A 281,683-nucleotide genomic window follows, 5' to 3' on the forward strand; every position below is an offset into this window, starting at 1 on the left:
GAGCCACCTTGAAGAGCTTTGTTTTCAGAAGCTGGAGCTATTGAAAATGGAAAACACTTATGACCTTTCATTCAGACTTCCCTTACATTCAGGGATTTTCCTTCTATTGAATGGGCATTGACTAGTGCCTTTAATTTTTTATTTTGTTGTCTATTAATGCCCTCTTCAACTTTAATTTCAGGTTGAAGTATTCTCTTCCCTAACCGAAAATGACCAGCTGATGTACATTGTGGTTGAGCAGATGTTATCTTGTTTGGTAATGTAATTCTGCCCTGAGTAATTGGACATTCTTCCTGGTTCCTCGTAATTAAGGCAGAAGAAAAGAACAAAACCTGCTGATTTGATAGGAGTAATTGCTTCATTAAGTTATTTGCTTCCTTACCATAACCATCACCCCAACGGGAGCAGCCTGACCATCAGATGATACACAGTGATCCTTTAGTGCTCTGGGGTTTCGGTGCTTTGTAAAAAAAGTTAAGAAACACACAGCTAAATTATTTACCTCTTAACCATATGCAGTTAAGACCACAGAGGGCCTGGCTGTGCTGTGTCCTAAGCAAATGAATCAACCTCTGGAAAAAGCAGAGAGGGAGTGATGAGGCTTTAGGTCAGCACAGCTGCCTGGCCTCCTGCATCTGAGCATTGTGGATTGATGCTGACAGGCTGAACATCTGTGTTTTCCTACTGCGGGGCAAGAAAGGGAGAGAGCTGCATGAAATGCTGGCCAGTGGCAAGAAAATGTGGTTCAGGACTGGGCTATGGCAAGTTTTAGCAGCGGTGGTGGCTGAGTTTAGCCATCCTGGGTTTGGCAGGTTTGCACAGATGTTTGGGGACACAGGGACTTGGAGGTGGCCACACGGTCCCCAGTGACACTGAGGACAGGGAAATGGGTTTGCTATGTGTTAAGTTACACAGATTTAGCTGGGATCTCAGCCATGATTTCCAGTGGGAGATTGTTCCCCATCCATGTGGACCTGAGCTGCTCCCACACACGTCCCACCACCCCATCTCCATGCTTCAGTGGGTTTGGTGCTCATGAGTAACAGGTCACCCCAAATGCACTCCATAAACCTACCCCTGATCTCCTCACTGCAAGCCTGAGGGTCAGGCTGCTGCCTCACCGCAGCCACATGATTCATATGTGCCTACGGATGAAGTCAGGGCTTGGAGGAGTTTTTGGATGTGAATTCCACTGAATCATCCCCAAGTGCTGCGGGAAGCAGTTCCAGGTCACTGCCAATCAGTCCTGCAGACCTCTGCATGAACAGCCTGTATGATCCAGGAATGCTATCAGGGACTTTGATCATCGAGCTGATTCCTATCTCCCTCTCCAAGATCTGGGCAGGTATGTTTTCATAAGGCTCCACTGAGCTTGGAGCTGCCAACATTCCTGCAGCTGAAAAAGTTAGGCAGCAACGAGTTAGACAGCCCAGAGTTTTAATCCCAGTTTGGATAACCCTTTCTCAGAGCTGTTAAAAATGAAAATATGTGTTTGCTTTTTTTTTTTAATAACTAAATGAGGATAATGAATGTAAGTAAGCAGTGCACTGTATGGATTAACTGACTGGCACAAGAGGTGCATTGTGTGAGTGAACGCTCTGCTAGGGCCGCAGGGGAAAGGGAGAGCCATCAGAGGTGCCATGAAAGTTTAATTTCATCAAGAAGGTGGCAGAGGGAAGGGCAGATTCTGCCAGTGTCCAGTGCTGGTTGCCAGGTTTTTGTCCTTTCTCACAGGCATCTCGCTGTCCTGCAGTTCCAGCAACGGGAATTGGGCAGGGACAGTGGGAATGGTGCCCTGCCAAGGGCACAGAGCATGGCCTGAGCTGTGCCACCAGCAGCCAGAATGCTGGCAGGGAGCTCCTCCAGTGGGAGTGAGCAGATCCAATGGGCTGACTGAACTCCTGACCCTTTCTGCTGGCTTAGTGAATCCCAGCTTTTGCATTCTGGGGTGAGTCAGGTCCTACTGCACATGCAGCAGTGCCCAAAGCCCTCCTTGGTACCTGCCAGGGCAGCCCTGGCACAAGGTCTGAGACCACAAGGTCTCATCTCCTCTGTGCTGGTCTCCTGCTTCCTTTCCCTTGAATCCAGGGGCTCTCCAGGCTGGGTTTGGCAGGGGTGGCCAGGTCAGAGGGCAGTGTCACCAGTCCCCTGGTGCCTGCCAGCACTGGGCCCTGGGCTGCAGGGGCAGAGCAGAGTGGAAAAGCCCTCTGCATCTCCTCTCCAGCATCACAGCCACAAAAGGGTGATTGGTCAGGAAAGGAGCTTGGAGGATCATCTGTAAAACCAACAGAGCTGGAGAGGGAGATGGGGGGGATTTATAGACCTGACATCTGAGGTTCTGCCCCTGTATTGGTCAGAGATGTTGTTCCCCAAGCTCAGGTCTGCTCTGCTGCAGTGTGAATTCCTGCTTCTCCTTGTTGCTGGATGCCCAGGGAGTTCTGTTCTCTCTATGACAACCACTTCTGCCCACAAGTCAATGCTTGGAACCCCAGGAACCCTGAGCCTTACCACACCTCTCCCTGGAAAAACTCCATCCTCCTCCTCTTTTGCGAGAGAAGCTTGGTCAGAGGGATTGAATGAGCCAGTCAGAGAGGCAGGGACACAGCCCAGCATTCCCAAATGTCTCGGGACGTTTGTGTGAGTCCTTGTAATCAGGTTTTTGTTTTGTTTTGTTTTGTTTTCCATGGGGCTCATCCTTTCCTTACCTGTACCCTTTCCTCCTCACTCCAATGTGCATTTCTGGGTGCTGCTGCCTCTGCTGCTCTCTCTCTCCCTCTGACCCTTTCCTGGGCCTCTGGCTGCCGGCCCCAGCCCACGGTGTGGAGCTGGCAGTGCTTGTCCCTCCCTCCTCTGATCACTGCTGTGTTTAGTTTGGGAGATTGTGTTTCTGCAAGCAGGACCCCCACGTGCTGGGGAACGTGGCTCCCTGGAGGGGGGTGCTGGGGGAGACACAGCACAGACCCCTTGCAGCTGATGCCTTGAGATTTCAGACTTTGTATTTTCCAAACCCTGTAGTGCATTAGTGCATAACTCTAAACTCCATGTAAAGTGTTAGCTACTGTCTTCACATTTTGGTCAGACAAAGCAATTCCTCGGGGCCTGAAACTCAAGGACACCCTACAAAAGTGAGTTGGGTGGAGCAAACTGTGGTAATGTGACTTCATTACTTGAAACAGTAATTGGAGGATTATCCCCTGATGTGTAAATGGACCAAACTCATAATTGTCTGAAAAAACTCGTGACCATCATTCATCTTGGGTGTAGCCTTTGTGAGGCTTTTGCACTGCCCAGGGTGCATCTGTTGAAGGCCTTTAATAAACACCCACTTTTATTCCCTTAACCCTGTCTAGCCTCTGTTCTAGGTAGCATCACAGCCAACGCTTTTCATGCCTGCAACAACCCTCGCACGCGTGCTGCAGGAAGAACCAGCTGCCGAGGGCACCACGGCTGGGCCAGGCTCAGCAGCTGCTGCAGGAGGTGCAACATCTGCAGCTCCAGTGGCTGCAGGTGCCGCTGGGCTCCGAGCAGCCTGCCCAGGCTCACCCCTCCAAAGGTCACTGCTCTGTGTGTGTGGGGAGCTGGGCACCCCGAGGTGGGGACAAGTGAGGCTGGCACAGCCTCTCTTGCAGGGTGGTGTCCTGGGGTGACTTTTTTGATGCTTGTATCCCCAATCATCTGTTCTGTTTATGCTGGATATTAAGTTCTATACCTCTAAGAATGGTTCTGAGAGCAAAACGAGAAGAAAGAGAAACGCCAAGTTTGTTTTCAGAAACTGTTCTGACTCCTCCACATTCTGCTCCTGGGCTGTGTTGTCCGCAGCATGGACAGACAGCAGGACAGAGATCTCCTTGGCTTTTAGCTGGTTTAGCTAGCTGAGGCAGAAAAGCTCCTTGGACAATTTTTTTTTTTTTTTTTTTTTTTTTTTTTTTTTTTTTTTTTTTTTTTTTTTTTTTCCTTTTTCTTGGAACTGTTTAAACCTGCTCTGGACGGAAAACCTGGAGGAGCACTGGGAGCTCACACCTGTGAACCACCAGGGCCTGGGCCTCAGCAATTTCCAGTGCCAGAGGAACTGATAAGAGACTGAATGAGCCCAGCTACATCCACAGCAAGGACTTGCTCAATTTGCCATCCCCCTCCAGAACAGTGAGAGGTTTTGTTGTTTCATACTGTTCATTGTTTGTGCTTGCGGGCACTTTGTTAAGTAAATAGTTCTTTCCACTTTTCTCTGAGGAGATTTTTTCCTGGACCAATTGGAGGATGGGCCATTTGGGTTTGCTTCCCAGAGGGATCCTATTTGGAGGTTTCCTCCCGAATTCGCCCTAAACCAGGACAGGTGGCCAGCTCTGTGCCAGGGTGGGATGTGTCTGACAGGGGGATGCTCGGGGCTGGGGCAGGACAGGTGTGGGTGCCAGGGCTGGATGTGTGAAGCTCACACAGATCCTGCCAGAGCTGCAGCCAGGCTGAGCCAGCAGCCCCAATCCCTCACTTTCAGGAACAGTAAATTCCCTCACTGACTCTGGAAAAAGCTCTGAATGACTTACCTGTTGGAAGCCTGTGGGCTCTGTATTGTATTAAACATTAACCTGCCCTTGTGAGCCAAGTGACCGATTCTCTGGGCCGGGCGGGCAAAGAAAAGGGTTCTTTGTCAGAGAGTATTCCAGAAAATTATCCCTTCAGCCATTTTCTGTCTCATCGTGTTTGTTTGGCCCTGCAGCGGGACGCCCTCCCCACAATCTGCTGTTTGTGTTTGTGCAGTGGAGCTGATCAAACGGCCACGGCTCCAAACAAGCTGCTCCCACCACAGCAGCCCTGGGGCGATGGCACAGAGCCCTTTGCACAAGTGATCACACTAGCACAGGGCTGGACACTGAACCGCACACGTGTGCACGTGGAATTGCACACTAAAGCAGGCACACCTGCACATATCCGCAATGGAGGAGGGAAAGCTGCATTCCGAACTCCTGTGAGTGCTGGGGGTCAAACAGAGAGGGGCAGGCAGGAGCAGAACAGTGGGATCAGTGACCAGGGCCGGGTTCTGCTCCTGACTCTGCCCTTACTTTGGTCTAAGAGGCAGCGTGAGTCATTGCACTATTGTTTCTCCTCCATGGATTGTGACTAATGATTTCAAAAACACCTGTGAAAGGGTAATAGATCATTACTATTGCCTTAAATGTGTGCTCGACTAAGCAACAAACCTTCGGTGGTTCAAGAGGGTTTTTTTTTGTTTTTTGTTTTTTTTATGGAAGTTCTGTCAATGACAGTTTTTGCAGACATCTCCCCCCTGCAGACCCCAGCAGTAGAGCCATGTAGTTCCATCCTGCAGCCCTGAGTAGTTGTTGCTGCAATCCCGGGAATGTGGAGCGCTCCTGAGCTATTCCAGTGCAAAGTCTGGCTGCTTAGCACTGAATCCCCAGGTGACTTCAGCCAGCTCTTCCAGTTTTGCACTAAAGCCAGAGAGAGACTCAGACAATCCTTTTTCTCAGATCTGTTACAGAGGAGATAATCTATGGCTGAGAAATGGTAAGAAACGCTGATAGGACCATATCCTCTTAATCCAGCTCATCTACTTTCTCTGTCCCCGCGTAATTCCAGGGTTAGGCCTGGGGACAGAAAACTTTTTCCCCCTACTCTGGAAGAGTCTGAAAGCAAGCAGAAAGCCCTTCCTACGGAATCCATGCCTTCCTTAGAGCTGGTGGAATTCTCCCACGTGAACAGGACTCCTGCTCTGCACCCTTGTGTGCGGGTCACCCACCGGAGGGGCTGTGGGAATCTCCCCAGGGAACAGCCTGGCCCTTCCTCCAACCCTTCGGGCTCCTGCACTTCCCTGTGCCCTTGGAGCAAATTAAAGAGTCGCTGTGACTTTCTTCCTGTCCGTGTTCGTAATGCCCCCGGCTGATTGCATTTGTGTAACGAATTGCCCAACCTGCGTCTGGCAGGGGAGCGATCCGGAGCGTGTTCTCCCTCCTGGCACACGAGGAACAGCAGTAAAATCCATTTCCCACCCCTGGGGCCATGCCTGGGGGCTGTTTCTGGGGTCCGCGGCAGCGAGTAAGCGAGGTGTGAGCCTGCACAAACGTTTGGCTCGCTTCGCAGCCTTGAATGAGCCGCGGACGAGTGGGTTTGGAGAGGAAAGAGGCGTTTTCACGGGTCACTAGCGCACTTTGAACTAGAGACGGCAGAGCGGCTCTGACCTGAGCTGCTCCAGCCAGCCCAGGGCTGAATCAAATCCATGGGGTGCGCCGGGCTGGAGGCGTGAAATTCCATCCCTTCTTCCCTTTGCTGCCGAGGCCGAATGCGCCGGGATTTGCAGGGCGGGGAGCTGGCAGGGCCGAGCCCCGGGGATGCTTTGCGTGCCGCGGGGGTAAAGGTGCAGCCGCGGGGGAGGCTGAGCCCCGCTCTGCCCCTGCCCGTGCCAGCAGACTTGGAACAGCCCGCACCGGTGTGTGTGTGTGGCGTGTGCGTGCTGGGAAAGGTGTGTGCTGAGAGCCGGGAGCTCCGGGCTGCCCCTCGGCAGCAGCCAGGCACGGATGCGGTGGCACCGTGAGCGTCCCCTCCCCGGCCCTGCCTACAAAAGGATCGCGGCAGCCCCGGCACGGCGCAGCCCAGCCCCTGCTCCCATGTCACAGCCCGCAGCGACGGCATGAAGAAATCCTCGTATTCAGGTGAGCCTCCCTCGCCTCTCCCTTTGTGTCTGTGCTGGGAAAAGAAAAAAGGTGAAAACACCCAGGTACGACGTGGACAGTCCCTCCCGGCTGTGAGCGCCGTGCTGTTTCGGTGTGTAGGAACGAGTGGAAAAGGCTTGAAAAGCAGCACAAGGGCGGCGAGCAGCTCGTTCCAGGCAGGACCCGGCACTGGGGGCACGAACCTTGTTATCAGAGAGCGCCTGTGCCAGCGCGGGGTGACATCCAGCGCCCGGGGGCAGCGTGACATCGGAGCAGGACGGCGGTGTGAGTGTGAGTGTGTGAGTGTGTGAGTGTGAGTGACACTGGCTGCCCTCGGGGCCGCAGACATTTCCAAATGGGGTGTCAGAGATGGGATCCCCTCATGGCTGCGGGAATCTGCTCTGCCTTTCCCCGCCTCGTGGCTTTGCCAGGCTTGCCCTAAGGGGTGAGGGCACTGCGCCCTCATTGTGTTAACGCAGTGTTAACAACCACGCTGGGTGTCATTCCTCTGAATTCCCCGTGAAATCCTGCCCCAGGAAGTGCCTGGAGCACCGCAGAGTGGACAAGTCTCCTCTAAGAGGTGCCCGTAGAGCTCAGGTGCCTCTGGCGGCTCCTCCAGCTGCTGGACTTTGCTCTGCAGCTGATTTCTGCTCTGTGGCTCCGTGCTCTGCAAGCTGAGTTCTGCCCTGGCTTCGCCCTGGCCACTGTGGGGCCATGGTGTCATCGTGCCAGCGTCCTCCTAAGGCCCCAAACCTCGGGTCAGGGCACCCCTGAGAGGTGCTGGTGGCCGCCACCGGTCACTTGAGCCACGCCATGGCCACAGGACTCTGCCTGAGCTCATGAGCCACAGGAGCTGGGGGCTCGGCTTCCCTTGGAAAATTCCCTCTGTGCTTCTACTGCTTGTTTGTGGTTAAAATCAATTAGCAACGTTCCTCTCTCGCACTTTTTTCCTTCTCTCATTAGCGTTGCTAAATGGGCTGCCGGGAGGGTTTATTAGGGCTCCTACGCCGGGAACCTGGGACGGTCTGAGTGTGATGATTAGCACGTTGTAATGGATTAAATCGGGTATTAATGGCTCTGCACTGCGTGTAGGGGAACCTGTCCTTTGTTGTGGCCTCCTGAGGTGGTTGGAGCAGCCCTGGAGCAGGGAGGAGCAGCGCAAGGAGAGGTCTGGATGCAGCTGGCTGTCCTGCAGGAAAGCTGCCAGCTCTGTGACCTGCTGTTGTGACTCCTTCAGATGAGGCCAAGGGTCCTTTGCTGCTTTCCCTGTTTGGGGTGGGTTGTGCTGGAGTGGAGCTGGGGCGCTGCAAAGCCCCTGATGTGTCTCTGGTGGGTGCCCAAAGCCTCCTACCCTCGGTGGCACAGCTGAGCTGACACTTGGGCAGCACCTTTGTTTCAAAAAGGTATTTTTTTGCAGCTATTTAAACAAAAAGAGTAGAACTGCCGTGCCCAGAGTACACTACTGGGAAGCAACAGAACAAGCTGCACTCCTTACAAGCACCTCACACCTTGCAAAGAGCACAGGCAGCGCTGCTGAGCTGCTCTGGCTTTGCAAAGACCTTGCTTTGGGTGCTGGACCCAATAAATCTCCCTGACTTGTTGGGCAGAAGGTGGATGGAGGGGGAGGAATCACCCAGGGCCCTGGGGAGGCCACATGGGAGAGCTGCCACCCCTCCGTGGCGGGCGTGTTCACAAATCAGGACACAGCAACGGTCACTCACTTTGGGAATTTTCACTGGCAATTCAGACTGCTTCTCCAAGACATGGATGTGCAGGGTGCTGCAGGGCCTCTGGGCTCTCTGCTGTCTGCCAGAGGGGCTGGTGAGGTGACAAAGTGACTTCCCAGCTGCCAAAACCAATGCTGACAGCCCCTGGCAGGCTGGAAATGTGGTGCCTGGTTGAGAAACTCCTGAAAATGATGGCATTAAACACTTTTTGAGGCTAGGTACTTGTTAAGTCTGGCCTGATTCGTCCCTCTCTGGCACATTTTGGATCTCCTTTGTGGACTGCATCCCCCTGAACCCAGCTGGAGAATCTTGCTTGACTTCCCAGGGCTGAACCTCCAGCTCCATCCTCCTCCATGGGCACAGCAGTTCCCCACCCCGGGCAAGATTTCCCTTCCTTAAAGCACTTCAAGGGCGATCCCAACCCCTCTGCTTCGACTTCTGAGCACACACCACGTAGGTGTGGTCGAGATGAAGAGTTTGCCTTGGGGTGCCTCACCTCTTATGAGCAGAGAGGCTCAGTGAGACCTTTGTGCCGTAGCCACGGGCACATGTGGCTCATCCCGGCGCTGCTTTTGTTCCTGGAACTCCTGGCAGCAGCAGCAGGAGGAGGGGGAGAGCGTGGAACAGGGATTTTACTTCCACTGAAGCCAGCCCTTACATGCGTGCCTTGGGGATGTCTGTTATTTCAGTTGCTGGAGGCAAGCTTGCCCTGGAATAGTGCTTTTTAAGGATTTCTTTTGATTCTCACTTTCCATTACTCAAGCCCAATTGCATCGCCAAAGAAGCAATAGAGAGGATTTGTGATAAATGACACGACAATTTATAGGTGTTTTCAAGGATGGTGCGTGTGGTTTTGGCCAAGGATGGTTTCAGTTTCGGGTTTATGCGAGATGCTGGCACTCACTAAAATAAGGATCCCCAGAATTACGGCACCTCCAGAATTATTCGTAGTGGTTAAGTGTCACCAACCCTTGCCTGAACTGCAGACTCCTAATTTACTGCTTAGGCACTTAGGGAGAAATTACTCTTCAGATAGGAGCTGAAGCTGTAGGAAAAGTTACAGGAATAACAGCAATTGCGGTGATTCCATCACTGAATGGGGATTTTCCCATACTGTGACTCGTAAAATGATTCCCTATAAAACATGGGAAATAGACTATGACTCAAATTGGATTTGCTGGTGCGGTCTAGAGAATTTGTGGCTGTCTCATCCCTGGAAGTGCTCAAGCCAGGTTGGATGGGGCTCTGAGCAACCTGGTCTTGGGGAAGGTGTCCCCTGGCAGGGATTGGAATGAGGTAATCTTTAAGGTCCATAAATGGGGGACAGAAGACACGCACTGGAGATGGTGCTAAACATTAATAGTAAACTTTATTTTAGTGGTTAGCTGGTTATCAGTTTACATAGTTTTAAGGCACAATGAGCTCAAGTCAATTAATCACTACACACTCCAGTGTGGACATGCAGCAGTCTCTGCACTACATCTGTCACGTTTTTTACATCTCTCTACCCCTGTTCCAGCTGAGTCACTCTCTTTCAGTCTTCTTTTACCTAGCTGAAGCAGTAAGCCTAAGCTACGATTCCACAAGAGTAATAAAGCTTTACTTTTATTTCATGAGGCTTTATGACAGTCCGTTCCAACCCAAACCATTCAGTGATCCCATCTCAGCTGGGAAGCTTTGGGGAAAACAGCTCTGCCCTCTGATTGTTGGTTTGTAGCGTCCCAGGGTCCCCTCCTGCCCAGCCCCGTCGTGTCCTTGGAGCTGGCACCACCCCTGCAGATGCTGTGCACGCAGGGATCCGAGCCAAGGCAGCAGTGGGTAAAGGTCTGCGGGTGTTTGTGCCCTGCCAAAGGGCTCTGGTGGTTGCTCCAGGACATCCAGGGAGGGGGGAGAAGCACGGGAGCTCTTTCTGGGCTGGGCAGGAGCTGCAGTGGGCAGCTGTGGCAGCGCAGGGACACGTGCCACAGCGAGGGAGCTCATCAAAGCCCAGTGAAGCGGCAGTGGGAGCAGTGTACAGCTACAGGGTGTCCCTGAGAGTGACCAGCACCTCGGGGCCCAGAGCACTCTGCTGATAAAGGGATGATAAAAAAGGTGAGGAGACACGGTCCTGTTTGGGAATCCCAGCGCTGTTTATTGTCTGCACCGTGGGTACAGCCTCCAATGTGCTCCGGGGACAAGAGCCAACAATGGGGCCAAGTGTGACAGTTCTGGCTTCTTTTTCTCTCTGCCAAGGTCGGGGTGGAGACACGGGAAAGGAAGGATTGCGTTTGGGCTTGGATGTTTATTATTTTTTATTTATTTACAGTATTTACAGGCTCACGAGCCGTGAGCTCTTACTAGCAAGCCAGAGAAACGAGGTAAAATGGAGCACTACTAACTCTCTCCAAGGTTATTTAAGCACTAATCCCCCAATAACGAGATGACACCGATATTATTTATGCTTTTGACCCAATAATGACCACCCAAGGCCTGAGGACCTTTTTCACCCAGTTACAGAAAACCACCCAAACCCATGAAGAGGAAGGAAGAGGAAGGACAAGAAGAAGGATTCAGACAACGCCCAAAGCCCTCCATCTTGACTCACATGTATTACTATGCACTAAAACCCCAAACTCTAAGCTTCCAGAATTCCAACAGCCGAGGATCCAGGGTTATAAACCAGACAAATGGGTGATCCTGAGGGTCAGGGTCCAGTAGGGATGGGGAAAAACAGTGCAGAGGGATGGCCAGGAACCAGGGGGACTAATGGGATCACAGGGGTGGGGTACTGCAGCCAAAATAACCCAGTGGGGCCCAAGGGAAGGAAGAACACTCAAGGAAGGTGCATATGCGGTGAACAGGAGCTGAACTTAACAAACCAATAGAACAATGAAACCTAAGAAATATTAATGTGTGGCTGCAAAGGCCCATGGGGGGGTTGTTTTCCTCACCATGACCTAAAAGGGGATCTTTCCCCATTTGCCTGGGTCCCTCCAGGGTTGGGACATAACTACTTTGGGGATAAGCCCCTGGGGCTCCACAGCAGTGCAGGGACTTGCCCCTCTCCCCAAATAATCCTCAAGGGCTGTGACTGGCCCAGCTCTGTCTGTTGGGGGGACCTCCGTCCACATCTGTCCGTAGCTGGTCTGAAACAGGCTGGAAAAACCGAGATAGGATCTTTTTCAGGCTGATACTGATCCAGAGAGACCTGGTGTGATTTTCTCAAAGACTTTTAACCACCCTGCCACAAAAGCTGCAGGGTGGGGCGGGGATGACCCGGTGTCTGCAGAGCCCATTGTTTGCTCCTGAACCCAGCCTCATCTCCCGTCACTGAACTGGCACTGTCAGTGTCTGAGCTGGGGAAAAATGAAAAGAGTTGTTCAGACCTGATTTTTTTTTTTTTTGTATTTTGTTTTTTTTTCTCCCTCTAGTTCACTGGCCAAACTGCAATGTCAAGGAAAAAATACTGCTCGGATCCAACAAAAACATTCATTTAATTTTAGATTGTCATTTGCAACAGAAATTCAAAATAGTTTGTTTTGAAATACATTAAGAAGAAGAAGAAGGAAAAAAAAAAGCCATTGTTTTTCAGCTCAAACTCTCAGCTCGCTCTTACTCCCCAAAACTTGGATTGCTGGGCCAGTGAGAGTGAGGGGGATGTGAAAGGGGGAAAAAAAGGGTCAGGAGAGAGTTTTGGAGCCCAGGAGCAGAGGGAAGGGGAAGGATGGTGGTGCTGGCAATGCCATCCTGGAGTGTGATTCCCCAGGAACATCAGCCTCGGGCTGTGGAGGGTGTTCTTGGTGTGGGTTTGTGCTGTGGTACCTGCTGCTGCTGAAACTGCAGGAAGGAAAATACCAAGGCCTACCAAATGAACTTGGTTTTTTTTGATAATCCCAGAGCAGCAGGAGGCTTCTGCACAGACAAAGGGCTTTGCATTATTTTCAGGATGCTGGAAGCTCTGCTGGTTGGCTGGGTCAGCTGCCAGGAACGATCTGCATCATGCAGATCCATGTGGAAGCTGGTTGATACCAGACATCCACAGCTCCTCATCCTTGCTTTAAGCCCCGTAACAAACAAAATGCTGCACAGCAAACCCTTGCTCTTTTTTGGACGACCACTTCTCCAACTTGCCTGTACCCATCTCTCACATTTTTGCACCAGTGAGGAGCGGCCAGGGTGCCTGCTTACATTCACAACATTCACACACTTCTCTGTTGGGTTTTCATCCCCAACTCCCTTAATTTATTTACTGCTTTTAACCACTTGATCCATCACATCCTGCTGTTCCCTGCTCTGCCACTTCCCCGTTGCTGCACACCGGTGGGGCAGTGACTTTTGATGTTCCCGCTGGCTGGTGCCCCGGCATTGTTGTGTGAGCTGTAACAACATTCAGAGACGCTCAGAGAGAGCAGCTGCCTTTGTCCAGAGTGCTGGGGGATCCAGGGAAAGGCAGGCGTGTCCTTCCCACCCCACATCCCTGAATTTCTCGGTGTGTGGTGGTGGCAGAGGAAAAGGCAGAAGAACTGAATTGCTCCCGAACCAGCACTGTGACCAAGAGGCAGCATCTGCCCAGGTCTGCACTGTGTAATTAACACCTAAAACAATGAACCATTCCCCTGATTGCTGTCAAAAAGAAAAAATCCTGTTCTTCAGAGGGCTGGATTTCGAACGCGCCTCGTCCTCTCTCGTGGTAAAGCCTGCGGTTTTCTCGAGTGTTACAGGTTGTTGTAGCCTCTGCTGGATGAAAGCTCCTCGATCCCTGGACAGACTGTTCTCAGCTGCCTTCAGGGCCTCGCAGTTACTTTCTGTGGCTTAGGAGATGTGGAGAGCTGTTGATGGTGCTTGGCATCACTCCTGGCAAACTTTCCTCAGCGCTTCCCCGCTGCAGAGCCCGAGGTGGGGCCGTGAGAAGTGCAATCAAAAGGCACAATTGTTTTCTTTTGCTCCCGCGCTGACAGAGGGCTGCCGTGGATGTAAATGCAATGTGCCACCACACGTTTCTGCTGCCTGGTGATGACTGATGGAACCTTGCAATGGAAAACCCTCCTGTGGCAGCGCCGTGCTCTGCTGGGGTGGCCAGATCGGGGGGTGTGGTGGGTTTGGTTGGGTGTTCTGCTCTTTCCAGGCTTGCTGGCGTGTGTGGGCAGGGGTAGAGCTTTGCTCCAGGTAGGAAAAACATCCCAACATCTGTTAGAAAACAGTTTGGAGAAGCGAGGAAATCCCGCCTGTGGAGAAAGACAAATAACAAACCACAACACGCAGACGTTTGCAGAACGTAATGAAAGATCCTGTGGGGCCCAGCGGGGTGATTCCTGATCCCCCAAAACACCCATCCTCTTCCCGTGGCCACCTGGGCTGAGCAGGGAGCAGTGGTGGCACGTGGGACAGGGAGATGCTGCAGGGACATCCCGAAAAGCAGCGCTGGCAGCGAGCGGGGTGCTTGGTGTGAGGCCACCCTGTACCTCCTACACACCCTCTTAGAGGTTGTGTAGAGGGGTTTGGTGCACAGGGTGTGACCCAAACCCACGGAAAAGTCCGTGGAAGAGGAGAGGGCTTTGTATTGCAGCGATTTGTGAGGATTTAACCTGTGTGGGGCGGATGTGTGAGCTCACAAAAAGCGGGCAGAGCTGACCTGCAGGGGACCCCTGTCCCTTGGGGTGACACAGCCGGTGTGTTTAACACCACACCAGCGAGTTCCCCTCGCTGCCAGGTCCTGGCATCCTCAGGAAAAGCAGCTGTGCTCGTGCAGCCTCGCTCCCTGGGGAGTCACACAGGCAGTGGTGTGGTGGGACAGGCAGCACAGGCACTGGTGCCCCAGCCCCTTCCCACAGTGGCCTCAGGGACTGACTGGTGACAAGGACAGCACAAGGCACCCTTTCAAGGCTGGTGATCCGGGGGGGGGCTCACTGGGAAGCTGCTTCCTGCCGTGTCCCTGCTCAGGTGAGCCTCTCAGGGGGCTCAGAGGGATCCAGTCATCTCCAGAGCAGGGAAAGTAAAGTCACCAGGGAAAGGGAAGATTTTGTCGAGTGCTGTGACACTTGTGAGAGCAGCTGACTGTGCTGGGCAGGAAGGGGCTCCTTGGGAAGTTCTTGCCTGAGTTTCAACACTGATCACTGCACTGCACACTCTGAAGCACAGTTATCAGGCATTTCCATGACCTGAACTTCTCATTTCACGTTCAAATCTGGTGGCCACAGCATGTCACTGTCCCCTCCGTGTCCCTCAAACACTGCGCTGCCTTCGTTGCTCCTCAGTCCAGCAGATGGGAGTTAAACTGGAGGGATGATTGCAAGTTGGAACTAGCAGCCAAAGGGTTTTTTTTTTTTTTTTTTTCCCTTCCCTTTGTCCATGCCAGATGAGTATTATTTACAGGAAACACTTTGTACAGCTTGGAGATTTGTTTAGAGAAGGAGTGTAGGGGAGGAGACAGCTAAAGGCAGAATGGAAATTAAAAAAGGTCACAGCAATGCTGAAGAAAATCCATAATTTCCTGGAGTGGGAGTATTGCTATTCTGGGGACCGAGGGAACGGTGCAGCTCGGGCTCCAGCTCCCGGGGGAGAGTGTGCTGAGGGATGAAGTGGCTCCCTTTGGGACGAGCTTGGCCTCATGGGGCCGAACCCAGAGCAGCTGCTGGGGACACAGGGTCCCTGACACTGCCTCGTTCCCTCCGCTCACCCAGAGTCACGTCCCGTGGGGGCCGTGCCAGGGAATCTCTCGGGAGCAGCCCCGGGGGCACGTTTGCTTTGGGCTGATGTTATCCAGGGAAGGGGGGATCGCCCGCAGCTTTGTGTAAGGGAGAGGATAAACAAAGCTGCAAGGGTGAGATGCCCTCGGCCGCCCTGCGGTGACTCAGTGCTGAGCTCTGAGCGCCTGGGCACGTACAGAGAGAAGTTGCTGAGGAGAGCAGCGGATCTCGGAGCAGGACAAGTCAGGACAAGGGATTTGCACAGGGAGGGGGTTGTTGCAGGGAGTTGAGGAGGCTGGAGGCTCTGTTTGGCCTGAGGAAAGGCTGCAGAGGAGCAAATGTCACCCACCCCAGCCTGCCCAGGTCTGTGATGGGGGGACTCAGCCACCAGCACCCTAGAAAGGCTTTGCTCTCTGCATTTTCAGCTTCCGTCCTTCTCCCAAGAGGACTTTCAACTAACTTTTAAACTTAAAAGCAAGACCTAGGTACATTTCAATCAGTAGGAATGAGGATGGAACATAATCCTTTGCCAGCGCGGAATTTAATTTGGAGCATTGAAGTTGGTGACGTCCCCAGTCCAAGCCTAATTCTCCTCGACCTCTTTGCTTTGGGGAAGGTTTTCAAGCTCACTGACTTTCAGTGTTCTAGTGATGGAAGTCACATGTGCTGCAGTGTCCTTATCTGAGGTCAGCTGCTAGAAACGCTGTGAAATCCTCAAATCCAGAGCTTTATCGGGTGTTCTTGCATCCCACTCTGCCACATGAAGGGCTTTTTCCCCTCTGGTCTTCTCCCTTCACGTGTTTCAGAGCGTGCTTTATAAAATCGGTTTTAATGCTGAGAAATGTGCGTCTGAGTTGTGCCCAAACTGTCCCAGAAGCACCACACCACGGGGTTTCAAGTGCTATTTTTTAATTCATTGATTTATTTTTTAGGAGGTTAGCTATGACTCTCAGAGCTGTTGAGTATCTGCTGAACGGCTCAGACACAACCTGAAGGACTGCCATCACTGCAGCTAATTACCCTTTGACATTAATTTCCATCCAGCTCCATCTGCATCTGTGAATGCTTTCCCAAATTGCTGTTCTGACAAGTGAGATGCCCCAGTTGTGGAGCCTCACATCTGAGAGCTCGGGAAGGCTCTCGGTGCTGTGGCTTCTTGGGGATGTCATGGCTTGGGTGGTCTCCTCATCCTGCTTGGCAGCTGGAGCAGGAGGCTGGGAGTTATTTCCCGTGGTGGGTTTTGGTCAGATCAACCTCCAGCAGTGATGTGAAATGCTCTGACAGCTGATTCCTGCAGTTAGTGTCAGGAGCAATGAGTTAATCCGGGGAAGGATGAGCTCAGCCCTCAAGAGCTTGGTTCATCTCTGGAGGTTTCAGACCTTCCTCTGCTGTGCATGGTCCTCCATGGACCTGCCACTCTCCAGGAAACCATCATCATCATCATGCATCAGTGTTTTAAAATACATCTCTTTTGAAATACCTGTGGAGGGGAGGAGAGGAGGGCGTCTTTGGCTGCATTTTGTGTGTTTAGCTTTGGTTTTAGAAATCATTGTGGGAAGAGCAGGAGCCCTGTGCTTGAGCCATGATGGAGAGGGAAGAGTAAAAAGATATTTCATAATGTGTGTGGATTAATGCTCAGATCTTACTGAGCCTTTCATCTCCTCTGGGCCCTGAGTGCAAGCATGGGAATGGATATGAGGCAGAAATCCTCCCATGCCAATGTGCTGGGTGCTGATTATTGCAGGGCTTTGCATTAAACCCTTTCATAGACTGTGCCTCTTCCCTGGTGGAGGATTTTTGGGCTGCTGTTGGCAGAGGTTGGAACACAGGAGAAGGATCTGGAAGGTTGGTGCAGGGCACAGTCACACAGCTCCTGCTGAGCCGGGAGCAAACCCTCACCTTAGTCCTGGGTAAAAATAAGCAGTGTCCTCGTTCTTAGCCCTGTGGCAGGATTTCTTCATCCAGAGCCCCTCCAAGTGATGGACAGGCTGCTCCTGGGAGGCACACAGGGCTGAGAACTGCTTCCCACAGCTCGGGTGTGCACAGGAGCGTGGTGGGAAAGGACAGAGGACTCGCTCAGGACAGCGCAGGGAGGTGGCAGGGGATGCTGCAGGGAGTTAAGGAGGCTGGAGGCTCAGTTTTTCCTGCAGGAAAAGCTGCAGAAGAGGGAGTGTCACCCACCCTGGCTGATGGGGAGCCCCTGGCCTGCCCAGCTCTGTGCTGGCAGAGATGTCCCCAGGTATCCACGAGTTGTGGCTTTTCTCCTCCCTCCTCGCCCCTTTGGGCTGGGGGCTGCCCAAACAGGCCCTGCTTCCCCCAGGGCTGTTCTCCTGCTCCCCATCTGCTGATGACCTTTGCTGTAAATACAGATTATAAAGTTGGCCTTTCGCAAATATTAACATGAATGCTGTATGCATGATGTTAAAACAACTTTATTTCTGCTATTAACAAAACCTTGGACATGGTAGCAGTAGCTAATATAGGTGTGGGTGATCTATTTAATCAAGATAACACCCGATAAACACATAATGAAGACCCAGTATTGATACTCCAACTATCAGCATCTGCTGTGTGAGGAGAGTGTAGACCAAAGCCCAAACTAAAAGTGATAAAAGAACAGACCAAAACCACAGGCGAGAAACACGCACGCTCTAAAAAGGCAGGCCCAAGGAGAGACCATGCAAAATAATTCCTAGACTATGTGACCTAGCTTATAGAAAAGTATAAATGTACATAATAGTCTATAAATATGCAGCAAACTAATGTAATAAATATATATATAGTTGAAGAATCACTCCACGATAGTAAGGGTGCTCTTGGCTGAATGCCAAGCACCCAGCCATTTTAACCCCTTATTTTTTGTCTCCTATTGTCTTTTTATTAAACTGTTTAAGTTTTATTAAAAAAAGCGAAGCTGGTTTCTCGCACCTCGTCTGGATTTGCCGGGGAGCTCGGGGCCTGGCTTTGTTTGCTCTCCTCTCCCGTCAGGTGGGGCTGGCAGGTGGCAGCTGGCAGGTGGCACCTTGTCCCCGAGGGCTCAGGGATCCAGGGCAGAGCCCTGGCTTGTGCACACAGCCCGCAGGATCTCCAGCCCTGCTCGGCGTGTTCCCAGGAGCGCAGCCCCAGCGGGAGGAGCTGGGTCAGTGCAAATAAACCCTTGGAGCGGGGCTGCTCCGCCTGGCACCCGCTGCAGCTCCCTGCTGGGAACAGGGAAGGGGTGACACCGGTGAAACCGGAGCGTTTGCACAACTGCTGCCACAGCTGAAGGAGGGGTGAGTTGTGTTCTGCACGTTGCTCTGCGTGCAGCTCCACAGAACATCGAAATAATGTCTGCTTCGACGCAGAGCCTCTCTGTCCCCGCTGAGCACAGCAGCAGGGGTTTGCAGAGGGAGCAGCTCTGATGGAAGGCATCTCCTGGTGTGGTTTACACCGTTCTGACAGCCCTCACCCTGCAGCCAGGTCCATCCCACCCTGACAGGCTCCTGTCTGGGGTACCTGTCACCCTCAGCTGTGTCTCCAGTGGGTGGTGACACGGCCTGGCAATTCGGCCCACGTAGGATATGGAACCTCCCACAACCACTGACTTGAGTCTGGTGTGTAAATTAGACCTTGGTGCTGGTCCTTGCCTGGTCACAGTGTGTCCTTTTGGAGTTTTTTCACAGATTCAAAGAATATGCACAGCTGGAAATAACCTATCAGGGTTGTCAAGTCGAACTCCTGGCCCTGCACAGGACACCCCAGGAGTCCCACCGTGTGCCCAAGAGCATCGTCCAAATGCTCCTTGATCTCAAACAGGCTCAGTGCTGTGATCACCTCCCTGAGGAGCCTATTCAGTGCTCAGCCACCCTCTGGGTGGAAAACTGTTCCTCCTGTTCCACCTAAACCTTCCCTGACTCAGCCCCAGCCACTTTCCTGAGTGCTGTCACTTGTCACCAGAGTGAAGAGATCCGTAGCTGCCTGTGATGCCCCTCATGAGGATGTTAAAGACCACAGTGAGGTCTCCCCTCAGCCCCCCTTTTGTTGTTGTTGTTGTTGGTTGTTGTCCTTTTCCAGAGCATTTGGATCAATTTGAATTCTAATCATCTCTAACATTTCATCCTCACTCGGGATTGCCATCATCTTTAATAACTTCTCTTCCCGTTTCTGGGAAGATGGATGCTGTATCCTTGGGTCAAAACACAGCTGGGAGGTCAGACTTTGGATTAAAAGCTGCCTTGGCATAGCCCCTAAGAGCACCCTGCAAGCATCCAAGCCCCGTTGCCTATAAATTACGGGCAAAATAAGACTACAAACCAAGTAGAGACCTCTGCTTTGGGGGCTTAACAGCCTCCCCTGCTTTTCAAATTGTGTCATCATAATCTTTGCAAGATTAGGCACTGTTTCAGCTGCAGGGTTTGTTGTTTGTTTTGGGTTTTTTTGTTTTTTTTTTTTTTTTTTTTTTTTTTTTAATTTCACTTTCTCATGGAATAAATTGATGGTGACAGATGCCCAAGAGCCCTGGAGGTCAGTGCTTTGTTTATATGCAGGGAATTTAGGGAGTGAAGGGTGACAGCTGGCCTCTGGAGAGGGACATGGGTGTCACCTTCTCATGGAGCGTGGGTCTGTGTGGCAGTGACCTTCTCTGTGCTTGCATCACCTGGGCAGAGCTACAGAGGGGCTTTGGGCTCCTCCAGGGGATCCTCCAGGGGATTCCCAGCCTTTTGCCTGAGAAACAGAGGAACACAATGCCTCATTTGTTTTTTTGTGGCCAGCCTGGGGCACCAGCGGGCGCCCTGAGCCCTGCCCCTTGTCAGGTGAGTGCAGATAACCCCAGTGCTTCCTGTTCTGGCAACTCCTCCAGACACTGATCTCAAAGCTGAGGGAGCTCACATCCTCTATTACTGAGGACCGAGGCCTGGAAAAAAACGAGGTGAAATTTAATTTTGCCTGAGCTGAGCCATCTCAGAGCATCTCTGAATCAGAGCTGCTCCTTGCAGCCTCTCTCCAGCAGATCTCCCCCCTCCATCTGGGGCTGGAGGTGACTCTGTGCTGCAGAGCCCAGCTCCCGGTGGCCGTGGCTTCCAGGTACTGCTGGGGTGAGGAGTCAAACCCTCTGGAGACCTCAGGTCACAATCCCATCCTTCCTTCAGGCACTACGGCAGGTGGCTGCCGGCTTCCAGCCAGCGACAAGCGTGCGGTGATGCGTGCGGTGATGCTTGGTGTGGCAGCAGGCTCCAAAAGCAGAGGCAGCAGCATCCCCCCTGCACCTGGGGCTGCTGCCCCGCCTCACAGCTGGCCCAGGAGCAGCTGGGTCATGCTAAGGACCAGCTAACCCATGCTATGGGTTGTATCCACTGTCACACATCTGTCTCAGACGTGGCAAATACATGTGGCAAATCTTCTTCCCTGGCTCTGAAACTGCTCACAGAGAGGTGCTTCAGTGGAGGAAGAGGGGTGCCAACAGGAAGCTGGCTGAGACAACACAGAAACATTTTCTACTCATGATCTCAGCCTCTGGAGATAAGGCTGGAATTTTGACACCCCCTCCGGAGCATCCTGCCTTGGTCCCATGTCAGTCCTGCAGCTCTGGACAGGGGAGGGAGGGTCCTGCCTGGGTGAAGCTCCTGCTAGGGGTGCAAAAGGTGGAGGTAGGATGGGCTGGAGGGATGTGGATCCCCTCTGGACAGCAGCTGTTGGAGTCTCAGGCTGCAGAATTCATGAAAGGTCAGTTGGTGTAATGACCTCTGACGGTGGTGTCGAGGGCATCAGAAGGGACCTGAGCCTCCAGGCAGGGAAATACCTTCCAGGTGCGGCTGGCAGCAGGCTGTGCATGCCCCAGGGCAGGTCCTCCCTGCGTGGTTCATTCCTTGTGGCACAAGGAGCTGTTCAGGAGCTCCACCCTGCTGGAATCCCGCAGTGCCAGGGTCGGTGCAGCGGGGTTTGGGTCGCTCAGGAGGAGCAAAAACTGCCTTTTTTGTGGCAAGGATTTGCATAGTGGAGACTGAACATCTGGATTGTTGGGGTGAGTGGCCGGGGGGGGTTCTGGATGTGACCCAGGGCTGCGCTACACCAAGCATGCCATGTTCCACGGACAATGCTGCCTTTCACCAGGCCCACAGAACAGGCTTTGTGCCACCCTGTGTGAGCCCTCTTTCTCTCTGCAAAGGCTTCCTCAGAGGCTGCAGGCACTGCTCCATGACTTGGAATGGTTTTCACCTGTGCCAGGAGTGATTTCACTCTGCCTTTTGCCAGGGCTGGGCTGTCTGGTGGTGCCAGGTGCTTTGCTTTTCCCTTGCTGGCAGCTGGAGAAGCCCATTAGAAGAAGGAGTTGCACTGGGATCACTTGGTGGTGCCTGGAGAGGGGTGTGTGTAATCATGGAGCAGCATCCAGAGGTGGTTTTTCCATCTGGGCTTTATTTAAATGAACCCATTCCTAATTTTCATGCTGCTCTGCTCTAAAGCATGGCCGGGCAGATAGAGAGGTGCTGGGTCGAGAATTATTTTATTTGTGGAATCAAAAAATATTTTGAGGTGGGGCACACAAAGTTCATCAAATCCAACTCCTGGCCCTGCACAGAACAGCCCCCAAATCCCACCCTGTGCCTGAGGACATTGTCCAAACACTTCTGGAACTCTGGCTGGGTTGAGGCCATGACCACTGGGGAGCCTGTTCAGTGCCCCACCACCCTCTGGATAAAAAACCTTTTCCTAACATCCAACCTAAGCCTCCCCTGGCACAGCTTCTTGCTCTTTCCTTCAGTCCTCTGGCTGGTCACCAGAGATAAAAAATCACTGCCTCCCCCTTGTCCCTTACAAAGATTTTAAAGGGCAACCCGATAGGATATTGGCACTTACATATTGATTCGACCTATTTATTGATTGAAATGAACTTACTGCTTCTGTGCTGGGTATCTCTGATGGATTCCAGGCCACAGCGTGGGCCATGGGGACTTGTGACAACCTGGCTCTTCATTAAATGCCTTTAAATTGTTTACAGGGAGAGTCTGGGGGGCAGAAGGGGAGCACACGAGAAATTTCATCCTGGAGTTGACTGGCCCCTCACAGACAGAGCTCTCCCTTCCATCCCCAAGTCAGGCACCCACAGAAAGACCAACCATGGTCCCAAAACCAGCTCCACCAGCGGCTTGTAAGATCCAGATGGAATTATGCTGAAGTTTGTAAAGGCACTTCTGCAAACTCCAGTGAAAGCTGATCTGCAGCATTAGGCGCTCAAAAATGTCCTGAGTTTGGCTGAAGTCCTCTTCCAACTTCCCTGCTGCGGCCACTATTAAATATAATTGTAAGATACAAGGAAAAACACCAAAGAATGTTATTAGTTTATGAAACTGGGTTGCCTTGGCTACTTCTGAGGTAGAATTAATAAGAGAAAACCCTCAATTGTATGAGGCCAGGGCTTCATTGTAGTCCCAAATTGTAATTTCCCTTCTCTCCCGTTTAAGGACAGCGGACATTATCTCAGGAATCTATAGATAGCGTCTGAGTCATTCTTTAAAGTACAGCTAAAACGTAAAAAACATTAAATAAAATATCCCTGCAGCTCCTCTGACCAGGGGAAGTGTTTGACACCTCATTTTACAGGCAGGGAAGGGTTTGTGGAGGAGGAAAATTACGTGCAGAGAGTCATGTTGGAGTCCTGGTGGTGGCTGAGCAGTTCTGACTCCTCTGCTGGTCCTCCCTGCCTGCCCACCTCAGCATCCACCCGGGGCAGGAGCAGAGAATCAAGATGTGACTGGGCTTGGGGCAGAGATAAATGTGCATGTGTGATGTCCCAAGGGAGAAATTGCCACCCTGGGCTCAGTATTTTTGTGCAGGGCAATGCAGGGAGCCGGTGGCTGAGCCGCAGCTCGGAGCTTGGGCTTTCAGACTTCCAGGGAATTCTGTGCAGGATCAGAGCACCCCAGGGGACCTGCCCAAGCAGTGCAGACTCATCAGGGTGTGAGCTGCGTGTGTGTGGTGCTGAGGGTGTGTGTTCAGGCTGCTGCTGCACTTGGGGCTGCTCAGGTGGAAGGGCTCTGGTTGTGTTTGCACCCTGAAGCATATTTTATATATAAATATATATATCGGTGTGGAGAGAAAAGTGGCCATTATCTGCTTGATCTTGATGCCCTTCTATGGGGAACAGAAAAAGCAGAAACCTCTCAGAGCTGTGCAGATGCAGGCCTAGAGATGGAAGGATACAGGAACAGGGACATGCAATAATAAAACTGTGTTTCTGTGCTGTGTAGAGGTAGCCTGCTCTCGATCAAGTGGCCTGACAGTTTGTGGATCTTGACCCTGAATATTCATCTGAGTTTCTGGCTAGGAAGGGATTTAGTGACCGTGGGCCCTTGGCTGCTCCTTTGCCTGGTGCTGGTTCCTCCACCCAGACGTTACCTGGCTGCAGTGGAACATCTCTCGCAGGGCAGGAAGGAAGAGGACACTTTGTCCAAGCCTGGAGCGAGGCTGGGACATGCACCTAAGGAAAATCTCTGGCTGAGCTTCTCCCTTTGCAGCCTCTGCAGAGTCAGACATTGCTCTCAATCCCAAAGGCTGCCCTGTTCCTCCTGCAGCTCTGATGGGGCTGGGTGTTCCAAAGTGTCTGGGTGATGCCTTGGGAAGGTTGAGCTGGAACTGAGACTGGAGAGAGCTGGAGAATAAAGGAGATATTTATTAAAAGGCCTTTAAGGATCCACCTTGGGCAGGACAAGAGCCTGGCCAGGGCTGCACCCAAGGTGGACCCAAAATGGGCACAAAATGGACAAAGGGTCACGAGGTCTCACACTTGGATCAGTTTTGGTCCATTTGCACTTTGGGGTTGAATTGTCCAATTCCAGCTCCAGGCTGTGAGGTCCCATCCTTCTTGTTCCTCCCTCCAGCCACCGTTGTTTGTGCTTTTGGGGCTGAAAACTTGTCCCAGTTGTCCTTGGTGTGCATCAGGAAAAGGATTTGTTTTGTGTCGCTGCTGTGTGCAGAGAGCTGAGTGACCCTGAGTGTGAGCTCAGAGCTGCACCCTGGGCAGCACAGAACCTGAAATACACGGAAGATAAAACTGAAGGGTCTGCTCTGGGCGTCCTGTTTGCTCCAGGTCCTGGCAGCCCCCTGACAGGGACCCTGGTGTGTCACCCCGTGGGTCACCCAGGCTCAGGAGAGCCCTTGACCTCTGCCCTTTGTCGTCTGCTGCCCTTCGGCCGCTGTGCTGCTGCCTCTTTCTTCTGGGCTTCTCTCCTTTGTACATCCCCACCCCTCTCTGGGAAAAATCAACATTTGCCTTGCAGGGCCTGGCAAACAGAAGGGGTCTGTATTCCATCCCGATGGCAGCCCCAGGCTTGCAGGCTCCCGTGATAAATCCAGCGGTGTTTGTTGCCAGGGGGACCCTCTGGAACACAAGCTCGGGAGTTCTGTGTGTGTGTGAAACGAGCAGGGAAGCTGTGAGAGAATGCTGGGGCTGAGGAGAAAAATGTGATTGCATCGAGGTGGTAAGAAGGCGGCAAGAAATCGATTTAAAATCTAAGTGAGGATTTAATTTTAGTTTTTAATTTTAGTTTGTTTTCAATCTGAAGTACCACGTTGCTGCCTCGTGTGCTGGAAGTGCTCGTAGTGCTGGAGCAGAGCAGGGAGGCAGATGCTGGGCTGGGAAGTTTGCACCAGGATTTCTCCTGTGTGGTCACAGCCAGGCCTGTGGGAGTGGGGAGCAGAGCTACGGGGTGGCTCGGGAGTATTTGGTCCATATGGAAATACCACACTGGAGTTTTAAAATTCCTTTCCCCTCCTTCGAACCTGCCCGTGGTTTTCTCCAGCTAATCCATGGCCGTTGCCAGATGAACCCGAGGAGGTGAGGTGCACTCACGAGGCTGGGAGCTGTAAATGTTGGGGGGTTTTGGAAAGTGAAGGATGGGAGGTGATTATTTGCTTTTCCTTTGTTTCCACAGTGCTCTGAGTGCTGAGCCGTATCCCTCGTCCACTCAGGCTCCTGGGCACACTTGTGTTATTAATGTTATTAATGTTATTAATGTTATTAATGTTATTAATGTTATTAATGTTAATTAACTAACACGTTTCTAGCTTGCTGGAGCTCCTGTGGCAGCTGGTTAATGTAAGAGTTTGATTATTAATGGAAGGGTTATTTCCTTCTTTGAGCAAGGCTGCAGCTTGGATGGGCTCAGATGCCTTCCCTCCTGCCCACCTGTGCTGCAGGTTCTGCAGGGACAAATGGGACCAGATCCAAGCTGCTCTTGCCATGACTTTACAAGCTCAAACCCCCCTCATGTAGGGAAAATGCCAGGAGGCACCTGTTCATTGAATTCCAACTCTCAGGTCCTGCTTCTCTCTCTTGGATTTTGGCAGAGAAGGACCGTGAGCAAGTGAGGAGCGTGGTGAAGACAGGGAAGAATTAGAGGGACGAGACCTCTTTGGAAATCTGGTTAGCATCAACAGTGAACCTGGAGGGATTTTGGCCTTGACACTGGTTACCAGCTCCATCCCCAACCAGCAGAGCTTCACAAGAGCAGTTTTCCATTCCCACCCTTTCCCCTCACCTCCTGCTGCTAAGTAAGAGAATCCCCTAAGCCAGCAGAGCTGACAACACGTACAAAAGGTCCTTTTTTGGAATCCCTTCCAGTCTGTGTGGACGCTGGTGGTGTGACTGTGGTGACGTGGCACCGCCGCCGCTGCCCGGCCGCATTGCTCAGAAGGGATCACAGATGATGACTAACACGCTTTTTTCATAAGAAAAGCTGCTTGTGCTAATTTTTTTTCCTTAGTGCTTTCATGATTGTCCAGTGTATCTCTGAATGAGTATCAGCTGTGAGGAATTTGCGGTCAAGTAAAGAGCGGATGATCGCGAGGGGTGGTGAAATGATCTCGTTGTTTCTGTGAAGCGAATAAGCGAGGACTGAGCTTACTCACCTCAGAATAAACTCAGGGGGAAAAGGGAGAGTCTCTGAATTGTTTGAAGGCCATTTTAGTTCTTGAACAACTTGCCAAAGCACTTGAGGTCACGCCAGTGTTTTAGTCTTGAGACCGAACGTCTCCAAAAAGCCAAGACTAATTCCAAGCACGAGCTTGAATCCACGTTGACCGGACAGGAGTGTGTGCTGTGGGTTTTGTGGGTCAGCCAAGGCAATTTTCTGGCCTTAAGCTTTATGGATGCAGCAATTGATTTCCTGAGAATTACTGCAGTTTAATTTGAGTTAACAATTTGAATCAAAGCTTAAATTTGAGCCAAGGTTAAAGTGCTGTGTCCCCTGTCACCCTCTACCACCATGTGCAGGACTAGTCCTTCTACCCAACACAGCCCTTTGCTTGTGCAGACCACTGCTGGCCTTGGGGAAGCCTTTCTACCATTGCAAAAATTGAGGCTTGAATCTTGCTGCCTCTTATCACCAGCACAAGCTTCTGGAACGTTTTTTTAGTGTTAGAATGCTTTTGGAACATGCTAAAGCAGAGTGTTGTGGTGGGAATGGATCTTGCTAATTCCTGTGGTTTCCTTGAGGGTGTTTTGAGCTCCAACCTCGGGCTGGGTTCTTTCTAAGTGTGAACTGCTGGCTCCATGTGCTGGTGAGCAGTGTTGTGTGGCTCCAGCTCCCATGGGAGGGAAGTTTGTGCTGGTTTAGGCTGTCTGTGCTCAGCCTTTGGCCTGGACGCAGCTTGTTGGTGCATCCAGGCGGTGTTGGAGAAAGTATTGGGGCACTCCTGAGTCTGCAATCAGTGCCCCTTGGCCACAGCATCCTCCATCCCTCCAGCATCCCTCCCTCCATCCCAGCAACACCCCTCCCTCCCTTCTCCCTCCCTCCAGCATCCCTCCCTTCATCCCTCCCGCATTTCTCCACCCCACCAGCATCTCTCCATCCTGCTGAAAGCTCAGTTTGCTGCCAGAGACATTTGATCCAGAATGAAACCCTGCACTAGGGTTGAAGTTTTTTATTTTTTCTAGCTGTGCTCAGCTTCTCTGTAAGGAGTTTCTGTTACGCAGGATCTGGAAAAGTGTCTTTTATTCTTCAGTGCATGTTTCTGATTAGTACTGGAAATGAACGTGAATTTTTTTCCCCCCTTTTCTTTTTTTTTTTTTTTTCTTTTGACTGTATTCCTTTTGAGGTTGATGTTGCAAGTGGATTTTGAGCTGATGGAAGGGAAGCTGTGATTGTTCACTGGACTCGGAGCAGTCGAGATTCTTCTTCCTTTGCTGATCTGCACTCAGATGTCCCTCCCTTGCTGGCTCCCCTGTGTCCCCAGCTGGCTCTGCCTCCAGAGGTGATGTCCTGTGTCAGCACTGGAGCTCTGCAGCTCAGCCTGCAGCAGCTGGAGCGCTGGAGGAGCCACGGAGGCAGGATTGTGCGGGGTGGATCAAACCATGTGTGGGCTCTCCTCCTGTTAACAGCTCCAGGCTTTGCTGCTGGTGAGGTCCTCTCCAGCCACTCTCTTTTATCCCTGGAGCTTTTAGAGCCTGTCTGGGTGAAGCAGGGTGAAATGCAGCTGTGGGTGAAGGTGATTCACCTGCCCACTCTCTGGATGGTGCCTGTGGCACGAGTACAAGAGAGATTTCACACCCTGAGTGATCCTAGGAGTGCGGAGATGGACTTGCACAATGAACAAAGAGTGCAAAACCCTGTCCCAGAGTCTGCAGTGGTACCTGAGCAGGGCAGTGACATCCTTGCTGTCCTTGACGTGCTCCTAGGTGACAGCAGGGGCCTGAGGGGATGGCACAGGGCAAGATGGGGTGGAGGAGGTGGCGCTGGGTGTGTGCAGTGCCCAGGGGCTGCACATCCTGCCCTGGGGGGAGTCAACCTGTGCTTTGGAAGCTCCTGGTGGTGTGTAGGTGCTGTGAGCCCTCTGAAGGGTTGTTCTGCTGAGGAGCCCGCAGCACCCCAGAGCTGGAACCTTCCAGAGGTGGCTCCGTGGTTTGACCCAGAGCTGTTCACCCCAGGAGCCAGGAGTGTGGATGTGTCCAGAGCAGGAAACTGTTCCTGCATGGAGACGTCTCCAGAGCTGTCTGGACCCTGCTGTGCTGTGCTGGGTGAAGAAGGAGCTGCATTATCTGCTCTCAGGCCCTGCAGCCAACACATGGAACAGAAGCAGGGCTCACGCTGGCTGCTCAGATGAGCTGGTGCCTCCTGGCTGGCTCCAGCGCAGTGTGGGATGGCTCCTGCGGGGTTTGGCCCATCCCTTTCCATCACCACCTTTGTCTGGCTTGGGTTCTTTTGTTTGTTTGTTTTCTTGTTTTTACTGGACTGCCTAGAGAGGGTGAGTTCCTGAGTTGCATCCTCCATTGTTTGTCCTCACCGCGTGGTTTCTGTTGATAATGGGAATTGCTCGCTTGTCCTCTTGAATTTTACATCATGCGGGTGCAGCAGCGTGGATGGCTCACTGTGAGGAGAAAATCAGTCTCACGTGGGCTCTCTCTTCACTGTGATTTGTATCCAGAAGGTTTGGAGTGTGTCATCCAAAAACTCTGGTGTGTTTTGGAGAATGTTTGCATTGACTTAGTTATATACGTTGCAGAAGGTTTGGAGTGTGTCATCCAAAAACTGGTGTGTTTTGAGGAATGTTTGCATTGACTTCATTCTATACATTACAGAAGGTTTGGAGTGTGTCATCCAATAACTCTGGTGTGTTTTGGGGGGTGTACGCACTGACTTTGTTATGTGAATCCAGAAGATTTGGAGTGTGTCATCCAAAAACTCTGGTGTGTTTTGAGGAATGTATGCATTGGCTTCATTGGAGATGAACTTCTCTGGCAGTTCCCTGGTTAGCTCTAGGTTCAGATTCGGCCAACTGAGCTAGAAAAGTCACAGTGGACGTTTCTCCAGACAAGCTGGATTCCATCCCCCTGCTGCCCTGCCCTGTCTGCATCCCCTGCAGCAGGGTGAGCACCCAGGACGTGCTCCTGTTTCAATACTGGGATGCTTTACCTCCTTTGTGTTACATCAGCATCTGCAACAAGCACGAAACAGTAGAAAACTCGGCCCAGTATTGTCTGGAGGGAGCAATTTAAATGTGAGCCTGGCACTGACACCATCATGGGGGCGACTCCGGGCTTTGTCGGTTGTGAGGAGACCCCAGAGAAGTGCAGAGGTTTGGGGTGCTGCTGCCCCTCTGCTGGGCCGTATGGCCCCAGCCCATGGACCTGGAGGGAATTAGTCATTGATTATAAAAAGTGTAAAAACCTTGCTCAGCGAATGAGCCAAGGTGAGGCTGAGCTGGGCTTTGTCCTGCTGAGGCACATCCGCCTCGTTGAGCGAGCCGCTCTTGGACTGACCGAATTTAACCCTTGGACTCTGCCATTCTCAATTCCTTCTGATGGGAGCGAGAATTCCCAATTTCAGCTGAATAAAGCACACTGAGCTCTGGCTCTTAGTCCGGAGCGCTCCGGTGCGTTTCCAGCGTGGCCGGAGGGCGTTCGAGCGGCGCGGAGAGGGAGGGCTCACAGACACCGTGTCTGCGGTGCAAATGTTTGATTCTCATTGCACAGCTCGAACGTGGGGCTCAAACTGCTGCTCCCAGGCTATAAACAGAGGTAACCCCAGCACACGCTCAGCAGCCGACGCTCTCTGGTCCTGCCCCCTCCGCCGGCTCCATTGGCAGTGTGTTCACAGCAGCAGATTTTTGGCTGTTGCTTCCCCGTTATTTATTTTATTTTTTGCCAGACCTTCTCTGCTCTCCTTGCCAGGCTGCCAGCTTTCCCTGCTGTTTATCTGCTTTCCAGGACCGTGTCTGGATCCTCCCGCTGTGCAGGGGCACTGAGGCATCACAGACAGCAAGCTTGGCTCGGACACTGCGCCTCTCCCTCCTCTTGCTAGATTTTGTGTTAAGGTATTGGGCTGCCCGGTTGAAACGTAAAAAATTATGTTTGCCCAATGTTAATTGTCCTTTACATGTCTCCGTTGATTGTTAATTATCACCACGTTATCTGTTTAGGAGAAAACTTTTTTGATAGTTAATTCCACAATTTCTAAGACTTGAAGTTAAGCCAGCAAGTCTGTATCTTGCTATGGGCCCTGCTTTTGCAAGGTCACACCATTTCCTAGTTTGCTCCTCATTTTCCCTTTGTCTGGGAGGGGCTGAAGGGCATTATTATGTATTATTAATGCTGTTAACAGGCAGTGAAGCAACAGCTTGTCAGAAAAACCTCCTCCAGCACGGAGCAAAGCAACTCAGCTCATCCACCCCTTTGCAAGAAGGGTGTGAGCGGTAATTCCAGCTCCCTGGAGAAGACCTGGGAGACAGGGCACACAAACAAATCCTCAGCAAGCTCTGCACAAAAGCCACGGGTTCAGCCAGCGCTGTGGACGCTCCCGTGGCTGTGCTGGATGCTCCAAGTGCTGTGTGTGTTTTTCCAGTCGTTGCTGAAGGGAATAAAGCCTATTTCCTAGATGTGATCCTGTCCAAGCTTGTAAGCTCCTCGTTCAGCTTCCGTCCTGCCCCGCCGCAGACTGCATGAAGGCTTTGAACATGAAAGGCTGCTCTAACCAGCTCAGCATGGCTGCAGATCTGCATTCCTCAGCCTGCCACCCATCAGGGATGGCTTTCTCTGGGCTTTTGGAGCAATCCTAAAAGCTGGATTTCAACGCTGCACCTTGCCTGCGCGCAGGGGACGCAGAGGTGTTGTCTCTGTGCACGGAGCAGGGCTGGGACGTGGCTGCTCCTGCAGCCTGGCTCAAGAAGAGCTGTTTAAAAATCTGTTCAGCAGAGGGAACACAGCTCTTCATTCTTGCTAGCGTCCAAAGAGGCGTTTAGAGAGGAGAAAAGAATTGAGAAAAAGATTCAGGGACGGGGTTTAATAGCAAAAATATGTTTCAGATTCAAAGCGCTGGTTATAAGGCACAAGTTCCCAGAGGCTTCTCCCTGAGTGATGGAAAGTGATGGGTGCAGCTCCAGGTGAAGCTCTTGAGCAGACAGGCTGCGTGTTCCTGTGCGTGGGTGGACAGTCCTGGCTCTGTTTTTGGCTCTGTGGGGGCAGAGCCGAGGCGGGGGGATGGCTCTGGGTGGTGCTGCCCATGGGTTCTCCCTGGGTCACCCTTTCCCAGGACCGGCCCTGCGGCTCAACCACATCACGCTATAGGCACAGAGGCTTTTTTATGTTAGAAAAGGAAAGGGAGAGAGCAAACACACACGTGTATATATATATACACACACACACAAGCGCAGGGTTCTGAGCATGAAGCGCTTTTTCCATGTCCAGCTGCCAGGCAGCTCTTTTCCCTTCCCTCCCTCTATCCCAGGCCTTACTGGTATGAAAGCTTTCCTGCTTTTTTTCTCTATTTATAGCTATTTCTTTTTTGAATGTATTTTATTTTCCTTGTACCATGCACTCTTCCAGCTGACAAGGTTCGTAAGTTGCGACTCCATTACAAATCACAGAGCTGTTTACATTACAAATTTAGAGCTGTTCTGCATCTCAGATTAATGCTGTTTCAATCCCTTTCCTTCCTGTTCAACAGATCTGATAAATGGTGAGAAGATAGTTTAAATAATACAATTGAATGACATCACCACCCTCAAATCCTGGGGGGTTCTTACCTGTCTGCAGGTAGAAACCCTGACCCAAGGTTTTGGTGTGCTGAGGCAGGGTTTGGAATGAGCTGAGGAGCTCCTGTGGCTTGGCAGCTCCAGCTTCTGGTGCCTGAGATGATGGACACTCTCCTGGAGCTGCTGTCCATCCTGGACACTGCCCTGGAGCTGCTGTCCATCCTGGACACTCTCCTGGAGCTGGTGTCCATCCTGGACACCATCCTGCTCCTCCAGCAGGACCCCCCAGAGACTGGGGAGCTACCAGAGCTTGAGGGAATGTCCATGACATTTGGGGTGATTCCAGGATGTAGCATCCCACCTGAGGTGCTTCACTGCGTTTGTTGTGGCCACTTTTGCTGGGGTGAAAAGGCAGAAGCGGAGGCACAAATCCATGTCCAGTTTCATATGGCTGTGTTTTAGCACAATGGGAATTCTGGGGATTTTAAGGGGAATTCAGGTTCTTGCTGAGTGGGAAGCGGATGCTGTGGCAATCATCGTTTTACAAGCAGGCAGCTGGGATGGCAGAGAAATTAAAGGAGTTGATGATGCATTGGGAATGTCGATGTAGTCAGCAGGTGCCACTGGCTTGCCTGGAGTGTGGGAGGCAGGCAGGCACCTGGGAATTCCTGAGGACTCTCTGAAATGGGTGTGGAAGGGGGGGTGAATCCCCTGTTCCACTGCTCTGACCCCACACTTGCTGTGCTCCCAGGATGTGGGTGCAATCCATCCAGAGAGGGCTCTCTGTGAGAGCAGGGCTTGAGCAAATCCTTAAATTCCTGCGCTCTCCTCTCCCAGCAGGGAAATCTGCCTCAGGACTTGCTGCACTTCTCTCCAGGATAAAATACCCTGCAGTGAGAGATGAATGTGAATGTCCCACATAATGATTTCTAAAGTCCCCTCTGGTGTTTCTGGAAACCCTAAACACATTTGTGTGTTTGTTGTGTTTGAGTAATAACGTTTGACATCCTCAGGGAAAGGTGGGGGTCTCACCTCAGGTGTTTTTTGGTTAAAATAACGCACAGCTCTCCCTGGATCTGAGAGGTGGTTGTACCAAAGCAGATTCCCGACAGAACTGTGCCTTGGCAGCTGTGGAGTGATAGCAGGGAGGTAACTCCACACACCATACTCACATGGACTCATTCCAACCTTCTTCTTGCCTTAGGAATCACCCGAACCTCCAGCGGGAGACTTCGGAGGCTCAGCGACCAGACAAGTCCGAGTAAGTGTGTGAATTTCTCTCTTTGAGACCTCCTCATCCAATTAAAAAAAAAAAAAAGAAAAATAGAGGGAATGCAGGAGGTGGCGCTCAGAAATGTTCTGCCACAGTTTGAAAGGCAAAGCTTGCTGCTGATAAATGCAGAGCTCTCTGTGCTGGAGAAAGAAAGCGGCACATGTGAAAAAAAGAGTGAGATAGATATATAGATATAGATATAGATATAGATATAGATATAGATATAGATATAGATATAGATATAGATATAAAAAAGCCCCAACAAACCATGAAAAGAGAGAGAATATAAAATATTCCTTACTGTATAATGGGTCCAGAGACAATAATTAGCAAGCTCCAACCCCATTCAACACAGGGCAGCAGAAAGCAGGAGTGGCCTGCGGTTGAAATCCACTTTAGCCCTTAGTAGCGCTTCTGGAGTCTCCTTAGCTATTATTTTTTATTGGATGTGCAGATTTATGGATTATAAGTGCTTGTAGCTAAATTTACAGCCCTAATTGCGGCTTAATGTTTTGGGAGCTGCTTCTGATTCAGAAGGAAGCGGGTGGGAGGGTTTGTTTTTCTTGCAAAAGGTGTTTCCCAGCCTCGGGAAAGCAGTAGCAGAATTCCCAGGGTTTGTGAGTACCTGAGGCCGTGTGCTCTGTTTGTTTGCGTGTGACACTTGCTGGGGCTGCCCAGGGATGTCCCTGGTGATTGTCTGCAGGTGAAAAATGTCGCTGTTCTCATCTAAAACACTCCAAGGGAAGCCGAGGCAGCCCAGGTCTGGGTTTTTCCTCCTGGCAGCTCCTTTTGCTGGCTGTGTGAGCCCCTCTGAGGAGCCTGTGCTGCTGCTCCTTGGTTCAAACCCCCGTGGGAAGCTGTGTGTCTCCATGTCGAGGTGCTTTGGACATCCCAGACTTCATTCTTCATTAGCAGGAGTTTTGCTGCCACTGAAACCTTCCTTTGCGTTTCCTTCTCTGGTATCACTGCATCCTAGAATGGTTTGGGTTGGAAAGGACCTTAAAGATGATCTAATTCCAGCCTGGATGAATTCCCCTCACCATTGCTGCCTCATTTTCTCTGCTGCCTGTCCTTCCCAAACCCCGCTCACCTCCTCAGCACCCTGCTCTGACCACATTTACTTCATCTTTATCCTCTGCTGTCCCCTCGGTCTCTCCGTCACCCAGCTGCTCCAGTTTGCTGTTTCAACCCATCTCCTCAGCCCTCATATCCTGCCTCAGCTCCCAGATGGACTTATCAAAACAGTGCTTTCCAGCTTTTCCCTCGGCGTGGGTGGCAGCAGAAAAGCCACCCTGGGGGTGCCTTCCTGGAGCAGCAGCTCCAGCGCTGCACCGGAGGCGGCCAGCAGCACGTGTGGGACGGGGATTAGTCACAGATGTCTGCTTGGACGTGCCCTCGAACGCCCCGGGAGCTGGGACACTGCCTGCCCGGCCCTCCTCAGCGCTGCTCAGCAGCACAGGGGCCGCTGCTGATGGCACAGGTGAGGGTGGCAGGGCTGGCACGCCGCGGCGCTGCCCTGCTGCTGGAGCCCCGCGGCATGGCACCGTCAGCGGGAGGATGGAGTTACGGCCAGGGCAGGACACTGAACCCCAAACTGATGTGGAGCGGCGGCAAGAATGCACCGAGTGATGATTATTGGTGTTGTGTGAGTGCTAAAGCTCCGCGACAGCGAGAGGCCAGGAGGACTGAGCTGCATTTTAGAGCTGATGCTTCAAAACTCGGCCACCAGCGCAGAGCTGGCAGATTCGAGCCGGAGTGTGCGTGTTTATCTTGTGCATACGCACAAACAAAGCTGCTGCCTCAGCCCTGGCACCGCCTGCTCCCATGTACAGACACCCGAGGACAGAAGGGGGAATTGGTGCAGTTCCAAAGGGAGCTGGGGCGAAGGGAACCCACACTGACAGACACAGCACATTTGTTCAAGCCTGTTTTCCTTAGGCTCTAATTATATACTTTTCCACTTTTCTGGTGAGTGACCTTGTAAATTTTAATTTTTTTTTTTTTTTTTTTTTTTTTTTTTTTTTTTTTTTTTTTTTTTTTTTGAGTTAAGAAATCAAATGAGCAGTTCAGTCCTTCGGTTTACATCGCAGTAAATATTTATGACTCCATACAACTGCAGCTCAATTTCCCCTTGTTTCAGGTCCAAATTTTCCCCTCTGCACATCTGGCCTTGCACCCAGAAGCTTTTATTCCTGTAGAAGATGAATTGGGGTTGGGACGACTGAGCAGAGGTTGCAAGTGAAGCGTTGCAGAAGGGGCTCGGTTGCTTTGGGCTTTCTGCCACCCTAAACAGAGAAAGGGGCGACGTGCATTTCCACAGCCACCAACTGCTGGCATGCAGAGAGCTCCACAGGCGTCCACGTGCTGCCTTGGGGTGTGCAGTGAGGGCAGGAACCTGCAGAGCTGATGTTGACCTCTTTTGGAAACTTCATTGTGCCACTCGGATTTCCTTGTCCCTCTGGAAGTGGGTGTGTGGCGCTGGCATCCAGCAGGGCTCGGTGAGGAGCAGTTCCAGGGATTTGGGGCTGGTTTTGTTCAAACCTATTGGATAGTCCCAGGTAAGCCCCAGGGGTGGGATTCAGAAGTCCCTCTCCAGCTCTCCTGGAGCCCTTTCAGGGGCTGTGAGGTCTTCCTGGAGCCTTCTCCAGGGCACCCCCAGCTCTCCCAGCCTGGCTCCAGAGCAGAGGAGCTCCAGCCCTTGGAGCATCTCCGAGGTCTCCTCTGGACTCTCTCCTGCACTTCCCACCCTTCCTATGTTGATGGCCCCAGAGCTGGAGGCAGCTCTGCAGGAAGGGGCCTCAGGAGAGTGGAACAGAGGGGCAGAATCCCCTCCCTTGACCTGCTGCTCACAATTCCTGCACTGCAGCCCAGGACACTCTTTGTTTGGCTCTCTGGACCAGCAGTGCACCTTGCTGGGTTCTCTGGAGCTGCTCATCACCCAACACCCCCAAGTCCTCCCCAGAAATAGTCCTGATCCTTCTCTGCCCAGCCTGTGTCTGGGATTGCCCTGACCCAGTGCAGGACGCTGCCCTTGGCCCTGCTGAACTTCCTGAGGGTCACATCCAGCCTGTCCAGGTCCCTCTGGATGATCCCATCCCTCAATAGTGTCTGCAGCACGAGTCAGGGAAGTTACTCCCACTTCATTTTCCTACAGCTGTACCTGATGGATTCGAAGGAGAGAAATATTTGCTGACATTTGCCATGTGGAGCAGTGCTGTGTTCACAGCTCAGCCAGAAAACAGCCCAGAGCAGTTGGGGTGGAAGGAATCGAGATCGTGTTCCTCTCGGGCAGCCAGCTGTGCTCCGTACTTTGATTTGTTTCCAGCCTACAACTCAGTTTTTGCTAAAGAGGAAGGAACTTCCCTGGCAAGGGTAACACGAGGAGAGGGTCCATGAAGAGGCAGAGTTTACTGATTTAGCTAAAACAGCACATTTTCCCCGTGTAGGTGAGCGCAGGGGGGACGATGCCTTCCAGCTGTGTTTCGGCAGCGCTGCTCCGGCCCCGTGCTATTTGTGGCTCAGGTGCTTTGTTCACGAGAGGTCCCAAAGGGCTGGGAGGGGAGCAGGTGCCTCAGCTTTCCTGTTGGAGCCTTTGTGTGGCTGTGAGGCTGCCTGGAGCAGGGGCAGCCTGCCAGGGCCGGGCCAGGCAGGGCTTTTCCATCCAAAACAGCGAGAGCGCAGCGGCCCCGCTTCTGCCTCGTCAGCAGCTGGCTGAGGATCAGCCACAACTTGTCTCGGTGCTTTTTGGAAGTGCAAGGGCGTAATTTGGGGAGGCAGGAAGTCCAGGCCAGCTCTCTGGGTTGTGTTAGAAAGGGGCACTCACTGGGACCTTTGCTGGGACAGCTGGTCCTGTACTGTCTAAATGCTTCCCTTGGGTAGAAAGTGGGGGGCTCCCATCCAGATGTTGTTTGCACCTGCTCAAGCCCCTTGTTCACACAGGTTGATGGTGGTAGCTGGGCCAGAAGCCACAGTGGGTGGACCAGTGTGGGCTGGGGGTGCAGGAGGAGGGAGGTGGAGATGCAGAAGTGAGGTGGTTCAAAGCTGCTGGTTGTGGTTTGAGCCTGTGGGCTTCTGCTCAGGGCACAGGCTCTAGCACCCCACTTACCCTGATGTCGCTGCACTGCCACACTGCCCAGGGCACCCTGGAGCTCTCTGGTGCCCGGGATTAACAAAAATAAAGATATTACAGTCTCACTTGAAAATTTCAATGAGAGAATTCTTGTCTTGTTTGGTTCTTCCCTGATCAAACCCTGCATTTTCCCTTTAGTAGTAGTGGATGTTCCTATTTCATAGCTTGGGAAAACAGAGCAGCAGAGAAGCTGAAAGCTGTGCCTTGAGCACTGCCTGTGAGCCCGGAGATCCTTCCCCATGGGCACCAGAATGGAAAGATGTGAGGCCAGGTGGGTGGAAGAGCTGAACACACATAGCTGTGGGCATGGTTTAAATTGGCATCATCGCTGTAACAGGGACAGCAGATTTCAGCAGGGTTCACTCATTTGGATTGCTCAAAATTCACAGTACGTATGACAACGGATCTTGCTGTTTCCTTCCCTTGACTTAGTACCTTGCCCCAAGGACCATCTCTTCTCCTTTTGCCTGCAGTCTGTGAGAGGACAAGTCCAGAAACCGGTTTCTGTGAGGCTCTGGGTTAACCAGAAGAGTGGAGATAAACAAAAGGAATGTCAGGAGCCGGGGGCTCCCCACTGGAGCGTGCACGATGGCTGTTACATAAGCAAATTTGGAGCTCTATAAAAACCATTAGGGGTGTGAGGGGTTTTTCCTCGGGGGAGTGCTGTCGGAACTGTCACACATCTGCAGCTCAAGCGTGGGCACTGCCACTCACAGCACAGCCCTCCCCGAGGCAGTGTGGCATGAGCCTCCTGTCCACCTCGGTCCAGCCCTTCAGCTTGTCCTGCCGTCTGTCTGTAGCTTCCTGCTGGCATCCTGGGGTGCAGGCTGGGAGTGCAGCACTCCAGGTCCAGCTGGAATCTGGGGGAAGCACGACGTGCGCTGCCATGTCAGCATCTCTTTGGTGAGCGGTGAAATGTCCTCAAGGGACCAGGGGTGGTTTAGATTGGATATCAGGAAAAATTTCTTCACTGGGAAGGTGGTCTGGCATTGGAACAGGCTGCCTAAGGAAGCGTGGAATTACCATGCCTGGAAATGTTCAGAAGTCGTGTGGGTGTGGCACTGGAGGACATGGTTTGGTGGTGAGCGCTGCGGTGCTGGGCTGGTGGTTGGACTCAGTGAACTCTTGGAGTTCTTTCCCAGCCCTCATTCTGCTGTGGTTCTGTGTTTGGAGCACAGAGGTGCCTTTCACTGCGCTGCAGCAGCTGAGGGGTTAACTGGAGCCCGTGGTTGCAGCCTCATGGCTCTGGATGTGTCCTCAGATGAGGTCACACGAATTTCTTCGGGCAGCCTCTATTCCCCTTTGTTTGAGGCACCAAACCGGTCACCCCAGCTGTGCAGCTCTCCTGCCAGAGTGTCCCCATGCACCACCCGCTCCCCTTTGGGGACAAACCCTCGCTTGACACGTGTCCCTCCATCACACATGGCCTTTCTCCTCACCAGGGCAGAGCAGCAGAGGGTGCAGCTTGGTCACCAGCCAGCCTGGAGAGTCACCAGCCAGCCTGGAGGGTCCCCTCTGCCGGCACAGCTCTGGGCAGCAAGAAGTTAAAGCAGGAAGGCTGCTGCCAGCCCAGGTGCCCGATTCCTGCAGGGACACACACAGGGGACTTGTGTAATGCTGTCATGTGGACTCTGAGCTGCCTGGCACAGTCCTGTGGGGCTCCCACGTGCTCCCAGCAGAGCTGTGTGTTACTGACAGGGAGGGAGCGAGCGTGGGTGCCTGAGTGCACAGCTGAGGAGTTCCGGGGTAGTGCTGGGTGCCCGGGGCTGTGTGCTGAGTGCTGGCTGCTCCTCCTGTTCCCTTAGAACACCTCTGAGCCGTCCCCAGTCTCTCACCGAGTCCCCAAAGGCTGCTGAGCACCAGGTGAGGAGGTAGAGCTCGCAGCTTTTCCCACAGCACCTGGCTCTGTGTGAGGATAACAGAGACAGTAAAATATAAATCAGCAGTTCAGGAATGACCAGGGCTTTTATGCTCTGTAATGTTTCGGGTGTTCAGCTGCTGACTGTGTTTTAAGATAACAATTTTCCTTGCTGGAGCATGATACAGATTTGTTGGTGAGTGCTGACAAGGCCCACAGGGTTCCCCTGAGTAAAGGAAATGTAGAAGTGCAGTGTGGCTCCTCCAGGACAGGTGTGGAGTGACCTTCAGGTGTGGAGTGACACCTCTGTTTGGGGCTCTCCAGGAGGGTAAGGAGGGCAAAACTAATGAGAGGGAGAGGGCCAGGAGGGAAAACATCAGCAGAGGATTGTGGAAGAGTTAATATTTATCTGAAACTCCTTCTGCTCTCCCAGGAGGGTGAGGAGTGCCCAGCCCTGCCTCGCCTCTCGCTCTGCCCTGCCAGCTGCTGTTAGTTCTTCAGCACAGGAGGGTTAAAGAGTGAGCAGAGAGCCTGAGGAGGAGCAAGGCTCCAGCAGCTTGAGGCTTTCAGGCAGAGGGGTTGAGGGCCAGCACGGAGGAGAGCTCTGACAGGGACTGTCCTTAAAGATAAATCCCTCCATGAGAAACTCAGGGGCCTGTGTGGGACTGGGTGCTGCTGCTGTCACAGCCATCCCTTGCCGCCACTGCCAGCCCAGCTCTGCGTGGTGATGCGCTGGGCAGGGTCTCTGCCTTAGGAAAGGTGGTCACTCGGGAGGATCTGAGCGATTTGTGTTGAATAAATAGAGGTTTTCAGGAGAAATAGCCAGGGAGGGGCAAGGTCGTGCCTGGCAGCACATGTGGAGCAGCTGAGAGCTGCAGCCCCGGGCAGGGCAGCTCCTTGTCTGCCCCCCTGGGAGAGGGGGATGGAGTGAGGAGGCAAAGAAACACCTGGCAAAGAGCACTGAGAGTGTGAGTACCTCCCTTGGAAAAGAGGAGGATCACCTTGGTTGGGTTTTAATTTTTTTTTTTTTTTTTTCCCCAAATGAAAAGGGCAGTTTCAGGCAATGTTTTCTTTCTTCCCCATCATCAAGGCTCATAAAAATGTAAAAGAAAGGTTTTCAGAGCAAACAGTCCATAGGGGCTCAGATACTCTCATTGCTGGCTGGGTCCAGCCTGGGGGTAGAAGCCATAGAGGAAATATAATGGAGTTAACACTTGATTGAGTCAGACCACTTGATTGGACCTGCATTTCCTCATGTGAAAACGCTTCACTAAACATAATTTGATTTAGGAACGCTGCGCTCTGCCGCTCTGTCCTCCCTCTGTGCTCTCCTCCCAGATATCCAGTGCTGCAGATAGCCGAGATAACCTGTAAAAGAACCAGCTGAATCCCCATTTTTCCTGCCTCCCCATGCCCTGGAGGTCTTTGGCTGCTCTGGCTACTTCCTGCACCTCTCCTAGTGCAGCCTGAACCTCTGATCCCTGGATGGACGTGCAGCGTTCATCCTCTGCAGCTCAGGGCTGGGCTATGAGGTGATACCTGGCTGATGTGCTAAAACCCTGGTGGGAGCGGTCAGCTGTGAGTGAGGGACTGCACTGAAGCAGGCAGGAAAGAAGACAGCTCTCCTGCCCCAGGGACGTAATCCCAGCCTAAAACTGGAGAGGCAGACAAGGAACAGCAAATACCTGAATACCTGCAGGTGTCTGTGGCTGGTGACAGTGGCCACAGCCCTGGACCCCCTCCTGGCTGCCCGCTGGGCTCTGTGCCGCGGCCACAGCCCCTGCAGTGCTCTGTGCTCGTGCACAAAGAGCAGCTCTGGCTTGGCCAAGGGCTGGGTGAGCCTCGCAGAGGTGAGTGAGAGAAGGCTCCAGCTGAGCCTGGTGTGGTGCTTGGCTGACTTTCCTTTCCGTGATTTCCTTCCTTGCTTTCTCTGCACCTGGCAGCGCTTCCTGCCGGCTGCCACTCGTGACAGTGTCCAAACCTGTGAGGGGAAATGTGTGCACCCCGTGCCAGCCCCGTGAGCTCCTGCCTCGTGTCTGGTCACTGTTTGCACGTGGAATTTGGGGTTGTTTTTACAGCAGATAGCAGCGGTTTCCTTAAAATCGCTCCTGCCTCCTCCCTCTCCTTGTGGCTTTTCCAAAAGTTAGCCCCAGAGGATTTACGCCCCAAGAAGGCAGGGGAGAGAGTTCTCTGTCCTATTCCTAAAATCTGTGTGTGCTTGACTTCCCCCCAACCCTTTAGCAGTACTGCTACAAAATGGAATATATGTTTTCTTTCTCTGCATACACTTGTACAGTGCACAGAACACTGAACGCCCATCTGAACAGATATTCGAGAATCTTCTCAAAAACGAAGAAAAATGGGGAATTCCCAGCCCTGGGACATGAGGGTGACTGGAAAAACACCTCTGAAGGGAGCAAACCCCAATGTTGACATCACCAGCACGGGGTACCCCTCTCTCCATCACAGGCACCCCATTATTTGCCTTTTATTGCTTTGTGAGTGCTGCTTGAGAGACACACGACTGCACCTTTAAAGTGAATCCATTAAAATTTGCATGAGTGCTCCAGGTCTGAATGAGAGCAGCTACCTGGAGGTTTTGTGCATTTCAAGTTCAATTGCGTTAACCACAGCTTGGGTTTGCTTCCCTGAGTGCCTCCTGGTGATCTGCCCTGCAAGGAATGGTGCCTTTATCCTTCCCAGCCACCTGGGTCTTGATGGGTTAAAGTCTGGAGGCTAAAATGCATCCCTTCTTCCTTTCCATTCACCTTCTTCCTTTTTCCATGCTTCCCGGGGGTTTTTCCCTTCCTCTCCAGCCTCTTGGCCCTGGGGCTGCTTGCTGGAGGCAGTGCAGTGGGGTTTGCGCTCCTCGGGGCTCCGCAGCTCCCCCGTGTCCTTGCTTTGTGTTCAGCACCTTTGAGGTCTGGGGCAGGAAACGCACTTTGAGCCTGTCAATGGGAAAACTTTGCTCATTGTCCCCTCCAGTGCCTTGGGCTCCGGCAGCAGGAACACGCAGAGCTCTGCTAGCAGGCAGCGAATGAACAGGATTTGGGAAGGAATCTGAACTCCTCTGCCCGGGGAATAACGTGCTGGGGGAGAGAGAGGATTAGAGAGAACCTTCCCGAGGGACTGGGCTGTCCTGGGGCTCCCTGCTGCCTGCTGGGGTGTGCAGGGCTGGCTGCTGGCCCTGGGGCTGGGCTGACCCCACAGCTGGGTGCTGGCTGTGCTCCTCGCTCTGCTTTGGGGATGCTGAACGGGACAAATCCTCGATGTTGGAAAGGGATAGAGAGCGTAAACCCAGGCTGCCCAAAGGTTTCAGCAGTACCCGGGCTCTTTCCTTGGAGGTTTATTGATCCAGCGGGGCAATGGCCTGTCCTTCTGCCCACGGCATGAGAGCAGTGCCAGGCTGTGTCACAGCCGTCACTCTTGGGTTTTTCCATGTGAACCTGCGAGCTTTTCTAGGGGGAAAACTGTCACTTGTACCATGCTGATCACACGGGGCTCCTGTCTGCACACCTGGCCCGTGGAACAGCATCGCCTTCCTTGGCAGGGGGCTTGAGCGATTTCTCTGCCAGCCCAGGGGATGGAGGCTGTGCCCTGGCACCTGGCTGGGTGATTATCGACAGGAATTGGCGCCGGGTGGCTCGGGAGGGTCGTGCAGGGCGTTTGGGCGGTGGACAGCCCCCGCTGGAGGTGCTAACGCCGCTGCGTGCCAGGGCCAAGTGGAAGTTTCCGTGTGGGCCAGCCCATCCCTGCAGCCGCACATCCTGCAGCCGCACACCCCTGCAGCCGCACATCCTGCAGCCGCACATCCCTGCAGCCGCACACCCCTGCAGCCGCACATCCTGCAGCTGCACACCCCTGCAGCCGCACACCCCTGCAGCCGCACATCCCTGCAGCCGCACATCCTGCAGCCACACATCCTGCAGCCGCACGCCCCTGCAGCCGCACATCCTGCAGCCACACATCCTGCAGCCGCACGCCCCTGCAGCCACACATCCTGCAGCCGCACATCCTGCAGCCGCACATCCCTGCAGCCGCACATCCTGCAGCCGCACATCCTGCAGCCGCACATCCCTGCAGCTGCACATCCTGCAGCCGCACATCCTGCAGCCGCACATCCCTGCAGCTGCACATCCTGCAGCTGCACATCCTGCAGCCGCACATCCCTGCAGCTGCACATCCTGCAGCCGCACATCCTGCAGCTGCACACCCTGCAGCCGCACACCCCTGCAGCTGCACATCCTGCAGCCCCACATCCTGCAGCTGCACATCCTGCAGCCGCACATCCTGCAGCCGCACACCCCTGCAGCCACACACCCCTGCAGCCGCACACCCCTGCAGCCGCACATCCTGCAGCCGCACATCCTGCAGCCGCACATCCTGCAGTCGCCCATCCCTGCAGCCACACATCCTGCAGCCGCACATCCCTGCAGCTGCACATCCTGCAGTCGCCCATCCCTGCAGCCACACATCCTGCAGCCGCACATCCCTGCAGCCGCACATCCTGCAGCCACACATCCTGCAACCGCACATCCTGCAGCCACACATCCTGCAGCCGCACATCCTGCAGCTGCACATCCTGCAGCCGCACATCCCTACGGGCACAGCAGCACCGGGCACCGCGCTCTGCAGCGCTGCTCTGCTCCCTCTGCTCCGCCGCGCCCTGCCCGGGCATCCCGGCCAGGGAGAACCTCCCAAATCCCATCTCAAATCCGCCGCCACACCGGGGAGGAGACCCGGGGGCAGAGACTTTCGCTTCTGGCAGGCTGGGAAATCCTGCTGCTGGCTTTCCTTGCCGTGGGGAGGAGGGAGAAGCGGTGCCAGGGCCGAGGGGCTGCGCAGGAGCGGGGAACGTGTGCCGGGCTGGGAACAGCAGCAGCAGCAGCTCAGTGATGCTGAGCCTGGAATGAAGTCAGCCTTCATCAGCCGAATAGTTTATGCATGAATCGAAACTTCAGACCTGGCAAAAGGCAGGGGGAGGGCGCGGGGAGCGTGCAGGATCTGCGCTCTTTTAAAATGCTGGAGCCAAGGAAGGAGGAGGGGATAGAGGAAATAGCAGGAAAATAAGGCTGGGGAAGTAGGGAGAGATTCGAGAAGCTGGATGAGTTGTTCGCTGTATTATTGTGAGGAGCCAAGTTCCTTAAGCATCTCCTGGTGGATATTAAGAGGGAGCTGTGGAGGCTGGAGCGTTCCCCTGGACACTCGCACGCTGTAGCTTTAAGACTGTTTTACAGAGGACTCGGGATTTCCAGTTTTTCCTGCGCCTGGTGGAGTATTTCAGGGAGTTTTTGGATTTTTTTGGGTCATGTACCCCCTTTTCCTTTCTCCTTCCTCCTTTCTCTTTCTCTCTCACTCTTCTTTTTCATTTCAAAGAGACAAAGCTACTTCAGTTTGGAGCACAAACATATGATCAGCACATGGAAATGTGGTAATTTGGATGCATTCATGATTGCAACAGATTGAAGAAATTAGACCAGACAAAGAGCTTTTTTTGGAAGAAGAGGAGGAGGAGGCAAGGCAAGGAGGGAGGGAGAGTGGGGGAAAGAAGGGGACGCCACCGAAAAAAGGGACGGCCGTGACACGCGGATGCTAAATATATCCCGTAGTAATGGAGAGGGACCGGATTTCAGGTAGGCTATTGATCTTTTAATACGTTATATTCTGCCCCTGCCCTCCTACCATGCCAGCAGCTTCCGTACTTTGAGAAGAGGAACAGCCCCGCTCCGGGTGGATTTCAGCAGATTCCTTTATTTATTTCCTTTTTTTTTTTTTTTTTTTTTTGTTTTTTCCTGCAATGCTTCCCTTATGCCTTTTTTTTTTTTTTTTTTTCTTTTTTTCTTTTTTTTTTTTTTTCCTCCCGTCCTCCTGAGCCCTGGAGACAGACGGTGATTCCAGCAGAAGCCGGGAGGGGGGCGAAGCGGGGAAGCAAGGGAGGGAAGAAGAAACTGCTTTCTAGGTCTGGATTTCATTTGAGCCCCTCTCTCCCCCCCTGCGCTCCCATGTGCCGCCCGGCGCGGGGGGATGAATGCTGAGCCTGTTAGCTCAGAGCTGCGAGCCGGGGAGAGAGAGGGAGGAAAATCGCCGAGCTCTTGGCATGGAGACGCGGTTCTGCTCTGAAGGTTGGCTCCTGGCTCTGTGTGTGTGTGTCTGTGTGCGCGTGTGTGCCGTGGCAGGAGCTTTTCCTGCTTGCCCCAAGTATCTTCCCTGCGTTGTTTTTTTTTGCCCTCCCATCCCTCCTGGCTGGGCAGGAGCTGCCTGCGTGTTCCAGGGCTGGTCCCTGCTTTATGCTGGGCTTCACCTCGCTGGCCCTGCCCGCTGGGGAGAGGCTGGAGGGGGGCAGGCAGAGCAGGGAATAATTCCAATTAATTCCCCGCTTCTCCCGCAATTCCCGCCCAGCGGTGCGTGCCTGGGTGGTTCCAAGGACCGCTCCCAGCTCCCTGGAGCTGCCGGGGGGTGGCTCTGGCTGTTCCTGGTGGCAGGGACAGGGGACGAGCTGCGTGCTGTCCCCTCTGTGTGCGGGAGCAGGGTGACCAGGATAAGAGGGAAATTGAGGGAGGCGGTGTTTGTGCCCAGACTGGCGGGTCCGGCGGGTCTCCCTCCTCGCAGGCAGCCCATGGCACAGCTCAGCTCGGCTCAGCTCAGCTCAGCTCAGCTCGGCTCAGCTCAGCTCAGCTCACCCTCCTGCGGCACCGGGCCTCTTGTCCTGGGCGTTCCCAGGCGGCTGCTGGGCATGGGCGCTGGGAGGGAAACCACAGGGAGCAGAGGAAGCGCTCAAGCCAGGGTGGAGCGAAGCTGTGGCCGGGGAAAGCTGCTCCCACGCCCGGCCTGCTCCAGACCCGGCGTGCCCCGTGCGGGGATGTGCTGAGAGCTCCCGGTGCCCCTGGATAAGGATTTTCCTGCAAGGAGCATCCTGCACTCCGGAGTGCGGGTGGCACCTTCTCGTCCCTCTGTCGGTCTCTCTTGGTTTCTCCTCTGGTCTGAGCCGCTTCAAAGCATTCCTGAGAGCTGTTTTTGTAACTAACTCAGGGCCCGGGGGGTGTTTCTGCAGCCCGGGGCTTTGGGCTGGAGAGCCTGTGGGACAGGAGGTGCCGGGGGTTTGATCCTGTCCGTGGTGCAGTGCTGCCTCCACTTCCCCCTCACTGAGGTGCTGAGCAGCTCTGCAAAGGGTCTCTGGGGAGAAAGGGCACTCCTTAGTGATGAGATCCAGGGCTTTGTGTTCTGAAGGAGCAGCACAGGTGGGGATCTCAGCCCTGAGGCTGAGCCCTGGTGCCCGGGCTGGCTGTCCCTGCTCCCAGGGCCTGCAGCACACAGGGCAGGAAGACCCCAGAGCATCTTTGTGCAAAGGAGCAGGAGCTCTTGCTGATGCCCCGGAGCAATATTTGCAAACCCATGTCCGAGAGCATCTGCATTTCCCTGACCTGGAACTGGCTTTTCCATGGGTGGCTCAGGTGTGGCTGAGCCCTGGGGGTGCAGGGAAGGCTCGTGGCTGTGCCTGGTGACCTGGGCCAGGTGTACAAAAGCCTTCAGCTGAGGAGGCTGCCGGGATGATGAGCACTCTGCCCTCACTCAGACTCTGTGTGGGACCTTGGGAACGTGCTGACCATCCTAGTGGTGCTTGTTGCACATGACTTGGGCACGAAATGCGGGATGGGGGAATAGATGGACTGAAAGTCTGGTCTCTGATCTGCTCCACAGGCCCCTGCTTGGAGGGGTCAGCACAGGCAGGGGAAGCTGCCCAGCTGGGGCAGTGGAGGGGATGATAAACCACGTGTGGCAAAACTGTTCTTGGAGAGATTCTGGGCGCAGAAGTGGCAGAAGATGGCTGGAATGGATGATTTTAGGCCGTTCTGTGATTCTGATATCACCAGGCTGTGCTGCTGACCCCCAGATCCATGGCTCCGTGTGGATGCACAGGCAGAGCTGCTCAGCTGATGTGCTCCGAGGGTCCCACGGGGCCCTGGGCTCTGGCACTGCTGCACTGGAGGAGAGGAGCAGGGAGCAGGGCTCAGCAGGACGGCTGGGCCCTGGCTTTGGTGACTAACTGGGAGATGATTTGGATGAAAGCAGATCCGTGCCACGCTGGGGGCCCTGTCCCAGTCCCTGCTCCAGCCCTAAACATGCTTTTAATTAATCCTCGGCTGTGGGTGGGAAGAGCTGACTCCTGAGCTGAGCGTGGGGCTGCTGGATGGGATGAGGGCACTCCAGGGCGGGTGGGAACTGGGCCTGGCCTCTCCTTTGAGGTCTGCTTTCCCACAGCTGCTGGGCTGGGCATGTCCCCTGGGGTGTCCTCTGCCCAGGGAGAGCTCGGGCTTTCCTCCCGGAGCCGTGTCCCTGAGCAGGGTCCCTTCCCAGGGGCTAACAAACACCTCGAGCTGCGGGGGGAGGCATGGAAGGTGCGAGGTGAGGCTGTAGCTGTGTGCCAGGCTCGCTGCCAGCCTGCTCTCTGACGAGGTGCCGGTCTCGGGTGATGCCAGCAGGAAAAACGCAACCTCACAGAACCTGCTCGTCCCTTCTAATCCGGTTAACTCATTTCTCGCACATTTCTGAAAGCTATGAAAGCATGAAAAGCATTAGGTCTAACTGGATTTGTTTCCAGGCACGCCTCTGCTCTGGTTTTGGGGCTGGGAGCTGCGCTCCGGGCTCCGTCCCTCCGTGCCAGGTTGCGCTGGTGGCAGTGGCCTGGAGATGGCTCTCCTGTCTTTCCCTAGCGCCTGTTCCCTCGGACTAGCTGGGATCTCTCTACAAAGCTTTAATTGTTAATGCCGCGGGGCCACCGGCCTCTTTTTGGAAGAAAACGAAGGGACTGCAGCTCCCTGGGGCAGGGAGGGTTTGGTTCCTGCCGCGGTGGGGAAGGATGTCCGATCTCCCAGTGGAATTATCCGTGTCACCTCTGGAATCGCCCTGGGAAAGCTCATTTTGAGAGTGAGCAGAGGATGATGAAGGTGTGGCCATAACACCTGACTGCAGTGAGCGGCTGTGTAAGGCAGAGCCGGGCTGTAGGTGCGCAGAGGGAAGATAAAGGCTTCATTAACCCTTTGGTGATCACTCTGGATCTATCAGTTCCACCCACTGCAGGTACCTTTATGTGTAATGTTTTTAGTTTGACGTGGTTTTATCCATCCTCCTGACTGCAGTGTGTGGTTTGCAGGGGCTGGGTGGTCACAGCAAAACACCCTTGGAATTCTCAGAGCCGCCTGGGGAGCACCGCAGGGCTGAGAAGGAGGAAAGGGAAGCAGGGGTGCTGTTTGTGACTGCTGGACGTGTGAGGGGATGTACTTGCTTCTTCGTTATTTTTAATAAAAGTTAATCTTCTAAAGGTGTGTGTCGGGGCAGAGGGGTGGAGGTGGCTTCTGATGATTCCAGCTATCTTTCCTGTCCCAGGTGTCCCTGCTACTCCTAGGAAATGGCAGATAAAAGCCTGCCATGTCCCTGTTTAGTGGTTTCTCACAGCCATGCACCTCATTTGCCAGACATTTCCCTTTCTCCTCTGTCTCACAGCACACCACACGTGGGACACCAGGCTGTGTGTTTACAGTCTGCACGCTCCCACCCCCTGGCAGATCCCGCTGCACTCAGCCAGCCCTGGCACTCCGGGACACCTTTCCCGTGTGTCCTCAGCCCTCTGTGTGCTCCCAGCGTCCCTGCCCGGTGCTGGCCCCTGCCTCCCGCCGCTGGCGTAAAAACCACCCGGACCTTCACCCTCCGCGTTCTGTCGTGCCTGCAGGTTGTGTCTGGGTGAACAGGAGCTCCCTGCAGTGTCTCTCAAGGAAGGCTCTGGGTTTCGGGGGGCTCTGGAGCTGCCTCTGCAGGCGCTGTGTGTGCTCCGTGCTGCTCCCAGCCCCTCTGGCTGCCGCTCCCGCCTGGCCAGCGGACGCGTTCCCGCAGCCGTCTGAGGCACGTCAAGGTATGAAGCATTATCCATTTCCTGCTGTCTGCTCTTAGACCCGCTGGAAATCCTGCTCATCTCCATTAAATATGGTCCCGCTGTGGGGCACAACTCATCTCTGGGCTGACAGCGCAGGTAACGCTCCTCGACGCCGCTCTGCTGAACTTGGCCGACCCCGGGCCTGGAGCTCCTCTGCAGATTTTTTACTTTGCAGGATGACTTGGAACCTCCCAGCGAGGCGATTCCCATGCTGCTGGGGTGAGGGAGGACATTTCTCATGCGAGTCAGGGCTCTTCCAAGGTCCAGCATACCATAATGCTGAGTAGGAGCAAGTACGTAGTTAGGGAAGTATGTCTGGGTCAACACATGTCTTGTGTTGCCTTAATGATCTCAGAAGCACAATATCTGTGTCCCCTTGGCTTCTCCATGCAGCGCTTGCAGCTGTAGCTGGTGGACAGAGGGATTTGCTAGAGAGCAGTGGATGCCCTGTGCTGTGTTGGGCTCGTGGCATCTCGTGGGCAGCAAGCCCCACGCGAGGAGCAAATGTGGGGAAAATTCCTTGCTCTGCCTCTGATGTTCTGTAAGTCCTCGGGAAAAGGTGTTTGTGCTGCCATTCCCCTTTGATTTTGGGGTGAGGATCTGCTCTTTGGGTCCCTGCTGAGGCTCCCTGTCAGTGGAGAGGTTGCAGAGCTGCAGCTGGGAACTCGGAGCCGTTCTGACGCTGCGACAGGGTTGTGAGTGGGAGCTGGAGCTGTTCCACGTGGGCTGTCGGTGCTTGGGGCCTGCTCTGGACAGCTGATGGAGACAGCATCCTTTCTGTGTGCGCTTAACCAATATCCATGGACCTTGACCTATTTTAAAGGAGTTTCTTGGGCTCTATCCATTACTTCTTCCCAGCAGTGTCTGTTTGCAAGGGCAGCTTCTCCCTTCCTAAGCACCAGCACTGAAAACTCAATTTCCACATGGCTGAGCAGGACGTGGCCCTCCCTGTCCTCCAGCACTCCTGGCTGCTGTGGTTAAATTGATTTATCCTGTACCCAGGTGCTGTTTCCCTGCCACGGGACAACCCTGAGCCTGTTTGGAGGCTGTTTGAGTGCAGGGGAAGTGAAACAGCCCTTCAGTGTGAGGCTGCACGGAGTTTTGGGTTGCTGATGCCAAGAGTGTTGTTAGAGACTTATAAACAGCTCTGGATTGTGGCTTTGGGGAGGAGAATGGGCAGGGGTTTACAGGTGAATAAAATGCATTAGTTTTACAAGCAAATAATCACGCAATAAAGCTGAGAGTGTGTTTTTTAACGTGGAGTGACAGCCCAGGTTGGAAAGGATGCCAAAGGATCACCTGGGCCAGCCTTTTGTGGGAAAGGGGAGCCTAAATAAGATTATCTAGCACAGTGCTCAATCACATCCTGAAAACTCCTAGCGGTGGGGACTCTACCGTGTCCCTGGGGAGCTTGTTCCAGTGACTGATTGTTCTCCCTGTAAAAAATATCTTTCTTATATCAAAACAAAGATTTTTTGGTTTTTTTCCCATGTGAAGTCAGTGCTGCATAAACAGATCTGCATTAATTTTGTGATTGCATCATTTCCAGGTAACTTATAAACTAAAGCAGTCGTTCTTGAAGGAGATTCTGGTTTCCAGTGAAGCCAGTTTGGCAGGGGATCGGTGTGATTGCTTGGATGCAGGGTTTGAGGGCGAGCCTGCCATTAGCCCTGCAGCATCTCCGGGTTGCAGCTTTGGCCATGATGTGACTCAGGGCTGTGGAAATAATGGTGGGTTTGCATTTCACCGCTGCCTGCTCGGTCTGGAAAATTAAACCATATTATCAAGACAACCCGAGTTTGGTCTCTGGCACATTGGAGCAGACAAATATTCACAATTTGCTGCTTTTGTTGTCTGATCTTTTTCAGAATCCCATTGGGTCAAGGCACAGAGGTGTGGGCACCCTCTGGTGTGGCTGCTCATGAAGGAATTGGCCCATGAATTCTGAAATTATATATTCTCTCCCTGAGTCCCCCAAAGCTGGGTTCTCTCTCCACAGCTTCCCAGCCTGGGCCAGCATCTGTCGATGCCAGCAGCCCACCCCTGCCAGCTGGCACTGCCTGCCTGCACGGAGCATTTTCTCCCTCCCTCCCCAAGGCTGCAGGATGTGGGTTCTTTATTAGTTTCAGATGCTTTTTTTTCTTTCCAGGGTTTTGTGCTCCTGTGTCTTGCTCGTGCTGATGGAGGGGCCTTGGTGTCACGGGCTTTGCTGATAAGAAGAGAAGCTGATATGAGGGGTCTGGAGGGCAGGGGAGTGTGCTTGGTGGGTGCTGGGTGTTTTCTGGGTGCCAGGGAGCACCAAAACTGCCCAGCACACACAGGATGGAGTGACCCACGCTGGCTGAAGCAGCTCTGAGGAAGCCAGAGCCTCTGTCAGGGGCAGTTGTGTGTTTGAATCCATCTGGGTGGTGTAGGGGGGGCAGATGGAGAGTTCAAATCCTGAGCTGGGGGGAATCAAGGCTTGGGGGGCTCATCCCAGCCCAGGGCGGTGCTGTCCTGCCCAGGGGTGTTTTGTGTGGGTCTCTGTCACTGCTGCTGCTGTGACACTGCTGCTGTGACACTGCTGCTGTGACACTGCTGCTGTGACACTGCCGCTGTGACACTGCTGTTACTGTGATACTGATGCTGCTGTGACACTGCTGTTACTGTGATACTGATGCTGCTGTGACACTGCTGTTACTGTGACATTGCTGCTGCTGTGACACTGCTGCTTCTGTGACACTGCTGTTGTGACACTGCTGTTACTGTGATACTGCTGCGGCTGTGACACTGCTGCTGCTGTGACACTGCTGTTGTGACACTGCTGTTACTGTGCTACTGATGCTGCTGTGACACTGCTGCTGTGACACTGCTTCTGCTGTGGCACTGCTGCAGGGACCCCAGCTCTGGTCAGAGCGTTCAGGTGATGGTTGCTGTGAGTATAGCTGGAGGCAGGGTCCTGAGGACTTCTACAGAAGCGTTGTGATGTCTCTTTACAAGGTGGCTTGTAAAGAGTCGATTGCCTGGGGCTGCGCAGGACATCAGCCTCAGATCTCCCATTTTCCAGTCCAGAGACCTGTTTCCTTGACTACACCGTGTGTAAAGGAGTGCAAAGAGGCTTTTCCCACTGCTCCAGCTGACCTTTTCAAACCTATAACCTGTAAAGAACATCCCAAAACTTTTTGCTTCTTTTTTAGCACGTATGTGGGGGGATCCCTGTATGAGAAGCTTGGTTGGCTTCACTTCCTGCTGGAATGCCTCTACGAAATCTGTCCTGTCTCAAGTGAGATCCCTGGGCTGAGCCCCTTGGGTTGATGCCTTAAGCTTTTAGTTTTTGTATTTTTCAGATCCTGTACTGCATTAGTGTATAGCTCTGAACTCCATATAGAGTGTCAGTAAGCTCTTTTTCACATTTTGGTCAGACAAAGCAATCCTTCCAAGTCTGAGAACCAAGGACACTCGACAGCCTCAGGCCCCCAAAAATATAAACAAAAGTGAGTTGGGGGGGAGGAGCAAACTGGAGGAATTTGACTTCATTATCTGAAGCTGTAATTCTACAATTAACCTCTGATATGTAAATGGACCAAACTTATAACTGTCTGAAAAAGTCGTGACCATCGTTCATACTGGATGTAACCTCTGGGAGGCTTTTTTGTGTCTGTTAAAGGTGTATCTGTTAAAGGCCTTTAATAAATACCCACTTTAATAAATACCCACTTTGATAAATACCCACTTTACCCTCCTAACTCTGCTCTAGGTAGCCACTCCGAGGCATCAGGGTCACCCTGCCCAGGGTCACCAGCTGCATCCCACCCTCCTGGGTGCTGCTTTCCAGGGAAGGGCGGATGTGTCAGCATCCCCGGAGGTTTGGGCTGTGTCATCTCTTTGACTCACGGCTCTGTCACTGCCACTGACTCATCCCTATCCCCATCCCCAGGGATGTGCCGGGGCTGGGAACGATGTGCCGGGGGCCAGGCAGGGGCGACAGCTCGTGGGACAGGGATCCCGAGTGCAGGACACGGATCCCGAGTGCAGGACATGGATCCCGAGTGCAGGACACAGATCCCGAGTGCAGGACAGGGATCCCGAGTGCAGGACATGTATCCCGAGTGCAGGACATGGATCCCGAGTGCAGGACATGTATCCCGAGTGCAGGACACGGATCCCGAGTGCAGGACAGGGATCCCGAGTGCAGGACATGTATCCCGAGTGCAGGACACGGATCCCGAGTGCAGGACACGGATCCCGAGTGCAGGACAGGGATCCCGAGTGCAGGACATGGATCCCGAGTGCAGGACATGGATCCCGAGTGCATCCCGAGGGATGCGTGGCCGCGGGAAGCGGCGGTGCAGCGCTCTGGGGGCTGTCGATGCCCCTGGCTCACCCCGGGGCTGGAAGGATGAGGTGGGCACTGCCACATTCCCTGCCCAGCCCCCGGGAGCTTTGAGGGCTGCCTGCAATCCCTGCTCCAGCCTCCTTCCAGCCTCCCCATGCCCACATCTGCCTCGCTTCTCCCCTGCCCCAGAGCTGTCCCTTCACCCTCTAGGTGTCCCGCTTGAATTTCACCTCGGAAAGGTTGTGTCTGGCTGTAAAAAGCAAATGAGTGCAGAGGTTTAGAACCGAGGACAGTAAATTCTGATTTATGTCCTTACAGGGAGCGGTTTTATTCAGTAAAATGGACAATGTTTATCACTACGGTGCTAAAAGCATAGGGGTGCCCCTCTCCCCCTCTCCTGAGAGCATCAGGGTTCTCCTCTCCTGAACAATTTGCTTTTTGGCACGGCTTTTATTTACCAGCGAGTCAGGATTCAAGCAGCAGCGGGAGGGAATGATCTCGTGGCACTTTAAAGCAGGCTGTTGGAGTCCTCTTCCTGCTCCTCCGCTGAATCTGTGCCCTTGCGTAAATCATTTCACACGTGTGCTCTCACTTCCTCGATGGAGAACGAGGCTTTCCGCTTTTCCTTGGCACTTCAGGATCCCCTGCTAGGCAGCTGCGAGGGGTTTGTGGTGATAAAGCTGGGAATTTGACCCTCGGATGTGTCAGCAGCCCCAGGCGGGGCTGGGATGCGGCTCCCTCCGGGCTGTGGGCAGTGGCTGGGACCAGTTTGAGATGCGGGGCTGTGTGTGGACATCAGGCTGGAGACACGAGTTGTTCCCACTGGATCTGTCCCTGCTGGGGGTGTGGGCCAAAGAGCAAGAGCATGGGATTTATTCTCTGCTGGCAGTGCCCACTCCTCATGGCTGGCACAGGCAGAACTCCTCTGGAGAGATGCTGGTGCTGCCGGGGCTGTGTTCACAGCTACAGCACCACCCAACACTGGCTGAGGTGTCCCCTGCCTGTCCCTCTCATCAGCAAGAGCCATCCTGTGTTCCCTGGAGAGATGGAAGAGCACATAGACCTGGCCATCCCTTCCCTGCTGTCTTCTGCTGAAGTATTTAAACTTGGCCCTCTCACTCCCTGGAAATGAGGAAGGTCCTGTCGGGGCCCCCCCATTTCCCCCAGTTCTCCCTCCCCAACCCTGAACTAACCCATTTCATTTTCCTTAATTGTTTTCCTTCCCCCTGTGGCTTTTCTTGGCTCTCTAGACTGACAAGCCTGGAGCTGCCACTCCAGGAACACTCACCAAGAGAGTTTGCATTTAATTGTTCACAGATTTATCAAGATAGAGGCAAAGCAGGCAACCTTGAGAGCAGATAAGCTGTTGAGCCATGAAGAGGGCTTCAGCACCTAAAATATTTCCCAGTTCTCCCCTTTCTTGCATTCTTTGATCCGTTCAAGTGGAGAACTGGTCAAACCTGACTTTAGCTGCCTGAAAAGCCCTGGTTGATCTCTGTATTGACAGCTGCTCCTCAGGGGAAGGAGCCTGGTTGGAAACCACCGAGGCTGGTGAGCTGTTGGATGTTTTGGGGTGTTTTGCTTTTTTTTTTTTTTTTTTTTTTTCCAGAAAACATGAGAAGTTCCCGGTGGGTGGAGAGGGAAAGTGAACTATGAACTTGTGAGTCTCATGCTCTCTGTTGAAACACACCCTGGGGAAGGCATATCCTCCATAAACAGCAGTGTTGGCCACGGACCAGGAAACCCTTCCCTCCCCGCTCCCCTGTGCAGCAGAGCCGAGCGCTGTAGGCGGTGTTCAGTGACTGCAGTAACTGGTGGTACTGGTGTTCAGTGACTGCAGTAACTGGTGGTACTGGTGTTCAGTGACTGCAGTAACTGGTGGTACTGGTGTTACAGTGACTGCAGTAACTGGTGGTACTGGTGTTCAGTGACTACAGTAACTGGTGGTACTGGTGTTCGGTGACTACAGTAACTGGTGGTACTGGTGTTCAGTGACTACAGTAACTGGTGGTACTGGTGTTCAGTGACTGCAGTAACTGGTGGTACTGGTGTTCAGTGACTGCAGTAACTGGTGGTACTGGTGTTCAGTGACTACAGTAACTGGTGGTACTGGTGTTCAGTGACTACAGTAACTGGTGGTACTGGTGTTCAGTGACTGCAGTAACTGGTGGTACTGGTGTTCAGTGACTGCAGTAACTGGTGGTACTGGTGTTCCAGTGACTGCAGTAACTGGTGTTACTGGTGTTCCAGTGATTGTTTTTTACAGTAACTGGTGTTATTGGTGTTCCAGTGATTGATTGCTGCAGTAACTGGTGGTACTGGTGTTCAGTGACTGCAGTAACTGGTGGTACTGGTGTTACAGTGATTGTTTGCTGCAGTAACTGGTGGTACTGGTGTTCCAGTAACTCTTTGCTGCAGTAACTGGTGTTACTGGTGTTCCAGTGACTGCAGTAACTGTTGTTACTGAATTCCAGTGGTTGTTTTTTACAGTAACTGGTGTTACTGGTGTTACTGGTGTTCCAGTGATTCTTTGCTGCAGTAACTGGTGGTACTGGTGTTCCGGTGACTGTTTGGTGCAGTAACTGGTGCTACTGGTGTTCCAGTGACTGCAGTAACTGGTGGTACTGGTGTTCCAGTGATTGTTTTTTACAGTAACTGGTGGTACTGGTGTTCAGTGACTGCAGTAACTGGTGGTACTGGTGTTACAGTGATTGTTTTTTACAGTAACTGGTGGTACTTGTGTTCAGTGATTGTTTGCTGCAGTAACTGGTGTTACTGGTGTGCAGTACTCTTTGCTGCAGTAACTGGTGCTACTGGTGTTCAGTGACTCTTTGCTGCAGTAACTGGTGTTCCAGTGACTGCAGTAACTGGTGTTACTGGTGTTCAGTAACTCTATGCTGCAGTAACTGGTGGTACTGGTGGCACTGGCCTCAGTGCTGGGACGATGTGCTGGCTGTGCTGTGAGGCCATGGGGGATGTTGCTGAATCTCACGTGGTGCCCTGAGCCCTGATGGAGCTGCGTGCTTTGCATCCCGCTCCTGGCCCTGCCCCAGAACGACACAGCACGAGGTTGTGTCAGGGCACTGGTCTTGTCCTGCTGTGGGTACACCTGTGCTCCAGGGCTGTGCAGCAGCTGGGGAGCTCAAACTGCTCTCCATCTCAAGGCTGACCCCCAGACTGGGTAAAACCCACCTCTGGTGTCCTCTGCTCACCTCTGTCGCAGCTCCACAGCTCCCCTTCATCTCAAGACTGTTCAGAGAGTGGCCCTTTGTCTGCAGCTGGTGAGGAAACTTCATCTTGCCCTGCACAGGGGCAGAAGGTGACAGAGGAATGGGGTGTTTGGCAGTGGGTGATGCAGAGCTGGTTTGGTTGTGGGGGCTGAAGGGCTGCCAGAGGGCTGTGGGAATCACACAAGTGCTGCAGGCCTGCGGGAAGAAAAGGTATTTTGGAGAAAAGGGCCTCAGAGGCAGCAGCAGGGGTATCAGGAGGGTTTGAGCAGCAAGGGCGGGGTCTCAGCCTGAGCTCTCCCTCTCTTGGCTCCTCGCCTTCTCCCCTCCCCTCTCTGTGTGCAGTTCCCCAGCGCAGACCAGCAGAGACCCGAGCCCTGCTCTGTCTCTGGTAAAGCTCAGGTTTGCCTGCTGGCCCAGGATTTGCTCCTCTGCCAGGGCCTGTGGGTGCTCCATCCCTAGGAGTGTCCAAGGCCAGGTTGGACAGGGCTTGGGGTGGTGGAAAATGTCCCTGCCCATGGCAGAGGGGCTGAAACAGGATGACCTTTGATGTCCCTTCAACCCAAACCATTCTGTGATTCTGTGACGACAAGAAAAGGCGCAATTTTGTGTTTCTGTGATGACAAGAAAAGGTTTATTTTGCTGCTTGTTGCCCACAGAGGGATGTGAATACAAACAGCGGGCCGACTGCAGGGCGCCCATTTCTCTGCACTGAAGGATTCACCCCACAGCACTAATTATCCATCAAACCCGAGCCTCTACTCCTCTCCTTTGCCATCTCCCTCTCGTACAGGGCTGCAGGTTGTTTTGGTGGCTGGCAGTGCTCTGCTTCTGCCGGGAGCCCCTCTGTGCCCCAGCAGCGGCGAACATTGCCCGACACAAACTGTGGGAGATCCGGTTCTGTGTTGGACACGCTGCTCAAAGGCACCTTGGCAGTGACAGGATACCTGCTGACAGATTTCCCCGTGAAGTCAAAAGTTGTAGCTGTTGACGTAGGAGGGCATCTGAAGCGTCAGCTTTTCCTGTCAAACTCCACCGTGCTGGCTTCAAATCCAGCGCGAACCCAAGGATAGCTTCAGGGGGCAGGGGTTGCCTGAACTCTGGCAGAAGTTCATGTTGCGTTTTGAGTTGAAATTCAGGTTGTTGCTTCTCCCTGCACCCCTTCAGGTGGAGATGCACAATCTTGGTGCAGCTGGGAAGGGCCAGCAGAAGCAGGACTGTTCCCTGATTGCCTCTGGCCACCTGGGAGAAGCTGTTTGGGTTAATTGAACTGTCTCTCATGCTTCCTTCTCTGCTTAAACATGAAATAAGAATTGCATTGAACTGTACAGCTCAACGGTGTCTGGGGACGTGTAGAGTGTGGCAATCTGTGTGAGGATGGTGAAGATGAGGTGTGGAGGCATCACCTCCATCTGAAACTCAGGTGCCTCTGCCATTCTCCCCTCTGCCTGTCCGAGTTTTTCCCTCCAGGTCCTTTAGATGTTGACTCCCAGGTGCCTGACTTGCTCTTTGTTGCTTTTTGGGTGCTTCTAGTACTTTTCTCATTGTTAGCAAAGTCAGTTAACATCAGGAGCTGCCAATATTTGCAAAGCTGCTTTACAAGGCAGACTGCTGCTCACGAATGGGATTTTCTTTTTTTTCCAAGCAGATACATCAGATCCATCATCAAAAACAACCCATCAAAAACATTCCCTTCGTAGCCCTCTCACTGGTATTGCATGGACTTAAGCAATAAAGACAGGCTGGGTTTCAGTCCTGATACTGGCTTGGAAAATAAACTGGATTGGAAAAAAATCAAAGAGGATCCAACAACAAGGGACAAACCTGGCGTTCTCCAGCAGAGAGGCAGAACTGGCTCTGTGGGGAGCTGCTCTCTCAGGAAGCGCTGGAAGTGGCCGCTTGCATTTAATACTCAGCTCATCAGCTGCATCTGCCACGCGCAAGAACATCTTGTGCTGCGAGGACTTCGCTATTTTCCATTAAACGGGAAGCTGCCCTTTCATTATTCTGAGCTGAGGGCCGAGATCTGGGCTGAGGTGGCTCTCAGAGCCCCCCCAGCTCCCGCGGCTGACGGCGTATTCCCGGGCGGTGCTGCCGCGCTCGGCGTTTCCCCGGGGTTACACAAACATCCTTCCTTCGTGTCCGAGGCTGGGACACGCCATCTGCAAGCTCCTGGCAGTCCCTTGCAAGGGGCAGGGCTGCCCCAGGAGCTCTGGCAGCTCGGTGAGGTTGGGAAGGGACGGGAGCCACGTCGGGCAGAGCAAGGCCGTGGGGTGTGAGGGGGCTTTGGCTGCTGGAGGTGCTGGGAGCTGACCCACACACGAGCAGGGTCATCTTGAGCGGTTTGGATTTGCTTGCGTGGCTCCACCTGAGTGTGTCACCTCCCCGGTGCCCTCCTGCAGATGTGACATCCCACAGCTGGGGATGCTGCACTCCCGCTCCGCCGCAATCGGGATTTTGCTCGCGAGGGAGGCGTAGGAGTGGAGGGTTATCTCCGAACTGGCAGGCGAAGGAGGATGCCACACCTCTGGGAGCTTCTGGGCTGGGTGGAGCGGGAAAGGGGAGCTGCAGGACGTGGGCTTTGAGGAGCTGCAGGACGTGGGCTTGCCCTGGAGCCAGGGCACTCTGAGATTTCCAGCTCCCTCTGGGGAAGGAGAGTAGCAATAAATCTGGATCATTCCTGACAGGGCCTGGCCCTCTGGGTGATTTCTGACACTCTGTGCCTTTCTGACAGCTCATGCAGCAACAGGCTGTAATCCACAGGGGTTTCCTTGGCTCTCGAGCCGAGCAGAGCTCACTGTGAGCGGGCTTGGCTGTGAGGAGCTCCCAGCTCTGGGTGTGAGGGTCAGAGGCAAAGGAAGCAAAGGCACAGTAAACACGTAGTGGGGCTCTTTCATTGCCAGGCTGGAAGATTTTGCTGTCCTCGAAACTGGGCTAGCTTGATGGCTGCTCCTGTGGGATCCTCCAGTGCTGCTCCAGGAGACAGCTCCCTCAGGAGACACACCAAAGGGATATCCTGTAAATGCTGAAAATCTCCTGGGTCTGGAAATTCGTGTTGTGTGTCTGGTATGGGCTGGGGGAGCCCTTGTGGTAGAGGGAAGGTACAGACATCCAACCTGCCTTTGGATGAGGTTGAAAGATGGAGTTATCATCAGCTAGAAGATCAGGAGCGGTGATAAGATGCAAAGAGGTCCTTGTCTTTGGGGTGGGAAACTTTTCTGGAAGCTGCAGACCGTGTGGAATGCCTAGAATCGTGTCTGGCTTGGGATGTATCTCCCTGGAAGATGCCCAGTTCATCCCCAGTAACCATCCTGTGTTCCATAATGTGAGCTGCGGTCAGCCCTTCCCAGGCCAAGCCCCGGCTGTGCCGCACTCTGCAGTGCCTGTGGCTGATTCCTTATAAGATGAGGGGTTTATTTTACTTTATTCCTTTGTCAGAGGCTGTGGCTGTTTCCTTCTAAGGTGAGGGGTTTATTTTGCTTTATTCCTTTGACAGCCTTCCTTGAGTTTTGCCAGCTCTTCTCTCTATCAGTCTGCAAGACCTAGAAGGAAACCTCTGTCTTCAAAATGCTTTTTATTAATGCCTAGTTCAGGGAAACAAAGAGAATTGTTTGAGAGTGCCACCCTGCCTGTGGGTAGCAGGCATTGCTGGGGGTGTGTGAGGGACACTGCCTGCTCCTCAGGATGGGCATGGGGTGTCTTCACATGCTCCACAGTGCTCCACACATCTGGCACGAGAGAGCTGCGCTGGACTGTTGGCCTCCTTTAGCAACTGGAAGCGATCCAGCCTGCCAGTTCCTGCAAAGCTCATCCTGTGGTTTGGTGGATAATACTGATCCTTGTTCAACTCCCACGCTTCAGTGCCTTGTGAGAGGGTAGGGGAGGCTTTGCAGAGCTTGAGCTGTGCTGGGACTGCAGCTCACCGCTGTGGAGGGCAGCGTGAATGTTCATTGTGCCTGAAGTGCTTGCTCCACAGTTTTAACAAAACACTTAATGTGACACAGGGACGACTCTGGGATGGTGGCAGGCGGTCAGCAGGTGTGAGGGATGCAGGCTGACAGCAGGAGCCGAGGGGGAAGGGCTGTTTGAGCTCCAGGAATATCCTCAGAGTGCATTTCCAGGAGTTTGACTCGTGCTGTCGTTGTCTCCCCCATGCCAGGACGAGAGTTCCGTGTCTGTGTCCCCTGCAGGCAGTGCACGGCTGGCTGAGCTCAGGGACCAGGAGCTGCACAAACCTGAGTTTTCTCAAGCAATCAGCAAAGCTGCTGAGCGACACGAATCAGAGCGACAGCCACATCAAGGCAGATCTGCATCAACGTGGCCAAAGGTGAATCCAAGTGTCCCAAATCCTCAGCAGACCCAGGATGCTCTGATCCTGTGGCTGGTGAGGCCATTTCCTGCCCACAGATCTGGGACAGCCCCTCTCTGAGCGGTGCAGAGGGGACGTGGGGGCAGGAGAGGTTCTGTGAGCGAGAGGTGACGTTGAGTTTTGGTGCTGGATTGTCCCCCAGCCTCTCTGCCTGCGAGGCAGCAGGGCACTGACGTGTCCCCTGTGTGGGCTGTACAGGTCTCTGAGCAATATTATCTAGCTGGAGACCAGCCTGCTTGCAGAGAGTTGGACCAGATGGCCTCAAAGGTCCCTTCCACCCCCACCATTCCATGACAGGGCACAGAAATGGGTCTTCTTGTCTAAGAGTTTGTTCGAGCTGAGCCCCATCCACCAGAGCCGCTCACACTGGAGCTTTTCCGCGCCCCTGGCGCGCGGGTGCTGAGCCTGCAGCACAGCCCTGGCCTCCACCTGTGTGCCAAACCCTGAGGAAGGTGTTTGGGGAGGACAGGGGGAGGTTTCACTGCACAGCAGGAGGCACAGAGCGGGGTTTGGGCTCTGCTGCGCTCCTGCCTCGCTCACGTCCCCGCGCGCGCCCCAGACAGGCCAGGCGAGCGGGTTTTGGTGTGGCTGTGGCCGGCAGCAGGCGCAGATCATGGATTCAACATGTGCATGGCCAGAAAGGAGCTTTCTTGGGGCGGACAGAGGCCTGCTGTTGCCGTGCAGCCCCGCTCCTCCCCGCCCCGTGCATTATCGATGTGTTTATACCAAGCTTGGCTGCAAAATGCCTCATCGGCCTCCAGCTTCTCCAGGCGAGTCTGTAGCTCTGCTAAATGCTCCTTTTATTGTGCTGCCAGAGGCCGTCCCAGAGGCCAGTAAAGGAGGTGGCCTGTTTGGCCACGGCCATCTCTGGACCGGAGATTGAATTCCCGCATGTCTTAAATCTGTCTCCAGAATGGCAAGAGACCAAGCGGGCATCTCTTTCTCCGGCTAATTGGCTGTTTATGTGCAAATTGGCCTCTGGCTGCTTCCACCAGGCCTGAGCTGCACGAGAGCATCCTCTCGCAGAGCTCGCCGCGTGCCTGAGCCGTGCAGGGGATGCTGACAGCGGGGACAGCCCAGCCCTGCTCCTGCCTGGGGTCAGCGCCGCTGCTCTGAGCGAGTGCCCGGGGCTGCCCCGCGCTGTTAGCACTTGTCTGCAGTGCAGGGATGGCTGTCTGGCCTCCAGCTGGCAGGAGGCTCCTTCCCGAGCTGCAAGCGGGCGCCGTGGAGAAGGTTTGTTTGGGAAGCGCCTCCCGGAGCGGGGCAGAGCAGAGGAGATGCCCTGGGATGGGCTGTGCACAGCTGTGGCTGCAGCGGTGTCCCCGCAGTGGTTCAGGTGCTCCCTGCAGGACGGTGTTGCTGGTGGCGTGTGTCTGCAGCGGAGCCCCCAGCGCTGGGAGGAGGCAGCGGGGCAGTTTTATTTGTCTCTCAGGAACGTCGTCTGGTTGTTGAAGCAACCAAACCCGGGGCTCTGAGGTGCAGGGTTGTTTTTTGGTTTTTTCTGGAGGTGTGAGGAGAAGGAAGGTATTGGAGGGCCGAGCCAGGTTATTCCCTTGTGTCAAGGTAAACCTGGCTGTGTTGGTCTGTCTGTGATTATTTATCTGGGAATAACAACATCCCCCGAGTTTATGGACACTGCCAGTCCCTGCTGAACGAGAAAAGCTGATGCTTAATGCATCCAGCTCTTTCCTCCTGTCATTCCTTTATAAGGAAAAACATTTCGGATTTAGTTCCTACCTTATTTTAACTTCTCGTAAAAGAGGGCAGTTTAATTCTTTTGGTGGAACATCAAGTCCAATACTCCCTGGCCTGGTGTGGTTATTATGGGCACTCAGTTAAGATGAAGGAATAAAAAAAAGTCAGCGTGGTGATGCTGAGTTATCAGAGGAGGGGTGGGTGATGGGGTGGCAAGCGGTGCCTGCAGTCTGGAGAGATAACAGAAGAGATAACTCACGACCTGCCTGTGGGGTGTGATGGCACTGGGCACATCCCCTTGGGAAGGAGAATTTGCCCTGCTCCCCTTCCCCTGCCGGGCTTGGCCACGGGGGTTTATGGGCACGGAAAAGACGGGCAGGATGGGGGCTGAGAGAGAGCCCAGCCCTGGCTGTCCCTGCAGAGGAGCAGGGCCAGCTCTGCTCCTTCAGGACGTTAGAACTCTGGAAACTCGAGTGTCAGAGCTGATTGCCCCCAGCCTACACTCCGTGCCCCTGCCCAGGCTGGGGGCAGCTCAGGCGCTGAGCTTTGCCCTGCTCCAGGCCCCCAAACTCAGCCCATCCCAGGGTTTTGCTGCTTGCTGGGGGGTTGCCAGTGGGGAGTTTCCCTCCCCTTGCATCGCTTGCTGGAAATCTCCCCCTCTCCCTCCTGGCTTGGTGCCCTCTCTCCGTGCCTGGTGCTCTGCCCCCAGTGTGCTCACGGGCCTCTTTCCCATTTAGGGAAACGCTGGACGGCCCCTGCTTTTGGCCTGCCTGCAGCACATCTCTCAGTTGATTTTTTTTTTTTCCCTATTTTTTTCCAATCCTCTTTTGTCTCAGGAGGCTGAAATCCCCAGCGTGTGCCAGCTGTGGCTCTGGGGAAGCTGCACTGGGGCAGTTGGAGGGAGAAGCCCAGGTGCTGTCCTGCTCAGGGTGTGGCTGAGTGTTTGACAGCCTGTTCCAGCAGACAGGGTGAGCCCGGGGGGTGGTGACAGCGTCAGTTCTCTCCTGCAGCGATGATTTAATCTCAGCGGGAACAAGTGCCCTGCAGCGGGGAAGCCTCAGGCAGCAGGGCTGAGCAGGGGAAAGGCAGAGGAAGCTGAGGGAAATTCCCCTAAAAACACTGACTCATTGCTTTTTTTTTTTTTTTTTCTTTTTTTTTTCTTTTTTTTTCTTTTTTTTTTTTTCCCAAATTTTTAAACCAGCTGTGAAACTTCTGCATCTGCAGAAGATGCTGAGCAGGCAGTGCTGGGTATCTGCAAGATGGGTTGGAAAACAAAAGCTGGTGTGCTGTGGGAGACCTGGCTGGAGAGGGCTCTGCCACTCCCCCACGCTTTTCCAGCAGGAGAGGCAACTGGAGGCTGAGCTCCCTGAATTTGGGGCAGATCCTTTGAAGCCACAGCTCAGGGTTGTTTCTTTAGTGGTGCCCAGCACAGTTTGGCTCCATCCATCACTGGATCCTGCTGGGATTGTCCTGGGATCCTGTCAGTGGGAGTTACCTTTTAATGTGTGTGGAATTATCCTGGGATCCGGTCAGTGGGATTTACCTTAGATGTGTGTGGAATTATCCTGGGATCTGGTCAGTGGGATTTACCTTGGATGTGTCTGGGGTTATCCTGGGATCTGGTAAGTGGGATTTACCTTGGATGTGTCTGGGGTTATCCTGGGATCTGGTCAGTGGGAGATACCTTGGTTGTGTGTGGAATTATCCTGGGATCTGGTCAGTGGGAGATACCTTGGATGTGTTCTGTAACAGACTTTTCAGCAGGATGGTTTAATGAGATGTAACGGCCAGGGCAGACCCTGCCCGTGCTGAGGGCAGCTGGTCCCCAGGTTCCTCCCTCTCCCATTTGCACTCCTCGAGCTCAGCAGTTTAACTCCACCAGTCCTGCCTAATTCTATGTTGGACCTGCCAAGCTTAGACTAGCCAGGCTCTCCCAAGCAGCTCTGATGGAGCTGAGGACATTCCCCCTGGCCAGACCATTGCAGGGCATCCACATTCCGCTCTGCATGGAGACACCCCACGGACTCTGACAGCAATTCCTGTCCACTGTGCACCTTTCCCAGCCCTGTGTGGTGGGGCTGGAGCAAAGGGAAGCTGCCAGTGGTGCTCGGTGCTGTGTGGATGCTGCTGATCGCACCTCAGCATCCCCAGCGGTGCTTTCGCTGCCGTCTGCCAAAAACCTTTAAAAGGAAAGGAAAATTGTGTTCATTCTTCCTCTCCTTCCTCTCCCCCTGCCCTCGTGTCCTCCTCCTGCTGTGCAGCGAGCTCCCACGCTGTGTCCATGCTGCCCAGAGGAAGCTGAGTGGGCGTGGGGCTGCGGCTCCATCTGGGAATTGTTCTTATCAAACTGCTTTATGTCAAAAAGGAATAATAATAATAATAATAATAATAATAATACCTTTGATGGTGAGCAGGGAGATCAGGAGGTGCAGCTGCTCCTGAGGCCTGACCTGCAGCTTGTGGTGCTTCCTGAGCCTTTACAGGGAGTTTTAGGGTCTTTGTGCTGCAGCAGATTTTGCTGCGTGCCTGGAATATCTCAGAGGAGCGGGGAGAAACAACTGGGGGCTGGCGCAGGGAGCTCGAGCTGCTGGAAACGCCTCTGTGAGAAGTACGAGAAAAGCAAGTTTCCTGCCATGAGGCTGGCATATTTATGGCTGGAAAGTTTGGGGTTGGAAAGGTCGTGAGCAGGCGGCCGAGGGAGCAGCGGGGGCTGCAGGAGGCGATTCCCCAGCTCACGCCCTGCCCCGCAGTGGGGCTGCGAGGGTCCCGTGGGGTCTGCTGTGATGGGAGAGGGATGGGGAGCACGGCAGGGGTGAAGGACAGTGCCCAGGGCGGTGGGGATGTGTGGGGGAGCGGGATGGTGTGGGGTTTGTGCCCGTGGGGCAGCGGAGGGGCCGGGCTGTGCCGGCCTCCTGCCCTGGCTGGGAGGGGATGGAGTTCCCAGCCCTGCCTCGGACACCACGTGGAAATGAGATGTGCACATCTGGAAGCGGAGTGCACGCGTGTAGCACCGCCAGTTTATTTATTCCTGCAAATTCTCCCTAATTGGGGGCTGCTGGGACAGTGCTGGAAATGGCCTCCTTCCGAGGGGTTCGATGTTCTGACTGACCCTCTCCTTCTCTTCCCTGCCCCCTGCAATTACCAGAAGGGTGCAAAAAGTGAAAAGGTGTTGCCTACCCCAAGGCCCAGGCACTGCAATTCCTCCTGGAGTCAACCACGCAGGAAGGTTTTCCAAAGGAAACGTGCTGAGCCCCGTGTGTGTTAAACTCATTAAGGATGAGCAAGGTTTCTGAAGCCTCTTGCTTCTATTAAAACATCTGTGCCGTCATGAGACACTGAGCTCTGAGCCTGGTTGGCCTTAACGGTAAAAAGCAGTAATTAATAATTAATTTTTAAAAATTATAATTGAAGTAATTAAGTCAGTTTTCTGCTCGGCTCCTAAACCACACCTCCCAGGTCCTTAGAAAAGTCTGACCCGAAACTGAGAAGAACAAGAGCTTGAGACTGAGTTTGTTTAACTGCCTGAGGTTCGGGCAGATGCAGTTCCCGATCCCCTTTCCATTTCCTTCCTCTGCAAGTGTCGCCTGTTGTTTAATCAGCACCAGGGAGCTGTGCTTCCCTTCCCTCCCCTTCTCCCCTCCCAGGCACGTGGGCTGCCAGCCCACTCCACCGGTGGCATGGGGACACCACAGCCCCCCTGTGCTGGAACCCTGGGCACTGGGAATTCTGTGCTTGACAGGCATCGACCCCAAGAGAACACTGCATTCGACCTGAGGCCGTGGAAAAGACCTCCAAAATTGAGTGACGGCACTGGGATTGTGGGTGTGGAGTTAAATAGAAGTGTGTGATATCACATGGTAGAAAACTCAGAGTTTAAGGTTTTAGAATATAGTGATATATATAAAGCAAGATGGAGGTTTTAGGGTGGAGGCCAGTCCTTCTTTCTCACCTTCCTCTCCATGGGTCTGGGTGGGATTTTGTAATTGGGTAGAAAAACCCTCATTGCGGGTCACGGGTGGTTGGTTATTGGGTTAAAAGTAAAAACAATTTCGGTGTCATTTCTTAATTGGACAATTTATCCTTAAAAGGCCTTATGGAGAGGTAGAGAGGGCTCCATTTTTAGTTTGTTAGCTTGAAGAGCTGTAGAACTCACGGTTTGTGAGATTATAACATAGATAAGAATTAATAAAAATCTGAAATACGGAATCGAGCATTTAATCGCGACTCTGGCAGAAAAGAAGATAAAAAGCAGCACTCCTGGAGCCCAGAGTGGCTGGGATGATGTGCCTGGCCCAGGCTCGGGGCAGCATTTCCCTTTCCAGGCTCTCAGCACTCACAATAGCATCAATCACTGCCTTGGTGTGAAATGCTGGTGTGAGGTGATGGGACTGCAGTGAGCTCAACCCGTGCATGCAGATCTCCAGGCTGATGGGCTGATGGATTGCTCCTTGCAGGGGATGAGGCTCACCGTCCGTGGGAGGGTGTTGGAGGGGGCAGAGCTGTGCCCCCAGCCCAGCCATGATGCCCCTGGAGCCCAGCAGAGAGGATGCTGACCCACAGCATCCTCCCTGCAGGCAAGCACTGGGATCAGGTCCCTGGCTTGAGTCCCACCTCAGCTCTGGGGTAGCTCTGGGTGACCCCATCCGTCCCCAGGGAGGTGTTTGGGACCGTCAGGGACGAGCACAGTGGGACCAGCACAGATCCAGCTCTGTTTGCAGGTCAGGAGGCTGAGGGGGAGGGGTGTTGGTGCTGCCCCTGCCCTGCTCAGTGTAACCACACAGGATCCATCCTTTGTTCTGTGCAGAAGCTCCTCTGTGTGCTGATTTAACGGGGTCAAACCTGACAGCAAGGCAAGCCTTGATCTTCACAGCTCTGTCCCTGCTGGGGTGGGGAGGAGGGGCTGTGGTGGTCTGTGCTCGTTCCTCACCCATCCAGCTCCCATGGGGCAGCTCAGCTCCAGGCTGTCCCAGAACACCAAGTTTGTTGTGTGTCCTGTTTGTACACTGAATATCTGAGGAGCTGTAGGTTCAGGGACCTTCTCCTTCCTCGTGTCATGTTTAATTTCCTACGAGCAGAAACCTCTTTGGCCTTTTGCTCCCTTGATTTCACGCCAGTCCCTTTATGCCTTATCCCTTTAAAATCTTCTCAGTTCCGCTCTTATCGATCTGTTTCTGCCATAACCATATTTGGGGTTGGATTGGGGTTTTTTTGCTCCCTCGGTGGCGGTGATCTTTGCCCACAGCAGCTCTTCCCTGAGGTGCCTCTGTGGGTGATGCTTCTGGCAGCCCCATCCCCTCTGCACCTTCCTGTGGGGTGTGAGTGATGCTGGGTAGGATGACAGAGCTCTAATGGTTTCTGCTTTGCTGCTAGAAGTCTCTCATTTAATACATTTTAGGCGTTACTCACTTGAATTTTGTGACATTGGTGGCTTCTGGTCATGCTGGGACCTACTGGGGCAGTGAGTTTGTGTTGAGACTCTTTTCATGAGCAAAGACTTCATTAAAAGCCCTTTAAGTGCTGCCCTTCTGCCATTTTTCCAGATTCTGTCATTTTCCTGTTATCCAGTCTTTCCAGGTTACCTGACCCTTTCTGTGCAGATCCCTGGCTCTGTGGCAGTAGCAGATGTGATCCGGCAGCATAAAAGAAAAAACAACAAAACACAAAAAACCACAAATGAGCAAACAGAAAACCCCCCAAAACAAACAAAGGAACAAACAAACAAAAAACCCCCCAGTTCATTATCCAGAAATCTCAAATTAGCAAACCTATTTTGCATAATTTTAGCTTTTCCCATGCTCTGGGTTTCCTTGTGGAGGAAGGGAAGCGTGACTCGCACTGGAGTGCGTCCGTCCTCCCCGTGTTTCCGACCCTTCGGAAGCAGGAAGGTCCTGGAGTCTTGGGAAGGAGCCTCTTTTCGTGACAATTCCTGCGTAATCAGGGCTGGATTCACGCCGTCATCCACACGAAACCATGGGCGGAGGGGATGGGAGCTGTGCCTGAGTTCCCTTCCGGAGTCCCCTGGTCCCCAGGCAGTGACAGCAGCGCTTCCCAAGGAATGGGGGCTCCCAGCACTGCTCCCTGCCACAGCCAGCTCTGCTCTGATGACTTGCCAGCTCCCCGATTCTGAGTGACAGCTGTTCTGTGCCTCAGTTTCCCCGCCTGTCACGTGGAGATGACTGCAGCTCTTCCAGGTGGGTTTGGACGCAGAGGGTTTGGGGCAGAGGCAGCGCAGGGACTCGGCAGCTGCCGGGAGCAGAGGAGCGGAGGGGAAGGTAACGACAACAGCCTTCGTTTGTGGCTTGGAGAGTTGGAAAATTGTGCTACAGCGTGTCCCTGAGAGTGCCCAGCACCTCGGGGCCCGGAGCACTCTGCTGATAAAGGGATGATAAAAAAGGTGAGGAGACACGGTCCTGTTTGGGAATCCCAGCGCTGTTTATTGTCTGCACCGTGGGTACAGCCTCCAATGTGCTCCGGGGACGAGAGCCAACAATGGGGCTGAGGATCCAGGGTTATAAACCAGACAAATGGGTGATCCCGAGGGTCAAGGTGAGTAGGGATGGGGAAAAACAGTGCAGAGGGGCGGCCAGGGACCAGGGGGACTAATGGGATCACAGGGATGGGGTACTGCAGCCAAAATAACCCAGTGGGGCCCAAGGGAAGGAAGAACGTTCGAGGAGGGTGCATATGCGGTGAACAGGAGCTGAACAGGGTGACACAAACTTAACAAACCAATAGAACAAGAAAACCCAAGAGATATTAACGTGTGGCTGCAAAGGCCCACGGGAGGAAAGTTTTTCTCACCCTAATCTAAAAGGGTATCCCAGGCCCATAGGCTTCCATAGACAGAAGAGCTGTGACTCTCCATTACTTCACCTCTCAAATCTGCCTGGTCTGGGTGATGACAAATCTGCCTCTCCCTGTGACCCTGCCTTGGTGCTGAGCTGGAAGTGATGCCCTGAGCACGCTGGGGTTGGTGTCTCATGCTGCAGGTGCCTCCACCCATCCCCTGCCCCTTCCCGTAAAGGCTGGGAAGGTTTCGCCTGTGATCAGCAGTGAGGAAAGGTATTTGGGCTCTCAAAGAGACACTGAGTGGTTAATAAAAATGATATTGAGCTCCTCCTACACAGTAATTTTGGTCTGTAAGCCTCCAAGCGTTTGATGGAAGAGGCCATAATCAATAAAGAGTTTGGTTTCCTGATTAAAATACGAGGGGAAAGGGGAAGATCCTGTGGGTGAATTGCCCACTTTTGTGTGGGAGATACTTCAAGGCTCAGGTCGCCACGATGACTCACAGCTAACCCAGCCTGATGCTCATGACTGCAGCAGATTGAGAGCCCGATAAGAGCTGCTGGGCTCAGAAAAACCTTGACTTGTGGGAGGAAGAAAATCTGCCTGAAAAACTGCATTCTTAGCAGCCTGTGAAGGAAGTGCACAGTGCTCCTTGAAGTGGGGCTGGATAGGAAAGTCCCTTTTCTGCTGTAGCCTGTTATAGGATCTTCCAAAGCTGATACTCCTTTCTCCTTGTTTGGTTGTTTTCTTTTTTCTTTTTTTTTTTTTTTTTTTCCTCTTATGATTTTTTTTTTCTCCTTGAAGTGACTTTCTGTGTCTGGTTGCTTTGTCCCATGCCAGGACAGAGGCTGTGACCAGCACTGGCTGCTTCTGGAGGAGTTTGAGCTGAGATCTGCAGAAGCCCTCGAGGCGCATCCCTGCTGCAGGGCAGGAGAGCCCAGGGGTGAAGCACCCGGAGAAAAAGAGTTAAAGTTTCTTGCATCTGCCAGCTCTTCTGTTTTTAGCTTGGTACCTGTAACTGAGTGATCAGCAGATTTTACAGACTGCGTTTGTGGGGGCAGGAAATCACTTCTAGGCCAATAAACCAACTTTGCAGGAAGTTTCTTGCTCATCTGAGGAGCAGAGTGACGGTGAAGGAGAAAGGGCTGAGCAGTCACTGGTGGCCTGGCATAGTAAGGAAACAAGAAATAATATTTCTACTGTAATGTAACACAGCAAGGAAAATATTTACCTAAATTTCTCCTGCAGCCAGTGCTTTGGAGACCACGAATTTTATCTTGGGCTGCAGTTACAGTGTAGGGGATCCCAAAAGTCTTATCAAAGCAGGAGCTTGAGGTGAGACAGTAAAACAGTGGTACAGTAAAAACAGTGAGTGAGACCCTCAGTTGTGTGAGCAAGGGGAGCAGCAAGTGACAGAGGAGATGTGATCTGCTCTTGAAAGGGAGTTCTTTCTCTTTTAAGATAAAAATTAAAATGTAATTACAAACACCGGTGATATGTCCGCAGGAAAGCCGGGTAAGTGACTGAAGAAAATCCCTGCCACAAGGACAGAAGGAGCAGAGCCTGATTACTTTATCAAAGGCAGTGTAGGTGATGTGATCACTGTGGGAGTTCTTTCATCAGGAGACGTCTCAGAGTCCTCAATCTCCCCAATCTACCTGGAAAGGGCAAAGCAGGGGCTGTGTCAAAACCTCATTTGGCTCAGCAGTACAACTCACACTGTGCTGACAGGGAACCCCAAAAACCAGTTCTGGGGGAGGAGGCAGGTTCTCCATCCCTCTGGGGTGGGGACTCAGCTTCCCAGGGTTGCCTGCCTTTCCAGAAGAAAGATTGAGCCAAACACAAGCTTTTGGGTTGCGGATGCAGGTAGAAAAGCAGAGGAAGTGGAGTTTGATTGCGTGCAGCTTGGTCAAGGGGATGATTTTTCTGGTCTGATACTCTTGTAAAGCTGTGCTTCTGACATGGCTCAGGGGGATAAAAGGGAAGAAAGTCTCCAAGAGAGAAAAGGGTGGGTTTATCTCCCTGGAGGAAAGCTTGCTCCTCTTCTACAAGCAGGCACTTGGGGTATGTGCTATGGGGTGAGCTGTTTACATACCTTGCTGCTTAAAGTATTTACTCCTGGAGCCCTGGATATTCTTGCTATTCTTTAGCTGCTGTAATTTTCCATCTTTCTCTCCCCCTCTCAGCGCCTTAGGTGCACATGGGTGCAATATGACCCAGCTGGTTTTAATGAAAAGGAACTCCTACTTCTAGCCCGGATATTTTATTTCACACTTCTTGGGGCTCTCCTCTTGGCTGCTTGATTTGCTAAACTTTTATTAGATCCAGGATGATAACATTGCCTTTGCTTGAGTGACCCAGGGAGCTGGGCTTGACCCAAACTGCCTCAGCCTCTTCTGCTGAAGTGCTCTGGGCTCCTTCACCAGCTCCACGAGGCCAGCAGACATCATTGTGACACTCCCCACCACAGTCTATCAAGAGTGTTTTGTGTTTTTTTCTAGCGGCTTACTTCTTCTTGCCTCCTGTTGACCTCAAAAAGAGGGTCCCCATCAGAGCATCACACCAACCCCGGTGTGACCCGGTTCAGAGAGTGCCACCGAACCCCAAGCAGGGGCTCTCACACTGAATCCTATGGGATTTGCAAAGGGGTAGACTCTGAATGAAAAAATGCAATCTGGTCCTTCCTCAGGTTGCTTGTATTGCTCTTTTAAAATCTTTACAATAAGCAAACTTGCTGAGTTCATTTTTTAACCCTTGCTTTAAATCCATTCTACATCTTTGTGGCGAGGGTGTAGTCAGGACATTCAACAGGTTTTGTAAAAGGCAAATCCTGGTTCTGTTCTTCCAGCCAACGGGTCCCCCAGGATTTTTAACGAAGTGGGACTTTTTTTCTCGCTCAGTAACAAAGTTAATTATTGACAGCTACATTTTTACCTGCTGGAAATGGATTGCGGATGTAACCTCCGCTAGGGAGGAGAAAAATAAAGACACTTTCTTTCAAAAATCAATGCCAGCGACTCAGGTCAGCCCTGTGGCAGCTGCCACCACGCCCCGCGGTGGGGACAGCGGGGACCCGGGTGCTGAGCTCAGTGTCACGGCAGCCGCAGGTCCATGGTCACTCCTGTTCTCCTCCAAGCCGTCGGGGACAGCTGATGGTGCTCGGCCAGGACGACACCAGGAGCTTTCCAGGCGCTCTATTGCATGGAAAGGCGTTTTTGTTCCCAGTTGTGATGCAGAGGGATGCAGTGCTCCTCCTCCCTGCGCTGCTCTGGTACCGTGGTTTGTGGCAGCACGGGGAGAGCAAAGAACGAAAGAGCTGAGCACTGCTGCCTGCCAGCGCTCTGGCCAGTGCCAGACCTTAAAAGACCATATTTCTGTTGTAAAGGCGTGTTCTCGAGATTATTTGAACAGCTCTCACGTTTTCAAGCAGTGCCTTTCCTTGGACTGTACGGAAAACCTGGAGCTTGTTGAGTCTGTTGGTTTCATTTTCTGGCTCATGTGCGCTCTGGGGGAGTCTGTGGTGTTTGCAGACTTTAAATGTGTGAAATCAAAAGGCTGGCATCTGTGGTGAAGCCCGTGCTTTCTGCAGTAACAGACAGTAACTGTAGCACTGTTTTGCATAATTTTCCTTTATGGCTCACCCGAAGGGGACTGAAAGCCCAACCCATTCATTTTTCCTTTCCTGTTGATGTGCCTGGACACATTTTCAGGGGGTATCATCGCTTTTAAATGATGCTATTAAAACACAGGGCGGGGAGGATGAAAAGAGGGTCAAGAGGGCAGGATCTGAATCAACACCGGAAGGGAGAAGCATCGGACAGCGAGATGCTCGACCTGAGAGGGTGTGAGAGGTGGGGAAGTGCAGCAGTGTCATGGAAGGGGCTGGGGTGGGTGCCAGCGCTGGCGTTTTCCTCGCTGGCTCGGGCTGGAGCGGAGAGAGCTGTGGCAGCATCGGGGCGAGTTTTGCACGCCCTGCTGCTCCCGCGGGGATGATTTTCCAGAGCAGGCTGCTTGGGTTTGGCGGCGGTGGGTCAGCGCGCCGCCGGCTCGATTTTGAGGGGCTATAAAACGGAGCGTGGCCGAGTTTGTCCCTCTCCAAACAAGGGGGAAACCGAGAAGCGAAAGGCTCGCCAGCGCCGGGGAGCATCGGGGGAGTGACCCACTGCTTCCACCCTCCGTGGGGCAGCGCTGCCGGCTGTCACCCCTCGCCGGCCGCGGTGCCCATCGGGGCGGAGCGGGGCGGGGGGGTCCCGGCCGCCGCCCCGCGGAGGGGCCGGCGCGGCGGAGGGGGCGGCGTGACGGGCGTGGGGAGCAGCCAGTGCGGGCCGAGGGGCCGTGCCGGGCCGGGCCGCGCTGGGCCGGGCCGGGGGCACTGCTGGCTGCCCGGCGGGGCGGGGGGGCGGCCGCGGCCGCTCGCCCTCCGCCATTCGCGCGGCCGCAGCGCGCACCGCGGAGCCGGGGGGCAGCGCCCCGCGCCCCGCCATGGCCGACCCGGCCGTCAGCGCGCACCTGGAGGGCATCATCTCCGACTTCGAAGGTGGGTGACCTCCCTCCCCCAGGATGGAGAGCGCGAAGGGGGTTGGAAAGAGAACTTCCAAAAGGCGGGGGGGGAGCCCGGCAGGAAGCGGCCGCTTTTGGGGGGGCTCGGCCGGGAGGAGCTGCAGCCGAGGAGGAGCGGGTTGAGCTGGGCTCGGCTTCCCCCGGGCTCGGTGCCGCAGGCTCCCCGCGCTGCTGGTGCCCTGGGCGAGGCTGGGGTGGCACCCGCGGGTAGGGAGGGTTGGAAGGAGCGGGATGCCCCGGGACTGTCGGTGTCTTTTGTCCGGAGCGGTTGTATCTGCCAAGGCAAGGTCTTACGGGATGTTTCTCCTTTCCTGCCCTTCCTGAGTTCGTTTATGTAGTTTTTGGGTTTTTTTTTTCAGCTGAAAACACCCGCTTGACCAGATTGAAAGTCTTAAAAAAAAAAAAAAAAAGAAAAAGGCCAGGCAGGGGCCCTTCTGTCGATTCCCAGCTTTGGGGTGCGGGGGGTGTGGATAACGATCCCGAGTTTCCCGTGTCCCCGTAGCGGGAGCTGCCTGCCCTGGAGAGCTCTGCAGTTGTCCCGTGGCCGGGCTCCAGCGGCCGCAGCGCTGATCGCTCGCTGCTCCGGGATCTCCGTGCAGCTCCCTCGGCGTGCGGACCGGGATTGGCTTCTCCCTGCCTCTTCTTGCCAGGTATTCTGGCTTTTTCAGGCGAGAAAATAAGCTAGCGGGGAGCGTGCTGCTGCCAGATGGGTCCGGCAGTGAGAGACAGGCGGAGGAGGGCTGGGGGGTTGTGCCTGGAGCAGGCGTTGAGAGATCGGCTCGAGGGAGCTCATCTTCCCGAGCCGAGTTTCAGAAGAGCAGCTCCATCCCTGCGCGCTCCTGGCAGCCGCCCAAGCGCAGCTCTGTGCAGCGGTTTCTAGGAAAAAAAAAAAAAAAAAAAAAAAAAAATCGCAAACCAACAAAAATCCACAAGAAATAGCGGAGATGTTGGGGCCGCGGTGAAAGCTTATCCAGGGGCTGCGTGTGCGCCGCTCTAGGCTGAGCCTCCGCCGCCTCCTGGACAAGCCAGCCTGGCCTTCGGGAAGCAGAGCTCTGCTGTTTTTCCTGCTGGGGAGCCGAGGAAGCTCAGGGCACGGGGGGTTCCTCTTCCAGGTCAGGCAGGAAACGTGTGGCAAAGCTGGGGTCTCTGCAGTCCTTGTCGCGGGGTTTAGGCACGGTCACCTCCCCTATTTCCAGCCCCTGGGCTTTCTCCAGCGTCAGCTGGCAGAGGAGGGCAGAGCAGGGGGCTGAGGGAAGTCACGTCCCCAAGGAAGATTGGAGCTAACAAGTGTTGGAACACAGAGAGTGACCCGAATCCAGCAGCCCTTTGGTGCTCGAGGTTTAAGGGCGCCTTTGTGAGTGTCCTTGAGCGACGCGTGAGCTTCCCCACCGCGGGGCTGCGAGCGCTGATGCAATTCCAGCTTCCCTCTCGCCGCCCCAGTTGCGTTTCGGTCCCTGTAGAATGAGTAATTCCCTCCTCGGGATGATGGAGGCTGTGCAGTGGGCCCCGGGGCTGCCTGTTTGGGCTGTGTGTGTTCCTCCGTGGCACCGAGCAGCTCTGTGTTACTTTTATTTTCAGTCTATGGGGCGCTTAACAGTTGCTGCCTGTGCGGAGGGAGAGGCTGGGGAAAGCTCCGTGCGTCTGAAAGCCAAGAGGTCTGGCCTTGCCCTTGAGCAGGGAGCTGGGCTGCTGTTTCACAATTTAATTAGCTCTCAGGGTTGCACGGCAGCTTCCCAAAAAAGCAAGCAATTAATCTCCAGCCCGCAGGGCAGGAGATGCGGTGTTGCTGTGTGCTGGGTGGGTACCTCAACCCGGCGCAGCCCCTGGCCAAGCAGGAAAGATCTGCCAAAAATACCGTGGAGCAGAAACACCAGACCATCCAGAGCTCCCTTTGTTCCCTCCAGTCGCACGCTGCCTGCCCTCCCCAGTCCCCCTGGCTGCTCCTGCCTGTGTTCCTCGCAGCATCCGTGCCAGTTTTCCTCCCAGCATCCCTGCCCGCTTTCTCGTCCCTGCTGTGTTGCAGCAGGCAGGGAGCTGCAGCCTTGGCGCTGGAGCTGCCGGCCTCGGGGGGCCTGAGGAGGGTGCAAGGGGAGAGGGAAGCAGCCCCAGGTACCTGATTCCAGTTTGAGCAACTTCTGGAAGAAAACAGAGCGCAGCAGAGTGTGTGTTCTTCCTTGTGCCCCGTGCTGTGGGGGGGATGCTCGCAGTGCCTGTCTTGCACTGACCAGCAGGTCCTGCAGGAGGGCACCACAAAAGTCCAGGGGCTTCTGCCCAAGAGAAACTGGGGATTCCCCATCCCTGGAACTGTTCGAGGTCACGTTGGATGGGACTGTGAGCTGCCTTGTTTAGCGGAAGGTGTTCTCTTGCCCATGGCAGTGTGGGTGGAAATAGATGTTTTGTAAGTTCTCTCCCAACCAAACCCATTCTAATCCCCCTTATTTGACTGACAAAAGCTTCCTTGTCTCTAATGGGGCACAGCATCATTAGGTCTGTGGTTTGCCAGGATTTAGGGAGCATAATAGCTCTGCCCCTGGGTTTATAGACTCTGGCAGGTTTTCAGGAGCGTGGCTGGTTCAGCCGTGGTTGCAGCAGTGCTTCCCTGAGGGTCCCTCAGCTCCCCGGGGTCTCAGACACAGACCCTGAGCTGCAGGGAAGGGAGGCTGCAGTGCCAAACCAACCTGGTGAGGTGCCTGTGCAGTGTGCTAACAATCTGTGCACCCCAGATTGCCCTGATGCAGCCCAGGCTGGCTGGTGTGGGGGTGCTGCTGCCCACGGTGCTCTGCTGAGGAGGGGCTGGATGTTCCTGCTGACGGCTTTGGGTGGTTGTGACGCTGCACAAAGTTCACTCCACAGCCTGGTACCCATCTTCCTGCCAGAGGTGTAAAGCACTGTGCACTCAGCATCTGCTGCCTGGGAGAGAGGCAGGAGAGATCTGCTCCCGTGCCCCTGATCCCGGTGGGATGTGGCTGCTGCCGAGCAGAGCCCAGGGCAACTGAGGCGTGTTCTTGCTGCCGGTGAGTTGGCAGCACTGATGCCAGGCGCTCCTTGCCTTTGCCAGTGCTGTCAGACAGCACCAGATTCGTTTCCCTGGAATGTTGAAACACAAATTGTCACAGTGGGTGTAAACTGTGGAAATGCTGAGTGGGGCTGTGAGTGTGTGGAGAGGCAGGAGGGTGCCCAGGAGCTCTCTGTGGATATCCGGGGGTGCAGCTTGGTGGGGGCTTGGGCTGGCAGCTCTGCTCTGGCAGAAACCACGAGACAGCATTTGCTGATGGCTCCTAATCCCTGTTTGTCCCATTGCTCAGAGCTTCCCTTGGGGAGCGTGTGCTGCCTGGTGGGTGAGCCTTGGCGGTGCTGTGGAGCGGGGTGGGGAGCCTCCAGCCCTGCCAGGACATGACACTGCTGATCAGAAGGTTTCTCTGGCTATTTTATTTATTTACTCTTCCCTACTATTGCACACTTTCCAGACGCTTCTCTCACCACCCAGTGCGGGGTATTTTTAGTACTTCACCAGCAGACTTGGTCTTGATGAGGCACAAACTCATGCTAAGCTATGTCCCCGTTTTAAGTGCCACCAAAACCCCACCGCCCAGCTCGTTTTCAGGAGGGCGCTGCGTTATAAATAGCCTTTTCCACGTGCACAAAACTCGGGGACTCGTCCTGAAAATTTCCTTGAGCAAATGCCCGGGATGTCTGCGGGACACGTGGCCGTGGTGCATCCCCGGGCTGTGCCGGGCCAGCGTTCCTGCTGCCCCGGGGAGCAGCTGCAGCCGCGTGCTGCGCGTGCTGCGACTCGGCCCCGGGCTAATATTAGCAGGAACGTGCCAGAGTGGGTGCTGTGCCTTGAATTCAGCAGAGTGGGAAGGCCTGGAGGTGGGATGTGCCGGGTGTTTGCGCGAGCATCTCGCTCAGGTCTGAGCTGTGTCCTCTAAGGCCGGCCCCAGGGTTTGCAGGATGAGCGCCGGCCTGGCTCGCACGCAGGGCCGGGAGCTGAGCCTGTGACTAACGGTCCCTCGTGTGCCAGGGCTCAATGCCTGGAAAAGGAAACGCAAAAAGATCTTTCCGATTCACATCTTGGATCATCCCAACCCTGGGAGCGAAGCAAAGCTCCTCAATTGTTGGATTTCCTGGGCTGTCCACAAAAAGTCGCCCTGTGAGTGGTTCTCTTCTGGAGCTCTTCATCACCAGCTCGGTATGGGCAGAGCCCGAGCTGCTCACTGATGTAGCTGGTGCTCCAAGGCAGCAAAGTCACCTCTGATAGCCTCAAAGCTGGGCTTTGCAGCCACTTCAGAGTGTTGTCTCTCTTATTCCACATCTATGTTTCTCAACCCGAGACAAAAGGATGGGCTGGGTGGGAGTTTTCTGCCAAATCCTCACGTGGTGGGAGAGGAGGGAGCCAGAGGAAGGCAAGTTTTGTGTCTTCCCCAGCAGAAGATGTATCTTCCCCTGCAAAACCTGCCTTTGAGCCACCAAGTCACAAAGCTGCGCCTGCCTGGTCGCAGCAGTGGGTTCCTGCTGTTGTGGGCTGGGATTTTCCCTGCGTAAATCTAATTCTCTGGGGAAAAAAAAGTTGTGAGAGAGGGGGAAAGGGAAGAACAGGGGCTCTGGGGCTCACCTCTGGCCCTGGTTAGGATGTAGGATCCTGCAGAGGTTGTTGTTCCCAGTCATGTGGTGCAGGGTGGGCCGGGCTGTGTGCCCTTGGGGCTGGGCACCCGCGGTGGCACCGAGGTGTCCCTGGCTCTGTGACAGCACCGAGGGCTCCCAGTGGGACCAGCCTTGGGCAAAGTGAGCACAGCACTGTGCTGACCATAAGGAGACCTCCCAGGGGAGCCTGGGTGGGAAGGGACAGGGAGGGGATGGGTCTTTACACCAGAGCCAGGGCAGCTGCTTTGGTTTTATAAGCACGGTGCTGGTGCACATTCCCCGTGCTGGCTCTTCCCAGTCCCTGGGATTTTGGAAGCACCTTTCCCTCGCTAAGGGCCTCACCTAAAGTGCTGCACTCTTTGCTCATTGCCTCTTGGTGGATTAGGGCAGTGGGGTGAGCAGGAGGCACCTCTGGGACATGTTGGGTCAGGTCCGATGGCTCTGACTGACCACGGCTCTTGGCCAATAGATGCCAGCAAACCTGAGGCTAAGTTACTGCCAGGCATTAGCCTGGCACCTCTGGGTGCCCCATGGCCTCTCTGGGTGCTGCTTTAATTTCTGGTTTGCTGCCCTTCCTTGCAGGGAGCTGCTCAGCCCTTTTTCCCAGGAGGCAGGACTGAGACAGCGGCCACAAAACCCTGGCTGGGGATGTGTTATAAATCCAAAGGCAATAATGGAGGCTTCAGAGCCCATAATAGCCCCAGATATTCACATTTCTGACTCTGATACTTAAAGCTGCATCTTTCTGCAAAAATATCATCCAGGTTGTTTTCCATCTCCCAACCTCCCTGTCCCCTCCTGCTGCAGTGAGCTCTGGCACCTCCTTGGTCGTTAGAGATGGGATGTGGAGGCACCGAGCCAAGTCACCCTAAATCCTGGTTAAGCTTGTTGGAAGCCTGTAAAATGAGTCAGTGGGTCTGAGTTCAGTTCCTGCTGGGGGTCAGGCTCCATCAGAGGGGCTCTTTGCGGGCTGTCATGCCCTTCACAGGGATGGGGTCGTGTCCTGGCCACCTCTCATTTCACACCTGGGCATTGTTTGGTGCTGGCACCCCTCTGGTGGCACCAGCTGCTGTGCTGGTGCCACGGTGGGGAGAGCTCTCCTCACTTCCCTCCCTGCCACAGGCAGTGCAGGTGAGGAGTAACCCTTTGGCAAGAAGGGGTTTGTTGCTGGCTCCAGCTCTCATCTCCTGATGGCTGTGACTCAGGCTTTCACCCTGATTGCTTTTGTCAGGCTGCTGGATGGAGGATGGAGCTCAGTGTCCTGGGGACACCTCCAGAGCGGTGGCCCAGGGGCAGTGTCCATCCCAGCTGGCTCGTGGTTGGTTGGTGTGCCAAAGGGGAGATGCCACGGGTGTTTGTGACCCTGCCTCCTCCCAGGGCAGTGTGGGGTGCCAGCCTCTTGCCCGGGTGCAGGCACAGGCGGTGCCAGGCAGCCTCCTGTGCGCTGCAGAGCAGGGGACACCGTGACATCAGTCTGTGCCACTGTCCTGGCAGTAGAGGTGGCAGATCGGGACCCAAGCATCACAAAACTGTGCAGCCCCGTGCAGGAGTGCTCTGCAGCCTCTCCCAGCCCTGGGGGTGGTGGCAGGGATTGGTGGTGAGGGCAGTGGCACTGGCCGGCTGCGCTGCTTTGGGAGACAAGGAGCGTGGTGAGGATTGGGGCTGGAACTCAAGTCTTTCTTTCTTCTTGGCCAGTGGAAGTAAAAACACAGGGAAATGTGGAAAGGATGGATGTAGTTTTATTTTTCAAAGCACGTTTCCCAGGGAGGAGGGCTCTGCTCTCTGCCAGCCCTCAGGACATTTGGACAGCAGCTCACACTGCGGTGCTGGGTGTCCCCTCCAAGAGAGTCATCAGAGCTGGCTGCAGGGACAGCAGCAATCAGCAGGAGTGGGCAGCACTGCAGGGCTGCAGGGCTCCTGGGTCCCTGCTTCGCCCCTTTCACCAACTTACCCTTTTTCTGTAGCTTTTTAACCAGCATGTTGCAGCACCGCCCATCAGAGCATCTTCTCAGACGGAGACTTCACTGATTCAATCATCCACCTGAGTCACCCTCCATGTCCCTTCCATGGACACTGGGGTTCATGACACGTGGGGATGGCATCAGTGGCACCAGCATGGGGCAGGCTGGGCTCTGCAAGAACATCTGCATCATACTTTTGTCTCTGGGTAATGGTTTCGAGGCGTTTTAGAAATGTTAGCGAACCAAACCAAATCTACAGCCCCATGGGAGGCAGAGAAAAGATTTATTTCTCTCTTTCCTCCTCCCCCTACAAAAGGAAACTGGAGCACAGACCGGAGACAGGAGCTGGAGTGAGGCAGTAATGCAATCTGCTGGGCTGGATACCCTGTGTTTTATGTAATTTTCTGTACAAGTATGAAATGAATATAAGGGATGTAAAATACACTGGTTTGATCTGGAAACATTTTGCTGTGAGTTAATGGTTATGTAAACCCAAGAGTAATAGAGAATCAAGCTAAAATCTTTTGAGAACTGCATTATAGGGACTGGAAAGCTGGGATTTTGTATTAATCTGAGTGTGGATTTTATTTTGTTCTTTTTTCTATTCTTAGTCCTGACTTTGCCTTTGCATGTTCATTTCTGGGAAAGGAGCAGTTTGCTACATCAGCCTCAAGCTGTTTTATACCTTGCTGTGGGTGACAGAAATGCTGCTCTGACTGATGTCAGAGCCCAGAACTTGCATTTATCCCCAAATTTCCACCAGAACTCACCTCCTGGTGCTGTTCACACCATTCAGGGAGGCCCTGCATGGTGACAGCACGTTGCCAGCCTTTTCTTGCACGTGTGACTCATGTCAGACCAGGCAATCTACCGTAACTTCTTCTGAAGGCTGTCTGCGGAGTCAGAGAAAGGATTTATTTGGGCATAAACTGTTCATAATCTGACCCAGGGTTGCGTGAGAGTCAGGGTACAACAGCAGAGTGTCACTACATAGATGTAGATACAGATAGATAGAGATTTATATTTTATATACGCAGTGCAGCAAGGTTGGTTTATTGGCAGAGGAAAAGTGTGAAAGCTCCTGGCACGAGCACAGGGAGGGGCCCCAGCAACCCTTGCTTCTCTTCTTTCTTTTGTTAGATCACCAGAAGCTTTGGGAAAGGTGCTTTTTAAATTTCCTGCCTTGCTTTCTGTGGACGTGAGAGGGGATCTGAGTTTCTCTGGCTGCTCTGGAGCTGTGTGTACTCACAAAATCCTGTGGCATTGCTCACTGCCTGCCCTGCCAGGGATTTTCCATCTCAGCCCCATGGTTTTGACCCCCCTGAGGGGCTCAGGGGAGCTGGGAGCACCTTGTTGTTGAGGGTGGGGTAGAGATCTCCTGCTCTGGCCCTGCAGCAGGGGTGCAGCTGCTTCCCTTTCTGCCGTGGGACCTTTAGGTTCAGTACACAGCAGATATACCCTATAGCTGCGTGCACAGCACCCTGCTTGACCCCGTAACTGAGCCCTCAGTTCACTCCAGTGCACCCAGCTCTGGTGTGGGTGGGGGTAGCTCTTCGGTGGCATCACCCAGAGGAGGTTTGGATGAGCCAGACCCAGGTGGCCCCGTGCAAACTGAGCAAACCCTCTTTGCTCTCAGCCTGGGCCAGAAGAGCGCAGCCAGCGCCCTGCTGCCTGTGGCGGGGCTCCGGGAAACTTTCGGGGCCGCGAGCGCTGAACGCTGCGCCGGGTTTCCAAGGGTTCCTTGAAAGATGAGAGCTGCAGCCTCCCCCCTCTCCTGCCTGGGAACAGGAGGTGACCATCTGGTAGCAGTTTAGAGCGAGCCCTCGCTCTCAAACGGTGCCATTGTGTGGTGGGAAATAACGGGGCGCCGCCTGCCCCGGCCCCATCAGCCTCTTACGTGTCCAAAAACCCGGGGAAAGCGCTCTGTGCTTAAGCAAGCAAGCAAATGTAACCCCGGGGTTACAGAGAGCACGCCGGGGGCACGGGATGTTTAATGGGAAGCAGTTGGGAGCTGCAGCCAGGACAGAGCTGGAGGCTCCGGCTGGGAAGCGGGTCCCGGAGGAGTCAGCATCCCTTGCTGTTTATTTTGGTCTCCTCCTGCTCCCTTGCATTGATGTTTCCTTGTATACAGCCTCTCCTGGGCCTGTCGGTGGGATATTCTGGAGAAGGGAAGGGAGGAGGAGCAGATGTTGCAGATGTTCCCCGGGGTGCCCGGAGCCAGGCTGCAGAGCGGGGTGAGCGTGGTGGCAGCGTGCTGTGTGCTCCAGAGCTTCCAGCTGGGAGATGTCCTTGTGCAGGAACCGCATCCCTTCGTGGCATCTGGGCACCCTTGGGCTTTACTGGGAGTCCCAAGGAGGGATTCTGGGCACCCTTGGGCTTGCCTGGGACTCTGGACACCCTTGGGCTTTACTGGGACTCTCGAGGGGGGACTCTGGGCACCCTTGGGCTTCCTGGGGACCCCTGAGGAGGGACTCTCCTTCTGCTATGCGTGTGGGAGTCCCCAGTGGCGCTCACTTGTGATGTCTCTGGAAGGCTCCTGGCTGTTGCATGAGCTGCTGGGGTTTGAACCAGACCTCTGCCCTCTCTCTCCCCGGCTGAGGATCCCTGAAGAGCAGCTTTAGCTGATGGCGTGTGACCTCTGCTGCCTGGCTGGGGGTGACCCGGGGGACACGGCGGCCTCGCTGTGCAGCCAGCCCCAGCACTGCTGCATAAAACAGAAAGAGGAGTCAGTGTTCTCTCCTTTCCATCCCCTGTGCCTGCTTGGGGAGCGTTTGAGCAGGGTGAAGGTGTGCAGTTCCTGCCTGTCTGGCTTGGGGCACGTTTGGGTTTCCAGGAGGGCGCGTCCTTGTGCACAGCCACCTCGGACAGCCCTCTCACCCAGCAGGAGGATTAGCAGTGGTATTTTTGAGGCCAGCCCTGCAGAGCTGTGACCTTGAGAGCTTTGCAAAGGTCTGGTCCCCAAAGGGACGTGGCAGCGAGCGGTTCCCAGCCCAGCCGTGACGGTGGTGGGCTGTTGCAGAGGTTGCATCCAACAGGAAGCCCTTGGAAATCTCGTTTTTAGGGGGTTTTGGGCTTTCCCTGCCCAAAAGCCGCTGCCTTCAGCAGTGGGGGATTGAGCCAGAGCTGTGTGAATGGGTCTGGAACTGGATGAAAGAATCCCATGGCAAAGGCAGCGCGGGTTCAGCCCCACGCACACCTCCAGAGGAAGAGGAGGAAGGGTGATGCTCAACACTTCTGCTGCTTTCCCTGCCTCCAATGCCAGCTGGTCAATGGAGAGCTGCAGGTGGGGCTGGGGAAGCCCTGCTTGTGCCCAAAACCCCCTGGAAAATCCAACAGTGGGGACAGTCCTGCAGCGTGGCCCTGCTCAGGGCAGGGACACCTCATTTGGGGCTGTCAGGGGTAGGACAGGGAGCCCTTGGGGACAGAGAATGAGCCACAGCTGCCCATGTGGGACCCTACAGCCCTGCCTTGCCTTCAGCTCCTGTTTTTGTGAGGAGCAGGGACACTTCCCTGCAGGAAGCTGGGAGGAGGGTCATCTGCAGCAGAGGCTGTTTACTTTCCTTTCCTGGCTCTGGGCAGGACGCACTATTTATAAGTTTTTTTCTCTCTTTTTTTTTTTTTTTTTGAGAGCTGTTGTGCTTCCTGAGGTGCTGCTGTCTTCTCATGCAATCAGGAGAGAGGCAGTGCTGAGCTGGGAACTCCAGCCGTGCCCGGCCCCTCTGAGGGCCACCGCTGCTGGAGGTGACATTCCCGAGGATCGTGTTCACGGCAGCGGGGCTCTGCTCAGAGGTGGAAACGCAAACCCTCGTGGTCCCAGTCCTTCTCCTTTCTCGTGCCTGGGATGTCTGAGCTTCTCCAGAGCACGCTGAAGTCAGGGCAGCGGCCAAATGTGCCGGCAGGACAAGCTGGGCGCCGCAATCCCTGTGAAACCATGAGATGGGCACCCCGTCCTGCAGAGCCATGGGTGGGAGAGCTCCTGGCTCGTCCCCAGGCCAGTCAGTGACCCAGCTGGGGAGGGAATGCCGCTGGCACCCAGGGCTCCTCAGGGTTTTGCTGTCAGAAGCAGTGCTGGGCCCTCTCTGGGGTGCAGGTTCCTTGCCCAGCCCCTCGGTGCCCCCTTCCTGCCCGCTGGCACAAGGGAGGGGTTGTCTGGAGGGCCTGGTTGTCCTGGCACTGTAATCGTGGTCCTGCAGCGCTGCCTCGGGCTTTTTGAACCCCTTTGTGTCTGGGCTTTGACCTTTTTCTCTTTTCTGCAAGGGGGCCCCGAAGGAATTGGAAAAAAGCCATTTTTGGGTGTTGCAATTCAGTCCAGCCCTTTGATAAGGACAGGGGCTGGCTGTGCTCCAGAAAGACCGCACGAGTGGCGTTGGGTTTACCCTGGGCTTGGGGCACTTTGTGGGGTTTAAAGTCAAAGGAAAGGGCCCTGTGGGTCAGCACTGCAATGGTGTCACCCACTGTTTCTTTGGGAAGCGGCAGCAGGGCTCCGAGGAGCGGAGATGATGGACGTGGCCCACGTGAGGAGCCCTTGGAGGTCAGCAGGGCTGTTTGTATCCAGAGCCCATTAGCAGGGCAGAAAGAAATCCTCAAACCGCTTGGTGCTGAGGGATCTCCAGGGCAACGTTCATTAAGGAAAGATCCTCGTCAGCGTTTCCTCTGCTGCCGCGTTCCTTGAGAGCACTTCCCTCAAGACACGTCTCTCAGGAGGTTCTAGGGCTGCTCCTTGAAGGGAAGAGGTGGAGACTGAGCTGTCTGGAGGAGGGACAGGCAGGTTTGAAGAGCCTGATGTGGACAGGGCTGTGATTCTATCGCTCAGGGAGCCGCCAGGGCCGTGCCCTCTGCTGCTCTTGCCCACCCAGCTCTGCTCAAGGCCAGGCGAGGGCTCCCTGTCGGGTCGTCCCTTCCTCTCTTTTTGTTTCCAGCAAAATGCAGACTGGGCTTGGCTCGTGCATTGTTTTAAACGTGGGGGTTTGGGTAAAAAAGAAGAAAAAGAAAAAAGCAGCTAAAATGTTAGTTTCTGGATAAAGTGTTTGATAGAGAAGGGAAACTAGAAAATCTGTGCTGGAGGGTCAGAGCTCAACCTGAGAGCTGAAACACTTTGGAACAGCTTTCCAGTGTGGGGCTTTTTTTGGGTTAGTTATTCTGGGGATGCTGAGAGCTGTGACCTGGACACAGAGCTGCAGTGCATGAGCTGTGCCAAGCGCAGACTGCGGGGCAGGGGCTGCTGCAGGGAGCATCCCACCCCTGTGAGCATGGCTGGGAGGGCTCCAGGGGAGTGAAAAAAACAGATAAATCTGAGCAAAAGCATTTTTAATTTTCTTTATTGCCTCCCTCCCTTCTTCTTCCAATGTCTGAACATTCCTGAGATGCAAGACTGACCATTTTTTCATGAGATGCCCTTCGTGGGACCCATCCTGGGTGTCAGGGGGGTTGAGTGTTGTGCTTTGGTGCTTTCCTCTCTCCACATCTGCAGAGCAGCCGTGGTGCTGCTCCCATCAGGCTGGCACTGGGGCTGGATCTCTCTGTGCTTCCCTCCCTGCCCATGCCAGCTGGGACCCCACCCTTGGGAGCCCATCCCAGACTCCTATTGCTTCCCAGCAGCTCCCACTCTGGGGTCTGAACTCACCTGGGGGACACGGGTGTGTGTCCGTTCACGTCCGAGCACAGGGGGCTTTTGCCAGGTCACTGACACACAACATCCTGGGCAGGCTCCTGCTCTCCGGCTCCTCCGCGCCCATCCGGGCTGGTTTTGCAGCTGAGGAGTTTTGGGGTATTCCCCCCAGAAAGGGAAAGCAGCCCCAAGTCTGTATGCTCACATTTTGACCCCTGGCAGTCCCCCCGTGGCGTGGCTTGTCCGGCTCGTGAGCCCAGCTCCCAGGGCCCTGCCTTCTTCACCGTCTCCTTTGGCTTCCCTGTGCTGCTGCCAGGGGACGTGAGCACGGCTGTGCCAGCCCCCGCTGCCAGGACACGGAGATGGCTGCTGTGCCCTGCCCGGTGTCACAGCGCGGGTGGAGCAGGGTGGCTGCCCCGTGGATTGTCACCCAGCAGCGACCCACGGCTCCTGTCTCTTAGAACCCCAGAAGCTGGGAATTTCGAGCTTTCTGTGTTAAAAGGTAATAGCCCTCAAGCAAGCGCCGCATTTGGCTCAAGGCCTCAGAACAAGCTCCCAAGATTGAGCACGAGGGTTACAGGTGTGTGGTTTGGATAGCATTGTGTGATTTCACGCGGTGAAAAGCTTAGATTGAAGGTTTTAGTGTATAGTAATACACGTGAGGACTTTAGGTGTTGTCTAAGTCCTTCTTCTTCACCTTCTTCTTCCTTCTTCTTCACCTTCTACTTCCTTCTTCTTCACCTTCTACTTCCTTCTTCTTCACCTTCTTCTTCCTTCTTCTTCACCTTCTTCTTCCTTCTTCTTCCTGGGTTTAAGTAGTTTTATGTAATTAGGTAAAAAAATCTGCATTAAACACCTTAAGTAGTCGTTATTGGGTCAAAAGTGTAAATAATACACGTCACCTCGTTATTAAAGGATTATCACTTAAATAACCTTGGAAAGAGTTAGAGATGCTCCACTTTACCTCATTTTCTCTGCCTTGCTAGTTAGAGCTCTCCACTCGTGAGTCTGGAAATAGATAAGAAATAATAAACATCCAAGTCCAAACACAAACTGCGACTCCCGTGTATTAATCCCAACCTTAGCAGAGGAAAAAAAGCCCAAACCAGCAAATGGATGTGTCCAAGGGACGGAGGGTCCCCAGGCCCTGCCCTGCTGCGTCAGAGCAGCCCTGGATGTCTCCTGGCTGGTGGCTCCTCTCCAGCCCCACCCCAGGGATGAGGCCAGGCTGTGCTCCAGCCTCTCCCTGGCATCCCACTGCCCTGTGGGGTCTCAAGCCCGGGTTTTTAAAGGTTAAATCTCCCTGCTGGTGTGAAGGGTGGGTGGAATCGTTGCTGCTGCTTGTGGTGGCCATCAGCAGTGTGGCTGTCACAGCTCAGCCTTGCCTGGTGGAGGCTCCTTTGGGATCCCAAGGCTGTGCCTTATCCTGCCCTGACCCTGTGCCCTGCCTGGGGGTCCTGGGGTGGTCAGAGGGTATTTACAGCCCGTGGCAGCAGTGGTTCCCTTTCTGTGGAGTTCAGCCTTTTGTTTCTACCTGGCTGGGTCCTGTAAGGAGCAGGGATCAGTTTTTGTATCGGGGCCTCAAGTCCATGTGCTCAAAGCACTTCAGTCTTTGGATCAAGTGGCCTCTAGGTTTGTTTAGGAGCTTCTGCGGCTGCCACTTTTGGTTTTCTTGCTGCGTTTATATGGATTTGGTGCTCTCCTGGGATTGTTTTCCTGTTCCCAACTTGGATTGTGCTGGCAGTGCTCACAGGAAAGCCTGTGTTTATCTGTGCATCCTTTGGAAGTGAGAGGGAAAGCGAGGTGTTGGAAGCTGGATCTCTGTCTTCCCCCAGATCCAGTGCTCTGCTCTGCCATGCTGTGGTGGGACCCTCTGCTCTGAGCGTGGGATGGAGGGCAGTGTGGGGATGATTTCTGCTCTGGGGCTGAATTTCCTGGCCCTGATTTGTTTTATTACTGGGTTGTCTGAAGAGGCAGGGCCTTTAATCCCCAGCTGCTTAAACAGATTATGAGTCCTGGGATGAAGGAGCAGAAATGGAGTTACGGGCCTCATGCAGTGTCTGTAAACATCTCTGGAGACACTCAGGTGGATGGCAACTAAATCCTGAACTGCTTTTCGTGTTTTTCAGCTCTGAAAAGATCCTTTGAGGTCGAGGAGGTAGACCAGTCTTCAAATTCCTCCACCCCACAAAGACGGGCCCCAAACACCCTCCTCAGGTCCACCGTGTCCAGCTCCACGCAGAAGTTTCAGGAACTCGGCGCCAGGAATTCGGAGCCGTCCGCCCGACATGCGGAGCCCACAGTCCAAAGATCCCCCAAGCCCCCTCTGAGGAGAGTGGAGCTCCCTGGACCCAAACTGCCCGAGCCGGTGTCCAGAAGAACAGAAATCTCCATTGACATCTCATCCAAGCAGGTGGAGAACTCCACCTCGGGCTTGACGCGGTTCGGCCTCAAACGAGCAGATGTGGGGCACAAACCCCCCGAGGCGGTGGCCAGGAGGACTGAGATCACCCTGGGCAAACCCCAGGAGCTGCGCAGGGCCGAGGCGCCGGCCTCCAAGATCCCCGAGCTGCCGCAGCGCCGCGCCGAGCCCGCCAATGCCGCCAACGCCGCCGCGCCCGACGCGGCCCCGCGCCGCCTGGACATCCAGGTGGCCAAAGCCGCCGAGGCGCCGGCCACGAGGCCGGCAGAGAGCTCAGAGCCTGCCCTGCCCGCCCAGCCCCACCAGGCAGAGCCAAAACCGCAGCCCGTGCCCGTGGAGAGCCCGCCCAAGAGAGAAGAGGGTGAGTGCAGCGCCGGGTGAGGCGCGGGGTGGGCACCGCCTCAGGCTGGCGGCTTGGGACGGAGGCTGGACAGAGCTAGGGAAGGAAGTAGATCGTTATTGAAGTAGATAGTTATTGAAGTAGATATTTATTAAAGTAGATATTTATTAAAGGAGATATTTATCAAAGTAGGTATTTATTAAAGGCCTTCAGGGTACACCTTGGGCAGGACAAGAGCCTTAGTCCAAGGTGGACTAAGAGTGGTCACAAAATGGCTGCCCGGTCATGAGGTCTCACACTTGGATCAGTTTAGGTCCATTTGCATATTGGGGTTGAATTGTCCAATTACGGCTCCAGGTTGTGAGGTCCCATCCTTCTTGTTCCTCCCTCCAACCACCATTGCTTGTGCTTTGGGGCCTGCAAGTTGTCCTTGGTGTGCAGCAGGAAAAGGATTTGTTTTGTGTCCCTGCTGTGTGCAGAGAGCTGAGTGACCCTGAGTGTGAGCTCAGAGCTGCACCCCCGGGCAGTGCAGAACCTGAAATACATGGAAGATAAAACTCAAGGCATCAAGGTGTCAGGCAGGAGATGCCAAGTGCTGTGTGCTGCTCTTTCAGCTCCTCTCGAGGCTGCTCTGGGCTCTGTGCTCAGATGTGCCCACAGGCAGAGCTCTTACCCTTGGGTTTATCCTGCCTGAAAGAGCTGTCGGGTTCAATAAGAAATTCTGTCGAGTCTAGAAGGAAAAAAAAAGAAAGGAAGTGCCAAAAGCCAGGGTGCTGGGAGCTGACAGTTCTGCCAGCTCAGGCCTGTGTGCAGACCCACTGAACCCTGGAAGGGCTCCGAGGTGTGGGAGAGGTGCTGGCTCTGGAATGTTGTTGGGATATCGTTGTTTGGTGTTGTTGTTTATGGTTGTGGGGCAGGAACCGCCTCTTCTTTAGCAGAAGTCAGGGTTTTCTGACCTTGGAGATGAAGCCTAATAACAACATGGACTGGAGCCATTATTAAACTGGAGACCTGGCTCATATTCGCTATATCTTGTTTTCAATTAGCTCCATATTAAACCTATCTTCCCTCCCTTGCCAGCTGTCATTTCTTCTCCATAATGTTTTGGAGATTTTCCTTTCAGACCTGTTAATTACTTTTCCGTTCTCCATCACCCCTGGGCTCTCTCCTGTGAGGGATCCAGTGGTCCGGTGGAGGGCATCCCCTCCCTCCCCACCCTGTGCCTCTCCCTGGGAGCTGTGGGATGGGATGGGGTGGGGTGAGCCAGGACCTGGGAGGTCCATGCATGGCCCTGGAGCTGTCCCAGGGTTTCCATCCCTTCTCCTGGGTGCAGCCCCGTGGTCACACTGAGCACCGAGAGGCCAGGCTGTGGTGTGTGCTGGTGTAAAACCACGTCAGGAGTCAGCAGGGGAGCTGCTCTCGAACCTGCAGGGCTCAGCTGGGTTTTTCTTACTGTGCGTGGTGTAAGTGTGGCTTTTCTGAGCTGGGCTTTTTCACAGGTTCTGGCATCTCCAGCTGGGCACAGCTGAGCTCTGCGCCCCAGCCCGAGGACGGGGTTTGTGTGAGCCCCTCTCGCTGTGCCCAGCTGCTGTGTGGTGCCCAGGGTGCCCATCCTGCCCCGTGGGTTGGGGCTCAGCCTCGTCCTGCTGGGTCTGGGCTGCTCTGAGTGTCCCAAGCTCTGAGCCCCACGGATGGCTGGGCACTTTAAGAGCAGAAAGCTGTGTGAGCTGCTGAACCCTCCAGCTGCCCGGGGCGGGGAGAGAGGGGGGACAGCTGCTGGGACCAGTGTTACCCCTGAGCCCAGCTGTCTGGAGTCTGCCTTGCAGCACGAGCCAGCCTGGGGCTGGTACAAAGGGGGCTTTCAGTCCAAAAGTCTCCAAGAATCGTCACAGAATGGTTTGGGAGGGAAGGGACCCTAAAGATCATCTTGGTCCAACCCCACTGGCACAAAGAGCCAGAAGACAAGGCTGGAGGGGTCGTGAGGGCTCTGTCTCCTTTTCTCTGTGTGTCAGCACAAGAGCCCAGCCCAGGGTCTCTGCCAGAGCACGTGTCCCCTTCCTCATCATCTCCTCCTCCACTGCCACCGCTTGAGGCTGCCCTGGTTTGCTCTCACACAGGGCCCCATTTTGGGGAGCTCCTCGCCTTGGTCCACAACACCCCCCGAGGTGGTGCTGGGCAGGTGTGTGACCTCTCCCCTTGCTGCTGGTGCAAGAGAACTGGGGGGGCTGCACAGGATGTCCCACGGATGGATGCAGGCACACTGCCAGTGCTCACCAGCTCCATGGCAGTTTTGGCCCCACCACAACCCCCCAGGTGAAGACTCTGCCCCTCTGATGTCTGCAGCAGAGACAGCGTGTGGCAGCTCCTGCTGCAGGGTCTGGGTCACCAGGAGGTGCCCCTGGGGCCCTGGGCACCCCCAGATGCCGTTGCTGGTGGCTCTCCAGCACAAGCAGCCGAGCAGGGGACGCTGGCAGCTGCCTCCAGCTGCCCTCACTCCTGTGCTGGGACTCGCCTTCCCCAGCTGTCGGGCTCAGCTGCCTTGCCCTGCTGCTGAAGGTATGCAGGAGAGCGTGTTGTGCAGGAAGAGGCCGGTCAGAGGAGAGTAACAGTCGCAGGGATCTTGGCAGTCCAGAGCAAACCACAGAGGAAAGGAGTCGTTTCAGTGCTGAGCTTCATTAGGGCAGCGTGGCTGGCGGCGTGGGCTGAGCCCACCCCGGAGCTGGGCTTCCCGAGGTGGGAGAGGGGCAGGAGGTGTTTAATGGGGCAAGAAATATTCCTTCTCACCCATGTTCTCCCTCTCTTTGTGCTCTCCTGCGCTCCCTGGGGAGCGTTGGCTTCGTTTGTGCTGGTATAACGATGAAGAGGGCCGGTAGTGACAGGGAGATGGCACAGAGGCACCCATCCCCGTGGGATGTGCCATGGCAAAGCTGGGCTCTGTGTCCCCAAAATCTCCAGTGGAGGTGTCAGTGGAGATTTTTTGTGGCTGGTGCTCCCCAGCTGGGACAAGGAAACGCGGTGGGATGACCAGGGGATGTGGATTGCTGCAGCTGGAGTCTGCCAGAGCGATGTGAGCCGGGCTGTGCAGTGGGTGCAGGCAAGGGGAGGACATGCAGAGGGCAGGAAGGGGCACAAGCCATTAAAAACAGCCGTAAAAACAAGGTGAGGGGAAGGGCTGTGCGTGAACCCGCAGCCTTGGGCACTGTGGGAAGCCGTCCTTGCTGTGCAGGACTCACAGATTCACAGTACCAAAGGTGAAGATCCAAATGTGAGCGCCCGTGGGTGGGGGTGACCTCTCCCAGGCTCCTGCTGTGGGCAGCAGTTCACTCCCAGTCCCGGGGCACTGGGCTGGGATGGAGCTGGCACAGGAGGGTGTTCCTGCCCTGTGCTGGCAGGGCAGGTCTGAGCAGAGGTGTGGTGCCAGTGTGGTTCATCCCTGTGAGGAGAGGAGCAGGGAATCATTGTGGGAGCAGCCAGAGACATCCAGCTGCCCTTTGCAATGGAGAGATCTCGTGGGATCCTCAGGAGCTGGGTGAGGGACAGGAGAACCCTCGGGAAAAGCCACATGGACTCTGTCGTGGGTGATCCTGCCGCAGCATCCCCTTCTGCTGTGCCTCCCACCTCGGGCATTTTGCTGTTGTGGTTCAACTTCTTGGCCTTCTCTTGTTCCTCGCAGTGTGTGGTGGTCGAGCTTGGAGAGGGGGAGGGCATTGCTGGCCCCAGACAAGTTAATGGTTTCCATTTCGGTTTGGTTGTCTGTTTCCACTTCCCCCAGTCTAAACCGGTTTGTATTGATGGCTCAGTGCTGGGTGAAGGCTTCCTTCTGGGGTCTCAGCTGATGGGCTGGGAGCACCCCCAGATGAGAAGTGGCAGCTGCTTTGATCTGATGTCTCCTCACGAGCTGCTGTGGCTGCCCAGGCCCTGGGGACAGCACTCAGCCAGCCCTGCTCCTGCCCCTGGGCCTTCATGGCAAGGATGCTCTGGAGCTTGTTTAGATAAATCCAGGCAGATATCGTGGATAATGGAACATCCACCTACAACAGGGGTGTGACCTTCCTCTGTGTCCCAGCGTGGGTCTGTGACAAAACAGTCTGGACCATCTCTGAGCTTTCAGCGTTGTTGGAGTCTTTGTCCCATGGGCACTTTGGGACAGCCACACAGGGTGCCAGGTGCCTCCTAAAACTCAGCAGGGTCCCCCCCATCTATTTTGCTGCACAACAAGCAGGGCAGCATCAGGAGAGAGAAGCAATTCAGCTCTTTTCCCTCTTTTTTTCCAGCTAGAACCCTTATGGAAAGACTTTTCTTTAGAACAACCCGTGGAGTTGGGTTAAAACTTAAACAATTTAAAAACCACTTAAAAATAGAAAGAAGGAGACTTTGAGATCCACTGAAACCCCTCTGAAAAGCAAGGACCTGTTGCTGTGTGCTGGGAGGTTGTGGTGGGGGCTGCAGCCCAGCGCCCTCCCATGAGTTTCAAGCCCTCATCCTGCCATGGACACCCAGGGATGGAGAAGTGAAGCCACACAAGCTTTTTGGGGTGACTTTTCTTCCACCCTGCGCTGCTGGGGTGACACCAGGTGTGGGGTTACAGGGGTTTGGACAGTTTAACACAGCGAGGCTCGCTGGGCTGGAGAGCCCAGGGCTGAGTCACCGTTTCCAGCTCTTTAACTGCACAAAGAGATTAAAGCTGTAGGGAAATGTTTCCTCCAAAAACCAGCTGACAGATCCAGGCTGGGTCACAGGCAGCCTTTTTCTTTTGTTGATGTTCTTGTTATGATTCTTAACGGGAAAATTCCTACAGGCCAGGATTGCGAACGGAGGGGCCGAGTGGGAAACGCTGAGCCTGGCTTTGTGAACGCAGGTGCCAAAAATGAGATAATCTGGAAAAATCTAGTCCTGCAGGCCCAGTGACTTGGAAAGAAGAGCGGGAGTGTGTGTGGGGGAGAGGAATGTGTCCTGTCACAGAGTCCCTGCCTGGTCAGGACACCTCGTGCATGGGGAGGGCACAGCCTGTGCCCCATCCCTGCCTGTGCACAGAGCAGCCAGTGCCCCTCGGTGCGTTTTGAGGTGTTTTTTGGGGTGTAATGTGGGCACTGGGGATGCCAGGAGGAGGCTGGGTGATGTGGCAGTGCTGGTGCCGCAGGTCTCTGTCCTCCAGGAACGCTGTCCCCGAGCTCCGCGTGTTGTGTTCATCTCTGGTCAGGCTGGCATGCAGGTGCCCCCTCCTTGTGTGGGCACAGTCCGTGTGGATGCTGTCCCGTGTGGAAGCTCCATCTGGGCAGGACACACCCCAGGAAATGAGGCTGTGCACTGCAGGCAGGCAGAGCCAGGAGGGTTTGTTTGCCTTGCTGGAAGTCCCTGAAGGGACCTCTCCAGTGGAGCTTCATTATGCAAAGGGATCGTTTCCCATAGGAAACACCACGGTTCCCACTCCCTTTCCCTGCCTCATGTCTGAGACCAGGAGAGGGCAAAGCTGGGGCTGCTGCATCTAACACCAGAAGGATGTGGAGCTGCTGGAGAGAGCCCAGAGGAGGCCATGGAGATGCTCCAAGGGCTGGAGCCCCTCTGCTCTGGAGCCAGGCTGGGAGAGTTGGGGGTGCTCACCTGGAGAGGAGAAGGCTCCAGGGAGAGCTCAGAGCCCCTGCCAGGGCCTAAAGGGGCTCCAGGAGAGCTGGAGAGGGACTGGGGAAGGAGGGACAGGACAAGTGGAAATGGCTTCTCACTGACAGAGGGCAAGGTTAGATGGAATATTGGGATTAAATTCTTCCCTGGGAGAGCAGTGAAGCCCTGGCACGGGGTGTCCAGAGCAGCTGTGGCTGCCCCTGGATCCCTGGAGGTGTCCAAGGCCGGGTTGGACAGGGCTTGGAGCACCCAGGGATAGCGGAGGATGTCCCTGTCCATGGCAGGGGTGGCACTGGGTAGTCTCTAAGGTCCCTTCCTCCCCAAACCCAAACCAGTCTGTGACTCCATGCTGAGCTGCAGAGTGACCCTGGCCATGGCCTTGGTGACCTGGCAGGGCTCTTCCATGGCTGGGTTGGGTCTGTGTGCATCCATGGCATCTCCTGACCCCCGTGGGCGGGACCCAGGGGTGAACGTGTGTCTGCAGAGGTCTGAGCCTCCTGCTCCAGGCAGAAGGTGACCGACTGCAGGGTGACCCGGCTGTGGCTCGTGGGGTCTGTGCTCCAGCTGGGCCGAGAGCCCTGAGCACCCTCAGGACCCCTTGAGTCCCCTGTGTGCTGAAAACTTGCTCCCCTCCTGATGGAAACTCCCCTCGTGATGGAAGCAGGGCAGCCCCTGGACAGAGGTGCCTCTGCTGGCTGAGAAAGGGCTGAGAGCTCCTGCCTGCCATGGGCATGTGCTCATCCAGGTGGTGCTGAAAGGCAAAGGGAGACGCAGCCCTGGCTGAGGGGGGCATGTAGGAACCAGACCCAAGAGTTTCTCTGTTTATCCTGTGCTATTTGCATGTCTGGAGCCCGTGGCGGTCGTGCTGGGGAACATGCTCCCCACCCATCAGCTCCTTTGGATCCTCCAGCTTTCTCACATTTAGGTTAATCATCCTACAGGCTGATAAGGCAAATAAAATCCGTTATCTTGACCGAGATAAAACGAAGAGCTTGCTTTGATCTCCTGCAGCAAGGCCTGGCCGCTGGTTTTGTGACTTCTCTGCTGTCTGCCGGGGGAGGGAAGCGATGGCAATGGTGATGAACCTTCTGTAATTAAGGGATCCTTCTCTTTCAAGCTATTTCTAGACTGCTCTCCCTGCCTGGGATGTTTCTGTTGGCCGGTGGTTGAAGGGACACCATAGGCTGGGTGCAGTGCCAACTCCATAAACTCTGTCAGAATTCTGAGTTGAGACTGTAGAGAAATAATTTTGTTTTCAGAAGATCAAACGTTGTTGTGAGCAAAAAAAAAAGCTGGCAGCGAGCCAGTTGTGTTCTTTACACTCCTCCAGCAAACAAACAGACGCACAGACACTTCTACATTGTCCAACATGCTGTGGTGAAGCTGAAGTGAATGTGGCTATAAATGGAAAAAGCAGCTGGTCTTGGATTGCAGCCTGTGCTCAGACTTCTTTGGGCCCAGCTTTTCTTACATCTGTTAGGGGTCTTAAAGGAGAGATGTGGGGAGAGAGCTGCTTTCCTTTGGGTTGGTTAAATCTGGGTCGCTCATTTCATTGGTCTTCTGAGCTGGTCTCTGTGCAGAAGTTCCCAGGGTTTCTCTAGGGTCACATGCATCACTACTTCACTCTCTTCAATAATTTTGGTTTATCTTGGCATGAAGGTGGCACCAGACACACCGGGAGACAAAGCTGGACCCAAGGGTCTGGTCCAGAATATTTTGCAAACAAACAAAACTTTGCAGATGTTGGTGCATTTATGAAAAGCAGATAGTTTTAACAAACCATCTAAGGTTGCTGTGCCAGCCCAGCAGTGACAGCCTGGGCATTTGGGGTTGCTGGACTTGTATCACCTGCAGTTTGCTCTGTGTGGAAGCTGTAGGCTGGTTTGGGCATGGCAAAGGCCATTTGACCAACAGGAATGAAGGATGGCTGAAATGAAGCCATGAATGAAGTGTTTTTCAACACCTTGAAGTTCAGAGGTCGATGATGCTCTGGCAAATATGAGCATAACCTTGGGTTTATGTTTAGCTTTTCAACCCTTGAGAAGAAGTCCAGGGTTCGTCTGAGTCAGGTGGTCCTACCAGGTGTTGTCCTGTGTTATTCCCAGAGTCAGAGATGGAGGTGACAAGGGATTTGCAGCAGCACAGAAATGGGTAGTTAATCCCTTGTTATCGTGAGTGCTTGACAGCCCCCAGCCACCCTTGGGTCAGGTTGTTCCGTGGCTGTGGATGATCGTTTACTGGAGTGGGTGTGTCAAGCCTTTCTCTGACACCTGTCCATAGCACTTTAACTTTCTGTGGTGGCTCTGCCTTCCCCCCGTTCCTCCTCTCCTGCTGCACATGGAGTGGGACAGACATTCCTTCCCTCTTTCAAAGAAAAGCTCAGCCCGTGGAGATCTCAGAGCGGGGAGATTAGATGGGAATCCCAGAGGCTGTGGTGCCTAGGAGGAGAGGGCAGTGGTGAAAGTTAATGATACGGAAGCTCCTGGAAGGAGCTTTCTCAGCCACAGCTGCGTGGTAACTCACAAGTCTTGAGCTGTAGGGCATTGCTTTAAACTCCAGCTCAAATGCACCTGGGGCATGTTTCATGTGGGCTGGGTGGATCTGGAGGGACATCACAGGAGCTGCCCGACCCGGCTGGGGCTGGAGCCCCTGCCCGTGTTTGCTTCCCCTGTGTGTTGCGGCTCTGGATGGGGGATTTTGCTCACTCTGCTCGGTGTTTGCTCTGATCTGGGAGCTTGTGCTGTTCTCTGCTGATGCACTGAGCAGCTGGTGTGCCCTGAACCCTTCTCTGAAGCTCTGGCACGTGGAGGTACAGGATAAGCCCCTGGTTTCTGTCTCTGAAGGTACAAACCTGCAGGCTCATGCTCCGTCTCGTGCGAGATGAACTCAGGGCACTCACTGAAAACTCCCCCTCATCTGCAGTGGAAATCAATTCATGGACCAAGAACCAGAAAAACCCTGAGGGGATGACAAAAGTTGGAATGGCAGGAGAGCTTGGTCAGGACCCTGCCTTTGCTGTCCGCTCCTTTGCTGTCTTGGAGGAATCCCTCTACCCACTCCACTTCTCCTTTTGTAACAGGGAGCTGGTGAACGTGGCAAGGTGCCTGAGGTTCACTCTTTGCGTTGTGTTCTTTCTTCTTCCAGGTTCAGCTGGTGATCAGGAATTAGCTGGTCCTGCTTCCAGAGGTGCTGTGGAATTGTGCAGGGTGGGAGAAGGCACTGCCCAGCTCACTGGAGTGGCTCTGCAAAGGGAGCTCCTGAGCTGTGCAGGAGGAAAGGGATGTATTGGGTGTTTTCCATACCAAAACCCTGCCAGTCTGCCCTGCTGGCTCCTAAATTTGAAAACCCCATAAGTTTGAAGAGGAAATAGGGATTTGGAAGGCAGTTTGGATGCGTGGGGAGCAGATGTGGGATGGATTGTGCCTCCTGGTTGATGAGTGTTGGAGACCGCTGGCTCTGAGGGAGGAGCAGGGGCGTTTGGATGCTCTTTGCCTCACGTCCTTTTCCCCTGCTTCCATCTGTTGCAGGCTGGATGGAGAACGGAGATTACCTTGGAATTGTCCAGATAGGTCCTGGGAAGAAGAAAAAAAAAAAAAAAAAGGAGCAGATCTGAGCAGCTTTTCTGATAAAACATAATTGTTTAGACAAACTCTGGCTGAACTTGCTTCCTCCTGCATCCCAGCGTGCAGATAAATGGGGTGGAAGTGGGAGGCCGAGTTCACTGCTGGGGCCCTCCCTGGGGTCACACCGCCCCCGAGACCCCCTGTCCACCCCTTCTGGTGGCCTTGGAGGAGATGAGAGGATGCAGTTGAGTGCTGAGGATGATGGCCTGGCTTTGGGGGGTTCAGTGCTCCGAGATGTGATGGGAACCTTGATCAGGCAGCACGTCAGGGGTGTGGGTGGTCCTGGGGGCAGCACTGAATCCATCACGGTCCAGCTGGACCTCGCCTCTGTGTTGCTCTGTGTGGTGCAGAAGGTGAATTTGCTCCAGCCCTGCTCTCTCCAGGCCTGGCAGTGCTGGGTGCGGGGTGGCTGGGCAGATCTGAGAGATTCCTGATTGACCTGGCAGTGGTGGGGCAGTCAGGGTCTGGGTGGGATGTGGCCGCTGCAGAGGTGCTGCCGAGGGCTCCAGGAACTGCTTTGTGGGGTCGGATGAAATCTGAGATCCTGCCGTAGCGCTGATGTTCCTCCCACCATTCCTCAGGGAAACAGTCCTCCTTGCCCTACTTCGTGTAGTAAATAAAAGTTTATTTACAGCCCAGGAGTGCACGCCCTGGGGTTGGGAGGTGAAGGGTTCCTGCAGGGCCCTGGAAGAGCTCTGGGGTTTCCTTTCTGCCTCGTGGCTTCGGTTCCTGGACAGAAAAGTCTTGGGAAGGAGCAGCCCTGGGAGTGGGAGCTCAGGGGAAGCAGAGCCCTTTGCGTGGGCCTTGGGGCACGGCTTTGTGTCCCCGTTCACGGCCCCGTGTCCCTGCGTGTCACCTGCAGAAGAGCTGAGAGGAGCTAACGAGTGCTCGCGGGGACACGTGGGCTGGAGCAGCCAGGGCCAGCAGCAGGAGGTGAGCTGCCATCCATCCCTCCCCATCCTTGGCTCAGGGCGGCGTGGGGACGGGAATGAGGGGGATCTGGGTGTGGGGATGAGGGGGATCTGGGCGTGGGGATGAGGGGGATGTGGGCATGGGGCTGAGCTCCGCCGACCCCTGGGTCTGTGGGGTTCCCAGCTCTGCTCTGGCGCTGCCCAGAATTCTTCTGCAGAGCTTCAGGGAATGAGCGTTCGCCTTCTCCTCCACTTGGAGGAGTGGGAAGGGTCTCTTGGGGGTTATTTCAGCCCCTGTGTGGGACAGATTATTTATGGGGCAGCCGTTTGAAGGGCAGGCAAAACAAAGCCATGACTGGGGCTCCACTGGAAGAGCAAAGCTGGGAAAGCTTCAAATCGTGGCTGCAGAGACAAGGGGGGGACACGGCTGTGGCTTTCTGCTGGGGACCAGTGTTGTGCCCCTTGGGAGAGGCACGGAGAACATTGTTTGGAGTTTCTGCTTTTCCTTCTCATTTTTCAGACATGCGAGATTAATTGCTCTCTTTCATTGTCCGCGGCAATATTTCTTTTGCTGCTCTGCAGCAGCCGGGGCTGGATAGGTTTCACAAACTGAATTTTCCCTGGACAAGCCCCTCCTCTGATTTCACACTTCCAGCTGCCAGGCTGCTTTTTAAAACGGTTTGCACCGAGGCTGAAAATATTTGAAAGGCAGAGCAATGCCTTGCAGGAAATGGCTTAAGCTTCCTGCTCCCAAGATGGTGTGAGTGTTAAAACAGAAATATTAGACATCCTACATCCGGCCTGGCTGGGGAGGGTGACCCTGGGGTGATGGGATGGAAAGCCTGGACACCCCCTCCCCCTGCTGCTTGTGCCTGGCAGCTTCCTGCAGGACGAGGGGCCCTGTGGGTCCCCCTGACCCCCATCACCCTGACTTTATGGGGGGAACAACGGGCAAATCGTTTCCTGCTCCTCTGGGCTCTGCCGCCGTTTGGTTTTGTGGGAGATGTGTGGGGAGAAGAACTGGTGGAAGGTGTTGGGTAAAATGTCATCAGAGCGAGTTTCCAGCGGGGAATGGGAGTTGGGAAAGGTGTGGCTCTGATGAAACGTTTGTAGCAGTTTATGCAGCGTCTCCCAGCCTGGAGTGAGATGTGAAACTCTGGGATAGATGGGTCTGAGTTGGTTTGTTCGGGGCTGGAGCGGCACCTTCCTCACCCGCTGGTGAAAATCGCTGCTGAATTATTGGAATCATCGCAGGGAATGAAATCCCTCCAGCACGGGTGGATTCCCGCTGATGCCGGCTGAGCACCATCTACCTGACCAGGCAGGGAATAGCAGCTGCCCTGAGCCTGGGACAGACAGACAGGGCTGGGATAAAAACGGGAATATTCCTGTGCTGGGCGTGGGGAAGGGCAGGCACGGGTGGGCTTCGTGAGCAGGGAGGAGCTCGCTGGATCTCTGTCACATCTTCAGCTCGCTGGGGATTATTGCCCTGGTATGGAAAGCTTCTCCGAGCCCTGGTTTGCTGGCTGGAGCGTGGAGATTTAGGGAATTTTATTCAGAATGTTATGGGTTGGATTAAAAGAAATTATCTGAGCCGTGTCTGGGAGTCTGCAGGTGCCGGGGGGAGTGAGGTGGAGGCTGTGGGCAGAGCAAGAGGAGGAGAATGGGTCAGAGCTTGGGCTGGTCTGAGCTCACTCACGCTCGCTTCCTCCAGCAGCCACTGAGAATCCTGAAATTCCTCCTCATTTAGGAAAACTTGTCCCCGTGCTGGGAGCTGGGTGCCTTTGGGAGGCGCGCTCCGGCTGCAGGAGCAGAGCGAAGTGTGTGGGTGCATTTTGGGGCGGGTGCACGGTGAATGGAGCGTTATGCTGCGCTCCAAGCACCCTCCTCCCCGGCTTTCCGCCCTGACCCCTTCCTTCCCTGCGCCCCTCCATGGGGGATGCTGGCAGCCCTGGCTGCTCCACCAGAGCACGGATCCGGAGGGGTGAGTCCCATCCTCAGAGGCAGCTCTGGGGCTGGCGAGGTCGGGGTTTGATGCCCACCCTTCCCCTGGCATGTAACCCCCCAAACCCGAGCAGCGCGGCCCTCGGGGCTCGGCGTTTGGCGAGGCACACCCTGCTTGTCTTCCCGGGTTTTTCCGAGGGGTGCATTTCCTGGGAAAGCTTTGGGGGAGGGCAAGAGGAGGCTGATTTAAATCCCAGAAGTAGTCACAGCTGGCTGAAAGCTGTGTCTGCAGCCTGCAGTGCATCAGAGGTGCCCGGTGCTCTTGGAGAACGTGCTGGAGCTGGGGCAGTGGGAGCCAGAGGCTGCAGGGAGTGTGGGGCAGGAGAGGAGGGGTGGGCTGCACCAGGGCTGGAGGGGCAGAGGCTGGGGCTGTCAGGGGGCAGAAATGCAGTTATTTGTCCCCGTGTCATCCCAGGGTGGTTGGGGCAGGGCATGTGAGTAAAGAGGCTTTGCTGTTCCAAAAGGTGCCTGGGTTTAGGGCTGCTTTTACCCTCCCTGCCCCATCAGCTGGTGAAGCGGATACTCATGCAGCATCCTTGGGCTCCAGACGGGGTGGGGGAACGGTGGGGAATTCATGGGGAGGGGAACGTCCTTCCCCAGGAGTGTCCTGGTGCAGGACACATCCCCCTCCAGGCAGCTCACAGCCCCAGGGTGCGCTGAGCAGCTGTGGGGCTGCAGGAGGGGCTGCTGCTGGGTAATCCCTGCACGGGGGGTTTATTTTTCTTCTCCTTGGCTGGCTGACCCTGGGTCTGCCCCTGCCAACCCTTCCCTCGGTGGCACTGCGGGTCAGGGTGTCCCTGTGTGGGACGTGCCCTCCTTCCCACGGCTCCCGCAGAGGGACACGGAGCCCTGGGGCTGCAGCTCTGGGAGAGGCACAGAAAGGTTTGGGAAGAGGTTTGGAAAGGGCTCCTTGGAAGGCTCTGTCCAAGGGCAGGGGGCAGTGCTCGCCTTGCTGAAGCGCAGGTCTGCAGGGAGGCCAAAGTTCGCCTTAAATCTTTCTTAAAGGTTTAAATCTGAGGTGAGTGGGTGATCTGGAGCCCAGGGAGTGAGTTTCAGCCAGTCTGTGTGAGACTGGGGTTCTGCCTTGTCCTGATGCGCTCTGGAGGAGCATGGATTGGGATGGGAAGGGCAAGGAAATGGGGACATAGAGGACTGGCTGGATCCGTCCCTTGATCCATCCTCAAGGGATGGATCCAGCCTGTCTTTGCCTCAAAAGTTGATTTTCCCCATTGCTCTTCATCTAGAAAATAAGTTTCCACCACAGCCTTTGCTTGAATGGTCCCAGACTCTGGATCTGGGCTCTTAAAGCCCTCAATGCTTTTTCTTCAGGTTAAAAAACATCACTGATGGTTGATGGAATCCCAAGGGTTCTCCTGGGGTTGTGGGGGGACCTGGGCCCCCAAGAACAGCCTGGAGCCAGCAGCACTCTCAGCTCTCAGCTTCAGGAGGGTGTCAGACGTGAGAGCCGTATGCTGCAGAACTGAACACCTCAAACCCCACAGGGGCCCGTGACCTTTAAGGAGTCGCAGTGCAGAGCCTCTGCCTTTATCTCAGATCAGGGCTGGGGTGGAGGCTCTGAGCAGAGCTGTGGGGCTGCAGGGCTGTCCTGGCTCCTCTGCCCTGGTGTTTGGGAGGCCGTGGGGCTGCCCTGGTTCCACGGGGTGATGGGGCTCAGCTTGGGGCTCACTCGGTGCTGGCCAGGCTGAGATGAGGGTTTGGGGAGCACAGCACCCACTGCTGTGGGGCATCACGTGCTTGCTCTGAGTGCTGGTCCCAGTCCAGGCAGTGCCCTGGAGGCGATGGAGACCTGGGTGCAGCTGCTGAGTGCTTCATTCCTCTCTTGGTGTGACTGTGGTGCGGGTCTGTCCCAAAACATCTCTCAAATATTGGTTCTTACACCTGTCTATCTATTCATCCATCTATTCATCCATCTATTCATCCATCTATTCATCCATCTATTCATCCATCTATTCATCCATCTATTCATCCATCCATCCATCCATCCATCCATCTATCATCTTCTGCATTCTCTTGAGGATTATTGCAGCCTAATTGGAATTCGGCGCCTAAATACCTTTCAGGATGTATGTCCTGGCTCTCCTGTGCCTCTGCACCCAGCACTGCCCCCTCACCCTGATGCTGGAAGGGCATCAAACCCCAAGATGCGCTCTGTCCTGGGGAGTGGGATGATGGGAGCAGCTGGGGTCGGGGAGGAAGAGGCAGGATGCCCCTCTCAGGCCTCCCAGGAAATACCGACGCGGCTTCTTTGACGTCGTGGTGGAGCCCATTGCAGGCAGCCATGGTGTGCCAGCTCAGCACAGCTCACTCAGGGGCTCATTTGCTGTGGACACCTCCTGTATTCAGCAGGATGAGGTGTTTCTCCAAAGAGCAGGTCAGGACATGGCAGCTCCAGGTCTGCCACCCCACCTTTCCTACAGCTCCCCCCAACAATAAGGCAGCTTGAATCCATCCAGCCGCTCATTTCAACTCCTCCTTGAGCTACAGGATGTCCTGTGAGATTACTGAGTGCTTGAATGAGGGGCTTTCTTAGCTTGGCAGAGGCTGAGCAGACCCCAGAGAGCTCCCGTGCTGGGGGAAGCGTCTGTTGCCAAGTCGTAGGAGGAATTCCCACGTTCCTGTTCCTTCCTGCTGGCTGCCAAACGCTTGTCCTGTCCACAAAAGCTGATGTATTTGGTAGGATTTAACCTTTGCTCGTAGAAGTGAATAATGGAGATCTTTTACTTTTGGTTTCTGGATGTAAATTCACAACTCAGCGCTGGTTTTGCATGCGCAGCACGGACCCGTGGTGGGAAAGAACGGAGGGGGGACAGAGGAGATTCTCTTGGGTGAAATCCTCTGTGCCCATAGCTGGGAGCCTGCAGAGGATTGCCCCTCCCTCGTGCCCTGCTGAGCCCCCAAACCAGGCTTGAGGTGCCAGCCAGACCTCACCATTTCAGCAGAGGCACAAAGGCAGCCCTGTGGGATGCAGAATTTGGGATTTCTCACGCCCAGAGTCGCTGCAGGTCCTGCCTGGGCAGACACACGGGCTCCCACATTTTCCCTCTTGGCAGCAAGCACGTCCGTGGCATTTCAGGGAAGAGAAATGCTCCTTTTTGTTGCTTCTTTTCATGCTTACAGCAGAAGGCACAGCTAATACTGTTTTACTCTGCCCTGGACCCTCTCTTTTTGCCTGGTTCGTGTCCTGTGGGACAGCCCTGGTGACACTGGTGCAGTCATGTCATCAGCAGCACCCAGAGCTACTGCAATGGGCTGTGAACCACAGCTGGGCACCTCTGTGTGGGGCTGACCTGGCCTGGGGGAGGTGAGAGTGACCCAAAGCTCAGCTCCCAAATCCGGGCAAAGAAGAAAAGTGAAAACCAGCAGGTCCAGGCACGGCCTGAACTCATTTTTGGAGGACATCAGCCACGTCCCACGGGTGGGATCAGCAGGAGGGAACCCTGCAGAGAGAAGGGAGGTCTCTGAAATGCCGTGCTGAGGGTTTGGGGCATCGCACAGTTCTGACATGCTGAAGTTATTCCTGCAGATCCCCTCTGTTGGCTGGTTGGGTCCCTCGGTGGAGGGAATTTGCTGCTCGGCACAGTGAGGTGCTCCCCACCCTGGAGCAGGTGTGGGGCTGTGTCACACTGGACAGGAACCCAAAGCCCCACATCACCCTGCACCCAGCAGTGAGCCAGAAGTTGCCCTGCTCGAGGTCAGCTGTCCGTCAGGGCAGTGTGTGGCCTCCAAAAAGCTGGAATGAGTGTCCAGCGCTGCTCCAGGATTGGGTTCTAATTAAAGGGACACCCGTGTGGGTGACCCCGGGGCACTCCGCCCCACAGGGGTGGGGAGAAGCTGCCGATGGATTTGCTTGGGAGTGGGCTTGTGTGGGACCCTGGGGAAGCAGCACGGAGAGGTCCAACCTTACCAGTGTTTGCTGTTCCTGAACCAGCAATTCCTTGCTGGAGCCGAAGTTCTGCGAGGTCAGCAGAAGCAGGGGTAAAACTGAAGCGGTTTTTTGCTGCGAGCATGTGGAAATCAGACCCACAGATGGCCGGGAATTGGAGTAATTGCCCCCAAAATGATGAGGTGCCGATTATAAGCACAGCCCGTGGCATTGCAGCCGGCCCAGGGGTTATGACCAGCGCCATAACCCCACAGAATTCTCTTTCCTTGCCTATCTGTGTAAATCTCTGCTCTCCCGTCAGTGCCTGCCCTCAGCGCTCCCTGAAAATCGCCCCAAAAAAATTCCGTCTTGGTGCAATTTAGGATACGCTCCAGCCTGCCCCGAGCACATCTGCTATCTGTGCGCCGGGTGATACTCACGGCAGCGTCAACAGGGCCAAGCGTTAAACGGCGGAGCCCTCCCACCTCCCCCCTGCAAACCAGGGCTGTTTCCACGCTCCAGCAATAAAACCAACCCAGCATTCCCGGGCAGGCGGTGAGCTGGCAGGAACAACTGCTGTGTGGGATGGAGGGATGAGGAACGCTCTGAAACGGGCCAAGAAACCGCGTGCTCCGAGGACTTTTTGAAATCCCTGCGGTGTTTGAAGCTGGTTTTTCTTAGCCCTCCTCGTCCTCTGGATCCGCGGCTGCTCCCGCTGCGTCTGCAACTGCTCCCTCTGCCCGGGAATTTTGCGTTGTTTTGGGTGTAAATGCTGCTCCCTGTTTTCCAGGAAGGTAAACACCCCTCCCTCGCCCTGCTTTGCCGTGCAGATAGCAGAGCGCTTCGCCAAGCGGGGGGGAGATGTTGTTTCTGTTTTGCAGATGGGGGAGAGGAGTTGCAGAGGCTGCTGAGAAATCCATGGGAATCTGCTGGCTTGGAGGGTGCCTGTGGTTTTCCTTCAGGACACTCAGTGGCTTCTTTTAGCGTTGGGCAGCGAGCAGGCAGGGCTGGCACAAGGGATGGTTTTTGCTCCCCTTTTTTCTGGGGTGACCACGCAGCAGACAGTGGGCAAAACCCCGCCAGACCACACTGGTCGCGTTGCCCCTGAAGGAGAGCCTGGCTCAGATTTGCCCACAAGCTCCCCAGTTTGTGGCTGATTAAAAAAAAAAAAAATTAAAATAAATAAATTTTAAAAAGGACAAAAAGAAAAAAAAAATAATCAAAACTGTGTTTTCAGCACAGTTGGCGCCTCAGCCACTGAGGTTGCTGCGCTTTCAAGGGAGGCAGCCCCAGCACTGGTGCCTGGGAGCAATGGGGGGGCCAGAACTCTTGTGTGGTGCCTTTGATGTTGGAGGCTTTTACCCGCGTTACCCGGGGAGAAACTCGAGTGCTTTTCATGTCTGGTGGTGAGGGAGGCAGAGAGCCAGGAGGGATCTGCTTTGTGAGACCTTTTCGAAGGGAACTGAGCAGAACTTTTCAGAAGCTGGGGGGAGGCTCTCTGGGGCAGCAGCTGGAATAGGTGCTGAAGCATCCTTGGCTCTCGCTGGGCAGCGGGCATTGTCCTCCTGTCATCCTTGGCTGAGTAAGTCTCTGCTTGAGCTCCCCGCAGCCTCAGGGAGTAAAAATCTGTGGCAAGGGCTGTGCTGGGGTCTCCACAGCCGTGCCAGCGGGGATTTGTGGAGCGGGAGAGCTGAGAGTGGCCGTGCAGCGAGTGCGTGGGGGTTTGGAGGGTAAGGAGGGTTAAAAACAGAGCAGTGGCTTAGCAGGGGGAAAATACCAGGGACGTGGTGCAGGCATTGTCACAGGGGAATGATTTGTCAGGGCCTGTGCTGGGGGAGCCGGCTCTGCCTCCACTGAGGGATGGGATCCCTGAGGGATGGGATGTGCGGCGCTGAGCAGGCAGAGAGTGGCACGGGGGGGTCACAGAGGGTGGCATCGGCTCCTGGGGGTGGCACGGGGTGGCAGCAGCCCTGACGTGATCCAGGGGGTGGGGGCTGCCAGCAGAATGGGACCCCGATGCAGACGGGCCATCCTCACCCAGCTCCTGCTGGTGGAAAGGAGCCCGGGCTGCTGGCAGCGCCAGGGAAGGGGGGTGCTGCCCTTGGGGGGGTCCCTGCTGGGTTTGGGGTCCTGAGGTGTGGTTTGCATTGCCCAGGTGGTGGGAAGGGGCTGCCACAGCCTCACCAGCCTGGAGGTGTGTGGCTGGGGGGCTCTGCGGGCTGCGCTGGGGATGTTCTTGGGTCACTTTTGGTGAATGTGTTCCTGTGGCGTTGCAGGGAGCGCGTGAGGGAGGTCTGGCAGCCCAGGGTGGCCTCAGTCCTCAGTTTCTGCTCGGGAAGTTGGCTCTGGACTGGTGCTTGATGGCCCCTTGTCCTGACGGACACTGGGGAAAGCCCACCTGGGCATCCCTGTGTGCTCTGGTGGCTGCAGGGCTCCTGTGCCCAGCCCTTTCTGTGGCTCTCGGTGCCTGTGTGGGAAGGGCTCCCCAAAACCAGCCTCCTGCTCTCCCCTTCTCTTGCCCATCCTGCCCCATCGCTTGCAGCAGCCCGTGCCCAGGTCACACAGCCCCTGTGCCCTGTGGGGTGCACTGGGATCCCCAGAGCCCTGGGGACACCCCAGACCCCACAAAAGGGACAGAGGGGTGGAGGTGCCACATGGATGGGGACACTGTGAGGGTGGGGTCACCACAAGGCTGGGGACACCAAAGGGACGATGGCACTCCAGGGGCGTGGATGCCATGGGGATGGGGACAGCACAGGGAAGGGGGCACGTGGGCACATCATGGGGACAGGGACACCACAGGGAAGGGGACAGGGCACGTGGGCATGGCCAGCTGCCTGCCAGGGGAGAGCTGATCCCTTCCTGGGAGGGACGTGCTGCGTGGGACAGCCCCAGAGAGCGGGGCTCACCTTCCCCACCCCGGGAGCATCCCCTGCAGGTTTCTCTTTAATTCCTCCTTTGAACCAGCCCCGGCCCCGGCGGTGAGTGCGGGGGAGCAGGGCTGGGGGTCCCCACAGTGGGGTTCGGGGCTGGGGGGACACAGAGGCTCTGGGATCCTGGGGGTGGCAGCCAGGTCACGCCACTCTCCAGTCCCGCTGTGTCCCCGCAGTTTGTTCCATGCTGTGTTGCAGCCCTGGAGCTCTGCAAACCTGTCCAGTCCCGAGCCTCACTTTTAATAATTTGAATGTCCCCTCTGCATGCTTGCCTCGCTCCTGGCAGCTGTTTGCCCAGTGACTGTGACACGGATGTTTGGGTGAACCCTGGACTCGCCAAGCACAGCGGTTTTCCCTCTTGCCTTAGTCTGGCAGGTGCTGGGGGTGCTGGGCATGGCAGCCCGGGCTGTGTCAGTGTGAACCCCCAGGAACTGCTCTTTCCCTCAGTATCCCAATGTCTCCCCTGCGTTTCCCAGCATCTCCCCTCGGTATCCCAGTGTCTCCTCTGTGTATCCCAGTGTCTCCCTTCTGTATCCCAATGTCTCCCCTCGGTATCCCAGTGTCTCCTCTCTGCATCCCAACATCTCCCCTGTGTTTCCCAGTGTTTCCCCTCATTATCCCAATGTCTCCCCTGTGTTTCCCAGCATCTCCCCTCGGTATCCCAGTGTCTCCTCTGTCTATCCCAGTGTCTCCCCTGTGTATCCCAGTGTCCCCTCTGTGTTTCCCAGTGCCTCCCCTCTCTATCCCAGTGTCTTCCCTCTCTATCCCAGTGTCTCCCCTGTGTATCCCAGTGTCCCCTCTGTGTTTCCCAGTGCCTCCCCTCTCTATCCCAGTGTCTTCCCTCTCTATCCCAGTGTCTCCTCTGTGTTTCCCAGTGTCTCCTCTGTGTTTCCCAGTGTCTCCCCTGTGTTTCCCAGTGTCTCCCCTGTGTTTCCCAGTGCCTCCCCTCTCTATCCCAGTGTCTTCCCTCTCTATCCCAGTGTCTCCCCTGTATATCCCAGTGTCTCCCTGTCAAACAGCCCTTGGAAGCAGCAGGGGCTGCAGGAAAGGCTCCACGCCAGAAGATTTCAGGCTAGGCTTTTTATATCCATCCCAGTGTGGCCACACTTCATTTAGGGAAGGAGCATCCGGGATGGATCTGGGCTGACGTATTCGGGGCTGAGACAATCTCGGCTCTGCCGGAGCAGATCTGGGCCGGGGGAGCAGCTGGGATCCAACGGGGCCGGCACTGCTGCCCTGTGCTCTGACCTCCGGCACGCACCGAGCTCTTTGTGCCGGATTTCTTGGCGGTTTCATCGGTGTTGTGTCCGCCCTTCTGTGAGCAGCAGGTCCTTCCATCTCTCCCCTAAACCCTGCTTTGGAAGCACGGGTTTCCAGCCCTCCGTGAGCTGAGCAGCTGCCTGCCCTGCACTGGGCTCGCTGCTGCTGCTGCTTCCCAGGCTCAGCTCACAGGAACACACGGAGCACAGGAGCGCAGGAACGGCCTCCCAGAGCGCCAGGCAAGTTTTGGGTTAAAGTTGCTTAATTTTGTTGAATTCCTGCTGCTCTGGATGGTGGGTGCGGCGGAGGGAGCAGGCTGGTGGTGCAGCTCTGCGGTGGGAGGGGATTCTGCACTGCTGTTGGACATGTGCTGGCTGAGAGTCCTGGCTGTTCTGGTGCTAATTAATGACTGCTGGTTGGACTAAATTCCCCTGGGAAATAGGTGAGCCAGGCAACGCTGCATTTTTGTGTGCAGGCAGCACTGGGCTGAGCTTTGGCTTTGAGACGGGGTAAAAATGCAAAAAAGCGAGAATTGCGATTACGTGTGAACCCCTAAGTGCTGCTGCCTCGTCCAGGTGTGATCCCAGACTGTGGGATACAGCACCCAGGAGGAGCGCAGCTGTCCAGGGTGTGTGCCCTGCTGTGAGGGCATCCTGAGTGCAGACAAGGACGTGTCACGACAGATAAAATACCTTTGGAACACACGGAGGGCTGGCCGGCCCTGGGAGGAGCTGTGACCCCTCCATGCTGCTGGAGTTGCCATCCACGATTTCCCCTGTTGGGAACAGAATCCCTGCGTGTCCGTGGGGCTCATGGGGAGCTCTGTGGTGGGGTTTGAACGTGTCTGACCCCTCTCCCCGGGCTGTGCTGGCCGTGGCTCCAGGTATGCACATGTGGCAGGGTCTGATGGCTTGGTGGCCAATAACCCGGCAGCAGCGGTTCCTGGACGCCTCTCCACGGGGAATCCAGACTTCCCTTCTCCGAGCACGCTGGAATTTTTATAGCCTGTGGTTTTAAATGCTGTGATTTCCGTATGGCCCCGACGCCCTGTCAAAGCTGTGCTGGGGCTGGGTGAAACACGGGCTGGAGCTGCAGCTCCTTGGGAAACGTGGCTGAGCTTTGCCCCAGTACAGGGAAAAGGGAAGGGAAGGCCGGCTCTCCTGGGGCTGAGCCTGCTGGGTGCTGTGACCTTATGGCTGAAGTCAACCGCACTTCATTTCATTTACGCCCAGAATTTGTCAGGCTTTGTGGAGCAGAGTACGGTAAAGCGACCTCGTTTGTCAGAAAATACTCGCCAAAATGGGAGCGAAGGAGTTAATCTTGCAAATACAGCTCAGCGGTTTCCTGGAAGTGTCTGTCCAAAACTCAGGAGGGGAGTGGGCACATGGCATTTCAACAGGGTAGAGGGGGCCAGGCTGGCAAATCCCTCTTGCCACAGGGACGCAGCCATGCCCCGGGCAGGGACGTGGCACTGTGGGCTGAGTGCCTGGCTGGCAGCTGGGAGGCCAAGGCAGAGCCTTTCATCCACATCTAGTGGGTGTGAGCGCTGTCTGCCTCCCGCTGCGCCCCTGGCTTCCTTCCCTGGCCTCACGGGGACGAGGCAGAGTTCTGCCATTAACCCAGTGCTGGGGTGCTCACAGGTCACTCGCTGTGATCTCTAGGAAGGGGTGCAGCCGGTGGGAAATCAGCTGTGGTGCTTTCTCCAGCCCCTGATAAATCCCCTGACAACCCCTGCCCAGGTCTGCCTGCTCTGGGGATGCTTTGGGGCCATCAGGTTTTCCAGGTTAAGGCATCCCTGTCCCTGTGCTCCTGCTGCAGGGATGCTGCCTGGGTCCAGCTGCCCCCACCCAGCTCTCCCTTCTCACAAAATGATGGAAAAGTGATTTCCCTTCCTATTCTCTGGCCCCTTCTCAAACTCAGGCTGGGTTAACTCTTGCTGTAGATGCAAAACTTGCTGGAGGGCCCTGGTCAGGCGGGGCTGTAAAAGCCACATTTTCTTTGGGAATCGGATTAAGGCCCCTTTTTCAGCGTGCTGGGCGGATGCTGTGGGGTGACATGAAGTCCCTCTTTGTCCTGGATGGTATTTCTGGCCCAGCTGCAGTGGGTTAACCCTTTGTCATCCCACGCAGTCCTGCTGATGAATGGCCCTTTGCTAAGCAACAGGGACCTTTTCCCGGGGTGGGAACACTGTGGGGGCCCTGTGGGCTGTGCATGCCCCTGCACAGCTGGGGATGAAGTGCACAGCCTTGGTGCCTGGCTAGGGGACGTGTCTGTGGGACAGGGACCTGCCCTAATGCTACTCCCGCTGCCTTTCTTTGCCGTTTTTAAGTCTCTATTCCCCAAGATAAACAGATGGGACTTTGCCCCCCAAGTCCTGCACTGGCACCAGAGGTGTCTCCGCGCTGGGGCAGCCCCTGGATGGCACGGAGGGACACGGCTGGGGGAAGGAGGGGACAAAAGTGCCAGTGAGAGCAGAGGCCAGGCCAGCTGGCAGAGCACCAGAGCTGCCTGTGTGCTCCTTGGAGGGCAGTGCCCGTGTCACTGGTGCTCCCTGGGCCCCAGTGCCCAGCCTGGTGTGGCACTGGGCTGGGACAGGAGCGTCACTTTTCCTCGAGAGCTGGATAACCAGCCAGGAGCAGGGGGATGGCAGGCAGAGAGCATCCACAGCTATCCCAGGAGCCCTGGGCTGTGCTGCCCAGGATCCACGGGGGTGTCTTGCTTTGGTACTCGGTGGTGGGCTCTGTGGCCAGGCAGAAATGGAGGCGATTTCACAGCCATGCCCTGGAGTCTGGTGGCTGTGGGCGCCTCACACCCAGGGCTTGGGTCCCTTTGACTTTGTTTCCCCACTGTGCCGCGTTGTTGCATCACCTTGGATCCATCCACTGCTGCTGTGAGCCTGGCTTGGCTCCTTTGTTTATGCAAAAGCCAAATGGTAGCAGGAAATGTCCCTTTGTGGTGGCCTGGAAAAGCTGCCAGGGGCACGCAGTGCTGCTGATCCTGGGCTGTTATCAGGCAGCCTCCTGATAAGAGCAGAGCAGGGATTTCCCCAGAGGGGCTCCTGGACCCTGTCAAAGTGGCATCAGGAGCTCCCCAGGCCTCCAGCAGTGGGGGGAGTGCAGCACACAGGCCTGACCTCTCCCCGTGCCCCTCTCTCTGCTGAGTTTCAGGACGTGATCCCCCCAGGGCCATGGAGGGGTGCCACCATCTCCCAGATCTGACCCAGCAGCAGATGGGCACCGAGCAGGACTCGCTCACAGCCTCGGGAACTGCAGGGAAGCAACACATTTCCCTCCCAGCCGTGCTCCTCCTCCCCCCCATCCTCCTGACCTTTTCCCATCAAAACACAAAGCACTATTATTCGGGGCAAGGCACCTCCATGCGAGGAGACAGCTGGCGCTGCAGCAGCTTGCTGGGGATGGGTTGTTATTAATTAAGCTGCAGGAGAGACAGCCCGGCAGCTTGAATGGGGTTTTCCTTCTTTTTCAGGGTTGGGATGGCCTAAATACTTTCTTCTTTGCCTCCAAACGGCGGTTATAGGTTTAAAAGGGGCAGCAGACAAAGGAGGGAGAAGGGCCGGTTACGCGCAGCTTGCAGGGACGTGTATCCCTGCACGTGGCCTGCAGGCACTGTTGGGACACCCCAGCAACTTCTTTGCAGCTGGGTTTGTACCAGGGCGTTGCTGTGACCCCCAGGGATGTCACTGCCTGGGCGTCTGCCCATCTAGAGAGGAGATGCCACTTTGGGGTGAAAGGGTTTAAACCATTTGAGCGAGTTTGGGCTGCCTCAGGCGGTTGAATTTTTCACTCCCTGCTGTTCTGCCTTGCAAAGGGGATTTATTTGCACCAAGCTCATCCTCTGCCCCTGCTGCTGGTTGTGCTTTGCCCGTGCTGCTGGTGGTGAGAGGAGCAGAGGCGGTGGTGGAGGCTGTGGGGCTCTCTGAGGTGCTCCTTGGTGTGTGAGCTCGGCGTAGGCTCCATCTGCTCCCCTCTCTCCACAGGGAGACACCAGTATCCTCTCACCACCAGCAGCACGGGCAAAGCAGACCCAGCAGCAGGGGCAGAGGATGAGCTTGGTGAAAATAAATCCCCTTTGCAAGGCAGAACAGAAGGGAGTGAAAAATTTGACTGCCTGAGGCACCCCAAACTCGCTCAAATGGTTTAAACCTTTCACCCCAAAGTGGCATCTCCTCTCTAGATGAAGAGATGCCCAGGCAGTGGAGTGGGGCTCAGGGATGCCGGTGGGGTGAGGTGCAGGGTTTTACTTTTCCCCTTTTGGGGGATAATTTGTCCTTTGTGATAATCTGGGGGTGTCTGAGGGAGCAGATCATGCCCTTGAGGAGGAGGGGTGAGGATTGCTCCTGAGCAGCCAAGGAGCCAAGCGCGTTTCCTTGGGCATGGCTGGGCTGTGCCATCTGCAGCGCTGGCCCAAGGATCTCAGCAGCAGTTTTTGGTGCCAAGGCCGGGCTGTCCCTGCTGAGCAAAACCCGTGCTCAGAGCTGAGGCCGTGCCTGGGCGATGCTGAGTGTGCTTGGTGTCCGTCCAAACCAGCCCAGCAGCGCCCAAACAAGTGCCCCAACCGGAGCCCCCTGCGAGGGGAAAGGAACTGGGGAAGGATGGGGCTCTTTCTTGCTTTTTCCAAATGTTTGTGACTGCGGAGTGCCTTCCTAGCAAAGCCTGTTCCCTTCTGGAGAGTGCCGGATTGCCCGAGCACGGCGAGGAGCCCCCTGCCTGCCCCGCTCCAGGGAGCTGCAGACCCCGTGCAGGAGGAATGTGCCAGAGGAAGGGAGGCTGCTGCAGGGACGCTGCTGGGCTGTGACACCGGGGACCGAGGCACGGCCTCCCCGGGGAGAGGGTGACTCACGCCGAGGACACGGTGCCAGCTGCGCGTGATGGCCGGTGACAGCGTGTGAAATAATCCCTTCCTTCCTTCCTGGAGAGTGGGAGCGGCCTGGAGGTGTCCAGCTGGAGGAGAATCTGGGTTCTGGTGTGCTGGAAGCCGGGACAGGCCTGGGTGTAGCGTGGGTTCAGCAGAGCAGGCACGGTGCAGCGATGCTGGGGGCTCTGGATCTGCTCCTGGCCAAGGCATGGAGGGGTGCTGCTCCCTGTGCTGGCTCAGTGTCCGAGTCCAGGGCATCCCTTTGGTCACCCTGGAAGGTCAGAGACCTGGGCAGGGGGGTCTGGGACCTGGGCAGGGGGGTCTGGGACCCTGGCACAGAGCCCAGGAAGACACTGGCTGTGATTCCAATCCATGGGAAAGGCTTCCAGCACTGAGAGATGAATTACAGGCCACAAGAGTGTGAAAGGTAGGAGTTTAGCTTATCACAGGGTGAAAAATCGTAGTTTTGGGTTGGAAAAAGCATGGGAGCAAGATGGAGGACTTCGAGCGTTGCCCAATGCTGCTTCTTTCTTCTTCACTCACTCCATTTTCTGCGGTGACGGGGGCACAAAGTAATTTAAGGAGGTTGGGTCAGAGCAGAGATGATCTGTTTAGTACAGGTAGTAGGTATTGGCAAATAACTATAAATAAAGAACAGGTAACAATTAGCATAAGAGGCAGTGACCTCCCAGCATGGGGGGAGTCGTCAGATGCCCGAGCAGCTGCACAGATCTTAGCTGGGCACAGAAAGAAGTGTAAGATAAGAAATAATAAGATAATAAGATAATAATAAGATAAGAAATAATAAAGCATGCAACCTTGAGAATTCAGAACCTGAAGACTCAGTTTCTTTCTTGTGTCTGGCTCAGGGCTTTTCAGAAGGCAAAGGACTTTAAAACCACCCAAATCTCGAAAACCCCTCAGGATGTCCCCAAGCTCTGGAGGGCTCTGGGGTGCTCCTGGCAGTGCCTGCACCCCGTGTTACTGCTGCTCCACTGCCCTCTCTCTCTCCAGGGAGATTCAAGCTTTCATGAAGGAGCTGCTTTCATGAAGGAGCTGGTGTGATACCTGCAGAGGTGTGTCAGACGTGGGCTGCTCAGAGGAGCTGCTCGCTGCCAGAAACCGGGCAGCTTAAAAGAGAAAAAAACCTGCATCATCTGTGGACCTGGGAGTTCACTACAGCCAGAGGGGGAAATGTCATTGATCTGTGGGTCTTAGAGATGTTCTGGGCATTTACCCTGCGCACGCTGAAGGGACCAGGCTCTGCCTGCCAGGGCCTGCCCTGGGTGGTAACACCCGCACTCTTAGAAAAGCTTTGGGGTTGGTTTTAGCTGTTCCTGGCATTGGGGGATCCTTTCTGTTCCTGCTAGAGGTGATGGTGTCTCTTTCAGTGCTAAAAAAAAAAATTAAATTTTGGTCTTGTGATCTGCAAGTTCGTGTCCTTTTCTCGGTCATGCTACTTTCCACTGAGTTTGCTGGTGCTCTACCGAGGTCTCTGGATGTGCTTTTCATTCTGCTATTGATCTGAGATTATAAATACAGCCTGCAGAATTTCCATCTGTCTGTCAAAGTCACTGGGGACTGGCAGGTAGTCAGCATTGCAGCAATATTGAAAGAACAAAAATTATTTCCTAAGCCCTAACGGTGCACTTTTAGCTGGGGACTGCTGCGGTGCGGTAAAATTGGAAATGTCCCTTCAGCATTCCTGCGAGAGAACACGTCCTGCTCGTGCTGCCTGTGCCCAAGGGATTTGATGTTTTCTTAGGAGAAAAGGCAGCCTGGGGTGAGGTGAGTTTGTTGGCAGGTCTGGCTGGGTAGTGCTGGTGAAGCTGCCTTCATCTGCAGGTTGTGGTTGCTCCTCAAAGCTGGGGATTTATGGTTGGAGCTGGCCAAGGGCAGAGCATTGCCTGGCACAGCCCCACTGCTGGGCAGCTTTCTGCTGTGGTTGGGGTTGTCCCGAAAGCTCAGGGACTGCTGAAGCCCTCGTTGGTGCATCCCAACGTGCTGGGCCACGTTCTGCAGTGAGCCCCACCAGCCCTGCAGGGATGTCCCATAAAGCAGGACAGGTTGGATTGTGTAAGCCAGGCAGGAATCTTCCTTAATACTTCAGATTAGTCGCGAGACTAAAAGCTGGATCTATAGTTAGTTCAAATCCCTTGATACAGTTTACAACAGCAACAGGGCTTGTTAGAATTGCCCCTAACTCTGATTATTAGGTTTTTCTAAGGGAAGAACAATGAGTTTGTGATTTTAAAACCCTTAATTAGGGGATTTGGATCCAATTCTTGGCTCTGCTGTGGGATTTCTGTGTGACCCTGGGCGAGTCACTTATTCCCTCTGCAGCTCATCTGCGCTGTAGGGGTGAAGCTGCTTCCTTCCTGTGCCTGTCCGTGCTGCCTGTGCTCAGGGCCAGAAATGAGCACTGGGAGAACACAGGCTGTTCTCCTCACAGGAACGGAGATTTGCAGCATCAGATCCCAGAGTTTGTCTGGGCCGTTTGTTACCCTGCGAGTGCCTCCTCTGGGCAAACACCCCGAAGTCACCAAGAGCCGTCCTGGGGACCAGCAGTGCTCCCAAAGCCCTGCTGCACTTGCTGTGAGACCAAGGACGATGCTTTGTTCTTCTGAGCTGCTCCCTCACCACCTGCTGCTCCTGGGAAGGAGGAGATATGAGTTGAAACAAAATATTTTCCATTAATTAATATGGGAAACAATTTGTACACAGTGTTGAGATCCCACGTGTCCTGAGTTTTTTCCCTGAGGGTGGTGAGACCCTGGCAGGGGGTGTCCAGAGAAACGGTGGCTGCCACATCCCTGGAAGTGTCCGAGGCCAGGTTGAACCTGGTCTAGGGGAAGGTGTCCCTGCCCACGATTGGAATTAGATGGCCCCTGAGGTTCCTTTCAACCAAACCAGTCCATGTTCCTGTGAAACGTCTTTGCAGAGCTTCGGTGACCATGGGGAGAACTTTTCTGTGGTTATTTTTATTCCCTCACAGGCAAGACTAAAGCATGCCCATGATTTCAGTCTGAGAAAATGAACTCTGAGGAGCGAGGAGTTTGTTCACGTGGTTTGGGCACATGAGCCCTGTGCTGATGCTCAACTCCTGCACAGCCACAGATGTGGTCACCTTAGTGGCAGGGACAGGAAGCCATCTCACCTGAGAGCCTCCCTTTACTCGTTGTGCAAGCACAGCACCTACGTGAGCCCAGCACAGCCTTTTCCTGCCTTTCTCCAGCTAAAACAAGGCTGGAGCGACTTGCAAACAGAGCTGCTGCTCGGGCAAGTCTGGTTTGGCATCTAACATTGGATTTTCCTGGAGATTAGAGAGATTAAAACACTAATGCCCATTGATAGGGGTTAAAGCTTTAATAAGTCATTAAAAAGTGGTGTAATCTGGCAGAAATCTGCACGCAGCTGCAGCATAAGCAGATTGAGGCCGGGTTTCCTGCCTGGGCGCTGCGCGGAGGTTTCTCAGAAACTGGTATCTGAGGCACTCGCTGAAGTGGAAGGATGTGGGTCTCGCCGCCCCTCAGCACCCATGGTTTGCAGAGCAGCCTTTGCCAGCCTTGCTGGGCATCAGGAGGAGTGCTGCCAGCCCGGTGTGCAGTACCTGTGCTGGGTGGAGGAAGATCTGCCGCCGCTGGTGGTCTGGAAGCAGAGATGGAAGCCACGCTAGAGGCACAGGCAGGAGACAGAGCAGGGCGGCTGTGGTGCCACTGGCACGGGCGGCAGGGCCTGTATCAAGTGCAGGAGCGTGGCAGAGCTGGTGGTGCCGGTTGCGGGTCCAAAAGGGAGTGCAAGCACTGGCCCTGGGCTTGCAGGCTGTGTGCAGGGGCTCTTCGTGGGAAAGGGAGTCCTCTGGGCGCTGAGGATTGCAGATGTGCACATCTGTCTTAACCCTTTCGTCACCTGCAAACCTGGGAATGGAAATCTGGGAACTGCAGGGGAAAAGTCCCGAGGCCACAGGGTAGGTGAGAGCAAGGTGACAGACCCAGGAGCCCAAAAGAGGGAGGCTGGCTTCACCTTGGCTGCGACAGGACAGAGTCCCCCCACCGCTGCTGGACGTCACAGAGGGGGCTTGAGCCCACACCAGGGTGTGCTGGAGGGAGCAGGGCCAGGTGCTGCAGCCCAGCTTCCCTGTCCCTGTGCACATGGCATCTTCCCGCTGGTGGGAGAGGGGTGGGGACACTCTGGGGTCGAGGTATAAGGCAGGAAGGAGTTGTGGAGGCAGCTAATATCTTCATTCAGCTTCACTGGCATCATTTTAGAGAGCAGCCGTGCCCGCGGGGCTTGGTTGACATCTTGTCCTGGCAGATGTGAGATGCAGCCCAGACATCTCCAACCAGCTGCAGAGCAGAGCGAGCTCCCAGCACTCACACCCACCCGCGAAACTGCTCTGGCTCTCTGCTGCAGAATTTCGGGATGCTGGGAAGCAGAAGGCTTCCCTGGGCTGGGGGACAGGGATGTGGACGAGACCCCGGCCCTCGTCCCTGGAGCGGGGGATGAACCGGGCTCCCCTTGGAACGCGCTGCCCCGTTTGTCCCGGCCTCTCTCTTTCCCGTGGAAGTTTCCCCGCACCTCCAGCGTGGAGCCGGGGTGGGACGTGCCCCCCAAACTCTTCTTCCTCTCACCCCTTGCGGGCCCCCCTGGGCCGGGAGCGGCGGGGGGATGGAAACCGCCCGGGGGCGAAGCAACTTCCCGGGAAGAGGCTCCATCCCCCCGGGCCGGGCTGGAGGGGGAGGAGGCAGGGTGATGGGGGAGGAGGAGGAGGAGGAGGAGGAGGAAGGGCGATGGGGGAGGAGGCGGAGGACAGCGCGGGAGGAGGCGGGAGCCAGCGGCTGCCGGAGCCGCCGCCGCGGGTGAGTCTCCGCTACCCGGGGGCTCCGTGGGGCAGCGGAGGGGGGTTACGCCGGTGGGGAAGCGCTTTTTGGGGGCGAGTTAAACCGGGGAAAGGCCTGAGAGAGCGGGGGGTGGTGTGGCGCGGTTCCCGCGGGGGGCAGCGGGGCAAGGTGCGTGTTCCCGGCCGGGGCAGGGCATCCCCCGGGCGGGGGCACCGGGAGCTGCGGGGGGCTCGGCCCCTTCTGCCGCCGCTGTGCCCCGCAGGACGGGGCGGCTGCTGGGCACCGCCGGGCCGCGCTGCCGGCATTGTCCGGGATCAATGGAGATCGCTGGATCCACCCCTGCCATGCCTGGGGGCACCTCCTTGTCCCCTGCACTGTCCCCGTGGGTACCCCCATGTCCCCTACCGTGTCCCCTGGGTACCCCCATGTTCCCTACCCTGTCCCCCTGGGTACCCCCGTGTCCGCTGCCCCGCCTGGGGGCACCCCCTTGTCCACTACCGGGTCCCCTTGGGTACCCCCATGTCCCTTGCCCTGCCTGGGATACCCCCATGTCCCGTGCCCTGTCCCCCTGGGTACCCCCATGTCCCCTACCCTGTCACCCTTGTCCCCTGCCCTGTCCCCTGAGTACCCCCATGTCCCCTGCCCTGTCCCCCTTGTCCCCTGCCCTGTCCCCTGGCTACCCCTTGTCCCCTGCCCGTCCTGCTCCGCTGCTGCCAGGGCGGCTGGGGCGCAGCTGCCTTCGGTAAAGGAAGAAAACAACAGAAACAAACAAAGTAACCAAATAAAAATCCATACCACCCTACCCGTCAAAGAGCAAAAACCGAGCGGGGAAAAAGAAATTTTAAAAGGGGAGAAGAAAAAAATAGGGAGGAAAAAAATAAAAAAGGAAAGCCGAACTGCAACCCCCGGGATGTGAATCCCTCTGGCTAGCTGCTTTTCTTTGGCGTAGCTGCGGTCAGTGCCTCGTGGCATGGTGGGGGCATCGCACGCTCAGCCCTGCCCGGTGCCCATTCCTGGGGCTTGGCCAGACTCATTCCTTGTGCAGTGTTGTCTGGACAGGCTGAGTTTGGGGAGCGTTGCCTGGCTCTTTGTTTGCACAGCACAGAGCTCTGCAGAGCAGTGGTGACAGGGGTGAAGGGTGCTTTCCCCTGGCTGGGGGCTGGGGAGGGTCCCCATGTCCCTCCCGTGCTGAGTCCATTGTCCAGGCTGGGTGGACAGGGGTGGAGCCCACGCTCTGAGCCCCATGGAATCGGTTTTGTGGGTGTCTTTGGACCCTGAGCCTGTCTGTGGGGAGCAAGGGCTGTGCCGGCTTCATGGGGCCTGTTGATGGAGCAGCAGCTGCTGAGATCTGTGTGCAGGAAGGTTCCTCTCAATGGGGTGTCCCCAGCTGCCCTGGGGTCAGCCTTGCTCCAGCTCCAGGGGAAGGAGCTCCTTACAGAGGGTGATCAGTGGGGCCGCACGGCCAGAGCTCTCTGCATGCCCAAGCCAAGTCTTGGGGTTGTTCATGATCATCACCTCCTTTTTGAACGTGGAGGCAAACGGCCAAACAACTCCTTGCAAGTTTCTGTAAGTGGTTTAGAGCTTGTCTCACGTGGTTGGAGGAAGGAGAACGTCAGACTGTGGATTGTGCTGCCAGGGCCACACGTGTCTGACTGGGGCAGGGTGGTGATCAGCCTGGTGGTCAGCTTGGTGGTCAACCTGGTGGTCAGCTTGGTGATCAGCCTGGTGGTCAGCCTGGTGGTCAACCTGGTGGTCAGCTTGGTGATCAGCTTGGTGATCAGCCTGGTGGTCAGCCTGGTGGTCAGCTTGGTGATCAGTCTGGTGGTCAGCCTGGTGGTCAGCCTGGTGGTCAGCTTGGTGATCAGCCTGGTGGTCATTCTGCTGGTCAGCCTGGTGGTCAGTCTGGTGGTCAGCCTGGTGGTCAGCCTCACACCGCATCCGGAAGCCACGGGCAAGAGCTCGAGGTTGTGGAGCTGGCATGCCGGTTTGACCCCTGGAACGGGCTGAACCTCCCAGCCCAGAAATGCTGGTGACCAGAGCCTGCAGCGGCCAGAGGGTTTAGGATGGGAAGGGAAGCAGTGACGGGGAGCCCTGAAGCATCCATCTGTTGTAACTAGGAGAGGCAGGAGGGTTGAGCTGCAGAGGCCAGGGGACTGCCGGGCTGCCGGGGCCGGAGGGGAAGCGCACAGCGAGTGAGGACGGAAGCAAAGCGCACGTGGCTGGCGGGCACAGCTCGACCTGCACGTGATGTGTGCCCATGACCCCTGATGTGTGCCCGTGACTCGTGATGTGTGCCCATGACCCCTGATGTGTGCCCGTGACCCCTGATGTGTGCCCATGACTCGTGATGTGTGCCCATGACTCCTGATGTGTGCCCATGACCCCTGATGTGTGCCCGTGACCCCTGATGTGTGCCCATGACCCCTGATGTGTGCCCATGACTCTTGGCTCGGGGCTGCCTGGTGGCCTGTGGAAGCGCTCACACCACGGCAGGAATCACTGCCTCCCTTTTTAAACTCTGAGAACGGTTTCATTCCCCGTGTGAGTAAAAGGCTTCTAGCTGGAGCATGTTGCGTGCTCAGGAGGCACCTGGCCACCTCTCTGGCAGCTCTTGGGTGGTTTTGGTCCAGTGAAGCGGAGTTAAGCACACTCTGCTATTTCTGGGTCGTGTTTGTTGGCACCCAGGTGGAAGTGCAAGCTGAGAAGGAAATGTGACTGGTTGGTAGGTGGGCCTGGGCTGGTGGCCAGTTGAAACTGCAGCCCGATGCTCAAGGATGCAAGGGACAGACTCAGCTTGGGGCTGGTGATTGCAGCTGAATATTAGGAACGTCCCTTAGTTACCATTCGGTGCTGCAGGGTCTGTGGCACTGGCTCTGTGTGCCAGGCTGAGCCGCCTCAGCTTCGGAGTGAGCTGTGCCTCACATTCCCTGGCACCCACACCTCCAGCAGGGACCTGTTGTGTTCAGCACCAGGGGAGCCCGTGGCAGCTGGGAAAACCAGCAGTGCCTGGGCCATGCTGGGACTGCATCCGGTCCTGGCTTTGCTGAGACTGCTCCTGTCCCCTGGGAAGGGAGAGCTGTGTCTGTGCCACCTCTGAGCTGTGTCTGTGCCACCTCCTCCGCAGGTTGGGCGCCTTTGCACAGGCTGCGGTCACTGCTCAGTGTGCCAAGGGGAGAGGCCCTGGAGGCCACACGTGCCGCACTCCCCACAGCCAGCTGTTCTCGGCCAGGAGCTGTAGATTCTCTCTCCGGAGCTACAGATGTCTCTGTGACATCCCGCTGGCACAATTCTCCAAGAGAGCTGCTCCCGAAGCTCGAAAGGTTGGGTGGGTCACACTTCTTCCGTGAAAACATCTGTGGACACACGGGTGTTTCACCCCCTGATACACCCCTGTTCACTGCTCTGAACCTGCTCTCTGTGTTTGCATGAACCCACCCCACAAATCTGGAAGGCCGTGGTATTTGCAGCATCTGTTGTGTGGAGGGAAGGGAAGGGAAGTTATCCACAGTGTCCTGGTTTTCTGAGTGTGTGTAGCTCTGCAGAACTGGGCAGCATCATTGAAAGGTCAGTGCGTGGTGTTCCCAGCATCCGAAGGGTGTTTCTTGGATTTGCTCCCCAAACATTGCCATCTTGGCATTGATTGTGTGTGCATCCTCGGAGCGTGCAGTGGTTTGGATCTGCTGACAGGCAGCCAGGGCAGAGGTGCAGCCTCCTGGCCTGTCTCTGGTTCCTCTGGGCAGGCACGGAGCACCAGGGCTGTGACCAACCCTGCTCCAGGACCAGCTCAGCTCTCCCAGATCACCAGCAGAGCATGGAGCTGCTGGGTCTAGCCGGGGCCTGGGCTGGGTGAGACATTCCCAGTTCAGCCTCTGCCAGGTGCTTTAACCTTTGTGTGCCTGCAGTGAAGCCCCAGACTCCTGCAGATCCTGTCCCAGCCCCTCAGGGAGGATGACCAGCCCCTGTTTGTGGTTTTGGGGGAGCCCTTGGCTGTCCTTGCATGCCCTGCCCGCAGCGTCCCGGGCTGTGGCAGCCTCGTGGCACCGGCACAGCAGCTCCAGCAGCAGCCCCTGGCCAAGTCCATCCCACAGCACATGGCCTCCAGCTGGCTGAAGGAGCAGGAGAGTCCCTGGGGGGCTCCCAGGGGCTTCCCTCCCCACGGGGGGTGCCTTTCATCTGCTGCTTCGCAGATGTTGGCTTTGGCTCGTGCCTGACATGCATCAATTACAGAGCAACAGCCCCGAGCCTTTGGCAAAATCAGCTTTGGAGCAGCTGTCCTGAGTCAGCCGTGCCCGAGCCGGGGCTCTGGCTCTGTCCCTGCTTGGTGCCGCGCTGCCCTGACCATCTCCACCTCTCCTGTGCCCACGTGGACAGGGTTTCCCTGGCAGGGAAGGTCTAAATACGGCACAAGCACTTGTTCCCATGTGCTTGATGTTTATCCAGGAGCGCTTCAGTGGGAGAGAGCTGCAGGCTCTGAGCTCTCTGCCCCATCAGCGAAGCGATGGCTCCTTGTGTGAGGGACAGCAGCTGGCTTTAGGGGACAGTGGTGGATCATCTGGTCCTGCTCTTGCCAGGGCCTCAGGGATTTCAGACAGTAACGGGGTGTTTGTTAACCCATCCCTCCCCGGAGTGCTCCAGAAGGGTCAGCTCGGTGACACTGGCTCTGACAGCACCACAGGTTTGACATCGTCCCCTCGGGGAGCACAGCGGGTCAGACAAATCCAGGACGTGCCCATGATGCATCCCAGGCATCCACTGCTCTGCTCCAACTTATTCTAAGATCTCTATTTTTTTAGAGGAGTGACCCCTGGGAGTGCTCCCTGCCACCCAGCACAGCCTCCCTGTGTGCCACCGAGTGGTCCTGTGCTCGGGCTGCACCCTCCTCCTGCTGGCACAACCCCCTTGGAGCTGTGTGACACTGCAGTGTTTGCTCAGAAAACACCATCTCAGTGCTGGGAAGCTGGAAGGAAAAAAAAAAAAAAAAATTGCACGTTTGAGTTGTGGCATTTCCCTTGGGAGTTTGCTGGCGCTGCTGGGGCACGGGTGACTTTGCATGCCCGCTGTCCTGCAGACACCCCTAGCTGCAATACACTGATTTTATTCTATTTTTCCCCAGTCAGGACCCAGGTGCTTTAGATCACGAGTTCCCCACAGACCAGCTGAAGCACGTGGGCTGCCCTGACAGGGGTGCTGCTCTTCTTGTGGCTTTGGTCTGGCTGGAGCTGAGCCCTTCTCCTCCTGGGGGCCGTTTGGTGAGGAGTGTCTGCTCCCTGAGCTGGGCACCGTTTGCCTGCACACCTCCCTGCCCAGGATCATGTCAGCCCCTCTGCACGCTGCTCCTTGAGGTGCTGGAGGTGCTCCCGGCCTCTCTCAAGTGGAGGGTGGCTGTCTGCTCTATTTAATGTCTTAATTTCTCTGCACCTTACCTGCCTCAGTGTCCCAGTTTGCTGTCCATCCTTGGGGCTGTCCCGTGCACACAAGTGGTGCCTGGAGGAGCTAAACCCATTGCATAATCCAGCGCTGCTGCTGGTGGCAGCATATTTTCCACATGATTTAGATGTTATTTTGTTGGGGTATTTTTTTTTCTTTTAATGTTATGCAGGGATTTTTTTTTTTTTTTCCTAATTTTGGCCTTGCCATTTTGGAACGGGGCTGATTTGGGATTTGTGGTGAGGTCTCGGGCACGTCGGGCTGGTTTGCTTTGTGAGGGGCAGCGTGGCAGTGCAGTCCCAGCTGTGCAGGGTTCCTGCTCTCATTGCAGTCCCAGCTGTGCAGGGTTCCTGCTCTCATTGCAGTCCCAGCTGAGCAGGATTCCTGCTCCCACACCAGTGCAGTCCCAGCTGTGCAGCGTTCCAGCCCCCATGGAAGTGCAGTCCCAGCTGTGCAGGGTTCCTGCTCCCACACCAGTGCAGTCCCAGCTGTGCAGGATTCCTGCTCCCACACCAGTGCAGTCCCAGCTGTGCAGGATTCCTGCTCCCACACCAGTGCAGTCCCAGCTGTGCAGGATTCCTGCTCCCACACCAGTGCAGTCCCAGCTGTGCAGGGTTCCTGCTCTCATTGCAGTCCCAGCTGTGCAGGATTCCTGCTCCCACACCAGTGCAGTCCCAGCTGTGCAGGATTCCTGCTCCCACACCAGTGCAGTCCCAGCTGTGCAGGATTCCTGCTCCCACACCAGTGCAGTCCCAGCTGTGCAGCGTTCCTGCCCCCATGGAAGTGCAGTCCCAGCTGTGCAGGGTTCCCAGGAGTGGGATTGTCTCAGGGACAGCGTGTTTGCTCTCTAGCAGCTCAGTGAGTAATGCTCAGCTGGGACTGAGGGTTGGAAAAAAGTGTTCAAAGTGACCCAACAGTCTTTGGGATTAGTTCTAGGTTTGTTTTTTCTTTTCTTTCTTTTTTTTTCCCTGCTTGGCCTATATTAGGCACGTGGAAGTGTGCTGTGCTTGCAGGAAGAGTGTGGTTCCACCTCACAGACCCCAGCAGGGTCCAGTCTGAGATGGCCAGAGGAAAAAGGATGATGGGCTTGTGTTTGGAGGAGCCCCTTTGGCCCAGCCACACTCCTACAGAGAGAGGGAGGGAGAGAAAAGCAGGCAGCACATCATCAAAGGCCAGGAATAACTGGGGAGAGATGAGCTGAGAGCTGTGTTGCTGTCTGGAGGGGTGAGGAACTTTGCAAATGGTAATGTTTTTATTAATAATAATAAATGATTAAAAAATAATAAATAATCGTTGCAAAACACCGAGCAACAACAAAATGCTCACTTGGGCTGGTGGCTGCAGGGACCCAGGCGCTGAGCTGCAGCAGCCTGGCGTGGGGAGAAGTGTGTTTCTCAGAAGTGTGTTTTCCTAAAACCTCCCTCTCTGTGCCTGGATCAGAGGAGCGTGCTGCATGTGGCTGATGCCTCCAGGAGCTTGCAGGGGACTGGGCTGATCTGGTGCACTCTCTGCCTTTGGGATATTTGCTGTATCCGCCGTGGGTGATGCAGCTGGGGCTGGCAGGGGACAAGGCCACATCACTCCGGGGCACTTGGGGCACTTTGTCCTTCCCGGCTCCAGCCCGGTGCCTGGGGGAGTAGATAATTCCCTAGTTTTTCTTAAAAAGCTGTTGGCTGAGGCAGTAGTTTTACATTTGCTTCTTCTGAAGAACTTTATCAGGCTGGAGCATCTTGCAGGGGAGACAGGCACCGTGTCTCTGAGGGCAGCTGAAGGGCTTGGGTCTCTGAGCAGATATCGACAGAATCAGGGCGAGATCGCAGAAGCTCCGTGGCTGCGTGGGTGCTGTCTGGCACAGCCCGTCTTGATGCAAATGTCTTGGGTTTTCCACAAGCCAGGGCCGGCAGGCTCTGCTCTGCGTCAGCTGGAGCTCGAGGAGGGCACGTGGCAGCGGGTGCCAAGGACTGCCTGTGTCTGCAGAGCCACCCAGCTCCCCCCAGGACGTGGCCGAGTTGTTCTCACCAGCAGTGTGCACAGTGCTGTAATCGCAGGAGGAGTGGGCTGTGTAGGACTGCCAGCCTTTAGCAGCAGTTAAAGAGCATGGGGTTGTGGGGTTAAAAGCCTTTGTCTCTCCCAGATGTGGGCTCAGGACTTTCTGGGTGCTGGGTCCTGCTCTGTGGCAGCAGATCAGCTGCTGTGGGACCTGGTGCGCTCACAGCTCCACAGCAGCATCCCTTTGCTGTGGTAGGTTTGGTGGACTGGGCAGGGAACAAGTGAATGTAGTAAAAAGAGAAAGAAAATCCCAAATTCAATGTCATTATTGTGGAGGAGGATCCCACACTCCTCCTTCCTCCCAGCCTGCTGGTACCCCATGTCTTGGTTTGGAAGGACAGGTATCTGCCAGGGAAAGCTGGAGCTTTCCTTGGAATGGAGAATGTAACTCCCTCCCTCCAAATTATTATAATTTTGCAATTAAGGGACTTTCAGGCAAAGATATGGGAATAGGAATAACAGCTCTTTACTAGGAATATTAAAAATACAAATGTAGTAGTACAAAAAATTCCTAGAAGCCGTGACAGAGTCAGAACATGACCTGACCCCCTGTTGGTCAGGGTGCTGGGAGCAGCCCAATGCAGTCCTCCTGCAGTGACAGATGTGGTTCTGTTGGAGCAATGTTCTGTAGCAGGGTGGAGTTTCCTCTGAAGGTCCAGTGGTGCTGAGATGGGTCCGGTGTTCCTCTGGCAATCCAGTGCACACAGCCTGTGCTGCTGTTCCCGGTCTCAGGTTTTATCCAGCTGGGAATGCCGGGCTCCTCCCCTGGGTGGAGCATCTCCCAATGGGTGCTGGAATTGTCTCAGCCATGCAGTGAGCCTGGATGGCCCATGAACAGCAGAGATCCCTGCAGGGAGGATGGGTCCTGGAAGGGATAAAGAACTCTGCCACAGCTGGATTAACAGCTGCCATTAACAGAACACAGCCGCCCCCTCCCCCTGGAGTTATGAGGAATGGGTTATACGAGAGATAAAGAAATAAAACACCTCCCCAGCCCGTTTCAACAGATGGCAAACAGAATACACACTTCTGGTTACACATTGCAACCCCAGACACCCAGAGTCTCTGCACATCTTTTATTGCCTCTTCGGGTGCAGCAGGCAGCTCCCGTGATTCCCTGGCAGGAGCAGCCCCTCTGAGCAGGCTGTGTTTGCCCCCGCAGGTCCCGAGGCCGTGCCCAGCCACGCTCCCGGCATGACGGACGCTCCGCGGGATGCCGGCCCCAAGCAGGCGGCGCCGGTGCGGCCGGACAAGCCGGCTGCCGACTTCGGCTACGTGGGCATCGACGCCATCCTGGAGCAGCTGAGGAGGAAAGCCATGAAGCAGGGCTTCGAGTTCAACATCATGGTTGTGGGTGAGTCGTCCCCCCACCCCGTGCCCGCAGCGTGCTCAGCCGGGTGTTGTCGTTGTCCCACCACAGAGTTTGTCCTCTTTGGAGTCTCCTCACTGGGGGCTCTGCCTTGGCAGTCAGCAAACCCTGCTCCCCAGGAGCTGGATTGGGATCAGCTGGAGTTAAAGCTGTCCATGTGATGTGGTTCATGGTCTTCCTCATCCTTCTGCATCTTGGGGTGCGTTGTCCATGGGCACACCCCGGAGGATAGCACCTCAAGGGGTGTCAGGGCTCACAGGAGCTCCCTCGACAGCTCTCCTGGAACTCCTGCCCTGGTTTGAGCACGTTGAAGGGCTCGAGGGGCTGCCCTGCCGATGGTATTCCAGAACCCTCGTGTGCCTGCTGGTACTTACAGCAATTTGGGTAAAATTCCTGTTCATTAGGGTTTTTTTAGATTCAGGCAGCCCTGCTGCGAGTACCAGGGAAAAAAATGCCCAAAGCAGCGATTTACTGATGGAAATAAAAACCAGCAGGAGGGGTTTGCATAGCTCAGTCATTTGGGGACCTGCAGGGTGGCACAGCAGGGATGGGAGTGTCCCAGAGGGTGTCCACACACAAGGAGGGAGGGCTGGAGCCCAAATCCTGCTGCCCACAAGTTCTTTCTTGTTAGCTCTCCTGGGCTAATGACCACTGGCTGCGTCACTGCTGCTCTGGCTGCAGGGGATCTGTGCTCCTGCAGCCCCCAGGCCCCAAAAGCCAGGGGTGGCACAGCCACTGACGTGGAAAATGCTGGGTGCACTGGAGAGCCGGGCAGACACTGTGGGGGAAAAGGGAGAAGAAATGAGGCTTTTCTGCTCTTTTCCAGCTAATAATGTCTGACCTGGTGACCCTTGTGTGAGCTGGGCTGTGCTCCTCGGGGCTGGGCTGGTCAGGCAGCAGCTCTCCCTGCCTGTGTCTGCCAGGGGGGCTGCAGGGGGATGAGGAGAGTAAATCCCAGGCAGTGACCATCCCTTATCCTCCTGGGAGGAGCTGTGCAATGCTCCAGGTGTGATGCCTGCGGGATGTCCCACAGGGTGTCCTGGAGGTCTGCCTGGGGTTGTGGAAGGGTTTGATCCAGGGTTTTTGCTAATTCTGTTAAAGATTTTGGTGTGCTGTAGCTTTCCAGCAAGTTCTGTGGATTCCCATTCTGGTACTTTCACTCCCTCTGCGTGGAAGGTTCCCTGGGCTGGGTGATCACAGCAAGGCTGGTCAGTGCAGAACCAGTTCTGGGGAGGTGTTTTAACAAATCCCTTTCTTTGCTGCAAGCAGAGGAATCGCTGCACTGGTCCTGGGAGCCTGAAAGAGAGATTACCTGTGCTGAGCTCCCATTTCCCTGCTGGAGCAGGCTGCCCTCCCTCCAGGAGCAGGCTCCATCCCTCCAGGAGCAGGCTCCATCCCTCCTGGAGCAGGATCCCATCCCTCCAGGAGCAGGCTCCCATCCCTCCAGGAGCAGGCTCCCATCCCTCCAGGAGCAGGATTCCATCCCTCCAGGAGCAGGCTCCCATCCCTCCAGGAGCAGGATCCATCCCTCCAGGAGCAGGATCCCATCCCTCCAGGAGCAGGATCCCATCCCTCCAGGAGCAGGATCCATCCCTCCAGGAGCAGGCTCCCATCCCTCCAGGAGCAGGCTCCATCCCTCCAGGAGCAGGGTCCCATCCCTCCAGGAGCAGGCTCCCATCCCTCCAGGAGCAGGATCCCATCCCTCCAGGAGCAGGCTCCATCCCTCCAGGAGCAGGATTCCATCCCTCCAGGAGCAGGCTCCCATCCCTCCAGGAGCAGGCTCCATCCCTCCAGGAGCAGGATCCATCCCTCCAGGAGCAGGATCCCATCCCTCCAGGAGCAGGATCCCATCCCTCCAGGAGCAGGATCCATCCCTCCAGGAGCAGGCTCCCATCCCTCCAGGAGCAGGCTCCATCCCTCCAGGAGCAGGGTCCCATCCCTCCAGGAGCAGGCTCCCATCCCTCCAGGAGCAGGATCCCATCCCTCCAGGAGCAGGCTCCCATCCCTCCAGGAGCAGGGTCCCATCCCTCCTGGAGCAGGATCCCATCCCTCCAGGAGCAGGGTCCCATCCCTCCAGGAGCAGGCTCCCATTTCCCTCCAGGAGCAGGCTCCATCCCTCCAGGAGCAGGCTCCCATTTCCCTCCAGGAGCAGGCTCCATCCCTCCAGGAGCAGGCTCCATCCCTCCAGGAGCAGGATCCCATTTCCCTTCAGGAGCAGGATCCCATCCCTCCAGGAGCAGGCTCCCATCCCTCCAGGAGCAGGCTCCCATCCCTCCAGGAGCAGGCTCCATCCCTCCAGGAGCAGGATCCATCCCTCCAGGAGCAGGATCCCATCCCTCCAGGCGCAGGCTCCATCCCTCCAGGAGCAGGATCCATCCCTCCAGGAGCAGGCTCCATCCCTCCAGGAGCAGGATCCCATCCCTCCAGGAGCAGGCTCCATCCCTCCAGGAGCAGGCTCCATCCCTCCAGGAGCAGGATCCCATCCCTCCAGGCGCAGGCTCCATCCCTCCAGGAGCAGGATCCATCCCTCCAGGAGCAGGCTCCATCCCTCCAGGAGCAGGATCCATCCCTCCAGGAGCAGGATCCCATCCCTCCAGGAGCAGGCTCCCATCCCTCCAGGAGCAGGCTCCATCCCTCCAGGAGCAGGATCCCATCCCTCCAGGAGCAGGATCCCATCCCTCCAGGAGCAGGCTCCATCCCTCCAGGAGCAGGCTCCATCCCTCCAGGAGCAGGCTCCCATCCCTCCAGGAGCAGGCTCCCATCCCTCCAGGAGCAGGCTCCATCCCTCCTGGAGCAGGCTCCATCCCTCCAGGAGCAGGCTCCCATCCCTCCAGGAGCAGGATCCCATCCCTCCAGGAGCAGGCTCCCATCCCTCCAGGAGCAGGCTCCATCCCTCCAGGCGCAGGCTCCATCCCTCCAGGAGCAGGCTCCCATCCCTCCAGGCGCAGGCTGCGCTGCCTCAGCAGCGTGCTGTGCAGATGGGGAGGGATGTTCAGGACCGGCTCTGCCTTGGCAGCGCTGTGTGTGGTGTGGAGGCCCGTGCCTGGAAAACGTTGTTCTGCCCTTGGCAGGCGCTGGGCTGGCTGTTTACAGGCTGGGAATTCGGGGCAGCATAAACAAGTGGAGCTCTGGCCCTCCCAGAAGATGCAGGAGGAGCGGCACCTCGGGGAAGGGGCAGCAGCCAGCCCTCGCCTCGCCCTGCTGTGCCTCCCCGGGGGTGGGTTGAGCTCCAGTACTCCCATCCAGCCTAAGCTGCGAGTCCTTGAGCTGAAATTGTTCCCATCTCTGTCCTACAGGCGGGAGATGAGGGCAGGGAGGAGGGAGGTGGGAGCTGAGCATCGCTGCCATCACTGCTCACCGCCTCCCTGTCATGGGGCTTTGTGAAAACCCTTTCCCCACTGCAGCAAAGTCCCCATTCAAAAGGGTTTCACAATCCCAGCCAGAGCTGAGAGGGGGCTGCACGCTGTGGTTGGCTTAGCCCCTTGTCCTCTAAAGTTGCAGAGATGAAGAGAAATGTCTAAACTTACAAAAATCCCAACCCCAAAGCACGTCCCTTGCGTTCAGTTTCCCGTGCAAAGCAGCTGGAAGGAGAGCAGAGGTGGCCAGGCTCAGCTGCAGTTTTTTCCCACTGGATTTCAGCTGTGGGAAAGGCAGTGGGCTGCACACCAGGGCTGTTGGAAGGGGGCTCTGCCCTGTGCTCAGCTCCCCGTGTCACAGCTTTAGAGTCCCCAGCTGCCCCCAGCCCGTGGCTGTGGTGCCATGGGGCATCACATCCTGGCTGCTGGTGGCCCTCACCTCTGGTCCCTTTCCAGGCAGCTTGGACTGACAGGAATGCAGAGACCCCCTGCCTGGAGCTCTGGCAGTGTGCCACCCTGATTTCACCTGTCTCCAGTGTGTCACCCTGATTTCACCTGTCCCCATTGTGCCACACAGCCTTGCCCTGTCCCCAAGTGCTCCGTTTAATGAGCACTGGTGCAGTGAGAGCTCTGTTCTGGCCCTGCATGCCCAGCTCCAGGCCTGTTAGTGCTTGGCCCTGTGTTTTTAGGCAGCAGAGGACTGGGAGCACTTCCCCCCAGCCTGCTCCAGGTGTGTCTTACAGCCCAGCAGTGACAGTGGCTGTCAAAGGAGTTTTCCTGCTCTGGATTGCAGCCATCGGTGAAGTTGCAAACTCGGCTCTGAAACTGCTGTTTGATCAGGGACTGGGGTGATGGCAGGAGGTGATGCCCAGTGCTCGTTGGCCCCACCGTTGGTTTTGGCAGCCTGGATGGGCCAGGACCCTGGAGGATGTGGGTGAAACCCTTGGTGGCTCTGCTTAGGGACACTCTGTGGGACAAGGAGCATGCTGGTGGCAGTGCCATGGTAGCTGGCTGTAATGTGTCTTGGCAGAATGGGGCCATTGGGTCCCCGTGGTGCTTGCAGGATCTGTGCACTGTTTGCAGGGGCCTCAGAACATCTGCTCCCTGGGTTTTGAGGAGTTAATTCTGTTCTGTTTGCTCTGGAAAAATTGTTCTCCAAGCTCACGGGACAGCTGTTCCTGGAGAGTTCAGGAGCTGCTGGTGTCCTTTCCGCACAGATCAGCATCACCTCTGGGATATTAAGCATGAAAATGCTTTTCTAAAAGCTGTTTTTCTAAAGCTGTGGAATCTCATGTGCTTCTTGGGCTGTTGTTTGTGGGATTCAGAGAAGCCCCTGGCCTGGACCTGTGTCTGTGCAGCCAGCTGGGCCGATTGCAGCAGCAGATGCAGCAGGGCTGAGGTTTGTAGGATTGTTGCTGCTGTTAGTCCTCTCCAGATAAAGGCTTGCCAAGCTGCTCCAAAGCCTTCCCTGTGGAACTGGACAGAGCAGACTGCAGGAGAGTGATGGCACAGTTGGAATGCTTTTTCCTGGGGTTCCCTGGTCCCCGTGCCCTGCTGAGCATCACCTCAGCCCTTCAGACACCCCCAGCACTGTCTGCCTGTCCTCAGGGTGCTGGGATTTTGCCTGGATGCAGGGAACCAGCTCTTGGTTTGCTGCTTTGGAGCCGGGGAAGGGCTTTGCTACCTTCAGCATCCTCCTGGCTGGGCTGGACTGGAGCTCCTTGGCTCGGGGGAGCTGCAGGGGAGCAGCTGCTCCTCGTCCCTCTCTCCCTCTCTCCATCCCTCTGGCAGATCTGGTGCAGGCTGAGGCTGTCAGCAGCCCCAGCCCCTGGCCCCTGACAGAACAGGGAGTGCTGACTCCGGGTTATCCTGCTCTCTTCCAGGTCAGAGCGGCTTGGGGAAATCCACGTTAATCAACACCCTCTTCAAATCCAAGATCAGCCGGAAATCTGTGCAGCCAGCTGCCGAGGAGAGGATCCCCAAGACCATTGAAATCAAATCCATCACTCACGGTGAGGCTCTGCAGGGCCCCACCTGCTGCTTTGGCTTTGGGTCCTGCTCTGCCTTGTGTCTCTGGGGACCTCCATGAACCTCCACTCTAATCTCTGAATGGGCTTTTGCCATCCAGGGATGCTTGCAGAGCTGAGAAAACGCCCATTTTTTATTTATTCGTCAGCATTGAGTTAATTGTGCTGGAAGGGACCAGTGAGGTGGCCGTGGGGGTGGCGTTTCAAGGTGGATATGGGGCTGCATCCTTTTGGAGGGCTGGTTTGCACCTCTGAGGAGCTGTGAAGGTGCATTTCTCCCCTGGGAGGGTGGGCTTGGCCAGAGCACCCATCAACACTCGCCTCACACTCCAGCTTTCCTCTCTTGCAGAGATTGAGGAGAAGGGGGTGCGCATGAAGCTGACAGTCATCGACACGCCGGGCTTTGGGGACCACATCAACAACGAGAACTGGTGAGCTGCCCCAGCACGCCCTGACCCCGTGCCCAGGGCTGTGCCCCCCTGCTCCCTGGGCAGCAGGAAGGAGCTTGTTGTGGTGGCAGAGCAGTGCCATGCTCCCCGTGAGAGCCACAAACGTCCTGCTGTTGCAGGCATGAGACAAGCTTTGTTTGTGGCTGGGAGCAGCTGTGTGCCAGCAGGGCCGGTCCCCAGACCCTGCTCATGTGGCTCTGGAGGCTGAGCTCTGCCCGGCATCCCTGGCACAGTGTCTGGCCCTGTGGGGTGCCCCCCGGGCTGGGCAGGGCTGGCCCGTGGCAGGGTCCCTGTCCCCACCACCAGCTGGGCTGGGCTTGTGGGCTTTGGTTGGGCTCATGCTCCTGTGTCCTGACACCCTGCGAGGGGCCAGGGAGTGGCCCCAGCGCTCTGCTGCTCCACAGCCAGCTCCAGGAGGGAAGGGAGCACTTCATAGGCACTTGCTTGTCAGAACCAGCCAGTAAATCCCCTCCTGCAGCAGTGCAAGGAGTCACTAAGCAGTGAACACCTGGGGTTTGTGATTTAGGAGATGCTGAGCATCCCAGGCCCTGCAGGCTCTGCTTCACAGTCAGGCCAGGTGGGAGGGTCAGGGTGGTCCAGGTCCCTCTGATACCTTAGGAAAGACCTGGGACAGAGACTGGACAGAGCTGGAAAATAAAATAGATATTTATTAAAAGGCCTTTAGGATCCACCTTGGGCAGGACAAGAGCCTGGCCAGGGCTACACCCAAGGTGGACCCAAAATGGTCCCAAAATGGACAAAGGGTCACGAGGTCTCACACTTGGATCAGTTTTGGTCCAATTTGCACTTTGGGGTTGAATTGTCCAATTCCAACTCCAAGTTGTGAGGTCCCATCCTTCTTGTTCCTCCCTCCAGCCACCGCTGTTTGTGCTTTTGGGGCTGAAAACTTGTCCCAGTTGTCCTTGGTGTCCATCAGGAAAAGGATTTGTTTTGTGTCGCTGCTGTGTGCAGAGAGCTGAGTGACCCTGAGTGTGAGCTCAGAGCTGCACCTGGGCAGCACAGAACCTGAAATACATGGAAGCTGAAACTGAAGGCATCACCTCAGACCATCCTGTGTTCCCCTCTCTCTGCAGCTGGCAGCCCATCATGAAGTTCATCAACGACCAGTACGAGAAGTACCTGCAGGAGGAGATCAACATCAACCGGAAGAAGCAGATCCCCGACACGCGGGTGCACTGCTGTATTTATTTCATCCCAGCCACGGGCCACTCGTACGTACCCCTCTGTCCCTGCTGCCCCTCCCTGGGGCCTCCCTCTCCATGTGCCCTCAGGGCAATTGAACCCCAGCCCAGGGTTGTATTTATTTATTTCATCCCAGCCACGGGCCACTCGTAGGCACCTCGCTGCCCTGCGCCCTTCCCTCTCCATGTGCCATCAGCTCAGCCATCAGGGCACTCCTGCCTGGAATCCTCCCACGTTTTTTGGGGCTTGAGGAGCTCCAGGGCAGCTTGAAGCCATCCTTAGGGCTGTATCATCTGGAGGCCTTGCAATGGCACAGCAGAGCTGCTGTACCCCAGAGAAATGTGGCGTTTCCTCTTCTGAAGGGCCGTGAAATCCTCTCTGAGCTCCAGGCTTTGCTGTGGTCACCTGGCTTGCTCCACCAAGGATGGACACAAATTGCACGGAGAGGCTACTTTTGGAAGCAGAGCATTAATTTTTTATTTTCCTTTGTCCCTGATATTGTAAGGGGAGAAGCCATTTCTGTGCTTCCAAGGCAGCGAACACCCTCACCCCGTAAGGGTATTTTGTAGGTTGTTTGACCAGTCTGCAAGTGGGATGCTGTTTATTCAGCCCAGAGTTCTCCTGGCTCTGGCACTTCTCAAGTGACAACATCAAAAGGCCCAGATCTCGCTCTATTTTTTTTTTTCCTTTTCTGTTTTTTTTTTTTTTCCCCGCTCCTAGGCACACAGCCCACCCTGAAAATCTGGGGCGCTTAAAATGCCTTGAAAAATGTGACTTCAAGCATCACAACGCAAAACGAGACCCAAGTTTCCTTTTGATTTGTGTCAATTCCTTCCACTTCTGGCTCTGTCTGCACTGGGGATGTTTTTGGGTCTGTTTTCAAAAGTAAACTTGAGCCTCCAGCGCTGCATTCATGTCAGCCTTTCCCACTTCCCCATGCGGAGATTTATTCCAATAGAAAAGACTTTGTTTTGCTTCTGTCAGTGGGTAGACCAAAAATGCATCCTTCACTGGAATAAAATGACTGCATGGGCCAGTTATTCCCCTGTTGTGTAACTGATCAGGAGCAGAGGGGCTGACAAAACATTTATGGTTGAACACAATAAAACAGAGAAGGTTTCAAAGGGAAGTGACATTTTTAGGCCAGCCTAACGCGCCGGTCCCGCTAATCTCAGCCCGGATCTGCATTCCCTGCCTTGCAGGTCTCGCAGCATTCGCTGTGCTCCAGCTTTTCCTCACCTCTCTGGCTGTTTAGCTCTCGGACAGCACATCTGCTGCTCGGAGGGGATGGGTGCAGGGTGCCTGGGGGGGTGTGGAGCCCCGGGGCCATGTCCCCCGGCCGAGCCTCTCCCACCGCGCTCTGGTTTCTCTCACCCGCCGGCCAACAGCAATTGTGTGGATTTTCAGCTGCTTTTTTTCCCCTTCTCTCCAGTGAACATGTGTTTCCAATATCCGAGCGAGCCTGGCCTTCGGGGGCCGTTGTTGCTGTGCTGGTTTTCTCCCCGCAGCCTGACGGCCGGGCTGGGGCTGTCCCCTCCTGCCACCTGAGGGACAAACCCCGCTGGGAGGGGGAAGCCGATGGGAAGTTCTGCTGCTCTGAGAGCTCGAGCAGACACTGGGGCTCCTTTCTGCTCTCTTGTGAAGTCCCAGTGATGTTTCTCATCATCGTGGACAGGCTTTTCCCCAGCGGTGCCCACAGACACGAAGGGTGACGTGGCCGCCTCTCCTGCAGGGTGGAGCTGCTGTGACAGTGCTGGAGCAGAGGATCCTGTGTGGGAGCCTTGTCCTGGGGTTCTCTCACACAGCTGGGGTGCAGGTTTGTGCCCTGGATGAGGCAGCAGGTCCGTGGCCCCTCGCAGCAGGGCGTTGATGTCCTTGCTGTGGTGCCTCTGTCTTCTCCAGGAGGTGACGGGGAGGATGGCAGTGCTGGTGGAGCTGTAGGGACCAGCACTGGGGACATCACCCAGCTGCAGGGAACCCCAGCACGCCCCCATGGACCATCCACACACGTCCCAGGGGCTTGGTGCTGCCCTCCCGGGGTGTTTGTGTGGCCTGGGGCGCTGCTGCTGGTGCTTGGATGGGCATGGCACAGGACTCTGTGGATGCTGCAGGCTGCTGGGTTTCTCCTCCAGGGCACTGGGTGAGAGCTTGCTTTTTTCTAAATTTAAAGGAGTGAGGGATTAAAAAGAAAGCAAAGATGGTGCAGAGATTTGGAGGCCGGAGCAGAGGATTGCTTGGCTCTGTCTCGCTCTGGCCCTCCCATGCAGGCAGCTCCAGGGTTAATCAGCAGAGAAGTTTCTGCTGCATGAGGGAGCTCATGAAGGAGTTCAGGACAGGTTTTGCAGCCTGTCCAGCTCCCGTGTAACCATGCCTGTGAGGGCTGAGGATGGTGCTGGCAGGGGCTTCCAGCTGCAGCTGCACAAGCCTGGCTCTGCCACCCAATAAATACCCCTGCTCTGACCCCTGCAGAGCTCTCTTCAGCTCAGGAATGGCTCTGGAGCTCTGCCTGGCCTCGTCAGCACCTCTCCTGCCTCTGCCAGGGCTGGTGGCTCAGGAGCTGCCACCCACTCCCTCTTTCCCCTCTGGCTGCCCCTCTCAGCTCCCTGGAGCAGGTGATGGGAGGCTGCTGGGTCCTCACTCAACGCACAGCTCCAATTCCTGCTGTTAGTTTGATCTGGGGCACAACCAAGAGGAAATAACTTTGCAGCTGGCTGTGGGTTTTGATTGCTGCCGCAGCATTTCAGGGGAACCAGCAGGAAGGAGCCTGTGCTGAGATCCTGGCTGTGCACGGTGGCAGAAATAAATAACCTGTGCCCAGCCCTGGCAAGCCCAGGAGGGGATGAGGGAACCACCAGCCCCAGCTGGAGTGGCTGGAGCCCGTTCTGCACCTCCTGCTCCAGCCCATCCACTCCGCTTGGAGCTCCTCCAGCCCTCCCAGCAAAGCCCAAAATGTTTTCGTTACAAGTTAATAGTATCAGGGCCCGTTTGGGGAAGAAAATAGATCAGTTTGGGTTTTTTGTTTTTTTTTTTTCTTGAGCCTTCCCTTCTCTCCTGTGATGTGCTTGGAGCAAATAGCACTTAATGCATGTGCTTTCCTTTGTTGTCTTCACATGAATGTGGTGTTTAGCTACAGGCAGGCATTGCTCTTAGTGGAAAGTGTTAGTGTTCTTAGCTTTCTTTTACATTATTAAGGTTTTGGGGGAGCTACCTACCTGGCAGGAGTCGATAGAATATCGAGAAACTTGCAGAAACCCCTAAAAACACGGGGTTTGCTCTGCTGGGTGGTCTCAGGACGGTGCAGGATGGTGACCTCCGTGGATGAGGCACTTGCAGGAGCCCGTGGGAGCAGAAAGCTGTGTCGGAGGTGCCTGGGTGCAGAGGGACACGGTCACTGTGCCTGGCTGGGTGCAGATGGGCACTGCAGGGGTGTGGGCAGGCTCTGGCTCTGCCTCTGCCTCCTCTCCATCATCCTGGGGATGTGTGAGGGATCTGAGGGATGGGAGCTGAGCTTTTAACATGGAGATTGAGCTGAAACCCAAATGTCTGCCTGGTTGTGGATTCCTCTGTGCTCGCTCCGTATGCATCCTGGTCTTTAAAGGAAAAGCTGATGAAAGAGGCAGGAACACAGGCTCAGTGGGGAAGAAGCTTTTAGAGGAGAAAAATAGTTTGGAAAACAGCAAAGAGAGAGGAGGGGAAAGAATTCTGCTGGGAAAGGAGTGTTACTGCATTACTTCCTTGGAGGTCTGGGAAATACATTATGCAGAGCTCCAAACAATGTTTGCCAGCAGCAAGGCAGCTTAGATGTGTCCATGGGGGGTTCCTTGTGTTTTATTCCTATTCTTTTTTCCCTTTAATAGCCAAAATCTCTCTTCCCTGAGGCCCGGGGTGATCTGTGACCCCGTGTTTGCGTTAGGACCTCGTTTATCCCTGCGCTAATGACGTGCTCGGGGCTGTGTGTGTTTTGTCGGTGTGCGGGGACAAGATCCACCTGGCACGGTGCAGCTCCATCCCTGGCAGAGGGGATGAGCAGGGGAGGGTTCAGCTGGGTCACCAGCTGCTCTGGGGCAGCCTTGAGCTGCTGTTTCGGATCAGAATGGGTCTCTCTGGGCCTCAGTGCCCCTCCCTCAGCACTGGAGCCAGGCAGAGGTGTCCCCGTGGGATGGGGATCGGGATCAGTCCCTTCCCCTCTGCACTCCTGGGGCTGCAGGGGGCTCTGAGCCCTTTGTAGGGCCCGAGGAGACCATGGTGGGGTTTGGCTTGAGCGAGTTGGCAGTGGGTGCTCTCCTGGCCCTTCAGTGAGGGCTCATTTCAGACAGGCTCCTGCCCCAAAGGTGATCCTGCACCCTGGGACCTCCAGGTTTCCTTTTCAGCTCAGCCGTGCTGCACGTCCCCATCACCTTCAGAGCCACCAAGGGGGACCTAGAGCAGCAACTGGAGGTGTCCCAGGGAGGGTTTTCTCCTGGTTTGGGACCCCCAGCATGTAAAACACCCCTAGGGAGGACTGAGGAGCAGGGGGGATCATGGCCAGGTGCCTTCATCGCTGTCTGCAGGCCTTGGGCGTGGAGCAGTCAGCAGGGAGGGATTTCCCGAGGCACTAATCGCTGGGGTTATGCAATCTCTGCAGCTTCCCTCTGCTGAGACTTCCGTTGTAGAGATTTTCTGACATCCTCGCCCTCTGGAGCAAGCAGCATCCCTTCTGTGCTCTGTGAGCCCCTGGAGAATTCCCAGAGCTTTTTTTTAATCCCAGCTGATGAATGCGAGGGGCACTCCCAGCTTGCACATAACCACGGAGGGAGCAGGGCCGGTCACCTGTGGCCATTCCCGTGTTGTGCTGCCCCTGGATGGTCGGTGACAGCTGGGATGGAGCTGGAGCAGGTCCTGGGTTGCACGTGGCATTGGGCTGCAGGCAGCATCGCCCTGCTCTCACTCTCTACAACTTCCTGAGGTGTGGCTGTGCTCAGCCGGGGGTTGGTCTCTTTTCTTCAGGCAGAACAAGAGGACACAGTCTCAAGCTGAGACAAGGGAGATACAGGCTGGATATCAGGAAAAAGTTTTTCACTGAAAGAGGGATGAAGTACTGGAATGGCTTGCCTGGGGAGGTGGTGGAGTCACCATCCCTGGAGGTGTTTAAAAAAAGCCTGGATGTGGCACTCGGTGTCATGGTCTAGTTGAGGTATTAGAGATGGGTTGGACTCGATGGTCTTGAAGGTCTCTTCCAACCTAAAAATTCTGTGATTCTGTGATTCATCCCAGCTCCACCAAGGACACCAGCAGCTCTGGGCAGCTTCCTGCCGAGATGAAAGCCCTCTGCCACTTCACGGGGCTTTGTGAGGGTTCACAGGCGATAGCGGCAGCTTTGAAAGGGAAATGTTGAAATGTTTTTAAACCCTCTCCGCGCTGGTGTGCTTTTAGCAAAACGTCTTTACTCGTCCAGTCTGAAAGGAAGCGATTCCCTCTCTGTCTTGCTCTTTGAATGCCCCCTCCCTGCCAGGGGATTACAGCAGCCTGGGAGTGCAAATCCCCTTTTTCCTGCTGTTTTCCAGGCTCCGGCCGTTGGACATCGAGTTCATGAAGCGCCTGAGCAAAGTGGTCAACATCGTGCCGGTGATCGCCAAGGCCGACACGCTAACGCTGGAGGAGAGGGACTACTTCAAACAACGGGTAAGGGGCTGCTGCCTCTCCCCCAGGCTCCCAGCTGTGGCACCCTGGTGCTTTTATCTTCTTTTATGCTTTTAATCTTCTTTTCTGCCGGAGTCGGGATTAAATGCGCGAGACGGTGTTTTGTGTTCGGACTCGGGGGTTTTATTGATTCTTACCTACGTTGCAGTCTCACAAAACCTGAGTTCTGCAGCACTTCTGGCTAACAAACTAAAAATGGAGCCCTCTCTATCTCTCTACAAGGCCTTTTAAGGGTAAACTGTCCAATTAAGAAATGACAGCGAAATTGTTTTTACTTTTAACCCAATAACCAACCACCCGTGACCCGCAATGCGGATTTCTCTGTCCAGTTACAAAATCCCACCCAGACCCATGGAGAAGAAGGTGAAAAAGAAGGACTAACCCTACACCCTGAAACCTCCATCTTGCTTTATACATACTATATATATTTATGTATATTCTAAACCCTTAAACTCTCAGTTTTCCACGCTGTGATATCACACTCTTCTATCCAAACTCCACACCCACAATCCCAGCGCTGTCACTCAATTTTGGAGCCGGTTCCACGGCCTCAGGTCAAAACGCAGTATTTTCTGGGGGGTCAGTGCCTGTCAGCACAGACAGCCTGGAATTCTCAGTGCCCAGGGCTCCAGGCCCGTGCCCTGGTGCCCCTGCTCCGCTGGTGGCTGCCCTGGCAGGGCTGTGCAGGCAGTGCCTGGCCGGGAGCCCAGCGCATTCCTGGGGCCGCAGCTCGGAGCGATCCCGCGTGGCCGCAGGGTAGGTCTGCTCCCCGAGCGCTTCCTTGTGTTTCTCTTGGATCCTTGTCAGTGCAGGATGAGTTTGGAGCTCTGTGTCTCCAGGCCTGCTTCTCCTGCCCGCTTTGTTGTTGTTTTCAGGCTGGTTTCTGTTGTTTTGGGAGGTTGGTGCACGTAGGGGCTGGGAACCCCTCCCTCTGCAGCACTGTGCACTGATTCAGGAACCAGTCAAAAACGTGTGGGTTTGCTGAGCTCAGCTGGGCAAGGTTTAAAAGGGAAGCAAGGTATGAAATTCCCGTGGTTGGGAGCTGAGGAGGGGCTGAATCCACAGCGTGGGCTTTGCTCTGAGAGGTGGAGGTGGCTCGTTTGGGGTTTGGTAAGGGACTGTAAATCCGTTTGTGTGGGCGATGGATGTGGCTGCAGGCGTGATGGCCTCAGCATTCCCTGCAGAAGTAAAAACCACCAAGCTCCTTGATCCAGGAGTCTGACCTGGGAGAAGTAAAGGGAAAGAGAGTCTTGCCAAAAGGGTGGTTTTAGGGGCCTCTCCTTTGGTTATGGACAGGATGACAGCTCAGCCAGGGCTGGTTCCATGCCCCCTTGCAGGAGAGGCTCAGCTGCTCCTTCCCACACCAGTGTGGGAGCCTCTCCTTCCCAGTTCTTCAAGTACCCAGTCTGGTTTTGGGGGCTGAATCCAAACTCTCCAAGCAATTTCCTTGGCCAAAGGCTGGCTGGGGATGGAGCTGAGGGCTGACCCAGGCTCTTTGCAAGGAGCTGCTGAGGGGACACGGAGGGGTGACTCCGTGGTGCCACATCTGCTCTCTGTGGTGGCTTCTGCAGGCTGCTGGCTCCGTTCAGAGGTTACCAGCGCTCACATCCCTGTGTCTGCAGGGGACGGGCTGGCTCTGGCACTACAAAGTCAGACTGTGACACCTCAGATGTCACCTGGGCACCCTTGGCAGACCATGGGGACAGTGCCTGGCTCTGCTGCTCTGCGCTGGCTCAGCACAGGATGAGCTCACCCTGTCTCTGATTGCTCCCTGATTATAACCAGGCCTCCCAAATCCTTTCAGATGGAGGGAGAACACGTAGCCACATGGTGTGTTTGGTCCCAGCAGATGAGAGGGCAGCAAATCCGGCCAGGTGGGCACAGGCTGGGACCTTCCCCACTCATTCCAGTGTGCCTGAGTGTGTGCTTTTCAAAAGCAGAGCCCTGGTAGCTGATTCAGAGAGGTTTTGGGTTTGGATGGGGTGGGCAGGGGATGTGAAGCACCAGCCTGGCTGCCAGTGCTGTGCTGAGCGAGTGGAATGTGCTCCCTGGAGTTGGCTTTGTTGGGTTGTTCCCCTAAGCTCAGTGTGTGGGGCTGGCTGGGGGCACCCCCTGAGCTGGATCCACTCCTTTGCCAGCCTGCACTGTAGCACTGGTGTGCAGTTCTCGCCGTGTGAAGGTGGGAGCTGCTGCCAGCCTGGCTTTGCAGAGCTGTTGTAGGAGAAGGTTGATCCTTCAAGCTCCCCATGAGCTGAGCCTCCACCCAGGAATCAGATTTCAGCATCTCCTGGCCTTGCACAGAGGCGAAGTCCTCGGAGTCTGCCCTTCCAAGCTGTGTCCTTGTCCCCTCAGACCGAGTTCCTTTCCCAAGGAGTGTAAACAAGCACCAGAGAGCAGCTTTTCACCTCTGTGTTACAAGCCTGGCAGCTGTGTTCCCCTTTGCTTGGCCAGCTTGTCTTGTCGTCTTTTCCAACCCCAAGCAGCATCCAGCTCTTGTGACTTCCTCACTTCTGTGCCCCAGCTGTGTCCTGGCAGAGGGGAGGCTCTCGGGGTGTGTGTGGCAGGGGAGCACAGGTCTCTGTGCCCCAGCTGTGTCCTGGCAGAGGGGAGGCTCTCGGGGTGTGTGTGGCAGGGGAGCACAGGTCTCTGTGCCCCAGCTGGGCGGTGTTTGGGGTGCAGAGGGAGGACGCTGCTGCTGGACCTTGCTGTGACTGCTGGGCGTCACTCAGAGCCCTGTTTTGGGAGCAGCTGCCGTGCTGGGAGCGCAGCTCCTGCTCCTGCCTGTCCCTCACCTGTCCCTCTGCCCTTCCCTCCTAGATAATGGCTGATCTGCTGGCCAACGGCATCGACGTGTACCCCCAGAAGGAGTTCGATGAGGACTCCGAAGATCGGCTGGTGAACGAGAAATTCCGGGTCAGTGCGGCCCTGCGCCTCCAGGGGCTGGGGATGTCCTGGTGGGCTTCCCTTCCAAAAGGCCTCTCATTGCTTCCCAGAGCTGCTGTGCCCTGTCCATGGGGTCTGCCCAGCAGCAGGGATCCTGCCAGAGCTCAGAGCAGGGCTGGAAGGAGGGTGGGAAAGGTTCCTGGGGAAGGTCCATGGTCCTTCCCCATCTCCACCCCTGCAGAGGCTCCATGGCCCTGCCCCAGGCTCAGGGGACAGAGGTGCCTGCCCACCCGTGCCTAGGGCAGCAGCCTTCCCAGCACTGGGGTGGAATTTTACCTGTAGGCTGCCTGCAGCTGTCAGTTCCACGCTACGGGAAGCAGCCAGCAAATTTTTTTTTGGCACAGTAAAGTGCATTGGACAAATTCGAGGGAGAAAAAACCTCCTTTAGGGACTCTGAAGTTCAAAGACACCAATTTGGATCGGGAAATGAGTTGGCCACAGGTTGCCAGGTGCTGGGGGCAATTCCCAGGGAAGCTTTTTGGGATACCTTTGCTCCAGCTGTACCTGGTGCCTGCCAGTGAAGGACTGGGTTAGGCTGGGTTTGGGCTGGTTTTAGGCTGGGCACGTGTGCAAGAGATGCTGGTACCCAGTCCTGGGCTGCCTGTGGGCCCTGGCAGGCAGCACTGCTCAGGAGCATCAGGGGCAAACCAGTTCATCCCGTGAAACCCTCCTGGGAGCAGCTCAGTGGAGGACTTTGCTCACTGGTTTGGTTTCCTGACCAGTTCTCAGGAGGAAACCTCAACCTTGTTTTTCTCTCTCCACAGGAAATGATCCCATTCGCAGTGGTGGGCAGTGACCAGGAGTACCAGGTGAATGGAAGAAGAATCCTTGGGAGGAAGACCAAGTGGGGCACCATTGAAGGTACCTCGTCCTTGCTTCCCCACCTGAGCCCATCTCCCTGCCCTGGCAGAAGGCAATAAAATCCAAAACCAGCAGCAGAAGTTGAGGTGGATGTGGTGCTTCCCCGCCCCTCCAAAAAAAGATAATTTTCCTGATGTTTGAGGGCTGGAAACACCTTGGCCAATGCTCCTGTGCTGGGTTCCTGAGCCTTGGTGTGTCCTGGGGGGCTGCTGAGTGCTGGAGGGGACATTTCTGGGGCTCTCGTGGCCTGGCTTGTTCTTCCTGCACAGCTAATTGCCTGATGGCAGGATTTGAGGCCACGCCAGTGACATCCCCGTGTCTCAAGCCTCTGTTAGAACCTTCCCCTGGCATCTGTAGCCTCCGCCATGCTTTGGTTGGTTCCCCTGTGGGATCTCTTCCGTCTCCCGTCAACATCTCCCTTTTTCCTCCCCCATTTTACAGTCACGGTTTAAAGGCTGGATGAAAGCTCCTGGCTCCAGCACATGTACACATTTCCCCGTTCGTGGTTTCTGGCAGCCAGCTGGCTCATCTCCAGTGCCACCCCTCTCATCTTCCTCCCCTTCACTTCACAGGTTCCCCTCATTTACGAGGCTTTTTAACAGGAATCCTGCGTTGAGGGATGGTTTAACAAAGCTGCCAGGAAAATCGGTGTATTTTGAAGCTCTGCTGCCCTCTCGTGCTGTGTCCCTGAACATTCTGAGTTCAATGGGCTTCATTAAACCCTCAGATTCTGCTCGTGCCATCTGCCTTCAGCGCAGCCATGGCCACAGGCAGCCTTTGCACAGCAGTGTTGTTTTTGTTTTGCCATTCCTGCATGATGTTTAGTGGTTGGACTTGATGATCTTAGAGGTCTTCTCCAACATAAAGGATTCTGCTAGTCTATGTGTAGGGCTGTTTGGGTAGGAAAAAAAAAAAAAAAATATTGAACAGGAGTTCTTCCTCTAAATTGAGTGAAATCAGGGGTGAAATAGCAGTTGTCTGATTGTGGTGGAGCAGCACCCCTTGATTTCTCCCTGCTGCAAGCACTCCTCCTCCTGCCAGCAGTAGCCTTTGACAGCAGGAGCTCGTGTCCTTGCCTGCCTGGGATGCTGCAGGCTGCTCGTGGCCAAGCCACAGATGAAACTGCTGTGGGGACACGCCCGGTGCTCACTGCAGAGCTCACCGTGGCCCTTCCCCTGGCTTCTTTGGGGTTCTGGGGGTCCCAGCATTGTGCTGGGGGTGCTGCTGGGAGCTGCCCCCTTGGCTGGGCGCTGGGAAGGGGCTGTGGGTGCTGGGTCAGAGCTCCCCAGGGCTGAGCTGGGGCAGCTGAGCTGTGAAGGCTTTTGCACTCCCGAGTCCTGCGCTTGTACCCCGGGGTGTGAGTGCCCATCTGAGCCCTCCAGAGGCTGGGGGAGCCCCCAGGTCCTGCGTGCCCCGGGGGGTGGCCCTGGGCGCTCACGGGCGCGTTTCTGTCTCTCTTGCCAGTGGAGAACACGACACACTGCGAGTTCGCCTACCTGCGGGACCTCCTCATCAGGTCAGTGCCCTGTCCCCCGAGCCTGTGTCACCTGTGGCATCCAGGGAAAGGGGACAGCCCAGCACGGCTTGGTGCAGCTGCTGCTTCACTCTGCTGCTCCATCCCTCCGCCCATTCACCCTCATCCCTGCCCCTCTGCAGAGGGTGGCCCCGCTCCCTGGGGGCTTTTCTCAGCTGCAGTGCTGAGTTCAAGGGGGAGAGGAGCAGTGGAGGGGTCAGGACACACTCCAGGGTTGCTGGCAAGGTGGCTCCAGCTCGCCTGCAAGCAGCTTTTGGCCTCAGTGGTCCCTCAGCAGTGCCAGATCTCACCCCCAGTTCAAGGACATCCCCTGGGGTGTGGTGGGGTCTGGGTGATGGCTGGTCCCTCCTGAAAGAAGTGTCCCTGCTGTGGGGAGAGGGAGGCTGAGCCCCCTGGGCTCGCTAGAGAGGGGCCATCGGGCTCCTCCCCAGGTTGGCTGCAAGGTGAACTCGGACTCTGCGCACGGGATCTGTCTGTTGCTGGCGCAGTTGTGTGGGGCTGCGAAGGCTCCAGGACTGGCAGGGTGGGGATCCCCCTGGGTGGGTGTCCTGCAGCCACAGGTCCTGCCCATCATTGCCTTTACTTCCCCCCTGTGCCCTAAAGGCACCGTGGGGCAGGAGGGGACGGTGGCACTGTGGTTTGGGGTTAGGGTGCAGCAAGGTGTGACTGCTCCATCTCCCTTCCCTGCAGGACACACATGCAGAACATCAAGGATATTACCAGCAACATCCACTTCGAAGCCTACAGGGTGAAGAGGCTGAACGAGGGCCAGAGCTCTCTGTCCAACGGCGTGGCCGACAGGGAGCTGGTGGCCAACGAAATGTAACCGTCCCTCCGCCAGGACCTTGCTCGCTCACGCTCGCTGTTTCTCCCCTCTTCCCCCTTTATTTTTATATAAACCCTCTGCCACTGTCCCTCTTGCCCTGGTCCCCAAGCCCCTGCCATGTAAACTGACCAAATAACCCCACGTGGGCCGGGGTGGCCGCTGTCCCCCCGCTTTGTGCCGTGAGTTCTGCGCTCAGCCCCCGGAGCAGCGTCCCCGGGCCGGGGACCGTCCCTCTGTGGAGGCCGGGCTCTCGCTTGGCCCCAGCTCTGGCCCCGCAGCCCAAGCCAGGGGTGCAGATCTGTGGGGCCAGCGGGGTTGGGGCGCCCCGGGAGCCCTTCCAGCCCCTCCGTGCGGGGGCTCCTCTCCGTCCGTTGAAGGCGAGGGTTCCCGCAGGTGATCGTGGCCTCGGGAAGCGAGGTACGGCGGGATGAAGAGGGCGAGGCGGTGCCATCCTCGTCCTCCTGCCGCCTCCTCCCAGCCCTGTGCAGCCCTCTGGGACCCGCCAGCCCCCAGCCCTGCCCCTGCACCCTGTGTACATGCAATAAACTGGGAGTGTTTAGGTGTCACCTCGCCTGTCACCGACCCCCGGCCGGGCAGAGCGACCTGCTTTGGGAGAAGTGCCTTTTCAGACCGTGACCTCGCAATAGCGTGGGAGAGGGGAAGGGAGGCTCTGCCTCGCCTGTCTTTGCAGCCTGTAAAAGGCTGTGAACCTCCGTGGGGACTCTGGTTCCCTCTCCACAGGGCCGGAGCTGTGGCTGATGTCCTGGGAACACTTGTGTACTTATTTGTCATTCAGCGGGGTGGGTCTTTGTCCGCCGAGCTCGGGGCGTGTTTGTCCTGAGCGGGGAGCTCGGTCTCTGCAAAGCCGTGCTGGGAGGCAGAGGTTTGTCCTGTCTGACCCTCGTGGTTCTTGGGCTTTTCCCTACATCGGCGGAGTGTCTGTTAATTCCTGTTCGTTTCCTGGGTCCCCCTGTGTGATGTGTGTCCAGGGAAGACGCTCCCGTTCCGCTGGTCCTTGTGCTGACAGAGCCCCGCGGCTGTGGGGGGGCTGGGGGCTGTTTGTGGGTGCTGCTCCCCCTGCTCTGCCCCCACGCCCTCCTCCTGGTGTGTGTCTCCAGTAAACCAGCCCCTGCCAGCCTTAGGTAGCACTGTGACACAGGGGCAGAGCTCTGCAGTCCTGCCCCTCTCCCCAGCTCCCTTTGCCTTTCTGGTGTCCTCCAACCTCCCAATCCTCTCGAAGGGACAGAAAAAAAAAACCCCAAACTTCCCGCAAATCGCCCGTTTTTGGGGGCACACACTGAAGTGGCAGCGTGTCCCATCCTCCAGCACTGGGAGGCAGAGCCCACGGGGGGACAGAGCCTGGCTCAGCACGGGTGACCAGGAGGAGGGAGGAGGTTGCTCTGCCCTTGCTGGGGGTGCGCAGGGTTTCAGGGGTTCCCCACACATCCCCCCCCGGCAGCCAAAGGGGTGCACGGTGAGAATTCCCTTCTCCGCTCCTATTCCCCCTCCACTACAGCCCCACGGAGCTGTTGGGGAACAGCAGCTCTCTACTTGCTGACTTTGCTACATTTTAGCAAAAGCAACAACAACAACAAAAATGTATTAACTGAAAAATAAATATATATATTTCAAGTGTTAAAAAAAAATGACTAAAAGGGGAGGAAAAAAGAAAAATCTCTTGTGTGAGGCACTTCTGCAAATGCCATCTTAAACTTTTTTTTTTCCTCTGGTTGGTATCTCAAGCTGGGCCAAGCAAGACACGCTGCTTTCTCCTTTGTAACCTGACTTTTTTTTTTTTTTTTTTTTTTTTTTTTTTTTTTTTTTTTTTTTTTTAAGGGGGAAAAAAAAATAAATAATACAATTAAAAAAAAACCCTTCATCCAGATCTATTACAATGGCCTTTTGGGGGTTATCAGCATTATGAAAATTTAGTCCATTTTTTGTATAAATAATAGTGTTTAATATGTATTTCCCAAAATAAATGTTTCGAATGCAAATAGAAGGAGGCTTGTTTGGAAATGTCTGTTCCCAGCCGTGGCGTAATCGTTGCTGCATGGACCCTGTAGGGCTGGGGGTCATGGGAGAGCCCAGCCCCAGAACTGCCCTGGTTAGGGTGAAAGATAATTCCTGGCCCCCTTCACTCATCCCCCCTCGGAGAGCTGCCCCAGGTACCCTGCAGAATGCTGGAGCTCATTCTGCTGGGCACCTTTGGGACGGAGCCAGCCTGATGCTGAGGGAGGCAGGTGGATCCCGTCCCTCTCCTGCCACGGTGAAGCTGTTCCCACTGTTTTTGTGGAGGGGTGGGTTGCCCCTAGTTCAAGGGCAGGCAGGAGCTTGTCTTTCACATGAATGTGGCTTTGGCTCCACAGATCCTTCGTGGCTGCAGGGTTGGCCCTGGGATGCCCTCGGAAGTTGGCTTCCCTTGGAAGATTGGCCATCCTGAAAACCACATTATTCCCTGGTGTCACAGATCTGATGCTGACCATCTCTGGTGGTTTAATCTCTGACGCGTTTGTTGTGATTTCCCCCCCCAGTCAGTTGAACTCAGAAGCCACCTGGACACACTCCTGGCTGACCAGCTCTAAGTGACCCTGATTAAGCTGGAGCTGGAACTTCTGAGGCCCTTTCCAACCTCCTCCCCTCTGGGATTCTGTGGGACTGGAGGAAAACAGCCCCAGCAGGGCAGCACTCAGGTCAGGTTCCTGTGGGGCTCTAGAGCACGGGACAGGCTTAACTACATTTTTAACTCTGCTTTTCTGCTGGCACCTGGGGTTTGCTGCAGGGAATTGTCTCATCTCATGTGGCACCCAGTGAGGTGTGCAGTGATGGGCCCCGCTCTGCCCCAGTGCCAGACCCATCCCTATCGATCCCTTCCATTCTCTGCGCTCCACAGTAGCTCTGTGCTGGCTTTAGCCCAAACCCCCCTCACCCCCAGAGCTCACAAATGATTCCAGCATTAGGAGCAGCAAAGTCGAGGTGTTCTCACTGTTGGAACCAGAGCCAGACCCAGAACAAAAGCTCCCAGGGAGAGCAGGGAAAATCAATGTGTACTTGTAGTAACTACAAAGATGGGCCATGGGCCTTGCTCCTGGAGGAATCTGCAGCAGGTTTTGCCCATATTGTGATTTTTCTTGTGCTGGGATTTTGGGGGGTTTTTTGCAGTTTTCTTCATTGTTGGTGTCTGAGCATGTGAGGGAGATGGGGACAGAAGATGCTCCGGGGCTCTCCAGGCAGATGCTGGAATTTGAGTGTGTGTCCTCCTGGGAATCTGAGTGTGTCCATGCAGGGAGAGGGCACAGAGGAAGCTCTGGGGCTCTCCAGGCAGATGCTGGAATTTGAGTGTGTGTCCCCCTGGGAATCTGAGTGTGTCCATGCAGGGAGAGGGCACAGAGGAAGCTCTGGGGCTTCCCAGGCAGATGCTGGAATTTGAGTGTGTGTCCCCCTGGGAATCTGAGTGTGTCCATGGAGGGAGAGGGCACAGAGGAAGCTCCGGGGCTCTCCAGGCAGATGCTGCCCTGGTGACACATTGAGAAATGCTTGGTGGATGGAGATGGGGGAAGGCAGGCAAAATCCTGCAGCTCAGCAGTAAGAGCAGCTTTTGTTTGGCCCAGAGGAGGAGCTCAAAGGGGTCGGAGGTCTCTTCATGGGAATGGTGCAGGGAATGGCTTCCAGATGTTGGGAAGCTCCAGAGAGGTGGGGTTGGCGAAGGGAGAGCAACAACACCAGATGCTCTGATGGAACAGAGGCTTGTGTGGTGCTGTGGGAAAAATCCCAGCTGGGGGAAGGGTTGGCCATTGCAAAATTCCGCCTCACTCCCCCAGAGCCTTGGCCAAAGGGCAGGAGTGACCTGGCAGGGGCTGGAAGGGGAGGGTGTGGGCAGAGGAGGGGGCACGAAATGAGCTGCTCCCCCTGGCACTCCCTCCCCAGCTGTCTCCCAGGGAAATGTGCCTGAGGATGCCTTGGCTGACAGAAAGGACCTTGCACTAATGGCTTATTGAGTGGCCTCACTTGAACAAAGGAGGGAAATGAAGATGAGTGAGAGTTTAATTACCGATCTGAACAGGGCTTTCCGCAGCAAGGACGGGCCCTGGCTTGCCTCGCCTGGCTCTGGGAGGGACAGGGACAGGGACAGGGGACTCCCCAGCCCAGCCGGGCTCTGGGGGTGCCTGGCAGCCCTGGAGGAGGCGGCTGCAGGGCCAGGGAGGGCTGGAGATGGGTCAGGTTCCAAAGAGCACCTCCATCCAAAGAGGAGGACTATAAATAATAAGAATAAAAAGGGAGTATAAATAATTAAAGTAGCTCATAGCGAGTAGTTCCCGAAACGTCTGCCTGATTTAAAAACTAATTACTTGGAGGGTAATCACCACCAGAAGCGCACATATTCACCCACAATGCTGCTCTTCAAGGAAGAGTCCTTTCGCTCCCTTCTCCTGATTGCTATCCCAGGCACCGGCACAGACTTATCACTCACCCACAGCGCACAGTGCACGGGCTTGTACTCATCCTTCTCCCTGATTAATGCCATCGTTGGAGACCTGCTCAGGGAGGAATAAATCCTCTCTGGGTAGGAGGGGAAGCTGAGCTGTGTGGTACCTGCAGAGCTCAGGGCAGCCCCAAAGGGCTCCTGCTCCAGGGATGGAGCCTTGGGTTGGGCTGTGCTGCCCAAAGCCTGGGCACCGGGAGCCCCAGGGGGATGTGGCATCACCGGTGAGCTGCTGTTCAGGGACTCTGCTGGGCCACCACTTACACACCGGAGTGTGCATCAGTCCCTGAACCCCCTGACGTGGGAGCTGTCCTCCTGGGAAACATCTCCCTTTGATGTGTGAGCCGGGCTGCAGCAGGCACAGAGTTGCAGAGCTCAGGCTTTAATTACGGGGAAGCTGCTGTGCTGCAGTGGAAAGCTGTGGGGGGGGGTTTGATCATCTTCACTGTGGCTCCAGCAGAAAGGAGGATTTGTCCCTCCACCTCCAGCTCCTCACGCTGTCTCCATCACTGGAGGTGCTGGTCCCAACCCTCCTGCTCCTTCTCACAACCCCAGCAAACCCTTTTCTTCCATGCCCTCAGCAAGCTCAGGTTTGTAACTCTCTCACTCTCTTTAGTTTGTATTTATTTGCCTGAGCTTCTCCCCTGGACCTCCACAAATTAATAAATAACTCTCGCCATCAGCCTGATTTAGGAGCAGCATTGCACGGCGCTGCTTTATTTAGGAAAACAGAATAATTTATCCCTAACTTATGGGATTCAGGAGACTTCCACCCGCAGCCCATGATATTTTCTCATTAGCATCACCCAGCTAAGCTAAAAACTGCAATTTCATAAGTCACACTTCCTTCAAAAGCACATTACCAGCTTCCCAGGGACTCCAAAAGTTTACTGAAGCTTAAAGACATACCTCATAGCATGAAGAAATGTGCCAAAGTCCTCCTCCTTATTGCTACTGAAACCATCTTTCCTGCAAGATTCCCTCCCCTGAACTCTTCCCATCAGGAGGATATTTAAATGAGCGATGCTGAGCAAGAGAACAGCACTGAGTTACTCTTTAACAAGAAGGTAAAATGAAAATATTTAACTGGAAAACAAAATAAAAGTCCTTTATGCTCTGCTCTAGGGGATATCTGTAAATGACATAAGCCAAAATGTTCCCTTTTTGTGGGTTTGTTTTGTTTTTTTTGTTTGGTTTTTTGTTTTTTTGTTGTTTTTTTTTTTTTTAATGCTGGGGGATGCCCAGAGTGAAAATGTGGAATGGAGGGCTGGGATACAGGGAGGTGGAGGACTGGGATACAGGGAGGTGGAGGACTCTGAGAGCTCCTTGTCACAAAGGGCCATCAGGGCCCAGGGCTGAGCAGTTATTTCACAATATCTGTGCGCCATTTGTAAAGGAGATTGGTTTGGTTTGGTTTGGTTTGGTTTGGTTTGGTTTGGTTTGGGTATTTTTTGTAAGTCACAGCTGAAAGCTCTTGCTGGCAAAGTTTTCAAACCCCGCTCTTTCAAAAGCAAAAAGTGTCACCTTTTAAGGCCCCTGTCCTGACACAGCTTTGCAGAGGAAAAGGAAGCAGAAAGAGCCTGGACCCCCTGTGTACATCCAGCCACCCCACACTGCATCAGCCCAGGGCTCGGATTGTGAGGGAGAGCCCCACCTCCAGCATTCCCCCTTCCCTGCTCTTCTCCTCTCCTGCCACCAGCCTCTGGAAGAACAAAAAATCAAGATTAAAATCATATTCCTAAAGCAAAATTACACATTGGAGACTCCATGGCCCTCCCGGGAGGATCGGGGCACTCCTCTATAAATATCTGTCTCGATATGTTTAATTTGCAGATGAAATTAAGCCCGGGAAGAAAGGGAAGGATGTCTTTTCATGTGTGGGCTGTCCGGCTTTGCCTTGAATATCAAAGTGAGGCACGTTACAAAGCGTGGGCTCCACGGGATTATCTGAGAAACCTTGTCGGTCCCAAGTGGCGGCGCTTTCGGGATCAAAAGGTGTGGGACTTATGCAGAAAGCCAGGAAAAGCCAGCCCCAAAGAGCCAAATCTCAGGTCAGCTAGCAGAGTTCAGAGATTTCCAAGGAAACAAGAAGGTAGGTGAGGAACCAGCAGAGGCTGGGCTTTTCACGTGGACTTTGGATTAAATATTAACTCGCTGCAGTGGGTTATGAGGATAAATATTTTCATTAATCATGCATGTGCTCATTATGATGGCGAGAATAGACCGTTCAAGATTCATCTGCATGAGCTTTTCAACTCCAGCCTCCCATTTTCTGCCCGCAGCTTTTGGTAAAAACGCCATCTTTTGTGCTTGCTTTCTTCAGAAAACGTTTTCCCCGCAAACAGTTTTATTGGTTTCAACATTTTATTGGTTAGGCTTTGAAAGCGCCAGATGAAAAGATTTAGCTTGAGGGTGAATGGAGAGGAGAGAATGCAGCTCTAGTTAAAACAAGGGAAGGGAATGGGGTTTTGAAGTGGCCCATAGAGGTGGGAGCCTGACCTGGGAGGGGAAAACAGAGCTCACCTTCCAGGGATCTGCTGCCATGTACCAGTGACACCTCACCATCCATTTCATTAAAAACTGGAATTTTTCCTGCTTTCCTCTGATTTTATTGAACTTTTCAATCATTATAACTTCCCTTAGCTTTCCTTCCTTTCTGTTCTTAGCAGTTCTTTTCAATTACTTGGTGCTTTCCTTTTTATTCCAGTAATTTTTTTTAAAGACTTGTCTAGAAGGATGAGGGAAGACAGATTAAAATTTATACCAGAACAGAAAGTGGATGTATGGCTGAGAGTCTAAAACTCTGTCATTAGCAATATTTAATAAGGAAGAAAATTACTGGGCACGCTGAGACGTCTGCAAATTACTTCTGAAACTCTCCAGGATGGAAGGGACTTTCTCCAGCAGAGAGAGCTGACTGATGGATGAAGATACAAAGGATTTGGAAGAGGCATCTCTAATGACCACCTGTCCCACCATAAAGATTTATTGATGTTCAGCACAGCTCTGAGGGACCCACCTCAGGGTGAGGATAAGAGCAGGGGTGACACTTTGGAGGTGCCTTCTGTGGCCTAAAAATACCTCCTGTCCTGCTGGCACCCTCTGTGCTCCTCCCTCAGGCCTGGCTGCAATGGATTTTTTCTGCTGGCGTGTGGAGAAGGAGGCACCAATCCCAATCTGAGCCCTGTGGAGGAAAAGAGAGGCCATGGATGTTTGATGTCTCCTTTTCTGAGCACCTCATGGAGGAGGAGTGGGCAGATCTGGGGTTGTGCTGGCGGCTGTACCTGGGACATTTCCCACTGGTTTGGAGGCTCTGGGCTTGGAGCTCTCCTGTCTCAGCCTGGCACCTCTGATTGTTCATCAGAGCACACCACACTCTCAGTGCTTCCTGCTGCAAGGGAAAGCTGTTTAAAATGGGATTTGCTGCTGTCAGCCAGGCCACTTGTCCGGGATTGCGTTGCAGGATGTAACCATGGGTGTGTGTTCTGTTATCAGCTGCTGAAACTGCGTGGGGAGCTGTTACTGGGCAGCTGTTAATCCAGCTGTGGCCGTGTTCTTTATCCCTTCCAGGACTCATCCTCCCTGCAGGGATATCTGCTGTTCATGGGCCATCCAGGCTCACTGCATGGCTGAGACAATTCCAGCACCCATTGGGAGATGCTCCACCCAGGGGAGGAGCCCGGCATTCCCAGCTGGATAAAACCTGGCATTGGGAACAGCAGCACAGCCTGTGTGCACTGGATGGCCAGAGGAACACCGGACCCATCTCAGCACTGCTGGAGCCTTCTCAGGATCATCTCTGCTCCAACAGAACCACATCTGTCACTTAATCAGACTGCTCCCAGCACCCTGAGCAGCAGAGTGTCAGGTCGTGTTCTGACTCTGTCAGTGTTTCTAGGTTTTTTCTGTTTGCTTGTTTTTTTTGTACTACTGCATTTTTATTTTTAATATTCCTAGTAAAGAATTGTTATTCATGTTCCCGTATTTTTGCCTGAAAGCCCCTTAATTTCAAAATTATAATAATTCAGAGGGAGGGGATTTACACTCTCCATTCCAAGGGAAGCTCTGGCTTTCCCTGGCAGACACCTGTCTTCCCAAACTAAGACACCACTGTGCTGGGTCATGGATACCAGAGCTGGAATAAGTGCGGTGTGGGAACACCGGGCTCTGTGAGGTCTGCTGGAATCAGAGCCCAGGGAGAGTGGAAAAGGGGATCAGAAACTCCTCCTGTGCTCACAGAGCCCCTCTGGTGCTTCCCTGCTCCTGCTGGGACACTGAGGCACCTCCAGGACCTGCTGCAGGTCATTGTCACAGCACAGGGGCCAGGGGAACGGGGTGACAGTTGCTCCCCTCTGCTGCAAAGTTGGCTTAATTAAGGAGCAGTGAGTGCCATCAGCTGCTGGTGCAGATGCTCCACTCCTAAACCCTCCGGAGGGCGTAAAGGCAGCAGCTGTTTGCCCTCAGGAGCGTGGAAGCGTTGTCTGGAGTCAGGATGTGTGGGGCTGGGCTAGCCCAGAGCTCCTGGGACGGTTCTGTCCTGCTGGCCATTCCTGTGAGAGCTGGAATATGGGGGAATAGGTTCAAGGAGTTTTCATTCTGCTTTAACTGTAAATGTAACTGTGTGTGCTATGGCCCAGATTTCTCCCAAAGCTCACTCCCTACAAGTGCTTTGCCTTGAGCAGGGATAAAGTGGAATTTGATTATGCAAAGTGAGATGTCTTAGGGGAAGGGGAAAAAATTGTTTTCTACCTGGTGGAACATTTATCTGCAACCTGAGCTCAGACTGAGGGCTAGCTCCAGAGCAGCAGAGAGCAGGGAGGCACAGGGAAGCTGAGCATGGAAAGGCACAATTTTGGCCTCTGCAGCTTTCCAGGGGGCTGTGATGTGCCAAACCTGAGTGCTCTGGCACACCACAGCCCCTGGAAATTGGGGCGTGGTGCCAGTTTGGCCCTGCAGCCAGCAGGCTGGTTCTTGTTTGGTTATGGTTTGGCAGAGACTGGATTAATTGGTGGCTCCATCCCTACTAAACCAGAGGGGATGAATAGAGCAGAGAGGGCTCTGCACAGACAGGCTGTTATTTATCACAGCTTATAGACACACATTTTGTACTGGATTGGGGTCTTGTTTCTATCAAGATTTCTGCGTGAAACCTGGTGCAGATGGATGTGAGAGTGTGGCTCTAAACCCCCAGAGCCGTAATCCCTTAATGCTGGGCACTTTCTCAAGCACATTGGTGGGAACAGAAACTGATCCCAGGTCAGGCCTGTGTCCGCTGTGAGCCCTGCCCCTTTGCTCTGGGGTCCTGGTCCCACATTTCTGTGTCACAGGTGCCCACCACAGCTCTGCATCCCCTTGAAATAAAAATGGGGTTGAGTTTAGAACACAAGAGCTGCACTGGTGCTGCTAAAGCCCCCAGCAGTCTCCTCAGAGAGCTCTGGCCACGGCCATGGGGAGCTGGTGATGGTCTCCACAGCCACAGGTGTGGGCAGGGATGGAGATCCCCTCCACCAGGTGACATTCCTGGAGGATAAACATTCCCCTCCACCCCTTCCACTCCTTTGCTCGTGTAAGAGTGATCAAAGTGCAGCTGTTGGATTTCATAACCCGAGTAAATGCTCAAAAAACCAAAAAGGAATCGCTCCCAAAATATTGCAGGGATGCTGTCTGGAGTCTTGGCTGCTTCGCCTGAGAAAGAGTCTCTTCTGATTCAGCTTGTTCAAATCATCTTAACACTTCTTAGCAAAAAAACCAAAACCCTCTCTGTATCCTGAAGGCAAGTATATTTGGGCAGAGCAATAAGAGAGACTTTAAGAGGTTTGGAGGTTACAGTGGGAAATTGCAGTTATTCCCAATAAGCAGTGTTAAATGAAGTGCTGCTGACAGTAGCCTGAGGCAGGTTCAAGAGTTTCGAGATTTGCAACTAAGAGATTAACCAAAATAGATGTCTTATTACAGGCAAGTTTGTATCTAAATCATTTAAAGTACCTTCAGATGCTGTAATGTTTTTCCTGCTAAGTGCTCGTAGTATATCTGCAGCTTCCTCCTGCTTTTCAGGGGCGAGCAAAGAAAGAGCCCTTGATCGTGGTGAGTTTAAGACCCTGAGATGAGGGAACAAGGACCCCGAGGGTTGGCAGGTTCCCTTTTGATGGGAGGTTGCTCGAGCAGTGATCCTGTTTTACACGGAGGAGGGATCCTCTTCCAGCTCCTCCCGTGTGCTGGCTGACAGGAGAACTGGGTGGGCCCAGTTTTGCCAAAGCTTGGGGTGTAAAATTCCTCTGGAAGAGGAGCAGCAGCATGGCTGGGAGCTGGAATAACCCGGCTCTTAATTGGCAGAGGCTGCAGGTTTTCAGTAAAGCAAGTGCTGTGTTTGGGGGTATGAATAAAAATGACTCAGGTGAGTACAAAACAACCTTATCTTTGCCAAGCCTTGAATCCAGCTGCTGATATTCAATCTCTGCCATCCTCTGGGACTTTCACATGCATGGATCACCCACCAAAATCTGTTTGGCATGCAACATGTTGGGGTTTTTTCCTTCTGTGCTGAACTGGAAGGAGACTCAGTGTAGGGCCAGCAGTATGGGGGCTGCTAGAACAAATTATCTGCCACCAGCATGGGCAGTCACTGGCACAGAGCCTTGGCTGCGACCTGGATAAGGTAAATTTAAATTTGATGGGTGAGGAATCAACAGGTCCAGGGAAATTCTCTGCCAAAGAGAGGCAAGCTCCATGTGCTCAAAAACAAAGCAGGGGAGAAGGTCAGAGGGGTTTTGAGGGAGCTGGTCTGACCCTCAGGAGCAGCCTGGAGTGCTGAAGCTGAGACAGGGAAATGGGTGTTGGTTATTTGGACGAGATTCCCGTGCTCCTTGCGCTCCTTCACGTCGGCAGCACTCGATTTTGGCAGCTCTCCAAAGCTGGGCTGCCGGTTTGTTTTGGCAACCCCACGGCCTGTGGGGATGAGCTGCACACCCTGCAGCCCTGGAGAGGAAGGGTTTTTGCTCGTGGGGTGTCTCGGGTACCTCCAGCAGCTGTGCCAGGGCTGGAGGTGCAGGTGGGACAAAAGCTCTGCGAGAGGGTGGCGAAGATCCCTAGCAAAGGATCCACCAGCAGAGCTGAAATGGCTGGAGATTCAAAGAGGATTTCAGCTGTTAAGTACGTGTTAAATGTGCTGAAGCCATCCTGGAGCAGTGCCTGGCAGGGCTGGGTGGCACCGTCTCACGGGGTGTGACTGAAGCTGAGCTCTGGGAAATGAGACCTCCTGCATGAGTCCACCTTGAGCCATACTCAGAATATAAAATACTGCTCTTTCTCTTTTCCCTTCCTTGCTTCCAGATTCTCAGATTCATGAAATCTTTGTCTCATGCAATAGACCTGAGATTGCAGGGTTTTTTCTCCCTGTGAACAAGGGAAAATGTCACTGAGCGTCTTTACACTATTATCCTTTTTTAAAAAAGTGAGTCCATGTCCCTCCAGGCAATCAGACATTCGTGGTGACCCGGTGCCAGTGGCACCTCCAGCAGGTGTGCAAGGTGTCATTTGGAAAGCAGCAGGAAGCAAAGCAGAGCTGTTTCATTTTCAGTCTCACGTGCTGGGTGAGCTGGCGGCAGTCACCTGCTGCACACGGCCAGAGAGAGGTGGCAGAGTGTGGCCTCACCGCCCCTCAGGTGCTAATGGCTTTTCCAGGGGCTGCCAAGGGATGTTGCAGGTGCCAGGTATGGATTATAGCACCTCTGTGAGCTGAGGAAGGGCTGTTTTATCTTGTTACTTGTTAGGTGAGGGAGCTGCATCCCCGAAGCCCTGTGCTGCCACCAGCAGCTGGTTTTCCCTTTCGGTACAACAGAGCCGTGGGTGCTGTGCTTGCCAAGGCTCTTCCGTGGAGTTTACAACGGATGTCTGGATGACAAAGCCTCTCTGAGTGTAATGGGAGGCCCTGTGCAAGAGGGTGAAGGAAGCAAGGATGAAATGTGTGATGGGTGTCCTGCTTTTGCAGGACTTTTGCCAGTTCCAAGGACCAGGTTGCTCCAGGCTTTCATTTCCTGCAGTGGAAGCACAGACTCCAAGCTTTAACAGGAACATACAGAAACCTGGCTCTTCTGGAGGCTGTAAGAACCCGTCCTGGCTGCCACAATCACTGCAGCTCTGTGGGCATCCTGGGCTGTCCCCCGTTTCCCCCTCTGAGCTGCCTGCCCACGTGTGCCCATCACCCTGTGGGTGTGCCTGCCCCTCTCCTGGGGCTGAGGGTTTAGCTGGGGAGCAGCTGGAATGATCCAGCCTGAGCCCTTTGGCTCCAGGGCTCCAGCAGGACTGTGCTACGTGGTGAGATGAGCTGGGTTTGGATCAGGCTTGGCTTCACCTGTGCCTGAGCGTGTTGTGCCTTGTCGCTCCTGCTGTGCTCAGGAGGTGTGGACAGCTGGTGTTTGCATTTCTCCTGCATTTCTTTGGAGGGCTGAGAGCATCCCTCCTTCCCAAGTGAGCCTTTCCAGCCCTTGGAGGAGCGGGGAGGCACTTCAGCAAGTGGAGCCTGGCACACTTAAAATGTTTGTTTTCCGCGAATACAAGCACTCCAAGCTTATTATATCCAATTATCATGAAATCAGCCGTAAAATGAATTATTTGGACATCCTGGTTTATTAATTTGGGTTGTTTGGAAGGGGAAGAACAGCCTGGCACTGCCCCACAGAGCTGCTGGCACTGCCCCCAGTCTGTGTGTGCTGAAAGCATCGGAGATATTGCCCAAGGGCAGGAGGGGGTGAAGGGGCTCATCCCAGGTGAATCCATGGCCACAAAGCCCTCTGGGGTGCTGTGCCTGTGGGATGTTTGGGAGCAGAGCTGCCAACAAAGCCCTCGGCTCTCTCCAGAGGGAGCCTCAAGCATTTACATCATGATCTCAGACAGGGGCAGCCTGGGAAAGGCAGCCCTTGGTCTCCACCAGGTCTGTTTTACTGGATTTTGGCAAAGGAGACCTTGATTTAATGTGGGTTTTTAGAGAGCGGGGGTTGTGGAACAGCTGCTGTGGCTGTAAGCAAGCTCAGAGTGGAGGGAGGGCGATGCCTGAGGGTGTTGGGTTATGGACCCTGGTGAATGGGAGGCTTTCCTGTTGTTTTAATTGGCATCAGGAAGATCACTGGGCCCCCAAACACCGCCTGGGAGGGTCTGAAAGGAGCTTCTGCACCACGGAACTGTGACAGCAGTATGAAGGCTGGGAGGGGGCAAATGAAAGTGCAGGAAGTGAAAACGGAGAGGGAGAACTTCCATCCATCCTTACTCAGACTGGTAAAGGTTTAAAAACACTGAAAACCTTCCTGGGGCTCGCTGGACTCAGGGGTGTGTCAGAAGCACAGCTTGGTGAGCACCCCAAGGCTTCTCCCACCTGGGCACCTCTGGGGCTGGCACCTCCCAAGGACCGTCCCCTTCCCAAGGATTGCACTTGGGAGCAGATGAATCCTTCCTGTGTGCTCTCAGCTAAGTGCAAGGACAGCCAAGAGTGGCTCGTGCCCACCTCTGTGTCCCACTCATGGACACACACACAGCAGGACAGGAATCCCTGCTGCAGACCTGACATGGAAAGAAAATCTCAAAAGGGCTCGTCCACCTCAGGCTCTCCTTTCTGGCCTTTCCCATCCAATGTTTTGGAGTAGGATCGAAGGAACCTGCTATAATCTGCCTGCGGGAAACGCTTGTCCCAGTTAGGATCCAGTAGGTTTTATCCTTTGCATTATAGGAGTATCCAAATAATTTAACAGTGGATGTTCTCATCCCTCATCTGCCGGCAGAGTTGTTTTTGTGGCTCTAATGCTTCCCTGACCTCAATAACGTCTCCTGCGAGCGCGTTGCTCAGGTTAATTATGCATTAAGTTTACATAAGGCTTTTCTGTTTTTAATCAGTTCCGAACCCGCCGCCTTGGGCTGCGCTGGATGCACTGACACTCGGGGGCTCGCAGGAGGGCTGCACCCACCTTCCCACCCGGGCAGGTCTGATCTGCCCTCTGGGGGGCTCCTCTGTTTGTCACCGTGCTGTGTCACACTCCTGAGACTTCTGGCTCAGTTGTCACCTGCACAGCATCTCTGACACCGGCTGCAGTCACACAGCACCATGGAGGGAGGTGATTGTGATGCCTTAAGTTTTAATTTCATGTGTTTCAGGTTCTGTGCTGCCCAGGGTGCAACTCTGAGCTCACATTCAGGGTCACTCAGCTCTCTGCACACAGCAGCCACACAAAACAAATCCTTTTCCTGCTGCACACCAAGGACAACGGGGACAAGTTTTCAGCCCCAAAAGCACAAACAGCAGTGGCTGGAGGGAGGAACAAGAAGGATGGGACCTGACAGCCTGGAGCTGCAATTGGACAATTCAACCCCAAAGTGCAAATGGACCAAAACTGATCCAAGTGTGAGACCTCGTGACCCTTTGTCCATTTTGTGCCCATTTTGGGTCCACCTTGGGTGCAGCCCTGGCCAGGCTCTTGTCCTGCCCAAGGTGGAACCTAAAGGACTTCCAATAAATATCTCCTTTATTCTCCAGCTCTGTCCAGTCTCTGTTCCAGCTCAGTCTGCCCGAGGCATCAATTTCTGCTGTAACTGAGCTCAGCTGTACTCAGCTCCCTTTCCTTCTCCACGGGCTGGAGCAGTGTGTGTGTACTCTGGGAGCTGCTGGGGGGTTTTTTTCTCAGACTCAGTCTTTCCCATGTGGCCTGAGTGAGTACAACAGAGTGGGTACAAAGATGGTGGTTCTCTTTCTTCTGGAGAGCTGTTTCTCTTTTCTTTCTCTTTGCTTTCCTCCGTGTCTCCCCTTTGGTTTCCCTGCAGTCTCTTTTGAGCTGGATGAGCTTTCCTTCTCTCTTGTAAGACCTTGAAAGTAAAGGTTATGGTGAGATTGCATAGAAGTTGGATAGCGTGATTCTTTCTTCAAGGCAAACGCTCCTGTTTGCAAAGTAGCTTGGCAGCCTTGTGTATTTTGGATTTAGGCATCCCGGTGCATAAGCCAAAGCTAACAGATATTAATTAGCTGGAGGACTGATACAGTAATGAGAGCAGTTGCTCGCATAGGTTGGCATTTTTGCTTTTAATGCAAGTAATTAAAGGAAAAGTTGTGTTGAAGAAGTCAATGTTAAGGGATGTTGTATAAATAACACACCCTGGGTGGTGGGAGCTGGGGAGGAACGTGAGGGACAGAGGAGCAGCTGAGTTGCTGGTGTGGCTGCTGTGATGCCTGGCTCTGGGAGGAGGGATTACCCCCATAGCAGGGAAAAAAAGGAGCAAAGGAGAAGGGTGGTTTTAAAACCACAACAGAGGAGAAGGATGGTGATTTGGAAGAGCTTTGCCAGCGTGTTTGGGAAATGCACAAGGGCACTGTGTTTGGAGGGTCCCAAAAGCTACTCCAAGCAGCAGGGATGCAGGAACAGAGTCTGCAGCATCAATTGGAGGAACAGCACGGGGTTCTGAGCACGCAGCCTGGTGTTCAAAAGTGGAACCCTAAAACACTTCCCAGCCAGTCATCCTGCTGAGATGGTTCAGGGAGTGAACCCAGTTAAACACCGGCATAAGCTGGGAGACAGGGAGGGATCTGTGGAGCTGCTGGAAGCACAGCCACACCTCTGGTTTGTGCTGCCGGGAGTGTGTGTGATGTGAGGAGTGAGCAAACAGCCAGGTCTGGATTTGAGGTACCCGGCAGGGGTGTCCTGGAGATGTCCAGAAGGTCGCTGGATCAGGGAATGATGGTTTCTGTCCTGTTAGCACGGGGAAGTGCCAGCTGGGTCTGCAGATGAGTTTCTCTGCCCCTGCTGGTGATGAAGCAAAGCCTTGGTTATCTCCAAGGTGTTTGTCTCCAGCCTTGAGACAGATAACAGATTTGAAACCACACCCAGCCCCCAGGAGCAGAGCCATGCAGGGGAAAAGCTGCAGTGCTGAGCACTTCCCATTGCAGGTGGACTCTGCAGCCTGCACCCACCTGTTCCTGGCACCCCACTGCCACCGGCCAAGGCTTGGCAGGGCAGGCTTCCCACAGGGATCTTGTCCTTCCCATGGAGGTCAGGGTCTGGGTACCCACCCAAAACTCACCTCTGAGCAGGCTGAGCTGCCCCAGTTTGCACGACGGGGGCCAGCATTTACCTGATGTGCTGTGATGAGAGGCTGGATGTGCTAAATCACGCTGGACACCGCAGTCACTGATGGAATTTTAACCATTTGTTTCCCTTCTCCAAAAGCCAGCTGTTGGCAGTGATGGCCAAGTCCTTGCTCTTCTCCGGGTGGTGCATTGTGAAGGAGAGAGTGGGTGAGAAATGCAAATCAAAACTGAACCGTGCGCTTTGCCGTCTTTTATTTTTTCTTATTTTTTTCCTTTAAGGAGCTTAATATATGAGCTAATCATGTGTGTAAACAATCTCAATATGCAAACTGAAAAGTGGCATCCATCCCCCCAGCGTCAGCTGGGTTGAGCTTCCCCATTAACCTCTCCAGAGCACAAACCCCTTCCCGAACAGCCATTTCGGAGTGTGCAGAATTGATTTTGCATTCGACCTCCGCAGTGGGAGAAGATGGCGGCGTGGAGCCGCCGGTGACTCTTCCCTCCCTCGTCATTTTTTTGGGATATCCTCTTTTCCTCGGCGATGGAGGATGGGTGGGTCTGGTGCCAGCGGGTCGCTCCCACTGCCTTGGCACGCGGGTCCCCCCCCGGCGCCTTCACCCAAGCAAAAACAATAAAAACCAAATTTACGGCGGCCCCTCCTTGGGTGATTTCCACAGCGCAAAGACCCCCTGCCCCCCACCCCCTGCATGTGCATCTTCTCTTAATTAATTAATACTGCATTCATCACCGCTTAATTCCCGTTTCCGTAGCACCCGGGGAGGGGGGCTGCCAGCTAAGGCGGGTGCTGAGACAGTCTAGAGCTGCTGGCTTAGTGGAGGAGCTTAATTAGCACCCGTGACACTACAGGCTCGTTTCCACAGCCCGGGAGTGGGTGGCTTCCAGTGGCTCCTGGTGCCCAGCACACTCAGCTCCCTGTCCTGTGCCAGTCCCTGGGCAGCCGGGCTGTGCCTGCTGGGAAAGAAGGGTGATCTCCTGCAACAGCTGCCCAATTTAAAAAAAAAATAATCACAAATTGGCCTCCTTTTGAGCTGGATGAGCACCTGGCAAAGCTGCCTGTCTCGGTGGTTTTGGGAACCAAGTCCCACTGGGTTGTGCAGGGTCCAGGACCCCCCTCACTGCTCGAAGCTGTGTCTGTTGGTGTTGCAGGAGTCCTGCTCTCTTTTTCTTCATTTTTTACCTTAAATGCAACTTGCTGGCATTTGTGGTGCCTCCTCTGCTGAAAACACCTTGGTACACTGTGCTTGGTACACCAGCACGCCCTGGTGGGACACGGCTGGAGAACCCTGTGATGCTGATGTTGAAAGGCAGTAAACTGACCAGCAAACATCAACTGTGGGGAGACTCCAGCAGAACAGAACATTTTGAGGATTGTCTGGAAGGAAAGATGAAGTGCTTGGCAGCTGGCTTTGTGGTGTGCATCACTTTAGATGGGTGACGGTATTGTTCAGGTTTTTACCTCCCAGTCACTGAGCTCTCCTCCCCTCTACAAAGAAGTAAAAACCCCTTGTGCCCCCACAGCTCGTTGGGATGGTGACCAGGGGTGTGTTGTGCTCGTACCCACCCAGCTCCCACCTGCCTGGGCACCACGTTTAGGGTAAGATGGAGAGATCCAGGGCGTGTGTGTGTGTGTTTGTGTGAGGACAGAAGATGGAGAGGGAACAAAAGCAGCAGATCCACCGCGGTGTGGGCCGGGCTCCTTGCCAAGAGCGGCTGCGGCGGCAGCAGCCCTGCCCGGGGTGGGGGCTCCCTGCTGCCAACACGGCTGGAGATGCTCCCTGCTGCCCTCTCCCCTGGGGCACGGGCTGAGGGTGGGCTGTGAAGGTGGTCCTGAGCTGGGATGAGGGGTGGTGATGTTGGGATGCTGATGCTGGTGTCCATGCTGGGGTGTCACCCCACCCGTGCCCTTCCCACGGCGTGTCCCTCGGCCACAGCACAGCCGTGCTCAGCCAACGTGAGTACTGACACCAGGCTGGGGCTCGGGGTGCGGGGAGCGCTCGGCGTTGCCTGGGGGTGGATTTTTGCTTGATTTTTTTTTTTTTTTTTAATCTCTAATTTCCGTTTCCTGCCACTCTCTTATTTTTCCGCACTGCCCGGCCCACGGCGTTGAAACTTGGCCGCCTCCTTGGTGGTGGCTTCAGGAGGGCCGGGGATGTGGGGGTCAGTTGGCACAGCAATTGCTGCTTGGGGACAAAAGGAGGCTTTTTTTTCCTTTTTGGTTTTTTTTTTGGGGGGGGGGGGGTGGGGTTTTTTTTCTTTTTTTTTCCGCAGCGACAGTAGCAGCTGCCAGCCAGAATAGCAAATCCGCCCGACTTGGCACCACTCCAGCTTCCTTGAGGGTTGCAGAGGGATGGTATGTTGGAGGGTAAGACTAGCTAATTAATCTTCTGGCAGGGAACAATGTAATATCAGACAATTACAAAGACAGAATGAAATTGCTGTAGTGGGAAGGCTGGCATATGAATTTCTCAAAGGGTCCATCCCTCAGCCCGCCGCCGTGGTACTTGGTATGCCGGAGAAGCACCCGCTGTACACGTGCTTTTCTCTCGTGGTGGGGGGTTTGTGGGAATTTCATCGTGGGCTCAGAGGAAGGGCAGGGGGGAGGCCGGCTTGCGCACGGGAGAAGCTTTTTGAGGAGCAAAAGAGAGCAAAAGAGAGAAAAAGAGAGCAAAAGAGAGTCATTCTGAGCAGACGTGTGCCCCACCAGCCAGCTGCGCGCAGAGGACAGAGCTGGTGCATCGCTGATCCTCCGGGCTCACCGGGTTGGAGATTTTTTTCCCAGTTATTTTTCCTGATTGAGCTGCGGTGTCTGATGGCTCCGGCTTTTGGAAGGGAAGGTCTGACTGCTGGGCGGAGGGGGAGGGATTTCCTACAGCCCTTCTTCACACAGAAGCCTTCAAAGAGCTTTGGAGCTGCTGAAAGTTCTTGGGGGAAAACACCTACGAGCTCGGCGGTGGTAATTGCGGATAATGAGCTGTAATCACCGCTACCTACAGTCGGGACGCGGTGATGGATAGGGCAGTGCGAGCCACATGGGGCAGGCTCCCCGTCTGTTTATTTGCAGCGGGGAAAGAATTAGGGAAGTCTCATTTATCCTGGAGCACGGGAAAGCATCGGTGGGAGATCAGCCTGTGCAGGATTAGCAGAGGAAAGCCCTCCTCCCTTCTCCCTGTCCTCGCCAGGCTTTAGGGATGAGCTAATGACTCTCCTCCCTCTGCAACTCCCTCCCAGGACGAAGCTTGAAGCGGCGGGATCTCTAGAAGCGTCATTAAAAAACATAACAAAACAACACAAAACAAAAACAACCCTGCCGTACCAAACGTGGAAACGGCATCAGACAAATTCTTTTTTTTTCTTTTTTTTTTTTTACGGTTTTGCGTCTGCCCGCCAGGAGCTGCTCCCAGCCAGGACGGGAATTGGAGCAGCTCCAGCTTCGTTGTTCTTTCTCCTAAGGAATTCGAGTAGGTTTTTGTTTGGTGCCTGCACACATCAGATGGTGCAGAGACGATGTTTAGAAACCACTGGGCTGGGCTGCCAGTTGTCACTGGAGCTGCTGGAAGGCTTAGGCTGGATAAGTGGCTCCTTTTAAAGGAGTCAAGAGCTGGATTGGCAGGCTGGGGCCTTTTCCAAGATGCAGATGAGGGGGAGCTGCCCACAGCTTAGTCCTTGACCGGTGCCCTGAAAGGCTCCCTGGTGGGTGGCAAATATTTGCTTGAATATTTTTTCAGGGCTGGCTGGATAGCAGGAACATTTTCCATGGGGTTTTCTTAATGATGAGGGTCCCAGGGCAGGGTCCCGTCAGAAGTCCCTTGGTGTGGTTCATGCGGATGTGTAGCTCCTTCTCTGGCCATATATGTCCCCTGTGGGACACCACAAAATTCCCTGCACACCCAGAAGAGTTGGATCCCAAAACCCAAGCCTCTGCTCCCACCATCTGCTGCACCCTCCCTGTGTTTCCTCTGAGCATCCTAAGCACTCAGGAAACAGTGGCTGTTCCTTCCCTGGAGGCAGAAGGGATGCATCCATCACCTCTCTCTGGAGGGTTCAGAGCTCAGCCCAGCCTTTGGTTCCTGTCCTCATCCTCCCACCCTCAGCCAGCCACATCTCCAGAGCTGGAGGGAAGCTCTTTCAAGATCAGCCCAGCTAATCCTGCAGTACCTGCAGGAGAAGGCCCTGGAGACTTCCTAGCCAGACATCATGGCTCTAGTAACGGGTTCTTATGAGCAGGAGTGAAGAAACTGAAGTTATCCAGACATTTCATAAATTATTTCAGTCAGAAATGATCACATTCAGTCCCTGTCTGAAGTCCTGCCGAGGACTCTCCCTCTTTGGTCTTGTGCCCAGGCCCAGCCGTGCCCTCAGCTCTGTACAAACTCTGAGCCAGCTGCTCCTGCGTGGAAGTGGAAGAGACAATCTGAACCTCTTCACAGTCAACAATTGACACCAGGGATGTTTTCATAAATTAATGAGTGTATCTTCCTGACTATGCTTCAAAGTTTTCACTTTATGAATCTTTTATGGAATTCTCTATGCTGAGAAATAAAAAAAAAAAAAAATCCTTGTAGGACTGAAATTTTACCTTTGTAAATGATGCAATAAAAAAAAAGTAAATAAATTAAACCCTACGCTTTCACAATCAGCTGACTTGAGAAAAATCGTGCAGTGGTTGTTGTGTGCACACTCTGGGGCTGAATTTGTCCATGAAGGTGGGTACATCCAAACAGAGGTGTGCTGAAGGGTTAATAATGGTCTGGCCACTCTGGCTTGAACCTTAATGCTTCCAAAATTCCCCCCTCAAAGCTGGGTTTGTCCCCCCCCAGGTCCTGCTGAGGCTCTCCAAGGAAACTTCTGGAGTTAAGAAATTTAATTTGTAATAAATCAGCATTACAGTACAAGTAAATCTGCTTCAGTGGCTATAAAAATTAATTCCTTATCCTAAACATTATTATATAGCTTTCAAAATGAATTGACTGTGGTCGGTAGTCTAGTATGTGCCATTATTGGTAATTAGTGTAACAAAATAACATTGCTGCAATATTTCCTGTCTACCCCTCCCCCAGTTGGGGGCTGTTTCGTATTAGAGAATCAGAATTGCAAATGCAATGCTTGTGTGCAAGCTGCTGGCTTTGATTTTTTTTTTTTTAAATATAATTTTGTATGTGTTGGAAGTCAGTCTGTTCCTGTCTGGGGTTTTCTGGGAGTGTTTCCTTCTGCAAAAACTTTGGAATGTCGCAGGGCACCAGAGCCTGATGCTGGTGGGGCTGGAGGAGCGGCCCCATGCTCTTGGATCCCCTTTCGATCTTTTCCTCTTGTGCAGTTGCTGCTGAGATCAGAATCCCAGGATGGGCCAGGTTGGAAGAGACCCCAGCTGGGATCATCTTGACCCGCTTCCCTGCTCAAGCAGGGTCATCCCAGGCACAGGATTGTGTCCAGATTCTTCTGGAACATCCCCAGTGGTCGTTCACATCTCCCAGATTGTGACCCTTTCTTGCCCACAACTTGTGCCTCAATAGTTTTTTCCAGTGATCCACTACATCCTTCTTTTGATTCAGAAGCTTGGCTCATCCTAAAACACCTGATGGATCTCCCCATGGAGACCCTGGGGTGGTTCTGAGCCTGCCAGGAGGTGGAGGGAAGCAGAGATTCCCTTTTCTGAAGCAGGTGGCAGGCGCAGGATGGGCTGGGGCAGCTGGAGCTGTGTGCAGCAGCGGGATCCCCATGTGTGCAAGGCAGAAAGATCCTGAGGAATTTCACTGGGCTTTTGCAGCTGCTTTTCACTCTTTGTCCCAATTTGGAAAGACAGGTGTCGGCCAGGGAAAGTCGGAGCCTCCCTTGGAATGAAGAATGTAAACCCCCTAACTCCCAATTATTGTAATTTTGAAATTAAGGGGCTTTCAGGCAAAGATATGGGAATGGGAATTACAGTTCTTTACTAGGAATATTAAAAATAAAAATGTAGCAGTACAAAAAAGGAAACTAACAAAAAAGAAAACACTGACGTAGTCAGAACACGACCTGACACTCTGCTGCTCAGGGTGCTGGGAGCAGCCCAATCCAGTCCTCCTGCAGTGACAGATGTGGTTCTGTTGGAGCTGAGATGATCCTGTAGAAGGCTCCAGTGGTGCTGAGATGGGTCTGGTGTTCCTCTGTGCTGCTGTTCCCAATCCCAGGTTTTATCCAGGAGGGAATGCCGGGCTCCTCCCCTGGGTGGAGCATCTCCCAATGGGTGCTGGAATTGTCTCAGCCATGCAGTGAGCCTGGATGGCCCATGAACAGCAGATATCCCTGCAGGGAGGATGGGTCCTGGAAGGGATAAAGAACCCTGCCACAGCTGGATTAACAGCTGGTGATAGAATACCTACTTTTGGTTACATCTTGCATTGCAACCCAAGACACTCTTTGTTGGCCTGATTAATAAACCTGAACAGGCCGAAAGGGGGGACGGAAACACCGGAGGAGCAAATGAAAATGAGTTTATACATTTCTCTCCCTCTGTGTGAGATGTACACTGTTGGGGCTCTTCTCCACAGCCCCATTTTCAGTACATCCAGTTCCAGGCTGTTCCTTCCCACTGCTTGGCCAAGAGTTATCAAACCCCAGTGTCCACCCCAAATGTCCTGGACAACCTCTCGGGAACACCCACACTAAACACTTCGGTGGTGCTGACCAAAACAACTCCTGCGATTTAATTTATGGTGTGTCCTCTTGGATCCCCCCCCGCATCATTGTTCTTTTTTTCTTTTTTTTTCTTTCATCAATTTTCAGCTTTGAGTGTTGCCTTTTGAAAAAATGCTCAGCATCTGTGGTCAGAAACTTGATTCTCCACAGAATCAGAGAAAAGTTTGGGCTGGGAGGAACCTTGAAGGACATTTAGTTCCAACTGTAGGCAGGGGTCTCTCCACTAAACCAGATTGCTCCAAGCCCTGTCCAGCCTGCTTTAGGGAAGCAAACTCAAATTCTCCTGTAATTTTTCTGTCTCTGGGTGTTGTTTGTTTTTTTTTTTTTTTTCTATGAAATGACCAATTTAAAACTTCTCAGCTGTGCAATGAGAACCTGGGAGCAGAGAAATGGAGAGCTGTGGGAAGACTGGATTCTTTGTGCTGTCCCCAGCATGGAGTTATTTCTTGAGTTCTGATGGCGTGACAGCTTCGGAAGTCTGGAGATATGCCCTGTATCCAACCACCCCATTTATCACAGAGCTGAAAAATGCAGAAACTGAGCCGTAAAACTGAGCAGGAGATGTATTTGCCATCCTGGAAAACATTCAAAATGTAGATACAGAAATAATAATAGTATCATTGTTGGCCCAGACGAGGCTGGTAAATCACAACTCCAAATATCAGCAAGTTCCAGAGTGAACAGTCTGTGCCATCTGAACCCTTGGATTTGGTGCAGGCCGGGGCTGGGAGCGGAGCCTGAGGTTTGTGCTTTGGCTGGAGTTGGACAGATGCCGTCAGCTTAAGCTGCAGGATACAAATTCCCTCAAAGCTGAGGGAGGAAAATAAATTGAATGTTGGAAGCGATATAAACATGATCTCAGGACTTTCTCCAACTTTTTTTCCCCCTTAGGGCAAAGGATATTGAAATGATTCATACCAGGACTTTGCTGAGAATGAACTGATAGATTTTTTTTTTTTAATATTCACTGGTACAAGTAGAGCTTGAAGCCTCTACCCCATTTACAAGATGAGAGCAATGCTTGGGGTGTTGTTGGGACTGGCCAGGAAAATCAGGATATTTTCTTCTGCCTAATTTCTTCCTTGAAAGTTCTGTATCTCAGGAGTTTGTTGGGGATTAAATATTTCTAATCCCTTAGACTGGTTCCTCCCATTCCCTTGCTTCCCTACAGAAAGTTACTTTCCAGTCCTTCCAAGCTGCTCTTCCTACCTGGGAGTTGGGTGGGGTTTTATTTGCTTCCCTCTCTCTTGTCACTGGCAGTCAGCTTTGCTGAAGTCTTTGTGCATGGATTTCAAAATGCTCAGATTTTTCATCAAAGTGGGAAATACCTGTTTTTCTTCACATGCGTCTTTCTTCATTTCTTCTCAGTTTTCTTCCTCCCGACCTCAAATCTCTCCCTCACCACTGCTCAGCTGTTTCAAAGGACCCCATCAAAGTTATTTCAGCTTCATCCTTGGTGTGAGACCACTATTTCTGTATCTTTTTAATGAACCATGTAACTGTGGCGGAGAGAAATTAAGTGAATGAGTCCTCACTGGAGACAGCAGAAAGCAGATCTCCTGTTTGCATGGAAACCCCTGCAAATCTTTATTTCTCAAATGCAACCACTCTCAAAGCGGTTTAAAAAAAAAAAAAAAAATCTGAGACAATATTTGGAGTCAGATTAAATATTTAATTTCAATAAAATCAAAGTATTTCAAACAGATTTCTTTGTCCATTTAATATTTTATGAGAGAAGCCTAAAATTAAACACAGAGTTGTTTCTCTGGGGAAAAAACAGAGGTTGTTTTTGTATGCTTTAAAGAAAAAAAAAATCCATCTAGTAAAAGTCCTTTTTTTTTTTTTTTTCCCCAGAATATTTTTTTTTTTTTTTAATTTCAACATGAGGATTTCAATGTGAAGTTGTCACTACATCCTTTGCAGAAAGTTGGTGCCTCCGTGACTACCAGATCTCCTGGTGCTCCAGGGACAAAGTCTTGCTGCTGCAGTGGAGTTTGGAGAGAAACAGATTTTCTGTAGAATTATTCTTTTACATGTGAGCAATAGATCTGCTGCAATTTATTTGCTTCTGCAATAGATTTGGGCAAACAGGAAGAATGAAGGTGTGAGAGGGGCTGTGGCATCTCCCAAAATCTGTGTGAAGGAGCTGTGGCTGTTCTGGGCTCTTGGAGGTTTTCACTTACTTCTTGGAGGGTTGGGTCCAATCCTCTCAGATACAGCAGCATGAGGGGCAAGAAACCTCCCAATTTGTCCCATTTTCAGCTGCGCAGGTGTTTTTTTTTTTTTTTTCTTTATTTTCTTTGTGTGCGCAAAGGAAGAAAGGCTTCTGATAAACTCCAAAACCTAAAACGCCATGTTTGGGCTGTAACATCTAAATTTGTGTGTGCTTCCAAGGGAGACACTCTGCCTGGCCCAGGTTTATGGATGCATAATGTTTATGATGTTTATGGACTAGAGTTAGGTTTTTCTGCTTGAACATTTGATATTTGAATATTTAAAACAAGGAGGTTGTGCTTTTTTTATCCTTATGTTGACTGCTTCCTAAAATCATGTCAATTGATGGAACAACTCTTAGTCTCTGGTCTGGAATTTCACGGTGGTGACTAAAAATCCTGGCTTTTTGGAGCAGTAATAACGGGGCAAAGCAAAGAAATGCGGGGCTAAGGCAAGGCAGAGCAGTTTTTAACGTGGCTCATTTATGCGTGTGCTGCTCTGGTGCTGTTTCTCCTCTGCTGTTTGGCACATGTGCTATTTATCTGTTTTCTGTGACCCTAAATCACTCTGCCCGCACTCAGCTTCCACTTCTGCTGGGAGATTTGTAGGGGGAAAGCAGCTACACTTAACCTTTTGTTTTCTTCATCGGGTTTCTGACAATATAAATAGTTTGCTGCTTGCCAGCAAGGTTGTTGCACCGGCAGGAATAATTTTGTTTCTATCGGCTGCCGATCCCCAGGCTGTTCCAGCTCTTTTCCTCTGGTTGTCACTAAAATGGGTCCTGGTGTCCCAGACTCAGCGAGGATGGGAGTTCTTGGACTTCTCCCCATTGCCAAGCTGAGCTTAATTTCAACAGGCACAAGGGAATGGGGAATTAAATTAATGAAATCAAAGTTATTGCATCCCCCCGGCTCAGGAATGCTCCAGCATCTGCTGCGGCTGCACTGGAAAATTCAGATTTGGGGGGGAAAAGTGAGGTTCAGTGTTGGAACCCTGGAAACTGAAAATTTCAGACTCTCTGTGCTGACAGACACTAACCCTCAAGACAATGCTACATTTGACCTAAGGCTGTGGAGAAGGCTTCCAAAATTGAGTGATAGCACTGGGATTATGGGTGCGCAGTTAAACAGAAGTGTGGGTTATCGCATGGTAGAAAACTCAGAGTTTAAGGTTTTAGACTGTAATAATACACATAAAGCAAGATGGAGGTTTTAGGGTGTAGGATAAGTTCTTCTTTTTCACCTTCTTCATGGGTCTGGGTGGTATTTTGTAATTGGGTAGAAAAATCCGCATTGCAGGCCACGGGTGGTTGGTTATTGGGTTAAAAGTAAAAATAATTCAGGATTCATTTCATAATTGAACAATTTGTGCTTAAAAGACCTTGGAAAGAGTTAGAGATAGAGCCATTTTTCACTTCGTTAGGTAGAACTCACAACTTGTGAGATTGTGCTACAGGTAAGAATTAATAAACATTTGAGTCCAAACACGAATTCCATCTCTCAAGCATTTAATCCTAGTTCTAACAGGATTCTATCTAAAGTTCTATCTAAAAAGAAGATAAAAACCCCACAGTTCAGCTCATCTGTAACTTCAGATGGGACACTGTGTGATGCTGCCTCTGGTCCCCACGTGTACAGGAGCAAGACGTGCATGTGCTTCCAAAGGGAAGTGATTTCCCAGGATTTTCTGCTGACATGGAGTCACCCACTGTTGATGCCTTCAGTTTTATCTTCCCTGTGTTTCATGTTCTGTGCTGCCCAGGGTGCAGCTCTGAGCTCACACTCAGGGTCACTCAGCTCTCTGCACACAGCAGCCACACAAAACAAATCCTTTTCCTGATGCACACCAAGGACAACTGGGACAAGTTTTCAGCCCCAAAAGCACAAACAGCGGTGGCTGGAGGGAGGAACAAGAAGGATGGGACCTCACAGCCTGGAGCTGGAATTGGACAATTCAACCCCAAAGTGCAAATGGACCAAAACTGATCCAAGTGTGAGACCTCGTGACCCTTTGTCCATTTTGTGCCCATTTTGGGTCCACCTTGGGTGCAGCCCTGGCCAGGCTCTTGTCCTGCCCAAGGTGGAACCTAAAGGCCTTTCAATAAATCTCTGCTTTATTCTCCAGCTGTGTCCAGTCTCTCTTCCAGCTCAGCCTCCCCAAGGCATCACTGTCACCTCTGGCAGCGGCAGAGCAGAAAACATCCCCACGAGCAACACAAACAATTTACAATCCTGCTGCAGGGATGCTGCGAGGAGCCCCGTAAATGGCCACATAAAGGGAATCCGGGTGGGAGCTGGGAGCGCCCTGACAAACACAATTCTCCCTTAATTTAATAGAACGGTCCATTCAGCAGAGAATATATTGTAGAGCGCTCTCAGGTTGGATGGCCTCCTATTGTGTCTGGCCTTTGAAGTGCTGATTAACTGGGCTGGGAACACGCTGATAAAAAGTTAATTTCTATTTGCTGTTGCTTTGTAATTGGATGAACACGAAAGCAATTAAATATTAAAACATACAAACAAATAACGAAGTCACCGTAATTAGCCAAAGTTTGATCACTGTCATATTTATTTAGGAGGAGATGATACGTCTCAGCAGGTGACATTTTAAATACCCTTGGCTGCTTTGGTGTTGTCTTCAGAGAATGCTGAATAATGTACGGAGGATTTAATTAAACCCCATTGTAAATCAGCTGTGATGACAGGGAAGTGACAGCCACATGTTGAAGAGAGAATTAGGCTGCAGCAAGAGAGAGTAATTAACTATTTTCCACGGAGTTCAACCTAGGGGTTGTGCAGGGAGTTGGTCCGAGGGGCAGAACTTGGTTTTTAAGTTGTTCCACTTGAGGCTGGAGCTTGGTGTGGAGTTCTCTGTTCCCAGAGACATCACAGGCCCTTGAAGGGTTGCCTGGGATCATTCCTGGGTCTTGGGTGGAAAATTGAGGCACACACGCAGGGCTACAGCCTGTGGCTCTCCCTTCCCTTTGGCACCATTCCTCAATGCAGGAAAGTTCTGCCTCGGTGGTGAATCACGGGAATCCTGGAACATCCTGGGAAGCTCCTACCAGCTTTGAAGCAGGAGGAGAAGGGAGTCTCTGGGCTGTTTGCTCAGGGTTGGCTGCGCCAGAAAACCCCAAAGTTTCTCAGCCAGGGTTACCTGAGCTCGCTGGGCAATGCTTTGGCAGAACGGGATTTCTGGAGCTCCATTTGGCTCTTGTGAAGGTCAGGAACTAGAAATAAAGTTTACCATGGTGGGACTCTCCTGTGTCCAGCCTGGTTTTAGGTTGATAGCTCTTGCTGGCCCTTGCCTTTGGCAGCCCTTCCCTGCAGCTGGGTGTGTGCTGCTGCTGCTGGAAAAGCTTCCAGCGCCCAGGAAAGCACGGGAGAAAGATGTTGGTGTCTCTGGGAAAGGGCAGGATTGGGAGGGGAGCTGTTCAGCTGGAAGGGAACATGAAAACGCTCAAAACCCCTCCACGATGGCCGAAGAAGAGTCAGGGAAACGGGGAAAGCAGTGAGAGATGGAAATAAGAGAGAGAAAACAGAGACAAGGGAATGAGAGGAACTAAAAAGTCAGGATGAGGGGGCACTATGTGTGTGGTTAATCAGCAGCATTTGCATTTGGAGATTGTCAAGGCTGTGGTGCAATACCCTGAAACTAATTTGGACATTTCTAAAATCTCTGTTGCCTTTGCATGGGCTGTGGGGTGAGAAGGTGGCTCAGCTTTCATGCAAGACCTGCCAAAGCATTTTATCTCTGCCCCCCCTGAGAAGCTTGTTGGGGTCCATAAAGCCCGGGCTGCCACTTGCAGGAAGTGTTAGACCACACCAGGCTATTCTTCCTTTCTTCCCCTATCAAGCAACAACATCTCCACTGTGAGGTGAGAAAAAACCTATTCCCAGCTGCCAGCTTGGAGTGGATTTCGTCCGTGTTTATCCACTCAAGAGAAAAAGAAAAAAAAAAAAAAAAGAAAAAAACAAAGAAAAGAAAACAAACCTGAATGTAATAATACAGGAGGAAACTGAGCTGAAGAATCTTAAAAAAGTAAATTGGGCTGAAAACCCCCAGCCAGCCCCTGTGCCAGGTTTCCTTCCCATCGTGTTGGGGATGTGGTTAAGGGCCTTGAGCTCAGAGGTAAAAGTTTAAAATATCAAATGACCTGGGCAGTGGAGCAAAGGCGGGTAAATTGGCAGAGCCCTGCAGAGGCAAAACGCCCGTGCCCGTTTCCCTGGGATGCTGCTGTGTTTTGGGAAGGCACAGAGGGGTTTGGTTGAAGGATCCCATTCATCTCCTCTGGCAGAGACATCGCTGATGCCCAGGGCCCCGGGGCAAGGATGAGCCTGGATGACTGCTGTGGACAGGTCAGAGCAGAGGAGGCTGAGCTCCTTCCCTCACAGGTACGATGCTGCCTCACCTGGGATCACCCTGGGGAAGCTTTTGCTGCTGGAGGTGGTGATCTGCACAAGCGACTTTGCATTTCAAAGCCTCAGTCTCCCCTTCTCTTATCGATGAAAACTGGGAGTAATTGTATACATTGCCAGGAAAAATCCATTTTTTTCCCAGGGGTGTAAATTAATTGATTCAGCCCAGGAAAAGGTCCTGGGCACTGTTACGATCGGCTCCCTGAGGGCTTTCTCTTGGTGTATGGGTCTGATCAAAAATGCAAATAAGTTCTTGGGAGGGGTAAGGGACTGGAAAGGATGAAAAATAAAATGAAAATACAAAAATCATGATGTGAGTAGTTCTTCCCTCTCGAAATACAATATAAAATATTGACTTCTGGTGCCCAAAATTGTCTCGTGATTCTTCTGGGTGGAATGAAGACAGTGACCAAGGGGCTGGAAAATGCCCTGTCAGTGGCTGGGCTTGCCATGATGAGATTCACCCACCCTGGAGCAGGGGAACAGACGCTCTACCAAAAACATGAGCATGTGAAGCACCTGTGTCTGAGCTCCACACTCCAGGGCAGCCACAGCCTGAGCTCTTCCTCTCCTGGGTGGCTGTGGTGCTGCAGCCTGGCTGGTGTCAGGGCTGTGTGGGGGAGCAAGAGGCGTCCAGAAGGGACTTACCCTTTCCCCTGCCCTCCCCTGTGATGTGCTGACTCTGTTTTGGATCTCTTTTGCATCTTCTGAAGCTTGGAGGGCTGCTGTGACAGCCTGACCACGTGCCCTGGGGTTGGTACGGCTGCTCACTCGGGCTGGGTCTTGCTGCTCACTGGATTTAGAGGTGGGATAACACATTTTTCCTGCTGGACAGGGACAATGGATGAGCTTTTTGCTGTCTCCCCTAGTGCTGTATTTACGGGTTCCTCCGAACCAACAGGGTCTGTTATTCTTCGGTGCCAGGGCCCCAGTCTGTCTGTGTTGCCCCTGCTCTCTCCTCCTTTAGCACGTTGTTCCTGTGATTTCTGGTCTTCTTACCCAAGTTTTCAGCTTGCCAGAGGTGTGTGAGGAGATGTTTTGTGGTGGGTTGTGTTATGGGGACGAGACAGTCTCCGGGAAGATCCACGGTAAATCCATGGGGTAAATTTGGCTGCCCCAGGTTGAAGGGATGAGTTAGGCTGTGGTCAGAGAGGATCATCCCAGAGGGATGCGCTGCTCCTGGGGCAGCCTGGAGGAGAGACTGCAGCAGTCTCAGACAAAATGTGGAGAAGCTTCATCTCAGATGAAGCTCCCAGGTGGGGTGGAGGAAGCTGGAGACTCGCAGCCAAAGGTGGAGGTTGTGGATGTGGTGCCTTAAAAATCTCTGACTTCCTTCAGTGCATCCCAGCTGGAGCACCCAACCCCAGGGCACCCTTCTGGTGTTAAACTGGCCGTGCCTCAGTTCTCCATCTGCACCAGAGCGATTCCGCTCTCTTGCAGGGCTGCTCTCAGGCAAATTAATGTTTGCAAACCACTCGGATACTGCGATAATAAATGCTGTGAAAGCCCAGGAGAAAATTAATAGCTCATTATTTAGCCCAGGACTTCAATAGCATGCCATGGCCAGGACACGGGACTACATATTGAAGGATGAGGATAAAGAAAAATATTGAATAGCTGCTCATTAAGAGAGCACCATCCATCTGGGGTATGAAAGGGGCTTTTTCCTGCAGGAAAAAGAGTGCTCCGTGATCTTATTATTCCACTGTGTGTTGTGATGCACCTGTACAAGGGGACCGGCCTGGGGTTATCTGGATTCTGGCATTTTTCAAGCGCTTGACTGCAGCCCGAGCTCTCTTCTAACACCGGGGTTGGCTTTAATTTACAGCAAAGAGATTAAAAATGCCAGTAGATGGCACTCCAGAATGTGGACCGTCACTGCCGGCTCCGGGAGGCCAGGGAAATGCGATGGAGTGTGCCACAAATGGCTCCCCTGCACAGCTCTTGGTGTCGCCTCTTCTTCCACCTTCTCCTGGCTCGCGTTGGGCGCACAGGGCAAAGGAAAAACAAGTGGGCGAAGCAGCAGACGTCGTTTAGGTGGCCTCTGTGCTCTCCTCTGATCTCAATTTTGTTTCTTCCCTTTGGGTTTGAATTTCTTGTCTGGAAACCTTGGGCTCTGCTCTCCTCAGCTGACCCTTTTTTTGGGTTTTTTTACGCTTTGCTTACAGCTTGTCTGTAAAATGAGATGAGTACTTAATTTGAAAGCTATAGTTAATTGACCTAAATAAGCTAAGAACCTTCTGTTGGCTTTAATGTAGGAAAGAAACCTGCATAACCCCGGCTCTCCTGAAGCGTCCTGTGGAGCAGAGTGGTTTTCCTGGCGTGTTTTCAGGCTGCTGCAGTTTACTGACAGAGGTCTGTGGTGTGGAGTTGTCTGGAGAGCCCTGCCCTGGGGAAGCTGCTGTGCCCAGTGCTGATGTGCAGAGATGGGGAGGCAGCTCCAGCCTGGAGCAGCTCGGTTTGACTGGGAAGGACAGATCAGGGCAATGAGTCCAAACCAGGAGAGGCTCTGGCTGCAGGCTGCTGGTGGAAAGCAAATCCTGGAGCTGCAGGAAGGTCTCCTCACGTCTCCTTCGATATTTGGCCTGGCCACAAAGCCCTGTGCAGGCAGATTTCCTCACCCCACGTGTTGTGGCAGGGCTGTCAGGAGTGAGGGAGGAGCAGACCCATCGCTAGAGGGGACAGGAGCTGGAAAAGCACCTGGTTTTCCAAGCACGACCCAAGGCTGACCTTTAAGATCCAGGATAACCTTTCTGATCTGATAGCTCCTCCCAGGCTGCCTCCTCCTCCTCTGCCCTCCCCAGCCACAGTGGCCACCCAGCTCTCCCTCTGTGCCTCATCAGTCTGGTTTTTGGAAAAACCAGCCCCAGTGTCACCACACAGCTCCACCCTGAGCGGGCAGGAGCTCTTGTGCAGGTTGAGAGCTGCCTGGAACAGCTGAAGCCAGCAGGAGGAGGACTGTGTCCACACCTGTGCCAGTGCAGGGATCTAAAATGCTTTTTGGCTGCCTTGCCATCATTTTTCTAATCCAGACAAGTTCTTGGACTAGGCTGGGGAAGCTCAGAGAAGAGGATGGGAAGATAAAGGGCACAGCATTAGCCTCCAGCTCAGCTACCTGGAACAGGGTGGAGCTGGGCTCTGGGCTTTGGCCAGGGATGGAGACCTTGGTTTCCACCTCTGAGGCTGCTGGAAACCCGCTGGGTGAGCTTGGTCAGGACAGGAATCAGCCACTTCCCTTCCCTGGGCTGCAATTTTCCTCTTGGAAGGCAGGCCAGACAAAAGCCTGGCACCTTTGTGAGAGCTCTGGCAGCCCTGTGACTGAGATTTCCCTGCTTTACACGTTCCTCGGGGGGAGCACTTGGGGCAGGTGAGGAGAACTGGCTGGGAATGAGACAGCAAAACGAGATTGTGGGTTGAGATCCGCAATCCCAACGTGGCTGGGTATGAAAACCTGCTGAAAAGCGCATTTTCAGGAGTGTGCTTTTCAGCAGAGCCTCTGCTCCTGAGGTGTTTGCAGGCTCTGGGGCAGCTGGAGGCCCGTGGTGCTGGTGGAGGCTGAGTGAGCTCCAGGTGCTGGTGGCATTGGCTTGGGTGCAGGGTCAGGATGGATTCAGTGATTTGAAAAAAGGAAATAAAAGTGTCCAGGAATAACCAATTCAGCAGTGATTTGCTGTCTCACAGCCCCTTGTTCAGCGCAGTGCAGTGACAGCTGAGTGCACTGCTCCTCCAGGGTGCCCTGTACCATCCAAAAAATGCCAGTGCCCTTCTAAGCTGGGTGGGAGCAGAGAATTCTGGAATATCCTGAGTTTGAAAGGGCCCTGTGGGGATCAGAGTCCAACCCCTGGCTTCTGACAGGACAACCTTGAAGCTGAACCCAGCATCCAAGAGGGTTGTACAGGCTGTGTTTGAACTCTGGCAGGCTGGGGGCCACAACAGCCTCTGGGGAACAATTCCAGTGCTTGATCACCCTCTCAGGGAAAAGTTCTTCCATCACAGCCAGTATGATCCTCCTCTGATGCACCTTTAGCCAGCTTTTCCAGCCTCTTGCCCCTCATCCTATATGTACATTCAGGTTTGCACAGACCCAGGTGCAGAATGTGGAAATTGTTAAATTTAATTCGATTCCTGATTGCCCAGAGCTCTGCTGCAGCAAGATCCCTCCATAAGGCCATGAGGTCTCTCCTCTACCTTCAAGGGAATCAACTGGACCTCCTAACACGACACTGTTGGCAGATTCACTTGGTTTGTGTTCAACTCCTCTGTCCAGGTGCCTGATAAAACACAAGATTGTGGGCTCTGAAACTGAGAACAGTCTTGGCTGACCCCAGCCAGATGTGACCCCATTTGCTGTTGGAGCCTGACCCTTCACCAGCTCCTTTGTACATGTCCGGATGTCTGCTGGACACTTTGTCCAGGGGGTTACTGTGAGAGACAGCACCAGGAGCTTTGCTAAAATCCCCAAAGCTCACACCCACTGCCTCCCTCTGCCCACTGGGAGGGTAATTTTGTAATAAAAGGATATTCAGGGAGTGTCAGGCCTGGCTGCCCCTTCATCAGCCTTGGTTTTGTCCACTGTCTGAATTGTCTCTCAAGTGTTTTTCAGTAACTCCTGGAATGATCTTCTCCATAATTTCAGCAGGCACTGATGTGAGACTGACAGGCCTGTAATTACCAGGGTTTTCATTCTTGCCCTTTTTGAAGATTGGAACAGCATTTGCCAGCTTCCAGTTGACTGGGACTGCTGTGGGTTCCCAGGACCATTGATGGAGAACTGTGAGAGGGCTCCCAACAACATCAGCCAACTCCTTCAGCCCCCTGGGATCCATCTTAGCAGCCCCCATTGTCTCAAATGCATTCAGCTGCAGCAGCAAATCCTGTGCAGTTTCAAAGCCAACTTATCACTCCAGGATCCTCCAGCCTGGGCCTCCAGACACCCCAGGAGGCACAAAGAGGGAGGTGAAGGAGTTAAAAGTCTCTGCTTTATCTTCATCCCTTTTTGTGAAGTGACCGAACACCCGTGGTTGGGGTTTGGAGGGAAAAAGGAGCATGGACCAGGGCTGAGATGGGTCCTGGGGCTGCCTTGAGCTAAACTGCCAGCGGGGTCACCCCAAACCTCCACTCTGCTGGGAAATGTGGCCAAGGGCTGGCGCCTGCTGCTGCAGGGAGCCGTTCCTGCCATGGTGAGTGGAATGATGACAGCCCAAGGCAGCGGAGGGGGAACGGCTGCCCGGGGACGTCGCCTGAGCCAGCAGAAGGAAACAGATGTTCCCCACTACGTTTGCTCTCTAAGTGAGAGTACAACAGATGCAAAACAGCACTAAAATGGCAGCAAGGCTGTAAATACAGCTTCTAATTGCTGCACCAGGTAACGGCAGCAGCAACAATCCGGATTTCTCCCAAGGATGCTCCGCGAGCAGGTGGGATGTATAAAGCCTCTTCAAAAAAAAAAAAAAAAAAAAAAAAAAAAAAAGGATTTGTTGGGTTTTTCCTTTCCCTTTTATGGCACGGAGATAAACTCGCTCGCTCAGGGCAGCAGAGTGGAGCGTCACAGCCTCTCTGCTTGGTGTATCTTTGGTACGTGGTGCTGAGAATAACCCAGGAGATGGGAACACATCATCAAACACAGAGATTTGGGGACGGGGAGAGGTGGGCGGAGGAAGCTGCCAAGATTGGGAATAGTGTGAGCAGGAAGGGAAAGGAAGGAGCAGCAGTGAGGAGCTCTGAGAGACAGCATGAGTGACGGAGGCAGAAAATAGCTCCGAGCTGGGTGGCCCCAGCTGACTCCTTGGAAGTTACAGCGTTTGCTATGGAGAGGAGCAATTTGGGATTCTCTGGGCTCTCTCAATGCCTGAGTCACCTTGGTGGGGATGTAGTGAAAGTTAATTGATGGAAATATTCCCCCTTGCTCTCTGCTAACCACTCTGCTCACCGGTCTGCTCTGGGGTCTGCTGAACACAGACTCAGCATCCCTGACACCTTCACAGCACTGGAGATTCCCCTGCACGTTCTGGGCTCTCCCCCTCTACAATTTAGGACATGAAAATACAAAGGAGTTTGGTTTGTTGTTTGTTTTTTTTTTCTAAAACAGGAATAATTCCTTTTTTCAGACATGACTTGGTTTGGAGGGGTTGGTAAAGATCTCTTGTGTCACAATACTGTCATTTTTAATGTGGAAAGGCCTTTCCAAAGTGGCTGGCACCGCTGTTCCTGAAGCTGGGAGGGTTTTGGCTGCCCAGGTGAGCCTTGCAGTCACAGCTGGGTGCTTTGCAGCTCCAGATTGGCATTTCCTGAGGCTGGGCGTTGGCTGCTGGATATTCAGCATCATCCTGCTGGGACTTGTGCCTTGTGTTGTGCCCTGAGCCGTGGAGCCAGCCCTGGTGGGCAGTACCAGCAAGGCCATGGGGTACCCTGCAGAGGAGATGTGCATTGGCACGGACACACCTGTGCCAGCTTCTGAAAGAGCTGACTGGAGATTCCTGCATTGCCCTAACAAGCTGGGCGGGTTCCGTGGGAAAATATGGATTGTAGCAAGACATTTGGAGTCTGGGAAGACCATGAAAGGCAGAGGAAAATGTATTTCCTCCTCCTCCTTCCTGTAAATGCCTCTCCAGCTTTGTTACTCTCTCTGCTGTGGGTGGGGATAACGTGTGGGCACTGAAGTGAGAACCTGCAGGATGGTCCTGTGTCACAGGCAAGTGCGAGGAGCAGCGCCTGCCTGGAGATTATTTTGGAGATTACCATGCATTGCAGATATTTCTGGAGCTGATGCTCAGCTCTCCTTTTGCTCCAGAGCTGCCTTGCCCACCCACCTGCCCGCCGCCCTTTGTGTGGAGCTGGGGAGGCAGAAGGAGCTGGCTGAGCCTGAGGAGGGTGTGGGGAAGGCAGGGGACACCCAGCCTGTCCTGCCCCTGGCTGGGACATTCCACAGCCCCATGGAAGCAGGGAGGATGTGTCGCCACACACGAACCAGCACTGTCACAATTCAGGACACAAAATCCCCCCCTCTCTCCTCCCAATCAAATTAAGAGCAGAGAACAGCAGAAAGTGCATTAACTAATCAAACTGCGCTTTCAAATTGATTATTGCAAATTGCCCAACCATAACAATCCTCCTAATGGCAGCGATTTAAAAATAAAATAATAATAAAAAAAACCCCAATAAAAATAGAGCCTGGCTTGGGCACTGGGCTAACCCCGTCCTTGCTGGTGGGCCAGCGCTGGCTGTACATCCTGACCCTTCTGCAGGGCTCTGGAGACTCCATCATCCCCCAGGCTGGGCACTGTGGGAGCAGATGCTTGTCTGGCTGCTGTTCCTGCTGCTCCCAGCCCGTCCTGGTGGGGCTGGAGGCAGCGGGCTCCTCGCTGGCAGCCGTGGGTTTGGTGCCCAGCTGCGGGCAGCAGCCCCGTGCGCTTTCCCAGAGGTTTCCCCGGCAACCAAGTCATCCTGCCAGCAGCCTGCAGTGCCAGGAAATAAAACAAGATGACACTACAGATCCTCAAAAAGAAGAAAAGAAATAATTTAAAAAAAAAAAAAAAAAAAAAAAAAGCCAGAAGAACGCCAACAACCTGTGTCCTCTTTTCCACAGCCCACTCTGTTGGCCTCTTCCTCCTGGCTCCCAGCCTGTGTTGGTTATGCCTTTGTCCAGGGAGAAGCAGAGGATCTGGAGGATTTCAGTCTGCTCAGGAAGATGCTGGAGAGCTGGGCTCCTGTGTAAGCTGGGGTCAGGGCCCTGGTCAAATTTTGGACAAGTTCCTCCGTGCTTATTCCCTGGCCACTTGAGTGGTTTGGCTGTGTGTGTTGAACACCATGGGAAAAAGAGTTTGAAGGCGCCCGAGCTGCCTCAGATCCTGATTTGGGCACAGGTGACAGCAGCAGCAGTCCGTGTCTGCCACACATGTGCTGTGTCCATCACTTTCTGGGCTCCTTTGGGTGCCTCAGCAGTGAGCTGGCCGCGTGCTCCGCGGGGTTACGTGGTCCTGTGTGGTGCTGGCACCGTCAGGAGCACCCCCAGAAGGTGTGAGAGGTGGGTCCGTGCGTGGGACACCCACCTGTGGTTATTTTGGACTGAACCCTGCTTGCTGCCCGTAACAGCAGGTCCCAGTTCTTTCTTTTGGATGAAGTGAGTTGATCTTGTTGGGGAAGACAGGTTATCCTCACTCTGCCTCTCTCCTGCTTTCCAGCTCTTGCCTAGCAAAGTGCTTTTGCTCCGAGGGAGTTGGTACAAAATCCAGAGCAGGTGTTTCTCACCCTGCGTTTCTTTTCAGCTTTGTGAAAGCTCTTCCAAAGACATCTGCTCCTACTGAGGTAGTGAAAAGTAACTCTGGAGTTAAAACGTGACTGGTAACAAAAAAATAAATCATTTAGATCTGTTTTCCTGGTTTTGAACAGAATATAGGTAAGCCCTTGAGTAACCTGCATGGCTTTCCTCCTTTGAGCAATGCAGAGGTAAGGCAGGGGTATTTTTTAGTTCCACCCCTGGATACAACTGAGCATGTAGGGATTAGAAATATTGGGAAGTAGGATAGAGATTTCTGTGGTGGAATCTGCTGGTCCAAATAACACCTCCAGGGCTGGGTGTGTGTAGGCACTTGGAGAGATGCTTTTTCCAGGTTAAAACAGTGTTGGGAATGGTTTTGTTTCTTAGGCCACGCTGTCTTGGGGGTTTTTTCCTCCTTTTTCTTCTTCTTCTTCTTCTTCTTCTTCTTCTTCTTCTTCTTCTTCTTCTTCTTTTTTTTTTTTTTTTTTTTTTTTTTTTTTTTTTTTTTTTTTTTTGCCTGTAAATACAAAGCCTCTGTCTGCAGGCCTGTTTGTCTGACCTTGCCCAGCCCTATGTTCCTTTTCCCAACTGCTTGGACAATTCCTGCAGATTTGACAGGACGGTTTGCTTGTGTCCCTCATTTCCTGATGAAGCAAGACAAGACTTTCCTTACATTATAAACTCCTACTTTGTGTTATATGAAACTCCTAATCTCTACGAGCGTCTCCTCCAAGGCAGTTACGCTTCCAAGAGTAAAACCTCAGAACTCCTCCTTCCTCGGGAAACATGAGGTAAACCTGGAGAGCTCCCCAGCTGCACGTGTTGAGTAAAGCATGTGCTCATCAAATTTCTTTATCTGAAGCGGTTTTGCTCGGCTAGATCAAAACACTCCACTGGCAGAGCGGTGTTTGGGAACAGAGGTCCTGCTTTCATTTGCTGCTGATGCCTTTGTTTATATCTAATTGGCTTTATTAGTCCAGGAGCTCATAACCATGAGTACCTGTGCCCAGGTTGCCTGATACTCGTGCTCACCCACTGGGGTCAAATGTAATCACCATCTCCCTCTGATTACCATAAACATGTGATAACCCAGCAGTCAGAGAGCTTTTATCACCGTTCTCCAGGGAGTTTGTTTCTCTGGCTCAGGAACACCCAGCTAATGTCAAGGAGATAATTTCTATGGAGAAGCTTATCCTGATTGTAATGGGACAAGTCTTGGGACTATAGAGTTGCCAGGTAGGTTCTGTTTGTCTCTGGGTGAGCAAAATGATTCTAAGATGGGCAGATCATTGTTGCCTTTGCCTGTTTATGTCGAGGGGCACTTGGAGGGTCCCATCCTCCTTTCCTTGTCTCTTCCCTTCAGAGAGGCCTGGAGATCTCCTCTCAGCAAGGAGGAGAGAATGGCCTCTCTCCAAGGGAGGCAAATGAACGGGTTTGGTGACCCTCTTCTGACGCCTGAAGTTTTAGATTTTGTGTTTTTCAGGTTCTGTGCTGCCCAGGGTGCAGCTCTGAGCTCACACTCAGGGTCACTCAGCTCTCTGCACACAGCAGCGGCACAAAACAAATCCTTTACCTGCTGCACACCAAGGACAACTGGGACAAGTTTTCAGCCCCAAAAGCACAAACAGCGGTGGCTGGAGGGAGGAACAAGAAGGATGGGACCTCACAGCCTGGTGCTGGAATTGGACAACTCAACCCCAAAGTGCAAATGGACCAAAACTGATCCAAGTGTGAGACCTCGTGACCCTTTGTCCATTTTGTGACCGATGGAAAAGAGAAATGGTGAAGTGAAAAAAAATCTGAAATAATAAATAAAAATTTCTCTCAGTGTACAGGGAAGTATAGAAAATAATGACAAAAAAAAAAAAAAAAAAGTTTATTCTGCATACAGAAAACAAAACCAGCATCTTCATATAGTCTGTGGTATTTTTTCTGGATTTCTCCCAGCTCCATTAAAACCTCAGTAATATACAGGAGTCTATTAAAGATTTCCAAGACGAAACCAAGTTTGGTCATTATCACGAATGGCTCTTTGGTGGGCTGTGTAAGAGGAGTGAATGGTCTCGCTGTGGTTCTTAGTGGAGACACACCTGAATTACAAACCCAGATCTCCGTAGGGCTGACCGGTGCCGCAGCGAGCCAGGGCTGTGCCTGGCTCTCCTGCTGGCCTGAGCTAACCCCCTGTTTCAGGACCAGTTCTGCCCCATGCCCTGAGAAGGCAGCACCTCTGGAGTCCTTTTCTGAGGTTAATCTTTTTGATTTTATTTCTGGGAGTCCTCAGGGAAGTCTGAACCGTGGCCGCTCCCACAGAGCTCTCCCTGGAGCCGGGGCCCAGCAGCTTTCATCTGCACTCAAATCAGACTATTACCATGTATTTTTTAAGACTGCACATCTCTTCCCCACGCAGAGAAAGGCTGATGAATGCAGCACTCCTGGCAGCCTTTGCTCCCTGTGTCAGGGCTCTCTCACCTGTGGAGTGGATCCAGTGCTAAACCTTCCCATGAGGTGGTGATGGGACCTCCCAGCAGAACCTCAGAGTCCTTCACCGTGCTCCCCAGGGCCGGGATTCAAAGCCCAATTGTCTTGCTACTGATTGAAGAGACCCCAAATGCATCTCTGGGATTGACTGATTCTCGGAGAGAGCTTTTTTAATCCACGAGACCAATCCCTCTGTCACTTTGCCTACTGAGAGGATGGGAGAGCCAAATTTAGACCTGAGAATGAGGCTTCTCTATGGGATAGCAACAAAACCAACTCTGCCTTTTGGAAGTGAAAAAGAGAGGCAGCAGAAGAAGAGATTTGCTGGGATCTGGCAGTTTATACTGTCATTTTCTTTGGTCTATTGCCAAACAGCCACAGTCTGTGCTTGGGGAAAACACAGGGATGAGTCAGTTCCCTGCACTCAGGTGGTTACGGGCTCCTCTCGCAGGCTCTAATTTGCACTCTGCTCCATGATCTGAGTGCTCAGTTCCACAATACCCTACTGCCCGTGGGAGGACAGGTCTTTGGCCACAGGCTCTGGCCACCTCCACACAGCCAAGGCTCATCAGAGAGGGGAAATTAAAATCTCCGAATCTCCCTCGGCTGACGTCAGGAAGAGCTGCCCTTGGGTGAGTCAAAGGAGCAGCCAAATTCCCCAGCTAGGGACAACCCCTCAGGAGGGATTGGGTCAGTTGCAGGGGCTTGCCATGCCCCTGTGGCTCTTGGCATGCCTGGGATGAGGATGCCCGAGGGTCGGTGCTGCTATCCCAGCGCTCGGCTACCCAGCATCACTGACTGATGAGCCTTGGTTTGTGTCAGATCCAAAAACCCCCTGATGGGGCAGCCAGCCCTGCCCAGGGCCCCTCTGCAGCCCTGCTGCTTTTTAGGAGCAAAGTCAAGGGCAGTACAACCCAGGGGGAATTTCTTAGGGCTTTTTGTGCGAGCCCCTAAGCCAGCCAGGCTGCCTAAGAGATGCAGCCTCACGGCTGAGTCGCCCTGCTGCATTCAGGTCGTGCTGGGCACAGCTGCTGCTCCTCTGAATTGTCACCTCCATGGGCTCTGGAGGGGTCAGTGCCCACCCTTTTGTGGAGGGGGGTGCTGTCCAGGCCTTGTTCTGACAGCTGCTACAGAGTCTTTTGTGATTTAGGTGTTTCTTTTCTTGCTAGGAAGGAGGATTTTTTTATTTTTTTTTTACTACTACATTTTAATGGTAACCAGCTGGTGGAAGGGATAATGTGGACCTGCTAGGATGGCGGCTGTTTGAACCATCTGAGCCTGCCTGGAAATCCTTATGGAAAGCTCCCTGAGTAAATATCCTTGTAAATTTAGGGAGCACAAGTGGGTCTGTGTGCTCTGTGCCCCCCAAAAGCAGGGCTCTGCACGTCTGCAGCTGTGCTGGTTGCTCTGAACAAGGGAGCCAAACCTGAGCCTGAGTGGGAATTTTCCAGACTTTTTCATCTATTACTCATAAAGTTTTGATGAACAGATTGTGATCCAGAGAGCTGCTATTCTCTGCATCACGCAGTAAGTCAATGGACAAGGACAAAGTTCCTGCCTGGCCAACCTGCTCAGAAAATGTACCCGTTCCTTTTGTGCTTTCCCTGAGCTTTTCTTTTCTGTGTGTACAATTGTAACGGCCGTGGGTAGAAATAGGAAATTATCTCATACGGAGAATGATGAAAAATAAAAATAAAAGGAAGGGAAAGAAGTTTCATTTCTCGGTTCCCAGCAGAGAACTTCATCTGGCGTATTTTACTGAGAAAGGCAATTCCAGTGGACTTACAAAAAAATAATTTTCTGAGCTTAGTTTCTGCTAAAAAGCAGGTCTGAATGCAAGCTGGTTTTTTTAATTAACTAGGTGGTTTGTAATCAATTCTACCCTGCTAGAGACGAAAGTGGCTGATTCAGTGTCATGATTGTGAAAATCTTAGCAGGAAAATGTCTCTATACCCAGACAAAAGAATTCTCCACAAACAAGTGCTCGTGTCCAAAGCTAATTTGAATGTTAAACACAAAAGATATTATGAGGGGTTGTTTTTTTTTTAATGTTTTGCTCTTATTTGGACACTTGTGCAGCTTAACTCTGCAACTACCTGTTTGTTATTGGGCTGAATTAAGCCCTGCCGCATTCGTTAGCATATACAAGAGCTTAGTAATACAATCAGGCACTAATGCATTCATTTTCTACTTGACTGCTCATTCATTGAGATGTTAGTACATAGGAAGAATATGATCAGGGTGACTGTGGGATGAACTAATCAATTCATAATGAATAATCCAAAAATACAGATGTCCTCGGCACAGACTGAACTCGGCAGAGCTGGAGGAGAGCAGCTGGAGGAGACCACAGCAAGGGAGGGATGTTCAGCCCTGATCTGTCAACGCCTCACACCCCCCAAAAAACCCAAAAAGGGGTCAGAGCTCGCTGGGAGCTGTTTCAAAAGCTGCAAACTGGAGGAGCTTTGGGCTGCACAAATCTGGTGACCCTCAATGGAGCTGCAGAGATCTCTATTTGCAAGGGCTGGTAGGAGAGACCTGCCAGGGTTTTCTCAGTGACAACCACTCCTTTCTGTTTGCCTCTCCTCATCCCAGCCCCTGCCAGGAATTTGTCATCTGTTGTTTTGCTGGGGTTTTTTTCTGGTTCTGAGCCGCTTGCTCTCACTGTTTTCTCTTTAACTTCTCTCTTGGGAGTTAATTATTACAGATAGCTCTGTGTAATCCTCCTGACTGCAAATAAGAAAGCTGAGCTGTGGCCAGGATCCATTTTACACTGGGGCAGCACAAACACTTGTACAGCAACCAGAGTGGGTACAGGTCATTGTATCTGTGTGTCTCAGGTGACAGCAGAGCTTTGGAAAGCCACTTTTTAAACTGCTTTAGCAGCTCTCATCCAGCTACCTGAAAATGCTGTCGTGACAGGGACTGAGCACTGTCCCTTTATCAGCATTTCAGTGGAAGATGTGCAGAATAGAAAGAACGATTTCCTGGGGGCTGCCTGGATGTGCGCTACAGCTGAGCCAGGAATGAGGAGGGTTTTTTCCCTGCAGTGCTCCTGAATCCTAGGCTGCCTCTCATAGAATCTCCTGCTTTTGCAGGAGAGTTGAAGGCAACTTTTAGAGTAAGGCTGGATGAATTGTTTGCCTGCTTACAGATTTTCATCCCTCTGCTTTGCAGACCTTGGACTTCCCCTCCACGCTCAGTCCTTTCAGTACTGCTGGTGCTGCTTTCTCACCCTCGGACTGGAAAATGCTCCTTTTCATTTCAGCACCTCCTAGAGACAGGAGGGTCACCTGGGTTACTCTGGAAAGTGGATGTGACTGGAAACACTTCCCTTCTTGAGTCTTGGCATGTCCTGGATATTTTGGGAACAACCAAGATTAGGATCTGTGCCCCACAGACCGCTCCCATTTCTTACACCCAGCAGTGCAACACCCCAATCTGTTTGTGCAGTGCCAGAGAAGGGAGGTGGCAGCAAGTGAACTCCTGCCTTTGCTTCAAAACAAACCAAAACTCACTCTGGGAATGGGGCTTTTGGCGCCCAGGAGCAGATCAGTGGTGCTGGTGTGCAATGATTCCTGCTGTGGGTGGTGGGGAGGTGATCAATGATCAGCCCCAAAACCATGTGTAGGGCTGCCCTGCCCATGCCCTTGTGTGCTACACCCTTAACAGCGTGAACACTGCGCTCCTGGGTTGCTTTCCTGGAGGGATGGGGTTGTGTGAATGAAATTATCCTCCGAGGAGCAAACCCGCCCCTGTACGATGCTTCTTCACTCACCTTAAACCAAAAGATCTGCAAGTAAATTCCCAAAAAACTGAAATGCTGGGCTGCATCCGTCCCATAGGGTGGGGGCTGCAAGGTCAGGGGAATTGAGGGCTCAAGGAGAGAGAGGCTGAGTGAAAACAGGGGAAGTTCGGCCAGAGCTGTGTGTGCACCGGAGCGTTCCCCACGCCTGCGCCGCTCCGTGTGTGGGATTTTCCCTTCCCCTTCTTCCACCACCCAGTGTTCTTTATTGTCTCTTGCAGGTAGATCACTCATTGCCATAAATTTTCTTATCTCTAGTGCTTTTCCAATTATGGATAACAACAGGAAAGCAGTCATTGGTTTCTAAAAGGTCATCAAGATATAGGGCCCGATTGGGAAGGGGATGACTTATGGAGTTGGCTTGTATAAATCTGGGGAAGTTTTATGCACAAGTCAGGCACGAAATGTAAGTGAGATTCATAAAAAACAGAGATTTACACTGGCTTCAGTTAGCAGGAATCAAAATGGTTATGAAAATTTCCCATTCTCTCTCTGCCTGTGAGCTTTAAATGTGTTTTTCAAGTGCCCGTGGTGCTGGGGAAGGGCTGTCCTGCCCCTCTGGGTGATGGGCCAGCGCCTGGCCAGACGATGATCAGGGTGCAGAGAGGGGCTAAAGAGGAGCTTCCCCCACAGCTTGACTTGCCCATCATCCAGAGGTGACCTCCTCCACGCAGGAGAGGGAATTTGGTCCCATCCGAGTGTTGGCAGCGCCTGGTGACAGTGACAGTGACAGCTGGGGCAGAGCCACTCCTCAGGTGACATCAAGGTTATTGCTGCTGTCTCTCTTTGCACCCACAAAGTCACTGCACATCTGTGGGGCTTCAGTCGTTGAACCTGTCAGGTTTGTGTGCTGTCACAAACTGGACAATCCTGCTTTTCCATCAGGTGCTAGGCTCTGGAGAGGGCTGGGAACCCTGGGAGCTGTGAGCAGACACTTGAATCCTGAGCTGTGGCACAGCGACATCCCAAAGGGTTGTTTGCCTTACCCACGTGCTGGCAGTGCCCATCACCGCTGTGGCACGGCCACCACTGCTGCCAGGGACACAAGGTGACAGCCTGTCTGCCATGGCTGCAGCAACCTGAGCAACCACAGCGGTGTGGAACTGCAGGGCCTGGCTCACCTCCAGTGACGCAGCCCACGAGAACAAGGGTGAAATGTCTCTCCTGTTTCGTGTCCTCTCTTGTCCCACTGCACCCCCAGAAATCAGGTTCTCCTGCCTCCCTCTGCTGCTGACCTGCGTCTCCTTGGCTTTTCTTCTGGTTGCAGGAGTTCAAAGGATGCCAAAAGGTGAACATTTTCATGGAAGGTCTCCTGCAAACAGTGCACTTCCAAGCTGTAAAATTATGTAGTTTGTGCACAATGCAATAAAAAGCAGGCAATGATTCACGGGAGAAGGGGGAGGGCTGCTGGAAACTGGTCCATTTGAGGCTCTTAGCTGAGGTACTGAAGTTGAGAACCTCATCAGCTGGAAGGTCTGCCCAAGAACAGCTCCTCCTGCCTGAAGACCTGGATGTCTGTCTGGAGACCTGGATGTCCATCTGGAGACCTGGATGTCTGTCTGGAGACCTGGATGTCTGTCTGGAGACCTGGATGTCCATCTGGAGAAGGTTCTTGCTCTGTTTCCCATGGAGGGATCTGGGTCTCAGCCACCTCAAGTCACTGGGCTGCAGGGGCGAGGTGAGGGGTGAAGGTGCCAGCCCTGCAGAGCCTCAGCAGAGCAGGACATGGGCACTCACAGCCTTGCTGAGAGGCTTTGAGGTCTGCAGAGCACACCAAGTCCAGCCACAGCATGGGAGATAAAGACCAGGCAGAAACGCTGACTTGCAGGTGTTTTTCCAGACATGTAGTTTTCCTCTTTTCAACAAAAATGCCATTCAGGCACAATTCCCAAAGCAGCTGATGTGGCCAATGGCTGGGAGCAAGTGAGGAACCAGAGGTTTTGGCAGCTCTGACCGCGTGGCCTCTCGGCACCCAAACAGGATGCACAACACAGCAGATCTGTCAGCCCCCTGAAACTGCTTCCAAACCCCAAAAACCTGCTTCCAAACCCCAAAAACCTGCTTCCAAACACAAAAAGTGACTCCGAGTCGATACAGGGGGGCTGAAAGCAAAATAAAGGTGTTGGGAGCTGCCATGAGCCACTTAACCTCCTGACTAATGCACAAAGTCGTTTCTGTCACAGCTGTCTGAACAATACATTTGCCAATTAAGTTAATTCAATCAAATCCCTTGTATCCAACAGAAAGGGCAGAGCAAATCCAGGTGAGGGAGAGAGAACAGAGCCGAAATTCCCCTCTATGTCACACAAAAGCAGAACAAAGGGAGTGTGTGTGTGCATAAATATTTATGAATAAATGCACTGCGGAGCCACGGCATAACTGACAACTCCAAACTGGTTCCTGGGATGTGTTCTCCCCACCTGGGAAGTGATGGAGTGACTTGGGGGACCAGCAGATGCTGTGCTGAGGGCATCACTCCCACTTTGGTGCTTCAGATACAAAAAGGATGTGCTGGAGGCTTGTTGCTCCGCTCAGCCTGTGCTCAGGGATGTGATGCCACAACCGACTGTCCAGAGCAAATCCATGTGGAGATGCCCATGTCCACCTCCAGCCTGGAGGGCAGAAGGCTGGTTGTGGACAGGGGTGGCCATCAGAACTCTGGAGTTCCTGTATTTTTCGGTGTTGAGGTTCTCCAGGTACCTCTGGGTGTGTTTTTAGGCCGGACACCCGCACGGGGATGTGCCCGTGAGGTGTAGCACAAGCTCCAACAGCCACTGACAGATCCAAGCACCAAAAGGAGTCCCAAAAGAAAGGATGAAGGCTTGTGGCACGACTGGAATGTGCAGAATGTCAGAGCTGTGCCTGTTCTGGGGGAATGTTCAGTGCACTTGCTCCTTTGGCAGCAGGGCACAGCCTGCTGTGATGGGGCAGGGAAAAACCAAACCAGGCTCTTCTTCCTTGACCTGTTCAGCCCTGCTGGGGTGCCCCAAGGTCTGCCTAAAGGAGGATGTGATACAGTCCCGAGGTGGGAGAGGTCAACAATCAGGGGCCTGCTCGTCGCTGGAGCAGCGATGATTAAACTGGGCTCTGCCAGGGTGAGTCAGCTCCTGCCAGGGTAAAGACATCCAGAGCCACGTGAGGGTCACAACCAAATCCAGGAGATCCAGCCTCATGCAAATTAAAAAGTCTGTAGTGAAGCCTGAAGTTTCAGCTTCCCTGTATTCCAGGTTCTGTGCTGCCCAGGGTGCAGCTCTGAGCTCACACTCAGGGTCACTCAGCTCTCTGCACACAGCAGCCACACAAAACAAATCCTTTTCCTGCTGCACACCAAGGACAACTGGGACAAGTTTTCAGCCCCAAAAGCACAAACAATGATGGCTGAAGAGAGAAAAGAGGAAGGATGGGACCTCATAACCTGAAGCTGTAATTGGACAATTAAACTCCAATATGTAAATGGATCAAAACTGATCCAAGTGTGAGACCTCGTGACCCTTTGTCCATTTTGTGCCCATTTTGGGTCCACCTTGGGTGCAGCCCTGGCCAGGCTCTTGTCCTGCCCAAGGTGTGTCCTAAAGGCCTTTTAATAAATATCTACTTTATTTTCCAGCTCTGTCCAGTCTCTCTTCCAGCTCAGCCTGCCCAAGGCATCAGCAGGAGTGATGCTGGTTGCAGCATCCCCACTCCAACCCCGTAGTTTCTATCACATCCCGGCAGTGGCTCTCTCCTCCAGGGGGACAAAAATTGTCAGTCCCTTTCTCTTTTTATTTTTTTTTTGCCTTTCTCCCCTGTTTGTCGGGCTTGTTGGCAGGACAGAGAACGGCAGCTGAGCGGAGGTGCCCGTTCCAGACTGACACCCGGAGAGCGCGGTGGATCGCCGAGGAGCATTTATCACCTCCGCAGACCGCAGTGTGGGGAGCAGGTGTCTGACCTGCCACGGCAAAAGCGCGGAGTGGCGGCAGGAAGGGAGGAAATAGATAAGATGTCTTTTTTTTTCAGCACGATTTTTCTCTCTTTAATGTTCCCCTAGATTATGGGAAACGATCATGGGATGGGGGACGCCGGTGTTTTATGGTGTCAGAAGGGTTTAAGGTTTTAAGTGTAAAAAAAAAAGTGATGTTGGATCTCGCCGTGTTATGGGGTATATATAGGACACACTAAGTTGTAGTTGGTTTTTTTTTTTTTTTTCAATTTATTTACTTGAGTCGGGAAAGATAAATGGGCGTCTGGATCCGAGTAGTTGCATCCAAAGGAAATGAAAAGAAACAGTTCTCTTGATCTTGGCCTCCACTTAGGGCAGAAAAGTGACACAGAAATGACCCTTCTTAGATTAAAGAACTGCTCACGCCTCAAACGAGGTGGTAGAAATTAGTCTGTAAAAATCTTTCCTTCTCATAGTGCACTCTTTCTGCTTTTCTTCATCTCTGCTTTAAAAGATACAAAAATCCACCAACTTTGCTGTGCTCTTCCAGTGCCATTTCTGAGCACACTCATAGTGTGTGTGACCCACGGATGCTGCTTTAATGCTGACTTCACTCCTCCATCGTCCAATGTGTTTCAAGATGGAAAATGGTTTTAGCTTTCCTGATCTGCAGTTTTGGGTTTAAAACCTCGTCTCTCATTTTAATAATAGTCATAATCCTGTTCTGAGCTGCTTTCATGTTTCCCATCTGAAGAGCTGGCAAATGTCCTACGCATTTAAGCATCACAACGTGCTAAGGGCCGGTGAGCGCAAGCTGCCAGGATTCAGATCCAGTTCACTGCACAGATCAGAGCTGTTTGTGCTTGAAACCTTGTTCTAGACTCATTACTGCAGTGTCCTGGTGGGACTGGGGGAGCTGAGAGGCGCTGGGATCCTGCATTGCACACAGGCAGAGGCACGGAATCATTCAAGCCGGACAGGACCTTTCAAACCTCCGAGTCCAGCTGCCAGCTCTGTACCACCACCACGCTCACCACTAACCCACGGCCTCAAGCGCCACGTCCACCTGGGCTCCACTGCTTCCCTGCTCAGTCCAATCAAATGTGTTACCACCCTTTCTGTGGAAAAAGAAAAAAAGATATCCATGAAAAGATGAAGGAGCATCTCCGTATCTCTGTGCTCGTGGGTAGGGAGAGCTGTTTGCAGGTCAGCCTGGCTGTGAGAAACGCTCCCTTCAGCCTTTGTGTTGTCCCCAAATGCACGTGAGTGGCTGCAGGGCTCTCGGGGAGGATTTGGGAGCAGCTGCTGCTGCTGCTGCTGAGCGCTAAGAGAACGGCTTCTGCAAGGAGAGATTTCCTCCTCTGTGGTTTATTTGATTGATGGAGATTGATTAGCGTTAACTAATCCTAGAGATAATTTGGAGCCAGGGGCTGCACAACACGTACGATGGGGCTCTCTCTTCTGTTTGCTAGATGGGAACAAACCAGATTTTCTTTGGCTGCACGTTTCCAAGCAGAGAGGTCTCTGTAAGCCCATGACACACCTTGAGCCTTGCTCCTCCCTCTACAATTGCAGAGTCTGGGATCAGCACCAAGGTCCTCATTAAAGAATGACCCCAAACTTGCCAGCGGTGCCCCACGAGCGCTTTCCATGCAGAGAAACAGCCCCTGTGGGATGGCATGAGGGGGAAGGCAGGAAGGGAGGAAGATAGGAAGGGAGGAAGGAAAGAAGGAAAGAAGGAAAGAAGGAAAGAAGGAAAGAAGGAAAGAAGGAAAGAAGGAGCAATGACTCAGAGACAGGCACCACAATCTTCACGCTCAGGGGTGAAGAAGCATTCCATAAAACTCTGTTAGTAAAGGAGAGGGGAGGCAGGGGGCAGAAAGGAGAGGTGAACATGCTCTGCATGGGGAGCTGTCTGCAGCCAGAGATTTTTTCTCTCCTGTGAGCAGCAGCACCCAGGTCCATCAGCACCGTCCGGCTGTGTCACACGTTGGCACCAGGAGATCACAAAGGGATCCCTGCACATCCACATCAGCCTCCAAAGCAGATCTCCGCAGCCTTGAAAGTGAACCCATCAGAGCTGACAGCAGCGAGGAGGAATTTACAAGGCCACCTCTTTTTGTCCTTGATGGGGTGCTCTTTGATGGGATTGCTTCAGGACAGAGGCTTTCCCTCTTGTGCTACCAAAACTAAATAAAAACAAGGACAAAGTTTTGGAGAAGATGGTAATGAAATTAAGGGGGCTGCTTGTCTCTATCAGTAACAGCATTCTGGCTCGTAATCTGAACAGAAATAATAATTTGAAAGGGAAGATGATTGAATTAAACAGGCAACCAAACTGGAGGAATGAGACTTTTGACGAAGGGCAGCTGGGGGAAAAGTAGAGGAGGTGGCAGGGAAAAGAAGCACATATCTTTAAACTGTCAATCTCTCAGGGCAAGGTTGCTGCAGACATAATGAGTGTCCTAGTGAATTATCTCCCACTTTTATTGTCTGTTGCTACCATGGAAAGATGGGGAGATGGGGAAACTAACTTTTTTTTCCCCCCCCCCTTTTTTTTTTTGAATTTGGACAGACTTAAAGAAGTGGCATCAAATTTGAAGGGCACCCAATCAATCTGTTGTCCTAGCTGCATGAAATTGTATTTCCTTGCCACTTCATATCTTATTTGCAGCAGCTGGGCTGTAAGTCATTGGTGATAACATTCTTTATTATGCAGCCGTGTTTATGAACTGTGCCTGGAAAGAGATGATAGAAATATGCAGCAATATGCAAAGGGGGGGATGCTGGGGGGAGGGGGAATAAATGCTTGTTGCTAGGGCAACCGTGGGGCTATTTTGGGCATCAAATTTTGCAGATGATGAAAAGCATTTTCATGTGATGGTTGGTCTCTCTGGGAAGAGAAGAGGAGAGAGGGCACACAATAAACAGGAAGATAATATTCAAGAAGGCAGCCATTTAATTTTTTTTTTTTTTTCATATATAAATACATCTATAGTTTCAGCTGCTCTGAAAATGCATTAAAACCAAAGGAGTCTCTGCCTCTTAGCCAGGGGGAAGGAGAGAGGTTTTAAATAACTAAATAGGAGGTGGAGTGCTGGTGATTTGGGAGGCTTTCCTACATCTCTTGGCACAGCCTAAATCCAGCCAGTGGTCCCAGGAAGTTCCTCGTGGGCCAGGCTGGTGTCTGCAGCCACCCCTGCTTGCCCCTGGTCCCTCTGGCCACAGGCAGCCAACAGCTCCTCCCCGCAAAGCTTTATCCATCTCTATCCCAATGAAACTGAGCCAATTAATTCACAACCCTTCTGCCACAGGTTAAAAAACACCGAATTTTCAAAGACCGCTCTTGACTCTCGCAAGTACCTGATGATAGCAGTACTTGATACTCATTAAAATGCTAAATTCATTAAAACATGGGAATTGCTTTCCGGCAGTTGCCCTCAGTCGGAGATGGCCATTCTGGAGGATGTCAGCTGCTCCCACCAGCTGAGGTGGGAAGGGCTGGATGTCCCCTCCAGGCTGTTGGAGAAGGTCCTGGGGACTCAGGGTGAGCTCACAGAGTGGGGGACAGGGTCAAATCACCAGCATTTGTCCCAGCTAGGACCAGGGCAGGTCCTTCTCTGCTGGTGGGGATGGAGAGGGTGGCCCTGGCCAAGGCTTTGCACCTTCACCTGTGGAGCTCTGGCAGCACTAAGAGGCCAGGAGAACACAGTGGGAAATGTCACTGAATCGTCGTGGAAAAACAAAAACTCCCCAGCAGCATTTTTTAAGCGTTAGAGAATTAAGGCATTACTTTATTCTGGCCAGGATGTTGTTCTGGCCAGGACATGCAACAGAAATCATTTTATCCACAAACAGCCCGGGCTGTGCAGAGAAAATCCTTCCATCACACAAAATCTGGTTCTTTACCAGATTTCCCAGATACTCACACAGACAAAATGCAGAGGAATTCATCAGTTCAATCTTCACTGGTCCCAGGTTACACAACTTCTAGTATTTGGTTTGCCTATTGGTTATTGATCCCTTCGCCTTCGATGCTAATTAGGTCCTCAGTCTTGGTTCTCTTATCGATCCCACCCCAGACCTGGTGTCTCGGACCCACCAGGGGGATGTTCGGGCCTTGGTGTTCATTAATGCCCTCTTATGTCCTGGGTATCTCCTGTGCTACCCCCACTCTGTAGATGTTAAACTCATCAGGCCTCGTCCAGGGAACAGTCTTTTAAAAACAAATCTCCATTCCATTCCCCCTGGGGGAAGGCGAGCAAAACCTCTGACTAAAATTAGTTTAAAAAAAAAAAAAAAAGAAAAAGAAAATCAGAAGTTGTATAATTTCCAACAGGAACGGTGGAACGGGACAAGAATTTGTCCTCATTTCTCAGCTTCTGACTTTTCCAAGCATCGAGTTTTATGCTCTACACCGTCTCTGCCGCAGCGCTGCTTTTCTTAATTTGATCTGAGTGGAATTGCTCCAAGCAAGAACAAGCTCGTGAGTGTTGTTTGCAGCCCCTGGATGATGACTGGTGCTCGAGCCATTCTAAAAATCCTCGGGACTCCAAATATATTGGCACATTAAGCCGGTTAAAATGAACTGCGCATGTTTACAGCAAGAAAATCTATTTCAGACGCAATATAATGTGACTCTCTTATTGCTCTAAAGTTGTGTTTTTAATTAAGTAGTTATCAGTGGCAGTGAGATTCTTCTTGAATAATTAAATCAAGGTAGTTTAGTGAGTAATTGTGAAGCGAATTGCTGAGGCCATCAGGCTGCTGTTGAGACAGTCTGTTTTCTTTCGGAAAATTAATTCAAGTGACGCGTGTTGCTAAGAAAGTAGCAGCACATTGTGCTGGGTAATGGGCATTTGTCTTGGAATGCTTTGTGTCTGCTTCTTTCTCATTCTGCCTTCCCAGCTTTCAGCTGTCTTCTCCTGAAACAAATGCTGATGACTTTCCGCTTTGCGTCTTCTCTTCCCCTTAATCCGCCGCCGCGGGTCGCTCAGCGGAGAAGGATGAAAAGGGAGCGGGTGATAATTGAGTTACTCGAGGATACAAGAGCACGTCTGGTCTGGCCAGTTCTTGTGTGAATGGATCGGAACTTTCTGGGCTGTTTCCGAACTTTCGGCCCAGGGACAGCAGAGCCAGCCCCATCTTTTACACTCCCGGCACCTGGGTCAGAGTTTTTCAGAAATGGGGGGTTAATGGGGGGCTTGAATTAAATTTGGGCGAGTTGAGGTGAGTCAGTGCTGCCGAAGGCCGCTTTCCTAAACCTTTGGAAAGAGAATTTTTGTCCATTGGAGCTTTGGCCCCTGTGCTGTGCCCACTGATGAACACGTGGGGTGTTTTTGCACTGCTGCTGTCGTAATGTGACATTGAAGTCGTCTTGCTTGGCACGCCCTAATTCTCTCGCTGTTGGGCATTCCGAATGCAAACAAAAAATATCTTCCACAGAAATAAACTTTATTTTCCAGGAGATCAAGAGGAAAACCCCTGTGCAAACCCGAGCATGTGCAGGTGCCTAGGGCGGGATGTCCAAACAGCCACAGTGAAGAAAAAATAGTGCACACTGTAGAAACAATATTTTTAATGAATTTTTTTAATTATTATTTTTTAAAAACCTGCCTCATGTTCTCTCAGCAGCCTCCCTTGCCCTGCCTGATGAATATGTCTAACAGGTAACACCAGGATCACACACATTCCGAGGAAGCTGGGCTCGTTCTGGAGCAGCTTGTTGACATTTTCCTAGGCTAAATGAAGAATTAAGTGAGGAGAGTCTGGCCAAAGTCCTGACTTATCCTCAGGCACTGGCAATCACACAATAATTGACCAACAATTTACCTTCTTCAGGGCGTTTATTCTGTCACCACAAAGTCCACGAGGACCGGGGTGGAGGGGAGGATACCGACATCTTGCAGAATTGCTTCTGCAAAGTGGGATCTTCCTGAGGCACGTCAATAATTTAGGAGTTCAGCCTTACTGAGAAGAATTCAGGTACCTTTGGCAATCCCATTCACCTCTCTCTGTTCTGCTTTGTGAACCTGCAGCCCTCAGTGTGGCCGTGATTTCATGCTCCAGGAACAATCCAAAACTCGGGGTTTTAGCTCCACGCTGCCTTTCCATCAGGAGAACCATCTGCAGAGCTGTTGTTGCCACAACCAGTTCCATTCCCCAGGACTTTTCTGGAGCCTTCCTGCTGTCATCTCCAGCTATTCCTCAAAAATTCAAAGATTTTGTCCTTTCCATCAGGAGGACCATCTGCAGAGCTGTTGTTGCCACAACCAGTTCCATTCCCCAGGGCTTTTCTGGAGCCTCCCCACTGTCACCTCCGGCTATTCCTTGTGAAAATTGAGGTTCATTTCCTTGATAAAGTTTAATAAAAAGATGATAGCAGACACAGATAAAGCAAAGGGTTACGTGGATGAGTGCTTGGCATTCAGCCAAGAGCCCCCCTACTATCTTTGGACACATTCCTTAAATCCCTTTTCCATTACCTCAACCTGTTGCATACTCACAGTCATTATGCATATTCATACTTTTCCATAAACTAATTTCTATATTCTAGGAACTGCTTAGTATGGCCACTCCTTGGGCCTGCCTTTTTAGAGCATGCACGTGTTTTTGGCTGTGGTTCCAGTCTGTTCTTTTCATTACTTCCAGTTGGGGCCTTGGTTTATATTTTCTTTAGATATCAGATGCTGATAATTGGCATATCATTAGCAGGGTCCTCATCATATGTTCACTGGGTGTTATCCCAAACGAGCAGAGAGCTCAGTCATAACTATATCAGCCACCACGGCTGCTATGTTTAAGTTTTTGTTAATAGCAGAAGTAAAAGCAAAGTTATTTTAATATTATACATAGAGCATTCATCTGAATATTTGCGAAAAGCCAGCTTTGTGATATGTATTTATAACATCCTCAAAAATTCAAGGGCTTTCTCCTTTCCATCAGGAGAGCCATTTGCAGAGCTGTTGTTGTCACAGCCGGCTCCATTCCCCAAGACTTTTCTGGAACCTTCCTGCTGTCACCTCCGGCTGTTCCTCAGAAATTCCAGAATTTTCTGGGGTGGCTTTTCTGCAGCTCTGGGCTTTGCTCTCGAGGCTGTCCTTACCTGCCAGGGCAGGTATTTGGAGAAAAAAAAAATCTCTTTCTCTTTGTGTTTGCAGCTCTAAAATAAAGATATTGGCACAAGAGGGGTGAGGAGGAAGCTTTTGGGGTGAACAGAGGCTGCAGAACTGCAGAGCATCCTCAGCTGTTAATGGCTGCTCCAGTTTTGATGAAATGTCAGACTTGAAAAATTTTTGGAAAAATTGTCCCACTTCTTGCTGCAGAAAGTGGCAGATAACTCACATTTTTCACTCTTTTTTTTTTTTTTTTTTTTTTTTTTAATATAGACAAGAAAATGTTTTCATTTTATTCTATTTTTTAAGGCTTTTTCTGTGTGTTTCCAACCACCTAGTCCCCCAAGAACCTGCTGACTGTCTTTTGTCATATCAGTGTTGAGAAACTGGAAACTTTTATTTCATCATTTCTGGTCTCACCCGCACTTGAGTTACCTGAAACTCTGAGCACGGAGCTGAAACCCTCTTTGTTCCAACAATATTTACACTACACAGGCACACAAACAGGTATCAAATTTAGGAACAACACAAATTCAGGCTTTATTAATGTATTTTTTTTTTTCTCCCAGGATGTGGAAGATTCTTCCTGTGGACTTAATAAAAAACACAGGCAAAGTCTTGGTGAGAAGGTCAGTCTTTAACATCTGTTTATTTCAAGATTAAACTGTGCCTCTTAACGATTGCATTGGTGTCTTCTGCTTTCAAAGCTTTGTGCCCTCGTTGACAAAACCCGAGCCTTTGCCATTACTGGGATGATCTGGATGCAGCCAGACCCAGTGATGTTTTTTTCATGTGTCCAAAACAGGTTTCAGCTTTATTTGAAACTTGTGTTTAAGGTCGTACCTTGTGTGAAAGGCTCTTCGTGCAGCTCTGGTTCAATACCAGACGCAGATACAGGTATCATGGTCTGGTTTTTGCATCTAGGGGTGTAAATCTTTCCTGTTCTCCTGCACTCACCCAAATCTCCTTTGGTAACACACATTTCTGCTCCTTTTTTTTGGAGAGGGAGAAAAGAAATGGTGTTTTATGACACTCTGTGTGGTCTGTGGGTCCTGTCTGGAGCAGGGCAATATTTAAAAACAAATAAGCCCTTGCAAATATTTGTTTAAATGTTCTGGTTTTACTGTTTCTCTTCCATGTGGAATGTGGAAAGACACATTTTAATCCAAACAGGGACAACGGGGACGGCTTTGCTATCTAACATTTCAAACGTGACAGCTTGAACTTTTCTTCTTTAAATAACCTTATTTATAACAGAGGAGTAAGTAAATGGGAGTAAGAAAGAGAATGCATTTTCATGTGCCAGTTTCTATCACCTCACTTCCAAATTGGGTTTGCTGCTTTAAATCAATCCCTTTCCCCTGGCAGGCCCTTTACCTCCTCTGTCAAAGTTGGTCTCTACCCATGCACTTGTGTCTGACCAGCCTCCAGTTAAAATAAACTGCACTCCAAAGGCATCCCAGAGCGTCACTTGGGGAGGTTTTAGGGAGGTTTTAAGGAGGTTTTTATGTGCTTATATATGTCTGATGGATTTATACCTATAAAATATGAAATATTGACGTATATTATGTCTATGTGTGTTTTGTAGTGATCTAAATGTCAGCCCCAAATCTGTCTGTTCTCCATCCCATCTATTTCATTCCCACCCTGGACAGGAACAGTGTGGTTACCCCTCAGCAGATGCTGTTAATTGTTGGTACCAAAGCCCACAGGAGTCCGTGGAAGTTTGGATAAGAGATTTCGATTTGATGAGAAATGAGGCAGAAAAATCAAACAAGGTGTCTGAAGGCTGTCCCTAGGCAACAGCAGCACAGCCAGAGCATCTGGTGTTCCCTACAGCAACAAGATGGTTCAAAAGAAAATGCAGTGAATATCAGAAATCATTACTGGAATGAGGGGCAGCTCCAGGATTCCGGTTCAAAAACCAAACAGAACAAACAACAAGACGCAAAACCACACACCCCCCACCACCATTCTCACTCAGAAAATATTTCCTTGGCTCCAGTGATCCCCCTGCAGCCATAGGTCTCCACTGGGCAGCTGGTTCTGCCTTCGTGGTCCCTCCTGCCCGAGGCTGAGCCAAACCCTCTGGTTTGGCAGAGTTTTTCAGAAATGGGGGGTTAATGGCTTCTAAGTTAAATTTGGAAGAGTTGGGGTGAGCCAGTGCTGCTGAAGGGCTGTTTGCCTGAAGGGTTGTTTGCCTGAAGGCCTGGGAAAGTGAAGTTGTTCATTGAACTTTGGCCCCTGTCCATCCCCAAAAGTGTTTCATTGATGAGGGTACATGTGGGGTGTGCCTTTAACACAGGCAGGCGGAAACCTGGAGAAAGCAGAAAAACAGAAAAGTAGAAAAAGTAGGAAAATAGCATCACATCCAAGAGAAGTTTTGTAAGGCAAGTATTACCTAGTCCCACCAGCGTGAGGAAAAACCTCAACGCCCAGGGGGAAATGGGAGGGGGGCTGCTCTGGGAAGGAAGGGCAGGCGTTTAAAGCAGGACACAGCCCTGCAGAGTGAGCAAACATCAGCTTTATGCCCTCGTGGATGCTCAAACCTTCCTGGTTTTTACCTAAGCCTCAGCTGCACAGGGCTGGAAGGAGCCTCAAGCATTGCCTGAGCTCCCCTCCCTCCTCCAGCGATGGACCAGCTGTGCCTTTCTCTATAATTTCAGCTCCTAATGCCTTGTGCTCAAGGGGGCACAAACTTTTTCCTTTTCATTCCGAGCCCGAAACAATGTCTGAGCTCTCGGCCTCCAGTCGGGGTGAAGGAGGTAACCTCCCTCCTCACGGTGTCCTCATGAATAATTCCACCGCTCGCCCACTTGATTTCAGGTTTCCCAAAATAACTGACACTCTTCACACTGGGAGCAAGCAATCCTGGGGAAAATAAAACACATTAAACAGCTACACCACCTTGAGAGAGCCCTGAGCGAGACTGTGATTAAAAAAAAAAAAATAAATAAAAAATGCAGGAGAGGTTCTGTAGGAAATTTTGAGAGTTGATGGGAAAAATACTGCATCTCTCCATTTGCTCCCATTTGCAGTGAATATCTGTCTTGGTTCCTCTCTTTTTAGGGGAAGATGTGACTGCCTTCTCTCTGTGAATCCACGTTTAGGGAGCTGCATCCCTGGGAAGATGGGGAGGGCTGACACGGGTGATGCTCACAGCACGGCACGATCGGGATCCATCCCGCCTTGCCTGAGCAGCCTTTCCCCTTCAGACAATTCAGAATTTCCCTTCCGAGTGTGACTCCCCTCCTCAGATGTGCCGTACAATGTCTCTCCACTGGATACCCACCGAATGTCTAATTTTTAACCACTCTGCCTGTCAGATCCACAAAAGCTGTTACTGGAGGTGTTTGCATAAAAGAGCTCCTCTGTAGGTATCTGAGAGCAGCTGGCGATGCTCTAGACAGTCTCCAGCCGTGCTGAGCCGGGCACGGTGCTTTAGTCTCCCTGGCTTAATGGCTAAGTGCCGTTCCTTAATGTGCCCTCCCCCTCAATTGCCTCCCGAATTAGCATGCAAAACGTGTCCAGCCTGGCAAAGAAAAGAAGTTTGGAACCTCCCGGATTCAGGCAAGACAGGTTGGGGTGTTATTGGAAATAAAATGCGGCTCTGGCGAGGAGAGGTCAGGGAATGATCGGCCTTGGGCTCGGGCAGCACAGACCAGGGCGCCTGGGGAATATGATGGTTTTGCTTTGGATAACCCTTCCTGAGACTGCCTGGGCTCTGCCCCTCCTGAGGTGAAGCCTGGCACGAGGTGAAGCGTGTCCACAGTGGTTTTATCTGGTCTGAACCTCATTCAGGAGTGGTTTAACCCACTGGGCAGTGCTGGTGGGGGGCAGGACTCCTGCCGTGCAAAACGGTGGAGAAAGGCAGAGCGCCTGGGGAAAGAGTTCAGTGATGGACTGAGCAGCTTTGGGCCAACAGCTGGACTTGAAGGTTTTAGAGGTCTTTTCCAACTGAGATGATTCTATTTTTCTGTTGGTTGTTGCAGCTGGACAGGGGACAATGGAGCTCAAAACATTGGATTGACTCCCGTGGATGACAAAAACAGCAGGCTCAGGGCCCGCAGCCTGATAAAAGTTTCCAGGTGCCTGTTGGGTGTGAATGAGGCTCCCCGAGGGTTCTGAGCACTGCTGAGGTCCTTCATGGTTTCATGTCCTTTAATCCTTCATGGATTAGAGCAGACCAAGAGACGTGTGTGTCCTGAGTTACTGACAGGCTTTCTGGGAGAGGCAGAGTCAGTGTGTGCTGCCCCAACCCCTGTTCCACATCTTTGGTGGTTGCTGTGGTCCCCAGCTCCGTGATTTGAAGCTCAGATCATTCTATTCCGAGGCTGGGTAATTTCTCCATCAAACTTCTTGGCGTGGTTAAAGACCACATGTGAAATTGTAGCAGCACTTGTGGCGTTTGATGCTGTGTTTTATTCTCAATCCCTTTTTCTCCTGTCCTTCACCTCTCTTGCCTTTCAGCACTGTGCTTTTAAGTCTTAAATCGATCTGTCTTTAGGTTAAGGATGTGCAAGAGCAGAAATCACACAGGAGAGGCTGTGCCGGGCAGGAAAGCCCCAACCTGCTGCTGACACCTTCCCCCTGGTCTGCCCCGGTCTCACTCCTGGTTCTGCTGTGCTCACCTGCGATGCTCACCGGTAACACGCCAGCTTTGTGATAAACACACAGCTGCCAAATTCCCAATGCCTGAAATCACAGGTTTTGGAGGTGTTGGTGCCCTCAGGAGCCAGGGTGGTGGGGCAGGAGCTGTGTTTCCCTGGCACAGCATCCAGTTCACCGTGGGTATTTTGCTTTGCTGGTAACCTCTGGCATTGCTGTAAACTTCCAGGTGAGATGGGATAACGATGACAACAGTGGAAAAAAGCTAAGGGAAATTTGCTTTAATGAGTGCAGCCACCCAGGGAAGCAGGTGCTGCTTTAGTCCTGTGGCTGACTGAAGAAGAACCACATAAGGAGCTGTTGGCGCTCGTGGTGCGCTCGGAGGCGCAAATAACTGATTCCAAAGTTGATATAATCAGAGAATAAGGGAAGATTGGGTGTTATAGGTTAAGCTGTTGTAAATTAAAACAGCTCTGCTGAGCTCGTTGCAGTTGTTCTGGGTTATTGCAAATGTAAGTGAGAGGAGTTGACTCTGTTTTTCCAGCAGTGATTGGTTGGAAAATGCCGTTTTCTGGTGAGTAAGAACGAGTGGGGCAACTTGGCCTTCAAAAAACAGAATATTTCCTGTTGAGGTCTTTCTCTGTGTACTGTAAGCCAGACAGACCTGTTGTCCTCTCACGAGCTGCAAATTACACAGGCAAATGTAATTACCCATTCTTTGTTATTAGTGTGCAGTTGGAGGCTTCAAGCAATCCTCCATTTCTTGGTATTTCAAAGCTCACTCGCAAGATGCATCCTTGATATTGAACACAATGAGATGTCCTTTTTTTTTTTTTAAATTCAATTAAACATTTGCCTACTGTGACTCTTTATTCACTGCAAATTGTCTCTGTAAATAATCTTCATCAAAAGTCAGAACCAATCCCCATTAGTTGTTTAGATTAATTAATGAGTCCCCCTGGAGCCACCCAAATGAATTCAATTTAAACGTCAACAACTTGGCTATGGAGTTTCCCAGGTTGGCATTAAGACAATATTAAACCTGCAATAAGTCACATTTAAAATGTTAATTCAAAGAAGCTCTCCATTTAGAGCATTTAATTAAATCCTTAAATAAACTGCATGGGCTCAATACCAGATGGTTCTGCATTTTCATTGCAGCAGAGAGCCTTGAAGTCATTGAGGGAAGTAATATTGGAGGCATGGTGAAGATAACCAGGATATATAGTGTAATAAAATCTAATCTTGTTTCCAGCAGGGAGATTCAGTGTATGTACACAACCTAGGCTAAAATTGTAAGTTAATTACATTAACCCCAGTGTACTCTGGTATCTGAGCAGCCAGAGATGAAATTAGTCTTTTTCCTATCATAAGATTCTTTTCAACTTCACTATATTAATTTTTAGCCAAATACTTACTCATAAGGAAAATTGAAGTTAATGTAACCAAAGACAAAGTAATGCAGTCTTAATATTCTGAAGGGATTATGGAGGGCCGTGAAAATACACTTTGCAAATGTCACTCACTTTGAATGGATTTGTGGTGGGAAGGTGGGGGAAAAAGAATTATGGCTGTGATCCGCACCATGCTGGGGTTTAATAAAAGTCATGATTTAAGAAATTTGGGTCTTGGGGAAAAAAAAAATCTAAAAAAATTAAAAAATAGGAAAATAAATAAATACCTCTGTCCAAAGGCCCAAATTGCCAAGACATGGTGAGTGTCCCCCTCGGCCAGATGACAGATCCTTGAAATCAAGTTGAAATTCTGGGATGTGACTTGGGTTAGGACATCCCGTTTAAATATCTGTATGTTTGGGGGGTTTGGGGTCCTTGTTGCAAGGAATATCCTTTTCATACCACCATTTGTGCGGTAAAAGTTTCTGCAAGCAAGTAAAGGCAGACTGTTTTACCTTGGCAGAAGTCAAAATTATATTGGGACCAAAGTGGGGGTTTCCTTTCATTTACTTGTTTCTTTAAAAGTTGCTTTTGCCATCAGTCTTTGGGGGCCAGTGAGATGATGCCCCTGGTTCAAAAGTTGAATCCCAGTTTCTCTCCTGCCTCTAAAAACCTGTCCCAGTGCCAGGTTCCTCCTCTCTGGGTGCTCCTGGAATAGCTCAAGGAGCAAATCAACCCTCTGGGTCTCAACTCCAGGGCTGGAAGCCACCGAGAGAAAATTCAGTCTGCTCCCTCCCTGCCAGTTGTAAACCAGGGGTGTTATTAATGCAGCTCGACAAAGGGGATAACTTTTTCTCTTAATATTCAAGAAACTGTAATTCAATTTCCAAAAGTATGGGTTTCCGCCTGTTGGGTAATAAAATGCATCAGAGAGGAGAAATTACTTTGCTGTCATGGCAGGGCAGATTTGCACAATTTGGGATTTGCTGGGACCCCTGTGGGCGCCCAGAGAGGCACCTGAGCCATGTCAGCAGCACGAATTTCACGCGTGGTGGCACGAAGGACTGGAGCTGGTGAGGAGTGGCCTGGGCCTGTCCCTGCTGGGGCTGGAAGGAGCCAGAAGATCTCTTCAGAACACTGTCACAGAGTGCCCAGAGAAGCTGTGGATGCCCCATCCCTGGCAACATTCAAGGCCAGGTTGGACAGCGGTCCAGCGTGGTCTAGTGGAAGGTGTCCCTGCCCGTGGCAGGGGGTTGGACTGGAGGAGCTTTAAAGGTCCTTTCCAGCCCCAAATCTGTGGTTCTAACTCTCCATCCTGTCCCTGCCCTGTCCCACCCCAGGGTGCTGGGGTGATTGGCCTCGTGCCCACGTTCCTTTCCTGTTCTCACGGCTCTGAGTGACGCTGGTGGCACCCAGGCTCTGCACGCCAGGATGTGGTCACCTTCCTCCAGTGAGCCGAGCTCTCTGTGCTCCGCCTGGGGGGTGGAAACGCCAAAGCTTTGTTGCTTTGATAATCCTGAGATGCCCCCAATATTGAAAAGATGGATTTTATATGTGTTATTTTATATCTTTGACCCTCGTGGTCAGAGCCACTTCACTGCTGGTGCTGAAATAACCCACGGCAAATTATTTTACATAACTTAAAGGCGATAAGAAAACCCCAAACTTCCTCCTGCATCCCTACCTGTCTTCTCCTCCTCCCTTCCAAGGAAACTGGAGCTGTTTGGTGACCTGAAAACAGCTGGGGATTGTGGATGACCCAGCCTTGTGTTGCTGCTTGCGGAGCCCCAGCTCTGCCAGCCCTCGGGGAGCCGCAGCCCTGCTGCTGTGTGGGGTCACACCCTGCTCCCCACTGCAGGCTCAGAGGGGACAGGAGCTGGCTGGGGTGGTTTGGGTCTAAAATGAGCCAAATAATGAGCTGGGCTCGTTTACCCACACGTGTAGGAGTGGCAAGATGAATTTGTAAAACTTTCCATCTCTTCTTTGCTTAGAGGAGCCTCAGCTGAAGCGCTCTGGAATTCCCCCAGACCTTGACCCACATGAAAAGCCACTGCACTTTAAACAGCACCCAGACTGACAATTTCAGAATCACTAAAACTGAAAGTTTCTGGCTGCAGTGCTCTCCTCACTCAGTCCCTGTGCTGGGAACGAGGCCAGCAGCACAGAGCATGGAGGTTGCTTTGGAAGGGATCCCCTGGAGGATTAGCTTTGCTCTTGAGGTGTGTGTCATGGTAACTGGGAGATGCTCTCCACCACAGAAAGCATCAGAAAACACTGGTGAATTTTACCTGTTTCCTTGCAGTCTCAGATCGTGTGGTTTGATTTTTATTTTTTATTATCTGAGGGTTACTTCTTGATCATGTGTGTCCTGGTTTCAGCTGGGATAAAGCTGATTTTCCTCTTAGCTGGTGCAGTGCCATGTTTTGAATTTAGCACGAGAATAATGTTGATAACGCTATACTTGCCCAGCAGTGCTTACCCCAGTTCAAGAACTTTTCAGTGTCATGTGCTTTGCCAGTGAGGAGTTGCACAAAATGCTGGGAGGGACAACTGACCCAAACTGGCCAAAGGAATATTCCAGGCCATGGAAAGTCTTGCTCAGTGCATAAACTGGGGGGAATTGGCTGGGAACTCCCAGTTTCTGCTCTGGGATGGGCTGGACATCATTCAGGGGGCGGTGAGCAACTCTATTGTGCATCCCTTGTTTCTCTTGGGTCTTATTCCTCTCCCCCTCCTTTTCATTATAATTGTTATTGTTGTTTCTATCATTAATATTATTAGTATCTTTTATTTTGTTTCAGTTATCAAACCAAGAGGAGAAAAGCATGAGACTGACTCGGTTGTAGGGGCTTGGTGGCTTGGTCATTCACAGCCTGGTTTTATTTATTGCTTGATGAGGATCCATTCGATGTTGGGCAGTTCTCCAGGGGTTAAAGACAAAACCTTGCCCATCCCTGCCTGGTGCCTTGGCACTGCTGGGCACCCTCACCTTCTTGCTGGCTCTGCTGAATTTTGCTTTCTATGCCCTGGTTTGTCCTCTGGGGCTGATTCAGTTTCCTGAGGCTGTGGGGACACAAAGCCAACGAGGAGCAGAAAATAACCCCACAATGGTGCTTCCATTGCCAAGCGAGCTGTTTCCCTGGCAACACAAAGTTCTTAGATGTGGCTGCTCTCGGATTGCCCTTCCCTGCCCTGAAATGCCCTCTCTGGGCCGCTGAGAGGGTGAGTGCTGCCCACAGGCCACGGGCAACACCACTGTTGGGCCAGACCTGGGCTGGGAAAGAAAAGGGTGAGCTGGCGCAGCTGTTGGTGGATTTAAAAAAAAAACAAAACAGCATTCTGAGTTATTTTTCCTTTTATGAGTCCCTGCCCAATTCCTCGCTGGCAGACCTGTCATTCTGAGCCCACTCTCTCCCAGGTCCCTGCCACGGGACACATGTGCCAAACGTGGGGCAAATTGTTGTGGCAGCACGTTGGAGGAGGTCCCGCAGATGCCACTCATTGTGCTGCCTGGAGGCCTGAAGAGATGGCAAGCTCTGCATTTCCTCACACCATTTTTAAGTGTCGAAGCTGTACAAAAACCCACCCAGCGCCGCAGTCTCAGCGGCACAGCTCTGATTAACGAGCTATCGTGCATTTAGCCGTGCCTTTTGCAGCCGTGCTTGACCCTTGTGCCTCCTTCACCCCACGTGGAGTCACCCCGGAGCCACCTCGGGGGCTGGGGCAGTTTTTGGAGTTTCATCCAGTTGGTATTTACCTGCAATTTCCTCTGTTTGACTCCAGCAATTATGTTTGTCCTTTCCTCTCAGCTTACCCTCCGTTCTGCTGCTCCCCTTGCTCTGTGAAGTGGTAGGATAGATTATATTTAAAGCCTCTTTTATTTCTCCAGGGTTTGCTGGGCAAGGATTTATGAGTGTCTTAATTCCACAGTACTTGAGGCAGGGGAGTGCTTGCCTGCTTCTTGGTGGCCGAAATTACTTCTGGTCTTGGATGTGTTCTTAGTTTTTCCAGTTATTGGTCTTCAGGATATTTTCTTTTTTTAATTAATCATGCAAAAGAATCAATGTTACCAAAATTACCAGATACAGAGGTCCCACATGAATGAAGACCCCTGCAGAGTCGCTCTGTCCAGTTCCTTCAGCTCCAAATAGCATTGAGGATAAAATACTAATACAATTCCAGCTTTTAAGCATAGCTGTGGCTCTGTCAACAAGATTTCATTGGTCAAAGGGTAGGGACAGTAAATTCAGTCACCAAGTCTCTTTTGCTGGCCACCCAGCCCACCAGGCACTGATTTCGTGGGAGTTCCCAGGCTTTCCTCATGGTTTTCCTCACTCCTTAAATAAAGCTCCCTGATGTTGATGATTCAGGATTGCTGTGGGTGTGTAATAGTCATGTACGATTGTTTTTTTCACGTAGGTGAGCTTTAAAGTCATTTCAAACCAAGTAAAAGAGAGCAGACCTTGCCTGTTGGACACTTGGCTGCCCCATGGTACCAGTGCTATTATTTGTAGGAGGGGTTTGGGGGTGTTTTGCTGGCTCAGTTCTTTCCTTGGAGGAGTCGATGGCAAACCTCTGCTCACCCTCAGGGCTAACAATGAGCTGCTGTTTTGTCCAGCTGAAAATCCCACCAGTGGATCAAGTCTTGCTGCTCTGTCCTGGCTGTTGCCTAAACAAAACGCATCCTGAACTATGGATAACAAATAGATATTTTAACAAAGGCATTTTTGCTGCTTTGACTTTTTTTTCCCCCCTCCACACCTGCTGCATTTTTCTGAAATGTAGTAGCAGGGAAATGGCAGAGAGATCCATATTCAGCTGATTTTTTTCCCAGAGTGGTCAGGAGGAGCAGTCCTGTCCACCTCATTCCAAAAGAGGTCCCACGGCTCGAGGAGGGAGCTCCGTGGGACGTCCAAAGGCAAATGGAAAAGTGGAGAGCGTAATTCGTGCGGGGCTTGGGGCTGGCATCGACTCGCTTTTCATTCTGTGTGCTCAGCTCCAAATGAGATGTAAACCGAAGATTCTCCTCACCTGCGGTCATTAAATGTCTTACGGCATTTTTCATAAGACCGGGGGATCTCGGTGAAATCCCAGCTCGATTAATTATGTCCCGCTTTCCTCAAGTTCTTCCTGCGGTTACGAGGAGATGCTGCATCTTTGCCTCCTCCCCGTGTTGTCAATTAGAGCGCAGGCTTGTTAGCTGATTTATTGTCTGTTTCCTTTCTAAAGAGGCTCAGAGGTGGTTTTGTCAGCGCTGAATGAAGTACAGAGTAAATAGTTTGTATACTGGAACACTGTGCTTAGGAAAGACTTTGGGAGATCTGGGGATGAAAATGTCTCGTGTGCTGCCTTTTTCTCAATTTTTTTTTTTCCCCTTAATGAGGGCAAGAAGCATTGCAAACATATCAAAGGTATCAACCGCCAAGCACTGAGTCCACCTGTGGCTGGGAAAAACAGCCCAGGAGCTCATCTGTGAGATGTGACTGACTTCTCAGCTTTCTTTTTGTCCTCCTGCGCTTGCATCTTCCCTAATCTGTGTGGTGGCAGGTAATGCCTGGCTCCCAGGGACAAATCTCAAAGGGTTCTGCCCAGCAGGCTGGAAATGGTGAATGGGGCCCGCAGCAACAACAAAGACCTCCTGTTGTAGCCTAAAGGTTCCTACACAACAATTCTCGGGCCCTCCGAAAAGTTTAGCTGGCAGTTCTATTAAAGGAAAAATAAAAAATTCCTGAAGTTGAAGGTAAAACTGGCAATTATTGCTGCCGTAGTGGTGTGGGCTGCCCTGTCCTAGGCAGAACACGGTTCCTTGCTCTTGGAATGGGAAACTGGAGCACTGGAGCCCCTCACCCTGGGGCCATGCCAGCTGCCGGGGGGGATTTTGCTCATGCAGCGCTCCCAACTGCACAGCAACAGAAAAGTGATGATCACAATGTGGTGGATGCCAGTTCTGTGCTGTACCCTTCCCTCCAGACCACTCTTGGAGTCCATGAAACACAGGGATCCGCGGCTATCTCCTCTCGTTGCCACCAAATGCTCCTGTGCTTGCACGTGTTCCTCCAGAGAAAATAACTTTTTTCTGTGTTTTTCTGTTGCACCTGCCATGACCTTTCTTGCTGCTTTTGTTTCGTTGCCCGAAACAGAAGTGAGGTTTTATCTTCTTGAAAGGGACAAAACACCTCGGAGCGCGTGCTGGGTGACCCAGCGATGCTGCTGCCCACAGTGGGGGTGAAGCTGTTGGTGGTGCTGAAATCAGAGCTCGGGCTCACTCAAAGCCCTGCTCTCCTGGCACTGACGCTGTCCTTAAGCCCTGTGGTGAGGTTGGCCCCCCGTGGGGAGCCCTGGACGGCCCAGAGCAGCTGCACAGCTCCAGCTGGGGGTTCCAGGCTGTGCCCTTTGCCCAACCCCTCCCAAAGTCTGGGACACAGCGGTTTGGGGCAGCCTTAGGAGCTGCAGCGAGGATTAGGCAGGGCTGATCCACACCCGCTGGGGTCCCGCTGCTGACCCGCTCACCCTGGGGAAGGGGAGACTCTGCACACGGTTGTGGCATGTCAAGCACAGCTCAGTTCTGGTAGCTTCTCCCACCTTTGACTAATTGCTGACCTGACATCTTTCTGATAGTGACCTTGTTTCAGCTAGTAATTCAAATATCTTTCAGTGTCAGAAATAATAAGTGCCACAGTGAGATGAACAAGCAGAGCTTAAGTTGAACACAGATTAATGGGGTTTTAATATTCCTAATTTAATCACTCCTTTCTGTCTGAATGTGTGCAACATGATGTAGCAGCTAATTATTTTTTTAACCATGATGAGGATCTTTCCTAATCATTTTTATATTTAACATGAATGAAGGGAGGGCAGTGATTAATGAGGGAATAAATCTTATGAAACAGAGGCAAGCACATGATCAGTTAAAAATACAGCTGTCTGATTATTTTTTTTCCCCTTTCCCTGTACTGCAAATACTTAACCAGCTGCACCTTCTAAGCTCAATAGTGAGCTGTCTTCAGTCCTAAAGAAAGACCTGAAACTTTGCTTATCCCTCCAGTGCTTCTGTTGGCATCTCCCTGCGTGATCATCTTTGCGATGAATGCAGAATTATTTTTCTTAAAAAAAAAAAAAAAAAAAAAAAAAAAAAAAAAATTGCCCCACTAGATACATTAATGGTTGGATAGATGTCTTTTCAAATATTTGTTCCTGACAGGGTGTTTGGAATTGCAGATGAGAAGCAAACCAGCTCTCAGCATCTGTCTGTTGCTACTGTAGTTTCCATTGTGCGAAGCAGAGACAAAGCCAGGCAATTCAAAGCTTAAGTGGATGCTCTTGAGATCTTTTATTTCCCCCACTCTTCCCTCCTTTTTCCCACACTTGGCTGCATCTCTTCTGTCTAAACGCTGCTTTCCCTTCCATCCCTCAACCCCCTGGCTTGAGGAGTCTGTCTTCCCCCAGTCATTTCTGCTCTCCTTCCCTCCCTTTCGAGCCCCTTTGCGCACCCCCACTGATTTCGGGGTTTTGCTGAGCTCTCGGGCTGTAGGATGGCTCGGAGATGAAGGCTGTGATTATCAGAAGAGGTTTTTCCTCACTGCTGGACTGCATTTGGATGGTGTCCGTCCACGGCACCGCCTGCTCTGGGGGCTGTTGCTCCAGGGCTGTGTTGTTCCAGGGCTGTGCTGTTCCAGGACACCTTTTTGGGGAGGATCACTGGAAATGGGCACTGCAGGAGCTGTGCTGGAGCCCTTGCTCAGCCAGGCAGTGGGGGCTTGGCAAACTCAGCCTTGGGCTGAGGGCCTGGGTTTTACCCACGGAAAGCTGCAGCCGTGAACCCAACACTGCTCCTCTGGTCCCTACGGCCTTGGATAACCTGGGGCACAACCCAGAAAAGACTGGAGGGTTTCAGTGGCATGGTTTGATTTTGGAGGTGTGTTTTGGTGTTTTGGGGGTTCTTTTGGTGCTGTTTGGGCCGGGAGACTCTGTGCAAACGCTCCGTTCAGCCATGGAGATATTTCACTGCGTTTCTCAGCAGTGTGAGGTCACTTTGGCTGTGTCTCTTCTCGCCAGCTGACGAGCAGAATTTTAAAAACTGATCAAGATGAGCTGTGCCTGAGCAGTGCTGGCAGCTCCCCTCTAACCCTGGCATCTTCTGGAGATAGTAAAAATTATCTAATTGGCTAGAAATGAAAGATAGGCTTAACTGCAACTTCTGCTGTTTAACACCTTGTCATTCCTTCTTGTTGAGCAGAGAGCAGCCAGGCTCAGAGAATCACTGTTTCAGGCACCAGTGACACGTACCACTGGCTTGATGGATGCTTGGGAGTTTTGTCATGCAGTGCAGGCAGGGTCCTGGAGGGCTCTGGGCTAATGCAGTACAGAGGAATAGAACATGAGGATTAAATAGCAGCATGTTGGACCAGTTCCTAAAATTAGGTTTGTTGTTTTTCTTTTTCTTTTTTTTCTGGCGAGGCGCTTAATTAAAATTTTGCTCTTGCAGATCTGATCTGGTTCTTGCTGTGCAAATGTTGCTCAGTCACAGGGAAAGCAGAGGGAAGATGGTTGTTTGCAGATCTGAGATCAGTAACGTGCGCTGGGAGCAGATGCCGGCTGAGGGATCCTGCGTGTGTGCAGCCAGCAGAAAAGATCCATTCTCTTGTTGAGGGAAGAGACACACTCAAATCAGGAGCACAATCCTTTCCAAATGCTTTCTTTTTTTTTTTTTCCCTAAGACTTTTTTTGTGAGGTTTCCTCAGCCACTTTCTGTAGCATTGCAAATGACAGTGGCATAATTACATTTGTCTTCCAAACTGCCTTTCCTTGAGGGCAAGCTCCACTTTGGCCTTGATTCGATTGTGTACTTTTAATCTCAAAGAAAAGCTAATGCATAAGTATTCATTACACAATTGCATTTTTCTATGGTCAACATCCCCTCTTATAATTACAGGTTCCAGCTGAATGTCACTTCTTTTCTCTCTACTTCAGCTCCCTCACAGCACAGGCGTCTCCTGCTCCTGAAGCTTCCCTGCATTCATGTAATAAATAAATAATCACACCTTTTCTGCTGTCAAAGCTGAAAGCATGCACAGCTGTGTGCCACGAGATACACTGGGACTGCAAGGTACAACATTTCTTAATTAGACTGACCTGAGGTTGTTGGGTTTTTTTCTTTTCCCTTTTCTATTTTTTCTTTTTTTTCAAAGCAGCTTCATTAGCTCAGGAGCTTAATTGCAGATGACTAGACAAGCTCTGCTCGTGGTTATTGGGAAAGGTTAGAGTATTTCTCACTGGGGATTAGATCCTGGGAGACGTTTTGCAGCTTGATTTTGTGGGGAAGGTTTTAGGTGTGCTCAGAGCATCTTAGCACTAGGCTCAGAATTAGCAAAATAATTAGAAGTTCAAAGCAGAGAGGGGGGCTGGGGCAAAGCCCAGCCAACCTTTTTGATCTTGGAAGCCACATTGCAAAATCCACGTGGAATTGGGAGAAACAGGCCGTGGAAAGTGAGCTCTGGAAGCAGAACTGGCAGCTGCCAGGTCTCCTCACTGCTGTGTTATAGGATGGGGGGTGGATAAAGGCAGGCTGGGCTGTGGGACCCGCTGCCAGCAAACCCCCACAGACTCTGGGAGTCCTGGGCAGCTCCTTCCAGCAGTGGGGAGTCCGTGGCCCCCCCGGCATCCTGCCAGCACCGCTCTACACCAGTGTGCTCCCTGCTGGAGGACAGGGCTGGAGGTGCCTGATGGCCTCTGTCACTTGGTCTGTGCCACAGAGTTTGCTGGTGGCACCTCTGGGGTGGCGTTGCTTTTACCAGCATTACTAATGAAGGAGCTTTGCAGGTTCCATGCATTTTGGGGTGTCTTCCTTGACCTCACGGAGGAGTCACCCTGCCACAGGACTCTTCAGGGAAAGGGGCATCTCAGGGAGGGTTTTCCCTGTTCCTGCGTGGTGTAAAACAGCTGGGGCAGTTCCCTGCCACGCAGGGGGTCAGAAAAATTTGAAGAAGGGTTACTTTGTGCTGGCTGGCATCTCCCGTCCTTTTGTGCCTTGTACCTGGTGCCGATACATGTGCAGCCCCGCCCCTGGCAGTGTCCAAGGCTGGGATGGACAGGAGCAACCTGGGACAGTGGAAGGCGTCTCTACCCGTGTGGAATGAGATGATCTTTACAGTCCCTTCCCACCCAAACCACTCCGTGATTCCACGACATCAGAAGCTTTTCAAAGACCTGTATCCAAGGGGATATTGTGATGGCTTTTCCTCCTACAGCTCAGTGGCACAAAGAAAGGTTTGGATGTCTGCTGACCCTCACTGCCCCGTCCCATCCCCACCCTGCTCTCGGTGTGGAAGCAGGGCTGCTGTCTGTGGGGGAGCAGCTTTGTGCTGGGGGTCTGTGCCTGGAGCAAGGAGGCAGCACTTGTGCTGGGAGGCTTTGGAACCCAGCAGCTGCAGAGGTGTGCTGAGAATGGTGCAGCGAATGCAGCAAAAGCTCCAACAACCCCTGCACTGCCCGGCCCCGTGCTCAGAGCAGCCTGTGCCAGTGCCACCCCTGGGGGCAGGAGGGGCAGTGCCCTTCCCACTGCTCCCTGTCCCCTGCAGACCCTCACAACAAGCTCCCTGCCGGGGTGGAGCACGTTGTGTTTATGCTCTGGCAGCTGCAATGTCACCAAGCTCTTCACGACCCTCTGCGAAGCCGAGCACAAAAACGAAGGCAATTTTTAATCTCAGTCAGCCGGAGCGGTGTCTGTGCCGTTTGTCTGAAGGCAAGAGGATCTGTGACCTTATTTCTCCCTTCCCTCAGCCTTTTGGCTCCCAGACTGTAAGAAGGCCCCAGTAATTCATGTCCTTTATTAGTCCATGCCAGGGAAAAGAGGGGTTTGGGTTGCTTGTGTGACACCCGAGTTCTGCTGCACAACAAATATACTTGAGAGGCTTTGTCGTATATAACCCACTTGAAGCGAGAGCATTCAGGTAAGGAAATGAAGGGCTGCAGGGCTCAGCTGTGCAAGAGGAAAATAATTAGGGCATGTTTATCTCATGCTCAAGCCTGTAGAGGTGAAGAGCAAGGGACGGGAAGGCTGCTTGAGAGGGAGCTGGGAGTGGGGAGGGCAAGACAGAAAGGACCTGACAAGGGAGTGAATTAAACTTCTCCAAAAGACTCAGATCATTGGGATAAATCCCCCCTCCCTCCCTGTTTCTGCTCTAATGGAGGATGAGCTCTGCCTTGCTGGCTTTGCTTTTCAAGGTCTCAAAACCTGTTGTTTTCAAAAGCATAAAGCCCTTGAGCTGCTGAGGGAAGGGAATGCTCTCTAAAAGGTGCCGGGTGAAGAACATCTAGATTTCTAGGGGCTCCAGGTTTGCTAGTGTAAAAGGGAAAAATAGATTCCAAATGTGAAATAAACCTTTGTGGTTTTTTCATTTTCCCTCCTTGTTTTTTTTTTTTTTTTTCTTCTTTTTACTTTTATTTTTATTTTTAAACACGGCTGAGTTCTGACTCCAATGAATCTCCTGCCTCCCTCCCAGATATGAAGATCTGAATGCACACACGGTTGAGCTGGGGTAAAGCAGCTCCAGGGAGCCATGGCTTCTGCTGTCCCAGTCCTGTCCCAGGTGATGGAGACTGCACCAGAGCACAGGAGCTTGAGCAGTGTGACAGGAACTAAAGGAGGGTGAGCAGGGGGACGTGGAACTCTGCCCCTTCCTTGCCCATGTCCTCTCCCCACCCGGCCAGAGAGGAGCGAGGAGTTTGCAGCAGCTCTTGCTCGGATCAACACCTTTGGCACATCTTCCTCTGTGCTGTTTGCTCTCAAGCTGCCTCTTCTTTCTGGGCTTCAGACCTGGCTTTCCTGATTTACACAGGCACAGATCAGAGCAAGCACAGATCAGAGCAAACACAGCCCTCGCCAGTCTTGCAGCTCTGACTCCGTGGCAGAACCCCAGGGAAAATATTTGCAGCCCAGGCTGTGCCACAAATCCCCTGAAGCCCTGAATGGTCTGTGGTTTCTCTCCTTCTCCTTGCCTCTGTCCTTTAGGGTCCCACATTCCTCCTGCCCCTGCTGGTGCAGGGGGTTCCTCCGGCACCCCGTGGCTCTGCTCCTGGCTGATCCCTGTGCTTGCAGAGGGGCGCAGGGCGAGGAGCTGGCTCCCCAGAGCAGGATTGCTGCTGGATGGGCACTGCCACCACATCCATGGCTGCTGGTGATGGCTGGGGCCAGGGGAAGGTCTGAGCCCCTGGGGTGACCAATGCCTGCCCAGCCCAGGCTGTTCCGAGGCAGCCCTGGGTGAAAATCCGGTGCTGGGACTGCTGGGACTTGGGAAATGTGCTCGTTCCTATTTTTGGATAACACTGAGAAGGTGAAGGTAGGAGGGGATGGGATTTTTAGCTAGAAGGATTTTACCCTGCTTCTAAGAGACTTTTCCTTTGTCTCCTCCCCAGGAAATGCAGATTCCATGCACAGCTCTGAGGTTCTGCCTCTTCCCTGCTGCCTCCTGGGCAATAAAAGCAGAACTGGGTGTCTCTTCATTTGCACAGCTCACCTTTTTTTTTTTTTTTTTTTTTTTTTTGGGGGGGGGGGTGGGTGGGACAAAAAGATAATCTATTTAATCCTACCATATCCTCCATGAGACGCAGCTTCCTACATCAGTTCTGTGCCCCTGAGGGTAAAGAATTATTCAAGGCATCAAGCCTGACCTGGATTTTGTGTGATGTGATCGCATCCAGAGCATGGAAATCCATGCGATCAAATGGCAAATCTCTGAGCCTTGGCAGATATGCCTCCTGCTCTGCAGAACTATGTTGCCATGGCTACATCTCAGTGTGAGCATTTCTCGCCTTATCCCAACGTCTTTTCTTCTGCCAGGCTTGCTGCCCGTGCTCAAAGCCCACCCTGCCATGGGCAGGGCTGGGCTGGGCACAGCAGCAGCACAGGGGCAGTGGGGAGTGGGTCACAAATTCCCCCCACGTCCGAATCTGAGGTGGGTGAATTGTTGCCAGCGACTCCTTAAATGGGAAAAAAATGAACCCAGCAAGGGCTTGAAACACCTGTCAAAAATGCTGCTTCTGTTTATGGCTTGAGGAGAGTGAAAAGCAGAAGGGAGGGGGTTGCATGGGGAGCTGGGAGACCTGAGGTCCAGCTCTGCCCTTCCTGGTGCTCCTCTCCCTGCTGCAGTCCCCTGCACCAAAGGGGTGACAGTCACCTGCCACCTAAAGGCAGCTCGAGATTTAGAGATGAAAGCCACTGAAAGCACGTTTGGGGCTGTTCCGCTTGTCTGAGAGCTGCTCCTCTGTCACGCAACGATGGTCGTGGGTTTGTGTCACAAAAATACCCCTGGACGTGTTTACAGGCTGTAGAGCAGAAAGAGAGGAGCACTGCCAGAGTAATGGGGTGTGTTTGGGGGATGTCACGGCTGGGGGCCTGAGTTCCCCGTGACTGAGCATGAAAACTCCCTCTAAGGCCGTGGGACCCAGAGCACGGAGGTCAGGGCTGGAAAGCCCAGTGACTCCTGGCTGGGGAGAACAAGAGCCCCCAGAGCTGTACTGGGAGGAGGGTGTGGGGCTCCCACTGCTCTGCTTAGGACAACTGGAAGCAAAACTCAGCATCTTCATAGGATGTTTATAGTGCCAGGTTGGTCCCTGTTTGGCTCTAGGGTTTGTATTTTTCCAAGCCACTCCCACTGAACACGTGTTAACTCATCTGGGGACATTGGTTAGGAATGAGAAATGAGTGCACTTGCTGGCCAAAGGAAATGTGCAGAGGAAAAATCACGCTGGCCCTGGTTAAACCCTACTAACTGCATTTTAAACTGCCCTGTCCTGTGCCACACGTGCCTCATCCATGCTGGATGTGCCTCCAGCTGCCCATATTTTGCCAGGCAGCTTCTTTCAGTTCCAGGAAAAGCTCATGGCTGTGCCCTGCCCCGGCCAAGTATCCGACACATGTCCTGCAGCAGGAGGAGAAAGGCTCTGCATGGGGAATGTGAGCTTCAAGAAGCTGCTTTGGCCAGAACTGTCCCCCAGAAGGTGACTGTAACCCTGATCTGTGGGGGCTGCAGAGCCAGAGGTGGCTCCTCTCCCTTTTCAGCTTGGTAGGAGCAACAATCGTGGCTGCAGTGACAGAGCAGTGATGGCAGTGACAGAGCAGGAATGGCAGTGAAGGTTCAGCAATGGCAGTGACGGTGCAGTGATGGCAGTGGAGGTTCAGTGACAACAGTGACAGTGCAGTGATGGCAGTGACAGAACAGTGGTGGCAGTGACAGTGCAGCGATGGCAGTGACGGTGCAGCGATGGCAGTGACGATGCAGCGATGGCAGTGACAAAACAGTGATGGCAGTGACAAAACAGGAATGGCAGTGATGATGCAGCGAAGGCAGTTACAGTACAGTGATGGCAGTGATGGTGCAGTGATGGCAGTGACAGTACAGTGATGGCAGTGACGGTGCAGTGATGGCAGTGACGGTGCAGCGATGGCAGTGATGGTGCAGTGATGGCAGTGATGGTGCAGCGATGGCAGTGACGGTGCAGTGATGGCAGTGACAGTACAGTGGTGGCAGTGGAGGTGCAGTGATGGCAGTGGAGGTTCAGTGACAACAGTGACAGTGCAGTGATGGCAGTGACAGAGCAGTGGTGCTGCTGCAGAGCTCCCATCTCCTCTGTCAGCCTCTCCTCCCCCTTGGTGTGCAGTGTTTCAGGGCTGGGGATGGAAGTTCCCCAGCAGCAATGACAAAATAAATACAGGTGAACACTTTGGGTATTTGGATAAATCTGTTTCCTCCAACTCCCCAGATTTCTGGAGCGTCTCCAGAAATCCAGAAGGGAGTAGAAAGGATGTGTGTTTTCGTCCTCTCCTGGTTTTAATTGTGTATTCTAATAAGAAACTGCAACACAGGCTCTTATTAAAGTCTCCTTGTGCTGCCAGACTTGCTGTGTTCGATAGAAACCCCAGAAAATCCCCTGAACCGCAATGTGGGAATCCAATTCTTTTCAGTTGATGAGACTGTAAACACATTTCCTTGGATTTGCAAGAACCATAGCAGCAGTTTCAATCATATGAATAAAGCAAAAGAATATCTGATAGCGAATATTCCTGCTTTGCATATTCAAAACTTGCAGCCTTATTCTTAGGCAGCATCTTTTCAAAGGAATGAGCCGTAAAGCGGCAAAGATGCATTGCCCAGGGGATTTAGGTGAAGAGCCTCCAAAATTAGCACAGTGAGGTGGGTGTTCTCTCCATCAGATTTGAAATGTCCAAGTTAGATACCGGATTAGGAACCCAGGTGCCACTGCTGGTGGCCAGTGGTGCCTCTGTGTTCAGTTCTGCTCCCAGTTCAATGCTCAGTGACCAGAGGGATCTTCAAAATTTCACTTAAAACAGCCTTGTGTTGGGATGAAGGGTCTGTGCTCTTGGGGGTGACCTCAAGGGTAACTCTGCCACTCATCTTGAGTTGAGCTGAGCCCCCAAATTCTGGTACTTCCCATTTCACTCAAACTGGGTGCATTTTCCTCTCAAGCAATCTGTCCTGCCGGCTTCAGTAGAGGAGAGCTCTAAATATAAAAATAATCTGACCCATGGTGTTTGCTATTGAATGAGAAATCCCAAAATACCAGATACCCAATGCCTTTTTTTTTTTTTTTTTTTCTCTCTCTTTGAACCCTAAAAACAATTGGCAGCAGCTGAGTCTATAAATGAATCTTATTTTGGTGAGAAAGTTCTTACATTTCTGAGGTAATTTTCCTGTCTCTTGTGTTTACGTTCCTTTACCAGCTGGCCTTGCAGAGTCCCTGTGTGGCTGGTTGAAAAATGTGTCTAGTTACACGTCCCTTCCCTGTGTCCTTTGGGAATGCTTTTTCAAAACAGAACAACCCTTTTCCAGACTTTCACCAATTTTCTTGGTGAAAGCATATTCCAAAAAGCAAAGCTCTCATCTCAGCCTCTCAGAACTTTATGAAAACAAACACTGACTCGGCTCCTCGTTTATCTGCGCGCAAAAATCTGCAGCAATTTGACAACAAATCGAAATATTTCCCTTTTTAGTACCGTGGCAAGTCCTGATGCGGGTTCTGTTTATTCCACGAGGACAATGAGCAGGGAACAGCGTGAGGAAGCCTGGCTGCTGGTGTGATAACTCCTTCCCAGACTCTTCTATCTTGGTTTGGCACTGAAATGCTGACTTCAAGGCCTGTTGGTATCTCTCGCCTTTGCTGTACAAACTCCTTAATGTGCAGGAAATCGTACATATGCAAATTGGGGGGTGATAAGCAGCCGGCTGGCCCCGCGTTGATCCCCTGGCATTTTTGGCTTCTTCCCACTTCCACCAGCTCTGCCCGTGCCACTTTCCTGGAATCCGCTTGATCGGAGCATCTTACAAAGCCTTAAATGGGAGACAGTAGCATTTCTGATCTCATTTTCCAGTATTTCAGCTGTGCCATAATCTATTTACCACACAATTTGTGTCACTTTGATAAGCGGCTGCTTCAAGACTGCATTTATTAAAATCAAGAGCAGGGAGAGCTTTCAAGTCTCTCAAGTGTTGTAATAAATGTTTGAAATTAGTCATTACAGTGTTTGCCATGGTTCATATCATAGACTCTATCTAAATGACAAATGATCACAGCCTGGACATGCACTTTTTTTTTTTTTTTTTTCTTTTGGTGGTGGTGCATTTGCAGCGGGATGGGATAAGGTTGGGATAACCCAACCCAAAACTTCCCAAGTTGGAGCAGGATGGAAAGGAGGAGTGGAGAAGAGGGAAGGTTTCACTGGGAAACCTTCTCAGAGGCTCAGGGCGATGGCTTTGAGCAGAGAAGTGCTGGCTCAGCTCTGACTTTCCTGGCTAAAAATGAAATAAATCTGAAAAACAGCCAAAAGCCCCAAGAAGAGGCCATGTAGGTTTTGCAGTGCAGAGCAATTGGCTGCTGCCGTGGTGTCTGGATTGTGCAAAGTTCTGCTCTTCCCCCATCAAACAGCCCCAGGATGGAAATTCACCTTGTTGCTCTGTTACAGACTGCTTCTCAACGTGCTTGCCTGGCCACGGGATGTGCTGATGTGGTCATTTAATAATTAAAAAAAAAAATAATCAAAAATCAAATGGAAAACCTCTTTTCTAAGTACAGTTCAGTGTGTGTGCATGTATATATTCACACACATATAGGCACAGACGTATTAAACACATACGGCACAGAAAAGAGACAATTATTAAGACAAATATTCTGTCTCAATTCATTTTGTTCTTCATTTTCCCATCAGGAATGTAATAGCTGAATTTATAGTGTTGAGCCCGGGCTATAAATTCCATTATTTTCAGTGACTATATCAATTACATCCCTTGAAAGGGACCCCAAGGCAAGGGGAGAAAATTGGAGACAAAAATCTTCAGGAGGGAGGACACAGGAGGTAGAGGGGAGAATCACCCCCTCCCCTATTTTATCCTTACTCATTACCCATAACCAGCACCTCGCCCCCACACAAAAGCTTCCTGAGCTCCCTGGTGCTCCAGCTGGCACCCAAGACAGAGCAACGCTGGTGACAAGAGTGTCACCGAGGAAATAATTGCACACACAGGTGCTGACTCAAAAGGGGAGCAGGAAATGGTCTCGTCTGAATATAAATGGTATTTATTTTAGAGAAATTCAATTGTCAGGGAAGAAAACAAAGCTTTTTTTTTTTTTTTTTTAAAAAAAAAAAAAGGAACTGAGCAAACTGCTCATCTCCTGTCCTTGAGCTGAAAATTATTATTATTTTTTTTTTAAGGCTTCTTGCACTGGGACAGTCTTGGAAAAGGGAGAGCACAGTTTCAAAGAGCAGAGTGCTGGGATGAGAAGTTGTTTCTTTAGAAACTTTTAAAAGAGTTTTTAGTATTTTTTAGTATTTCCCCTTCTCTCTTACTGCCAGTGATGGAGTTGGCTTGTTTTGTTTCAGCAGGATTGGTTTTATTGTCAGTGCCTCTCACCACATCCCAGAGCTGGCCTGTGCAAGGCAGAGCAGAAATTGAGGGAACACTACAGCAGGAACCTCCCTTGTTAAGACACAGGAAAAGGAGCCCGTGCCAGGCGCTGAGGAGCTGGATGGTGCTGCAGACCCAATGTGGTTTAAAACTTTGCCCCTGATGCATGCCAAGCTCAAACCTCTTAATGTTCCAGAAAAATATCTCGTTAATATTTCCGAATGGCAGGGGCTGCTGGTCTCCCCTCTCGCTGCAGAGCAGAGATGTGCAGGGTCCTGCTGTGGATTCATTTTCTGCACTGTGTTATCTCCATGTCCATCCAGTGGCCCTCAGCATTGCTGCTTAGCTCCTCACCCAGAGGTTTACACCCTCAGCACATTTATTGGCAGTTTCTTCTGTCATTTAAATGGCTGCATCACTTCAAAGTTCTTTAATCTCCCTTCATAGACTGTGCTTCTTCCAGTGACTTTCTTGGGCAGAAGAGATGAGTTGCCAGATTTACCTTTCTCTACTGGAAATGCTAGATGATGCCTCCAGGCATCATATTGGTCTTCCAAGCAGTGAAATCCCCAGCTGGAAGCAGAAATTCCTGTTTGTCCCCAGTGCATCCTCTCTGTGTCAGGTCTTGACCCTGGGAGATGGGAGAGCAAGGGCCTGGAGGAGGAGGGGGATTACGTCCCTTGGGGACAGGAGGCTCAAGGAAGGGCAGCACAATCTTGAAACCTGTGCTCCAGCCTCTTCTCCAGCTCCATTCTCTTCCCTGGACACGCTCCAGCCCCTCAAAGTCCTTCTTGCTGGGGTCCACGACCCAGGGTGTGAGGTGTGGCCTCCCCACACCTGAGGTGGGACAATCACTGCCCTGGTCCTGTGGCCACCTGAGAGCTGGTACAAGAGGCCATTGGCCTGCTTGGCCACCTGCCTGGGTGCGTATCCAGCTCTGACCCTGGTCCTGAGCTGTCCTGGTGTGACCTGTGTCCCTTCCAGCTCTCTGCTGCCCTGGGCCCCTCTGCACCTTTCCTTCTGTTCGCTTATTTTAACTGTGCTGTGGTCAGAGCACTGAAAAACATTGAATAAGAAGAGTTCTTTGGTCTCTCCATCAATAATTTCCTTTCTCCTCATGCCGTGCCCTTCAGTTGCTGTTGAGACTTTCACCCATGTCACAGATTCTACTAAGCCCTGTCTCCTCAAGCTCAGCTAATGACAAATGCTCGATGGAAATCTGGATGAAACCTGCTGCATCTCATTTGCCTGGAAAATCTCTCAAGGAAAGACAGCACGTTGGGTTGGGGGGGGGGGGGGTGTGGAATGTTGTGCTTGTGATAAATAGTGAACTTAATGAAGATTGCTGATGGACGGCATTGTGTACCGGAGCCTTTTGTTTCCCCCAGTGCAAGATGGATGGTGGCATCCAGGATTTCCTCGGTGTTTCTGCCTTGCAGGGTTGTCCACCCTGTCGTTCGTCCCTCTGCTCCCGAGCAGGAGCTGCCAATTTGTGCCAATAGCAATTTCCCACCTCCCCCATTCCTCCTCTGAGGGAGTTGATCTGGAGATATTTTTTTAATACCTTAGTTTATAATTAAAGGATATTGTATTAAGAGCATTAAGATATGACCTGCCTTACCTCCATAAATACTTTTTTTTTTCCCCCCCTACTTGCCGGGAAGGCTTTAAAAACATCCACTTGGAAATTCATGCAGATGATATTTAGACATGCAGATATGCACTCCTGTTTTGCATGAATGTTTGACCTTGGGCAGAGCTGTTCAATGCAGGATGGATGTGTTGTGGCTGCATTTAATCATCTGAAGCAGAGATGAAGCCTTGAAAAACCACATAGACCCAATTCCCAATTCCCAGCCTCTGGATGGTAATGAACTTCTGAGAAATAGCTAATCAATAAATTGAACAAAAGACTCAGGCAGCTAAACCACTTTGTCAGGGCCTTAATTACAATTGCAGAAATAAATCGGGAGGGGGTTGGTGGTGCTCGGGAGCCTTTGCCAGACAAAACGAACCCTTTACTCTCTCGAGGTAACCCTTTGCAAACTGAGCAGCCTGGCTCGGTGCGAGCGCTGTGCCTTTGTGTGCACGTTCACAGAGCGGTCTGAAAAGGGAGAACCACCCAAACAAGCTGCTGCAGGACGGGCTGGGCTGTCCCTGACCCCTGAAGCTGCTGCAGTGAGATTCCACTCAGCAGGAGCGCTTCCAATTCCCCCTTTCCACAGGGAGGGCACGAGGATGGTCCAAAGCCATGCCAGGGCAAGCTGGGCTGTTTCACTTGGGGAGAAAGCTGAAGATTTGGGACCGGACACAGCCAGCAGGATCAGGAAGGACATCTGAGGACAGACAGGAGCGATGAGAGCCAGGCCAGCAGCCCACCTTACCCTGCTGTGCCAGCGGTGCCATCCCTCGGCAGCAGCAGCAGCAGCGATGGCGCTGGGGCTGGAGCTGTCAGCCCAGGGAGGCTGGCACCTTCCTGGCTCAGTTACAGCAGCAGGCATTCCACGTGCCCGTCTCCTGGCAGCCTGCTGCAAAACAAAGGGATGGATCCTTGGGGATTGCCTTGCAGCTGTGGGTTTTGCCTGAAGAGATATTGCAGAGTAACAGGGTGGCCGGGCTGGCACGAGCGTGCCTGGGGTGGGTGGGTGTGCTGGAGGCTCAGGGGGCACACGGTGACCAGGGAGAACAAAGATCTTGAGGAGCTTTGGGATTTTTGAAGGGTAACTCAGTAGTCTGGCCGCCGTAGGGATGCAGAGAAGTGGGAATGCCCCGAAGGAATGTGTCTTTGGGAGGGTTTAAAATTGGGCAGAGCAGAACATGGGGCAGATCTAAACCCTGAGCAAGGCGCAAGGGGATGGATTGTGTCCCATATGAGCCGCTTCTCACTCTTGCAGGGGGGTTGGTTGGTAACAGGCTCACTGCCCTCCTCTTCCTCACCCTCCACACCCCTCAGGCTTGGCAGAAAGGAGCTTTTATTTGTTTCCTTGACAAAAATCCCTCCAGGGATTTCCTCTAGAGCTGCTCACTGCAGGTGGGTGGCTCCTGCTTCTGGGATCCTCAGGCCTTAGCCACCTTCTACTGGAGAGCAGCCACCAGCTGCAAGAGCTCAGAGTCTACTGGGACCCCAGCACCCCGTTTTGCTGTTAGGGGTGCTGGGGATCCCCATCAAACAGCATCCCAGAGCCCAGGCGCTGTCCTGGGGGACGGTTTGGAGGCAGTGCTTGTGTCCTGCAGCATCACTGTGATTCCCAGCAGCACGAGGCTGGGAGCAGCTGTGGATGGCAGCAGTGCAGGCTGAGGGTGCTGCACCTGCAGGGTGCAGTTATCCCCCGAAGCAGGGGGAGAACAGCCCATTCTCCTGCTGGGAGTGGGTCAGCTTGTGCTGGCCTACAGCAGGGAGAAACCTGGTTGTGTGTGAATACTCCTGAACTTGTAAGAGATCTCCACGGCTGGGGGAAATGGGATTTTTCATCTCAGAACCCCTCAAACCCCTCAAACCTCAACAGCAGGGTCTGCAAAAGAACAAACCCCAGGCGATATAAACCCCGTAGCATCTCCTGTTGTCAAACTCCAGCACATTTTAGGGGGTTTGTGGCTCAGGGCTTTGCTGAAGGAGCATTTAGCACTTCTGCCTCCCTGCCAGCCTGGCTCCTGTTCCCTGCCTTTCCCACGGAGCCGGGGAATGGCTCTGTAATGAGGCAGCAGGTGACACGAAGCTGCTGGGAATAAGGACGGCTTTCTGTGAGCTGCTCTGCCTTTGTGCCCAGGTTCTTCCTGAAGCAGCAGATAAATCTCCATCCCGGCACGGCGGGGATGCTGGCAGAGCAGTCCCGGGGACATGAGTGAGTTGCTGCTGTCGGCGCTGTGTTTACTGCACAGATAAAATATTTACAGCTCCATCTTTGGTGTGAGATGGGGCTCGTCCAGTCCTCATGAAGGTCAGGGGGAAAGTCGGTAAAATTTATTGATGGTTTATGGCGCTTGTGCGCTGCAAAGCAAGGTTACAGTGTAATACACCTCGGCTTGGCAGGCAGGGAGGGCTGGGGGACACGGGAGGGAGACGAGAGCAGCCCGGTGTGCATCACTGGCTTGGGCCCCCAAACCCGTGCGTTATTTTTAATTGAGTGATAAGCTCCAAGCAGCAGAGCACGTGCAGGGCTCCTAACAGGCTGCAGTCCCACATCCCAGCAGCTGAGCCAGTGATGTGTTGGTTGTGCTGAGTCCTTCAGAGGGAGCAGGGTTTGAGTTTGTGGCTCTGTGTGCGCTGGTTGGTTGTGTGGGGAAGTCGAATTCTGCGTGGGAAGAGTGGGTGAGCCACGTCTGCCCTTCGCTCCTCCTTAATTCTGGCTTCTGCCAACAGCCTACAACTGGGATTGCATTGTAGTGCAGGTGTCAGGAAAAATCAGAATGAAGGTGGCTTTTGTCTTGGAGAGCTGGGATTCCTCTGGACACACAGGGACCTTTCCCTGAGAGCGCCTGGGACAGTCTTGAGCTCTCTGGTGCCTGGGCAGCCTGCTGAGGGCAGGGAGGGCACCTTCCCTCCCTCCTGGGGTCCTGCATCCCAGGAATTCTTGGCTTGATTGTCCTCTTGCCCCGATGGATGGGCGTTCGTGCCTCTCTCTGCACTGACGTGCAGGTGCAAAGGGCACCGAGGCAGCCCCTGGAAACCTCGGGCGTTTTCCAGGAGAGCAGCCAGGATGGACCACCCGTGTCAGGCGTCACAGCCCACAGAGAACAGGCTGGGTGTGTGTCCTCGGGGTGGAGAGGAGGGATTTGCTTTGCACTCCTTGCGTTTCCATTTGGCACCCCCTGTCCCCCCCACCCTGTGCTTTGCCTTCCAAATGAACGGGGAGAGCGACCTGCGGGAGAGGACACGCTGTCCCAAACCTCTCCTGGAACACAGCAGCTCCCGGCTTTGTTATTTTGCAAAAAAGATTTGCGTTTCAATGAAGAACGGTAAAAGCCAGGTGTTTGGGGCTCTTGGTGCCTCTTCTCATGGGGTTCTGTGGCAGGAACAAGCTCAGAGGTGGCTCAGGCAGAGCAGGTGCTGGCCAGGCTGGTTTGAGGGTCAGGGCAGAGCTCCTACAGACACAAAACCCGGACTTTTTCTAAGCCTAACACCCCGGGCTCTGGTGGTGGCTCTGCTCCACACCACTGCCTCTCTCCTTTGAGGGCTCTGAAGTGTTTATTTCTGAGCCACAGCTTTTCATTTAACAAGGAAGGCTGGAAGTCAGATCAATGAGAAACGCAGGAAGGAGCTGGGAATGAGGTGCTGCCTGCTCCTGTCGGCTCCTGGGCCTGTTTATAACCTGATAATAGAAAGAATTCTCTGTGATCCTGTTACTAAGAAGGCTGGAGTCTGAGCATGCCATAAAAACCCCAAACACCCCGTGCACACCAACGTGGGAAGTTAAATACGGCCGGGAGTTCCCATTGGGATGTGGGCATCCCCCTGCAAATTCCCTCTCTCTCTTTTCCCTGACCTCACCCTAAAGAACGATGTGCTGCAAACCGAGGGTGTCTTGTCTCATCTGCTTCTGGGGAAAGGAAATCTTGAGAACATTTGACAAAGAACGCGGAGTTGAAATTAAATATCGTAATGATATAAAACAGTAAGCAGATCTGCTTGACAGCCTTGACAGCTATTTGTTATAGAAAACAGCGTTTATGATGTCAGTCCTATAAGGGAATGTGTTTGAATTAAAATAATTACAGCAGATAGTACAACAAAGACTCCCTGTAGTCAATCATCCTTCACAAATACACTGTACAGAACCTTCCCAAATGAGTGAAGGAGACGTGGGGACTGCAGCCTGGCAAATAAATACCAATAAGCAGCTGCACTACCAAGTCAAGAGGCTGCTTTCAGTCATCAAATTTCCTTCTCTTTTCAACCTTAAGGGAGACAAATGAGGATTTTTAAAAATTATTAGTATTTTATATATTTGCCCTTTCAGCTTCCACCTACTTCCAGACAGGGAATTGAAAATCTTTCTGGAAGGGATGCAAAGACTCTTTCAGCTTTCGGGATATTTCTTGTGTTCCTCCTCTCCATGTGTCCACTGCACAGTTTCATGTTTTCAAGGACATCACACTGATGAGTTTTCAGCTAAAAAATATACCTGGAAAATGCCTTTCCTTAGTACCTGCCCACCCCATGCAGCAGTTTCTTGTGGGCAGAGCTGGTCAGAGCAAGATAAGATTAAGATTGTCTAACAGTTCCCAATTTTGAGTATAAAATCTTGGCCTGCAGTTGTACAGGCTCTACTTCAGCTCTTATCAGATGTGTGGGTTTCCTTCAGCTTGGGCAAAACAGTTCAATTACCTTCCAGGAGACTTGGGGATGGAGCAAAAATACACATTGAGGGGGGGAAAAAAGAAAAAATAAAACAAAGAAAACAAAGTAAACAAAGAAAACTAGAAAAGGCAGAATACTGTGATGTCCAATGTCTGAAAATCTCCTGTCTGTCTACAACACACAGCAGAACCCGAGCCAGACCAAGGGAGGGGTGATCCTGCTGCTCAGGATGCAGCTCTGATTCCTCCACTGAGGAAACCACTTGTAACTGCAGCTTTCTATAGCTTTGAAATAATGCATTTCACAATCTTCTCAGAGAAATATTAGCATTGAACTCAGTAGTGGTTTTGTCCTTGCCAAACAAGCTTGACCTTTGTGTCTTGTTTTTTGTTGTTTTCTCCTTTTTTTTTAAGTTTTGGGATGCTCTGAGTATTCGTGGATGTGTCAGTAGCCTAAAATTGATGCATCAGGGGCTCGTTTGCTGAGGAGTTGAGTCTAGCTTTGATAAAACCCCCAAATTTTTACCCTTCTAACTTCTGGGTTATATCACATGTAAATTGCCTGGCAAGTTGTATAAAATGAGGAAGCAGAGGTACTTTTTGCCCTGGGAATTTCGAGTGTTTTGAGAGTTTGTAACACTGGCAATTTTTGTCAGCACTTTGGAGCTCCTGCATAAAAACCAATTTCCTTTCTCTCCTTTCTTTTGTTCCTCTTGTGGCCAGCCCTTCCCAGCAGCTCATATCTGAGCTCTGGGCTGCCCAGCTGGTGTTTTCACAGGTGTGCTGGGCTGGAGTGCAGAGTCCAAGGGAACAAACCAGGAGAGAACAAACCCGCCGTGAAAGGAGCAGAGGTGACGTCGCATTGTTCTCCTTCTGCATTCCTCACCGTAACCATTCGTCCCAAGAAATGCTGTCCCTACCTCTCTAGCCTCTGCGTGTCTCCTGCCAAATATTCTCTTTATGGCTTAATCCTGCTCTGGAGGTTTGACAAATGAAAAGAGACACCCAGGAAAAAAAAAAAAAAAAAAAAAAAAAAAAGAAAAAAAAATCGTTGCAGTTTTCTCTGAGTGCTTTAAAGTGAGAGAGCTTCAGACAGTGGCCTGGGGATCTTCTGGGGCTCCCCTGGAGTTTTGTTAACCAAAAGGAGGGAGCCTGTCCCTCTTTCAGCCCAGAATTTGCATGGGTGACACCTGCAACAAGGAGTTTCCTCTACTCCCCGGGAAGCTGGGAATGTTGGCAATTTGCCTCCAATCCCAGCTCTGCAAAAAGCAGCAGAGAGCTCCATAACCAGCAAAGATATCCTGCCTGGCTTTGCATTTCTTGGCTGCACATAGCTCCAGTGAAACCCTCAGTGCTATTTGAACACTGGGTGGGTTGAGATTTTTCCTTTCTTTTTTTTTTTCTTTTTTTTTTTTTTTTTTTGTGTGTGCATAGTTTAATTACAGTGAGGCTGTGCACTGACTCTCCATTAATAATACAGTAAATTTCAGGAGCAGATTAAATTTCTCTAAAGTAGTAAATTGCAGGGGAAAGTGGAGGAAAGTCATGGTCGAGGAAAATAAGTACATTATAGGTCCTTTATTAGATAGAAGCCCATGGCATCAGGCAGACGGGTTCTTACAAACACACACATATGAGAAAAACAGGGCCTGCATCAATCAGCTTATCAAAATCACTTAAAAGAAATGGGCTTCTGCTGAATGTGTGGAGTGCAATAAAGCATCAGTGTAACGCTGGACGTATATTAACCGGCACAGAAAGATTATGACACGTCCATTACGGAGCTTCCCCTTCCTGCTGGCTGCACAGAGGGCCAGATTCCTCCATAATGTGCTCCTCAACCTCCCCCTCCCCTCCCCTCCCAAATTTATTTTATTGCCCTTGTTATGGGCACACTCTAAAATGACATTAGAGGCAGAACAGCCACACGAGAGATGCTGACTCTGCCCCGAACATCAAATGTACTCCATAAGGGCTATGTAAATACTTTGCTAATCTGCTGCCATCTGAGAGCACAGAAGAAATGAAAATGGGTGAAAGCCCTGCTCAAGCACTTCTAATCCCCTGCTGGTCCCCTCCCAGCACCCCTGGGCTCTCCAGGGCCCATCCTGCCCTGCTCTGGGGTTTGGGGGAGCCTTGGGTTGGCCAGCAGCTGGTACCTGGGCAAGGTTTCATGGAGATGATGGCAACCCCTGGAGCATGGGCCAGTGAAGGTTTTCCGTGGGAGCCTCCCAGTGCATTAAAACTTCAGTGGATGCCAATATTCAGTGTGATATGTGTACACATCCCTGGGAGAGGAGGGAGCACCTGGGATGCCCAGGGGTGGGGCAGCAGCTCAGGCTCTGAGCCCTCTCTCATCAAACTCATTTTCCAGTGTTTCATGGGTGAATAATCCAGATTGTAAAACACCACCATCTTTAGTCATTTATACAGGTGTTGAAAGGGAGAACTGCTGGGTCTGCTCCAGCCACGTGGGCTGTGCCAGCAGGGACATGGGGACACAGCTCCAGGGGCCTTGGGACAGGCAGGAATATGTGTCCTGGAGAGATGAGATACCAGAGGAGATGTGTGTGTGTATACATACATATATGGCAGCAAAAAACAATTTTTAAAACCACTTTTTGGCCCCAGCAACCGCGCTTAAAATCAAACAAGAGATGAAGGAATTTTTCAGCCCAAATCATAAGAGACCCTGGGGGGGGACACAGGATTATGGACACTTATAACTAATGCAAAATAAACAAGGCGAAATTATATGTAATTACTCCTAAAGTCGTTTGCTTGTTTCAGTAATTGACCTGTGCATTCTTTAATCTTTAATGCTCCTTTAAAATTCAGCCTCAGGGACTCATAACATTTATTGACGTTTGTCATGGTTAAGGCTCTGGAGGAACTGGGCTTTATTAGAAGTCTTCAAAGAAATATCAGTTTAGGGATAAGCAGCATTAATATTTTGTACACAACATCATCTGCTTAGAAAGCTTTACTGGATTTCTTTATGTCTTAGAAAAAGATGGGCAAAAAGGGCAGTGCTGGGAGTGGCTTAGCAGAGAACCCGCTGCTGCTTCTTTAGTGGGTTTCATTAATAAAGATAGGAGGTTGTGCTTTAATAAAATTAAATAGGTTGACACTGATGTGTCTGTCCATGGTGGTAAGAGAGTTTTGTCCCACGCTGGGTGGAGAGAGGAGCATCAGGAGTGCAGCTGGGGGAGCGATTCTCTCAGACAGATTCGCTGTGTGACCTTGCCAAGCATTTCCCTTCTGCAGGAGCCATGTCCTCCTCTCCCTCTCACGGGGGGTGAAGTCCACAAACCGGCTTCAAATGGTATGGATCCCCCCATCTGGAGGCTCTGCACGTTTCTGAGTGTGCACAGGGCTGGTGGGAAGTTTTTGCTCTTGGTTCCAGCTCAAATTTTGTTGTCGGTGAATATTGTGCAAAAAAAAAAAAACCCAGCCAAACTGGGGAGCACCAGCAATGAGCAGCCTGGCTGAAACATGTTCTTTTTGCCATTTGGGAGAGTGAAAATCCCTGGGTATTTCTCATATTTTAGTGTTTCTCATGTGGGGGAATATTGCAAAGAGCTCAGAAAGTTTGTGCCATTGCTCCTTTCCCTGGCACTGCAGATCTGCCTTGTCAGGTAATGGCAGTTCAGAGAACCCCAGGATGGCTTGTGTTGGAAAGGACCTTTGGGATTAGCTCATTCCACCCCCTGCCATGGGCAGGGACACCTTCCACTGTCCCAGGGTGCTCCAAGCCCTGTCCAGCCTGGCCTGGACCCCTCCAGGGACGGGGCAGCCACAGCTTCTCTGTGCACCCTGTTCCAGGGCCTCCCCACCCTCGCAGGGAAGAATTTCTTCCCAATGTCCAATGTAACCCTGCTCTCTGTCACTTTGAATCCATTCCCCCTGATGAGTTTGCTCGGTTCTCTGCAGCAGCTGACATTTGTGCTTCCCTGAGTGGACAAGGGCGACACAAGGGGGACACAAGGGGGACACAAGGTGGACACAAGGGGGACACAAGGGGGACACAAGGGGGACACAAGGGGAACACAAGGGGGACACAAGGGGAACACAAGGGGGACACAAGGGGACACGGGACCCTCTCCAAGCAGCCACTGGACTGTTCCCCCAGGAGCACACCCTGCCTCCTGCCCAGGCTGCTCCTCAAAGGCTGTACTCAGATGCCAGGGTGGGGTTGCACCATTGTCCCACCTCCCCGAGGCTTCCTCATTGGGCAAAAGCTCTTACTAAAAATGGTTGTTTTGCCATCCACTGTTGGGTTGAGCCTCCTCCAGCTTTGGCACAGAGAACCATTTTTCTCTTTCCTTCCTGGGCTCCGTCAGGCCACCCACGACCATTTGAGCTTCTTGTTGATTTTCCTTCTCCCCCTCTGTCCTTGGATTCCTCCTCTGTTAAACCAGTGGAATGATTGTGGGGCCAGCTGGAAACCCCTCTGACACTGAAAATGGGGCTCAGCAAAGGCCATTTCTGAGGAATTTGGCCTGTTTTCCTTTGAAGCGAAAAGAATCCGAGCGTTTTGTTAAAGAAATGAGAGCTTTAACAACAGATCTACCTGTGGTGCAGTTGGAGTACGGGACTCGTGTTTAGATAGGGGCCAGATTGGAAACTCATGTGACTGAGTAGTCATTTTCAGAAATATTTGGGTTGCCGCCAGCCAGGCTCCTGGTGGGTGTGAGGTTCGGGGACATCAGCAGCATCCTTAGGGAGCTTAAATTCGGTCTCTCTTTAGCTGTCCCCGCCTCTCCACCTGGTGTGACAGCAGATACGCTGCCGTCAGGTGATGTTTTTGAGGCGAGGTGTTCTTTTCTGTCTTTAACGGAGACAGCTTCCCCTCGCCCGCGCCTCAGCCGTGGCGGTGCTGCGCCAGAACCAGGCTTCCAGCAGAGTGGCAGAGTTGAGCTGCCTCTCGCATTAAACACCAGAGATTTCATTAAATGGCAGAGGAGGGAGCTTGTGTAGAGGGGAGGCTCACCCCAGAGACATTACAGATTGTCTCATGCTATTTAAGTGGGCTAAAATTAGAGGGAAAGAATCTGCGGCTAATTGGACTTGTGCATTAATCATAGTCTGCTGCTGGAGTACTTCACCCATTAGAATGTGTTAATTTGGTAATTACAAGGTGAGGGGGAGGTCTCTCTTTGTAATCCAAGGCCCTTCTTCATGCTTGCTGCACATATCAGAAGCAGGTACAGGGAGAGGTTGGAGGCAGGATTACGGTGTGGGGGTCCCCATTACCACCTCCCGCCCCACCTGTGAACACACACAGGCTCCAGACACCTATAATTAAACTGGGTTAGATATTGGGAGCAGGAGGTCCTTCATTCCAGTTAACAGGTAATTAATTGTATCTCAGTTTCCACTGTAATTCCCCCCCATCCCTTGTTATAAGAAATAATGTAAATGTTTGGTGGCCACCCGTGTTTCTCCTTGCTCCTCTTTTTCTAAGGTTCCCCTGAAGGGTTTGGGGAGCTTGAGGTGGGCCTGGAAGAGCTGTCCCTGTCTCTGTCCCCGTTGCAGAAGGAATAGATTTGCAGGCATGATCCTGCAGCTGAGATGAAAGGGGTTGTTTCATTTCAGGTATCCCACAGATATCAGGAAGGTTTTACAGTGAGGGTGGGGAGGCCCTGAAAAAGGTTAAAAAGGTAAAAAAGGTTATCCAAAGAAGCCGTGGCTGCCCCTTCCCCGGGAATATTCAAGGTCAGGTTGGATGGGCCCTGAGCAGCCTGGTCTCGTGGAAGGTGTCCCTGCTCATGGTAGCGGGATGGACTCAGGTGACCTTTAAAAATCCCTTCCAACCCAAACCACGCTGTGATTCTATGACTCCAAGCCGTTCATGGATTTACCTTGTCTTCAGGGCTGCCTTTCCTCCCTCCTGTCAGGTTCTGCTACATTCAGAGGTGCTTCATGAATCAGGGCAGATGGGAAAATAGAGATGAGAGCCAACAAGGCGGGGAACAGGCAGAAAACTCAGGCAGGGAAACGCAAGAGACTAAACACTGAGACAGCTCAGCGCAAAATATGGATTTTCTGAGGGATGTAAAACACTAATGAGTAAAAACACTGAGATGTATGTGCTCTAATGAGAAGCAAATCAGACTGGAGCTTGCAAAGCAACGCTGCCTCCAGTGCCTTTAGCGTGGCAGCAGGCTCCTTTCCCATCAGAGATGCTCAGAGAGGAGAAACCCCTTCACGTGAGATCCCATTTTCCCTTCTCCCTGCCCATTTGCTGCTTTACCTGTGGGGGTAACAGCCTTTCAGGGGGGTGGTTTCCACTGCACCTGGAAGCTGGGCAGGGCAGTGTTTGCTGGAAGGACCCTGCTGTGCCGACAGAGCCCTGCATAAACCCCGCCGTCGTTTCCCAGCCCATTTCCCAGCCTATTTCCTCGCAATCGCAGCTGCTCCGCAATCTCTGCAAAGGTCGCCGCGGCTCGCTGTGAGTGACTTCAGCTGTGATATATTTGTGGGCAGCCCTCACAAACAGTGACCTGAAGTAGTGACCTCCACAAACCACATCATTTTCCACTTGGGCACCTCCAGATTGGTTCTCCGGATCTGCGAGAACCAGAGGGCCAGTTTTGACTCCAGCGCAATCATTTGCTGGCTCATTAGCACTAACTCCTTAAAGGGGCACCTTTAATGTTAGTAAGCCTAAAAATGTGACCTATTTCCCCCTCCTCTGTTACAGCTCCTTGCAAATTCCCTGTGGTCAATCTGTGTGCGCTCTCATCCTTCTGCACCTCCTGAGGGATCAGAAGTCTTGTGAGCGAAATAAAAAAACCTGCCCTCAGATGGGTCCAAATGCTGTATCAGAGCCAAACTGAAACCTTTCAGAATATATTTCATTTACTAATGAAGGAACTGGTGGTAGAGGGCCACAAAGGGGAGCTCAGCCTTCTTCTGAGGTCTGTCTGCTCTCTGGTGTCACAATTTGGGATCATTGAAGAGCATTTTGCAGAAAAATACTTCTCAACAGCAGGTACCAAGGACAGGAAGTGTGCTTACACAACAGATTTTAATTTTATTAAACTTGTAGAGGGTTGCAATAAACGATAAGAAAAGCAATTGTGGTCAAAACAGCCCAGTTTTTATTAAAAATCGTTTGCATTTTCTGCAACCAACACTGGAAGCCGAAGGTGTCAGAAGGATCTTTTCAGTACTGTAAACTGTGCACGTGGGCTACAGACTGCACCCATTGGAATAAAGTGATTACCGCCCTCATTAAGTGGATAAAGACCATTCACTGCCTTCTATTTCGGGGATGACTGATGTGAAACCGCGCTCAGCGCAGCGGATGCCGAAGGGATAATTCTGTTGGAACAGATCTATAACGCACAGTGACTAGGTGTGAAAGGCGCTTCTTCTTGTGCAAGGCACTTTGCACATGCAGGCTGAGCTCCTGGGTGTAATTAGCAGCACCCAGAGCCATCCCGAGGAGCTGGTGCTGCCAGGCCTTCAGTGCTCGTGGGATAATCGAGCGCTGTTAACTCTAGGATCGCAGAATCATTTCGGTTGGAAAAGACCTCTAAGGCCGTGAGTCAAACCACTGACCCAGCACACCAATAAACCACATCCCTAAGAGCCACATTTGCGCGGTTTTTAAATCCTGGGGACCCCAGCCCTTCCCCTGGCAGCTTCTTCTGGTGCTGGGCAGTGCTTTGGTGAAGAAATCTTTCCTGATGTCCACCCTAAACCTCCCCCGGCGCTGCTTGAGATTATTTCCCCTTGTCCTGTTACCTGGGAGAAGAGCCTGGCCACAACCTCCTGTCAGGTGCAGAGCAATCAATTTGTAGGGAGCAATAAATTTTCTCCTCCGCCTCCTTTTCTCCCCTGAGGTTCCCCCAGTTAACATCCAACACTTCACCTTAGTCTGGCTGAAGCTTTGACTTTGTATCTCACCAGAAATTGAGCTATTTCCCCAATATAATTCCATTCATTTCTTCAGTGAAAAAGATTTTATTATTATATTTTTTTAATTGAGCTCCTCAGAATTATTCAATTCTGAGAAATTTGTTTCAAAAATCAAAGCGATATTCTGGAATTCTGAATACTCAATTTGATTTCCTTCTGCTTTTATTATCCATCTCCCATATCTCAGTGTTTTATTTCATGGCATCAAACTGGCAGATGTCTGTTACAAAAGGTATCGTTCTTTGCAGAAGACAAAAAGTTGTTTTGATCAGTATTTAGTAGATGCCATTACTTCAAAAACCAGCAGCGCTTCACCTACTACTCACCTACTATTTTGGTAGGTTCAGTCTAGTCACAACAGACAAACTCATGCATAATTATCATCAATAAGAGCTTTCATGTGTTTCATTGACATTTTGGGCTGTTCTTGAACAGAAGGCTTTACAAAATGTCATCTTTTCACGGGGAGATAAATCAGCAATAATTTTCGGTGACTCTTTTCCTTATAAGAACTCCTCCTTGTTTGTTTCCCCCATAAACCTGGAGGCAGTGTGGGATGCAAGTGAGCTTGTGGGGTCCTGCAGAGCTGATCTCCAGTGTCTCCCTGGTGGCTGCTGAGAGCTCTTCGTTCCTCTGGGTTGCAGAGCTGTTGACACACCAGAAGAGTTTATTTTTACTAAAAGCTCGCTGCCATCCCACGGCTGAGGTTACACCGAGGGTCAGGCTCTGAGTCTGAGGCTGTTACCAACCCAGCTGTGTGGGGCTAAGCTCTGGGCTTTCCTCAGAGCAGCTCCTGAGCGCAGCCCAGATGGTCAGAGCTGCAGGTGACCACTCAGAGCTGTAGGAGAATGGTCAGAGCTGTAGGTGACCATTCAGAGGTGGAGGTGACCATTCAGACGTGGAAGTGACTGGTCAGAGCTGTAGGTGACCATTCAGAGCTGCAGGTGACCATTCAGAGCTGCAGGTGACCACTCAGAGGGGAAAGTGACCTGTCAGAGCTGCAGGTGACCTTTGAGACCTGCAGGTGATCACTCAGAGCTGCAGGTGACCATTCAGAGCTGCAGGTGACCACTCAGAGCTGTAGGTGACCATTCAGAGGTGGAGGTGACCATTCAGATGTGGAAGTGACTGGTCAGAGCTGTAGGTGACCATTCAGAGCTGCAGGTGACCATGTCAGCCCCTCACTGTCCTTCCCTTGGGCAAGCACCTCTGAGAAGCACCGTGCCCAGGGGCTCTGCATTTCTAATGCCCCATCCAGCCACCTGATCTGTGTCTGGGTGGGTTTTTGGACGTGGGTTTGCCGTGGGTTTATGGACAATCCATGCACCACAGCGGAGGAAACTCTTCTGTAATGTCCTGGACTTGCTCGTGCAGTTCTAGCTCCAGGTGAAAGGGACAGATTTGGCTTTGGCATTAAGTGGAAACCTCCACTGGGCAGGTGATAGAGGAGCTGTGCCCTCACGTGAGCTGTGCCAGCCCCCTCAGCCTCCTCAGCTCCTGCAGTTTGCTCAGGGGCCCAAGCCCTGCAGCCCAGGGACAGGAGATGGATGGATGGATGGATGGATGGATGGATGGATGGATGGATGGATGGATGGATGGATGGATGGATGGATGGATGCATCCTGCGTGGACGAGATGGGATGGCAGCACTCACGTGAGGGAGTTGCTCTCATTGCACAGACACTCACCTGGTCCCTCAGCAGCAGAGACACTGAGCGACTCCAGCTCCTCCTGGATTCCCCTTATTCCAAGACATCAGAGCTGTTTTGGGGACTTTTGTGCACCCAGCAGGCCCTGATATGGGCAAGGGTGAGGCAGTGCAGAGGCCAGGCTGCCCTGCAGGGCACTGCCTGCCCATGAGGAGCAGCCCTAGGACCGCACCTGCCCTGCCTCTGGTCCCAGAGAGGATGGTGGCTGAGCTGGGGGAGGAAACAAATGACCTTACAGAGCCATGTAGATATCTCTGAAGAATATTTGCTGTTTTCATTTAGGTCAAAGACTCAAACAAATGCAGACAAAATTACTTTTTTTCCTGCTGGTATCAACAGCTGTCAGCACAGACATGTAAATTCGGTGTTTGGGTTGAGCTTACAGCAATAAAAAGATTTTGGTTGCGTTGAAAAAACGGTTCACCATGGCGCTAAGAAATAAAATGACTGCTCAAGAAGTGGTTTTTGTGTTTGAGTTTTTTCCTCCAGATAAGGGTTTTTTTTAAAAAACTGCCTATTAAAAATGTGTTTGGGCATGTTTTCCATGCAGCCACACTGCTGAGCTGGTGCTGGGTTGCATGTGAGCGTTTAGGGGGTGTGGGTGTGGGTGTGCTCCTTGGGGTGAGCTGTTGGTGTCTTTAGAGAAATGGCATTGAGAGCCTGTCGTGTTTTCAGCATTTGTGCAAACGCTCTGTCTTCCACAGATGTCTCAGGGTGTAAATCCGCAGGAAGCCAATGTTGGTGTTGCCGTGCTCCAAGTGTGTCCTGAAAGCTTTTTGCTGGGAATGTCATTGATAATTCACTGGTGGTGCTGGGTTTTAGTGCACAGCACTGCTGGATATTCTCGGAGGGAACAGAGGGATGTGAAATGGGGCTGATTTGAAACCCGTGATGATGACTGTGGTCTGTGTTTGCCTGTGGTTCCCATGTAAGCATCCTCAGGTCTTCGAGAGCAGATATCAAACCAGATTTTTGGGAAGCGTGGAGCACAGGCCTGTGCTGGTTTGCCCTACTTGCCTGTTCTCTCCACATTTCTGGTACTAAAATGAAGCAGAAAGATTTTATTTGCTCCAACTGCAGTGGAAGGCAATGCTGGAAATGCACCACCGAGTCCTGATTCTTCCTTCTTTCCCTTAATTGTGTCCTTCGAAAGCAGAGTCCTCTAGTGCTAAAAGAAGATGATGGCAAACTGCCTTGTTAACCTATTTTAAGTAAATCTGTATTGAGTTTCCTGCTGTGCCTAAAAGCTGGAAGTCCCAGTAGAGTTTTATATTTTATCCCTGCACTAGCTTTCTCTGGACTTTAATTCCCCACTTCCTTTTTCTTCTGCCCCAAAAGAAATGCGAATTTAATTTCACAGGAAATAAGGATATGCTTGAATAAGACAAGATTTTTTTTTAATTTTTTTATTTTTTGCCAATATCTCTGTGTCTCCCACTGGTTAGGAGCTGATTTTGAGGGATCTAACATTTTGCCTTTCTTGAAACAAATTCTTTGCATACAGCAGCCTCCCACAGACTCCTTTAGCGCAGAAAGGCAAAAGAATTTTAGCAGGGAAAATTCTGCATGGAAGAATAGGACAGCACAGGCCACCTGTATGGTATTAGCAGGAGATGAGCGAAAAGATATTGCTGATCTCTATTAATAATTAATTTAATTTTCTATAGCCTGCTTATAAAAGTTCCTCAACAAATTTGCAGCGTGTATAATATATGTATCACTGAATTGTAGCTATTTCTGGAGTACTTCATCTGTTCCGCTGCAGACATGGGGATGGTTTTTAATAGTTTAGGTCAGTAAGTCATTATGAAAGCCTCCACTGAAATAATACTCTTGAAATAATAATATTGGATGTGGGCTATATTGTTAAAGGCTTTTCTTTTTCTTTTTTTTCATAATGAACTTCATTATGACTTCCTGCTTTCTTTCTGTTGTGATGTGACACATGGGCTGCAACGATAGCCACCGGACCTATGGGGAGCACTGAGAGAATATTTAACTTTTCCTAAAGGGGATTTAACATGGGAGTATAAAGAATGAGATACAGCCATGGTATAACAAAATGTGTTCCAGCCCATGTGTCCGTACCAAATAAAAACATCCAGAGAGATCCTTATTGGGGATTTTTATTACTCATCACAGTGGCCCAGACACTGGCAAAGTTCTTTGAGGGGGAAAAATAAAAATAAAAAGGGCTGTTTGTTGGTCCCACATGTAACTTTTACCTGAAACACCTTACCTGGAAGCACACAAGCTCCTCACCACCACCCTGGTGTACATCCACGCTGGCTAATGCCCACCTTGGAAAGATGTTTTCCGAACTTGGGCCTGGCTCAGCCAAGCCCCAGGCTGCAGCCCAGGCCTATCCTTGCCCTTAGGCTCGTGTTTAACTGCTTTGCTAATCCAGGACCAGGATCATCACCGCATCCTATAAGATGCTTGTTTATCTTTTTTCCTTCTTCTCGCCAGAGCTCCATGCTGGCTCCTTCCAGGGGATCTGGCAGAGCTCTCCCCAGCGGTGTGGCTGGCAGGAAGGTGTGGGCAGTGGGGTACAGCTGGGAAATCGGGTCTGAAATGCAAGAGCAGCAGCCCAGGGTGATGGGCGTGTGGCTAGGCAACAGCGCGGGGAGAGGAGGAATGATCTCTCTTTGTCAGACAGCAGAGCTGTTAGAGGTTATGAGATTCTTTTATTGCACTAATTTGCAGTGCAATGTGCTGACATTCTCTCCCTGTTGCACAGAGAATATATAAATTATGCCTGCAGGACGATTAACTGTTTGTCCAGGCTAATTGTCAGTATTAAATCTTGCTCAGTCACAGTTTTAAAGCTTAATTTAAACTCTCTATCTTTAAGGAATCTGCACTCCCACTCCCCCTCCCACCACGGGGAAAAAAATAATAAAGATTTAATGGTTTAAGTCAGTTCCCTTTGTAAGAGCTAAAGTTATAATTGGGTGTGTGGATGGTGGAAGCATCTGCACACGATGAGCCTGTGGAGTTTTCCTTTTGCTTTGGCCGATAATGTTCATTTCAAATCCCATTGTCTTTGCTACCCTGTATTAATTTCTGAATTATGTATTATTGTTCTGAGACCCCAGAGCCACAGCTATTCCCCACATCTATTACTGCATAAATCTTCGCTGTGTGCTCAAACCAGCAATGATTCATCCTGAAAGATGGAGAGGAGCACCAGCGCTGGAGAAAAAAATCTCTCTCTTGGTGAAACCGGCACAAATCCGATGCTCAGACCCCGGAGAGTGTCTGGGGAGGGAGTGGAGGGCAGGCAGAGCTGGCTGTGAGGAGCTGCAGCAACAGGCAGGACAGGGATGGAGCTCACTGTGGTTTGGGCACTGCATCCTCACACGCTGCAGGCTGCGATCCGCTGCTGCAGCAGGGGCAGGCCGGGCTGTGCAGGTGATGCTGGGGGAAATTCCAGCTCTCCTGGCAGAGCCTGCGTGAAGGGCCAGCCCTCTGTGTGAGGCCCACCCTGGTGGTGCCACAGGAGATGAAGATCACTGGCCACACTGGCAGAGATTTCTCATTTTCAATTGTGTTTTCCCCTATGGTGATTCTAAGTTTTGCCTCCTGTAGAGACAGATGTATGAAGTTGGCCCATCTCCTCCTGGAGTTTGTAGCAGCAGTGCTGAAGTGTCTGTTTCTCGCCTCTGCTTGTCTTAGGGTGGATTTTCTGCAGCTCTGTGCCAGCAGCATGGGTTTAGCTGGTGGTTGCCCTGTCCTTGTTGGAGCCAGGAGCTGGCTGTCACTGCCCCCAGCCCGCCTGGGGACCCCCCTTCAGCTGAGTGTGGTGCAGTTCCAGCAAACAAAAAGATGGCATCACACCTTGGTTTTAAATGTACCTGATTGCATTTTTCCTGGCCTCGGTTCAGCTTCCCACCCCCAGGTCTGCCACGGGTCTGGTGCTCACCCCACAGCTCGGGGACACCTGGCTGGGTGGGCAGCACTGAGGGTCATGGAATCACAGAACGGCTTGGGTTGGAAAGGGACGCTAAAGATCAGCTCATTCCACCCCCTGCCATGGGCAGGGACACCTTCCACTGCCCCAGGGTGCTCCAAGCCCTGGCCTTGGGCACTGCCAGGGATCCAGGGGCAGCCACAGCTGCTCTGGGCACCCTGTGCCAGGCCCTCACCAACCTCACAGGGAAGAATTCCTTCCCAATATCCCATCTACCTCTGCCTTCTCTGAGTCTGAAGCCATTCCCCCTTGTCTTATCACTCCATCCCTTGTCCCTCTCCAGCTCTCCTGGAGCCCTTTAAGCCCTGGCAGGGGCTCTGACCTCTCCCTGGAGCCTTCTCCTCTCCAGGTGAGCACCCCAGCCTGGCCAGAGCAGAGGGACTCCAGCCCTTGGAGCATCTCCATGTCCTCTGGACTCACTCCAGCAGCTCCACATCCAGTGCTGGCTGACCTGACTTGTGCCAGGACTGAGAATTGAGGCTCCAAAAGGATGTCAGGGAGATTTTATTCCATGTTGTGGTTTCTGTTGGACACAGTGCCACTGCAGAGCTTGGGGGCTCCAGGCTTAAGCCCTTCTGGGCTTTCCTTGATCTCTTGAAAGATTTTCACAGGACTTTGCTTTCTAGAGAAGTGCAGGAGAGCAAGTGCTCCCTGTGCTGTTCATGTGTGCTGCAGGATTTGTTCTTGTGCCACAGGTCAAAGCTGAGCGTGTTCTCGCGGGGTGAGAGGGGTCAAGCTCTTTTTGACCTGGGGCAGGCGGTAATTGAAAAGCAGGAGGCTGTGGGTAGAAATGAGCCCGGTGACGTGGTGACACAACCGCCCTGGTTCCTCTGCTCCTGGAAAATGCCAGTGGTGACAGCCAGGAGGGAGAGTTGAGAGGCTGCTCGTGACCCCAGCTCTGCGCCCCGCGATGGGGATGAGCACTACTGAGCACAGCACCTCTGCTCTCTGCCTGGGGAGGGACCAGGGTTGGGATGTCCCTGCAGGCGTCATCCTGGGGCTTTGGCTGCAGAGCTGGGAAAGGTGAGCAGGTCAGCACCTGCAGGAGGAAGCAGCCAGCTGGGAGCTGAGGAGGAAACAGTTCTCACCACTCCTGCTCCTCCTGACATCTCCTACAGAAACAAAAGGGCTCGTGCTGTTCTGCTCTATTAGAGCTCCCTTTACCAGGGACAGCTTTCCTCAGTTCTTCTCTGGAATCTGCAAAATTAGGGGGAGTGAAAGGTGAGAGGAGGAGGAGAGAGCCAAGTTAGTGTGGAACAGGAATGCCTGACAGAAGCCCCCCAGGCAGGAGAGGAGAATTAGCAGGTGAGAAAACAGGAGTGTTGATCACCAGCCAGCTCAGCAGTGGGGTGGCACAGGAGAACCTGAATCCTTGGCCTGTTTTACAGAGAGAGGGAAGTAGGGCAGGATTTCAGAGATGTCCCTCTGCTCTGCCACTGCCCCAGGAGCTTTGGTGTGAGCAGAGAGACGGCAGCTCCCTGCCTGGCCCAGGGACTGGGCTGCAGGATTTGTCAGTTTGGGTGCCTGGGAAATTTGCTTTCTTACATCTGTAACAGCAGAGCAGCCAGTCAGTCCCCATTTGCTTCCATGGTGCACAATTCCTGCTTCCAGGTCTGGCACCCTGCACACAAGTATGGGCCCACGGGATTTTTTGAGGAAACAACTTCTTGTGACTCCCAAGGGGAAGTGAACATGTTTCGTTGGGAATTTGAATGGCCTACTGTAAATTTTAGCATTTTTTATTAAACCAGCAGAATGGGAAGAGTGGGAGTGGGAGAGGCTCTGGAGTCACTCTGTAGCACAATTCCATAGCTGCCAGGAGCAGGACCAAGGCTCCTTCCAAGGAGCAGATCTTGACAGGAGATTTCTGCCTCATCCCAGCACCTGGCAGCTGGTTTATGCCTCCCAAAAGATTGCTCTCATCTCTGGCCCTTATCCCAGTGATCATCAAAGCGAATATTCCCGCTCTCCATCAGAAACCTCTCATTCCCTTTTTTGTAACTCGAATCTGCTGTCAGCCAGGTCTGACCGCTCAGGTGTGAAAGCAGGAGCTGGGGCAGCGGTGACGGCAGGGCTCGAGGTTTGTCTGAAATCCCTGACTGCCTGCACAGCACTCTGCAGGGGGAGAGGGTGAATATGGGGGGAGCAATCCCATGCTCCGGCTGCTGTGTTATTCCAGGCAGCTTCTCCACCTATTTGTCTTCCCTCTGAAGCGGGGGAGAAGTTAGGGTACAGCTCTAGCTGGAATATATTTGTAAGCAGGCAGTAACGGGAGTCCTTAAAGCAGTGAAAGCAGCGTGCAGGGAGGAAATAAAAATAAATACCTCTCCTAGGAGAAGAACAAAAGAGAGGGGCTGAAATACCTGGGATCACAGCCTGTGCTGGGGGAGAGCACACAGGGGGAGGGCTGCTGTGCTTAGGCAGGGGAGATGCTGCCTTTAGCATATGCTCTGCATATTTTACTGCCAGAGAAGATGCGGCGATGATTTAATATGCAAAGGTAGATATGGCATTGATATGCATCCACACCGCATAACATGTGCATACATATTTCAGAGGTGCTACAAGGAAGTGCATCGCTGAAGGCGAGCATTTATCAGGCTCCCGGTCAAACGTCTGAGACCTTCACAGCCTTGGGAGATCCTGCAGGAGGAGGGGAAAAAATAACACAGGCTTTATTATTATTATTATTATTATTATTATTATTAGTGTTTTAAATACAAAATTGTCAGGATGCTGGGGAGCAGGGAGAGCGGCGGGCTCTGAGACGCGTTGAGTGATGCTCTGAGGAGCAGCCGTGCGGGTAAACAAAGGCTGCAGGGGCGGCGGCGGGCGGAGATGGAGCCAGGAGCCCGAAAGAGACAATCGCTCACCTGCGGCCCGAGCTTTCCACTCCTCCGTTCGTGCTCCAGCCCCGGGAAACCAGAGCAGCCTGTCCGAGAGCTCTGCACTTGGGGCGGGTGGGTTTTGCCTGTAACTGGGTTTTTTTATTTTATTTTGTTCAGTTCTGGGAGCAGAGCTCAGCTGCTCAGGGAAAGGGAGGTTGGGCGCACGCAGATGTGACCTGTGCTGGGGGACACAACCGTGCCCCCCTCACCTCTCCCCTGGGGCTGCCCCTCTTGCTCCCTTGGTCGGTTGTGTTCGCTCCTCCTCGGGGACAGCAGGCACCCACACCAAGCTGAAAGCAGGCCAGCAGCTCCCTGCCACAGGAGCAGACCGGGAAACACCTGCTTGTTCCGAGCACATGGATGTCACCGTGTGCCGTGCCGCGGGTGCTGCTCTCGTCCCCCCAGCCCGGCACGGTCCCCCGCTGCAGGAGCAGTCGGCGGGGCACGATGCAGGGTGCTGCGCAGATGAAAGCACAGGCAGTTTGTGTTTGTTTTGCTTAGTGACAGCTCTAGATTTTAATGTTTGATCCCAGCAGGCAGGGAGGTCCGGCAGGGATTTCAGGATGCTCTGTCCCCGCTCACCGACGTGCGATTTCTTTACATTAAATGAGTGCGTCTCGCCTACCTCGCTGGAAAAAGCTAGTTTGGGCTTAATGCAAACTGGGCTCGGTGTGAGCATTTTCTGCATTTTCATCTGCCCTGCTCTGCTGTGTCTCCAAAGCTCTGTCCACCAGTGCTACAGAGGCACCAGAGCTCCGGCGCCAGTGCAGAGGTGCAGGGCCCTGCAGTCCCCACCGAGGCACACGGGTGGGGTCCCATCAGGGCTGCCTGCCAGCCCAATTTTGGGAGTTCAATTTAGCGCTGGTGTAGCACTCATTTCTCTGGTGTGGCCAGCCCGGGTTAGCACTTGTCCTTCGTGATGCCCTTTGACAGCAGGAGAAGGAGGAGATGAGCTGGGTGAGCTCTTTGCTGGGGCCATCTGAGCTTTGGAAGCAATGCCAGGGCGGCTGCCCTCGCTCCAAACCCCGTGTGCCCGGCTGTGGGGAGCTGCCCACGCTCCGTGGGATGGGCACAAACCAGCTCTGTGGTTCTGCAGTTTGGCTCCTGCGAGTTCGGGGTCCTGCCTCCTCCCAGCACCTTCGGATGGCAGGAGAGGGACAGAGCTGGGTTAGGTGGCAGCGGCCAGGGACAGCAGGAGCCCCTGGGGGCGAGGACAAAGCCAGCAGTGAGGGATTCTCCGGCGCTAATGACAGCGGGCAGCACTCCCACCGCCGTGGAGGCCACTGCAACTCCATCGCTCCTTAATTATCTGGAATTATAGCGCTGCTCTCGCCCTTTTTATGTTACGGTGGAAGAAATCAGGACATACATTAATTATCTAATCCGTATGTAAAGTGTCACATGTAATTTTCCCGGAGCAAAAGGTTCTAGCTTTAAGACCCGCATCGTCTCTTAATAACCATGTGCGAGGGAAGAAAATAACATCCAGCTCCATGATTATTGCAGTGGTCGCTGGCCACTGCTGCTCCTCTCCCTGCTTTTGGGGCAGCGTCTCTTACAGAGCCTTCCACTTGCAGGGTGACCTTTAAATAGCCCCAGAGTGCAGCCCACGGCCTGGCTGGGCTGCAGGGAGCTGAGAGCACAAACCCCGAGCTTGTTGTTGTTGTTGTAGAAGTACAGTGTGAGTCAGAAATACCTTTGGTGTTTGCTGGTTGCTTTTTTTCCCTCGTCTGCTCACGGAAAAGAGGGGAAGACCCCACAGCATCCCTTTGACTAAGACACATGGCAGCTGAAGAAGTCGATTAAGAAAATCAGTATTGCATTTATTAGCCTCCATCTATGATGCATGGTGTTATGCTAATATGCATGAATTAATTACTGTTATTAATTCAATTGAATTAATTTGATATAACTGATGTGCGCAGGGAAGATTTGTGGCGAGAGCTGCTTTTAAAAGGTGTCTCAGACAAGGGCTGGGTTGCTGGGAGTGGGAGGGGGGGGACAGGCTCTGCAGCAGCCCCAGCACATCTGTTTGCACCACCTGATGCAGCACAGGAGTCAAGAGACCTTTTTATCCTCCACCTCCTTCCGCTCCCTCTGTGGTCTGCTCATGACTTCATCCCCTGCTGCAGTTAGGAGCATCCTAATGCTGCAGAGATTCCTGCTGAAGGCAGGTAAAGAGTAAAACTGATCTTTGAAACACCTGAAAGGAGAGAAGCAGTCCCACCTGCAGGAAGGGCAGTGTCCAGCCACAAGGAGCCAAAGGCAGGGAAGCAGAGTGAGAAGAGAAGGAGCAGAGAACAATTCTTCCCTCTGAGGGTGCTGAGCCTTGGCACAGGCTGCCCCATCCCTGGAAACGTTCAAGCTCATGTTGGAGCAACCTGATCTCATGGAAGGTATCCCTGCCCATGGCAGGAGGTTGGATCTAGGTGGTCTTGGACGTCACTTCCAACCCAAACTGCTCTGTGATTCTATGAATTAGCGGTTCAGAACAGGAAAGGATCCCCTTTGCCTGGTTCTGGGTCCCTCTGAGGGTTTGCTGAGAATTCTCCCCACCCACTTTGTGCAGGAAGGCAGCAGAAGTCCTCAGCTCCTCCAGAACACCTGCAGGACATGAAGGTTAAAGTCTGATCACAAATATCAGCGCAGGAAACCAGTTCCCAAGTGTGAGGCAGGGAAACATCTCAGGGCCCCTGCCTGCACTCCGAGTGGTGCAACACGTAGTTTGTGAACTGCTGCCAGGCTCTGCAACATTTGCATAAATTATTAGGGGGAAAATTTAGCTCAGCTTGAGAAAGCTGCAGCTTGCAGGCTCCTCCTGAGCAGAAGTGAAACCTGTGGTGTGAATTATTTGTCAGAGATTTGCTTGCCCGTTGTGGCACAGAAGCTGCCTGCGCTGGGGGAAAGGGGCCCCAGTGTATCATCAGAAAATAAAAATTATGGCAAAATCGAGCTGCAGATACTGTTTAGGTTGTAAAACGCAGATGGTGCTAGCAGGGATGGGACTTGGCACGACAGGATGTCCCCAGGGATGAAGGTGTGCTGGGACAGGAGGCCCTGTGGCCAGCACAGGGGACGGGCTGGAGCTGTGCACAAAGCCTCCCACAGCACCTGCTCTCCACTGTGGTGCTTTAATCCGTGAAACCAGTCAATGAAAGGCAAATTTAAAAATCCTCACCCCAGTCCTGCGCACCCCCTGAAGCCCAGCACAGCCCCCTGGAGCAGAGCCCGGCATCCCTGAGCTGCAGGGGCTGTGTCACTTCTCTGAAATGACTGTAATTGCTATTCCAGGGGACAAACTACAGCACCCACAAAGGCCATCACTCCTCCAGATCATTCAATCATGTCGAAGCCCAAACTTGCAATTGCTCTTAATGGAAATGCAGAGCCGGGGAGTTTTTTCCCTTTAGGAAGGGAGAACCTGTGGTTTTCTGTGACCTCTTTTGGGTGGCAGAGTAGCAGCTAATTGCAGCTCATAGAGTTGACAGATGTCCCTGCTTCATGCAGCAAATCGGTCACATCTCCTGACAAATAGGGGACTTTCTGCTGTTATATATGAGCCCCATGCTTTAGCCATCCTCCTAATTCATTTCTGTTCGGTTTGCCAATAGGTTGGAGATATTTTACTGAAATTTTCTCCCCCCTCCCCGCCCGCTGCCCTGTGTGGAAGTGTTTTTCTGCCATCATTTACAGTATCTTGTTCTCTAGTTTAGTCACCCATCAGCTGCTGACAGTCTTTATTAGGTCCTTTGCCCGTGGCTCAGGAGAGGAGGCAGGCTGCTTTCACCCTGAGGATGACTCCCTAAAGCAGACAGCTGCTGTCTCCCACTTCTCTCTGCCCTTACTGGGATTTCAGGGTCATCCCAGTCCAGGGCAGCATTTTCCTCACCTTCCAGCCCACTCCTGCTCCCTCTCCTGCCCACAAAGCATCCTCTGCTTGGTGGTTGCTGGTGATTCCCCCTGCCCTGTGGCTGGATTTGGTCCTGCCTTGAGGGGTGTAATGTTGTTTCTCCCCAGCATTCCCATTTTCCTCCTCCTCCCCCTGCAGAGAAGCCTAGGGAAGGGAATATGTCCAGTGCTGCTGCACAACAGTAGATCAAAGAATCATAGATAATTTGGGTTGGAAGGAACCTTACAGATCATCTGATTTCACCCCCTTCCACTGTCCCAGGCTGCTCCAAGCCCTGTCCAGCCTGGCCTCGGACACTTCCAGGGATCCAGGGGCAGCCACAGCTGCTCTGGGCACCCTGTGCCAGGGCCTCCCCACCCTCACAAGGGACAATTCCTTCCCAAAATCCCACTAAACCTTCCCTCTGTCAGTGTAAAACCATCACCCCTTGTCCTATCACCACATGCCTTTGGCAGAAGGCCCTCTGCAGGAAAAGCTTTTCTCTGTGCTGAGATCTCAGCTCTCCCTGGGTCAGTTCCTCTCCTCATTTTACCCGAGGCAGGTGTTTGCCCTGTCCACAGCTTTTCCCTGCCCAGCCCAACCCTGAAGACCTGGCTGCAGGTGGCATTTGGCACTGCCGCCCTTTGCTGAGGTTTGGTGGGGTTTGGGGTTTTTCCTTTATAAGAAAATATTTTAAAATATATTTGATGGATGGGGCAGTGCTCTGCAATTTGCATAAGCAAAATTATCCTCCAGAGATGCTCTCAGCCCTCAGAGGGGGCACTGCTGAGATGCTCGTGTCCCACCTGCTCTCAGAATCCTTCAAAGCAGCGAGTCCCACGGTTCTCCCTCCCCAGCAGCTTCTGGGATTTCGTCAGAGCCACCAGACAGAAAAGGCTTTCCTTCATGTGTACGTGTGTGTGCATGTGAAGATGCATTAATTATACATTTATTAAATGTATTTATTATTCATCCTGAGGTATTAAGGTACTTTATGTTTATTAATTATACAGTTAATATATACAGGTGAAAAGGCACTAAGTGTGTGTGTGTGTGTATATATATATATATATATATATATATATATATATATATATATATATATTTAACACATAGGTGCAAATCTGTGCTGTATATACGTTTTAATTCCTTTAAGTCCTTCCTGCAAATTAAGCTGATGACTCTGTGATGCCCCTAAGGACACGAGAAACAATCGCCGGCTGGCTTCATTATAGAGCCTGGATTATCCCATCCCCTCTCAGCCTTTTGCAGACCAAACCCAGCTCATTCAGCCTTTCTCTCCCTGCAGGTGGGTCATGTTTGCACAGCTCTTATTTCTCCACCCCAGGGATGAGTGGCACCGGGTGTCCCCAGACAGCTGCTCTGTCTCGGTGGCTTCTCCAGGAGGGCGATTCTTCCTTCAGCAGGGGACAGCAGGGACATCAGCAAACCCAGGTGTGATGGGTGGGACCCAAAGCAGCCCCCACAGCCCTGGGCACGGATGAGCAGCCAGAGCCCCTTGGAGCTGCCTTGGTGGTTTCTGTGTAGGTCAGGAGCTGAGCTCAACCAAGCTCAGCCCATGGCAGAGGCTAGAGAGCAAGAAAAATATTATAAAATAATAAACTTGCATAAGGGCAAGAAAAGATTTTCCCTTTTTAATTTTTTGAAGTGTTTTTGTCAGTTTGTTTGCTTATTTGTTGTTGTTGTTGTTGTTTAGCTGGGGTGGTTTTTTGTCGTTTTTTGATTAAGTGACTTGGCTGGAGAAAACACGGGGTTTGGTCACATCAGCTGCTCCTCCACTCTGAAATATTCCACTCTAGGGGCCAGTTTCTCCCTAATATCCTCCTTCTGGGGGACTCCTGGAACAACTTTAACTCCTAGAGACTGGTTTCAAACCCACAGCCCCCAAGCTCAGCTCCAGCAGGGCCAGGAGGGTTCGCGGTGGAATTTTAGCTGTGTCTCCTCCAGAATCCCTGCTGGGCAGCTCCCAAAAGTTCACCGTGTACCACTGCAGGGTGTACCTGCCCCTCCCTCCTTGCAGAGCAGCAGGCCAAGGTATAAACGAGCCCCCTGATACCTCGTGGTAATTAGTAGTGGATTTCACCAGGTTTTTTTCCCATATATTTCTTTCCTATTCCTTTGTTCTTCCGCCGCGTGACACGTGGGAGACTTGTAAGCCTCCACTCTCTCTCACCTGGATTTGCTCTGCCCTTTCTGGTGGATAGGAGGGATTTGAGTATATTAACTTAATTGGCAAATGGATTGCTCAGACAGCTGTGACAGAGCCGCCTGCCTGCAGTAGCCACTGGGTTAAGCAGCCCCCAGAAGCTTTCTGGCACCTCTTGTTGTGTTTTGGCACCTCCCCACCACCTCGGGGTCACCCAGCTTTGAGCTGGGCTTAAGGGCTGCTGCACTGAGGGCTTGAAGAAAAGGTGCTTTGGGAAAAAGTGGGAATAAATGGAAAAGGAAGACGTTGAGGAAGATGAAAGTTTGAGATGCGTGGGAAAACTCAGCGTGTGGTGCAGGGGATTTGGTAGGGGTGTTGTAGAATTGGCCAGCGTGTTCCTGTCAGCATTGTCAGCCATCCAAATCCAATAAATAGGTTCCTGAACCTCATCTTATTGCCATTTTGTGCTTAGAAAAATGGAGCTGCAGTGACCTTGTAGGCCAGGTCCCTTCGGCTGACCTGAGGCTCTCTGGCTTACAGGGATGGGTGGTCCCACTGGTGACAACAAAAATGAAGATTCCAGCGGCTGGGGATGGACCTGACACCTTGAGAGGTGGTCCTCAGGTGATTATTTTAGTGGCAGTGATCCAGAAAAGTGGCAATTTTATCCACTGAGGACTCTTCCTGGGGCTGCAGCAGCACTGGGATGTCTGGGGTGTGGGATGTTGCCGGAGTTCCCACTGGATGCAGAACTAGAGTCTGGCAGGAACTTCGTAGTTGTGGTGGAGGCAGAAATGCCTCTTCTCTGATGCTTTGTCCATGGAAAAGCTCGAGTGCATGCAGTGGTATTGACATTTCTTGGTAGGGAAGCAGATTTCCAGCAGGCAGCAAGCCGTGACAAGAAAAATAGCTAAATTTGTCCGATGGTATTGATGGCTTCCCAGAGAAACTCTGTCACTCCAAAAATGAACCGTCCCCTTCAGTCAAATGTGTCTCTAATGAAAAATACATCCACAGACTTTCAGCCTGGGTTATTAATGTGACCTTTACTCAACAGTTTCCCTCTCCTTTGGATTTCTGTGAATAAATGTAATTAGGAAAGTGCAGCGTTCCTCACACCACCACTTCAGCAGAGGCCAAGGAGACAGTTCCCAATTAGCTCCTCCTGTAATGCAGAGGCAGTGCCAAGTGGAGGCTTGGCCTGGGTTTTCAAATGCCCTCGAGGAGGTGGGATGGGTGTTGCAAGGAGGCACAAGATGGATCTGGGAAGCAGGAGAGCTTCGTGGCACTGGGGAGCTGCAGAGGGGAGGAAAGCACGACTGAGGGCGAAATATTTTTTCCCAGAAATATTTTCCCTGGAAGCGTTCAAGGCCAGGTTGGACAGGGCTTGGAGCAACCTGGTCCAATGGAAAGTGTCCCTGCAGGGAGGTTGGAACGACGTGATGCTGCAGTGCCCTTCCCATCAAAACTTTCTGTGATTCCATGGAATAATTTCTTTTCAATGCTGCACAGAGAAGCTCCCTGGCTCGTGTAAGGTGGAGGGATGGGGTTTTTTGCATTAGAAATGCACAGTTGTAAATCATCCCAAATGTGCTGTTTGGAACAAACTCACACCTTGCTGTAAAAGCTTTAGCAGCCTGAAAATTAATGGCCCAAAGGCAGGACGGAGGGAGAGTTTGAAACAGTCTGAGCCTGAATCCTGCTAGGAGAGTGTCTGGCTTTAAATAAAACAAAAAGAAAAGCAGTCAAACAACCAGCCTTCAAGGCAGCAACTTTTGCATGTTTGACTTGTCCCAGGATAGTTTCCACAGGCCAGAGGAGCATGTGGATTTGATAAAGAGCTTGCTGAAACAGGGCAGGAATTTATGGCACTTGGCAGAGTTTAGGTAACTCGCAGGAAATGGGTGACTGTGTGTCCCCCTTGAATAACAAGTACCCGTGGCCCCTTGTAGGTGGAAATTCTCCCTTGAGCTAAGGCCACCTCCTCTCCTCTTGTTTCAGTTCCAGTCTCTCCTAGGATCTCATGTGTCCATAATACTTTCTTCTCCTTTGCACCGTTTTCTTCCAGGAAACAAATCTTACAGCTGAATAGGAGGAATCAGCCTTTCCTTTGCAAGCTGCTTTGCTGGAGCTCAGTCACATCCAGCAGTCTTTGAGGTCCTTGGGCATAAACACACCCAAAATATTTGAGAAAAGTTTCCTGGAACATGGCAGGAGCTGACTTTTGTGGAAAAGCACTGGCTGCTCTAAGTCTGAGCCTTTGGAAAATCAAAATTTACATGACACATTGTGGAAAAGCACTGGCTGCTCTAAGTCTGAGCCTTTGGAAAATCAAAATTTACATGACACATTTGAAGTCCCTTGGCCAAACTCTCCACTCATGGGCACTCAGTTATGTGTTCCCTTTTTTTTGGCTTGGCTTGCTGGGCACTTGGCTTGGGGATGGAGCTGGCAGGACACGTCCCCTGTGCATATGTACTGCTGTCTAATGCTGCTACCTACCTGGGAAAAACAGCCAAATATCCTCATCCCAAATCCCTGATGCTTTTCTCTCCCCAGTCTTTGTTCTGTGTCTGCACAAATAAGGGCTGTGGTGTGAATGCTGCCTGTTGTGGTGGATAATAAATCCATTCATATTTCTGAAGCACTAAGTAGCGTAGTTGTAATGCTGTGGGCAGGCCTGTGAAAAATGAGTAATTCTGTCTTCAAAGCAGGGCTGATTTGTGTGAAGGCACGAGTTTGCCCATAACAATGAGAAAACAAAATACTGAGGAGCTGCTTGTTAAATGAGCATCCTCCCCCTGCACTGGATCCTGTGTGCCCCCGGACTGAGGAGCTGCTGCTGGTGCACAGCCCCTATCAGAAGGTGCCCAGCCCCTGGATACCCCAAAATCCCGATTCTGAAGGCTTGCAACACCTCGGGGTAGAAGTTGTGAATCAAACAGGTGGGTGGTGCTAGATTTTAACATTTGGTGCATCGGCCCGGCCTGCTCCCAGCTTGTTTTCCATGGCTCCGGAGCGGTGGGGAATTGCTGGCAGGACTCAGCTTTTCAGCTGGGCAGAAGTGCCCTGGCAAAGGCAACTCCTCGTCCCCCAGCACCCGGGGCAAAGCTCGGAATTGCAGCGCGTGCCACCCATCCCCGCAGAGGGACTCGGCTACAACCCGGGGTCCCACCGATAAACACTGAGAGCCTGGCACGGATGGCAGGGGAGGGAAAGGGGAGAGGGGGAAAATCGCTGCATAAATTTCTCTCGTCATAAAGAATCCGCTGGGTTTTAACGCGCGCGGATGTGGGGCCTGACGCGACACCGCCGCACAGGCCGCGCCTGAGCTGTGTTTTCCAGCCCTTTGGCGCAACCCATTAGGGTATTTCTCCTGCCTTCTAGATCTAATCACAGCCAGCAATGCAGGTTGAAGCATTTCAAGTGGTGGGGGGGTTTTTTTGTGTGTTTTTTTTTTTTCTTTTTTTTTTAATCCGGCTGCCCTTTTCCCGTTGTTCTCGAGCTCGGGGCTGTGTTGATTTGCATGCCATTTTGCTTTTGATCTCCATGGCAACTGCTACCAAATGGCCTGAGAATAATAGAGGTGCTTTTTGGAGCCGTACGCAGGCTCTGCCCGGAGCGCTGACGCCTGAGGTTTGCACCAAAACATATAAATAAATAAATCAGGTGGAAATGAAGACGATGGCTGTGGCAAGGAGCTCGCTCCCCTCTCCCCATCCCCTCCAATTCCCCACGTGTGACAGAGGTTTTTGACAGCCACTCGAAAGGAATAAACACACGGGGAGAGGGATGTGGGGAGGGATGGCAGGGGTGTCTGGCAGCAGGCTGGCAGAGCATGGAATCGTAGTTCAGGTTGGAAAAGCCCCATAAAATCACGGAGTCCAACCAGTCCAACTAACCCAGCACTGCCGAGCCCTGCGCTAACCCATGTCACAGGTCCCACATCACACGTCTTTTAAATCCCTCCAGGGTTGATGGATGAGGCCGGTGGTTGTGACAGTGCCATGCCCCTCTGGAGAGCTCCTCCACAGCCCCCACGGAATGGGAATGCTCCCCCCTTGCCTGGCTCCATCCTGCTGGCTGCTGCTTGGGTGCCCCTCTCCTCTGCAGGCAGCAGCCGAAGTTTGGGATTGCTTTAGTGTTCTCCTGCTATTGAATATTTTCTCCTTTAAGTCATCTCTAAGTTGCAGTTTGTTAGCTCGGGGTCTCACAGGGCTGGGAGATGGGGCACTGAGCTGTGCAGCCCTGAGCAAGCCCCGTATTTTCTCCCCTCTGTTGAAGCCTGAGCACACCATGTGGATGGGAACGTTAGAGAAAGCTCAGGGGGGACATCAGCCTTTGGCTCTGTCACTGTGGTCACTCAGATCCGCAGCATGCAGCCTGTGCTATCTCCAGCCCCTGCACAATGTCAGCGAGAATAAAATCATCCTCATCCTCCTCTTCCTCCTCCACCACAGACCTGAGCTGGTTCTGGGCAGCCAGGCACCACTGCTGGGATTTGTATGAGGGGTCCTGTCCTGCTCTGGGTTCCCCCCATTTTTTAAGGATGCTGATGGAAGTGCTCTCGCCTGTCTGACTCTTTCCCACCCCTGTTAGCTTTTGGAGGCTGTGCTGCACCGTGGCACAGGAGGATTTGTACAATTTCTTCAGGTTCCTGGACACGAGCCAGCATCAACAAACCTCAGGGCAGAAACTCTTCGAGGAGCAGGAAATGAGGGAGCTGTCGGGCTTAGTGGCTGTGTTAGATCACTCTAAAGCATGACTTAAATTCAGGTTTGCAATTTCCTCCCTTTCACCTCCTCTGCCATAAGCCCCAGCGCTGCCTCAGCCTCTGCATCTAAGCCCGAGCTGGGCTCGTTTTATGAGCCTGGGATTGGCCACAGTGTCCAGGGTGTTGGAAGAGCGAGGGAGGGGAGAGCTGATGGACACGGGGAGGGATAAAGAGAGCTCCAGGGATCGGCATGATGAGAGTCTGAGATTATTTTTTTTGCCCAAAACCTGCCTTCTCTTTTTGCTGCTTTCAAGCAGCAGAGCAGCGTTGGCTGCTGCCGGGAGCTGCAGTGAGCCCGGCTGCCGGGAGGGGTGGAGGATGCTGGAGGAGAAACAGCCCCTGGAGCATCTTCCAGCCTCTCCAGCGTGCTGCTTGGATCTGGCAGAAGATGAGAGAGGTCCCTTTCCTTCAAAGGCAGAGAAACGCCCACCCAGGTGCCAGTCACGGTGCCCAGCATCCCCGCGACAGCGGTGGCCCCGGAGCCGCCGTGCCAGCGAGCCCCTCCCGCTCCTCCCACCTCAATTAACACAGCAACCACAACTTTGTTATCCTAGGCATGAAATAAGGCTAATGAATCATGTCGCACTTTGAAGCCGCGTTAGATGGGGAATTTGACACAAGCTTTTACATCTGTGTCGCTCTGCCCCCTCGGCTCCCCCCGCGAAGCCGGGCAGGCCAGCTCGCTGTTTACCTGTCAGTCAGCGGAGGAATTTGCATGTTAGTTAAGCTGTTAGCATGAGTAATTACCGAGCGGGTCAGGGACTCCTCCCAGCAAGCCGCTCTGAAATGCTTCGCCTTGCCAGCGACATCTCTATCGCCGGCGCACGGCGGCTGCGGGCCATGGATGCGGGCCATGGATGCGGGAGATGGATGCGGGAGATGGATGCGGGAGATGGATGCAGGAGATGGATGCGGGAGATGGATGCGGGAGATGGATGCGGGCCATGGATGCGGGAGATGGATGCGGGAGATGGATGCGGGAGATGGATGCGGGCCATGGATGCGGGAGATGGATGCGGGTGATGGATGTGGGCGGTGGATGCGGGCCATGGATGCGGGCCATGGATGCGGGCCATGGATGCGGGAGATGGATGTGGGCGGTGGATGCGGGCCATGGATGCGGGCCATGGATGCGGGAGATGGATGTGGGCGGTGGATGCGGGCCATGGATGCGGGAGATGGATGCGGGAGATGGATGCGGGAGATGGATGCAGGAGATGGATGCGGGAGATGGATGCGGGAGATGGATGTGGGAGATGGATGTGGGCAGTGGATGCGGGAGATGGATGTGGGCGGTGGATGCGGGAGATGGATGTGGGCGGTGGATACGGGAGATGGATGCGGGTGATGGATGTGGGCCATGGATGCGGGCCATGGATGCGGGCCATGGATGCGGGAACTGGATGCGGGCCATGGCTCGGGGCTCATCGTGCACTTCCGCACCGCCCGCACACCGCAGGCTCCATCGGGGAGGAAAGGCTCCCGTGTTTGGGACGGGAGGAAGGGCTGCAGCAGCAGCTGGGGCCTTTGGCAGAGGTGGGGGTGGTCAGGCTGCGCGGGGAGGCAGAGGCTCGCCTTTGGGGTTCAGCGTTCCACCAGCTAGGAGCAGGAGAAATGAAGGGGGTGTTTGCCACCTTCTCCAACAGGAAGGACCATTCCTGCCCCACCAGGGCTCTGCAGACCTCATGGGGTCTGCAGAGCTCCAGCCCTCAGCCCAGGGGTTATTTCCAGAATTTTTCTTGGGATTTACCCTGCTCTAAGCTCTCTTGACACCTTTAGTGCAATCCTCTGCTCCACGTCTCTGAGAAAAGGGGGTGCTTGTCACAGAGGGAGTGAGTGACCCACAGCATCATAGGGGAGGTGGACATCAGAGGGGTAAAAGGTGGACACCAGAGGGGAGATGGACATCAGAAAGAGGTAGATGGTCATCAGAAGGAGGTAGATGGACACCAGAGGGGAGATGGACATCAGAGGGGAGATGGACATCAGAGGGGAGATGGTCATCAGAAGGAGGTAGATGGACACCAGAGGGGAGATGGACACCAGAGGGGAGATGGACATCAGAGGGGAAATGGTCATCAGAAGGAGGTAGATGGACACCAGAGGGGAGATGGACATCAGAGGGGAAATGGACAGCAGAAGGAGGTAGGTGGACATCAGAGAGGGGTAGATGGGCATCACAGCACCTCAGGAGGGTGACCCCGTGTCAGCCATGCTGTAACTGCTGGAGGATTTTGTCTCCAGACCCCCAAGTGCCATCACACTGGTGAGACCCCAAGTTCTGCAGAAGAGTCTGTGACCTGTTCTCAAGCACCCTGTGTCAGCTGACTGAAATGCCAGATTGCCAGCACCATTCCTGGACAAAATCAACCCCCACCTCCCCAGACTTCACATCAGCAGAGCGGGCAGGGGAATTTTGGTTCCTGATGTTCCTGGAACTCATGGGCAGAGACATCTCAGCAACAGAATAAATTCTCAGGTCACCCTGGGATCAAAAGGGGTGATAAGAACTAACTGGGGAGGAAACTGTCCCGGAGACTGTGATGGAAAAACAGCAGGCAGCACTCCAGGAGTGGAAATTTTCTGTGGAAGAGGAGATTTTCTGTATGTTCGTGCTATCGCTGGGCCACAGATAAACCAGGTGTGGGAGCCAGGTCCTGCAGCTGCACATGGAGCCCAGCACAGGCTGCAGGAGCTTTGCACAAACACCTGCAAAAAATCTTGGGGAAATTTTGTTTCCTTAATTTCAAGTTTGCATTGGTTTTGTTCAGTAAAAAAATTAGACTTTAATTTAATTTTTTTTTCCCAGTGTGCAAAAATTCTGTGAAACAAAGCATTAGTTTAGAAAACCATGACGTTTTGTGGAGGTTAACCTTACACAGAGCCACAAAATTGATTTATATATATATTTATGTCCTGAGAGCACATTGAACAACCTCTGACTTATCACAGTATGACCTAGAACTAGATATTCTGTTAACGTTTTTAATTGTTTACTCAATTATGGGATAAAAATATGTAGTACTATTTGAAATATCTACATGTCCAGGTCAGGTTTGCTCAGCTGTATGGCAGTGAGTTTGGTGAGTGCTTTCACTCTCCTGATTTTCTTGTTGTTTTCTTTCAATTATGACTTTTGATTGCATCACAAATGAGAATCTTGAACAATTAGATCATAGATTTCAGTCAGGGCTGAGTAACATATAATCTGGCTGATTAAAAAAGCAAAAATACTGCAGGGTTTCAAGCCTCACATTGTAATGTCATTAAAACCACTTGCTGCCACTACTTAAATGCTAAGGAGTAATGTGAAATTGCAATAGAAAAATGGTAAAACAAAATTTAAGAAAACCTCTCACCTCAGCTTTTGAATGTTTTGGAAATTTTGTTAAACTCGAGGCTGTTTCAGAGAGAAGATTCTGTAGGATTTTTTTCAAATATCAAATGGATTCCAATTACACTTTTTTCTCCAAATATCAGCCCTCAGTGAAGAACACAAATCCTGTGTTTTGACTGTCTTTGGTGCTGACTGCACTTACCAGAAACCCAGTGAACAAAGTCCATCCCTTTTACAATTCACAAAAGCTACAGAATAAATCTTTTCTAAGGTAATGTTTGTTCTGAGAATAAATCGCGGTTGTTTGGAATGCTTAAACTTTCAAAAGGACCTGCTCTAAAAGCCCAATTTTTAAACAATTGGATCGTGAGTGTAATATGAATGTAGTTAAGATGATAAATGCAGCTAATTTTCTCCCTCTATTAGCCCCTTTCACATGCTACTTACAAATGCCAGTCAAACTCGGCAATCCTTTCATTTTATTATGCGGTGACGAGGCGATTGGATTAAAAATACATGATGGCATTTTCTAACTTGGATTTATAAGTGCCACTGCCGCATCTAATATCGGGCTGACATTTGCTGGGCGCAGGGGCAAGTGGGGTTTGTTGGTGCAGGCTGGGGAGAGCGTCCCAGGGATGGGACCAGACCTCTCTAATCAGGGTTCTTAGGGCAATTAAAGCCTCTGCTGAGGGAGGTGGGGTGTGCAGGTGTTGGGGGGTGCTTGGTGGGGTGCTCGAGGTGAGTCCTTCACTCTGGAGATCGGCCTGATATTGCAAGAGGTTTAATTTCTTGAGTTTCCACCCTACTAAGAGTTCTCAGCCTTTTCTCAGAGCAGCAGAGAGTCCCTCTGCTCGTTCACCCTCCAAGGACATCTCTCTTGCCCTCTCCTTCCTGGAGATGTTTTCCTTTTGGCCCTGGAGAGGTGCAGAGGTGTTGTGTGGGGTGAAGTGTCTGGCCTGGCTGGTGTCACAGCCTTCCCGAAAACTCCATCCATCCCTTCCTCATCAGCCTGAGGCTTTGTTTCTCCAAGGTCTGTCTGGGTGTAGCATCATCCAGATGCTGACAGACAAACACCCAGCTGTGGGGGCATCTCTGGTGTGTTCATCCACTTCATCATCATCATCATGATTATTGTTATTATTATTATTTCCAAGCAAGTAGGGCACCTGCTATTCCGGGTTCACCCAATTACGGCCAGGTCTGTGGCTCAGGTCCCAAAGGTGAGGTGCCTGCTGTCCAAGCCCTCAGCTCTCCAGATCAGCCATTGCTCCTTTAAATGAAAGGGACGCTAAAGTCCAATTATTGCAATAGAATGGGCTGCTTCTTTAAACTGAAGAATTTGACTCAGCTCAAGGGATATTTGTGATTGCCTCTGGCTTCCCTGGAGCTAAAAAATTATATGCTTTCCCTCTTCACTAAATTAAAACATAGTTGGATTGGTAGTGGGACTGAAGGAAGTCCCTGTCTGAAACCCCAAGTGTCAGCCTGCTTTGCAAACTCTGAGCTAGTAATTGGTTTAGAAATACTGAGTGAATAGGTAAAGAGGCTTCAGAATGATTTGTGCTGGATAATAGAGAGTGCCTGGAACAGCAGGGTTTGCCTTTCCTGGGAGATTTTGCAAACGTTGAGTTGTTAATTTCAGGTTTGGATTCGTAAACACAATTAACATTTGTACTCCGTAAACAGTAGATGTACTTCTGTTCCAACGGCACCTTTTCCTCATTTAAGTTCTCAGTAAGCAATTCCTTTGTTTCCCAAATGTCAGACTCGAGGCAGACCCACGGCTGCTGCTCTCTCCACTCACTCAGACGTGTCCTCCTGGCACCTGAGCTGGGGCTGGGCAAGGCTTGAAGAGAGAGACTATCGCAGCTGAGAGGAGCTGAAACTCAGGGTGACCCCAGTGGGGCCCAGGGAGCCCATCCTGAGCCTGCAGGGAGCTGCTGGTGCTGAGATCCCAGCTGGCCTCTCTCAGGAGCACACAGTGAGCACCACGGATCTGTTGTGACATCTCCATGTGCAGGGTGATGGGGACGTGGCCCTCTGAGCTGCTGCTGCTGTTGAAAACAAACACAGACCTTTACGTTTGGTTCTTGGCTCGCCGGCACAGCCTGAGCACCGGGTTCCTGTGGTCACCTGCCAGCGTGCAGGCACGGACACCTGGCAAAGGGACAAGTCCTCTGTGTGGCACCTCCCGATCAGATGTGTGTGAAGACGTGGCCAAAATGAAAGCTGCTCTCCGTGTGTGGTGGTGGTGGTGCTTTGTCATTCTGGGGGTGACTGTCTGACATGTGGCCACCAAAGTATTCCCTGGAAAAATCATGATCCTCTGCCTGAACCGAAGTCATGGGGCCGGCATTTGGAGAATATGGTACAGGACCTCCAGGTTAGGGAGGTTGGCTCCAGGAGCCAGATGATGGAAAAGAAGGCTCAGAAGATGTTTTAGATGCCTTCAGAAAGATGAAAGAAAGCTCTAAATCCCGGTCTGCAAGATTTTGCACAGAAATATTTCCATGTGGAGTCTGAAACTCTTGCCCACAGGGTTAAATGGCACTGTTCATCTTGGCTGAACTCAGTCTGGAGAGGTCCTGCCCAACTTCATCCCAGCTTTGCACTCTGCTCCACCCTGGCCTAGCTCAGCAGGCATCATGAGAATGATTTGGGGAATGGAAGAGTCGGATTAACTCCCCTCTCAATGCCAGTGGTCTCCATCCCCCAGCTGGGACAGTGCCCACAGGGCAGGGGGAGATGCTCCAGACAGGGATAAGACACAAGCTGGTTTGCAAATCTGCCGGAGAGTGGATGTGGGGAGCAGCAGGAGCCCTGGTGCCGTGTCCTGCAAGCTCAAACACAGCAGCCTCTGGCTCATTGTACCATTTACTGAGGTTATAACATAATGGCTATGCAAAATAATGTCTCCTTTTCTCTCTTTTTTTTTCTTTAGTAAGTGAAAGTAAGTCTTCTAAGCCAAGGTTAACAATATATATTTATGAGTTGTAGCCAGCTGCTTCTATGTTTGCACATGTGTTTGTTAATGAAGAGTAACCTAAGGGTCAGGTTATTATGTAAATAACCATTGTCAAGGGTAAAGGTGAAGAACCCAGTAATGAGTTGTGTCTCTCCGTCTCTCTCACAAGCCACTAATGAATATTGGATATTGCCATTTGCAGGGCTTTTTACCCTCATTTTATCAGGGGGTGAGGGGCAGGGATGGCAAGAGAGGAAAGAGAAAGAAGTAAATTTGTAATTAAGCCATGACAAGTTCTTTTTTTTTCCCTCTCTCCCCAAACCAGCTAAAGGGAGTTATTTCTTCTGTAGGAATTATATATATAACTTCCTTGGCCTGTGCTTGGGCCAGAAACCACCTTCCTTCTGCTGCTCCAGGCTGCATCATCCCTTTCGATCCTCTGCAGCGCTCACTTTAGAAGATGCCCGCAAATCAACAGCCTGCATCTTTGCAGATAATACTGAACTGAGGCGAAGCCGGCGAGCCATTGAGCAGAGTTTCCATTAGGAGGGTTAAGAGCAAACCTGCCTGCCCGGGATTACTGACAGAGTGTGAACAGAAGGTGCAGTCTCATTGCATATGCTTTTCACAGCGTGCCACCGAGAGGGAGCCTTTGGCTCGCAGACACCTGACACCAGAGCTGCTGTTGGGGTAGGAGTGCAAACAGGGGTCTGGGTGGGTTCTGTGTCACAGCACAGGGGGCACAGCACAGGTTTCATCATCCCCCATGGGTAGGAGTGCAAACAGGGGTCTGGGTGGGTTCTGTGTCACAGCACAGGGGGCACAGCCCAGGTTTAATCAACCCCCGTGGGTAGGAGTGCAAACAGGGGTCTGGGTGGGTTCTGTGTCACAGCACAAGGGGCACAAGCTGCATTTCATCATCCCCCGTGGGCAGGAGTGCAGACAGGGGTCTGGGTGGGTTCTGTGTCACAGCACAGGGGGCACAGCCCAGGTTTCATCATCCCCCGTGGGTAGGAGTGCAGACAGGGGTCTGGGTGGGTTCTGTGTCACAGCACAGGGGGCACAGCCCGGGTTTCATCATCCCCCGTGGGTAGGAGTGCAGACAGGGGTCTGGGTGGGTTCTGTGTCACAGCACAGGGGGCACAGCCCGGGTTTCATCATCCCCCGTGGCCCAGAGTGCTCGCCCCAAGAAGGTAACACAGGCCTTGCCCACAAGCAGTGTGCCCCTGCCACCCTCCATGCCCCTGCTGTTAAATTAGGGATGGGAACCTTGGAGTGAAAGGAGTGGATGTGATGGGACAGGGATCCCCCTGCACTGGGGTCACTGCTGGGGTCACTGCTGGCCCCACCCATGCAGAGGGAGCAGGGACCAAGCACATCCTGGCCTTGCACCAGGACCTTTACAGCCAGGAGCCTTGCACCTTACACCCAAAGCCAGAGGGATCCCATCGATTTCCACATTCGATGCCCAGATCCCAACAGCTCTGCCGGGATCTGCTCAGCTGGGAAATCCCAATGGATTCCTCTCATTCCTCCATGCATCCTTTGATTCCTTGTGAAGCCTGGGATTCAGAAACCTCTGGGCCAGGGATAGATGAGTGTCAGACCTGTAATTCAGGCAGGGATAGGATAAATCCTCCAGGCAGAACCCCAGGGGGCATCTGTAAAAACAAAAAAACAAACAAAAAAAAAACCCCAACAACAACAAATTAAAAAACATGCAGTGGTCAATAATCACCTGCTAGGCAGTGAGAGCATTTGTTTTTAAACCAAGTCCTGCTCATCTTCCCCAAATGTCACAGCCAGGAGTTGGCAGTAACGGGGAGGCTGGGGACATGGGGGGAGCGGAGGAGCTCCAGGGTGCCGGGGGAGATTCATAAAGGTGCTGGAGGAGGAGGAGGACGCTGCAATGTGTGTACGAGCCCCATTTGGTGGGTTGAGTAATGTCGTGTTGCCACTAGGGTGTCTCTGCAAACAAGATATTGCATCTCCAAAGAGTTCCTCGCACAAATAAAGAGCTAAATAGAAATGATGGGCTGACTAGCTGAGCCTGCGCTTTTTACTTTTATGATTGAGAAATTGTTGTTGAAATTGTCAATAAAAATAAATAAAATTAAGTTTCCCTAGTTAGGTGTGGAAAGGCGAGCCTACCTGTCTTTGCTGACAGGCCTTTTTGTTCTGCGTTGGCTTTTATATATGTGAAAAAAACACCATTGAGATCTTCCAGGGAGCTGCAGTGGGGCGGTTATTGCCGTTTTTACATCCTTTATATGGGCTTAAATCCATTTACAGATGTGCTGTAGACAGAGAGACATTTTTTACAAGTAATTGTCATGTATACAAGGGTCCTTATGTGTCACAAAAAGATCTCACTTAAGAGAAATAAATGTGCTTTTCATCTTTTGTTGGCAGGAGCGCTGGTGGTTGGGAAGAGGGTAATTGGTGATCTTTTCCAGTCTGATAACCAGGACAAATAGGGGGGGAGCAGAGAGTGGCGTTGCTCTCCTCTCCCGGCTGGGCTCGGGGTGTCAGCAGCACGGGTGACAAATGCCACCAGCCGGGCTCCAGGGGCAGGGACAGCAGAGCCCCGGGGTGACCTGGCCGCGCTTCTCCTCCGCCGCAGGAAGCGCTGAGAGCACTGAGCCTGCCAGGTGTCACCGGGATGCAGAGGTCTGCCTCTTTATTGCCTTTATTTGTAGGTTAGGAATTCCCTTTTGTAATAAGCCCCGTGTGGGTTCTCTTTTCTCTCTCTCTCTCTTTTTTTTTATTTTTTTTTTTTAGGTTATTGCTCTTCTCAGGGGCTGAGATGATTTAAAAGGACTCCCTGGAGGCAGATGGAGCTTTGATAACATTCTGCATCGCCTGCACCCCTGGAGAGGCTGTGAGGCTGCAGATCCCTCCTGCAGGGGCACTCACCTTCGGCAGGTGCCGGTGGTCCAGGGCAGAGCTGTGATGGGCTCCCCTGGTTTTTCCCAGGGCCCCTCAGGGATGCCATTCCATGCTATTGCTCCGGAAATGTCAATAACGCAGCACAGGAAGATGTGGTGAGCACTCAGCGGCCAGCGAGGCTGGGGCAGGAGCAGATGCAGGCAGCCCTCGCTGATGGAGGGTTAAAGCAGGTCACCACTCAGGCCAAACAGCAGAAGGCAGGTCCTTCGTTGCATAGATTTACTTATAAATCATTTTCCAGTCAATACAAGGCAAAGCAGGAGCGGGGTTGGAGGCCTGAGGTGGAGAAAGGCTTAAAACGATACCAAATCCCTGTCTGCAGCACAGCAAGCTTCACTTTCAGCAATTCCCAATTTCTGCTTTATGCCAGGAGGTGCCTCATGGCCCAGGCGTGGGCTGGGAGGTGCGTGGATGGAGCGTGACCCTGAAACCAGGGACAGGTGAGCAGCAAACCTGGCCTGATAAATAATGGATGAATTGTGCTCGGTTTTGCTGATGATGTAGTGACCTTTTGGGAGGCAAGAAACAAAGAAACAGCAAATGACCAGCAATACTGATGAACAGGCTAAGTGAACTGGACACATCATTAACACCAGCATACCAAAATAATTACATGCAACCGGGAGTCACACGGTCAGCAAAAAAGTGAAAGGAGGAAGTGGTTCTGGGTAAATTTGAGCTTTCCATCTCTCAGCAGCCAGGAGAACTCCGGGAGGATGCGGGTTTGGGGTGGTTGGTGCAGTTGCACTTCGGCCTGACTCGCTGCCAGGGGTGTGAGGCTCGCGCCAGAGCAGAGATGGGGTTTGCAGGAGTCCTGAAGACTGAACAGATTTGTCGAGATGAGGTGTCATAGAGAAGCCCCCAGAGAGCAGGAGTTATCCTGCGAAACTGTGGGAGAAAAGCCCGGAGTGCACATGACTGGTTAACACACATATTAAACTTTCTATCATCTTATCTTTGTAAATCCAACAGGACAACCCCAGAGCAGCCACCTCCTTATTTCAGGCAGTCGTGTAGTGATTCTGGCAAGACAGTCAAACTAGATTTTGTGAATGGCCAGATATTTGGCTGTATCAAGAGTCTGTTTGCTCTCCCCTGTTGGAAAACATCCTCATCAATGGGGATCTGCTGGCAGGAAAGCAGGGAGAGACACTGCTTTTCACGCGCTCATCTGTTTTCACACAAAAAACAAGAGTACTCATTATTGGTTATTCATTACTCCCCCATCTAATAAACTTTCTGCCATTCAGGCAGCAGGCAGAAACAGCAACACGCTGCTTTGTGTAGCCCATCACGCATCCCGAGTAACAGATAATGAATGGGCAAACCAAACAAGCTTCCCAAAAACTCCATCTGAAAATTACTCAGCCCAGCGAATGCTCCTGAATAACAAACGCGTCTGCAAGAATTAAGCTGGGTTGCAGTGGACTTGCAAACAGCACCAGGACCCGGGTTTGCAGTGAGTGATGGACGCAGCATCTCTTGGCAGCTTCACTTAAGCAGAAATTATAATAATTTTCACTTTGTTTAGCGCCTTCCATCTGAAGGCCTCCAAATGCCTTACAAACTCAATTAATTAGTTGTGGTGAGACCCCTCCCCTGTTAATTTTGGCAGTGCATGCACCCATTTAATGCTGAATATCACAGTGAATTTCATACGTTTGCACCCAGCAAAGCTCTGCTGGGGCTGTGAGCAAAGCCCAGCTCCCCTCACTCCTCAGCCCTCCTGGACCATATTTCTTCTCTGATGCTTGAACTGACACAGAACTTCATGGGAATCTTAAAATTATGTCCAGTACACACCTATTAGCACCCTATTAAGCCTACTGAAAAAGAGTGCAAAGTACTCTATTTTAATATTATCTATGATATTATTATAATTGAATCATTTTATGTATGTATGTATGTATTTATTTATTTATTTATTTATCTAGCTACCCAATACTTATTGATTGGACTTGATGGTCTAAGAGATCTTTTCTAAACCAAATTATCCTATGATTCTAAATGGGCAAAACTTGAGGGGGAAAATATAGCAACTTTTAAAAAACAATCCCTTCTGCACTGAAGCAGCAAAAGAATTTATGGTGGTTTGTTTTGTTTTGTTTTGTTTTTCTTTTTGAGGTTTCCAAACCAAAAATAAGCCAAGGAATTAATGCCATCGGTATGAAAAGGAGCAGAAATATTCTTTGGGAAACCCACTGGGATTTCTTTTGATTTTTCTGCACGTTTAAAGCACGACACCAGAACCGGTGTACTCTCTGGTCGGAGCAAACCCTCTGCTTTTCACCATCCCCATTGCACCTAACCCTGCACAAAAACAAGGAGCATTTTCCTGCTGCTGGACGGGGCTGGGGCTGTGGTTGGGTTGGGACAAGCATGGCTGAGCAGCCAGCGCTGGCCTCATTGCTAGAAGAGTTAATCCGCTGCCATCTGTCTTTATTATGCTCCTATTGTTGGACACCACAGCCTGGAAATCCAGCAATGAAACCCAGTTGCTCGTTGCCATTCATCATAGTTATTGCTGGAGTTGTGTAATGAAGAGGGGAAGTGCTGTTTATTGCTCTCCCCTCTTTAGAAACTATCCTTAGGGGTAGTTATGGATGGTTATTGGAATCAGGCACAGGACTCTGGGAGGTCCCCCCTTCGCTCTGTTTCTGTGTTGAACCATCAGGTTTAATGGGGTTTTACGTCTGCTTTTGCTTTGAGGCTGGTCTGCTGCCTGCTTTTGTTCTCCGAGCCCTGAAGTTTGGCTACAGGCTTGAAGGTGAACTGAAGGAAAGGAGGATTATTAATGTGGTAAAAAGGCAGGAGGTGGGTGCCCTCCGGGGCAGGGACAGCTCTGCCACGAATAAAAACAGCAAGTGTGCACTGCAGCCAGAGTTTAGGCATTGTCCTGCTCAGGAACAGAGCCCTTTGAGCCTTTGAAAATAGCTGATCATAAGTACAGGTGCTTTAGGTTACAGCTCTTCTCTCCAGCGATCTCTGGAGGCTGGAAATCAGACAAGACTCCAGCTGTGCAGGTGAGGGATGGAGGGGACAAGGGAACGGTGCAGGGGGTGAAAGAGCCAAACATAATTCTCACTGGGCAGTGCAATGCTTCTCACTGGGGATTACAAGGAGAAAAATGAGAATGCAGTCAAATAGATCTGTAATGAAGATCCTTCACTAGGTCATCATGCCTGCACTGCAGCACATTTTAGAGATTTTGGGCTGAGACACACTCCCTCTGGGTTTTGTGTGGCAGTTTCTGGACTGCAGGATGGTTGATTCCACAGAGACAATGTATTAAAGGACCCAAACTTTCATGCAGAACTCAAATTACCTTATGATTAGTTCTGTTTTGTTAATTTACACTGGTTCTCGCAATTATTGCAAGAAATGGAAACAAAGAGATGTGGGTGCACTGAACCTCAAAAAGGCACCAATTCCCCAGCAGTTCTACCTCTGCTGCCACACACCTTTGGTGCTGCAGGGAGTTCACAACCTGCACACGCTCTAGACCGCAGCTTCAGGGAAGTTTGCAGAGCCCCAAAGCTTATGGACCAAACTGGAACAAAAATGAGGTTCTGTGCCAGAAATAACGCCTTTGGAAGGTGCCTGGTGTGCAGATAGATAGCCAGCACAGTTTCACTATCAGCAATTTATTTGTGCTGGCAACAAGGGAAGGGTGGAAGGAGGCTGTGGGATAAGAAGCCATGGAGGAGAAGAGCTGCCTATCCAGGTATCTGAGCCTGCACTCTGGCAGTGCTTCTGGGCATGATATGTAATAGGTATGAGATGAGCTTCAAGGGCTAAAGACATGGAAGGAGCTGGAGATCTCAGTTGTGTTTCCAGATAACGTACAGCCTGTGCCTGTCAAAGCTGCTGCTGATAAGGGGATTCTGCAGAAAGTAATTAAAACTCGAGCCCCTGGTATTTATTTAAAGGGGAAACTCTTGGGACTTGATAGGATTTTCTTGAAATGGACCAGGAAGCTGATTCTTAACGTGCCATGAAAAAGTGCAGAGAATTAAATCTAAGAAGAGAGGCCAAGCAAGTTTCACCGTGCCCTCGGACAATCTGTAAGGCTGCAGAAGCTGTGAAGGTCTCTCTTACACGCTGAAAATGCAGGATAAGCCAAGCAAAAAGAAAAGAAAAAAAAACCCTATTAGTGACACTGGAAAATTTTCCTCCTGGAGAAAGGTATAGATCTGCGTATGTTGACTTGGAAAGAAACGTGTGCTGCTATTTTGGACTTGAGCTCTCTTTTCCCTGAGGTGGCTTCCCTGGAAAACAGATAGATCTGAAACAGACAGCTTTGCATATTAAGTACATTTTTTTGCTAGACAACGGTTGTCTGAGAAACTAATTTGTGACCATAGAGTATGGTTTAGTAGACATTATCTTAACCAGTTTGCAGCAAAATGTGGGTTCAGCGATATCACCCTACTGCCTGTGAAGTCTCATCAGGGCTTGGTGGAAAATTATGCCCAAGAAATGGAGTACTTATTGATGGGGTTTGCAGGCTCCGAGCCTGATGTATGGCTGGCTCTTTCAATTATGGAATGGCAGCAGTGAAGCATGGATTGTTATCTGCTGACATCTTGTACAGCGGAAAAATGAAAAGCAGGAATTCCTGTGTCAGAGTCACTCGGGACACGAAGAAGTATAAAGAAACAGATGAGGCAAAACAGAAAAAAAACCAGCATGGCTTAGGTCCCAAGAGCTGCCATCACTTCATAGTTTTCCATGGAGCGCCAGCACTGGGAAACAAGAGTTTTAAAGGAAAGTGGTGTCACCTGAATTTTCCCACAGTCGTGCGGGTTTTTTTCCCCCTTTGGCAGATTTAGGAAGAGTGTCAGGTGATGCTGTCACCGGTGCCTGGGTGGGAAGAGAAGTCAGTGGTGTGAGGCAGCAGAGCGAGTCCCAGTGCCTGTGTCAGGGGCCAAGCCCAGAGCCAAGCAAGAACCAAGCAAGAATCAAGCAAGAACCAAGCCCAGAGTCAAGCACAGAACCAAGCCCAGAGCCAAGCAAGGACCAAGCACAGAGCCAAGCAAGAACCAAGCCCGAGCCAAGCCCAGAGCCAAGCAAGAGCCCTGCAGGTGCTCAAAGCTCATCAACAGCAGCGATTTCTTCTCCAGTGCTTCTGCACATTTTGGAATGGGAGATGATGTTGGAACCGCCGCCTCTCAGGGCTGAGCTCCCCTGAGTGGCCAGGATGCTCAGGACACTGCGGAATTATCTCATTTGGATACAGGCACAGAGGAAAAAAAAAACCCTTTGCAAGAGATCTTTAGTTATTGGGAATATGCTGAACTTCCTGGGAAAGGTTGTTTTGAAGGACAGCCCCTGTAAGAAGGTGACACATCACAGATACAAGTCCAAGCTGGGAAATTTTCCATCTTACTCCTTTTTGCACCCTAATACTTCATTCTAATGAAGTACACCCCAGTATGTCATTCTAGACTTCAACTTACATGAAAAATTCCCCAAGTGAGTGGTCCAGCTTAGTAAGGCTCCAGTCATGGAGGGATTTAGGTGCATGTTCTTCTTCCATTCCATATTAAGCCTTGTAAACTTACAACACAAGACGTGCTTCAGGTTGTAGCAATATTCAGGTTTTCCTTTTAATAATTCTTCCAGGTTACTTTGAAATGAAAACAAGAAATCTCATCAGAGATTGTTTTCAGGACACGCCCAAGCAATCTGAGAATGATTTGAGCACAACCTATACAGTTACTGTAATTTCAGAGGGTTTATTTGATGGAAGCCACTGGACTACAGCTTCCTGTTACCTTAATTAATAATAAAATACATAATTTCATGTACATGTAGAATTATCACAGAATCATAGAATGGTTTGGGCTGGAAGGGAACTTAAAGCTCAGCTCATTCCAACTCCCAGCAGTGGGCAAGGACACATTCCACCACACCAAGTGGCTCAGGGCCCCGCCCAACCTGGCCTTGAACACTGCCAGGAGTGTAATATATAAGCTTGGACCCCAGTTTAATATAATCATAATAATTGGAGACTTGATACTTGCAAGAAACACCTCTGTGACAGTTTCAGCAGCTCCACCTCAATTCCTTCTTATCAAAAGAAATTGCTTTTCTTGTTAGGACAGAAGTCCAAACTACCATTTCCAGGAGAAAATCATGGCCTAATCAGCTACAGGTATGGGAAGGGAAAGGCGGGATTTCTGTAGGATGAGGTCTCCGTGCCCTCTGACCAACTCTGTCATCAGATAACAGTTCCTCCATCATTCTGCTGTTTGATCTCACCTCTCCTCAGCTTACTCATCTGCGAGATTCACTTAATTACATTAGTCAACTTCACTGAGGTGTCTTGAAGCTTAATTAAGTTCTGGAAAACCTGTCAAGAGCTGCTGGCAGAATGCTCCGAGGAAGTGTTGAGATGAGAAACGGACATGAGGGAGGGAAATGTGTTGCACTGTGTTTGGGTGAGCAGTGAGATGGAGCTGTCGATTCCCTGCGACTGTCGCACTCTCAGGGCATTGCCACGAACTCCGGGGAGATCCCCCAGCACAAACATTCATTTCCCAGTTTTATGGGATGTGAGAGTGTTTTACCTCTGGTCTCATTCCCAAGGAGCTGATTTTGAGAGGGGGATGCGCTCCTCAGCGCTGTGCATGGGAACTCAGCACACAGCTCTGTTTTCTCCCTGAGCCTTGGCAAGGCCAAGTAGCAGAGAAATTCCCTAGATTATTTTTTTCCCCTTTTTCTTACAACAGTTTAAACCTGTGCTAGACTGAAAAACCCAAAAAGACACCTGAATCTCACGCCTGAGGCCCACCGGGGCCTAGACCTCAGCATTTCCCAGCGCTGGAGGGGCTGATCAGAAACTGAGCAAGCTAAACTAAAACCCACAGCAAAGACTCTCTGAATTCGTCATCTCACTTCAGAACAACAAGAAGTTTTACTATTTCATATTAATTTTTTATGCTTATAGGCACTTATTAAATAAACAGTTTTTCCACTTTTTCTCTAAGGATATTTTTTTTCTCAGATAAATTAGGGGAGGGAGCGTTTAAATTTGCTTTCCGGAAGGACCCTATTCAAAAGTTTCCTCCCAAATTTACCCTAATCCAAGACAAATACATTTCTTAGCACCCAACGTGTAGCTCGAAGCTCAACAAAGTGGGAAAAAAACTTGTACTAATTGCATTTTACTCCTACTTACTCTGTGTTAGGATAAAGCTTTTCAACCTTTCCTTTCCTCCTTCTTCTTTAAATCGATTACGTCATGTCACCCTGGTTTTTCTGAGTTTTTTAAAGCCTTTTGATTGTTCATAAAATGGAGTCAGACTTTTTAGCTACTGTACAATATTAGGAGCAGTTTTCACATGTAACATAAACAAATCCTTTGTTTTTCATTCCCTGTCCTTTGTTTGCATATTTCTAACCTGAAAACAATTGTAACTGACGGCTGGTCTGGCCACTCGGCTGAGGGGTGAAAACTCCAAAAGCCAATCTTCAGCCAGACCCACAAATGTATAAAAAGTAAGAAATAAACAGGCAGAGGGTTCTCCACCTTGGTTCTCAGCCTTGGCTCTCTCGGAGGAACAACTCTGCCCTGCGAAATTTCTTGTCTCCGCGTGATTGTTTAGAGTATCCCAGTCACAACGTCACTTTTGAAAAATACTCAGTTTCCCCTAAATATTACAAAAACCCCACCTTCCTAGTATTCAGTCTAGTAGGCTTCCTCTACTCAATCCTCAGCTCGGGTGGGTGGAAGCTGGTCGGGGCACCTGTGGCTGGTTGCTGTCAGTTCTGGTTTCACCCTCGGGAGGCTTTTTCAAGCCTGACGCACCCCAAGGGGTGAATTGACATTCATGGCTCCTCCAGGGGGATAGAAACATATGGAGGCTCCACCGGGACGAGCTCCGTGCTCGGAATTGCCAATCAGCGCCGTGGCTGAGCCTCAGCTGGGAAAACCTTGCCACTAACAAGCCTTCACGCTCCTCCAGCTCTCCTTGCTGTCTGTCAGCTGCGAAGCACGGTTTGAGCAGCGCTGAACAACCCACAGCACCAGCTTATTATGGAGAGGTGGTAACCTCTGAATATTTGAGGTGCAGGCAGTTTTCCTATTAGCAACATCCACCAGGTATTCCCTATAACTTAGCAAAATTGGATGGCCTTAAAAATGAAATGTTTAGCTGGGAAGTAAGGGTGGGGGAAAAAATTGGTTTATGCCTTCTTTTCTGGAGGAAAATGTCTCAGGTTGTTGTATTTGGAGTGTTTAGATACGCCGCTCTCCTTTGAATCTCTGTGTTTTGCCTGTTTGTTTACGCTCCCGTTGCTGGGAAATGCTTTGTTATTGTTTCCCTGTGCTTTCCACAGGGCTTGAAATTACTGGCTGTGCGGGAGGAAATTAGTTGGTAATTAAAGGCAAGTTAATAACGATTCCCATGGAGACTGCTTGGTCCTATGGCTGGGAGGAAGACTCTTTGCCTCCGTGGTCAGGCACTGCTGCCCAAGCAGCAGGTGTGACATCCAGGGGTGGTTGTCACACCTGATACCTGCTTGGAACACATACAGGCAGGACTTGAAACCTTTGGAACCTCAGCAATTAGAGATAATGACACGATATCAAAACAAGGCAAGTAACAGAGCAACCTGCAGCCAGAAGATTATTTTTTGAGCGGTTCAGAAAATTTGAGGGGAAAAAAAGCTTTGGGTTCAATTTTGTGGCGTGCCAGTCTGTGCCTTTACCGTATTTGTAATTGTTTTAGGCGCCATTAAAAATGGAAAATGCTTGGAAATTCTTTCTTGGAAATTGTGTTCAAGACCCTCAGCTTCTTCCAAACTGTCCAAGGCACGGGGCTGTCTGCACAATCCAACCCCTTGGCTAGTGGACTGATCTTTGAAGGAATATGAGCGGGATGTGTTTTGGTTTTTTACAGTTGGAGAAAACCTGAGCACTTGCTAGAGGAAGTCCTTTGAATTTTCAGTGTGACTCGGACACGTTTTTGAGGTAGATTTTAAGGTTTTGGTGCTTTCGGATGCTGAGGATGAAGTCATGAGGGCAGCTGAATGCTTTGTTGTCCAAGGAAACAAACCTCAGACACTCAGATTTCTCCTCGTGCCTGCCTGTTTCACTTAAGAGACTTCAAAACCTGTTTGGTCATTGCCCAGGCACTGAGTGGAGGATGTCAAATACGTGAATTCCCTGTGCAGAGCTGACCAGCACTTTCCTATGTGCAGAGACCACGGGCATGGTTTAGTACCTGAGTGTAAAGGCAGGGAGGAAGGAAAAAAGGGGGCAAATGTCTGGTCTGAGCTCTAGATTGCAATAAAAAACAGAATAAAAAGTCTCAGCAGAACCCCAGTTTCACCAGTGACCTCAGCACCTGGCCAGAACCCAGCTCTGATGTAAGGATTTCATCTCCTCCTGGTTTTGGGGGACATGGAGCACATGGAGCAGCACCACACACTTGCAGGTCTGTGCACATCTGGGGCTGAGAGCCCCTGTCAGAGGGTGTTCAGTTTCCTGAGTCTCTAAGTCATTTCTTGAGAGCAGGATGTGGGCTGGATTCAAGTGAGCCCAGAAATCTGAATATAAATGATGATAAACTGAAGACTTTTGCCCAGCTCCTGCTGTACCCCAAAGGCCCCCAGCTCCATAGATAATATTTTTAATATCTTGAAACTTCCTGGAGGTGCCTGGCCAGCAGTGCTGAGGGGCTGGATGTTTCCAGGAGCAAAGCCTGTCCCCTGAGCATGCAGAACTCCATACCTGGGGGAAAGGTATTGCCTTGGAGGGCTTTTCCTTTTTCACAGAATCATGAAGCATCCAGGGTTGTTCCACAGGGTTGGAAATGACCTCTGGAGGTCATCTTGTCATCTCTGGTCCTGTCCTTCTGCCCTGCCTGAGCTTTTGTCCTTCACACCACAGAAGAGCTTGCACCCAGCCTGTGGAGAACCATTTCTGACAGGCTGAGCCCTGAACAAAAACTGAGCAAAATAAAACCATGAGCCCTGCTCTGTCATGTGGAAGGAAAGGCCCAGGGCTCTCTCACCACCACCTTTAACAGCCCAGCTGCCACAGCTTGAGGACTGCCTGCCCAAAGGGGGAGAAAGACCTAAAGATACCAAGAACACAAATGAAAACTTGGAAAATTCTTCAAATGGTTAAAATAAACTCCTCAGGGAAAAAAAAAAAAAAAAAAAAAAAAAAAAAAAAAAAAGGGAAAAAAAAAGAAAAGAAACAAAATAAAAGAAAAAATGAAAAGAAGAAATAGAAAAAAAAGGTGCCTCTCCTTTTGAAAGGCTGCAATTTACCGTGGATAGGATCCATCTCACCTGATGGTGCCCAGGTCTCGGCATCTGCACTGAGCACTCAGATCTCATTTACCATCAATGGAGAGAAATGGGCACCTCCAGCAGGCAATTGCTCTCATCTGGAGGTGGTTGCCTAAAATAGGTCAGACAAATCACTGCAATTTCTCTCCACTTACACATTTAAGAGACTCACTCCAGTACAGACACTTGTCTTACGGACCTCTGACACCAGGTGAGATGAATCCCCCCTGAAGTGACAAAATCCATCCTCAGAAAGCAAGGAGGGAATGACTGGGGATGTCCCAAACCCTGCACTGAGGGCATCGTGAGTCAGTGTGTACAAAAAAGTGAATAGCTCCTCGGAACATGTCAACCTCAGCCCTGATCATTTGGAGGATTTGGGGACATTTGAAGGGGTGATTAGGATTAATCCATTTACCTGAGTAAGTCACTTGGAGAGCCTTAGCCGTAAAACAATGTTGGTTATCAGCATCCTCCTGTGATGATGTTCTCTGAGTTCTGGCAAGGAGATTTTTTTTCCTCTGAAACAGCCTCTTCACATTTTCCCCGAGTGAAGTATTTTGCTACTCAGATTTGTGATTTAATAATCATAAATAATAGAGCCCTTAGTGCTATATTTTTAAATGACTGAATGGTGAGAATCTACTTTAAAAAATTGTATGAATGCCTATCACTTGTGTGCATATAAATGTATTCAATTAGCACTCAAATCTTGAGTTATCTCCTGATGGAAGGCAAAACCTTTTGAATTCAGTCCCATGCAAGAAATACTGTGTCATTTAACTCACAAAAGGATGCCATGCACTTAACAGATAATGACTGAAGAGGATTTTGCTGTATTGCCTGTTCAGCTGCTTGCGAGCACAAAGAAAATAATTCCCCTTTTAGGATCCTATGGGGTAATGAGTGAACCCTCTCCACATTGATCACACTGAGTAGGGGAAAGGAAAGAGCCCGATGGGCTAAAGGGGCTGCAATTTGATTGTCATGGTCCCCCATGCACTTTCCATGTTTTGTCTGGGATGCTAAACCAGTAGCTAACCTGTCTCTGAACCTGCCACCAGCACACAGAGATTACTCACCCTGGATACTGCACTTCAGCAAATGCAGAATTAGCCCTGGCTAAGTAATCTTGTTAGCGTGATTCAGTGTTAAATGGATCTCGATTAAATGGGCCTTTATATTGTCCCAGCTGGAGATGATAAGCCCCCACAAGGAAATGGCAGGAGACCCGAGGAAATTGCTTTACTTCAGACTGGGATGTTTAACCCCATAAAACACTTTCTGGTTCCCCCTCTGCTGTTGCTTCTGCTCACTTGCATGGCGTCATCCACTCTGGCCCCTGGCTGGGGGACAGCAGAGGTTTAGGGCAGGGGCCGGAGCATCTCTCCCAGACACCTGTTGGCCAGGACAAGAGCAGGGCGCTGGAGACGCTTGTGAGAGGGCAGGATGGCTCTGATGGGTGACTTGGTCCTCCTCTGAGGCTCTTAGCTGGAATTAATAATCCCTCTGTTAGCACAGTGCTTGGTCCAACCCCTCACTCAAGATGCTGGTGCTAGGGCACCCGAGTATCCAAATGTCAGAGCCGCTGCTGTCATCAACAATTTATTAAGCCCCAAACAGCCCCCAGGGAGAATCTCCAGACTCATCTTAAAAGAAATGGATTGCCTAAGCGTGCTGCTGGGACTGCTTGGGAACGGCTTGGGGTTTATCAGTGTGAGACAGGAATCAGCCCGGTCTGTCAGACCCCCACACTCCATTTCCCCTGGCTGTTAGGTTTGGCAGCGTGCTCACAGCCTGGGGAAGAGGGAAACAGCATCGAAATCCCCCCAGGGGCTGCAAATGCAGGGGCAAACTGGGGGGCACTGGTGTGACAGGGAGGGAGAGCTGGGACTCAGCAGGACCAAAGTTCCCTCCTCGGCAGTGGGAACCAGCTCTGCCCTCCAAAGGCTCCTGGTGGGCTGAAGCAAGGACTGGGGGAGATGTGGTGTTGCAGGCGAAAGCAAGATTAGAAAGAGGGAAAAAAACCCATGAAACACTTCACCTGTGACCTCTGCTAATGGTCGTGGTTAGGAAAAGGCTTCTGGGGACAGATAACAAGGTGGACATCAAACTGCCCGTCGTACCCACACATCAGTGTGTGCTCTCCTCCTGCTTCTCTGCTCTCCTCCTGCTCTCTATTAGCTAATAGATTTTCTCTCTCCGTGTCTGATGTGACTTCAAAATATGGATTCATCCTCACAGAGTCAGAGACGCTAACAGGACACATGGAAAATCTCTGCTCTATAGCAAGTCAGGTGATCTGATATCTTTTTTCCCAGACCTTTGACAGAAATATGGTAAACATGCAATTATTCGAATTTTTCCATAAATTTTGCATCGGAGGTGGATTTACATGCCTGTGATATTTTCCAGCCATGAATCCCAGCCCTGTGAAGCAGCGAATGGCTGCAGATGGGCAAGAAATGATATAATCTATTAGAGATTTCCTTCATTATCCCTCTAATCAAGGCTTCTATCAGTCTCCTTTGATGTGCTGCTGGAAAAAAAAGATCTTCAAGTAAACTGATGCTGGAGATAATTAATTAACTTGCCATCCTCTTGCCTTACAGACAGAGACAGTGTAAGAAAGAAGAAGTGTCCTTTGCAATTACTGCTCTGTGGTTTTCCATCCTGGTGCTGACAGCTGCTAGGACATGAAGTGGAAAAGCATTTTACCAAACTTTGAGGCTTTGGCCATCAATTCCTTCGCTTGAGAATATTTTCTCCTGCTTGCATTTCTCACGTTGTTGGGTAACACTCCTGATGGTGAAAAATGGATTTAATACTTGAAGAGTTAGAGTTG

General features: G+C 52.4%; 1 protein-coding gene across 5 annotated transcripts; it reads left to right on the forward strand.

Moving 5' to 3' along the window:
• The first annotated feature begins 6,607 nt into the window (after nt 1-6,607).
• Nucleotides 6,608-148,134, forward strand: SEPTIN9 (septin 9). Of its 5 annotated transcripts, XM_040081840.2 has the most exons (12): nt 6,608-6,662; nt 32,702-32,758; nt 87,983-88,636; nt 127,203-127,394; nt 132,649-132,777; nt 133,142-133,223; nt 134,336-134,473; nt 139,988-140,105; nt 142,941-143,036; nt 143,831-143,927; nt 145,392-145,443; nt 146,152-148,134. In XM_040081840.2, exons 1-12 carry the CDS (start codon nt 6,641-6,643, stop codon nt 146,285-146,287), a joined length of 1,773 nt encoding a protein of 590 aa, XP_039937774.1. In that variant the 5' UTR covers nt 6,608-6,640; the 3' UTR covers nt 146,288-148,134. The 5 variants fall into 5 exon arrangements, with proteins under 5 accessions (XP_039937774.1, XP_039937777.1, XP_039937776.1 ...); XM_040081843.2 differs by lacking the exon at nt 32,702-32,758 and having other exon boundaries at nt 6,626-6,662; XM_040081842.2 differs by lacking the exons at nt 6,608-6,662; nt 32,702-32,758 and adding an exon at nt 43,816-44,390.
• The last annotated feature ends 133,549 nt before the right edge of the window (nt 148,135-281,683 follow it).

This window comes from Hirundo rustica, chromosome 18 (assembly GCF_015227805.2).
Source record: "Hirundo rustica isolate bHirRus1 chromosome 18, bHirRus1.pri.v3, whole genome shotgun sequence".
NCBI lineage: Eukaryota > Metazoa > Chordata > Aves > Passeriformes > Hirundinidae > Hirundo > Hirundo rustica.

Coding starts and splice junctions, on each gene's coding strand:
- SEPTIN9 (XM_040081839.2), top strand. CDS start 44,786: ATGCTGAGCCTGTTAGCTCAGAGCTGCGAGCCGGGGAGAGAGAGGGAG. Junction 127,395..132,648: donor GTTCAACATCATGGTTGTGG/GTGAGTCGTCCC, acceptor GCTCTCTTCCAG/GTCAGAGCGGCTTGGGGAAA. Junction 143,037..143,830: donor TGGTGAACGAGAAATTCCGG/GTCAGTGCGGCC, acceptor CTCTCTCCACAG/GAAATGATCCCATTCGCAGT.